The sequence below is a fragment of the Podarcis cretensis genome, assembly GCF_951804945.1.
Source record: "Podarcis cretensis genome assembly, chromosome: 6".
In the NCBI taxonomy this organism is placed as follows: Eukaryota; Metazoa; Chordata; class Lepidosauria; order Squamata; family Lacertidae; genus Podarcis; species Podarcis cretensis.
The window spans coordinates 42,051,820-42,340,177 of NC_137175.1; the positions used below are offsets into that span (position 1 = coordinate 42,051,820).

General features: G+C 44.3%; 5 protein-coding genes and 1 long non-coding RNA gene across 12 annotated transcripts in view; 3 read left to right on the forward strand and 3 right to left on the reverse strand.

Moving 5' to 3' along the window:
* The first annotated feature begins 24,001 nt into the window (after positions 1-24,001).
* On the forward strand, positions 24,002-64,629 carry SLC45A3 (solute carrier family 45 member 3). 2 transcript variants are annotated; one of them, XM_079979382.1, is made up of 5 exons: positions 24,002-24,302; positions 56,432-56,842; positions 57,785-58,609; positions 61,029-61,294; positions 63,477-64,629. In XM_079979382.1, exons 2-5 carry the CDS (start codon positions 56,650-56,652, stop codon positions 63,906-63,908), a joined length of 1,716 nt encoding a protein of 571 aa, XP_079835508.1. In that variant the 5' UTR covers positions 24,002-24,302; positions 56,432-56,649; the 3' UTR covers positions 63,909-64,629. The 2 variants fall into 2 exon arrangements, with proteins under 2 accessions (XP_079835508.1, XP_079835509.1); XM_079979383.1 differs by lacking the exon at positions 24,002-24,302 and adding an exon at positions 49,532-49,714.
* Positions 64,630-76,770: 12,141 nt separating this feature from the next.
* LOC307217819 (Krueppel-like factor 15) lies at positions 76,771-95,769 on the forward strand. Its single transcript, XM_079979760.1, has 3 exons — positions 76,771-76,889; positions 82,086-83,123; positions 89,437-95,769. The coding sequence occupies exons 2-3, from the start codon at positions 82,186-82,188 to the stop codon at positions 89,615-89,617; spliced, it is 1,119 nt and encodes a 372-aa protein (XP_079835886.1). The 5' UTR covers positions 76,771-76,889; positions 82,086-82,185; the 3' UTR covers positions 89,618-95,769.
* An 893-nt stretch (positions 95,770-96,662) lies between these two features.
* ELK4 (ETS transcription factor ELK4) lies at positions 96,663-122,998 on the forward strand. 2 transcript variants are annotated; one of them, XM_079979659.1, is made up of 6 exons: positions 96,663-96,883; positions 102,558-102,773; positions 104,461-105,342; positions 106,306-106,422; positions 108,045-108,144; positions 122,841-122,998. In XM_079979659.1, the coding sequence occupies exons 2-5, from the start codon at positions 102,567-102,569 to the stop codon at positions 108,141-108,143; spliced, it is 1,305 nt and encodes a 434-aa protein (XP_079835785.1). In that variant the 5' UTR covers positions 96,663-96,883; positions 102,558-102,566; the 3' UTR covers position 108,144; positions 122,841-122,998. The 2 variants fall into 2 exon arrangements, with proteins under 2 accessions (XP_079835785.1, XP_079835784.1); XM_079979658.1 differs by lacking the exon at positions 122,841-122,998 and having other exon boundaries at positions 108,045-116,371.
* Positions 117,896-162,764, reverse strand: MFSD4A (major facilitator superfamily domain containing 4A). Its single transcript, XM_079979514.1, has 10 exons — positions 162,225-162,764; positions 146,383-146,581; positions 144,448-144,687; positions 132,516-132,684; positions 130,399-130,514; positions 128,311-128,484; positions 123,774-123,921; positions 123,005-123,075; positions 120,934-121,054; positions 117,896-119,117 (listed from the first exon to the last, which is right to left on the reverse strand). Exons 1-10 carry the CDS (start codon positions 162,455-162,457, stop codon positions 119,053-119,055), a joined length of 1,536 nt encoding a protein of 511 aa, XP_079835640.1. The 5' UTR covers positions 162,458-162,764; the 3' UTR covers positions 117,896-119,052.
* A 28,871-nt stretch (positions 162,765-191,635) lies between these two features.
* On the reverse strand, positions 191,636-197,201 carry LOC307218154. The gene is made up of 2 exons (XR_013839830.1): positions 196,853-197,201; positions 191,636-196,695 (listed from the first exon to the last, which is right to left on the reverse strand). It is a non-coding gene; the product is annotated as an uncharacterized lncRNA (long non-coding RNA).
* A 1,455-nt stretch (positions 197,202-198,656) lies between these two features.
* The window catches only part of CDK18 (cyclin dependent kinase 18), a 106,427-nt gene continuing 16,725 nt past the window's right edge, over positions 198,657-288,358 (reverse strand). The window contains exons 2-17 of one of the 5 annotated variants that reach the window (XM_079979584.1): positions 268,149-268,273; positions 235,312-235,466; positions 223,646-223,743; positions 221,711-221,836; positions 217,535-217,591; positions 216,672-216,786; positions 216,053-216,147; positions 215,124-215,186; positions 214,142-214,265; positions 213,006-213,126; positions 212,387-212,484; positions 211,520-211,625; positions 210,960-211,002; positions 205,016-205,106; positions 204,243-204,320; positions 198,657-201,533 (exon numbers count right to left, since the gene is read on the reverse strand). In XM_079979584.1, the coding sequence (XP_079835710.1) occupies positions 201,499-201,533; positions 204,243-204,320; positions 205,016-205,106; positions 210,960-211,002; positions 211,520-211,625; positions 212,387-212,484; positions 213,006-213,126; positions 214,142-214,265; positions 215,124-215,186; positions 216,053-216,147; positions 216,672-216,786; positions 217,535-217,591; positions 221,711-221,836; positions 223,646-223,743; positions 235,312-235,435 (1,374 nt within the window). In that variant the 5' untranslated portion in view covers positions 235,436-235,466; positions 268,149-268,273 and the 3' untranslated portion in view covers positions 198,657-201,498. Of the gene's footprint in view, positions 201,534-204,242; positions 204,321-205,015; positions 205,107-210,959; positions 211,003-211,519; positions 211,626-212,386; positions 212,485-213,005; positions 213,127-214,141; positions 214,266-215,123; positions 215,187-216,052; positions 216,148-216,671; positions 216,787-217,534; positions 217,592-221,710; positions 221,837-223,603; positions 223,744-224,767; positions 224,924-230,764; positions 231,083-235,311; positions 235,467-268,148; positions 268,274-288,358 lie in introns of those variants that run through there. The other 4 variants (XM_079979583.1, XM_079979586.1, XM_079979587.1 and 1 more) reach the window with 4 other exon arrangements.

The following is a 288,358-nucleotide window of genomic DNA, read 5'->3' on the forward strand; positions in this document are numbered from 1 at the left end:
TACCATCATTTCTCTCCATCACTGTCCCAGCCTCTGCCATAAGCAAAGGAATCAATGATGGACTGGAGATGGGTGGACTACAATCAAAATAGGGTGGGGTGGGGACAGGGGGCAGCAGACGACATTCTGGCAGTAGCGGCACCAGTGGGGCAGGCAGGGCGATGCCTCTTGTGCTTCTGCTCCCTGGGGCGGATGGTTCCCTGCGCCTCATTGGTGGGCTGGCTCTGTTGGTGATTCACTATGGAATACCTCTAACCACAAACAAGCCTTGCACTTCTGTTTCCATTCTCTCTCCACCCACCACCACCCACCTTTTTTATCTTTCTGGTGCCGCCACTGGGAGAAATTCATCAAATCACACTATGTCTCAAGAAACGACAGGATTGATGTGGATTGTGGCTAACCTTGTGAGTATATAGGGACGCGGGTGGCGCTGTGGGTAAAACCTCAGCGCCTAGGACTTGCCGATCGCATGGTCGGCGGTTTGAATCCCTGCAGCGGGGTGCACTCCTGTCGTTCGGTCCCAGCGCCTGCCAACCTAGCAGTTCGAAAGCACCCCCGGGTGCAAGTAGATAAATAGGGACCGCTTACCAGTGGGAAGGTAAACGGCGTTCCGTGTGCTGCGCTGGCTCGCCAGATGCAGCTTGTCACGCTGGCCACGTGACCCGGAAGTGCCTGCGGACAGCGCTGGCTCCCGGCCTATAGAGTGAGATGAGCGCACAACCCTAGAGTCTGGCAAGACTGGCCCGTACGGGCAGGGGTACCTTTACCTTTACCTTTTTGTGAGTATATGGCTTCAGAAACCAGTGGTGTGAGCGTACGAGTTGTGTGTACACAGCCCTTTTCCCAGTTAGATGAGATGAATTGAGGCAAAAATCCAAGTTTGGGCAGCCACAGAGAAGAAACACTTTAGCCCTTTGCAGCTAAAACTCTTGAGCTCCTTCAACAAACATTTGTTGAACATGAAGACAGGGAAAACACACTGGGGTAAATTGCAGAAAGCAGGACTTGTTTTGATGTTACGGTTCCTATTAAAACATGTAGGAAAATGGCTGAAGATATTAAAAGAATGAGGTTTGTGTCATTAATTGTTGCATGTGCCCTTTCAGGCACACGTTTGACTCTTTTCCCTCTACATTTCTCTAACACAGTAAAGGAAATGTAACAGTACCTTGCAATCTTAACTTTTAGAGCAAGCAAAACTTCAGGGAAGGGGCATAGCTCAATGGCAGAGTATCTGCTTGGCATGCAAAAACTTCCAGGTTCAATTATTGGCATCTCCAGGTTAAGGCTAGGAGAGATTCGTGTCTGAAATCATGAAAAGCCACTGCCATTCCATGCAGATCAGCAATGGGGGACCTCTATTCCACAGCTGAAATTAAGCCCAATAGGGAATCCCAATTGGGTCTGTAAGGCTGTTCTTTCCATCTGCTCCACACCTGATGTTCACATGGGATATCAGGTGTGGAGCAGGTAAAGATGCAGCTGCAAAGAAACAGTGGGGAGCCTTAAAGTGTGCTCCCAATAGCTCCTTGGCAAAGCAAGGCTTGCTGTTAGGCACTGATCATCTGGTTGGCACCCCAAGCAAGTCATGCAGGGATCAGCTGCACTACAGATTTCCATATCGGCAGCAGAGCATCTGCTTTGCATGCAGAATGTTCCCAACTGGGAGCTCCTTAGTGCAGCTAATCCCTTCTGAAAGTGGGATTTGCTGTAAGCACTGATTAGCTGACGGTCGCTTACAGTTCGCTCCGCAGGGAAAGACTTTCTTCGTCTGCATAGATTGAAATCAAACTGTGTGGGCAAAGCAAAACATTCCATTTGACATAGCCCTGCCCACCTATCAAAGTGACCCTCCCACCTGTTATCCCATCCACCTGTCAAAGTGGCCCCTGGTAGTTGGGGACGTCAGAATCTGGCTTGCCACACAAATCCAGTTCTCCACTGCTAGTGCAGACAACACCCAAGCTAAATGGACTAGTGATATAAGACAGCATCTGTGTCCCGTCCCCCCCGGAAAATCCCAGCAAATGTTGTAAAAATTAAGATGGATTGCAATTATTATTATTATTATTATTATTATTATTATTATTATTATTATTTAAAGAAAAAGCTATATTATAGCCGGCTTCATTTGCAAATAATTCTGCTCGTGATGTGGGCTACATTTGCTCCTTGCCGCTATCTTCTGAAGCAATTCATGACCTCATTTTGATAGACCCTATTGTGTGACTTGGATGTTCTCCAGATGGAGGGAATCCTCGTGAGGTTTGCAGGTCATAGGCAGATGTTTGTGATTCTTCACCAGTCTCAAGGCTGTCTATTCTCTGATAAGCAGATGATCACTCAAAAGGCTATGATCCCTGATGTGGACAGAGGGTGCTGCATTTTCAGCCCGACAAGCAATGTCAAACTAAGGCCAGCAGTGTGGGCATGTGTTGCATCATGTATCTAAGTGTGCCGTATTCATTTCTTGACAAGGCTTATTTTGAATGAACTCTGCCAGAACTCAACCCTGGAGCATGTGAATGAATTAACAGAAGATGTGCTGAAATCCTTTACATTGCTAGTTTCTCATGGACTGGCTGGATGCAGAGGACTGGTGGGAGGTATCAGCTGGGGAACCTTCAAGGGAAGAAGACTTGGAGCCAGGGGATTGGTGGTGGGACATGGTCAGATGGAAAAGAAGGAACAGAATGGGAGGAGGATCTGTTGGAAGCTGAAGAGATAACAGGGTTTAGTGAGCAGAGAGATGCTGGGGCAGAGAGCAGTTCAGACTAAGAGGCAGAAGCAGAGGCTAGAGAGGAAGGGAGCCAAGAGGCAGCAATGAGTCAGGCTGGTGAGGAAGCCAGGCTGTCTCCCCCTCCTGTGGTGACCAGCTCCCCTCTCTCCTGGTCTCCCAGAACCCAGAGAAGTATGAAGAGGGCGGAGCAAAGACAGACAAGATGAAGGAGCTCAGATTGCTTGGGAAGGAACCAGGGGAGGAGGAGACTTAGGGAGCTGTGGGAAGGCAGGGTACTTTAGTCCTTGCAACTGCCTCATTGGGCAAGACCTACTAGGAAGAGTTCAACAATACAGGCTAGAATTGATTACCTGTGCCTATGTATGTGAAAAGACTTCAATCTCTTTCGGAGGAGAGATTCCCCGCTATGTCTTACACAGAACGGGAACAGACCAAATGCTGGAAAGCTGGCATCCAATGCCTCTTGTCCCAATATCAATTACAAGATCTTCAGGTGACCATGAAGATGGAGAAGAAGTACTTAAGAGACTGTCTCTTTAGGTCCAATGCAGAAAGGGATCTAACCATGATTGCTTCTACCAAGAGCTCACCATGGTTCCCACTTATCAAAATGGAGCATGCCCGAGCCAGATACCTGACAAAGCTCCCACTTGCCGTACTGAGAATCGCTTTTACAGAACTATGATCCCAATCAATGCCCTTGGCAGTGTTGGATGGACAGTACAGCAAAGTACATTACGAAGAGAGATTCTGTCTGTGTGGACAACCTTGCGTCGAGGACCTGTGCCATTATTTATTGCAGTGCCCGTTATATATAGACCCAAGAGACCGATTTATAAAACTCCTGTTTACAAATGGAACACATTTGAGTAGGGTGGAAAAGGTGAAATGGCTGCTGAGCGACACTGACAACTTTGTTACTTATAAAGTAGCACTCTATGCGCTGGCAGCTAAGAAGATCAGGAGGAAGGAACAAGACAAACGAGCGGTCAACTGCAAAGGGGATTCGGATATTTAATTTGGCACATCTTACCTGAGAATCTTCTGCTATTCTATTTAATGCAACAAATAATTTTAGTAGCCGTGACCGTGGTTTTATTGTATGTCTGTGCCTGATGATTTTTATGGTTATTGGTTTTATTTTTATTTATTTTTTGTTCTCCTTCTGAATGATGCCATGGCCTATGGCTAGTGCAGTAAAAAGCTTAATTAGTAATTGGTACTAGGAAGAGTTGCTGTGATCTCTGGGCCTGGGCTCCTGAGCAGTCTTGTTTCTTTGAACACTGACACTGTGTGAGTTGTTACTGACCTGCTCCTGGCACCTGCTTCTGACCCAGTTGCAGGCAAATTCTGTGTGGAGCTTCATACTTGCTAGATCAGGAGGCACCTACTTCTCTTCAAGATATAGTTACTGAGTTGCTTGAGAAAAATGAAGATGGCCTATCTAGTCGTCATATTGCATGATGCAACTGCATGTGATCTCGCGACTGGCCTTCATTTTATTTTACACCTTTAGACTTGGGCTAGGCCCTGTACATTGCTTATGTGTGGAAGTTCCTAGTTATACAGCAAAGATATCATCAGGACATTGCCCAACAATGAAGTGTTCAAAGAGTAAATACAACAATGGTGAGAAGTGCTTGAATAGGTGGGGGGAAAGATTCCAGAGGTATGGTTAAATATTTGTTTTAAAGATTATTAAAACTGTAGTCTACAAACTCATTTTTGGATTGAGCCCACTTTCATCCTCTTGACTTGAGCTGTAACCGAGGCACCTCAAATCCAAGTATTTTGGCTTTACATGGCAGGTTTCCTATCAAAGGCCTTGTTGTAAATTTACCTTTGGGGTGTGCTGGGATGGCTCTTAAGCAGAGTGAAGCAACTTCTTTGGGCAGCAGATGGCAGGGCTCAAAATGGAATTAGGGCAAAAGGCTGTATTACATATGTACTGCAAAAATAAAAATATTCAAGCCATTAAATGTAAAACTGCACTCTTGTAACCATGTGACAGCCAAGGGTGTCATTCAACATTGCACTAAGTTGGATGTGTGTGTGAATGGAATGAAGTACTGTACTGGGAATTGTAGTTCTATGAGGGGCAAACTACACTATCGAAGATTCTTTGGAAAGGGGAGATTGGTGCTTTAAACGTATGGTGTGTACACAGCCTTGGTTTGACTCTATTAGTGCAAGCGTTTTAGTCATTTCCCCTTGGTATTATTTGTCTTTTGTGTAGGGACTGTAAGGCTTGTCTGTGATAAGAGGTGATCTGTAGTGGATCCTCCATAAGCTCCATAATGAACTGCTTTACACCAAGTCAGCCCCAATGGCCCATCTCGCCCTGTACAGTCATACCTTAGATCTCAAACGCCTTGGCTCCCAAACAAATCGGCTCCCGAACGATTGAAACCCAGAAGTGAGTGTTCTGGTTTTCGAACATTCTTTTGGAAGCCGAAGGTCTGACGGGGCTTCTGTGGCTTCCGATTGGCTGCAGGAGCTTCCTGCAGCCAATCAGAAGACATGCTTTGGTTTCCGAATGTTTTGGAAGTCGAACGGACTTCTGGAACAGATTCCGGACTTTATTGACTACCCTGACTAGCAGAAGTACTCCAGGATTGCAGAGAGGTCTGTTACATCACCTGCTACTTCATCTTTAAAATTGAGAGGCTAGGAGGTTGAATTAGGACCTTCTCCATGCAAAATATGTCTTGCTCTACTACCAAGCTATGGTCCTTTCCTAACTAATAAGTTTGGGGGGAGGTTGAGTGCTGAAGTAACACTCTTGCCAAGCAGCCTCCCTCTTGTTTATTCATTGGAGAGGTATGTTGATAGTTGGCCAACAGAAGTGTTGCTTCTGAAAGGGGGAAAGAGTCTGTAGTCTCTTCTGTACTCTTAAAAGGTCCCAGGAATACTTTGACATTGACCTGTCGTTGTCCAAGGATTTTGTGTGCTGGTTTGAGTCAACATGTTGATAATGATCATAGCTGGGCTGCTTTCTCTTCTGCAGTCACTTCCTGCTCATGCGGTATAGCTCTTTCTGAATAAACACGCTGGGGAATATTTGCTCTGCATCCAATAAACAGGCCCATGATGTTTACCTGAAGTAAACATTGTATCTCCGCCTGTGAGCCATCTGTACAAGAATCAAGATGATGGAACAGATGGATCAGAATTAGAAATATGGATCCAGTCTGCCTTGTTTGACCATTAAAATGTTTGCTCCTCCAAAAAGGGGGGAGTGAGTAGCTTCAGCAAAACATTCCTTGTTTGTTACCTCTCCCTGGCTTTTGAATGAGGTAGCTACGTGACTCTACGGATAACTAGCAGGCTCTGATTTCTAAACAGGAGGTGGTCCAGGGCACCATTTCAGAGATTCCTTTCTCAGCCAGTGAACTAATGCTTGGATTCTGGAAGGCTGCAACAGATCTTTTGGAAACAAATCTTATGCATGCCCAGTTAGTGGACCGATAGCTTCCCTATCAGTCCTAAACAAAGTTGACATCTTCCAGTGTTTTGACTCTCTTTGAATCTGTGCTCTTGAAGTAAAATCTTGAAGTAGAAGTCTTCTCATAGATGAAGCCTTACTGATACCATTATATACAGTGGTTAAGTACTTAATTCGTTCCGGAGGTCTGTTCTTAACCTGAAACTGTTCTTAACCTGAAGCACCACTTTAGCTAATGGCGCCTCCTGCTGCTGCTGCCACGCCGCCAGACCCCGATTTCTGTTCTTATCCTGAAGCAAAGTTCTTAACCTGAAGCACTATTTCTGGGTTAGCAGAGTGTGTAACCTGAAGCGTATGTAACCTGAAGCATACGTAACCCGAGGTACCACTGTAAATCTGTCCTGGGTTAGATATGCTTCAGGTTACATATGCTTCAGGTTACAGACTCCGCTAACCCAGAAATAGTACCTCGGGTTAAGAACTTTGCTTCAGGATGAGAACAGAAATCATGTGGTGGCGGCACGGTGGCAGCAGGAGGCACCATTAGCTAAAGTGCTGCTTCAGGTTAAGAACAGTTTCAGGATAAGAACGGACCTCCGGAACAAATTAAGTACTTAACCCGAAGTACCACTGTACTGTGTACAGTTCTGGTTACCTCAAAAAGAATACTGTAGAACTGGAAATTATCTAGGGGGTGGAGCAATTCCCCGTGAGGAAAGGTTGCAGAATTTGAGACTTCAGTTTAGGAAAAAAGGCAAGTAAAATGATGTATAAAAGTATTTAAAATTATGCATGGCAGGGAGAAAGTGGAGAAAACAAAGTTTTTTGCCACGCCCCACCGCTCATAACACTAGAACTGAATGTTGGAAAATTTAGGACAGATAACAGGGGGGGAAACATTCTTCACACAGAACATAGTTAAAATACGGAACTCTCTCTCCCACAGGAAGCAACAATGGCGACCAATCTAGATGACTTTAAAAGAGCATTTGACAAATTTAGGGAGAAGAGGGCTACTGAAGGCTACTAGCCATAGCTGGAGGCAGCAATGCTTCTGAATACCAGTTGCTGGAAACCACAGAAGGAAACAGGGCTCTTTTGCTCAGGTCTTGCTTGTGGGATGGCCACTGTGAGAACAGGATGCTGGAGCAGATGGGCCATTGGCCTGATTCAGCAGGCTCCTCTTCTACCTTTGCAATCTCCAGCAACATCTGGAGAGCACAGGTTGCCTACCCCAGTGTGAGCCGTAACCTGTTCCTCCCACTCCTGCCTGGACATGTCACATAGCTTGCCATCTGTGGCATGGATGTTGCAGTTGGCCACCCCTGTGTCAGCATGTTAGACTGTCAGTCAAGTTTCTTTTGAGTGCAGGAACAGCTGGCAGAGCTGACTGGGTGGGTGGGTCTCTCCATTTATCAATGTCACCCTCTGGGGTGGTCCTCTGCGTCGCTGCTCTTCCTGCTGCACTCAGACTCTCTTTCAGATGTTCACTTCAAAGGGGTCCCAACGAGATGCATGGTACCGAATAAACCACAAGCTCTGCAGCAAGTTTTCCCCTTTCAGCAACTCTTGTTTTTGTCTCCTGCTGTGTGCAGCTGCTATGCGAGAAGCCTTTAAGGAAGGGCAGAGCCGTGCAGTAGTATGAACTCTGTCCCATCGGATTGGCCCAAGGCCCAGGTTGGTGCAAAGCAGCTAGAAGTCACTTTGACCTAGTCTCTATAGTCCCATAGAGGCTCACAGGAGAATTCAGGGAAGCTGGCTGATAGGCATGGAGCTGTACATCTGAAAGGGAAGAGATTGGTGTTTGCAATATTGCCTCTCCTTATATTGGAGATCGTGAGCAGCTTCTTCCTGACATGCAGTCAGACATTGAAGAGGATAGGCATTTTCTCCTCTTGCAGGATGGGAAATGAAGTCTAGTGGTTTAAACACTGCCAAGCATGCATATTCCTGCATTCCATTGCAGTGGGTTGGACTAAATGATTCTCAGGGTCCCTTCCAACTCTATGATTCTATGATTTGGAAAACCACTATGGGAAACAAGACTACTGGACTAGATTAGATCTTTGCCTTCTCCAACAGGGCCCTGACATAATATTCATTCCTCATCCTAAATATCTAGGAGAAAGGTTTCTCTCTCTCTCTCTCTCTCTCTCTCTAGCATCATTCCTTCTGGAATGCACAAATGCCACATTCTCGTACAATTTTTAATCAAGTACAGAGATCAGAAGCTGGTTTAAAGAGTAAACATTATGTCTGCAAAGAGATGGTGCTCTGCTGCTGGATTACTTCTGAGTATTCCTCAAAACTAACAATAGGAAAATTCTGAGAAAAATAATGGGATCAAACAGCAGGCCAAGATGAGTCAAGAAGACAAGGTCCTCCGGCCAAAGAACATTCTAGTTTCATGCTGGGAGACTTTCCAGTATCAATAAAAATATATTTTCACTGGAGAGCAGAAGCGCACCCAACTGAGAAGAGACATCAGCAGACCACAGGGACTGCCAGATTGTGCTTATAGTTTTAAGGGCACTTCTAACACTATTTCTACTTGGGTATCAACAACCCAGGTGTCAGCCCCACTAGGTAAAAAGGACATGAGTGTGTGCAAAGCACCACTTGTCTCATTAAAACAAGCAGCTATTGTTTCATCTTTTCCTCGTCACATCTTTCATCTCTTTTAAAATAATGGTGATTTATACAAATGTTAAGGGTGGTATTCAACTAACTTTTTGTGCTAGCACAAGGATTGGAATTTAGTGCAAGGGGATTTCCTCTCTGTCCTTTCCCCTGATGTGACCTATATTATCCCCAAATCTGCTCCAGAGGGTTGGGGGAACCTGTAAGCAGATCTGCACTGGTGGCTGATTTGTTACTTTGTCAAGTTCATGGTGATAATATTAGCATATAAAGCCCTCAAAAGCTTGGGACTAGTTTATGTGAAAGGCAACCTTACCTTGTATGTGTCCACTCAGATCTGTGAAAATGGGATTGTTGCAAGCATGTAAAGTTCATCCTGCACTTGGGGGAAAGTTGATCCTGTGTGGCAGCACCCACTCTTTTAATATTAGGCAAATGCTATTGCTTTATCTTTGGGCAGGCTAATAAAGAATCAATCTGCAATGAGGTTTTGTTTTGTTTTTTTAATTTTCAGGATGAAACCAGTTTCTCAAGAGCTGCTTTTCAGGGGCAAAAAATATGCAGTAGATCGAGATTGGGTGTGGACTGCATAGAAAAAGCAGGGATGTAGTCTCCATCAATTCCGTAATAAGATGTGCGTACACAGCCTTTAATGTGCAATTTGAAAAATGCTGCTTTGAGTGAACTCAGCAAATGTGATCAAATTATCATCAAAGTAGATCTGGCAAGAATGTTATCTCCTTCAGTGCTGAAAATATCTTATCCATAAATCAAAACATATGACTGCTTTAGTCAAACTGGAAGTACACCATTACAACACAACACAACCTAATGTCCCACTATGCTTGGTGAGATTGCTGTCAATCTCGCCAAGCATAGTGGGACATTAGGTTGTGTTGTAATGGTCAGATCTAATCAGATGTGTATTTTTAAATTGATTTTGAATGTTACAAAAAGTCTCTGTCTCTTACTGCAAAACTCAAAAATATTCCATACAGCTTATTTACACAAGGCACCAGAGAAACCACAGATTAACAGCTGGAAGAAAGCATAGCTAGAGGTCTCAACCATCTTTGCAGCTCTGACAGCAGCTGTATCAGCTTGGCAGCCTTATGTGCAATCATCTCAATTTATTCAGCCATAGACCCTGGGAGCTACAGCCTACTGTCTTCTGTGGGGTTGGGATAGCACACATTTTCCCCACCTGGGGCATTCACACCACAGCCCATATCCTGTCATAATCCTGACACCAGAGGTCTTATCAACTATTACTGATTGACTATTTATGATTCTTTTTCTCCCTCTCCTGACACTGACTTGTAGTTTGCATGCAAAACAAAAGACGCAGGGTAGTGCCTCTTGTTATGGGATATCGTGCTGCTCTTCCATTTCAAGTTCAGCAAACCTGCACGGCCTTCTCGAGGCATATCTGCATGTCTCTTATATTGGTGATTAGATTTGCTCAGGCAAGACCTCTGATCTTGTAAATGATGAGATTTGAATCTAGCAGCTCAAGTTCTACCAGGTGTATCAAGGCTCAAGAGCTGAGTTCGTCAGACAGAATCAAGGCACCATCATTTGCATTTTTAAAAATAGATTGGATAAGCCTCTGCCAGGGGTGGTTTTGGGTCTAATTAACCCTCAGTGCAGACACAGACTAGAAAACCTTTAAAGCTTAAACAATTCTCGCATTAAAACCCAGCCTTTTCACCTGTCTGTTCCTCTATGAACAGGGCAAAGATTAGATCTGTTTGGGTATGGCAGACATATTTCACCCATTGCAACACTGCTGGCAGGGAACGACGTGTGCATGATGCAAGGCATGTGACTGCTCCGTTAAAATAAAAAAGGCAGGCAGGAGGGGGAGGTTAAGAATGCAGTTGGGGGGTGTGCAGTGCTGAAAAGTTAAAGGCCTGATCTCCCATGAGGCGAAGGTAAATCCCACAAGCAGCTTTTCATTCTTCCACAACTCTATGCAGAGGTGCTAGGCATCTTTCCAGAATCAATAACATGTTAGCCAGGGGAGCAGCTTTACTTGAGTGCCTGATAAAGGTCTGGGACTTATGCAACAATCCCATCTCTGTTCGAAAGCAAACGCCTGCCACTTCCGTGTTTGAGTTGCAGGATTCTTTTTCCTGAGCAGAAATGGCTTTTCAGAATCCCGTGATTGACCTTTTAATATTTCCTCCACAGCTTCTGAGGACCATGTATTCTAGTGCTCTTGGGTCATGGTGATGACTATAGCTCCTTCCATCCTCACTGAGGAGAGTTCTGCTGGAGCACTTTTTATGGCCAGAGACATATGGGAGGTCAGCTCAGTTCAGCTCTGGTCAATCCATGTTTGTCCTTCAATGAAATGGTTGTTTGGCATTTTGTGAAAGTATATAGTAGGCCCTTGGAAATCTAAAAAGAAAGCAGCCTTTCCCAGTGCTGCCCAACCAGCCCTTTGGTGTGTTCGGGAATGCAGGTCCCCCTTGATTATGTGGGGCTTACCATGTCTGAGCAGACAGCAAGCAGGAGGCATAATAAGCAGTGGACCCGTTTCCATATTAGAGAGCCATTCTGACCTCCCTCCTATGATCCAAGTTCAGCAGTTGGTATTCTGAGCTGAAAACCTGTATCTACATCATGATAAATAAGGGTGAGAAATGCTTTAGTAACAATTTACATTGCATGAAACGAACTGTAGTCAATGAAAGCTTTTAGCATAATAACAACAGTGCCACAAAACTCTGTTGTTTTGGGGACGTGGTGTTTTTTTCCCTTTGAATTTAATTGACCCAAGTTACTCCATGACACACACGGATCTTTGGTTTTACTTCAAGGTGTTCTGCCCAAGGTGTAGGTCACTTTTTGAACATGTACAAAACCCTCACACCATTGGTATTAATTAAATTTATATACCACCTTTCTCTTCCAAGGATCTCAAGGTGGTGTACATGGTTCTTATTCCTCCCCATTTCATCCTCACAACAACCCTGTGAGGTAGGTTAGGCTAAGAGGTGGTGACTAGGCTTTGCACCCACCCTGTATGATTCAGAGCGGCCCCTCCCTTTGATTCCCATTTCAGCTGTCATGTGAGGATGATTTGACACACACCCTTCCAAATCTTCACTCACCCCTTCTTCCCTGGCTGGGGGTGGGTGGGCACCATTTTGTGGTTCGTCTCAGGTGCCAAAATGTCTTGGTCCATCTCTGCCTACATGTATGTATCAATGTGAACACAGTTTATAATGGAAAAGCAGAGATTCACTCTGCCACAGAGTTTAGGTTTTAAGAACTACCAGTCCTTTTCATCTTGCTCTGCTCAGTTCTTCAGTTTCACTCATCTGCTTAGAGTGGCCCTCCATCTCCTACCCACTCCCCTGTCTCAAAATATGCCACCTCACTTGCACCAATTGATTGCATTATGGGTGTTTCCAGATGACCTGTTTATTGAGCTTTCACCCTGATTTGTTTGCAGGGAGACTAGGTAATGTTGCCTTAAGCAAGTGTTAAATTGTGTAGATGAGTGTTTGTTAGGCAAGCCCTCTCAGTCAGCTAACACTGCAAACCTGCATTGTTCAGCACGTGATTGAATTTCACCCCCAAATAGTGAAGCATCCCAAATGATCTCTAGCAGATTTTGGGGGGTGGGGATGGGGAGCATTGTGCCTTTTTCGCATGCTGATCAACAGTCCTATTATTCCTACACGGTAAGGCTGCAGTTCTAAAGGCATTTACTGGGGGGGGGGGGTGCTATCCCCGTTGAACAGAACAGAGCTTACTTCGAAGTAAAACTAGTTTGGGATCGTATTGTGAGAAAGATAAAAGAGGAGATCTTTGACGGGGCCCACTCTGGTCTATTAAGCATGAGTTGCAAAGGAAGTAGAATGCCCCCGCATTATTAATGAATAGCTTGAAATCGGAGCCGTCAGCCGTCTCCCTCTGGGCAACGCCGAATCTGAACCGTAATCCAATTAACAAAGTCTAGCCGGCAGAGACCTTCTTTGTTCTTTGAGCAATCAGGTGAGAAACCTCAGCCCCCATTTACTTTCCCCCTTCCTCTGAATCTTTTTCGCCAGCTAGAGCTGATCCGATAAGATCCAATCATCTTTAATTAGCCCTTTTGTTAACCAATGATTTAAAAAAAATGATTAAATAATAATAATCAAACCGAAGGAGACCCATAGGGATGTCTTTACGTTACAATGTAAAGAATTTTCCGGAGTGAACTCCCTTACAGAGAGGGAGTCAAAGGGAGTCAAATTCTCTTGGAAAAAGAATAAGCGGATACTTGTTAACATACTGAAGGTGAGAGACAATGAGGGCAGAGTCCTGAGATTGGAAGCATTTGCAATGACCCAGAAAGGGAAAAGTTTCCCCTGAGACCAGTTCAATATGGCAGCAGTCCCTACAGAGCCAGGCTGGGAACAACTCCGTACAAATGGCTCCGCCATCAAAAGGCTATGAATAAAGACACGGTGTAATGGAACACCATAATTTGCGCGCACAAAAAGAAAGTCATAGGGGTGTTCCTTTTTTTGTTTCTCCCTAAACATCCAAGACGAGGCACTTTTCAGCCTGGCAGTGATCCAGTAGCAGTTAATTTGCCTCCCAGGGAAAGCCCAGCTCTAGCCGTTCCCTTGACAATAAGTGCCCACAGTTGCATTTCTGTGGTTCCCTGGAGGTCTCCCCAGTTCTGCTTGGCCCGGTGCCAGTCTAGGGTTTAAAGGGCACTAGGCATGCTGATGACTGCAGTGCGATTTGCATCCTTCTGTGTCAGAAGAAGAAGAAGAAGAGGAGGAGGAGTTTGGATTTGATATCCCACTTTATCACTACCCTAAGGAGTCTCAAAGCGGCTAACATTCGCCTTTCCCTTCCTTTCCCACAACAAACACTCTGTGAGGTGAGTGGGGCTGAGAGACTTCAAAGAAGTGTGACTGGCCCAAGGTCACCCTGCAGCTGCATGTGGAGGAGCAGAGACGCGAACCCGGTTCACCAGATTACGAGACTACCGCTCTTAACCACTACACCACACCGGCTTCCTATGTGAAGAAACTTCACATAGGAGCTAGTAAAGTCATGATGGGTTCTTCCATTTTTCCATAATTCTCTGGACGTGGCCTGATATCTGCAGGAGAGGTGTTTACATACTGTATCTTTAAAGCACATTTGAAGCACTTTCTTTCCCTCAATGAATTATGGGCCCTGTATCTTACTCCTCACAGAGTTACAATTCCCAGCATCCCTGAGCAAACTGCAGTGTCCAGAATTCTTTGAGGGGGGAAATGTGCTTTCGAGGTATAGTATGTATGTAACTCTGCTTTTAGGTGCTTAACCTTCTTTCACTGAATGGATATGTACTGCCAAAAAAGCTCTCAATTAATTCTCAAGGTAGTGGGCTTTTCTGGAAATGTAGGGTGGTATTCAACTAAGTTTTAATCAGAGTAGACTCATTGAAATTAATAAACACAACTAAGTTAGGACCATTAACTACAGTGGGCCTGCTCTGAGTGGAACTTAGATGACTGTTACCCATAGGGAGGAATTCAAATTAGCACAAAGGGGATTGTTCAGTATTCACAAACATTTTTGTTTGCCTGGTGAAACAATCTCCCCTCTGCTTCCCCTGCATGCTGTTCTGGGGTTTCTCATCTGGATGCAGTCCTTGCTCCCTAATGGTGCCCCAGAAAGGAAAACACCAAAAGGGCTATCCTTAGCATTTGGGTAGTATAACACTTTGAAGGGATCAAAACCCTTCACATACATTTTTAGCAATCTTCACAACAATCTTGTAAATCAGTTCATGGTTCAAGTGAGATTTGAAAAACTGACTTTCCGGCTCTTGCTGTTGTTGTTGGCACCCCTCTGTCTGTCTCAGTAGAGAATGGAAGATTGAGCCTTTGGGGGTGAAGGGAAACTATTGGAAAGTTACAGGAGGGCATCAGCCTTTGCACCCTCAACCCTTTCTTGTGTAGCCTCCTCTGCCCTGCATTGTGTTTCAGGAAGAACACAAGATAAAGGGATTTAAAAAGCAAACACAACTACTCCAAAATGAGTAATTGGGAGTCTACTTCAAATTTAATGTTTTATTCCTCGCCCCCAAGTATTTTTATTTGCAGCCCTTCTGAGAACCAAATTTGTAGGTTACGTGGTGTCGTCAATAAAGCAGTACAGTACATAGAAAAGAGGTGAGTGTAAGGTTTCTCCTGACATTTATTCTCCCATGCCTTTAGAAAATCTGGAAAAACTAGTCAGTGAGCCATTTAAACAAATGCCACATTGATGGCATGCAAATATGTGCAGAGAGTGCACATAAAGTCCCCATATCTGGAGATTTGGGATCTGGCAGTCCTTTTCCGGAGGGTGATGTAACTTGCTTCCATTCTCCGAGATCCTTGTGATTCACAGCAATAATGATAAAGGTAAAGGTAAAGGTACCCCTGCCTGTACGGGCCAGTCTTGACAGACTCTGGGGTTGTGCGCCCATCTCACTTAAGAGGCCAGGGGCCAGCGCTGTCCAGAGACACTTCCGGGTCACGTGGCCAGCGTGACATCGCTGCTCTGGCGAGCCAGAGCCGCACACGGAAACGCCGTTTACCTTCCCGCTGGTAAGCGGTCCCTATTTATCTACTTGCACCCGGAGGTGCTTTCGAACTGCTAGGTTGGCAGGCGCTGGGACCGAGCAGCGGGAGCGCACCCCGCCGATAGGCTGGGGCATATAAGTGGTTGCCATGTGGCTAGTGTAATAGAGGCCTGTTTTTAAAGTGTTGCTTATTTTTTGCCTCTTGGCTGTTTTTCTAGCTCTGCCCCAGTCTAGTCTGTACATTTTCAATGAATTGTGTGCAAATGAGTTGTGGTCTTGTGGGCTTTCCCCTCTTGCCCTCAGTTACCTTATGGGTATGTGCCAATTTTAGAGTCATTGCTGCACAGAAGTTAAGAGTTTTGTGGGCCTTCCAGACTGGCTTTTAAAAAACAACAACATTTTGTGTGTGTGAGCTGGTGTATTCTACAACGTCATGTACTCAAGAAGAAACAAAATACTCAACGGGAGGTAGAAATCCTTAAAAACAGCCCCCAAGCTGAATTGTCTTTTGATGAAGGAGATGACAGACTGCAACCCCACCCTCCCTAGCTCTCCGGATATTGTTGGACTACAACCCCCACCATCTCTGACCACTGGCCATGCTGGCTCCTGCCTTGTATATATGTGCACACCTCATCTGACCTACTGAAGCATGTGCACAGAATATGCATGGTGTACAGTAGTCACACCCACGTACACCCTAAGTGCCCACACAGCAAAGGCAACTTGCACAATGTGATCCTTGTTCCACCCAAACCACTTCCATTCCTTCAGAGGACAAGTGGTATTGTCATCTTGCGCTGCTTATAGGGGTCCCCGTCTCCAAGGAGGGTGCTGTTGTTTTCGGCACGACGGATTTCAACATAAAATAATTGTTTACATGAATTTGGCTCTGAGTTCCTTCATCTGGGCTTGCTGCTGTCCTCTTCTGCAGATGTATAAGAATGGAGTGGCCACACTCACTAGCTCCAAGTGCCTTTCTGGCTCCCATGCCTGTCTACTGACACAGAGGCAGAAGTTATTTCAGGAAACAGCTTTTTTCCTCACTGTCAGGGTGTGGCTTGCTGTTTCAACTCTAGTCTTTTCTCTCCCACCACCTTCGTTTTTCTTCTTTCCATTCGCAGATCGGTTTGCATTGAAAGACAGCTTAGGAAAAAAACCCAGCTTTAAAAAAATGACTGGCTACTCTCTATTTCTGCTGGGAGATTCCCACTGCTGCAAAGCTTATATTTAATTTTTAATCTTTTGTATACTGCTTTGAATTGAGACTTATGTGGGGGGCAGTATAAAAAGTCATACGTTTACTACTACAGTGGTACCTTGGGTTTCATATGCTTCAGGTTACATACACTTCGGGTTACAGACCCTGCTAACCCAGAAATAGTACCTCGGGTTAAGAACTTTGCTTCAGGATGAGAACAGAAATTGTGCTCCAGCGGTGTGGCAGCAGCAGGAGGCCCCATTAGCTAAAGTGGTGCTTCAGGTTAAGAACAGTTTCAGGTTAAGTACAGACCTCCAAAACGAATTAAGTACTTAACCCGAGGTACCACTGTACTGTTTTTTTTTTGTTTCTATTATTATTATTATTATTATTATTATTATTATTATTATTATTATTATTATTATTATTATTGCTATTATTATTATTATTAGCTGCAAGTTGTTCTGAGTTGCCCTGCAGGGTAAACCTGCTTCTGCAGCTGGCCCTACCATTAGGCAGAATGAAACGACTGCCTCAGGCGGCATATGTTGGGAGGTGGTGATGCCCCTCAGCTCCCTCTCTCCTGAGCACCCTGACTATACCATTCTGTTGGGGAAGAGAGCTGTGTGTCATGCCTTCCACCTTTATAACTACCCTGCTGATCTCCCTCAGGGTTTGCCCTATAGTAGGATTCAGCAGCCAGTTCGGTTGACTTTGTGTGGCATGGGTGTGCGTGTGTGCCATTTTGTTCTTTGCCAAGTGAAGTGTCTTGAGCCGGCCTTGTGTACATGTCAGTACATCACATGCTGGATCAATGAGTGTGTCAGTCCTTAGACTTGCTCCTTCCTTCTTACAGCAAGTAGACTTTAGTTAAGAGCAGTGGCGTAGCGTGGGGGGTGCAGGGGGGGCCGGCCGCACCGGGCGCAACATCTGGGGGTTAGGGTTAGGGGGCGCAAATCCATGGGTTAGGGGGCACAAATTACTTGCCTTGCCCTGGGTGCTGACAACCCACGCTATGCCACTGATTAAGAGGCACATGTGTTTCTGCCTATGATGTATATGTGTGTGTGTATTTGTCAGTGCCCATCCTTGCCATATCCCAATCCCCAGAGAAATTATATATATTTATTTCCTGTTTCAAAATATATTTCCTGTTTCAAATTTCTTTCTAATTTCTCTGGGGATGGGTGTGCTTGTTGGGCACTGGCAACTAGGCACCCACAGAGGGATAGCTTTTTTCTTCTGCTCAACTTGAAACCAAACCAAAAGCTTGCAGATTCATTCCCCTGCCCCCCCCGCCAAACTTGCTCCAAAGATACATATGAGTTTTGAGGGCAGAAAAGGTACTTTGAAATATTACATTGGTCTTCACTCATCGTGTATGACTGCTGCAAAACCATATACTGCAATTTACGAAGGATCTTCATTGGGGTGAGGAACCTGTGGTCGTCCAGGCGTTGCTGGACTACAACTCCCTTCATCCCTGACTATTGCCCCTGCTGGCTGGGGCTGATGGGATTTGGAGTCTTTACAACATCTGAAGGGCCACAGGTCCTTTCCCATCCCTGATCTAGAGCCTAGTGGGCTAAACTTCAGGAGAAGGGTCAGTGGGCCTTGAGTTTTGTTTCGTTTTCTAAAAAAGCCTGTTAATTGATTTGCTGGCTGACCTTGACCAAGAGACTTAATTTCTTCTGGCTTTCTTACTCCTTGGTCAGTATTTGTATAGCAAGCTTCTCTGCTATTTCTGATCACCATTGCTTCTTGGGTCTCATTGCTGACACACTGACACACACCTGTCTTTGATGTTTGGGGCTGCAGTTCTGTGCACATTTACCTGGGAGCAAGTCCCACTGAATACTGTGGGACTTACTCCTGAGTAAACATGCACAGGCTGGCACTGTGGGTGAAGGACGGCACCTAGATTTAGCAGTGGAAATAAGGCTTGCCTTTTGGGTACTCAGTACTTGAAAAAGGCCCTTGAAAGTTCTCTAGTTAGTAAATCTGGGAAGAGGGAGGTTAAACTAGCATAATAACAGTGCTTCAGTCTTGGTTATAACCTTTGGTAATGAAGCACTGATGTCTAAAAATAGACTTCCAAACACATACTTAGGCTCCTGAATCAGTGCCCTAATTTTTCATAGCACCCAACAATCTTCATTGACTTGATTAGTAGCCTGTAGATTTTTCTACTTTTGGAGGAGATGGGAGTTCAGTATTAGTCCTCCCTTGATTTTTGGGTATTATTGTCTCCTGATTACTCATTTTATGGGTGGGATGTTTGAACTGAGACTACGCTTTTTGTTTGGAGAGGAAGGGAAGTTAAGTCCAAGAGACACATGCATTGACAATGTCAAGGACCCGGCTGCCTAAGTTCTGGGGGCATTCTATTCTTTTAAGATGTTACAATGCACAGCAATTCTGAACCACTGTCATTATTTTGCTTTCCAATATTTACTAGAAACCAACTAGGGATCCAGAGTAAATGCAAGCCAGAATATTGTGTTCACTGGGTGGTAGCTGACTTAAGTCATACTCAGTTCTTGATTATAGTTACAGGTAGGTAGCCGTGTTGGTCTGCTGTAGTCGAAACAAAATAAAAAAAAATTCCTTCCAGTAGCACCTTAGAGACCAACTAAGTTATTGGTATGAGCTTTTGTGTGCACACTTCTTCAGATGTTCTTGATTGATTGATTGATTGATTTCATAAGATTTATATACCGCTTGATTGTTAATGACCTCAAAGCAGTTTACAAAAAGATAATAAAATCAAGAATAATTCACAACCACACTTTAAGGTAAAGGTAAAGGTACCCCTGCCCGTACGGGCCAGTCTTGACAGACTCTGGGGTTGTGCGCCCATCTCACTTAAGAGGCCAGGGGCCAGCGCTGTCCGAAGACACTTCCGGGTCACGTGGCCAGCGTGACAAAGCTGCATGGAAAGCGGTCCCTATTTATCTACTTGCACCCGGAGGTGCTTTCGAACTGCTAGGTTGGCAGGCGCTGGGACCGAGCAGCGGGAGCGCACCCCGCCGCAGGGATTCGAACCACACTTTAGAACATACAAAATATAAAATAAAATAATTTCATAAGATTTATATACCGCTTGATTGTTAATGACCTCAAAGCAATTTACAAAAAGATAATAAAATCAAGAATAATTCACAACCATACTTTAGAACATACAAAATATAAAATATTAAAACAGATTAAAATTCCCCCAACCTTCCAAGCATCTGGGAAGGCTTTCCTAAAGAAGAATGTTTTCAGCAGGCGCCAAAAAGAGTTCAGTGAAGGTTCCTGCTTGATCTCAATAGGCAGATGCTGCCACACTAAACAATCTGAGTTCTTACAAATGTGGAACGGGTATTATGTGGCATCTGCAGTAGTGCCAGTTCTGCCAATCAAAGCGGCTGAGTGGGCACATGAGGAATAAGGCCCTCTTGTAGGTAAACTGGTCCCAAGTTGTTAAGGGCTTTATATGCTAATAGTAACAGTTAGTTGTGAATAACATAACATCTCTGTACATTTCTGGTAACAAAAAACCCCCCTACCGGTATGTTTCTGTGTCTGAAATCTGTTTATCACAAAGAAAGGGACCACATTATGGCAGTTTGGTGACTGCAGCTTGCTGGGGCATGTCATTGTTAGATAATAGGGTAACTATGTGAAGACATCTAATCAGATGAGGCAACTGATGTGACCGTTACACTTCCTCTTCCTTGACTTCTTAGGCAGTTACAACTGTACAGTATTGTTTCTGACCACTGGAACGGCATTTTCCATAAATGTATATACGATAAGCACAATATTTCTGCTGTATTATGCTTAGAATATGAAAGTCAGCAAACACAAAACTTCAAATGGAGACTAAAAGTCGAATCATAGAATTGTAGGGTTTAAAGGGACCCCAAGGGCCATCTAGTCCAACCCCTTCCAGTGCAGGAATCACAGCTAATAATTATCCATGCAATGGAAAACACTCTGTGCTGATTGAGCTTGGATGTCAGTGGCTATGAATGATCCAGTGTAATGATTCAAGCTTGCATAAGCTTGATTTCAGTGTGACTTGTGCACATGCAACATGGCACTGGGCTATGGCCATTAGGCTTGAAGCAAGTGGTTAAAATATATCTCAGGCCATTAACAATATGAAATATGAGACCTTCACTGTTGTCAAGTGGAAACTCCTAACAGCAGGGCTCAGGGTTTCCAGCCAACCATGTCCCTCCTTCAGGATATTCCATTCTGTTCCTCCTGCCCCTTTCCCAACATTCCACGAGTACTGGGCATGCTCAGTTATCACTGAGCTGGTTTCTTGGAGGGGTTGGGTTTTTTGCTAATACCTCGCCCATGTTTCTCAGTGGCTCTATTTTTTGGGAACACCATTCCTATGGGCACTTACCACCTCAGTTTGTTATTAGAAGGGGTGGTGGGTATTTTTTAGTAGAGTATAGCTGGGAAAATCTAATGTATGGCCTGTAGACTGTCTTTAGAATCTTATTTTAACTGATTTAGTAACAACTGAAAAGGAAGACAATCATTCAATAGCAGCAGCCCTTAAAGTTTTACAGCTTAAGTTTCTACTCATTCTTATTTCCATTCTGTCCCTAATTCTCTCACCCTTGTGAGAATATGTTCATGTTAGTAATTCCCTGCAGGTGGGCATTTTTAGACTTGGATCACTGAAAAAATGCAAACTCCATCTGGAACTCAAAATGCAGGAAAAGCAACTGACATCAACATTTACCTAACTACTTTTCTCTCACACAAAATAAATGCTTCCTGGTTAGAAATCTCTCCACACCAGTTTTGAACTCCTGTTATTTTTACAAATATAAATAGAATTGTGGTTTTTTTTTTTTTTTTGGTTTTTTTTAATTGCACAATGAGCAGGAGCTGGGAAGCACTTGGAGCTTCTAAAGGAAACAGTGCTGTCTTTTTGCACCCTTCAGTTGCCTTCAAGAGCCATGCCAATGGATTTGTTCCCATTGGTTCAAGTGACTCTGAGTGCAGGTGTTCCACATGCTTTTTCCCATGCAGTGCGGGTTCCAGTCTGCAAGCAATTTGGATGGAACAGCTGTCCAGCATGGAAAACAAGGCGACTGTTGTGCAGTCAATCCAAAATTAAATTAAAAGTGCAAGGGATGAGATGGTAAGTGAAAAAGAGGAGGCAATGATATCTGGCAGTTGCAATATTTTAACTGGCCTTCGTTTAGTGGGTACTACATTTGGCTAAAGTCCTGGCCCAGTCATGAGTGAGAATAAATTGGCTCGGCTCCACTGAATTGTATACTGTATCTGTAAGTGCTTGTCTAATTGGAGAACAGATGTCACCCCACCCCCCAAATGCGTCTGTGCCTCTGTTTGCAAGCTTTGGGGCAAACATCTATTTGGCCACACATATGTTCAGGGAATGTCCACATTCATGTATGGCTGAAGAGTTGTCACAACCTCATGCTGCATGAAGTTCTAAATGGACCAGAGCGTGAAATCGATTTCTATGCAAATTTACACGGAGTTAAAACAAATTGCCCTTGTAGCATTCACAAATGATGCATGAGTGGCAGAAGATTCACAGGGCATTGCTCCATTCAAAGATGATATTGCTGAACAGGCTGCTTGCCACCTCCCAAGGCGGTCTGCTGAACGCTTGAGCAGCTCTTACCATAAGGAAATTTCTTCCAATGTTTAGCCAAAATGGTGATGACATCCTATCTAGCTAAACAGCATTTCATTTGGCTGCCCAAAGTAACTTTGTGACACCAGTGCCATGGGCAACATCCTATGCAGGAAAGGCCATGGGCATCACAGAGAGAGAAACCCTATGCTCAGTGGGCCTTACTCAGAGGTAAATGTGCATAGTATTACTCTCCTGACCCCCCCTCTACTAGAACAGGCTTAAAATGGAGGTAAGATACAAGGAATTTCCACTGATACAGCTAGATTAGAAAGTTCTTTCTCTACAGTATAGTAACCATCCACCTCACATCTTTAAGAAGGTGGACTCAGTCCAGGCATCCCCAACCTGAGGCCCTTCAGATCTTTTGGCCTACAACTCCCATGATCCCTAGCTAACAGGACCAGTGGTCAGGGATGATGGGAATTGTAGTCCAAAACATTTGGAGGGCCGAAGGTTGGGGATGCCTGACTCAGTCCATTGAGTTATTAAGTAAGAGAGGCCATTTGCTGATTGTAGATTCCAAAGGAGGGAAGGACAGAAATGTTTGTGGTGCAGCAGCTCTCTTTACTTTCTCCTTCAATACCGGAACATCCAAAGGTCGAGTGATTTGCAAGTAATAAATAATCAACATCATGTGTCTTTTGAGGCAATAGTTTAGCCTGTGAGAGAAGGCCATTTGAGATCCACTTAATCCAGGTGAAATTTTGAATCCAGTGGTGTTTTTAAAATAAATGACATACCATACATAAACAATACAAAACACAACCTTAACAAATTAAACTAACACAATAAACTAAACCAAACAAAACAAAAACAATTTAAAAACATACATCATACCTTTTCCATATTCTATCTTTCATTCCCTTGTATCATTGACCTCCTCTCACCTCCCTCTTTGTATTCCACTTCCATTAATTGTTTCAGCAATTATGTATTGTATTGTTTTTTCTCTTTTTTGTTCTTTTTTTTCCTTTTGTCTTTTTTCTTCCTTTTCTTTTTTGTAAGCTTTAAAAGTAATAAATATTATTAAAATAAATAAATAAAAATAAATGACATACATTTTCTATTAGGTAATTCTGTCTATTTTCATCTAGGTATTGGGCAGAGTGAAAAAAGTGGAGAAATTGCTCCCCCACCCCCATCTGTGCAAGTAAGTTCCACTGAAATCAACCTTAGCTTTTCCCCTCTGCCTTTCCATCAAGGAAATCTTTCACACTTTTCTCACAGAGTAGAACTGGGTGGCTGTTGTTGTAGTCCCCTTTAACAACTAATATTTGAAGGTCATCGTTCTGGGTCAAACCCTCTCAAGGCAGCTTCCAGAATCACCCCCAAAAGTAATAATAAAATGCTGGCAACCACCACGCTAACAGCAAAACATTAAGCCCAACATAATATCCTTAAATATCATGTTAAGTGAAGCTAGGGATTGCATCGCACACTCATCCTACCTAGACCCATCGAAATGAATGGGTGTGGCTAACTCTGCTTCACTGATTTCAGTGGGTCTACTCGGAGTATAACTTAGTTGACCATCATAACGCTTGCCTCGCAGCGTGTGCTCGGGACGGGGCTGTTTACTGCAAAATAGACTTCATTGAAACGAGTGGAAACTTCCTACGTTTCCCTCGACAGATGTGTGTGTGTATAATCTCGGTCTACCCTTCCCTTCCTTCCCTCCAGAAAACATCGCCGTCTGCGCTCTTCGGTCGCCGAGTCTCTTCCAATCGCCGCCTGGAAGCGCAGAGCCGGTAGGAGCGGAGGAGAAGCCCCCGCCCCGCCCCCTCGACGATGCCTCGGGGTCGGGAGAAGCCCTTCTGCCGAACCCGACCAAAGCCAACCTCACTCCACCCTGGCGGCCTCGGCGCATGCGCCCTGGGGCTGGCCAATTTAAAAGGCGGCAGAGCGAGACACTGGCGGGTATTGAGCGCCTCTGCACAAATCCCGGCGCGGAGGGGGCCGAAGCGGAGAGGCGGTTTCGCCCGGGAAGGAGACATGCTGGCGGCGGCGCTGCTGCTTCTATGCCAGGTACGCGAGGAGCACGTGCGCCTGTCTGGGCCGAGCCCCCTCCTGCAAGTCCGTGGGCACTCCCCGCCACTTTTAAAGACTGCAAAGCATCTCCTCCAGAAGTAGAGAGTTGTCTTTGCTCATGAATTGGAGCCGGGGGGGGGGGAGGTGGAAATCCCCGGGGATGCTCCTTGCAGGGGGGGGGGGCGAGTGCAGAAGGGGAGCCCGGCGGCCCCTCCCGGCCGGCGCTTCTCCGGAGTTTGGCGGGACGGGGCGGCTGCAGGCAGGCGCTCCGCGTGTCCTCCGCTGTGGGCGGGCGGGCGGCTGCTTGGAGGGCGCGCCGGGAGAGGAGCAGCCGGCTCGGCCCGGGAGCCCAAGGCGGCCCAAGGCACGCAGCGCCTGCTCTGCAAGAAGCCCGCCCGGTTCTTGGGCGCGATCATGCCGGATCTCTCTTTTGGGAAATCTTCGTCTCCGGAAAAGTTGAGATGGGGGCGGTGGGGGAGGAGGCGTGAGTCACGCACTGAACCGCCGGGTGTTTATTTTGGTTGAACTCGCAGCAGCCTTCCCTGGTGACGGACGCGTCAAAGATTCCCTGCTCGGCTGCTCCGATTTCCTGGTTCCTTTAACCTGGAGCAGGTGGGGCTGAATCAAGGCGCCTCGGTCCAGCGGGGCGGGGGCGATGGGGATGTTGCCGGTGCCTGCCTTGCTCTTTGACTGCTTAATAAGGGCCGGTCTGCTGGCTGGCCAAGGGACCCCCGCCTGCCCCGGATAAGCGGATCAACAAGCGATCTTCATCCTCCCAAGTCTCCCAGCCTTTCTGGAGCACGTGCGCTGCCGTCGGATCGACTTCTCTAAACAAGAAGTCCGGCTTGTGGAATGAGTTATCCCGGGAGATATAGGGCCGCTCGTCGCTTGAGAGAGCCATGAGTTGATACAATCCAGTTGCTGGCTGTCCCGTATAGTCCAAACACCACGCTTTTAAGAAGCTTGGCATGTGTCAAGGGAGAGAGTACAGATCCTTCATTCTTTGGCAGCATATCCCTTACTCCCTACTGTGCAACACTGGTGATGCTGTTAGGGTTTCTGGGTGCAGAATGGGTAGCAACACAATGGTAAGATTCGGGGGCCCTTAGCCCCCCAACAATTGATGGACACCAAGCAGTGCTGGGCAGCTGGTGGTTTAAATTTTCCAGAGTGACTTGATGTCAGAAGAACTATGGAAAATTTAAATGGCAGCTAGCGTTGGAGCCAAGTCTTAGGGGCTGAGGTCTTTCCCCCCCTCCAATAAAATATCTGAGGGGGTGCCCCCCAAGTTAATGGGCACTACCATCCAAATGGTGTGTGCTCTCTGTGTCTTCTGATTGATTATGCTGGGTGGGGCTTACCTGCCCCCCTAATATTTTATTCAAGTCAGCACCCCTGGCAGCTAGAGCCTACCATCTAGTGTGCTGCTTGAAGCACTGAACTGATATCCCCCCCGCCAAGTGGGAGGAAGGTAGGTGTCAGCAGTGGGCCTTGCCACAGATTCCTGCCTTGCAGGGGGTTGGACTAGATTACCCTTGGGGTCCCCTCTAACTTTATGATTCTAGGGTGCTGGGCCCCCAGCAGCGGGCCAAAGATGCCAGGTGCTGGCACCAGTGCTGTGTATAACTGAAGTAACATCACTTACTATTTTGGGCCATGTTTCCCCACTGCACTTTTGGAAACTGAAAGCAGCTTTGGAACTGTGAATGGAATCTGAACGTGCCTTGTGGACCCCATCTCCAGGGTGGGGGTGCAAGGATAGGAATGGACCCTTGAATCACGAGGAACACATGTTGGCTGAGGAGGAACCCCACCTCACTTTTTTATTTACAAAGTCAAGGTCTGAGCACATCCTGCCAGGCAAAAGATTGCCACACAATGGGAATTGGCTGTTGACTATTTCTCTAGTTGATTACCCATGTTTCTCTGTCAAACACAAAACTCCTGGGAGGATTTCATCATGTTTGTGCCACAGACAGACAACGTGTAGCTCAGATTATGCAACTTGTCCCGCTGTTAAGATCCTTTTCCTAATAGTTAATTAAACTCTTATCTTGACATAACTTGTGTTCCCATAGGCAATGAGTAAGCAACTGTTCTCTGTCTTTTTGAAACAGAACAGCTATTGACTATAGAGAATAAGGAATAATTCATCTGTTCACTTTTTATGTAGTATCGCAAGCTTTTGCAATTTCTGTGCTCCTTTTTTCACCTTTGCCTGTAAAATGCCGCTGTGTAAATCAAGTTTGCACTCTTCAGTATCAGCCGAAGCTAATCCAATAAAAGCTATTGCCTTAATTTCCTTCTTTTTCTAGCTTTGGGGAGCCTGAGTAATGGATTCTAAGTAGCACTAAGCCTTTATGACAGGATGGGATATAACCCTAATGTTTTAGTTAGGATTATCTGAGATACGGCGCACCTGCTAACGCAAGCACAGAGCAGTAGTTTAGTGCAATGATGATGGAAAGTGCAAATATTTGAGTAATGAGTAAGCTTACACGTTCAGCTCAGAACCAGTGTGCTGATGTTCTATTTGACTCCCTCGTAAAACTTTTCTTTGCAGTTCTTCCTCTTCTCTTCTGTGTGAAGTACAGAAACTCATGGAAACCTCAGTAGCCTGAGTAAGGGCTGTGGTTCCTGATTCCTAACACACTCTGAGGGACAAATTCATTGATGATGAATGCAAAGGAAGCTCAGGCATGCTGCCACATCAGCACCCCTTTGTGTGGTGCGCATGGAATTGCTGTGCTTTTTTTCCACATGTGATACTCCTCTCCACATACCCCTCCCTTTTCTGTAGGAAAACTTTATATAGGGACCAGCAGTTTTGCTTTGTTTAAATTCTGTTATAAGGTGTGGTGCCGTTCTCCTTTCAGAAGCTAGTGCATAATATATTGTGTGTGTGTGTGTGTGTGTGTGTGTGTGTGTTTTGGGGTGGGGGGAACATGATCAAAAGGAGATTGTACTAAGCAATAGCTTTAAGGGACTGTTGGTAGAGCACTCTGAAACAGGCTGAGAAAGAGTGTTTTCAAGAAAGCTGCATGAATAGTTAAGGGCAGGTATTACTAAACTATAACTCCCCTGAGCCTCAGTATTTGTATTCCACATGTCAACATTGGTATATTCTGTGCCTAGTGGTCAGCTAAGAGACATTGGATTGAGGTTAAAGTGATGTGTTCTAGGTGGTCATTAATTAATAAAATAAAATAAATTTAAATAGTTATTAAATGTATATACCTCTGTTCATCTGGGGATCACTGGGCGGTTTACAGTATATCATGCTTTTTGATGCTTATATATCCTTTGTCATTCTACAAATCTTCAGAAAATGTGACAGACAGCAGGACAGAATATGGAGATGTTTGAACAATTAGATCAGTACAGTGGTTTGATAAGGTTCTTCTTTCTTACCATGTGTTTAACGCAGCCCAGCTTATTTCTGACTGCTGTATTCTGTTACAAGTCTAACCTAATGGTTAGCAGCTTTAGGACATACTCACAAAGCAGTCAGTTTAGAGCAAAATGCAGTTGTAAATCTGTCTATAAAGGTGGCAAGCCTTTGATCACTGGTAATGTCTGTTCTATGATCAAGGCATATTCTAGCATGATGTTTAAGGAGAGACTGTCCTTAAGACACAGCACGCCAGTATTTGTTTTAAAATCTGAAACATTTCTCATGTTTTGATAGAAGCTCAAGCTGCCTGGTCCCCTAGATATGTAAATACTTTTAATAAAGCAAACATAGTTGGATAAAGTGGCCTTGAAGGGCATTCAGTAGAATACATAGTTGCCACCACCCTAGCTGCATCTGGTTTGGCTTTCTGTGACACACTTTACATGGAGTTGCCTTTGAAGAGTGTAAGCAAACTTCTGATGGTGCAGAGGGCAGCAGTTGGAGGTTTTGCTAGAGCTAGTTCTTTTGGAGCATGTGACTCCATTACTGTCTGTATCCATTGCTGGCTCCAGTCTTTTTCCAGACCTGTTTAAGGCCTTTATCCTCTGTGGCTCGTAACCAGGATTCTTATAGGTTCACTTCTTCCTACCTAAACTTGCCCATCTAGTCAGTTGATTGGGTGCAGAGCCTTCTCCATATCGCCTGCCATAAGAAGCTGGGCTGTTGGTGATGCAAACAAGGGGCTTCTTCCAACATCATGGAACTTCCTGCCTAAGGAAGTCTGCTTGGCTCCTTCACTGACTGCATGCAGACACCATCTAAATACCATTTAAATTTTCTGCAAGCCTGTGGCCTCACTGCCAGATTTGTCTTCTGTCCTTTGGGATTTTCTCCTCCTTCAAATTGTTTTATTTGCTGTGGTATTGTTATTAGTTGTCTTTTTCAAGTTGCTGCTGTTGATCCTTGTACGTATCTCATGGTAGTTGAAAGGCTCATGAGCTGGACAAGTGGGCTGTGCATGCTTTAAATAAAATAAATAAATGACAGGCGAGGGCCAGAAATCTGAATAGCCTCTATGATGCAATAAGTAGCAGGATGTAGCTGTCTGCCATGTTAAGACAGCACCTTCATGAGAGCCTGGAAGCTTCCACTTAAAGGACAAGTTGCTGCTGCCGTGCTTGTGGGCAGAAACAAGAGGTGTGAGTGCTGTTTTCCAGCAGCTAGAGATTAGGACCTAATTCTTGCCCCTTCCTCCCTTTCTGCCTCATTGACTCCACTTCTCCTGTACCAGCGGTTCATGCAAGAATTCCTCATTTTCTTCTTGCTTATCCAGCCTGTTCTCTGCCAAATTTCTAAATCAGCAAAATTTCAAATCTTCTTCCCAGAATCAAGTATGCACTTTCCTACAGTTATTGCTCAATTGATTTCTCTAGCTGCTACATTTGAGTTTTCAATTTTGAATGCTGCAGCCCCTCATTGTGGACATTTACACAAAGCCTGCTTATCAGCAGTATTTTAAGGTATTTTTCACACATGAGGTACCTATATGAGCTAGAATCTCCATTTTATTTACGTTTGCTGTTTTAAATATTGTGATGATGGGCATAAATCGCATAAATAGCACGGTGCAGAGCTTTTTTCTGGAGTATTGTATGTTAACAGTCTTAAGTGCCAGTGACTTTTCTTACTATTGCAAATATTTCTTATATACAAGCAAAGTGAAGCAAATTTTTTCTTGGTTTTCAATGCTCGAGTTAGCAATATAATCTCGTAGGTTGCTTAACTTTTGACCACTGCTATAATGCAAGTAACAAAATTCAGGCTTCCTTATGTAAACTTCTAATTTGAAAGATGAAGAGATTGTCAAATGGCTGGAAGGCTCAGTTTCCTTACTTGATGGTATCTGTTTCACTGCCATGTAGCTTTGCTGGGGCTGAATGTAGTATGTTTCATGCACTGCATTACTCTTGATGGAATCTTGTCTGGGGGTGTAATCAGTTGACCCATTTGGATCAGTGAGGCTTTCCTCGTAGCTGAACTCAACCTGAGGTCTTCTGAAGCAGGGTTGAAAAAACACTTGTACAGTTTCCAAAGGGGAATTCACATTAAGTCTGTGGTTGCAAAAACTATGATGATTCTTATGGCACCTTCAAGACTAGGGATGGGGAAAGGGATTGAATTCATGTCTCATTTGAAGCTGAATTTATCACATTCACTTTTTTCAAAACAATATGCAAACCAAAAGAGAGCTATCTGTCAAATTTCATACTCATCCAAATTTTGCTGTGCAGTTTGCCAACTAAACAATGCTTACAAAAATGCATGCATTAGGGGAAATTTTTTAGGGATAATTTTTTCTAAACTTTATTTATTTGGTTTTTCAAATTAAAAAGTGTGCATAAAATTAATATTTTGGCAAAAAATAGCACACAGCAATGCATTATATTAGGGGAAACAGCTTGCAAAAATGTGTATATTAGTGAAAACTGCACATAAAAATGTGCTTATTAGGAGAAATTCACACCAAAATGCTGCTGAATTTTCATTGTTTTTAAAAAACAATAATTCTCATATTGCTGCAAAATGTCATGGAGAACTGAATTTTAGTTCAGAAAGATGAGAATCTAAGAGAACTGAATTTGACAGATGTGTCCAAGCCTTAACCAATTTATTAGGGTATAAGGCTTTTGTGGAATGGATTCATTTCATTAGATGCAATAAAGCACTGTTCTCAATTGGTAAGCATGTGTACATGGATATATAGAGTGTGTGTACAGTACCTGAGTATATGGTGGGCATGTACACGAGTGTAGGAGGGAAATTGTAAGCATTGAGGTCAAAAGGCAATGAAATTATTGCTTTGCAGCTGCCCTTATTGAAACTGCAGTAGATGAGATCCAAGTATACTCATACTGCTTTGAAGGAAAACATGTACACAATGTGGCTTTGAGATGGTCTGTAGGAACCCCATCTCATTGGCATGTATTTTCATTACATGAGGCTTAATTTGAGGCTGGGGGAAAAATCTCTAAGCTGCAAGGCTGTGAAGAATTGGACACCTTGGTAAGGAACCAAATTCTTGGCTCCGTGGAACTGCCCAAGAAATTGCTGTGTGTTCTTTATTCCTCCTCATCCTTTCTGCTACTTCCTAGGAGGTCCTTTGAACTTGTGGCACCATTGGTGTCTCTTCTCCTACCCAAATAGGAATCTGTTCCTGCTTTAAGTCTGAAAATATTTATTTTAACATTTTGCCAGTCTGAATATGAGAAAAGGCAGGCCCTGGGAAAATAAGGAACGGAATAGAAGGAAGGCAGTTCAAATAGCATTTTTTTGTTTTGTTTGGGGAGGCAGAGCGCGAGGACTGGAATATGTTCTTCAGCAAGCAGGTGCCAGGTCCGCAGGCACTCCATAAAAAAACCATCTCTTAATGCTTGTGTTGTGGCTGCATTCTGGTCGTAAAAGTATTTCCCACAAGGAGATTGAGCATAGAGGAGAAGCAGCTCCTTCGGTGAGATATGGCATTGACCTTCCTTGCACTGGAAACAATCTCTGCTCCAGCTGTTTATAGTCAGAATCACCTGCTCTGGGTTGACTTGAACAAGCCGTGGGGTTAATAATGCAGACTTCAATGAATCCCAGGCCTGTTTTTGCATGCAGCGCTCTGGTGATTTATGGTGTGATCTAGCAGCTTAGAAAGCTGCCAAGCCCATGACATCCCCACTGGATTGTAGTGAGTCCTGCAGCAGAATCTGGAGTTATGTGTGGCAGTTTCTAAAAATGGAATGTTCACGTTCCAAAAGTTCACTTAAAAGTTAAAATATAGAGATTTGTTGAGCTATGTAGAGTTTATAGGAGGTAGTAGCTCATCTCCTCCCTATTGTGCTATGATGAGAGTTTCTGTACTGATACTGCTAACAAGTTAATGTATATCAGTGAACATGCATGCTGGATTTTAACTTCCTATCCAAATAAATCCTGAAGTTTTCAGTTAATTTGAACTTCAAAGGCCAAGATGGTTTTAAGGCCAAAACAACTTTCCCTGCTGCGATGTTGTCATGGCTGCCATCTAAGGATCAGAAGCTGCTGCTTCATTATGCCTTAATTATTCCTCTGTGTCACATTTTGAGAACCAGCAGAGACCAAAGCTTGAGTGTTCCAGTTCGTGAGAACCTCTTCCTTGCTCCTCCTCCTGGAGCAGTAAACCAAGTACAAACCTTGACTTCCACTTTTGGTTTGTTTGTACTGAAACAAAGCACAAGTGCTGCTTCACACATAATGCTAAGTGAGTGCTGGGGGTTGTTGTTTTCCTCCTGGGGTGGGACAGGGAGGAGAGGGGTGGACCCAACTGAACAGTATGAACCAGCTCACTGATCATTCACAGGAATCCATATCTTGTGACTTACTGTTACACACAAACCAAGCATCTTCCTTTCCTTCCCACTTTTTAATCAGGACTGGCTCTCAAAGCAACTATAACCTGTTACAAAGTTAACTTAATAAGGTGTTGAGGATACATGATTGTGTGTTTATATATACACACACGAAATGTGAACATTTGACGTGTGCTGCTGTTTGAGAAACAGAAATCTGAAATTCATTGGGCACAAAGAACTACTTTCTCAATTCTTTGGATCCTGGCATTGGCCCTCACCTCCCTCTAAAGCAGAGAGTGGCCCTCTGGATGTTGTTGGATTACAACTCCCATCAGCCCTAACCATTGGCCACACTGTATTAGGCTGAAGGGAGTTGGGAATCCAGTGACACCTGGAGGGTCCCCAGGTTTCTCCACTCATCAGCAGTAGATCCAGGACACCAAGGGGCATGCTGGAAGAACTTAAAATCCTTGAAATGGAAGGAATGCTGCTGCAGTGGACTCCCATTTTCAGTGGATGAATTTTCCCATCTGAATTGCTTATCTTCCGCTGGTTGCATCCTTCCTAGAGTACCTTCATATTGACACCTTCCATTTTATCCAAAACCTAACTTTTCTGTGATCTTTGGCTTACCCCCAAGTACATGTAACTGCATTCGCCCATATTCATCATCTGCTGTTAGCTGTGCTTCGCCCCTTCATCCCACTGTTTCCCATCTCATGTTTCCTATCCCTCTTGAAGCATTCAGATCATAAACTCCTTGGGGCAGGTATTTGTCTGTCTGTCTCTGCCTCTTATTAGCTTTTACTTGATGAAGATACAAAGAGCAGGAAGAGGAAAACAAGCCAATTTCATTCTGGTCTTACTTTGGGTTACATAATGAAGTTTCATAATAGCCAGGTGAAGTGGTTGCTGCAGAAGACAGTTCAGGGAAGAGTAGAGAAGCCAAATGGCAGTTTTACCCAGCCAAGCTGATGGAGGGAACTTCAGGGTTACCCTGAAAAGCAATTTTAGAAAGCTGAAGTTTTATTATTTATAAAACACATAATACTTTAACCCCACTGTTTCACCTCTCCTCAGCTGCAGTCAAGTGTGCTGAGTTACTGGGTGCATTGATAGTGCTGTACAAACAAGTTGGCCAACTCTGTTCTACTACATATTTGTAGTGGAACCATCCTTGCTTGCCTTATACCAGTCAATGAATGGTTGTGGACAAAGCTGAAATCCTGTGCACATGTTCTCCAGAGTAAGCCCTACTAAATAGGTGTTATTTCTCATTCACATACAGAAGACACTGCCTGACAAGGCATTCGTCAAGTGACAGTTATGCAAGTATGAAGTGACCTTTGGTTGTGATCTGTGTCTTGCACAATTATTTCCATTTTCATATGGAACGCAGGGGAAACATGACATAAAATACCCATTCAGATTAAATTTGGTGCATCTCTGTGGGGGTACCTCATCTTTAACCCTGGCTGGTTTGAGAGCAGTTGTGGACATTGGTGGATGTCCTGGGGAACCTGTGGCCCTCCAGATCTTGCTAGAATACAGCTCCAGTAATTCTTGACCATTGGTCATTCTTCTGGGAGTTGACATAAAATAACATCTGGAGAGTCACAGGTTCCTCATCCCTGCTCTGTAACTTTTTGCATGCTCTTACATACCATACAAAGTGAACTTCAGTGTCAAAACATTATGTGCTTTATAAATGATGAAGTTCAGCTTTCCATATGCATGGTTGAAACTTAACCGTGAAGATGTCAGGACTCATTTGTGATTGGGGATAATCTGTTACCCAACTACCCTTCCACTTCACCTGTGTTTCCCATGAACTTTGATATGGTAAACACAGCTAGAGGTGGGCAAACATCTCAACAAATGAAACATAAAGGGCTATTGGGAGAGAAAGTGTGTCCTTGCAATTTCCAGAGGCTGTCTGCAAGACTACTCTCAATTGCCACCCTGTCCAGGTGATGCACCAGTAAGTGAGAACATTTATAACTGGCCTTGTTTGTTCTGTTTAGCCATGCTGTGTATCAACACAGGACTGTTTGTGTTACGAGTGTAGCAGACAAGATCAGCCTACAGAGGGACATGAGCCAATAATCTAATGCTGAACCCAACTCCTTTTACTTTTTTAAATAAGATCCTTTATACCGTCCTCTGATCATCTGGCAGCCATGAAACCAGTTATCATCTCAGCTTCTCTGTGAGGCTAAACTGATGTGCCATTTGCAGAAGTGGATAACTGGGACCAAAAAAGGCTAAAATCATACCCAAAACATTTGGCAGATGATTGGAACGATAAAAGTCAACACGGAGCAGTTTTTAGCTTTGTGGGTGGCTTCAGGGAGAGCTGAAACCTTTGCCATGAAGCTTTCATAAAACCCCAAATATTATTATTTAGTCCCATCAGTAAGTAGTTGTAATTGATTTATGGGCGCTGGTTAATAATTCCTATTAACAATAAGCCCGATGTGGTTTTAGGAGATTCACAAACTGGCTCTGAAAATACTGTAATGCTGGATTGTAGAAATTGTATTAAGTTCATTCATGGGAGCAAAGTAAGGCAGCCCATTACAAATTATGTAACTTTCAGTCCTGCTGTAGAGACGAGCCTTGCCTCTTTTCATACCATTTTTGTATGATCTTGCCAACCTGCTGCCCTCCAGATGTGTCAGACAGACTACAACTCCCATCAGCCTCAACCAACAGGGTGGTAGCTGAGGCTGATGGGGAATTCAGTTCAAAACATCTGGAGGGCATGAGATGGGTGAAAAGTACCCAGATCCTCTTGTTTGCAAATGATCTTGGTTTCTAATCTATTCTTTCTTTGGAGATTGTGAAGAGGGAACCTGCTGGCTATGGTCAAAGAACACACACACACACACACACACACACACACACACACGATGGGATTAAACGTCTCTGGCAGGGATATAAATAGCTGGAATTGCAGACCAGAAAATTGCCATGGGGGAAAATGCATTAGTTACCACGTGATCACAAAAAGGCCCATTAGTATTGTGTGTCTGTCTGTGTCTGGGATCCAAAGTGTATTCTTCAACTAGGAGCAAAAGGTCATGCTCTTAAGTTCAGTCAGAAAAAAGTAATAAAATGTGGAGCCCTCTGTCATAGTCTCTTCAAAGCGTCTTACAGCGGAGACTTTGAACACTGTGTTTTCCTCCTGTCTTTCTTATAATGGTGTGCATGTCAGATATGACTTTTCTGTTGGCATTAAAAACCAGTCTCCCTATCCCAAGCTTGCAACTGAACTCCACTTTGCCCTGTTAATGCTAGTACTCAATTGACTGGAGGGTTGGCTATGGCTTTTTCCAAAGAAGATGCTCTCTGTGTGGTGATCAGAGCTGCTGTTGTGTCCTGGAATGCAATCCTGAACCCTGAAAAGCAGGTTTTTGGAATGGCTCACAATCAAGTCTGCTCCAACCCAGACCTCCCCTATCTAGCCAGTGGTTTCTTTGGACTTGGCAGGGGAAAAGTTATGTTGGACCATCCCATGGGAACTGCTCTATATTTTATCTCTTTAGATATCTGTTTCTATATTGTACACACAAACGGTACCAAACTGTTCTTCCTTAGAGAAGAAACATTTAGAGAGATGCACTTCAGACACCCAAGGATTGCATTCCTTATATTCAAATTATAAATGGCAGTGTTGGTACTAAGAGGAGAAACAGATACAGGAGCCATAGGATGGTAAAGACCACATCACTACCTACAACTTTTATGTGCTTTAAAGAATATTGCATTTCTCTGTCCAGGAGAGGGGTCTTCAAAGCGGATAGAAATGAACTTTCAGTGCCAGAGACTTAAATTTTGAGGGGGTTACATGTCCTCCAAGGTAATTTTTCTTAGTTTGGCTTCTGTTGACTCTGTACCTAGTGCACACCCTCAAAAGTAATCTTCAGTTTTGCTAATATAAATACTTTCATTTTTATCTTGTCTGGATGTCAGAAAGCTGAAGTCATCCTTGTGTTTTGACGAGGATTAGAGACATAACCAAAGTAACTGCTAAATTTTATATCTTCAAAAATGGGGAAACAGCATTTTTGCTTCTTTGTCTTAGTAGCCTTGGGTACATCTTGCAAATCTGTCTTTCCCCTAGTAAAGCTAATCCAATTATGACTGCATAACTCCTCCTGCACTCCATTTTAAGACTGTTACAAACTGCAGACTTTGGGACGACAACATGCCCAGCTTTTTCTCTCTCCAGCTCCCCCCCCCCCCACCAACATTCATAGAGCATGATTAAAAGAGATCTGGAGAATTTGAAAGCTTGCTTACTGTGTCATGACTCTATGACACACTGTGGCTTTGGGATTATTCCTTTTGCTACGTGCCTTTGGGGAACTTGAGAAAAAGTCTTCTGGTTTCTGGGTCTTGCTTCTCCTAGCTGTGAAACGCTAAACCAGGCATAGGCAAACTCTGGCCCTCCAGATATTTAGGACTACAATTCCCACCACCCCTAGCTAATAGGACCAGTAGTCAGGGATATTGGGAACTGTAGTCCAAACATCTGGAGGGCCGGAGTTTGCCTATGCCTGTGCTAGACACTAGTATTTCTCTTCTTTCCTTGTGTGGGGTTGCCCACTGGAAATGCTTGAGTGCTAGAGTAAAGGCTGCACTTTTTGGTGGGTGCTTTTGGGATCCATGGCAGCTGTGTTTTCCAAACTCCCCCCCTTCCCCGCATGAACCACTTAAAAATTGTGCGGAGTCTTACTGAGTTTTCTGCCTGTTGTAGCAGCTGCATTAGATGCTATATGATTTTTAATTGTATTTTTATTCCATAGAATTCAGACTAATACAATAAAATGCAAAATAATAGACAAAAGAAGCAATCTAAAAACAATTCAAAATAAAAATGAATACAGGCAACTCTCAATTTGCCTGCGTTTGCATGTGCAACTGTGTACGCACATGCTGTCTTTGGCACTGAAAGAGGGTGGAACAAGGCTGAATGCTCTGCTGACATACACACATAAAGAGCCAGAACGTAAGGGGGTTTCCTGTATTTAATGCAATGGATGTACAGTCTCCCATCTGCAACCACAAATCCACAGACACACTGTAGACACCTGAATGAAGGCTGCAGATCCCTGTTGTCCACAGACCACAGTTTGGGAACCTCTGTACTGCACTTTATTTATAAGATTTTAGTCTTTGCTAAAGTAAATGTTTCCCAAAACTGCTTCTTGCCTTGATACCCTGTCTGCTATAAATAATCGTGCGCACTACTATCACAAAATCCTTGCAGGTCCCCCTTATTCTGTGAGCCTGAGAAGAAACTCTGGGGTTCCTGTGATACCTTATGCTGAACTGCACCTGTCCATCAAATATGATTGTGTATATACATATTTTTTTTCTTGCATAGCAGTAATATTCATGTAGGAAGGCAACCTTGCATGAAGTGACCGTAAGTAAACTGAACTTCCTGAATGGGTGACCTGAATATGCAAATGCTGGGTCGGCATTTTATAATTCCAAGGAACATAAACTCCGTAAGATGTGGGGTTTTAGATTTCTGCTTTAGATAAGTTCACATTTCAGTTCCTTTTTCTAGTTGCTATTGAAACGTTTCTCCTTCCTCTTATCATTACCCTCCCCTTTTCCTTCCTTGCTTGCATGAAATAATAAAACCCCGACTGGCTCAGAAGGTAACTTAAGCCAAACAGGCATTAAATGGACTAATTTCCTGTAATATTTTCATCCTAGTAACAAGGCTCTGAAAGACAATTTTCTCCTTTTCTTCACCAAGGCAGGCTCACAGGATTACTAAAAAACTCATACAAAATAGGGCTTACTGCCAACTGTTTGGATGAGGTCTGACTCCCAGTGTTCTTACCACACCTGCTTTACATGCAGAAGGTCCCATGTTCTATCCCCAGAATCTTCAGGTAGGGCTGGGAGAGACCTCTGTCTGAAACCACGGAGAACCATGACCTGCCAGCATAGACAATGCTGAGGTAGTTGGACCAGTGATCTGACTTGGTACGAGCCAACTTCCTACGTTCCTTACATATGTGGGGCTGTAGAGGTGTGGCTTGGGAAGAGAAATCCACAGCCGGAGGAATCCCTTCTCTAGATTAGTTTCAAGCATTTTCTGCTTGAAACCTCATCAGAGCAAAGAGTTGCTTGCATCAATAGGTGTTCCCCACTGTACATCTGGCTCAAAGGCTTGCATGCCGCTGGCTGGCAGCAGAGGAGAAAATGTCAATAATTGCCTTTGACAGCGTGACCACGCATGGTCACAAGGGTTTGCGATGCCGCTGTCTTCAGCCTGACCTTCCTGAAGCCTATTGCATTTTTCAGATTCTTGACACCATGGAGTGATGTTAAGCTGAGAAAGTCTCTGTCTCTGTCTAGAGCTGGGGTTGTGGGGTGGGGGTGAGGGCAGAGCCTGAAATTCTTCAGATCATGTGCCCTCCAATTTCTGGTTAGCCTGAGTGTGAGATCAGACACTGAAGCTGACCTCTTTTTATCTATGACCTTGGTGACTTGGAATTGTATCCTCTAACTTTCTAGCAAGTGTGCATGGGGCCTGGGGCTGAAGGGGGCGGGGAACGGTGGATAGGGTTTTGGAAAGCTTCTTTTCAGTAAGTTACGTATTATTAACAAGTGTGGAGGCATTGAGAAGATCCCCATTAAACCATTAGAAGGTCCTAGGCTGACCTTGAGAACCTCATGCTCTCCATTAAGCCCGCCTTACTGGATTGTGATGAGAATTAGGCAAGGGCAGCCCATTCATGAGGCAAGGTGAGGCAACTACATCAGGTGGCAAGATCCATGGGGGCAGCAAATTCAGCCTCCAAGGAATGCATTGCCCACCACAGTGATGGATGCAGTGTGCTCTTTGGAGGCCAGATCTGCCACCTGCTTGGCAACCCCCCCCCCCATGCCACTTCTGCAGTGGGCTGTCTGAGAATAGGAGGTGCTGCAGGTCTCCTCTCACCCCTAGGGAGGAAATGCCAGGGGGTGCCCTCTGGGGTCGCTTGGGGTCTGCACCCACCTGGCGTGATTCAGAGCAGGCCCCTTCCTCCCACAATGGCCTTTGATTCCTACTTCAACCATCTGGTAAGTAGATGTTCACTTGCCCCCTTCTTCCCTGGTGGGCTGGGAGTGGTACCATTTTGTGGTTTCCTTAGATGCCAAAATGTCTTGGGCCAGCCCTGTAATTAGGGTGGGGCATGTATGCAGTCTGGTGCTCCTTGGAGGAAAGGAGGAATAAAAATGTACTAAGGCCACATTCACACTATACATTTTGCTACCATAATACTGTACCACATTAAGCAGTCATGCCTCCCCCCCACACACACCAAGAATTCTGGGAGCTGTGGTTTGTTAAGGGTTCTGAGAGTTGTTAGGAGACCCCTATCCCCCCCCCAGTGGTTTAACAGTCACTCGTTCTTCCCAGGGAACTCTGCAGAGTAGCTCTATGAGGGGAGTAGGCACCTAACAACTAAATAAAAATAACAAATAATAATAGCTGTGACAGCCCAAGGCCCGATGGAGCCCAAAAAAATCACCCCTCAAAAAAAAGTCACCCATCTGTGGTGCAGACCACATGTATCAGTTGTCTGCTGGCCATGAGTCTGATGTGTCACTGATCTGTACATTTGGTAGGAAGTTGGAGTAAAGGAAATGTCATTTTCCCTCCCCGCTTTCTCAAGTAACCTCTCAGGATACAAATTTATGATAATACCTTTGATCTTGCAATTGGGCCCAGATTTTTAAAGTGGGTTGAAACAATCTAGACTTGAAAGCAAACATCTTCACAGTGGGCACGGAGCAGAACGACAGAAGGCCTCTCCTCCTCAAATTCCTCTTGAAACAAATAGAGCTTGCATGCGCCAGCTCTGCTCCTCTGGACAACTTCTTGATCCTTATCTTGGAAACTGGAAGTATTTGGTGCAAACTTAGATGCTGCTCATTTATTGGTGTTTTAGGAAAAACAAAAGCCTCTCGCACAAAACGAAATAATCTTTCAGCATCGTGTGGGGAATTTGTGCGTGAAGCTCCCCCAATGGCATTTTTGGGGGCTCACTGAGAGTTCTCTCTTGACAGGTTTGTGTCACTTAAATACAGGTTGCAGCTAAGCAAGGGATGGATCGGGATGTCCCAGAGATAACTGGTCCAGGCTGGGACTTTCCAGGAAGATGCAGAGGCCCTGAACTTGGCACTGCTTAGAAGGGAGGAAAAACGCCTTTGGGCATTGCTGCATAATACATGACCCGACTCCTTGAAATGTGGGCCCTTTCCCCCTAAATGAAGAAGGGGTGGGGAGGGGGTCAAGATATATTGTCAGCTCCTTTTCAGCACTGCTGTTTTCTGTTACTGGATACAGAAAGGGGCTGAGGGAGGGGAGCGAAGCCACCTGTTGGATTTTGACACTTGGCGGGGGGAGGCCATTGCCCTTTTCAACAGTGTCTGCCTGTCCTCTTTTTCTCCCTGCCTGTCTCCCTCGCTGCTTCCCTCCCGTCTCTCAGGGTTCTGTTTACAACCATCCCATTGTGGTTCTTGGGCTGGAAGCAGCTGGGTGGACTGTTTCAGGCTCAAGTGTAATTTCAGCTTCTTCAAAAGCCTTTAGAGGCCACCCCCCCCCCCCGCAATCCCGGCCGCTCTACCCTCTGAAGAGGACAGCCACGCCAACAAGGGGATAATTTGATGGATTACTCTGCAGGGCTGAGAGGCTCTTGGCTAATCCCTTTTGTGTGTCTGTTGGACTAGACGCTGAGCAGAAGCCCTAGCCTCAGGCAGAGAAAAGGCTGCTCAGCAGGGTGGGTTTTACACACTGACATATAAATACAAGGACTCTGGTCATGTGGTGCAGGGCTTTAATCCTTGCCCACTACCATGGCCTAGAGGTTAAAGGGGGGGGGCACCTGTTTGGGGCTGCTTTATGTTTTTCCCACTTGGTTTGATTTACATTTTTATTCTTCTGTTAATAATAACTTGGAGAGGCAGGAGGGGGGAATCAGACAAGATGTTGGAGCTATGGGCATAGGCCGAGGGTGGGGCCCCTGTCTGTCTTGATGCCAGTGTGTCTGGAAACTCTGGCTGCTCATTTGACCAAACCTTACGGGCGCTGAGTTGTTAGCAGTTCTCCGTTTCCTGCACAGAGTTGCAGTTCCCGGAGTAGCAGAACAACCAGTCCCAGGGAATGGGTCAGCACCCTTCACAAACTACAGTTCCCAGGATCCTTTGCAGGGGGTCATGACTCTTTAATGTGGGATGGTATTGCTTTAAATGTATGGTGCCAATGGGGATTAAGACTATACAATAAAAATGAATGGATAGCCAATGCAGACTTTATGCCTAAAGCACACGCTCACTCCTGCTTTGCTTAATATTTGCCCTGATGAAATTTTGGTAGAGTTGAAAGCTTTGTGGCATTTTGGTTGGTCATTAATTCATAGTAAAGGGACTTTGGAGGGTTTAAAAAAATAAAAGCAGTGGTTTAACCCTTAGCCATGCATGCTAACATAGGCCATCTCTTTCTCTGCGTAGTTTATTTGGTGGGTTTCTTTCTGAGAAAAGCTTATTTATTTGGCATGCAGAGGAGTGACAAATATCCCCCCAGGAGATGACATCATTGTCCCCGATGTAAAATACGTGGTGGAACTGTGTCCCTCCCTGTCCCTGCTACCATTACATCACTGTTCTCATCACCCTTGTGTCCTGCACTTTTTCCGCAGAATTCAATTTGGCATGTGTATGAGGTGATTTTATCCCCACAGGTTAGGCTGAGAAATGGAGACTTCGAGGCCACCCAGTGAGCTTTGTGGCTGTTAGGGCTCTGAATCTGTGCCATACACACTCTGCCCACTTGGTCCCCACGTTTTGTGGCTACTCTTGAGACATGACGCTGTTCTGTGGCATAGCTTCTAGTACCTTTTACGAAAGAAGTCTAAGTTTCAGAAAAGGCGGGCTGCCATGCGAACCCTTACTGGTACCATAATCTGTTATTTTTGCCTCTGATTTTCTGGAGGGTCTTGTTTATTCACCATCACGTTAGTACCAGACCCCCGACCTGTTTTATCTCCTCCTGCTGTGGTCATCTTTAATGCTTTTGATGAGGTATGCTGTGGAAAAATGAGGTGGTAGCCAGATCTTTCTCTCCCTCCACTCATAAATCCTCATTCACTCCTGTTTGAACAGCTTCAAAATGTTCCATCCAATGCTTGCCTTACTTTTAATCGTTCAATTTTATTTATAACTCTTGTTTTGAAACAGAAATAGTTTTTGAATGGCTGTTACTGGCACTCCCCACCTCCTTTCTGGTGAACGTAGGTTGCTGAAAATCAAAATGGAATCTCAGTGCTATAAATGGCCATTTTTTATTTTGGAAAGTCAAAACAATTGACAGGTGGGTGTTGTTGTTGGTTGTCTTTTGGCAAAGATGTTAAGATTTACTGCACAATACGGTTTATGTTTACACAGAGGAAAGACCCACTGTGTCAAATGGCATTTGTTTCCTAGTTAAGTATGGGGAGAATCGCAGCCTTAGAGTGTGTGCAAATGTGTGCTCAGAGCTGGATGCAGGTGTCTTTTGGGGTTGCTATACATGTGATACCATCCCCATAGCATCCCTGTCTCGCACTATTTGCCAATCTAAAATCTCAATCTAAAGCTCATTCTCCTGGAACAGTTACAATCCATTTTGTGCCAAGAATGTATTTCTCAAGTGCTTACTGCATACATGTGTACACAGAGAGCACTTTCAGATCACCTCCTTTTGGAACAGGCCATGCCAGGGGTTTTCAACCTTTTTGAGTCCACAGCTCCCTTGACCAACTACATTCTTCCTGCGGCACTCCTGTGGGGCTCAAGAGCCCAGTCATGTCACCCCTTGCCTGCAGAGCTGGCAGCCTCTCACCCATTTTTTGAACACCCTCCCTTGTGGAGTGTTCCCTCAGCTTCCTCTCCCCTGTCCTTGGGAGTCCTCTGGGCAGCCGCCACTGCTGCCCCTGCCCCGGAGAGAGGTACCTCCTCACACTGCCCCACAAGGGCCTGAGATTTGTCTGTCCATTTCCAACAGCAAGGGCTGGCAGACTGGCTGGCTGGGCTCCCTCACCTGTTTGCTTGCTGACCCCAAGGCCGCCTCAGCTTCTGGTAACCAGCACCCACTGGCCAACCCTAGAGGCACAATTTGCCTGGGGAGCTTGTAGCCAGGGCTGCTGCAACAAACAGCTGTGCAAGCCTTTGGGAGACAGAGATGTGAGAGGGCATCACAGGAAGGGAGGGAAGGAAAGGGGGACTGAGGCCAGTGTTGCCCATGGCATCCCTGACTATCCTTCAAGGCACTCCAGTGTAGCACACTGGTTGAAAACCACTGGGCTGTGCCATTCCCCATCGCCATGTATAACTTGACCATGAATAAAGGCAGAATAGGAGGCAGCACATTAACCTGTGAGTGTATACTGTATACTGTACACTGTATACACATCCCCACCTGTATACACAGATAGTAGCTGCCACTTTAGAAGATGTTATTGCGCAAAGGTGTGTACACTTGCAAACTGCTTTGTGAAAAAGCACACTGTGAAACAATGACCCATGTGCATTTTAAGGCCCACATGTGTACAGAACCTTAAGTTAAATGCTCACGGAAAACCTGAGAAATGCCTCCATTTGGCAACCGAATGCTGATTCATAAATCTTAGAGAGGAGACTCTACATTTCCAGACTGCAAGGTTTCTTGGTTCTTTGCATTTGTACCCAGGGAAGCTTCTATATTCAAACCTATGTTTCTGCCTTCCACTTTGGATAATAAGGGATTTCCAGCAGCATGTCATTAGCCTTGCTGCCTGGTATAGGGCCAGTAATGTAATCGAGGCCTCAGCTCACCGGAAACCTGGAGCTAATTCAGGGAGATGAAATGAAATAAATTACAACTGTGCTTCCATCCCTTCCCTTCTACAGAACACATTTTAGGAAGTGGGGGTGGGGAAGGGGGTCAGGTGAGTTCCATTCCAACATACAAAATAGCCAGAATTACACCATGGTGTATTTCACATTCAGCCAGTTGGTTCCAGATTTTCCGGTACATTGGCCTTAAATGTAAACAAATTGCTGTGCACGCGAGCCATATTCTAGTCAAGAGCGACAGTCTGGCCTAGAGATCAGGGACAAGGCTGGGGGAAAATTGAATTCCAGGCCAGAGACTGGAAAGGAAAGGGACTGACCATATAACAACTGCCCCCACCCCTATTCATGATTGAGATCCAGCATGTATAAGCTTATTGGACTGTTACCCAAATAAAGGAGTACTAGTCAATTAATTACATGTATTCTAGTTGGCTTTTAAATCTATATATAACAGTGAACTTTTGAATGGGAAAGGAGCATGTTTTTACATGATGAATGCATGTATTGTGGCAGGCACTGTATTAGAAGAGGTGTGAATGTGTCTGTGAAGAGAGAGAGAGAAGAAAGAATGCCTCTGTTAAGATTGTACTAAACCACCCTTCTCTCTCTTTTTCTTTTTTGGGGGTAAATTATTCCGTCAACTATAATTAACTATTTTTAAAAGAAACCAGTCACAGTATAATGCCCCTAGTTCAGCCTTTGCCAACTTGGTACCCTCCAGATGTTTTGGACTACAACTCCCATCAGCCCCGAACCAGCTGCCTGAGGCTGATGGGAGTTGCAGTGCAAAACATTTGGAAGGTTGGCAAATGCTGCACTAGTAGTAGATCAGTAGCTGAGGGAACCTGTGTGAGCATTGGAGAGTATGAGCAGAACAGGGGAGGAGAGGATTTGCTGTGGTGCCCATTTGCTTTTGGCCCATCATCTGCCACCCCATTGGCTCCAGTTTCCTGTCCTTCACAGGTATGGCCTTTGTGCCCTCCTGCTTTCCATGTGGGGAGGGCAGATTTGGATCATGGCTACCACTTTTTAAATCTATCTTTTTTAAAAAAGAAAACTATGCGTAGTTGCCAAGTCACACAATTTCACACATTTATGTCCCGCAATGTTTTATTTTAATTTTAAAAACCAAATTTGGTCCAATTTCGTACTCGTAAAAATACCCGAAAGAGATGCCAGAATTTACCGTATTTTTCGCTCTATAACACGCACCAGACCATAACACGCACGTAGTTTTTAGAGGAGGAAAACAAGAAAAAAAATATTCTAAACGAAATAGTGGATATATGATTTTTGTGGTTCATGCTGTGGCCACAGACATGTGATCTGAGAATGAGTTTGGAGTAGCCCAATGCAAAAATTCTGAGGATCCATGTGGATCCATGCTTTGTAACCACAGAGGAGGGAAGTAAGGGGAACCATGGATCCTCTGCTCACGACTGCAGCAGATCCCCCCCGCCACCCGCAGGCATTCGCTCCATAACACGCACAGACATTTCCTCTTACTTTCTAGGAGGAAAAAAGTGAGTGTTATGGTGCAAAAAATATGGTAATTTAACACAGCTGCCCTGAGGGAATTGCTGTACTTTGCGCTGGGAAATATGTTTCAAAATTTGCACTGATGCCCTGCCTTTACTCCATTAATATTGGTTCAGATATTGCCTAGTTGTACCGCAATGGAAGAGCGTCTGCTTTTCATGCAAAGCCCTGGGTTCAGCCTTTAGCATCTCCAGGTAAGCATAGTTAAGATTAATTGCTTTAGAGCTTGGGCACTTAGACCTGGTTAGCACACAATGCTAAGCCGAACTGTAAGAGACCCCTGACCATTAGGTCCAGTCGTGACCGACTCTGGGGTTGCGGCGCTCATCTCACTTTATTGGCCAAGGGAGCCGGCATACAGCTTCCGGGTCATGTGGCCAGCATGACTAAGCTGCTTCTGGCGAACCAGAGCAGCGCATGGAAACGCCGTTTATCTTCCCGCCGGAGCGGTACCTATCTATCTACTTGCACTTTGACATGCTTTCGAACTGCTAGGTTGGCAGGAGCAGGGACCGAGCAACGGGAGCTCACCCCGTCGCGGGGATTCAAACTGCCGACCTTCTGATCAGCAAGTCCTAGGCTCTGTGGTTTAACCCACAGCGCCACCCGCATCCCTAAGCCAAACTATGCCTTAGCATGAATGAGCAAATGTGCTGGTGCACAATAATAATAAAAAAGCGCTGCTTTGCCCCTCTTCTGCTGTTTCCCTGTTACTGAGAGAACTTGAGCTTGTAGATTCTTTCACTCTAAACAAACCATGAACTGTAGCCAAAGCTTGTTCTTAGTTTACAATTCATGATTTATTTAGAGGGAGACAAACCATGAGCCTGCCTGGGTTCATGTACAAACCATGGCTTAGCTCCCAGTAGCATGGCAGCAGCGGGAGGCAGGGAGCTTCATGGCTGAGTGGGGATTCAAACCCTGCTCTTCCAGGTCCTAGTCCAACACTCTAACCATTACGCCACCCAGCAATTTTTGATCACTGAACATGCTTTCTATACATTGGACTGTTTTAGGTGTGTCATTCCTCCCCCCCCAAAAAAATATATTTTTCTGAAGACTTTCCTTGTGTGTAGATGGTGCCATTTTGGGTACATGATGATGATGATCTGGGGTACACTCACCTCTGAACTTCAGATACAGAGTGAAGGTTCATGAATCCCATTATTGTGAGCCACCTTGAAGAGACTGCAAAGTGAAAAAGCAGCAAATACTTTAAAAAGTTCCAGTTCTCAACAGATGCTGTAAATGATAAAGGAATTAAGTGCATATTTGATGTTACAATACAGTTGGGTACTAGCACAGTGTTAAATCCTATTCTTTTTCGGTGAGAGTAACTCCTCTTGGAAGGATTTTCTGAATTTTGAATGATTTTGTCCCTGCCCAATAACATTTTCTAAAAAAACACTTGTGACTGTAAGCTGGAAAGTTGTGTGTGTGTGTGTGTGTGTGTATCTAAATGGGGAAGTGTTTTATCTGGGCTTGGCATCTGCTGTAGAATCCTCACTATCTTTTTTGCTCTGTCACTGTTGTCCAGTTTGCACATCCATGAAGAAAAAGAGCTGTTTTCCACGACTTTGCAGAGCAAAATAGGAGGAGAGTTGTCCTGAAACTGCAGGAATGCTAAACATCCAGGCTTGTTTGATTGCCTGGCCATTATCAGAACTGTGCTGTCCTCCCAAGCTGTGCTTTTAAACCTTCCCTTTGTCTAGCTTTCCCCCTTTAAATCAAGTTGAGGCCCAGCCCACTTACCTGGTTTCCTGGTGAGGAAGTTCTGATGAGTTGTTCTGTTGTTTCTTGGGGGGAAATGTCGTTCATTTTTCATCAGGTAGGGCTTGTGTATCCTGTACTGTGTATACTCTTTTCAGGAGAAAGCAGACCCGCCTCAGCTCTCTGCCTGATCTGTTTAGACACCAGTGACTATACTGCTTTCATGGAAGGCAGTTGCTTATTTTTTTATTAATAAAACTGCATGTTGCATAAGAAAAATGCAAAGGGCAGATGGTTTATGAATGTATTCATAATTCACAGCTTAACAGAATATGCATTTAAAGTAGCAAGATAACATCTGACCGTGTTTTGTTTTTTTAAAATGGAAATCTTGGAGGGGATTAAACACACTGGGACAAATTGCATCTGTTTACTTAGAGTCAGTTTGAGTGTGGAGGTTAGTTTTCATTGTACCATTAAATTTAGCATCTATTTAGTAAGCTGGGCTAGTTAGTATACAGAATATCGCGATACACTCTTTGCCAGGAATGCTTACAGTCTGTGGGTGAATACAAGTCTTTTACTGAGTGGCAGCTTGCCACAGGAGCCCCTTTCCAGTTGGGTTGGGATCCAGCTACAGGTCTCCCTGGTTGTCGTCCAACACACTAACCACTACACCACACTGCCTCTCCAAAAAGGAACATATACCAAGCCAGACGAGTGGTCCATTTAGCTCAGCATTGTCAGTTGGGCATTGATTGGCAGTGGCTCTTCAAGGCTTTAGATAAGGAGATGCAGCAGATTGAATTTGGGAACATTTGCATGTCCTCTGCTTACGGGCTACAGTCCTTCCCGGGTCTTTGACGCAGAGTTTCTGGAGAGGGGCAGGTGGGCATGCGGCCAGCAAAGGTGTGAACAGGACAGCTTCATTACAGTGACGGGACCACTGCTTTATTTTCAGAGTGGTGGGCTCCAAATGTACCTCTGTGGCTGGGACTCTTCCCCTATATAGCATCTCATTTGACTGTGTGCCTACAGATCCGGTCTGCCGGCAAACCTGTTGTGGTGGAGATCAGTGGTTTATAATATATGCTTGTTCTCCGCAGGGACTGTTATATGTAGCCAAACTGGCACCTGCCAAATGCAGAGTATCAAATTATCCTAACAGTTTCCCTCCTTCCGCCACAGTTTTTCCATACAACCCGGGACAGTTCCACCCCATTCATTTAATGATGGGGGGCAATGCCGAGGTCATGCTGCTTGTTCTCCATGCTTAAGTTTGCACCTGAAACGGCAGTAAAAATGAGTTTTTGGAAAACAAGCCGCAGTTGTATTAGGAACAGCACAACATTGGTTCTCCCTTGGATAGTTCTTCCTTTTCAGTTCTGTCCTAATTCAAACGGTCCCAGACCAAAGCCTTAACTTGGCGTAGCAGCCAGATCTCTTGGCATCTATGAAACCTGGATGAAAAGAGGGATAAGCAGACCTGTTCCTATATAGGGGCTTTGAGTCAGTGAGTGCTGTACAGTGACATCGTACTGGGTGAGCTGCTCATGGAGTGCATAAGTGGGGCATAGTTTTTATTCCATGCCGGTTCTCTGCGGATGATCTTGCATCCCACCAACTCTTCTGTTCTGAAGACAGCGCTCACAGTAACCTGTGCTGTCAAGGCGGGCTTTCCACTTCTGGGGCCCCCACAGTCCCATCCCAGGTAGGGCTCTTGTGCTCTTTTAACACCTGTGCGAGAAATTCAGCAGAATGAAGCATTGCTTTCCATGAAATGCAGGGATTTCATTCACCTGTTGGATTACTGTCTGTAATGCTAGTGTGAAAGACTGAGGAGCCTTCGGGACAGGGAAAGCGGGAAAGTTGTCATTAGCACTGGGAGGCTTTTAAATAAAGTCTTCTGTTCCGTGGCACAGTGATATTTCCGGAAAGAGAAGCACATGGCACATTGTAAGTGGAACAGCAATGTTGCATCTGGCAATCTCTCTGTAAAACAGGGTTTGGCAGACTTCAGCTTTGGTTTTTTTTACTAGAACCCCAAGATCTGCCTACCAAAAAGGCAGGAGCAACAGACATTTAGCTCAGGGTTTCTTGGAGCACATTCAGAGTTTAGGAATTGGTTTGCAGTACTAATTGCTGTTTTTAAAAAGCCATTTTGTTGGTGCTGTTGTCAGACCCTTGCTGATCTACTGCAAATCTACCAGTAGATCCAGATCTATCACCTTTTCATGCCTGCAGTATACAGTAGTTTGCAATGCGATTCTTTGGTGATGGCAACAGGAGGGGAAAAAAGGCAGGGAGGGCTCCCAAACCAAATAGGATAGGTGTGCCGAGTATAGGTTAACTCCTCCTCCTTTCTGCAAACTAATGCACTACCTCTTAGAGTGGTGCACTCTCTGTGTCTGGGTCAGGCTCACTTTGTTGAAGAAGCTTTGTCTGAGGGGATGAAACCAATGTGTTGGGAGCTCACCTGTTGCCCCGCAGCCTCAGAAGAGAATCAGGTGAGTTTGTTCTTCATGTTAGAGATAAGTGGTGGTTTTTCAGACGTTTTTGGAGGCTGGAATAGCATGATCCTGTTGCTTTCTTAACTGTGTGCTGTGTTTTCCTGTTTCATCCTGTTAATTCTTCTGATCTCCCTCCCCCCTCCCCCTCCATGAAGAGAGACACAAATGTTTTGAGAGAAGCAGAATTTCACATCCAAAGCTTGACGGTTGTGTGACATATAATTATTGAAATATTGCAGCAGGAAATTCTACTGGGGACACATTCCCCCCACCCCATAAACTACTAAAGTAGGGGAAAGGAATTATGTGGTAGCTAGGAATTTCTCTCAGTTTCTGCCTGTTCACACATCCTTGCTTTCAATGTGTGCCAATAAATCCAGGCTAAAGGGTATGAATTTAGGCTTGCATGTGAGAGAGAACATCAGGATCCTAGGTTTTGACTTGTCTAGTGTTTAGTATTGAAGCAAAGCAGAATAATAGACTTGTCATCTAGTCCAACCCTCTGCAATGCAGAAATCTTTTGCCCAATGTGGGGCTCGGACCCAGGACCCTGAGATTAAGAGTCACATGCTCTACTGACTGAGCTATGCTATTGATCTTGGTGAGGGAACTGCAGAAACTGGAGAGACCTAGAAGATTGTCTAGTTTAGCCTTTACCAGTTTCCCCAATAAGTACTATATGAATCAGTGTGCTACAGTACCGGTATCTCAAATGTGTGTCCTCTAACCATCCCTGTCATCTGGGGAACTTGTTAAGAGAACTTAACAGGACTTAGTTAATGCGTAAGATCAAAAGTTCTCAACACATCCTTCATCACAGACCGTGCTTTCATCTTCAGTTGAATCATATAGGACTGATGAATTCAAAGTGCTTGTGACTATGTGGGGGAAGTAATCTCATACCAGTGCTCCATCTAACCATCCTAATCAACAATGTAATTAGCAAAATGGTGTCCTTTATATGTACGGAGGGGGGTATGTGGATGGGTGGGTTCATTTGCCGACTGAGTAAATCTTGGCAGATGTGAAGAACTGACCCTTGCCAAGTGGGTCACTACTCAGAATTATTAGAAAGTAGTCGGTAGAGCATGAGACTCTTAATCTCAGGGCCAAGGGTTTGAGCCCCACGTTAGGTGGAAGATTCCTGCATTCCAAGGGGTTGTGCTAGATGGTCCCTTTGGTCTCATCCAGCTCTACAAGTCTGTGATCCTGCAAGAAACATGACTTGGGGTGAAAGCTGGGGAAACTTCCTCTCATCTGCATGATGATATCTGCCCACATTCCAACCCTCTCCCCTCCGCAGTTAGTTAACAGTAAAGATGCGTTTGCATATTCAAGGAAGAAGAAAAAACCATTGGGAGTCTATAGCATCTCCCTTTAGGAGATGAAGGATCTTTAGTTGGCTTCCATCTTCAACGTGCCGTGCGCTAACTTTCCCCCTGTTTTGCTCTACATGGTTTGTGCATCTTCTCCCTCTACCTTGGTCATGGTTTCCCCCCCTAAGTGTACAAAGGAAATGTGCTCTTCTGTAGTCTCATTAAAAACCATGAAGATGGGTGAGAGGTGAATGAATTGTTTGGAGAAGGGAAGGATGTCAGGCATGAAAATGTCTGCACCGGTTATGTGTAGAATGAAGATGACAGCCCCATGAACTTCTCAACTCCAAGCAAAGCCTTTAAGGGCCATAATTACTTCTCTGGGGAAAGGTTGGTGTGCCTGGGATACAGTTGTACACACAGGCTTTCTCCAAAGCCACATAAATTTCAGGCAGTTAACTAACTAATAGGAGTTGGCTTCTTCTGGGTTATTCCTCTGTATATACGATGACCTCAGAAGAAGTTAGAGAGGCGTGGGCCTTGCGGATTACCTGGATGCATCATGCAGCCGTTTGCCTTGGTTGGCTGTTGGAGAACATAACTCAGTGACAGGCCTGTCATCACTTTCCCAGCTGAGATAGGTAAGTCTTGATGTGGCAATGTCTCCGGAGAGTCTGCAGGGAGAACGCCTTGCAAATGAGAGGTGCCGCCGGCCAGCTCAGTAAAGACAGAACTCTTCATATTTTAACACTTGAAAAATTCAGGCACCTTTTCCATTAACTGCTTCCCAAACCCCGAATGTTTGCGGTGTACGGTATCTTGGTCCCTCCCCCTTTTATATTTTGTTTTAGAACAGGCATAGGCAAACTTGGCCCTCCAGATGTTTTGGGACTACAACTCCCATGATCTCTAGCTAACAGAACCAGTGGTCAGGGATGATGGGAATTGTAGTCCCAAAACATCTGGAGGACCAAGTTTGCTTATGCCTGTTTGATAAGTTTATCATTTGACTTTTAAACTGAACATCACTGTGATGAGCCCGTGAGGATACTTCTCCTGAAAGGCTTTTAAAATACTTTAATTAAGTCAATTAATAAAATTCGACATGGGCAGGTTTCATGATGATAACAAATGCTGGGGATTGGCCATTGGTTGAATTCTCCTGAACAAACCCATTCAGATGTCTGTGGTCTGCTCAAGAGAGGGATACTTCCTAAGTCACATGGGCTCTGTGTCATTGTGTGTCCTGTTCTAGGAAATGGGACTACCTCAAGCTGTCTTGAGAGGGCTGTTTCCTGCCTGTTTTTAATGGTGTTTCTCACTTAAGAATTCTATCCCTTTTATTAAATGACCCAAAGAGTCCAGAAAGGAAGAACAAACCTTAAATTTGGAAGAATACTGTATTCCTCTAAAGAAAAGGGAGTAACTGTGGGCACCAGATGCGTCTGATTCAGACGTTGTGGTTAAGTGACCTCAGAAAACCCCCCACTTTTTAGCATACCCTTTTAGAAGGCTGTAGAATTTTTATTTACATTCTGCCATATAATAAGTCAGACTGTTGGTTCATCTCGCTCCATACTGTCTACTTTGACTGGCAGCAGCTCTCCAGGATTTTGGGCAGGGATTTCTCCCAGACCTACCTGGAGATACCAGGGACTGAACCTGAGACCTTCTGCATGCAAAGCAGATGTCCTATCACTGAGCTGTATTCCTTCCACATCTCCCTAACTCCGGTGGATTTTGACATAGAAACACAAAAACTGTAAATGTCCTTGATCTTTACATGCTGGTTCAGGAACTGGTATGATACGTTTGCCCCAGGGCTTTTTTTGGGGGGGGCATTTGAGTGCATGTGATGCATGCTGGATTTTGGCCTGTAACAGAAGACTAAACGTGCTCGTTGTGGAAGGTTTGCTTGTTCTTAGTCCCCTTATTAAGGGAAAACTGCTTTGCAGCCTACATATTGTGGATAATAGCCTCAGAGCTCCAACAAAGACAAACACAGTGGTTTAAGGATAAACTGTGTGTTAAAGGGATTCATTATTAAACTTCCAGTTTTATAGCAACAGGTAAGGCATGTCTTAGAGACAGTAGTGCCACCTACTGTTGTATTTTGGTGTTTCTCTTAACCTGTTTCTTAGCAAAGGTGGATTGTGTTTCAGGCACATGATGGTTAGGGTTAAAGTTCTCTCTCAAAAGAAGTCTATGCTTATTTGTCTGCATGCTTCTTTGCTCTCTTATTATATAGATGACTGAGCAGTTGCTTGGTAGAGAGGGGAAATGTTTGAAAGGCAAATAAACAGCCCAGTGGCAGTAATTTGGGCATCAGATTAATCAGTATATTAACTACAATCAGAGTCTAGGGGGTTGGTTTTATTGGAGGATATGGAACAAAACAGCATCTGTTTCGTCCAGCTACGTGCCCCCATTTTGACAACCAATAAGAAGGTCTGGTGTGTTTTCTTTGCTGAGAAGGGCTCAGGAGGAAGCTTTGAGTTTGAATGGGAGCAGCAATGGGGACAGTAGGTGTCACAGCTAGTTCCTCAAAGGACTGGGGTGGGCACAGGTTTATGCAACCAACTTTGCATAAAAGTTGTATATGCTAATTTATATATGTTTTTCCGGGTTTAGGCCCAAAGCCATTCTGTAAGCAAAGAATAGAAATGTTTTTAAAAGTGTGTGTGTGTCTAGGATCCAGGGGCCATCACAAAAGACCTGAGGCTCAGGTTGTTGGTCAACCCCTTAAATACACTTCTGCCTTATTTTTATGAAACCCGTTTGGAAGGAGGAAGAAGCCTCAGTTCTTTCCCCCCCTGGTTTTGCTAGCAGCACCTTCAGCAAAAAGCAAAAATTAAATAGAAAAGTCTGCCTCCTTTGCTTCCACATACAGCGGTACCTCTGGTTGCAAATGCGATCCGTTCCGGAGGCCCGTTTGCAACATGAAAAGAGCACAACCCGAAGTGGTGCATCTGCGCATACGCTGGTTGCGATTCGCCGCTTCTGCGCATGCGCGTGATGTCATTTTGAGCTTCTGCACATGTGCGAGTGGCGAAACCCGGAAGTAACCCTTTCCGGTACTTCCGGGTCGCCGCAGGATGTAACCTGAAAGAACATAACATGAAGCAAACATAACATGAGGTATGACTGTAATTTACTTGTTCATGGCTCTTAATGATCATTCCTCTCCCACTCATTTCACTCACTATCCAGCATATACCACAATATTCTATTTAGCAATTCCTAAGCAGCACTGCTGTTCTAATAGTACAGGTATGTAGTAATGGCACTTCACATCTTCCCTCTCCGCAAGCTGTTCGACAGTGGAATTTGCTGCCAAGGAGTGTGGTGGAGTCTCCTTCTTTGGAGGTCTTTAAGCAGAGGCTTGACAACCATATGTCAGGAGTGCTCTGATGGTGTTTCCTGCTTGGCAGGGGGTTGGACTCGATGGCCCTTGTGGTCTCTTCCAACTCTATGATTCTATGATTCTAACAAGTTCATTCTTCATAAATGAAAATGCAGCAGGTTGGAAACTTGCTAAGCTCAATCCTATATGTCTTTCTTCCATATCAGACTTAAGGGGCAGTGGCGCTTACCTGATCTCTGGGTGGTTGTATTCAGTGCTATTTTTCTAGAAAAAGAGGTATCGGAACTCAGTACGGATGTCTCCTTTGTTCTCTTACGATGGCAATAGAGTTCACCTGAGTGGTGCCAGAACTGAGTTCTGGCTGGGGGAAAAAACCCTGGTTGCATTGCTGTTGCCAGAGGGTGGTGAGTTTGGCTTGGTGCAACCATCCGCAGCTGTGTTTCTTTAAAAGTACCGGTAAGTGCCTGTGAATTCAGTGGGACTTACTCCAGGTGCAGAAAGGGTTACGGTATATACCCTTGCAGTGCCATCATGTCCATATTTACTTGGAAGCCTGTCCTACTGACTTTAATGTTTATGCATGTTTGAAACATAAGAACAGCTCTCCGTGATCAGCCCAAAGACCTATTGTTCAGCATCCTATTTCCCATGTTTGACAACTAGATGTTTCCTCTTTTAAAACCAAACTAGTGGCCATCACCTCATTCCCAGAGCAGTGAATTTCATAGATGAATCATACACTGTGTTTATACTTCCTCTTTTAAGTCCTGAATTTACTGCCAGTTCACTTCATTGGATGATCTCCAGGTCCAAGTATGATGAGAGATAGAGAAAGTCTTCTCTGTCCACCTTTTGCACAAAGTACATAATTTTATAAACCTTGGTCATGTCTGCTTTTACTCACATTTTTTTTTAAAACTAAAAAGACTTGGATGTAAAGGAGATGTTTTAGCCCCCACTCCACCATTCTAGTTGTTTTCTTCACTTGTTACAGTTTTACAATGATTTATTTGAGATGTTATGGCTGGAACTGTACACAGTACACAGTGTGTGGCCGCACCATAGAGTTGTAGAAAGGCTTTATAATGCTGGCGGTGATCCGTTTTGTAATGATTGCTAGCATTAAAATTGCCTTTTTCATAGCCTTTTTCCATAGCTGCTGAAAACTGAGTTGACCTTTTCGCTGAGCTCTCCACCCTAACTCTGGATCTCGTTCTTGGTTAGGATTCTTTTGCCCAAATGCGCATCGTTTTCTGTATTTGCTCATGTTTGACTGCATTTCCCATTTTGTGGCCTATTCATCCAGTGTCTGGTAGTGCTTTGAAGCATGGCAGATCAGCTGATCCTTGCACTTCAAAATGCCAAGGAAGACTCCTTGCAAGCCCCTTCAAAGATTAGCTGGCTATGGAGCTCCCCATGGGGAACTTTGTAGTGCAGCTGATTCCAGGGAGCTTGAACTGAGCACCCATCAGCTGATAAGAGCTGACTTCAAACTCTGTTTTTCTGCTGTGCCTGGTGGGGAGAGCAACTCAGCTAGGACTGACTTGCTGTTGGCCAGCCAGCTGACTGACTGACTGGTGGTGAGAGAAAGTCTCCCTTTCCAGTTTACAGTTGGGAGCACAATTTAAGGCTCTTTCCTGACTGCATTGGCAGCTGCATCTGCATCTGCATCTGCACCTTTCCTGAGGATGTCACGTATGACATCAGGTGTGGGGCAGGTGGGCATTGTGTGTGGGTAAACAGCCTTGTGTCCAAATTGGGATCTGTGCCAAGCCAGAGAAGGTCCGTGAGCCAGAGATTCCCAACCCCTGATTTAGCCAGGTGGAGGAAGATCATTCTTTATTGGGAACAAAGAAGCTGCTGTTAAAACATGTTTTGAAGGTGGGAAAGAGTTGCAGGGAGGGTGAGCTACTCAGCGGAGGAGTTTGCTTTATGGTTTCATAGCAATCTAGCAGTGTTTCCACTTCAGAAAATTTGCTACTGATGTATGTTGTGCTCAGTTTTTTCCCTCTCTCTCTCTCTTTCCTTCTGCAGAATGTGAAGCACTGGAAGATGTCCAAGCTATTAATCTTCTCATCCTGAGCCAAAACTCTTGATTTTTACCAGCAGGCAACGTTTTAGAAGTTGTCCACTGCTGGCTATAACATGGCTGCAGACCTTTTGCTACTGAGCCACAAAAGAAAACATAGGACTCTGAAATCCTGCTCTGGATCATCCTGAGGAGAACAGTGTTAGGTGCGCACAACTCTCTGATGTTGCGGTGCAACGGTGGCATGGCTCAGAGGGCCTGGGTCAGCATGCTCTTCCAGAACCGCAAAGCCCAGCTATTACTGGTCAACTCCCTGACTTTTGGCTTGGAAGTCTGTCTGGCTGCCGGCATCACTTACGTGCCACCTCTCTTGTTGGAAGTGGGAGTGGAGGAGAAGTTCATGACTATGGTTCTGGGTAGGTGGCATTATTCATGTTATTGTTAGATGGCCATTTTCTGTGTGAGATCTAGTGTGGTGGAAAAGAAGTCTACAGTAGTCCCTCTATGTACAATGTGTGCAACATGCCCATTATTGTTGTATGTACAGGGAGGGCCTCAATATGGTAACGACCCCAGAGGAACTGCCAGGCAGGTTTAAGAGAGAACTAGACAGGTTTTCATGGAATGATATAGCTGTCAACCTTCCTTTTTGCGGGAAATTCCCTTATTCCAGCGCCGTTTCCCGCTGCTTCCTGCTGCTATCCCAGATTGTTAGATATTCTGTAGACTGTTCCTGGGACAGGTAAGGCTGCTGATCCCTTATTTTCAAGGCTGCTGATCCCTTATTTTAAATCTGAAAGTTAACAGCTGTGTAATGGTGAATTCATTTTGGATACCAAACCTGAGGGCTTCTAAGAGGCTGAATTCCAGGGGGAAGAGAAGACAGTTTTAATTGTGCACTGGAAACTGGGGCTTTATCTGTAGTGAAATGGAATCTCTAGATATGGTGCACACTGTAATGCATGCCCACTTAGTGAAACTTGAGGCCTAGTTTGCATGTCATGGTAAGCCACTAACTATGAGCAGTAGCCAAGGTTTAGTCTGGTTTGGGTGGTACAAGAGGTACAAGACTAAAAAATAAATCAGGGAGCAGCAAAGTGGCTGTGCATCTCTTCCTGGAAGCCTGCAGGTTTGTTTTTTTAATGCTATGTTTTTATGTTGTGACAGTGACTGGCCCTAAGTCACCCAGTGAGCCTCATGGCTGGGGGGGTTGGGGTTGGAGCCCTGCTTTTCCAGGCCAAAGTTTGACTGAGTCTCTTCCCAGATTATGTGAGTGATCTCATGGGCCTGCAGGGTGACTATCTTGTCAACTTCTTCCGCCTGATGAAATGATGTTCTTTTCCTCCCCTTAATTCCAGGGATTGGGCCAGTTCTGGGCCTAGTGTTTGTGCCACTCATCGGTTCCGCCAGCGACCAATGGCATAGCAGCTATGGCCGCCGCCGGCCTTTCATCTGGGTCCTGTGTCTGGGAGTTTTACTGAGCCTTCTGATCATCCCTCATGCACAACGACTGGCCAGCCTCATTGCCTTGGACACCCGCTCCCTGGAGATCGCCTTCCTTATAACGGGCATTGGCCTGCTTGACTTCTGTGGCCAAGTCTGCTTCACCCCTCTGGAGGCTCTCCTCTCCGATCTCTTCAAGGAGCCTGACAACTGCCGGCAGGCCTTCGCTATGTACTCTTTCATGGTTAGCCTGGGAGGCTGCATTGGGTACCTGCTGCCGGCAATTGACTGGGACAGTAGCTTCCTGGCTCCTTACCTGGGGAGGCAGGAGGAGTGCCTCTTCAGCCTCCTCACCATCATCTTCCTCAGCTGCGTCTTGGCCACTGCCTTTGTCACAGAGGAAGTGGTAGCTCAGGTAGAAGTGCTGGCAGGCCCTGCAATGAAGGATTCCTCCAAATCCCCGCCTCTGGCCTGCTGCTCTTGCTGGCTTCCAAAGAACTTTCTGAGGACCAGGCATCTGGTCCAGGCCTTCAGGAGCCTGTGCGCCTTAGCCCCACGCCTGCACGGAGTCTGCTGCCGCGTCCCCAAGGTCATCCGGCAACTTTTCGTGGCCGAGTTCTGCAGCTGGATGGCCCTCATGACCTTCATGCTGTTCTACACGGACTTTGTTGGGGAAGGACTGTATCAGGGAGTTCCCAGAGCTGAGCCAGGCACAGAAGCCAGGCGACACTACGATGAAGGTAATTTGATTTCTGGGGGGGGGGGGGGGGATCAATGCTTTATGCTTATGTCCTTCCAATACAGCAAGTTTCAGCACCTAGACCCTTTGAATTATGCAACAGGAAAACTCTTTCTCTTACTTCTGATAACTTATGCAAGCAAAGCAGACTTTCATAAAGTTACCCTTTCTATTCACTGCAAATTCTTGGTTCTTGCTCAACGTGGGATTCTTTGGGAAGGAGGCAGGAAGTGGAGGGAAAGAGGAATGGGTGGTGGAATGAGGCCAGCTGGTTTCAGTGTGGTCCTGTGATAGTGTTGGCTCTAGATCTGGGAAACCAAGTTCTAAAACCTTATTCAGCAGTGCAGTTGCTGAATTGCCCTGGGTTAGTGATCATCCTTATAGCCTGAATACCCCCACTGTGTTATAAAGGAATTTCTTCCCCACCCCAAACATCTAAAGCCAGGTTGTTGTTTTTTTAAAAAAAAGAACTGGGAGACTCATTGGCCTGTATAGTCATTTCTATGCGTGACGAGAGCAAAGTTGGGGGATGGGAAATATGTGGCCCTCGAGATGTCCTCTGTCATTGGCCATGTTAGTTGGGGCTGATGGAAGTTGGAGCCCCAACAACATAAGAAGGGCCACAGGTTCCCTGTTCCTGGTGTATGTGATGTGAAAGAGAAGACCTCAAAAGCATACAATGTGCTAGCCACATGCAACTTAATAATATCTTTCTGCAACCCACTGTCTTGTTAAGATCCTATCAGGAGCAGACTTTGGTAATCTTTTGCAATATGGTGCCCTGTGCTAGACCAAAATTTTGTGCCCCCCCCCCAATGGATCTTTGCAATTGTAGATCTTCACAATTTTGTGTCCTTTCAGCTTGGCATCTTGTGAGGTGAACCGCCCATGGCACCCTAAATCTGGCACCGATCCTTTGAAACCCCCCTTGGGTGGTGGTGGGGAAAGACAGCTAAGGAGTGTAACTTACCATTCTCATTTGTACAACAGAGTTGCGGGTGTGCCTTGTACAGAGTAATACCAAACCAGAGTACAACTGAACTAGGTCCACAGTAGGACCAAGTAGAGTAGTAATGACTGAATCTTGGATGGAAGTATATTTATTATCTTGCAAACCAAGACCATTTTTGCAATGAAGGGGACTGAGCCAGGGACCTCTTATGTACAAAGCTGTACAGCTTTTTAATTGCACTTAACTAAAGCAAAAATCTAGCTGCCATCCTCCAACACATAAAGTCACTCCTATAGAGCATATTCTCTGCTCAGTAAATTCATTTGCTGACCTGGGCTCCTTTGGGAAGAAAGATGGTATATCAGATTAATAATGAATAAGCAAAATTGCCTTTCGTAAGAGCAGCTTTGGACATTATTTTGCCGTGAAAGCTCCCTGTGGAGGTTAATAAGGAAATCTGGAGTGTTAGCATCTCAAAAGGAATTCAGCATTTCTTCTGCAGACGTCCCCAAGCTGGTATTCTCCAGACATTTTAAACTACAACTCCCATCAGCTCCAGCTAGATTCCCTTTTATGTTGCATGGACTTTGGAGACCAGCAAGGAGCAAAGCCAGAGATAGCCAATGTGCTGCCCTCCAGATCTTACTGGGGCACAACAGCTATCATCACTGGCCACGTTGGCTCTGGCCAAAGGGAGTTGTGGGCAAACATCACCCAGAGAACACCCGTGGGCAACCCCTGATCTATTGCCTCTTCTCCATAGCTGAAAAAGGTGCTTTGGTAATAGGCTTTCTTGAATACTTCTACTAAAGCTACTTGGCCCCTTGCCTACCTGTTGTTCTCATATAATAGTTCATTTCAAGGTCTGGGTGACCCAGCTTAAATGTAAGTAATATTTAACATTTATATCCTGGTGGTGCCTTTGAGGCTCTGCAGAATTGGAGGGTCAATTGTGTACACACAATGATGCTCAACAATCTCAGAGCCATGGCCAATGTCAAGTTGTTTTATGGGAAATGCATAAAGGAAAGTCCAAGTCTTCAGAGGACATTGTCCTCTAAATTAATAAACAAATCTTTGGATGTCTTTATACTTACCTCCTTAAATGAACACGTTGACAAATCCTATAACTGAAGTCTACTTAGGCCTGATGACCTTGCATGTAGGTCATCTGTTGGTTCTGCCAAGAGGAGTGACAGATGTCTTCTGGACTCTGTGTTGGCCCTTCCATTGCTATTGAAGCATATTTCGTTTTTAATTCATATTTTTATCCTGCCCACCTCTTAATTGTGAAATGGGAACTTCTATACAGGAACAGCTAAGAAACGCTTCTTAAAAATTGATAAGACTGAAAGCTGAACTAGCACTCAAAGCATTGCAGCTATTTGCCTTTATGAACCTGGCTATCTTGTTCGTCTGGCCCCTGGTTTTTCTCCAATTCACCCAATGTACACACATCTCTTCTCAGGGATTCGAATGGGTAGCCTGGGCCTCTTTCTCCAGTGCATCATCTCCATCATCTTCTCGACAATCATGGACCGGATGGTGAAGCAGTTTGGGACACGAATGGTCTACCTAGCCAGTGTGGCCTTATTCCCGCTGATGGCCATCATCATGTGCTTCTCTCAGAGTGTTGTCATCGTCACTGTTTCTGCTGCCCTGACAGGCTTTCCTTTCTCAGTGCTGCAGATCTTGCCGTACACACTGGCATCGCTTTATCATCATGAAAAACAGGTGGGGATGTGTATGTATATGTGTGTGTGAGAGAGAAAGTCCAGAGAGTCTTGACCAAAGTGGTTTTAATAGGGCCTAACAACTATGTGAGGGACGCAGGTGGCGCTGTGGGTTAAACCACAGAGCCTAGGACGTGCCGATCAGAAGGTCAGCGGTTTGAATCCCCGTGACGGGGTGAGCTCCCGTTGCTCAGTCCTTGCTCCTGCCAACCTAGCAGTTCGAAAGCACATCAAAGTGCAAGCAGATAAATAGGTACCGCTGCAATGGGAAGGAATGTAAACGGCGTTTCCGTGCGCTGCTCTGGTTCGCCAGAAGCGGCTTAGTCATGCTGGCCACATGACCTGGAAGCTGTATGCCGGCTCCCTCGACCTATAGAGCAAGATGAGCGCCGCAACCCCAGAGTCGGTCACGACTGGACCTAATGGTCAGGGGTCCCTTTACCTTTACCTTTAGCAACTATGTGACTCATGTCTGAGTCATTTACATCTTGGGGTAGATCAGCCTTCTTTTTTTGCTACAGTAGTGGTAGTGAAGATTGAATAATCCATTGGTTTTTAAAGCAGGAGTGGGGAACACCTGGCCCTCCAGATGTTTCTGAGCTCCTACTTCCATCAGCCCTAGCAAGCAAGGACAGTGGTCAGGGATAATAGCAGCTGCCCTTTACAGCCAGATTCTCAAAGACCTCGATGGGGTGCTTCTAGCCTGGGCATCAAATGTGGCCCTCTATTTCTGTCTATCAGGACCTTGGGATTCTAACTTGCCAAACCCCCCTCCCCAGGCAACACCACCATTGGTCTTGCTCTGTGCCCTCTTAATGGGCTTTTGCCTGTCTAGAAGGTCACCCTGGACTGTGATATGGGATAATGACTCTTGCTTGCTTAAATGGAGAAGTGTGTATACAGTCATACCTTGGAAGTCGAACGGAATCCATTTGACTTCCAAAACATTTGGGAACCAAGGTGCGGCTTCTGATTGGCTGTAGGAAGCTCCTACAGCCAGTTGGAAGCTGTGGAAGCTGCGACGGACATTTGGGTTCCAAAGAATGTTCACAAACCGGAACAATCACTTCCAGGTTTGCTGCGTTCGGGAGCCAAAATGTTCATCTCGCAAGGCATTCGACTTCTGAGGTACGACTGTCTGTGGAAATCTCTGAATTTTGTGCTGACAGGATGTTTACTTAGCTCTGTGTTGGATGCAAGCCATAATCCAGTGTTTTAATAATTCTAACTATATTACACTCTCACTATAATTGTATTAAACAGTTGTTACAATGCTTACATGTCACTGTATTACCTAATTGTCATGCTATTAAGTGACATAATTACAGTATTGCATCTTGTTCAGGTTGTGCTGGAGGCAGATGTCCCTCTCCTTACTGAGTCATCCCCTTCTTGGGAGGATGTTACTGCTCTCTAAGCTTCTTTCTCCTTTGCCTGTTGCCAACCCTTTGTGTCTATTTCCATCGTTTGTTTGTTTTTGCTTCGCCTCTTTTCCCAAGTGAGTTACTCCATAACAGCTGCTAGCCCAGTGTTGTGAGAGCCTTCAGACTAAACATCTCTGAAGCTTCATGCTCGCAAGCCGTGTCAGATACTACACTTGATCTTAGCAAAAAGGCCAAGTAGTGATACAAGCCACGCACTCTGTTGAATCATGCTGAAAATACCATTGAGCAAGGAACACTATCATTTTTTTCTAACTGGTTGACTTCAGTTTGATGCACCATTCCCCCTCCCTCTGTTCTCCAAATGGTTATGGATCTATTTGGACTTTGGAGTTGGTCTTAGCTGGGGAAAGATTATATTGTCCCTTACGCCTTGTTTTAAGTCCTTGTTCCAACAGACTGCTGCTGCTCACCAACTCAGCCGCCATCTTCTATAGTCTGGGTCTTCTTCAATTTCTGCTAATGATGTGTCAAAAGAGAAGTGCTTTGCTGCTGCTGCAGCAGCCACAAAAGTGCTGCCTTCTACAAGATGTTGCTCTGTACACTCACTGGCCCTGTTTTAACTGCACAGCCCTTAAACGGGTTGTATTTTCCATGTGTTTGGAACTGAAGTGAACTCCCATTTCCATCAAGCACTGATCATTTTCTGTCTAGTCTGTAGCAAATTTCACATTCTGTTGCTCTCAATGTTTTTGTAGGGTTGCATTATAGCATCTTACCTTTCCCCCCTGTCCATTTCAGATATACTTGCCCAAATATAAAAGTAAAGAAGACGACGCAGCTCAGCTGGAGAAGAAACACGGCTTCCTCAAGAGCCACCTTCCTGGACAAAAAGTGACCTACCAGAATGGACACGGCGGAAGCCTTTTCTCCCCGCCTGTCGCAGGCTCGGCTCTGTGCGTCAGCTCGCCCTGTGAGGTCTCTCTCATCATGATGGTGGGAGACTCGGACACGACAGCAGCAAGCCGTGGCATCTGTTCGGACTTGGCCATCCTGGACAGTGCATTCCTCCTTTCTCAGGTCATCCCCTCCCTCCTCATGGGCTCCCTTGTCCAGTTCACGCAGTCCGTCACCGCTTACATGGCATCAGCCACTGGCTTTGGCCTGGTGGCCATTTACTTTGCAACCAAAGTGATCTTCGACAAAAGTGACATGGCCAAGTACTCTGTGTAGGAGGGGAAAAGGCTGCCGAGGGAATTTCGCACATTGAAACGGGTCAGGTGGCGCGCATTGCGGCCTCTTTCTCCCTGCCAGGTTGTGCTGTAATGAGACGTGCAAAAAACAGAAAGAAAAAGAAACCCGGCTCCCTCTGGTTGAAGGAAAAGCAGTGCTAGGCTGATCTCAGGGTATCTAACGAAAGGGAGTCTGGTTTACTGTTGTCTGTTTCTCCCTAATGCCTTCATTGAAGTGCCTCTGCACAGAAGCCCGCAGCAGACGCTTGCGGGTGTGAAAAGTAAAACGCCATCCTTTCTGCAACAGGGTACTTGCTCTGATAGCTTTGTCACATGGCATGGCGGGATGGTGACACAGTTCAGGAAGGGACCAAAGCTGTAATTAACCTCCCTTCTTAAGCCCCTGCTCACACCATTGCAAATGGGAAGGGGGTGGGCGCTGAGCTGCATTTGCTGGACTCTCTCTGCAGAGCTGTGTGGCCTGCCAGCCCCAACCCCACACTGTCTGAAGCAAGGGAGCCTGCTTGGCACGAGTGGGCTTTCAGCAGGATTCATTAACATTGCAGGCCCTGTGCTCCAGACATGGACACAATTGCCCTCGCAAGCCAATAGGACTTTAGTTGTGCCTTTAATACATTGCTGTTGCTTGGTCTGCATGTGGGAATACTGAGTTGTCACGCCCATGTAACATAACATTTTGGGTATTGGTGTGGACTGGGGGGGGGATTTGTGAAGGAGATTGCGAATGGGCACATCTGTAGAAACAACCCCTTCCCCATAGTAGCTGTTCCAGATGTGCTGCAGGTTGGAACCCAAGATCAAGGTGGTATAAATAAGCTGAGCAGGGCTCCGTAGGAGGGGGCTTGTTTAGCAGAGGATGCTGCGGTTGAGCTGGCGGCAAGTCTGCAGTGGCATGACAGAAATTAAAACCTTGGTCATCATCCGATACTTTCCCCTGTGTATGCCCCAAATAGAGCTTGCTGTTTGTGCAAACAGAGAGGCTCGCATAAATGTAGCTTGAAGAACATGCTCCTCTGGGGGACCTGGCTTTAAGTGACTGACTGGCGCAAACACATTACACTACCTTCCACTGTGCAGTCCTGAAAAAAGAGGCCTAGTGTGCCAGCAAGGTTGAAAAAATAAAAACCTTGCTCCTGTTAAGGTGATGTGGCCAGCCTGGTTGTGCTAAAGGGCTCTGTGTTGTTGTTTTTTAAAGCACACCACCCAACTGTGTTTTTGTATACCACAAAGCAGAGGTTTTTTCCAGTGTGTGATCCAGTATTTCTACAACCCAGATAGTGTAGAGGCTCTCCTTAGGTTGAGCAAGCTATGCAAAGCAAACTGCTCTCTTTTTAAACATATTCTGTAGCTGTTGTCGCTGCTGCAAAGCAGTTTTCAATGAGCCGTTTGCAGAGCACCATGCAGTGCAGGCAGTTGTAACTTGGAGAGTGTGGAAATTGCACATCCAGTACTGAAAAAGTTCAGGGAATGTAAAACTCTGCAATTGAGAAGCCAAACCCCTTCCCCCAAAGTAAGATACCCTGTCCTATTGGGATCAAGAAATTTGAACGAAAAGAAGTTGCTGTAACTAGCTCAGGACCAAACTTGATATGATGTTAATTATGTGAATTCAATTAAGGTGCACTTTGTGGGGGGTGGAGTGGGTGGGATTATATTACTAGCCTGCACAGTCTCTGGAGGGACCACTGTCTCTCTCCCTGCTGTGGTCCTAACAAAAATTACCCCTCTAAAGCTCCTATTTGTATGTCAGCGGAAACCTCTACTGGTGCCACAGGGAGCCTCCACCGGCACCAAAAACAAATTGCTAGGAGAGGAGAAAAGCATCCTGTTCTCCCAGTTGTCTAGCAGATGCTCACAGGAAGCCTGAAAACATGACTTGAGTGCAGTAGCACTCTTTCCTTATACTGGCCACCCCTGGGAGTTGTAGTTCAGGGCCAAAGTTCTCCCCAACTTGGGCGGGGAGAGGCTCTGACACGCTCTTCTCCAGTCCTGGATAACCCCACCTGCCTGAGTAAATGTGTGCATCCAGTTGCTCTACGTAGGCGCGTGTCAACCAGAGCGAAGGGGACATTTTCTTTAATTTGCCTCTTCCACATTCTTTCTCAGCCTATGGACTCGCCTAGTTGCTCTTGACCTTGACCTAACAGGAACGAATGGAGTGAAGGCTTTCACCAGCTGCTGATGGCAGTTCCTGCTCAGGGTTTGAGAGGATGGGAGGGTTTATTTTACAGGCAGCAACCCTCCCAACACCTGTGACACCTCTCCTCTCACAGCTATTCTACAAACCCTCTAGAGCAGCCTTTCTCAACCTGTGGGTCCCCAGCTGTTGTTGAACTACAACTCCCATCACCCCTAGCTAGCAAGGCCAGAGCTCAGAAATGATGGGAGTTGTAGTCCAACAACATCTGGGGACCCACAGGTTGAGAACCGCTGCTCTAGGGAATCCTCGTTGATGGCTTAGGAACCCAGCATCAAGGTCAGGAATTTTCAGTCTTTTGAAATCAAGGATCCACCTTAAGCCCCTATGTGCAACGGAGGACCCACTCCTTAACATTTTCCCATCACACTTGGTTCTGCTGCTGTCATGCCCCACCTTAGTTCAGGCTGTGACCCAGGAGTGAGTCCCAGCCCACCAGCTGAAGACTAGGAAGTCGAGGAAATGCGAGTGGTGCTAGCCAGGAAGCAGGTTTAGAGGACGAGCGCAAGCTGGGAAGTGGGAGAGGCTCCACTCCATCTCCAGTGTCAGGGGAGGGGTGTGTATGTATGTGTAAGATGCGCCCACAACACTCTGGTGCACCCCTTCTAAGAAGAATGGCATGCTGTTACTGGGCAAGTAAGGGCGCCGACTGTGCTTGGAAACTGGCATGAGTACAAATTGGAATAAATCAGATCAAGCTTTCCTCTCAGGGAATTGCACATTATGGGTGTGGTCCAAGTGATGGTTATAGATTACTATGTAGAAAAAAGTTTGAAGCTATTCGTACTAGAGGACACTGGCATCTGCAGCTAACAAGAGAGAGCCAAGGGCTTGAGGGATGGGTTTAGATGTGGGGGCCATAAGGGCTGAGTCGAATATCCCAAGTAGAGCTTGTTGCCCAAAACCTAAGCTTGAGCCAAAATGATACCTAAAAGCAGAGTCTTGCACTCTTGAGCACTTGCAAGTATATAAGATATGGGGGCTAGAGAAATGTCACTTGTGCCTGTATTCTGCAATATGAAACTTTGAAGCTGTGTGCCATCCTCTTTGAGCCTCTCCAGTTTCCTGTTTCCTGGAAGCAATGAAATTTCTGTGGTTGTACAGCTGGAAAAGAATATTTTGAAACTTATATCTGCCCAGGCTGCTGCTTTCTACCATATTTTTTTTGCATCTTAATTTGGGAGGGAAGAGAATGTTGCTGCTTCTAACCCTGCCCCAAGATGGATTAGAAGAATTTTACAGTTGGAAAGGACACTGCCTAGTCCAACACTGTCCAGTGCAGGAATCTTGCGCTGCTGCATCCCTGGCAGAAGGTTTCTCAGCCTCTGCTTAAATGCTTCCTGTGAGGGAGACCTCTCTACCTCCCGGTCTGTTCTGAGCATCCACCAGCTCCAGTGATCTGCAGTCTTGTATTCGGCAACCAGCCACAAACCTTCATCCCCTAGCAAATAGCCAGCTCTAAAGAAGCACGGTTGTTAGGAACGCTCTCTTTTTACACTTGATATGGATCACTGAAGAATCCATCCAGCCATTGGGCAACAGATGGACACATCCCTACTATGGCCAGTATTAGCTCAGATACATATGGGGTCCATTTTGCAAGCTTTCTTAGAGATCAGTTGGGTGGCAAGTTCTGACTCCTATGTTACTGATGGGCTTCATCTGTCGTCGTCCCCCCCCTTCCAACTTTATTTAAAGGGAATTTATTATCATTGTTTGGGCCAGTGATTGGGTGGTGCCTTTACTTCTCCACAAGAGATTCCTTTGGATCATTTGTTTTGGGGGAATGTATTTCCCATTCTGTGTCTTGCAAAGCACTGTCTGCAAACAAATTGTGATTCTATTTATTTAGGGAAGTAAATATTTTGTACAGTTTATGTGCAGGGGGTATTAAAATTTATTAAGGAGTGGAAACCTTTAAAAAAAAGTATATGTGTTTGTTTCTTAAATTAACGGATGCCAAGTTTATTATTAAACAATTTGTATACCGCTTAACTACAATGTCTCTACCTCGGGTTGAAGTAGCTTCGGGTTGAGCATTTTCAGGTTACGCTCTGCGGCGACCCAGAAGTAACGCTCAAAATGACGTCATGCGCAGAAGTGGTGAGTTGCAACCCGCAGATGTGCAGACATGGGTTGCGTTTGCTTCAGGATGCGAACGGGGCTGCGGAACAGATCCTGTTCACATCCAGAGGTACCACTGTACAAGAAATAAAATACAGAAAAGGTGAAAATCAGTTAAAACTATAAAATCTGACTTCAGCCAAAATGCCTGCTGGTAAAACGATATAAAATATAAAATAATACACAATAGACACTGAATGATCTCAACTGGAAGAGAGCTCCACAAAATTGAGTCCATGTGGTAGATACAAACCATGCACCCTAGTCATTGGGGACCAGTAACAGTGACTCCCCCCAAGACCTCGGTGATCAGGCAGGGATATAAGGGATTAGTTGGTCCTTGAGGCACCCTGGACCCAAGTTGTTAAGAACCTTATAAATTCATACAAGAATATTGAACCTGGCCTAGTAGCATATGGGCAACCAGTGCAAGCTTTTGAGCACTGCTGACAATAGTCTTTCCCCATCAACAGTTTAGCTGCAGCATTTGGTGCCAATTAGAGCCTCTGGACCAGGCCCAAGAGTAGACCCTCCTGGAGCACATGGCCATAATCAAGTCCTGAGTTACTAATGTGTGAATCACTACCTTTTTCCAAGAATGGCTGTCGTTGATGCACAAACTGCAGTTGGTAAAAGGCACTAGAATGGACCCAGGAACATCCCAAAAATCTAAGCCTGTTCTTTCAGTGGGAGTGCAACCCCATTCAGAACAGACTAATACCCTTGTGGTGGAAAGAAAGGTTATGTTCCAGCTGTACACATCCATGCATAAGAAATGGAAGAAAGGGGAAATTGTGAAGAAAGAATATACATGAGTAGCCAGCATGAAGGTCAGGTGGGCTGAAGCTCAGAATGAGAGAGGTTAAAAATAATATTACTGGCTTATTCAGCTATGTTTGAAGCAAGAAGAAGAACGTGCAAGTAGGTGCTTTGCATGGAGAAGGAGAAATGCTATTGGGTGACAGATGGCAGAACTGCTCAGCGTCTATTTGACTCTGTCTTCACCCAAAAGGAAAGCAGTGCCCATGCTTGGGATAACAGAATAAACTATGCAAGGAGTGAGGTGAAGCCCAAGATAGAAAGGGAGTATAAGAACACCTAGCTACTTTAAACGAATTCAGATCTCAAGTGCCTGGTGAGCTGCACCCAAGGGTACTAAAGGAGCTTGCAGATGTAATCTCAGATCTTTGAGAATTATTGGAGAACAGGTGAGCTCCCTGGGGACTCTTCTCCCCATCTTCAAAAAAAAAAGGGGGGGGAGAGAAGATCCAGGTAACTACCAACTTATAGCTTGATGTCAATACCAGGAAGGGTCCTAGAACAGATAATTAAACAGTTGGTCTTTAAGCACTTAGAAAAGGATGCTGTGATTACTAAGCCCCAGCATGGGTTTCCTCCAAAACAAGCCATGCCAGACAGCTCTACAATTCTATGATTCTGCAAGCCTTTGTCCAGGTAAGTAGGAGAATTACACAGTTGAAAGATGCATTCCAGCCAGGCAAAGATGCTCAAGGAAGTCACTGAGCAGGGGCAGTGAAAGGTGTGTCCTACAGAGAAAAGGAATGGCCTAGAGCAGGCACCCCCAACCTTTGGCCCTCCAGATGTTTTGGACTACAATTCCCATCATCCCTGACCACTGGTCCTGTTAGCTAGGGATCATGGGAGTTGTAGGCCAAAACATCTGGAGGGCCAAAGGTTGGGGATGCCTGGTCTAGAGAGCAACAAATTGGGCCACATGCCAGAGGTTCCCCACCACTGGTATAAACACACAAGTGAAAAACTGAGCTCAGTATTTTCTTTGCTAAAGCTTCTATATGGAATTCCATTAGCAGGCTTCCCAGAGAACTACATTGGATGTGGGGGGATGGCAGATTTAAATTTTACCCACCACTGAATATTCATGCCGGGGGGGGGGGAGCCACCCACTGATTGCTGCCTGTCATGCAGCTGTTGGCACAATGTCAGAAAGGCAAAAGTGTACACAAACAGAACAAGACAAAAGGAAGTAGAAGATATCAAAATATGTTTGCCTCAATAAAACAACCTTTGGCCTCTCTTACAGAATTTGCTGAGGCAAGGATGGCGAAATATTTTTCTTCCTGAGATCTTATATTAACCTAATTTCTGCTGCAACACTGAATGAAGAAAGAAGTTGAGGGATCATCCTTTGAGGCTATTTCTGAATTTGCAAGTATAAAATCATAGAATGGTAAAGTTGGATGGGACTCTGAGGGTCATCTTAAGTTCAACTCCCTGCAATGAAGGAGCTCAACTAAAGCACTCATGACAGATGGCCATCCAACCTCTGCTTAAAAACCTCCAAGGAAGGAGAGCCCACAATATCCATTCCACTGCTGAATATTTCCTACTGTCAGAAAGTTCTTCCTGATGTTTAGTCAGAATCTCCTTTCTTTCTTGTAACTTGAATCCATTGGTTCAAGTTCTACACTCCAGAGCAGAAGAAAACAAGCTTGTTCCATGTGACAGCCCTGTAGATATCTCAAGATGGCTATCAGATCTGCTCTCAGTCTCTGTTTTTCCAGGCTAAACATACTCAGCTCCCTCAACTGTTCCTCATAAGACTTGATTTCCAGACCCTTGATCATCTTGGTGGCCTTCCTCTGCAAAGGATCTGGTTGCAAAAATAAAGGCTTTATGAACAGAAATCTGACCAACACTTATCTAGTATGGTAACCCTAGGCCCCAGCGCTGATAAATATCAAAGACAAAATGGGAATTGGGGATGTAGTACTAGATATAATATAGACTAGTAGAGATGAATATGTGCAAAGGGTTCTGCTTTAAGAGGTAATGTCGCACTTAAAACTTTTTTTTAATATCTTAATCAATAAATAGGTACCACTCTGGTGGGAAGGTAAATGGCATATCCGTGCGCTGCTCTGGTTCGCCAGAAGCAGCTTAGTCATGCTGGCCACATGACCCAGAAGCTGTACGCCAGCTCCCTCGGCCAGTAAAGCGAGCTGAGTGCTGCAACCCCAGAGTCGGTCACGACTGGACCTAATGGTCAGGGGTCCCTTTACCTTTTAGTATTGTATGCCAATGAGTATAAAGAAAATGTACAGTTTTCCTCCCTAGTTGATGCTGTCACTAATAAGCTCTTAGCTGCCTGTATGCTGGGAGTGTAGCATTTATCTTGCCAAAAGCCAAGCATATCTTCAAAGCCATTAAAGAAATTAGTGGAACAACAACGAGCCATTGGCTGAGGAGTGGCTTAAAGCGTGGAATGCTATGCTGTTGAATAAACTAACAGTAGTAATTAGATCTAAATTAGGGGGAAATCTCAGCTATAAATGATGATTTTGAGAAATGGAAGGAGGGACTACTTTGGTGTATGCTTCCATTTATTTAAGCATTAAAAAGGAGGAACAGCCCAAGAGAAATTTGGCAACCGACCCATCGATACAGGCCCATGCAACTTTAGGCTTAGAAATAAATCTGGTTTGTTTCCACTGCTTCGGTTGCAGACCAACTTCCTTTGGCAACAGGTACCTGTTGGGGAAAGTGGTACAGTGAGGGCTGAACCTTCAGGCTGAAGTCCAGTGTCCCACAGTCTAGCTCCCCCCCCCCACATTAGTATCCAGAGAGTGGCAGATTACGGGGGAAGCAGCAAACAAGCCCTATGTCAGCACCTAGACCCAAGTGGGCATGTTTTAAAAATATCTTTTGTAGACAGGAAGTGACCAGCCAGTTATGTACATTTACTATGTTTACTACAGTATATGCTTGTTATAGTATTTTTACTTTAAAATATATATTGGACATTGGCCAACAGAGTAGTTCCTTGAAACAGTCACAGTATCTCAGCCTATCCTACCCCACAGGGTTGTTGTGATGGTGAACTGGGGAGGAGGATGACTATGTACTATGTTGAGCCAGGAGCTCTGGCCAGCTCCAGCGCTGGTGGCCTTGCTTTTTTAACGAAGGTGTTTTTGACTTTTCAACTCATCAAAAACTGAGGCCGATACACATTTTGTCCAGTAGGTGGTGCTATAGGATGTTGTAAAATCTAGAAAGCAGCACGATGGTTAGGATTTTACATTCACTGAAGTCCCTTTATTTTGTGGATTTCAGCTAGTCCTCTGGTTACTGTCAGTGCATCAGTCCCTTCTATGTTACTAAACTTTTGGTCATAAATCCCAGTTTAGTGATCCAGCAAGTCTCACTCTGGAAAAAGCTGCTACCAGCTTGTTAAACCTGTGATGGTGTCTTTGCTCAGCAACTGATCCTTCCCTTGTTTCTCTAGTATACAAGAATAATCATAGGTTTCTCTCGGTCTAGGTAAGCCACTACACCACTTTTTGATTATTCTGGATGGTTAGTAATTAATTAATTAATTAATTAACAGATTCACATGCCACTCCTTTTCAAAGCTTCAAGGGCAACTAATAATAAAATATAACAACAGCAAACTTGGTTCTCTTTGTGGGTCCTTAGGCAGCATCAGCATCAGTACACGAGATAAAAATAGCTGCAGACTCAGGAAAATCCCAAGGTTTTCAGAAGTACAAAAAACACCTTCCTGAGCAGGAGTGGGGAACTGTGGTCCTCAAGATGCTGCCAGATTCTAAACAGCCAATACCATTTTTCCCGGGAACTATGGGAATTGTAGCTCTCTGAGGGGAAAAGGGTCTCCTAACAGCTCTCAGCACCCTTAACAAACTACAGTTCCCAGGATTCTTTGAGGGAAACCAGGACTGTTTAAAGTGGTATGATACTGCTTTAAATGTTGTAGTGCAGATGGGGCACTAGGGAAGTCCCCCCCCCCAAATTGACAAGACTTGTTGCCAGGCTGGCAGCCTTGAATTAATGGAAGTTTCTAAGCCCTCTTCAAGGTCTGAACATCACAGAAAAGTTGTACTCTGCAGAGGGCAATGCCTGTGCAATCACAATGCAATTACAAGGAATGCTGGAGTTGCTAGTTCTCCAAGTTGCAGATGGGCAGGGACAAATTCAACAGGTGCCTCTCCGGGATGGCAAAAGGGGCACCCCTAGGAATTATTTGTGTCATACAGCTATTCACCACGTGAATTTGATACATTAAACCGAGAATCAGCCCCAGGCTACATGATTACATGCCGTAAAACCCACAGCCATAGAATCACAGTATTGTAGAGCTGGAAGGGACCCCATGAGTCATCTAGTCTAAACCCCTGCCATATAGGGCAGGTGAGAAAATTTCAAAATAATAATCATCATCCCATTCATGTTTACTACTGAAATCTTCTTAATTTCATTAATATCACAGTCATGCTATTATTTTGTTTGCATTTCATATGCCCTTTGTCTGCATACCTGCACCTTCAATTGACATTCCCAGGGTGGCTTACATTTTTTAAAAAAACAAACAAACAACAACAACAACAACAACTAAATCAAAAACCACAATATCAACAATAAAACCGCTTCAGCCTATTTAGTCCCATTGATGTCAACAGCGCAACTGCTTGTAAGTTACTGCCTTGGAAAAAATGGGCCAAAAGTAAAAGCTTCAGGCCATTAAAACTCATGGCTGTTCCCTGTCTTGGGGGCACTGCCTGTTAAAACATGCAATTTCACTGTGGCAGAAATCTGGGCAGTTCCCTAAATAAATTAAAGAAAGATCAGGCATGCCGGCAGCCTGCAGAAGAGAAGTTAATGATGGCAACTTCTCATTACCATTCCTAGTAAGCTAATTATCTGCAAGTTAATGCAAGCACCTAAAGCCTTCTGGGGAGAAAGGGGTAATAGTAACGATCATGCCGGATCATGCTCTAGGGATGAGAGAGTAGAACTGCCATGGTGAATGAATTAAAGAATTTCATCCTGTCATGTGTGGCATGAGACATAGCAGTCCTCTGTTGACAGGATGCTTTCCCAACCTGGTGCCCTTCAGATCGGGGTGGAAACACCCGCCATCCCTGACCATTGGTCATGCTGGCTGGAGCTGATGGGTGCTGGAGGCCAACATCTGGAAGGGACCACATTGACTACCTCTGCTCCAGATGTTGCTGGATCCCAACTTCCACCAGCCCCAGCCACCATGACCAATGATCAGGGAAGATGGGAGTTGTATTCCAACATCTAGAGAACATTAGGGTTCCTTCTGGATGAAGGCTGTTCATTGAGCATTCATCCCGATTTGTTCCCTCCAGGTTTACAAGGGTGCTGGATGATGTTACATCACTCAAACCGTTATTCCATTACACTGCATTGCATTTCCCCTCTGTGCTGCTACTTATAGGAAAAAGATGGATCTTTTGGTGAAGTGGGTTTGTTGCGCAAGAGCTCTGAATCAGTTTTAATTGTGCAACCTTAATTTGATGGTATGTGATTGAATCCCACCTGAAAATAGTGACTGTCTGGGAGCATCACAGGTTAGGGAAAGCTGCTATAGACAAGCCCTGTCTTCTTCTTCTACTGCTGCTGCTTAGCACTAAAATATTGCTATTTGAAGCATTTAACACACATTGTCTCCATAATCCTTAAGACAGTGCTGTAAGATAGGGCATTGTGATTATCCCCACACTGCAAGGGGAGAGGGGGCTTGCGGAAGGCTGTTTATGCTGCAGTCCTGCACCCATTTACCAGGGAGTAAGTCTTCATGAGCTCAGTGGAGCTTACTCCTCAGTAGACATGCTGCAGTGCCGTTGAACTCCCAACTCCCATCAGCCCCAGAATGACCAATGACTAGAAATTATTGCAATTCAGAAACATCTGGAGAGCCACAGGCTCCACATCCCTTTGGCCCAGTGTTTAAATCACTGGGGGGAGGGGTGTAGAGAGAGGAAAGGACTGGCATCCACAGCCAACATCATTGAGCAACTGCCAGGACACTAAGTCCCACTGGTGCTGCCCTCTTCCCTTGCCCCCCCCCACCCCCTAATACTGGGCAGTCTTAGAGACAACATTTTAAAATTTCTCACAATGAACTCAGGCATTGTAGCTGCCCTACATTACAGCACTGTTGCCCATTAGGCCTAACACAGAAGGAAGCCTTCCAGACTGAGGCCAGTTTGCATAGGACCAGGGCCTGACCAAGACATTTTGCTGCCTGAGGTGAAGGGAATTGGTAGGCCACATGCCCCAAACTCCCATGCAAAAACTGATTGGACCATCAGGTGAGGACAGCAAGTTTATTTAGGAGGTGCAGAGCACTCACAGCTGTTATCAAAACACCTTACCACTAGTTCTCGCCCTCCAGTGACTGCCACCTAAGGCAGCCACCCTGCTCTACCTAATGGTCGGGCTGGTCTTGTGAGAACTCTCTCAAAGCTGCACATGCCAAAGAGGGTCTGACGCACACCCCTTATTTATTGCTTGTATTTATATCCCACCTTTCTTCCAAGATGCCCAAGGTGGCATACATAGTTCTTCCCATTTTATCTTCACAGCAGCCCTGTGTGCTGGGTTAGGCTGACAGGCATTGACCAGACCAAGGTCAAATAGTCAACTTCGTGGCCGAGTAAGGATTTAAACACTGGGCTCCCAACACTCTGACCACTACACCACACTGTGATGACCCCATGGCTATTCGTTTTAGAAGGCTACCAGGAAGGGCGAAGTATATGGATGGCCTCATACTTCCACCCCACATAATCCAAGCGAATTGTTTGGAATCATATTTGGAAGTTGAATCACATAAGAGATGCTCTGGCAAGGACTGCACATCACTGATAAAAGTGTTCCTCGCCGTGTGCTGTGCCCTTGTGTGCTGTGTATATTGTACACCACACTACTCGTGATACAATGCTGAACCACTGTGAGGTTTTCTTGTTTAGTTTCTAGAATCAAGTGGAATATAAATTTAATGAAATACGTATGATGTGCAGATCATATAATAAACTGCAGATGATCTTCCCACCATCTAAGTATAACATTTCATTCATTTGTTTTTTTTTAAATATTGTTAATGTTTAACTTACATTGGACATATTTTTTGGAAACACATGCACCCCGATCTTCACATACCTAGGTCTGGGGAGGCACACACACCGGGTTGAGAAACACAGATATAACTAAATTGAAGAATATATTGCCATGATTCAGAAGGTTTGCATGCTATCAGACTTCATTCTCTGATGGGATTTCAGCATAGCTGAGCAAGGGAAGGACTTCCCCCAATGAAACCCATACCGACCCTAATAAACAGCTCTTGCAGATGTGTCCACAGACGTGTTCCTTAATTAATGCCAAGCTGTGTGACCCAACAGCTGCACAACTTTTAATTATGGCATTATATGCTTAAAATCAGTTCAAATGAGCCAAATAAGCTCGGTCTCCGGCCTCAAGACGGACAGCTTATCGCATTTTGAAGTAAATGACCTAATACACGATCAGGTGACGTTATGTGTTCGCACACGTGCGCGCATTAAGTCCAATTAGCTACCTGCGCCCCTCTCTGCAGCCACGCGGTGCCGGGCCGTGTTCTCCGCTAGCGGCCGCCACGTGGTTCTCCGGGACGCAGGCGAGCCCGAGACGGCCTGCCCAATGGGGCAGCTAGGATGGAGCCAAGCCTTCGAGGGGGCGGCACCCTTGGCTCCAGCTGGCACTTTCCCCGCGTCATGTGAGCGGCAAGAGCGCTAGAGGCAGACCGAGCGCCAGCAGGGAAAAGAGCGCGACGTCGCTGGCAGCTGGGCGATGGTAAGGGCGAGCGGAGCAGCCGAGCCGGTGCGGGGGTGCAAGATAAGCGCCCCCCCCCCGGATACGGCCCGTGAAAAGGGATGGGGTCGCTGGGGCGCGCGCGCGCCTGGAACGAGCCAGCGACGGAGTTCTGCCCCCGAGTTAGAGACCTGGTGGGGAAGGGGCACTAAGTGTAGGGATCGCTGGGGCGCGCCTGACTTGCCCCATCCTGTTCAGCGCACGCGCCCTTTCCCAAGCTAAGAAGTTTGATCACAACTGGCTGAGTGGCGGGGATGGAAATTTGGGCTCACCTGCCCGGCTAATCGAGGTGTGTGATGTGTTTGTTGATGAATGTGATAAAAGACGTTGCCCAATCACTCCCACTGAAATCTTTCGAGTTCAGGAGGCGTATCTTTCTGTAGATTTATTCTCATTTTTATCCGCCCTTTTTGAGTTTATTTGGAGCCCGGGGGAAAAGGCGGGGGGTGGAATCTCGCGCGCCAAGTTAACTTCGGGCTTGCTGTTGAGTCCCATGACCTTCGGAGGAAAATCTGGACGACGAGCGGATATTCCAGCCGATCTTCGCCCTGTGAAAGCGCTACTCCAGAAATGCAGACTATGCGCGTCGCTCCCTCCCCGCTGACAGATGCAATCGGGTTTTAAGTGCGGGAATCCGGCCAAGCACGCTCAACTTCTAGGGCAAGGGAGACGTGTTGCAATCGCGTGGAGCGAAAAAAAGGCTGCCTGGCGGACGCGCAGGTCCCTCAACAAACAGTGGCAACGGGGCGGGATGCGGCCTTGCGCCGCCCTATGGGAAGCGCGAGGACCCGTTGATTGACGGCAAGCCTGCCGCTGCTGCTTGATTGGAGGGCGGGATTCCAGGTTGCCCTGAATGGGGAGGGCAGAGGGGAAGGGTGCCGTCGTCACCTCTCCGTAGGGCAAGTCGCATGTGCTCGGCGGTGCCAAGAGCGCTGCCCGATTGCATGGGGTGGTCTGCGCCGGGCAAACGCATGATTTCCGACTGAGCAGGGTGCGCGTGGCCTGCGCGGTTCCTATTTATGCCCTTCAGTATCTGATCGGGACAAATAGGCAGAGGAGAAGCTCGGCCCCGCCTTCTCCGTTCCCCAAGCCCGGTGGTTGCTGGAGTGAGAGACACTTTTCACAGGGATTCTACCTCCCCCACCCCGTGTTTAACCATTGCCCAGGCCAGAGGCATATCTAGATGCTGGCGAAACCTGCCTCCATTGGGGGTGCAGGGCAAGGGCAGGGTGCAAACAACCACCACTCTCGAAATCTCTCGGCAGTCAGAGGATCCAACTCTGAGGGGCAGAGGCCCCACATAAAATATTTGAGGCGGCCAGCCATTCAGCCAAAATATTTGAGGCGGCACTGTCAGTCAAATGATGTGTGTGCATCATGTGATCAAGTATGCAGGGTGGGGCTTACCTGCTCCCCCCCCAAATATTTTATTCAAGTTGGCACCCCTCTCTCCAGTTATCTGCGTAAGGTCATGAGTTTTAGATTAGAGCTGGGAACTGAGGGGTGGGAGAAATGGCAATCTAGTATGAAAGTAGATCACTGGAGAGTGGAGACTATGGGCTGTATGTCATATACATGTGTGGCGATGCATCATTTTGTGTGTGTGTGTGGGGGGGTACCTTATTTTGTTTTCATGTGCCATCCTTTATTTGCATTATGGCCAAGGACAACGAAAGCTGGAAGTAGCCTGAGCCTCTCGGGACCTCGTAGGTAAAGGTACCCCTGCCCATACGGGCCAGTCTTGACAGACTCTGGAGTTGTGCGCCCATCTCACTCAAGAGGCCGGGGGCCAGCGCTGTCCGGAGACACTTCCGGGTCACGTGGCCAGCGTGACAAAGCTGCATCTGGTGAGCCAGCGCAGCACACGGAAACGCCATTTACCTTCCCACCAGTAAGTGGTCCCTATTTATCTACTTGCACCCAGGGGTGCTTTCGAACTGCTAGGTTGGCAGGCGCTGGGACCGAGCAGCGGGAGCGCACCCCGCCGCAGGGATTCGGACCGCCGACCTTTCGATCGGCAAGCCCTAGGCGCTGAGGCTTTTACCCACAGCGCCACCCGCGTCCCTACACCCGTGTGTGGGGGGTACCTTATTTTGTTTTTATGTGCCATCCTTTATTTGCATTATGGCCAAGGACAACGAAAGCTGGAAGTAGCCTGAGCCTCTCGGGACCTCGTAGAGCCTTGCCCATCACTTGCTACAATGATTATTTTGAATGGAGACGTTTTTATATATTTAGTTCCTATCCCACTTGTCCCCTCAAAAGAGCCCAGGGTGGCAGACACCAAAGTGGAACAATTATGCAATTAAAAGTAAAATAAGAAATATAAGCAAAACATTTAAAAACATTTCAAGAATTTTAATATGCAAAGCAATGTGCTCTACCGCTGAGCTCTGGTTCTTCTAAATGGAGCGTGGAAAAATCCCAAAACTTAAAAACTGAGGTCATATTGTAGTGATCTTGGTTATAGCTCTTCAGGTTGCTAGAGGATTAAAGAGGAAAAATATGATAGAGACATGACACTAATTAAAAGATCTAACTGGCTAATTTGTTTTTCAGTGTTTAGTTTGGTAAGTTGAGAATAAAAAATAATAATTTATGTTTGTTGGCAAAAATAGGCAGAGCACACCTTAACTCTGCTCACAAAACTTTACTTATACCTGTATCCAAACCCAGTTCACACATCCAGTTTTCATTTGACTGTTTGTTCTTGGGAATGCACACAAACACCCAAAATAATTGTACACAACTTTGTACACAAAGGCCATTACAGTGCCAAAATAAATGTGTAGCCCATTAAAGATAAAGTGAGGATACTTTAAAACACAGGTGAGATTTTAAAAATGGATTGTAGTAAAATTCCCACAAATACAAAATGTACCTTTCCTGCCTACTAAAAATAAAGTGGGACTGAGCCTTGACAGTGTTCATTTTCTTTACCACCTGCCAGAACATTAATACGCGAAAAGCCCTAACAAACTCCTTTTTAAGGAAAAAACTAAGGAAGGAAGAGGCATGTAATTACAAACAGGAAACATTTTATCAGTGAAAAATGAATGGTGTTGACTGAAAACTGGCCTGTATAAAACTAATGGTCAGGTCTCTAGCTCTTACTATCTTTGTTGTGGATTTGTAGGGGAAACACACATGGAATGATTAAGATTCAACAACCTCTGGACTTAATTTTAATCAAAGCCTGCTACCAAACACTCCTAGAGGGAGGGGAAACTAAGAATGAGGCTGGTTTCTCCCATTCTGTCCTTTGTAAACACCTGGAGTAGGTGTTGATCTAGTGTGGGAGCAAGACAAGAGGCACTTCCAATCTTGTGAATGGGGTTATGAAATGCATTGAGCAACATCAGGTCTTTGACCCTGTGTTGCCGCTGGCAGACCTTGAAATACTTTAAATGCTGCTCCCTTAAAGGCTGGGTGTGTTTATTGAAGAATGCTTCCCCAATCTCCAGCGGGGCTTTCAGCAATATGAGAAGATAGCAGTGGCAAAGAGCAGCATGGACAAGGCTGTATTAGCAAGACCGAAATGATCTCCTGGGATGCAAGCCAGGGCAATGTGTTTGGAGATCCTGGGCTGTCCAGACTACAAGACCGCTCCACTCAGCCTTGCTGATGTAGTCCAAAGGAAAGCAGAGCAGTATGTTTGGCACCAGCTGGGCTGCAGGAGTTACCAGAGGGCATCATCCAACCATTGTAGGGGACTTCACTCCCGATTTGTGTAGGGTTTACTCCTTAGCCCTTTCTTCTCTCAAAGATATCCTGCAAGGCAGTGGAGGTTTAGGGTGAGAGTTTTCCTTCTCCTAGATGGAAACCTTCCCAGGTTGACCATCTGCCTCTCACTCCCCTCTGCAGCACGTGCAGAACCTGCCTTCCTGACAGTTGAACCCACTATTGGTCTCATCCATTCAGTCACCTGGAGCCTGTCTTCTCATGTAGGGGAAGTCCCTGACACATCAAGGGTTTGAGACCCATCGGCTACCCACACCTGGTTTAGACAGCCAGCTGAAACCACTTCCTGGGGTGTAGCCACTGTCACATGCTGCCAGCTTTCCCATACACCCCTTTGGCTATATACACATCATATATTTAAAGCCCAAGAATCCTGGGAACTGCAATATGTTAAGAAACTACAGCTTCTAGGATGAACTACAGCTCCCAGCAGGGAAACTACAGCTCCCAGGATGAACTACAGCTCCCAGTGGGGAAACTACAGCTCCCAGGATGATTTGCTGGAAGCCATCTGCCTTAAACATATAGGGTGTACCCAGTGCTTTTTTCCCTAAAAAAATGTTTTGGGGTACTCTCACTTCCGTCTGAGACTTGGGAAACACCGAGAAAGGAAAGGAAGCTGCCAAAGGGGGTAAGAATGGAACTGACAATTAACCATGCTAGAGAAGAAACTAAAAATTTAATTTTTTGAAGTTTCTTCTCCTGTTAGATTCACAAAATGTTTAGGGGTATGAGTACCCCTGCGTACCCCCAGAGAAAAGCACGGTGTACCAATACAAGCCCATCGCAACTAATATTGATGTAAGTGTGAAGAGAGACATGGAACAGAATCTGAGGTAACCATTGTTTTTTGAAATGCTTTTCACATTGACCCTTTCTAACTTTGGGTGAAATTGAGAAACCACTAATGGGACAAATACGATTTTTCCCAGGCAAACCTGTCTATCATTACCACATAGTTTTGTAATCCATAGTATGACCTGTTTGAGGTTAATCAATATTTCTTTTGATTTGGTTATCAGATGCAGGCCTTATTTTGTTTCAAAGAACTACATTCTTGCTTTCAAGTGGGAAAGAGCCCTGGCAGATAGGCCTTGAGTTGGACCCCATTAAAGAAATTGCCTCTGTTCTTCAGTCTGTTAAACCCTTAGGGCACATCCTTCCAGATGGTTCTGAATGAGTGCATTCAATGCACTGTGTTGGCTAGAGTTCAAACAATGGGTGGATTCTCAAACAGATTCTTGCAAATTTGAATTTGTATTATCTTTTTTTTCAAAATAAGGATTTTAAAAGGGGGAGAAGTGGTGTTTTTTTTTTTAATACTGAATCAGTTTATAGTAGTAAATCAAAGTAGTATATAGATCCCTTCAGGTGTTCTGTATTCCCTGTATTACTATTTTTAAATTAAGGAACCTCCTTGTGGTTGTCTTCCTGCAGGTGGATCTATAACCAATATTCATAATTTTCAGCTCGTTGGCATAATAGTTATATTATATACAGCGATCAATACATCTTTTTATGAGGAGGCGGCAAACCAATGGTCTCAGTAAATCATAGCAAACTGGTGTCTGCTTCAAGTCAGCTGACTGCTTCAGCTCCCATTCAGTTAGCCAACGCTGCAGATGCTCTTAAGCATGAGATGCCACCACTGAATTTGCTGCAGGACTGCAGCGGGGAGCAGGCTTCTAACCCATCAGCTATCTCCAACTTAATCTGCACATCAGAGACGGGTGTTTCGCAGTCCAAGGTAAAGAAGGATGGGGAGAAACCACAGACCACTATCTACGAAGCCTACCTCAGACTTCCTGATTTTTGCCCGGAACTCTCCAGGGACTTTAGCCCTACACTGGAGGAGATTGAGGAGTTCCTGAATGAGAAAATGGCAATTCTCAAAGATGAGCTGAATGACAAGCAGCAGGCAGGAGGACAGCTTAAGAGAAAGTCTGAGATCAGCTTGGGCAGCCCCGGGGAACAGTCTGTTCCTGTAGCTGTTCCAGATGAAGGCCTTTCCTGCTCTGCTCAGTCAGGAGTGGTGGTTTCTGGTGGTACAGGCATCCCAGGGACTGCGGGGACTGTCCCAGTTGTCCTTCAGATCCAGCCCAACCAAGCGAGTGAAGGCAACTGGCCAACCCAGAGCCCTGTTGGTGGTATTAGGGTGGCTCAGTTGGTCATCAGAATGCAAGGGCAGAGCCTGACCGTTCTTCCCCAGGTCATCCAAAGCCCTTCAACAGGCACAGAACAAAAATATGTACGGATAGCCCCTTTGCCTGTGACACTGAGGCCTGGAGTTCTTGGAAGCATGAAGAATGTGGAGGCCAGGGCCCCCAAAGCCTCCCCTCCTGTCATCCGAGTCCACAAGTGCACACATCCCGGTTGCACAAAGATGTACACTAAGAGTTCTCACCTCAAGGCTCACTTCCGACGCCATACTGGAGAAAAGCCTTACACCTGTACTTGGCCCAACTGTGGCTGGAGGTAAGTGTGTGGCAATAAAAACGGCCTGGTTATTTGATTATTATTTTTTAAAGTTGACAGTTAACTTCATTGCTCAATGAAAGCTTTGTGGGATCAGATAGGCTCACTTAACTACTGGAATAAACTACCATAGTACTTCCAGCCAACAGTGCAATCATGTATATTTCTCAGACGCCAGTCCCATTGTGTTCAGCAAGGCCTACTCCCAAATCCTGTACAAGTGTGTTTAGGATTCCAAGGTTACGTATTGGTTGAGAAATAATTTAAAATGTATTGCCTGAACGGAAGTATACATGCGTCCTGGACACAACCCACTAGACATTTCTCTACAAGCTCTGCTGAAATGGATTGGAGCTGTTCAAGAATATCGGTGATCATCATTGCTGCTTTTTAGTATCACCACCTGTGTCTTTTTAAAGGAAACAATTCCAATGAAAACAAACAAATCTCATATTTAGTCAACAGTGAATGAATCTTTCACTGATGGGATTTAATTAGCAATTCATGTTATTTTTCCATCCCTGGTCAGATAATGACTGATCCATACACAGCACTGTTGCCATACTTTATTCTTTTATTTCTTCAGCAAGGTTTCTGTTCCTCCTTTGACTGCCAGGCAGCTCACAAATGATAATGCTAGGTGTTATGTAGTGAAGTTTCACCCTGGGCCAGCAGGGGGATACTGTATATAGTTTTCACTCAGGTCTGTAGATAGTTTTCACTCAGGTCCACGTCAGTTATTTTAGGCGGGAAACGCTGGGCTGTTGTTGCTACAATGTTGACAGCCGGCTGCCTATAAAAGCAGGCCGGCTGAGCTGTTTGCAGTCAGTTCTATTCCAGCTTACAAAATAAAGAGCTACTTGGAGAAATCTCTGTGTCGTCTGCTATGTCAACCCACAACTTAACACTAGGGATCATTAGGAGAGGAATTGAAAATAAAACTGCTGGTAAAGGTTCAGAAAAGGGCAACCAAAACTGGTCAAGGGGACGGAGCAACTTATCTATGAGGAAAGGTTGCAGAATATGGAACTACAGAAAAAAGTAAAAGTAAAAGGTGATGTAATAGAAATTAATAAAATGATGCATATCATGGAAAAAGGGGCACGAGAAAAGTTTTTCTTCTTTTCTCCTAACACTGGAGCTTGTGGACCTCCAATAAAACTGAATGTTGGAAGATTCAAGGCAGATAAAAGAAAGTACTTGTTCACGCAGTGCATGTGGCCTAGGACCCACATACTTACGGGACCGCCTCTCCTCATATGCCCCGTGGAGGACCTTAAGGCCCACAAATGACAACATTTTGGAGGTCCCAGGTCGCAAGGTGGTTAGCTTGGTCTCAACTAGGGCCAGGGCCTTTTCAGTACTGGCCCCGACTTGGTGGAACGCTCTGTCACAAGAGACTAGGGCCCTGCGGGACTTGACATCTTTCCGCAGGGCCTGCAAGACAGAGCTGTTCCGCCAGGCCTTTGGTTTGGACTCAGTCTGACCCTTATGTTTCCCTCCCCTTATGGTCTTGATCTATCGGCTACTTTTAAAACGAGGCTGCATTTTAAATTGCATTTTAACCTGTCTTTTAATTTGTGGTTTTTTTCTCCCCTCCCTCCATTATGTTTTTACTGTGATTTTATTGGTGCTAGCCGCCCTGAGTCCGCCTCTGGCCAGGGAGGGTGGGGTATAAATAAATTATTATTATTATTATTATTATTATTATTATTATTATTATAGTTAAACTATGGAACTCACTCCCCTGGGAGACAGCCATCTAACTGGATGCCTTCAAAACAGAATTGGAAAATTCATGGAGGAGAAAGCTATCCAGCAGCCATGATGGCTCTGCTTTGCTTCCATGGCTAGAGGCAGTAATGCTTCTGCATACAATGAGGGTGAGCCCTCTTGTGCTCAAGTCCTGCTTGTGGGTTTCCCACAGGCCTCTGGGAGGCCATTGTGAGAACAGGATGCTGGACTAGATGGGCCATGGACCTGATTCACCAGGTTCCTCTTCTGTTGCTATTGCTATGATTTTATTTTCTTTGGGGGAAAGGCCATAGCTCAGTGACAGAGCACATGCTTCAATGGAAAGTAGCCCAGGTTCAGTTCCCAGCTTCCTAGGGAAGGTTCCCCTGCCTAAACCCCTGGAGCCAGTCGTAGACTATACTGAGCTGCATGGACCAACGGTCTGATTTGGTAGAAGGTGGCTGTCTGTCTTATTAGCAGTACAGTGGTACCTCGGGTTACATACGCCTCAGTTTACATACGCTTCAGGTTACACACTCCGCTAACCCAGAAATAGTGCTTCAGGTTAAGAACTTTGCTTCAGGATAAGAACAGAAATCGGGCTCTGACAGTGCGGCGGCAGCAGGAGGCCCCATTAGCTAAAGTGGTGCTTCAGGTTAAGAACAGTTTCAGGTTAAGAACGGACCTCCGGAACGAATTAAGTACTTAACCTGAGGTACCACTGTACGGGGGAAAGGCTTCCTGTGTTGCATTTTTGCTTATCTTGCAACTGTTCAAAGGCATAGGACCTCTTCCCTGATGGGAGGGGAAAATAAAAGGGTCCTTGCACTAGCCTCCCCATGCACTATAATTGTGCAACCCACCATTCTTTTTCAACAGCTTTGTGAATAATTTCACCTTAATCGTTCTGTATTTCCCAGAATTAATTCCATGAGTAGATTAGCTGCCGTTTACAGACTTCTGTGACCTGCTGGGGTGTAACTGATAGTCCAGGTACAAGCTCAAGGCAGTCATGTGGCAAGGAGTTCCTTCTTTTAATAGGTTCCCTTCTTTGCTGGTCCTTCCCATGGGGAATACATCTGATGTGCTGAAGTTGCAAAGCCTTCAGGGATTGCATTCGTGTCTGCCCAAGCTGCCCCTTGTACCTTTTCCTCAAGCAGATGGTTTTGTTTAAAATTTAAAAGCCTCCAGCTGTCATGGCATTGGTGGCAGGGACTTTCCAAATGTGGAGAGGCTGCTCCTAGTGAACCTGCAGCTGCTAGACTTTGCAGGGGCTATGCAGCCATTGCTCAGGGCATCTTGTGACAAGAGGAGCTCGGTGAAATATTGATATTGTTTCCAAAATACGGAGGGCATGTGCAGTTTCCAAGGGTACCAAACAGGGGAGAAGGGCAGGGACTGGAACAGGCCCCCAGGCAAGGGTTGCACATATTTGCTCCTCTCAAGCAACCTGAAATCCTTAACAACATATAGGGTTGAATTTACTGTTTCCTTGAGAATCATTCTCAAGGGGGTCCTGTGTGATCTTGGCTGATCTGCTTCCTTCCAGCTTCTTTGGCTGTAATGACCTGAGACTTTGGAATGTATCCCTGCTTAACTGCAGAAAGTGAACTCAGTGGGGCTTCTTTCTCCCCCTTGTAGCTCTGGTAAATGTATTAGGAATCTGTTTGATCTCTGCAGTGCTCTATAAAACCAGACTTCTCCGCTACATTCGATATGAGCTGCAAATGGAGGAGGAGTCAGTGAGCATAACAAGCTTCTGATTCCTCATTCTTTTGTGGACATTATGCATGGGCCCATCTAATGACTCTACCATATGTCTGGGTCACTGAGAATGCACGGTTTTTAGTTCTTTCCTGCAGCATGTATGCGTCTCCTATATCAGCGATGGGGAACCTGTGGCTCTGCATATGTTACTGGACTACAACTCCTAATAGGCTCAGCGACAATGGTGGATGGTTAGGGATGATGGGAATTGTAGTCCAGCAACACCTGGATGGCTGTTATAGGTTAGCCACCCCGGCTTTGTATTTTCTAGATTTTAAAATAAGATTGAAGGAGCATCTCCACCCCGATCGTTCAGCCCAGACACTGAGGTCCAGCTCTTAGGCCTTCTGGCAGTTCCCTCACTGCAAGAAGTGAGATTAAAGGGAACCAGGCAGAGGGCCTTCTCGGTTGTGGCACCCGCCCTGTGGATTGCCCTCCCATCAGATGTCAAGGAAATATACAACTATCTGACTTTTAGAAGACATCTGCAGGCAGCCCTGTTTAGGGAAGTTTTTAATGTTTGATGTTTTATTGCCTTTTTAATATTCTTTTGGGAACCACCCAGAGTGGCTAGGGAAACCCAGCAAAATGGGTGGGATATAAATAAAATTTTATTTTATTTTTATTAAATAAGTTTTCAGTATCCCAGTGGGTTAGAGTAGATCTCATAACTGCCACTGAGTAGATTACCCAAGGTCATCCAGGGAATCTGAGAAAGCAGATGATCCAACTGGATTCCTTCTTTCTAGGGTTGGTGACTGTGAGATCTCCTTCATAATTGTATATTTGCCTTTACAAGGTGCAGAAAGTTATGAAAGGGCAGTGTACCAGTTGGGATTTCTGAACTGTTTTCAAAGGCTGCACATGTACTGGCATATTTGAAACATATAACCTATCTGCATATGCGCCCTGAGGATCTGTTGCCAATTGCCAAACTCAGTGGCATGTACTCATGGGTGAGATGGATACATACCATTTCAAATGCAAGAATGTATGTTGTATGTGCGTGCACAAAATCTTTAATATGTGATATATTCATTGAAAGTGTTTTAGTCTGCTCTTCATCCAAAAAAGACTTCTAGAAAGAAAAGGGATTGGGAGAGAAGAGGTGTGGGGGATGGGATGATTTCAGGCACTATTTCCTAGTTACAGATTTATAATCATCCTTAAAGTAAAGGTAAAGGTACCCCTGCCCGTACGGGCCAGTCTTGACAGACTCTGGGGTTGTGCGCCCATCTCACTTAAGAGGCCAGGGGCCAGCGCTGTCCGGAGACACTTCTGGGTCACGTGGCCAGCGTGACATCGCTGCTCTGGCGAGCCAGAGCCGCACACGGAAACGCCGTTTACCTTCCCGCTGGTAAGCGGTCCCTATTTATCTACTTGCACCCGGAGGTGCTTTCGAACTGCTAGGTTGGCAGGCGCTGGGACCGAGCAGCGGGAGCACACCCCGCCGCAGGGATTCGAACCGCCGACCTTTCGATCGGCAAGCCCTAGGCGCTGAGGCTTTAACCCACAGCACCACCTGCGTCCCATAATCATCCTTAGTCATGAGCTATTTCTCACGATCTGAAGTTGGAGGGTTTTGTCTGCCCATAAGTCTTTTTGAGATTAGAAAAAGAGACAAAGTTATTCCCTTACATTTCCCCACTCAATGGCACCACTTTGGTTCAATCAAGGCCCCTTGACAATTAAAAAAAAAAAAATCTTGTCCAGGGTTGTTTCTGATGTGACTCTGAGTGGATTGTCAGTGAGATCATGTCTGGACTGTTCCTGAATTATTATGTAACATTGGACAAGTTGTGCTTCCTTCTTCCTCTTTGTTTTCCTCACTCCAAACAGAGAGGCAGTATTTCACAGAAGCTTGATGACTTTGTTAATATTTGTCAAGGTCTTTGAGTTCCTTTGTTGGAAGGCACTCCTTGAACTTGTTTTAAGGCTTACTGCTCTTGTCGAAGGGGGATTTTGTTCTACATCATGTCAGCCTTGGTTCATACGTGAAAAGAAATGAAGGAACCAATAAGGGGTGGGAAGGAGAGAGACAGACAGAATGCCAGTGGTACACAAGAATGAAGGGTAAAGAATGGGCAATTAAACCTCTGTCTTTGTGCACCTTTGAGAGGTTATATTTTATTTATTATCACCTTTATATCCCACCAAGGAGCTCAAGGTGACATACATAGTTCTCCCTGACCCCTTCCTGTCCTCAAAGCAACCTTGTGAGTTTGGTTAAGCTGAGGGACTGTGGCTGGCCCAACCTCACCCAGTGAGCTTTATGAACCCTGGGCTCTCAAGTCCTAGTCATCTCACTCTACTACATTATCCTTTTCACCAGAGATGGTAAATCTGTGACCCTTCACAAGCTGTTGGGACTCTAGCTCCCATCAGCCTTGATCATTGGCCATGCTGGCTAGGACGCTGGGAGTGGAAGATCAACAACATCTGAAGGACCATTAGGTTGTGCCATCCCTGCCCTGTCTGAGCCCAAGAGTGGTTCATGACCTATAGTCCCAATGCACCAGAAGCCAATGAATTGCACCTGCCTGTTTCCAAGTGGCAAAGTTTCATGTCTAGAGAAGCTGCTTTCTAGCATCTTGCGGTTTCGAAATGTGAGTAGGGAGCATGTTTTTCTATTTCTGAAATAGACACTGGATTCTTGAGAGTCACACTAGAGCAGCATCTGCTAGACAAATCTGTTTTATATCCCAGAATCCTCTCTTGTAGTTTGCTTTGACTGCTTGTGAAGCCATTTGGTGAGGACAACCTCCTTTGTTCACACAACTGTGCAGTAAACATCTCTTCTTCTGTCTGGTAGGTTTTCCCGCTCGGATGAGCTCTCTCGCCACAAGCGCTCCCATTCTGGACTCAAGCCTTACCAGTGCCAAGTGTGTGAGAAGAAATTTGCCCGCAGTGACCACTTATCCAAACACATGAAGATCCACAAAGGGTCATTCAGTTTGGAAATCCGGACAGCTCAGGGTTGTGGTCATAGCTGACTCTGCTTTTCCTGCCTTGCCAAGAAAATAATTCCTGCCCAAGTGAGATGACAAATGCAAATATAAAAGACGGCTTTGTTTGGAAGGGAGGAAAGGAATTGACTTGTGTAAAGTCTATTGGGAAGACCAAAGCCTACTTCTACCTGAACATGTCTTTCAATCAGGACCTGCCTCCAAACAGGTCTCTGATACTTGTGAACTCTTGTAAAACTTGTAATTAAGTTTGTGGGAAATATGTGACAATAAAGGATGTTGGGGTGGGCAGGGTGAGATTCACTGTTTAGATCTGAATTTTAGAATATGGACTGTTTAGGCCAAGGATGGAAGAACCTTTGGTCCTCTAGACTGTGTTGGGCTACAGCTTCCATTATTTCTGACCATTGGCCATGCTCGGTGAGATTGATGGGAGGTGGAGTCCAACAACATCTGGAAGGCCACAGGTTCTCCACCTGTGGTTTAGGCATTTCTAATGCTTTTTCCTGTGGTGTACACATAGAACAGTATTAGAATGGGAGGGTGTGGGTTCTTTTGCATTTCTTTCTGATTTAGCATCCTGCTTGATCACTCAGCCACTGATTCTGAAACTGTAACCAATGCAATGAAATTACAGGTGAAATATTCACTAAAATGGCAAATCTCAAAGTTCAGAGCTTGAATATCAGTACCAGGAAATCATATTTTCCCAAGTCTTTATTTTCAGACTATACCTCTCTAAAGTCATATTTTGTCACTCCAAATTGGTTTCATGGCATTCAGTGTAATTTGTGTGGTGCATAATGGTTTGTCTTTAGGAAATCAAATTGCTTTGTGGATTACTGTGAGTTGTTATTCTGTAGCCCCAATTTAAATGTTTATTCTGTGAGCTGTACACCGCTTATGCCTGAGAATGGGACTTGGGGCCCAAGACCTAACCTGTACACATGTTAATCGATGGTGGGAAATGTAATCTGATTTGCCTCTGAAATAAGGCAAACAAGAGTGTCCTGAGTCTGCCCCCAGACTGTAAAGCAGAAATGAGGAACCTCCGGATTGCTGGACTACAGCTCCCATTATCCCTAGCCGTTAGTCATGCTAGCTGGGGCTGATGGGAGTTGAAGTGTAATAAAAGCCAGAGGGCCACAGATTCCCCATTCTTGAATGAAGTTTGGTGGTACAGCCTTAGGTATTGCACACATTGCCTATGGTTGCAATTCTATGCCAATTTGTTGAAAGTGAGCCCCACTGAATACAATGGACTTGTTTTTGAGAAGACATTTATAGCATTGCACTGTAAATGCCTCACATGCCTTTCATTTGAACTTATTTTGTTCATTGTTAATCCACCAGAGCTGTCATTATGGTTTGTTTTGCTTTTATTATTCAGGTTGCTTAACTTACCTTGCATCCATGGAATTCAGGGCTGGATAGAGAGAGAGAGAGTGATTGATGCAAGTCCCAACACAGTCAGTCTCATGACTGGGTGGGGATTTAACACAGGTCTACAATGGTGTTTCCGTGCGCTGCTCTGGTTTGCCAGAAGTGGCTTAGTCATGCTGGCCACATGACCTGGAAGCTGTCTGCGGACAAACACCGGCTCCCTTGGCCTATAGAGCGAGATGAGCGTCTCAACCCCAGAGTTGTCCGCAACTAGACTTAACGGTCAGGGGTCCCTTTACCTTTACCAGGTCCCCTGTGGTAGCCATTATGACAACTTCCACCTGATGATTTGTTTCTTTAGTTAAAACGACGAAGAGTTGTGCAGCACCTTAAAGCAGGAGTGGGGAAGCTGTGGTGCTCCACTTGCTGGGCTCCCAACTCTCATCAGTCCCAGCCAGCATACTCAGTGGCCAGGGGTGGTAATTGCTAGCCATGATGGGTACATTCTACCCCCACTGTTGGATGCAGTATTGCCTATGAATGCCGGCTGCTGGGAATCACAAGATGGAGGGTTGCTGTTGTGTACGGGCCATGCTTGTGGGCTTCCCACAGGCATCTGGTTAGCCACTGTGAGAACTGGATGCTGGACTAGACGGACCTTTGGACTGACCCAGCTGGGCTTTTCTTATGTCGTTGTTATGCATAAGGTTGCAGGTTCAATCCCTGGCATCTCCTGGTAGGGGTGGATTCCCCAGAGAGCCACAGATAGTGTAGACATTTCTGAGCTAAGTGGACTCATAGCCTCACTCTGTATAAAATAGCTTCCAATGCTCATGTGTCTTGAACCTATGTGGCAAGATGCCATGTTTGTTATGTGTCTCCACCCTGTTTTGATGCAATGGTTCTTGCCAGAAGTTGAGAACAATAGCTTACCAAGTGCAAGTCTAGTAGCCTGCTCTCAAACATGTTTACTTGGAAGTGTTTTGATTCTGAGATACATATGTTGAGTGTGCTTCTTGTTGTTGCCTGCCTTGGTTATTCAAGCCTCCTTCCCCTGCGGGCACCTTCTTTTTTCCAGTCTGTGCCAGCCTGAGTGACTCATACACCACCTCTTTCTCTTTCCCTTGCTCCAGCTTTCTATACATAAAAATAACTTTCCTTTCTCCAGCTTCATTATCTCACATTACCTTCTTTGGATCTGCACACACTATACCTTGAAAGCACATTCTAAGCACATTCTACCCCCCCCCCAAAAAAAATAAAATAAAATAAACATAGGCACTGTAGTTTAAGGGTTGCTGGGAATTCGAACTCTGAGAGAGGTCAACTACAGTGCCCAGAATTCTTTGAGGGAAAGAATGTGTTTTGAATGTGCTTTCAAGGTAGAGCATGTACTAATGTTCAGGCTCTGAACTGGGCTCTAAATGAACATCTAAAGAAGCTCTGTCACCATTATTCCTCCCACAGAATGAGCTTTTGTTGGCAATATCGACTTAGTCTAAAAGGATGTTTGAAAAGCACCTCCTACGGGAAACTGTGCTATGACAATTCTAGCTATTTAAAGCCCTGAAAAAGAACTTGTGCTCACAGGTGCAGAAATCCAGGATTCATGCCCCGCCATGCGGACAGATATATTTGCATATGTCACAGTAAAGAAAAACAAACTGAATCAGTCGTCATAGCTGACAGAGTTACTTGTCAACTGCTGCATTCCCTCTCGGAAAGGAAAATGAGTTTTGGCAATCCCCACCCCCACTCTTTTCTTAGTTTTCATATAAATAAGATGGATGGCTGTTTGACTACCTGATCTCTTTTTAGGCATCCATCAGTCATCCTTTGATAAAAGCCCTTTATCTCACACTGGCCTCAGATTAACTTCTTGGCTGTGTAAATAAAGTACATGTTCAAAAGGTCGATCAGAGGTTGCTGAAAGTTGAGAGAGTCCACAATCCATGGCAATACTGGAATCCCCATTTTCTTCCTTTTCGTCCTAGCATGACACCATCATGTCAATTCTACCAGAGTCATTAACAGTTCACAGTTTCATAGGTCGATTGTCAGTCACAGTGATTTTCTAAATTCAGCCCACAAGGAAGGACGGCTGGAAAACAGACTGGATTATCATTTAAGCAGATGGGTGGTTAGCTCAGGATAACAAGCTTGGGCTAACAAACCTGAGATAGCAGGTACCATTGTTGATTGCCTGAATCAACCTATAGATGGGCTGACCCAAGTATCTTCAGATATAAGTTCAATCAGGGGCAAGCAACATGCCCTCAGCCCAATTTCAATTTGGGAGACAAGGAGGGGGGAAAGGGGGTTACAGACAGAGAAAATTGAATGAAAGAGGGAGAGAGGGGAGGGGAAGAGCCACAGAGGAAGGGTACTCCTTCCTACTTTTAACTCTAGCCCTACCCACTACCAGCATTCAGCTGCCAATATGTTCTCTTGTTTGTTCATGACGCTTATAATTTGTCTTTCTTCCAACATGGAGCCCTTGGCAGTGTACATCTGGTTTCCAGGGAGGCACTCATTAAAGAACTCTGCTTTAACTTCAGCAAGGTGCTGGCATGTTATGATATTATCTTCACAGGAATACAACCCATTTCAGAAAAAAAAGGTTCCTGGACCCTGATTTAAAGGGATAAAGAACTGCGACAAAACTGGCATGATGACCTTTTTTTGGCGTTGGCGGGAGTGAATTCTTACTTTCTCAAAGAAGCCTGCAAGTTGGGCTTCAAAGAAAGGAATGCCTGGCTGACAGCAATAGTTTTTCAATCAAAGACAAGGGATGTGGTGCACTTAGGCACGCTTGGCTATCTGTGCCAGACTTGTGAAGGCTGGAATTCTTGAGGTCTGTTTAAATTGCCTGTTTTTTTTTTTAATATTTTCAGTAATACATGTTGGATAGGGAGGACAGAGTATGGCTTCACACAGTAGCTGTAGCCTGGTCCTGTGCCTGAGACGTCTTGCACTTGGACTGCTACATGATGCATGAAAACTCTGACTGTATTTATGCAAGTGCTGGAGGAGGAGGCAATACAAAAACCTACCGCTGTTTGGTTTCCAGCTACCTACAATGAAGTATGGGTCAGCTATAAGCAATTTTGTCCCACAGAATTACATGGAACTCACATGTCACAATTTTCCTCATAACCTCCACCATTTCATAGGGGAAAATAGGCCTAGACCTGTGAATATGTCTTTGGGTGGGCCCAGGGGTGTGACTTGGCATATAAAGGCAGCTCAGGAAGGTGTGGCACTGCAAATGTACCACAGGCAGAATACAAAGCAAGTGAGGCACATAATACACATATGCACTGTACTGTTGACTGTTTAGAACATGGGTAGGCAAACTAAGGGCTGCGGGCCGGATCAGGCCCACTTGCCTTCTGGATCCGGCCTGCAGACGGTTCAAGAATCGCTGCGTGGATCGCCAGCACACACATGCTTTCCCTTCCCCTCACACGGCGCAGCCTCCTACCTCCCTCCTCCCGGATTCTCCCTGCCCTGCCTAGAGGAGGAAGGGAGCTGGGCTTTGTTGGTGCCAGCAGCAGCAGCGCTTGAGCGGCCATTTTAAGCAGTCCTTTCGCATGCCGCTCATCGTCCCTCCACTGCCGCCACCAGCCCCTGCCACTCGCAAGACATAGGTAAGCACCCGGGCTTGTGGTGCTCTTGCATCATCCCTGCCCCCCAAATATAGTCCAGCCCCCCACAAGGTCTGAGGGACAGTGGACTGGCCCCCTGCTGAAAAAGTTTGCTGACCCCTGGTTTAGAAGATATTGTCCCATTTTATATGCAGGATTGTACTTAAGTATTTATTTATTTATTTATTTAGCCTGCTTCACTGAATGACATGGGGCTATTTGGTTATCTGCGTGCTTTGATTCGGCCGTTTCCAGTCAGCAAAGCCAAAGTTAAACAAATAAATCCTTAAGCACAGCTTAAGTGATATTAGTTGGACCTGTGTTAAAATCCCTATTCCACTATGAACCTAACTCTGTGATTGTGGGTCAGCCACTTTCTCTTCTTGTACGCTTGCCTCCTAGGGTGGTTGTGAGGATAAAATCACCATGCCTAGCACCCTCAATTTCTTGGAAGAAGGGTAGGATGCAAACATAGCAACATATAATTCAGGCTCTATGTGCTTGCCCACTGGTGTTTGTAGCAGTAAAGTGTGAAGAAGGCAAGCTTGTAAATGCACAATTGGCCTGTACCAGGAGTCTAACTACAATTTTAACTTCCAGAGCATTCCCACTGCATGTATGCCAACGCTGTGTGCATTTCCTTTATACTTTACGGTGTTTCCTGCAGCAAAAACTGGCACGCAGTGGCAGATGCTCTAGCGTGCGAAGCATGAAACAGCTCCAACAGCAAGTAGCCTCATCTGAATTGTGTCTCATCTGACTTCATCTAGATTGCACCTAGAGGTTAAAGTGCCAAGGAAAGCAGACCAGAGGAGAGTTCAAAAAAGCGGCTTTTCATGGCCGCATCTTGTGCCTTTTATCTTTATTGTGAGCAGGGTTACCAAATAATTGTGAAACAAGTTGCTCTTTGCCTACTTTGTGCAATCTCTGTAACTCTTAGAATTTTCACTTTAGCTACTTGATAATTGGGCTGCCTTTATGGACACTTGTGCTATATAATCCAATATAGCAGAATCAATTTTTACCTTTCTAGTTTTACAGCAAGACACCCAATGTTCTCCTTCTACTCATCCTATCTCTGCCTTTGAGGAAAGCACATCATCATTTGTAAACCAATGAAATAAATTGAGAAAAATAAATTGAAAAACACCACAGGTTTCAGTGTTTTATTGCAGCCACAGACTTTGGCAAAGTGTCCACAGGGCAGCTTTTACTGCGGCAAGTGGGGGGCAAAGTTTGTTCAGAACATGAATTTTACTTTAGAAAGAGTATATCCACCCATGCTCCTTTGTCTCTGAATCCTTGCCTTTTTCCCTATTGAAAGTTATCTCCTGCTTGTTCTCTAACATCAGACAATTGGCAGAACACCATCTCTCCTCTTAAATCATTACCTATTCATCCTTCAATCACATCCTCTGGCTTAGAAACCACTGGCCTCTATCCGGGGTGCCAACTTAAATAAAATATTGGGGGGGGGGGCAGGTAAGCCCTTTTACCACATAATCAATCACAAGACACCATTTGAATGGAATGCCCAACAGCTTGGGAAGGGAGGGGGCTGGCCCTTCAAATATTTTATTGGAGTGTGTGTGTGCAAAGGTACCTCGGCCCCCAGGAGCTGGCTCCTATGCTTCGCATAGGTTTTGGTCTGTGGATTTATTGCTTTAAAGCTCTGCAAAATGATCGTGGCATTAAACGTGAATAAAAGCAAACTAAACAGATTATCGACAAGAAAGTGGGCGTGCCTCCACGGGCGCCCTGGCCACTTGCTTCGAGTTCATGCAATAAATATTACAAAATGACAAAACACAAGCATACACTCCTCCCCCCTCTCTCTCTCTCTCTCTGGCCTGTAGAGGCAGCCAGCGACCACTTATTAGAAGGGGAAAAAACTCCAATCCCCACAGTGCCATGCGGGCGGGAGGCGGGCCGAGCGTTTTCATTGGTCCACTCTCCGACTGCGCCTCCTTACGATTGGCTTGGCCCGCAAGTTTCCATTCCCGGGAGGGTGGAGGGGCGGAAGTGGCGGGTACGGCGGCCGTAATGAGACCGCGGAGTCCGCCAGCTACGGAGTGAAGCTGCTGCCCCGTCAGCCCCCTTTCGCGACGCGGCTCGCTGCTTCCGCGTCGGCCGCGAAGGGATGGGGACTCGGACTCGGAGTCTCCGCGGGGACTCCCGGCCATGAAAGACAGGGACTCGGCAGGGAGCTCAGCACCTGCCGCCGCACGGGGACCGCTTGGCGCGGGCGGCGGGCTCCGCCTAGGTGAGTGCCGGGCCGGGACCCCTTCCCGCCGACCTCCGTCCCGCCCCGGGCCCCGGCGCCACACCCCCGGCCCGGCCAGGATCGCCCTGGAAGACGCTCAGCCCGCGCGGTGGCCTCTGCTTCCCTGGGTGGGACGGACGGCTGCGTCCTCGAAGGCTGGCAGAAGTGCTCTCTGCCCATGCTCAGGGGAACCGCTTTGTTATTAATCCAGGGGCTAAGCTAGGGCTTCCGTACAAGATTAAGCTCATCCCCCCCCATCGCCCGCCCTTGTGGTTCCATGTGGGGCTGCTAACCACTCCCCCCCGTTCTCTGTTGCAGCTGCTTTATGGGTTTCTTCCCATTCCTTCTCTCAACTCTACTCACAGACTTGGCTGTGTTGTACCCACTCGCTTCTGTAATTAGTAAAATCAAATTGGTCAGCATTTGCTGCCAGTTACATTAGTTCCACTTGCTGGTGCATAGGTGCTTCTCTACAGCATGTTATCTCGCTGGCTTCTTTCAAGCAGCCCTGCCCAAACTACTGCCATTTTTTTCACAGGTGAAGGAAGGAGGGAATGGGTGTGAGAGTTTTGGCTATGCAATAATTCGGAAATGCCTTCCTGGCTCGAGCAGCTGAAATCTGTCTGCTGGACTATACTGGCAGAAGCCCATTAGTTTTTCTTTAAAACTGATGTTTGTACATTGTCCTGCATCCCCTGGGGCTTAACTACAGACCCAGCCTATGGAATTTAATCTCAGTTTTGTCTTCTGGTTTCTGCAGAAATCTTAAGATGTGGTTCCTCAAATATGTTGTTATCTTCCCAGCTGCCTCGCTTTTCAGAATCTTTCATCATGGCTTTCCTGGAGTTCATGTCCCCTTATTTTGTGTTGTCTGTTTCTTCTGCTTTCTAGCACTTATGACAGTCAGTTTCTTGTTACCCAAGGCTGTATTTGCATGAATGTGAGTAAACTGTGTTGGGTATTTCTGCAGGGTTTATTCAGGAGGACACAGCTTCTATACTGGTTGAGTGTGTCATAACGGGATGTCATACACAGCTATCCCAGAGTTATGTCCTTCCTAAAATACACTCTGTAACTTACAGTTTGGGAGTGGAAAGAATAAGCCCTTCTCTTGTAATGCTCATGTGAACAAACACCTCTTTAAAGAAGAGTCCGTGCTCATTTTAGCTTCTCTTTTTGCGTTTTTCAAGAGGTTGTGACTTTAAAAATAATTTGTTAGTTGAAATTCCTAATGCAAAAATGATCCGGACTTGTATCAAGGTGGCTAACCAGAAGCTGTTGGACTCCCATCAGCTCCAGCGTTAATCACCCCTGCAGAGCCTGCCATTATACAAGATCACATTGATTGGCAAAACAATCTGAACTGTGGCCTGGCAGTTGCACAGTGTGGCAGAGACACCTCTGCATCTATAGCCCTGTCACCCATACCAGCTGCTGCGAGGGGAAAAGGAGCTCTGTACCAGTGGAGTGATGTAATCCAAACACACACACATACCCCAGTGTGGGCAGTGGGGGTTGAGTTATACCCTAAGCCTAGTTCTGTGTTTCTAGCAGAGGCATACTTAGGGCTTGGCAAGGAGCTGTATCAGCTCCCCCCCTGTAAAAAATAAAAATAAATAAACCACTTCTGTGTTTGATCTTGTCACGACAATGGCATCATGTTTCCACACACATATATGCCATACACTCCATAGTCTCCCATGGTCTGCCTTCATATCGCCTTGCCATTTCTCCTACTGCTCAGCAATGAAATTCTTGGCTAAACTCACAACCTTACACAGATAACTAGGGTATGCCTCTGGTTTCCAGTCATTAACACAAATTAGCATTCTTTACCTATAAACAAGACACTTAAACATATGGGTAGACTCTGGCCTATTATCTTTTCCTATAACAATCCTGTGGTTCCTAAAACCAGTTAGAAGAGATAATAATTGATCTGAGTTCTGCATCCCAGACATGTCCCTCTGTTACCATTTGACTCCTCTCCTGGTGTCCTGTAATCTCTATTGTCTTTTCTTCCCACTGCCCCATAGTAAAATCCATTCAGCCCATAGATTGCTACTTATTTCTGGACCGCTTCCTAATTTCCCCCCTCTTACGCAACATGCTTACTCTTTTCTGCCCCATTCAGATTTTCAGAATCTGTTAGCATTTCCTCACATTCTTGTTCCCTTTAAGTTTACTTTAATCTACTCCTGCAGCAACTAGTTTGCTTCTGTTCTAAGGGAGTCCTATCTTTCCTTCAGTATCCCCATTTGCTTCATTGCATGTGACCCTCATCCATTGTCACCCTCTTCTTTTTGCCATTGTGGCAAAATACCCCTTGCTCCACTTTGCTTGCTTCATACCCAGCTGCCCAGCTTTGTGTTGTGTTTGGTTTGCTGCTGCTAACCTGGCCAAGAGATGGGACAGCAGTTGTGGGCAGGAACTGGAGCAGGGAGACATAGCGGGATGTTTTTGTGGTTGGTAGGAGCAAACTAGAAAAATAAACAAATGTATATTTTTGAAAACGTAAACTGGCAGAGGGGTTCATGTTTGCAAACTGCTACAAACACTTGAATTTGCTTATTATGGGGATCCTTCTACCTCTCTTCTATTGGAAAAAGTTGCAAAAAGTATGTTAAGAACTCCTTTCATTGAGTGCGTAAGATCCCTGTAGGAATGCTTCTGAAAGCAATTGGTGAGATGGGATGCTCTGTCAGTGTCTGAGTTATTTGTATGAAAATCCTTGGGCTTCATTTTTGTGGTGTGAAGTCTGAAGTCTGGTGTGTGTGTGTGTGTGTATGTGCGTGCACGCATATACAAGCCAGGAACTTGGAAAATGAAAGCAACTGAAAGCATTGAAACCTTGCAGTTCCGTTCAGGACTTTGATCTCTGTAAGGTTATGGTAGCTATTTGTAATCGGCTCTGCAAGCCTACCCTTTATCCTGTGAACTTTGATTTCCTCCCCGGAAATGCTTACTGAGATCACAGCATTTTCTTAAAACAAAAATATCTAAACTACAATAAGGATGCATTTATAAATATTTCCCCCTATTATAACAAAGTGAATGGCTCTGTGCCAAAAAAAGATGGCATTGAAATGGGGCCACCCAGGGAGAATAGCTTATGGGATATTCAAGGACAGAGCCTTCAAAGGGGGTGGGGTACAGGAGCTGCTGCTGTATTTGTCCCCAGCAGGGGACCTAGACTCTAAACCTTGTAGAATGAAAGTCATGAAGCAAAATGTGCAGGCACCATTTGAAGTAAGCCCATACTGACATCCTTTTGGCACCAGGTTTTGAATGAAAATGTCAGTGTAATGTGGGGTGGAATTTAACGTAGCTCTGACTGGGGTATGCTTGCATAATAGGACCTCCATGCCCCCTAAACCCTCTAGAGCTGGTGGGGTGTGTGTGAGGGAGGAAGGTTTAGCTGCATGAGCAGACCTTGTTCCATGGCACATGCAACAACTTAGTTGAATGCTTCTGTTTTCAATGTAAACCACCTGGAGACCTTTTAAGTAACAAGCAACTAATAGGTCTTAGTAAATAAGAATACCTTTGCAGCTGTGCTGGAGTAGAATCAGAGTTGGGGGATAAAAAGGAAAGTGTAGTAGTGCACAAAGCTCCCACGCATCCCTGTAGTGAGGGTGCATGTGTATTTTTGTCCTAGCTATAGGATAGTGGCATAACTATAGGTTGGTTTTTTCCCTATAAGACATCATTATTTGCTAGCAAAATGCCTGAACAGAAGCAAAACGGCAAGCAATTCCTTAGAAAGGTGGCTTCTATACTGAAAAGTATACACCAAATCTTAGCTGGATTAGTGCAAAGTGACAGAGTTGATCCTTTGCATGTAAAACTGGGTTTTCCTGGGTTATCTTACCTGGTTGTGTCTTGAGGCAGATAATCCTGTTGGTTCTAGTCAGAAGTAGAGTTGAGGGGGGTTGTGATCTGCTCCTTCTGAATATCCAGCAAGAAACAGATTAAAAGACTCAACACAGGCCTGTTCTTTTAACAGTACAGTCTGCTAGTGTTGCATATCTGTGTAGTGCGTGTCTTGAGTTCTTTAAATGACTCCTTCCCTTGGCAAGGTCCCATTAAAAACAGACAGAATGATAGACTCTACCTAAAGGGGAAGCAGGGAGAAGTACCTGCCACAAGGCAAAATTTAATTAGGAATGCTTAACCCTGTTTTGTCATGCTAGATTGTCCTACGAATCCTTTTATAGAGCCAACTACATTCCATCATCTCCTTTGAATAGGCCGAAGAATTATTTCTTACTTTTTGTGTTGATTCAGTAATATGTACATGCCACCAAAGTTATTCTGGGTATCAATTTGCACCACCTGCCCTGCAACTGGCAGTTTGTATATCTCAGCAGTTAGTTTAGTGAAAGGACCTTGAGGATAGTGGTGGGCCAAGACTTCAGCTCCATCCTCATAGTGACCTTCTGATATGTCCTCCTGCTACAGCCTCTGCTGTTTCTACATCTCACTTTGGCCTGTGTGAGAGGAAAAGATAGCCCCCATTAGACTGAACTTTGCACACGGTTTGCCAATGGTGAATTTCACTCAGGTGAAATAAGAGCTAGGTGAGATGAATATTTCCATCACTGAAGAACCTCTTTATTTCAGTGTGCTGTATATCTACCTGGGCACCTCTCCTGCTTTCTTCAGTTGTAGGAGTTTGGAGGACAATGTAATATTAAAGCTAGAACTTGCATGGCGCCTGCACCAGTGGGTAGCCTGGCTGCTCATCTCTCCTTCTTTGAACAAGGATGTGGTAGCAGGTTTCTGTCTGTTCAGACACTACAGTTTTTCAGGTGTACATGTAAGGTGGTCACATGTGAATATGACCCAACACATGTTTGCAAATGTGTGGATTTACTTGAACATTCATCAGATAGCCAGGATTGGTGGTTGCTTATGAAGGGTATATTTGTTTGCATAATATGAAAATTGGCCTGGGCGCCTTTCATTCTCTAATCCAGAGCTGGCCAATGTAGTAGCTTCCTGGTGTTGCTTGATTACAGCTCCCTTTATCCCTATTAGCCATGCTAGGAGGGGTTGATGAGAGATGGAGATCAACAGCATCTGGAGGGCACCACACTGACTATCCCTTCTCTAATGTGTTCTATTTTATAACTCGGATTTCATTCAGAAGTAGAATTTGAGTGCTAAAATAAAAAGCAACATGGTAGCCAATCCTTGAACAAGACGACACCCTTTGCTCCTCTAGCATCCGTAGTAATGCGTTTTCTTAAGAGAAAAAAATGTACCGGTAAATTGTAATTGTGGCTGTTTCGCTTTGTGTGTGCTATTTGCGCTATTTTTGTTTTGAACGTTCTGCAAAGAGTCTGAGCTGGCTGCTGCACTGGCACAGTTTCTGATGAGCAAAGCTAGACTTATGGAGGGACTTTTCATAGATAAATGTAATGTGTTAGTGTGGCTCTCCAAACGGTTTTGATTTAACTAAATGAGACTCTAAATAGTCCCAGTGTAGAGGATGTGGCCCTCCTAAACTTTTGTCTTTTGTTTCTGTTGGTAACTCGTGTTTCTCCTCTGGCAGTACTGATTATTGCAAGCATATCATTTATTTTAGGAGAAATGTGCATGTGCCCCCCCCCAAAGCATTGTGCGTGACCCCTGTGAGAATCTTCTCAGCTTCTCTTCTTCTGCATTTCAGCTCACTGCTATGGACAGTGCGATCACCTTGTGGCAGTTCCTTTTACAACTCCTCCAGGAGCCTCGGAACAAGGATATCATCTGCTGGACCTCCAATGACGGAGAGTTCAAGCTGCTGCAGGCGGAAGAGGTGGCCCGCCTTTGGGGGATCCGTAAAAACAAGCCCAGTATGAACTACGACAAACTCAGTCGTGCTCTCAGATATTACTATGTGAAGGTAACTCCAGCATTTAGTTTGTATCAGATGTGTAACCCTCCTTTCCTTTTGCCTCAGCCTAATGAGCTTTTCTGTTTTCCAAGGGTAATGCAATGCTATGCAGTGGTACCGCAGGTTAAGTACTTAATTCGTTCTGGAGGTCTGCTCTTAACCTGAAACTGTTCTTAACCTGAAGCACCACTTTAGCTAATGGGGCCTCCTGCTACTGCCGCGCCGCCGGAGCACGATTTCTGTTCTTATCCTGAAGCAAAGTTCTTAACCTGAAGCACTATTTCTGGGTTAGTGGAGTGTGTAACCTGAAGTGTATGTAACCTGAGTTACCACTGTACAAGCTTGGGTATTATGAGAGCTGTTTTCTGTGGCTGAGAGTTTAGATTTTCAGGCCCTGAACTACTTCTAAAGAGTTATTAAGTGTCTTAGACATTTAAGTGAGGCTTTCCAAGAAAATCACCTGTCAGGTTGCCAAAAATGAGTACAAATTTCGGGGAAATGAAAGCCCTAAAAACACAAAGTAATTACAACTTGCTATACTCCTGTGATGCCATTTTGTATTTGGCACTGTCCTAAAATATTTTGTTTTAAGTCTGAATTCAAGTAGACTTTAATCTCCCACACCCCTTTTACTTCACATATTTATGCATTGCCTTTTCCAGAATAGTGAACGACATAGGAAGCTACCCCACCTCCTGTGCAAGTACATTGCTTCCCCCCCTAGAAGGAGCCTATTCAGTGCTACCCAAGAACAAGGAAGAGGGATATTTTCATATGATCTTATTTTGCAAACTGTCCTTGTGTGGGTGCATGGGATAAGAAAATAAATGTTCCAGAGGCCTGCAGATTAGAACTTAAAGTTGAGATAACATTGGCTTGCTCATTAAACTTACAATTCAGTACTTCAGTAAGTACAGAAGGAAATAAGTGTTGCTGAATACGGCATAGAGGCATTGAAGTGGCTGCAGTTCATGCTGTTCTGCTGAATGTCAGCTGCTTATTTCCCATCAGCTACATAAAAGTTACATAAATCTTCTCTCATTTGAGTACTTAACCTTGGTGCTGTAACACAGTGCGCCCACAGATGCAAACACAGTGCCCATCTTCAGTATTTGGGCTTAAGCTTCCTTGCCTTTTAAATCAAGGCCATAAAATGTGTAGGTAGTAGTCTGAGTCTGGGCCCATTATGTGACATAAGTTCATTATGTGACATAAGTTCAGGGCCATTATTATTTAATGCACATTGCGGATGGGCTTTTTAGTGTGCGAGTGGCCAGACAAGAGAGAAATGGCAAAACTTTCCATGATGGGTGAATGTTCTGGATTCAGCCAGTGCTGTAGCCTTATTGGAGCTAACTGTGGGTGTGACCTGATTACTGCAGGGATGAGCAGTACTCAGGACTCCCCACACCCCCTTAAGCCACTCTGAGTTTCTAAATGGAAGGGAGGGATATAAATGTAGGCAGAATCCAGGCTAAGCTAGTTGTACTTCGTTTTCATTAAAATCAATGGGGCTTGGTCATTGCTGATTAAGTGTTAGCAACTTAGCCTGGATCCAATAACTATGTAACTAGGCTTGTCCTCAAATGTAAGTAATTTTCTTATTGAAGTGGGGCGTCCTTGGGTTGAGCCGCCGAAGCAAGACTTCAAATGAGGGGAGTGTCTGACGCCTTCTTATTGCTTGATGTTTCCACAGAACATCATCAAAAAAGTGAATGGCCAGAAGTTTGTTTACAAGTTTGTGTCTTACCCGGAGATTTTGAATATGGACCCCTTAGCGGTTGGCAGGATTGAGGGTGATGCTGAGTCTCAGACGGGCTTGTTAGACGTTAGCAATGCTGCAAAGGACGTGGAGAACTATGGGAAGGAGAAGCCTCAGCCCTGTGCAAAGTCCTCCAGCCGCAATGATTACATCCACTCAGGCCTATATTCTTCATTCACTTTGAACTCCCTGAACTCTTCCTCTTGTGTAAAACTCTTTAAGCCAATCAATATGGAGAACCCGACCGAGAAACCGGTGGAGAAGAAAGGTCCTCAGGAACTGACACCGTCGGTCATAAAATTTGTGACCGTGTCCTCCAAAAAGCTTTCAATCTCCCCCCTAGCCTCTACTGCTCAGCCGCCCTCTACTCTGTCAACTGCTTCCACTCTCCCTTCTGGCTCAGATGAGAGTCTCCAGGCTTTGGAGTCCCTGGTAACACCGAAAGCTGAGACGTCCACATCCTTGCCATGCTTGACCGCCAATTTCGCCCCTACGCCTCCTGCAGCCTCCGTTTCTCCTCCTCTCCAAGTTCCTCCCAGGTCTCCTTTGCCACCTTTAAGTTCTGATCTGGCTATAGACACAGATCCTGAGCCTGTGTCGTGCCAGCAGCTGGAACATTCTCAGAACCAAGTCTTGGAGTTCAAAGAGCAGGGTTCTTCCATGCTAGAAAAGGAGTTTCGTCATAGCCGAACTAGAAAGCCTAAAGGGCTGGAAATTGCTCCCACTCTGGTCATTACTGGCAGTGACCCAAGTCCGCTGGGGATACTAAGCCCTTCTCTCCCTACTGCTTCTCTTACACCAGCACTTTTTTCACAGGTAATCCTGTCTTCTGTTACTTCTAAACCAAGTCCTGTATGTGTACAGGAAGCATGGCAGAGAGATGACCTCTTCAGAAGAGGTGTGCTAACATTTCTAAAGATTATGAGTGAGCAGACAGGGATTTTTTGAAGCTGGATGGAAATCTAACCTGTTGTCTGTGATCAGGTACATAGCCAACCAGACCAAGGTGTGTTTAGTGTAATATGCACTGATCTTTACATGATGGAGGTAGAGCATAGTGTCAGTTCAGAATGCCTCAAGTTTCTGGAACTTTTTGGCAAGGGTGGTATGAAAACCATTTGAGAGATCCAAACTTCCGAAGCTGATTTTTCATGTTTGGATACACCAAAAGCCAATGCAAATGTAATGCTCTTTTTGCAGTGTGTCTGTGCTAGCTTAATTTCAAAGAGACAAAGTATACAGCAAGGTTTAGGTGCATGGTTTTGTTTTTGTTTTTTAAATACTAGCTGTGTAAGTACAGCATGAACAAAGCTTAGATGTCAGATATTAGTTCAGATCACTGTTAAAAGTGGCCATCTTTGCTTGAATCTGTTCTATCTAGCTCATGTTCAATTGTAGATTTGCACACATTCACCAAAAGCTATTAAACTTAAGTACTGACTTTCCAAACTTGATCACCTGCTATTTTGGGTGTCTGGTGCTGAAACAACTGCCTTGGCTTCCTTAGAGCCTGGTGCTGATAGTGCCAAGGTTTCAAGCTTGATCCCCGTATGCTGCACGTTCCTGCATTGCAGGGGGTTGGCATAGATGATCCTCAGGATCCCTTCCAACTCTACAATTCAATGATTCTCAGCCCAGGTGACTTCGATGGCTTGGAAGTGTTAAATGCTTGCTAGTTATACTATACTGCTGGTAATGGAAATTCAGGTGTTAAATGGTTTCTTATGTTAAGTTTCTATATTAAACTGGTGTTGTGACATTGTTTTGTATGTCTCACAGACGCCTATTTTGCTGACCCCAAGCCCCTTGCTCTCCAGTATCCATTTCTGGAGCACTCTCAGTCCAGTTGCCCCTCTCAGCCCAGCAAGATTGCAAGGTGCTAACACCCTTTTCCAGGTAAGTTCCAGTGGATGACTTCAGAGGTGGAGCTAGCTGCTCTGGCACTCGGAGTGCCGCACGTGCTGTGTACCCGGGGGCGGGGTAAGCATCCCAGGGGGGGGGGTGATGTCACCCCCCCTTCAGGGATGACAGCAGGGGTGGGCTGCACCCACCGCACCCCCCTTACTCCACCAGTGGATGACTTATGTAAAAGAGCCAACGAGATTTGCAAAAATAGAAATATCTCCTCTTCTTATAGGTTCATTTAGAAGTTCATCTCAATTCAGATGGTTCTCCATTTGAGAAACAAGCCATGGGCTCCTGCGCTCCCTCCTCTTCTGCACAGTTTCACTTTGCAGCTTACTGCTGACTTTAGATGCTGTGACAGTGAATTAGAAAACTGTGGTTAACACTTGCACTGCAAACCAGAATTTTTAAAAAAGCATGCTTTTCCAATTCTGACTTGGAGGGTGAGTGCTAACAACAGTCCATGTAATCCAGACTTTGTAGTACCCTTAGTTCTGGAAGCCTTCCAGTTTAAGCACAATGGACTGGAAAATGTTCTTTTAATGTGTTCTTTTTAGCTTTGTTCTTTTAATGGAAAATCCTTAATGAAACATGGGACATAAGCACAGTGGAGACCTTGTGTTAATCCCGAAGAGTAAGCATAGTTTTGTCATTGGGATAATCCAATGGTAAAATGAGCAAATAATTGTTCGCTTTGAGTGCCACACCCGCTTCCAGTGAAGGATACTGTTTAGTGATTGAATAGGAACACATCGAGTATGTTGTTATGTTGTGTGCATAAGAGTACATTTTTATGTTGTGAACTGCCCTGTGATCTTTGGATGAAGGGTGGTGTACATTTTTCACTATTATTCAAGCCTTTCAGAAAAAGTAAGGTACAGCTTGTATCTTTAATTTGTGTGATGTGGTGTGTACATCAAAATGGCGTACGTAAATTACTCAATTCTTGTATATGGATGCTGAGATGAAAGAATCAAGGTTGTGATATGCAGGTTCAGGTATGTGTATGATATATATATATATATATATAGAGAGAGAGAGAGAATACTCAACGTAATCTACAGCAAACTTTGAAGCCTGAAGTGGCATTTATATATTATGCTGACAAGTATCGGCATTTATATATTATGTGTTGGCAGGAGCTAAGAACAGCTGTCCAAAGCTGCTTTTTAAAAAGGTTTTCCAGTTGATCTGTTGATGGGCAGAATAAAAAATAATAATCTCACAATCATTTTGGAGTAAAAGAATTCAACCCAGGATAGCCTTTTATCTCAGTCATGTACTATAGTCAAAAATGGCCCAGTGAAAACGCCCTCTAGTGGCAAGCTGTTATAGTACTAGGTTAGAAAAACGGAGGCATTTGTCGCCACGTCATCTCTGGTGGCTTTGCTCCCCTAGTTCGTTTCTGTAAGATCATTTTACAGTGTGAGCAGTGAACTGAAAAGGCAGGCATGAACAGACTTGAGCTTCTTAGAAATGGTAATGTTAAATTGTTAATTATTCTGCTGAAATGAATAGTCTCAACACACCAGCTATCAGTGGAAAAGATAACTGCTAGTGCACAGAAAACTTTTTACACTGGTGCAATCTTGGCATCTGTTTCTGTTTTTCAGTTTCCATCGGTGCTGAATACTCATGGACCATTTACGATTTCCGGAATGGACGGGCCCTCCACTCCTGGGCCTTTCTCCCCAGATTTGCAGAAGACATAGGGTATGACCTTCTGGGAAAAGGACAGGTGGAAATCAAGATAAAGAGGTTTCATCGAAATGATGAAATCTGGTTTTCAATATGGGGTTTGCAATTCCACAGAGACAATATGAACAGGCTTGGGTTTTTTTTTGCTATTCCCGGTTTTAAATGCCTTTTCAAAAATTCCTTTCAAGACATAAGGGAATTTTTATGGAAACGCCTTAATTGGAGACTTTTCTCCAAGATCACTTTTCTCACCTGGTTCTTCTGATTTAAGAAGGCTTCTCTTGGTAAAGCGATTTTTCTTGGGGGGGGGGGTAGAATGCAATGATTGACTCTGCAGCAGCTGATACCAGTCACAACTTTCCTTTTTGACTGGTAACCTTTTGCCCCTTTGCTTCTTGTATAACCTATCAAAATATTAATCTCCATTGGAAGCTGGCATTCCAAGAAATACTTGGAAAATGTTTTTTTTTAGTTTTTTTTAAGGCTTGCTTTAGGGTTGATAATTTCTCTATTAGTAATGCAGGAATGCTGTACGAAAATATATTATCTCTTTGTAAGAGGAAACTTTTCAGGAGCATTTTATGGTGATACAGAAGAACTTGGCAAAATTTTAAGGGTGTTGCCTGTAAATAAATAGAGAAGATCTAGCTGTGTATCCTTTAGCCAAAATTGTTTATTCATCTCCAGAGAAATGCATAGCACATGGAATGAATGAATCATTTTGGTCTTTAGAAATATTTGGATGTTTTACGTCTGATGTTGCTTGGTAGGTTTAAAAAACAAAACCCTGATATTTAAAGAAGCACACCATTCTAATTGCAGATCTTGGCAACTGATGTTTTGTGGCATTGGGGTAACCATATATCTGATATGCTGTGTGTGGTGTTGCCTTGATGCTTGATAAGGTCGTATGTAGATCTGACATTTGAGCAGTGAATGTTTGCTTGTATTCTATTATTTTATTCTCCCCTGTCCCCTTTCAACAAATAAGGTATCCAAAGAACAGTCAGTGCTGCTCTTGGCCCCTGATACCTCTGGGTGATCCACTTTTCTTTTTGGCCACACTCTCACTTGGATTTAAGGTTTGAGCATGTTGATGCTCCTAAAAGTAGAAATAATGTGTGGTTATTTGAAAGTGTTCCTGTTGATGAGGAGGGTGTGAGTGGGAAAGGGCAAGGTGGTGTGGGCTGCTTTATAGCCTGAAAGAGCTAAAAGCTGCTTTCAGACTGCACTTAATCTTGCGGCAAGGGAGTGGTTAAACCATACTTGAACTGTTCTTGGATGTCTCCACTATGAGGATAGTTTAGACGTAATTTGGTGGTCATGTTATGCTGGCTTCCTGATGTGGCGGTCTGGCTTATATGACTGGAAATTGAAAGTATTATGGGAAGCTGGATAGATGTTTACAACATTAGTTGTTATCTCTCCATAGAAAGAGATGCATTGAGAGGCATAGTATTTCTGCATAAGTGCTACCCTTATCTTCTAGATTTGGGCCAAAGTCCCGAAAGTACCACAAGACCTGTAGCGTCACATAGCTATTTGATGGAAAGGTAAGATAAATACCAGGAATGGTGTTCGGTAGGGTTTTGCTTTTTTAAAAAAAATTGGGAAGTGTTGACCAGCTACTTATTAAGGACTAAATGCAATTTCCCACCACAATTTTAATGATGACTTTTAGTAGTCTGCAGAAGCAGAGTGTGAGAAAAGCAAGCAACTATTTGAAATGGCACCTCCAGTGCAAGATTAAACCTACTGGATTTGAGAGAAGCTTGAAATGCTGTGCTTTGCATCCATCCCATTCTTTAAGATCAGCAGGGGACTTGAGCACAGTCATCCAGGCGCTTCTGCAAAATCTCTGTTAATTTCAAAATATGTACCTATGTATGAGAGTCCCCTAGGGCTGAGTACCATGCTGAAGGAGAAGACATTGGCTGGTTTTCCCCCCACGCCCACTGAAATACATAAACTAAATTTCTCCTTCTCCCATAGAGTTTGCGATGCACCATTCACAAGAACAGTCAGAAGTTAATTTCTTGGACTCCCCTTCCAAAACCACTTCTGGTAAGAGGAAAGGAATGATGTAATATAGCTTAGAACCCAAAGAGACAGCAGAAGGTGTGCTCTTGTCTGTTACCGAAGGTGCATTGCTGTCATTCATTTTCCAGACGTGATCAGCTAAGTCATTTGAAAGGTCCATGTCTGTTGTGCCTAAATTGAATGTGCAATATTTCCATATATTCTGTTTAATGCAGACATGCAGAAAAATAGCTGCAAGTAGTAAGAAAGAGGAGGCAACCTGCATTCCCGAGTTTGCACAGGGGTTTGTATTCTGCCTCATGGGCTAAAGTAATAACAGCACTTTTTAATAGCAGCCAATCTAGGCTGGCTGCTTTTGGCATATGTATTGGGGGTAGGAGAGAAGTCAGAGCGAGGTTTTGTTTTGCTTTACATTTCTTCTTGAGCACTAAAGGAATGCAGTCAAACTATTTGTTCTTTTGTCTTCTTTCTCCTATCACCAAAGGAAACAGGCAGGGTATCTTTCGTCAAATATTTCTTGTGTGGTATATGGTGCACCTGTGTCGTATGTATATTTAAAAACATGTAAGTGAACCAAAGTTGGGCCATCTTGGTAGCAGTTTTGTTTATCCAGGTTTCACAATCTAGCCCCACCAGTCTCAGAAAGACACACTGTTGTAAGCTGGCTTGTTATACTGGGCTGAGGTATACATACACCTATTGCTCTTCTGTTTTGAGTGATTTGATAGAGCTCTGTGGCTTCATTTTGTGGAGGCTTTGCTTTTCTATTTGGTCTTGACCAGCTCTCTGCTTCATCTTTGACATGGTAGGTTGTTGGAGGGCTTACAGCAAACAACTGTCTCGTGCTTTTAGCCACTATGCTGCAGCACCCTCCCTCCACCCTAGTGCCACCTTTGAAGGGTGGAATTGGTGCAGCTCTATTCTGTCAGTGATCCAAATGCTAGTAGAATTGGGATTTAATGCTGCAAGGTTTCAAAAGAGATAACCAGCTAATATAGATATTTTGTATTTGTGTTTCAGCCCGTTCCAAGGTTGGACAGGTCTTTTCACTTTCATGCATGTTCTCTTTTAGTTTTGTTTTTTGATGTGTTGAAAACATTTTAATTTTCACAAGAAGTTTTTCTTATGCTTTCAACTGTGTGCAAACTTAAGTTAGGGTCTGATCTAACTTTAAATGCTGGATGTTATATTTGTATGTGTGTGTGTGTATGTATGCGGAAAAGAAAATAACCAGGTGTGTCACCGAGTTAAGGGAGTTAACTGTTTCTTATTTGGGAGTTATTTGGGAGAGAAGAGCAATCCTGATTTGTATTCTGCATACTACGTTGGCATGAATTGGTGTCTGATTGCTCATTCACTCAGTTTTGGCAGTCTTTGGGGTAGCCTAAATCATTCATTGTATCTGCTAGTTATATTGTTGCCAACTGTTCTATTGCCTTTTGAAATATCTAATTGCATGTAAGCACTTGTTCACACAGCACATCTTTGTATTGTAGCAAGAGGGCTGTTGTTTGTTTTTTAAACAGAAAGAGTGATTAAGGGATGCCCAAGAAACTAAATGTTATTTTGCAAGTTCTAAGTAAGCAAAAAGGAGTTCCTTCTCTTACCTTGTGTCAGTTCCCCCAAGCACGTGTATTGGATTTCAGCTGCCATTCACAGTCATCACACCAAGTTTTACAGTAGTTGAGGTTGAAACAGATTGTGAGAGGGCGCAATGAACCCATTATTATCTTTGATTCTATGTTGAGATTCCTGCATTGCACGGGGTTGAAGACCCTAAATTCTGTGATTCTAAGAAATGCCAGAGAACTTTAAATTCTCCACGGCTGTTAACAGCAACATAAATAGTATCAGTAAGCCACAAGGGAATGACCTAATCTAGTGCTGCTGAACACAACAGCTCCTAATCTTGCCAATGTGTGCAGGCTTTTTTTCTTGTGGAGAAACCATTAGGCTGATGTCTGTGGCCCTGGAGAAAAGTGTGATGTGGTCCTTAAAGGGCTCAAGGGTAGAGGAGAGTATTTAATACAGTCATTTGCAAAGTGAAACTGAAGTACAATTAATGGGTTGTGGCCTGATTTGGCACATCTTCTCTCCCCCTCCCCTCCACAGGGGCTGTAGTGGTTAGACCTATCTTAAAAGATGGATGGATAATATTTGATTACCTTGTATTGTGCTTTGCTTTATTTTGCTTTTCACATGTTGTGTATCATATTTGTTAGTTGCTTGGAGATGCTTGGGTAAAGTTACTAATAATCTTAACAAACAGTGATAATTCCCAGCTTGCTAAACCACAGCTTAGCAGCGTGACCATTTCACTGCTTGCTTCTTGGTTTAATAAAGCGACGTTTAGCTGTTGCATCCCAAATGGGGAACTGAATGTTCACCCCGATCTTAAACCATCTTCAAACTCTAGTTTAATATCCTGGCTAGTAAATCAACATTAAACCACAATTCCCCATTTTTGAGATAACAGCTTGCTGTGGCCAGAGCACACAGTTTTGTCATTTGTTCCCCAGCTACTGAACAGTGGTTTAAGCAAGCTGCGAACTCAGCATCCAAAATGGGCCAGTATCTGCTTTGATATATAGTAATGCTTTCTTCCCCTTAATTCAGGGCTGGGCAGTACCACAATAGGATTCATGCAGAAATGATCAGGGCTGGCTAACCATTTTGGTCTCAGAGCTTCTTACAGAAGATCAGTGAGTAGCAAAAATCCTGCTGAATCCTGCTAAAAGGTCTATATAATCCAACATCTTATCTCCCCCTGCATAGCTAAATGGGTGCTACAGAAAGTCCAAAAGCAGGAACTTAGTGTTGCTTCTAACAACTGATATTTGGTGACAGCTTTTCCCTGAAAGGAGAAGACCCTCCCTCTGTTTCATGAATTGATCCGATCCCTGCTTTAAAGCCATCGCCCATCAGAACATCTTGTCACCGTGAGCTCCGTAACGTAAGTGGAGCACTGTATTAATAACTGGAAGCTTTTCTTTTCCCATGTGGGAGTCTTTAGAAAGTCTCTCTTTGGGAAGCTTTGTGTGATCAGAGGAGCAAGTAGTGAGTTGAATGCACAGGTTTTCTAGCTGGTCCTTCTAGAGTGGTGAGATTTCTTTGGGGAAATGTTTTGAAACTGTGGCTTGGCGTTGACTTTTGGTCTTGCTGTTCAGTTGCACCACTTTTAAATGCTACATACTAGGAAGTTTATTGTTTGTTTTTTAACTACTCTTTCAAACTTGTATAGAAAAGTCTTGTTCTAAAGTATTTTTAAAATAGTGTTTGTATTTTTTATAGCAGTGTTACCAGATGGCCTTATGTACGTCACAGTGTGGGTACAGTAGCATAATTCATGCATTCCCCCCCCCCCTCTATATTTGTATTCGTAAATAGTATGCTCATGTGTATCTAAGAATATGCAAAAGGTAGAGGCTTGGGAGCTAATGAGAGAAGCTAGAACATAGTGCTCTAGCATGAAATACTTGGCAAATGAAAAAAGCCAGAATTAATATTGTGAAGGAGCAGATGACTTTACATAAATTCCAGGACTCCAAAATGCTTCAATGTTCTGTCTTTCTGCCAGGACACTATCTAGTCCGTAAACCCCTGTGTTGCAATATAGACAAGCTGAACAATATAACACAACACGATGGCCAATTACAATGGCACTAAACACAATTTACAGACCAATACAAATGATCAGAAATTACAACCAAAGTCTCCAAATCTTCTTCACCAGTCATGGTAGAATAATTCAAAAGTTTGATATATACATAATCTGTCACCAAATATCACCAAAACAGAGTTTCCGGATAACCAATCTGTTTTGTTCAATGCTTCATCAGCCAATCTTGATCAATTCTTCATCAGCCAGACTTGTAAGAATTAATATGAGAAGGATGCAGTTCAATTTCTTAACAAGCCAGTCTTACATGTAAGCAAATATAAACGCTGTAGAAAACAGGCTCTGGATCAGTGCTCATATGATACTGTCTTGGCTGATGAAGCATTGAACGAAACAGATTGGTTATCCGGAAACTCTGTTCCGGTGATATTTGGTGACAGGTTATGTATACAGTGGTACCTTGAGTTAAGTACTTAATTCGTTCCGGAGGTCCGTTCTTAACCTGAAACTGTTCTTAATCTGAAGCACCAGTTTAGCTAATGGGGCCTCCAGCTGCCGCCGCGCTGCCAGAGCAAGATTTCTGTTCTCATCCTGAAGCAAAGTTCTTAACCCGAGGTACTATTTCTGGGTTAGTGGAGCCTGTAACCTGAACCGTCTGTAATCTGAAGCGTATGTAACCCGAGGTACCACTGTGTATCGAACTTCTGAATTATTCTACTGCGACTGGTGAAGAAGATTTAGAGACTTTGGTTGTAATTTCTGATTATTTGTAGTATTCTATAAAGAGTGTTTAGTGCCATTGTTATTGGCCGTTGTGTTGTGTTATATTGTTCAGCAGGACACTATCTAGTGCATTGGTTTTCAGTTGGTGGGTTGAGAGTCATTACCATGATGGGAGACTTGATCTGAAGCTGGCTGCAGCAGCAGCAGCTCTACCACCATACAAATACATGGTAAAAATTAAGGACAGTATCCATCAAATTAGTTCTGTTAGTGCCATGGAGCTTCCACTCCCTTACCTCGCAGAGGAGATAGGGAACCACCAAAACAGATTTAGGGGGCATCAGAGGAGAAGCAGGAGAAGTTCTGTAGCACAACTGGAAGTCCTTGCACAAACAACTACTTCATTGGATGCCACCCAAGGGGATGGGTTTCCAAATGCATGTTTGAGGTAATGCTATGTCTGAAAAGGCTTGAGGACTCCTGGTCCTAGTGCATTTATAGGCACCATTTTGTAGCAGGAGGAAGTTTGGAGGCTCCTGATGAGTTTCAAGTGGTGGCTCTGGGACATTACTTTTCAGATCTGAGCCTTCCATCTCTTTTTGTTTGGGTTACACCTGTTTTAAGATGGCAGAGCATGTTCCTGCAATTGCCATTTTACTTATAAGTTCATGCACTGTTGATTTCTCTCCCCCCACCCCAGCTTTCTAAATGACTGCTGTTCCTAGAGCAAAGTCTCTGCTTTTGCTCAGTTCTGGCATCAAAGTAGAACTGTCTTGAGTCTTCAACTTAAGGGCTCCAATTGGTTATCCCCCAAGCAGACCAATGCAGGGAAGAGCACTGGCAGTGGATTACGCTAGCTTCTCAGGTTATCATTACTTACAAGAAGTAACAGAGCAGGTTTACAGAAGGGAAAGGGCTTTCTTATTTTAGCTCCCTTTGGGAATAAAGTCCCTGTTCTTCTCCCAAGGCCTTTTGTGCGGCTGGTTGTAGAGAAAATAAAATTGGCTCTAGCCAGGCAAGTACTCATTCTAGTACAGAGGACCTTGGGCTGCATGTGTGTTCTGCAATATGCATGCAGTCTCAAACATGGAAGGGACTGTGCTGGTGCATCTTAGAATGGATGCACCATATGAGCCTCCGTGTGTGGAAGGTTTGGCTGGCTAAACAGGATTTATCTGGAAAATAAGTGAATTTAGCTGGGGGATAGTAGGTTGTTAATGTTTTGTTCCCATTTTTTTTTAAAAAAACTGAAAATCTGTACCATTTGATATATATCCAGTATGTTAATGCCATTCTGTAAAATATTGCTGATATGTAATGCAATTGCATAATAGCCAAAGTTCTAAGTATGTTCTCAGTGTTATTGTTTTGACTATATAAGCACCTCTGGGTAAGATATGAGGGAAGCCTTCAAAATGTTAACAAGTTGGCTAGAAAAGGAAGAAAAATCTGCCTCTTAAGAAACAATTTTATTACAGGAGTATAATTCTCGGTCAAAAGCTAGTCTTAAAAGTCTTCAAGAAACTGTACAGTGATGCCATTTTTGTGGATTGGTTTGCTATTAAAAGTCGGTATATATTGGCTGTTGCACATCCAAACATAATGAAGGTCTTTGCTGCAAAATCAGGTGACTATTTTCTATTGCTTAGACTTTTGTGCAAAAAAGGTTTAGGGTAATCTTTTTTTTTAAAAAAAGAAAGGTTTGGAGGAAGCATTGCTTATTTTGTTTAAGAACTGACAGAGGGATATGTTTTGTATAATAATGCAAGATGGCTTTAAACAGTGTAGCAAATCATGTTAATATGTGCAACCAGACTTGCAAAATAATTGTATTTTTTTAAATAAATATTTTTTAACAAATGTCGTTATTTGGAGTGTTACTCTTCTGCAGTGGAAAGAAGAAGTCACTGCAGTTCAGTTATAATATCCATTTCACTCTGGATTCTTGAAATAGAGGTAGCAGCAGTGTAATCACCAAGCATTGTCTGAACCGTGTAGTATATAAATGTAGATGTGCCTCTTCTCTATCAGTAGTGATGGTACCATTCTTGAAGATCTGAATGTATTCAAATGATGCCTATTCATTGCTAAGTACTGATCTAGGTTTCTCAGCCACAGCTGTAGCACTGTAAGCAAAAATAGATTGGTGGCATCGTGGTACAATTTGAGAAACCTGCTTTGGAAGAAACAGACTGAACCTCCTACTTTCTTTTTGCTTTCTGGCATTTGAAATATCTGAAACTATTAACCCATTTATGGTTTGAAGAACACGAATAGCAAGGAAATCAGACTGGAGAAGCAGATTTAAGAGACCAAAGCTGTTTACAAACCATACATTTAAAACACCTCCTGCCCCAAATAATAATGGAAACTGTAGTTTAACAGTGCTGGGAAGTATAGCTTTGAGGGGTAAACCACAGTGCCTAGGATTTTGGGGTGCTTTAAAGGGATGATGTGTATACAGCCGTTCAGTGCCAGTTTACGACAGTTTTCTGCTTGAATTAAATTACCCCCAAAAAAGATTCCTCTTTCGTAGAGCCCAATACCTTAAAGCTTTAACTCAGACTTTCTGCATTCATCTCTCTTGCCTTGCACCCATGGTGCATCTGAAACAGTTCAAGAGAATTTATCAAGGTTCCAGTTTTCTAACTGATATTTCCTGAGCAGGCACATGTGTTGTTTTTGTAGTTATTTTTAGCTATTACAGCAATATTTTTTCAAAATTGAGTTTAAAACGTATACTTATGTAGTTCATACACCTTTTCAGTTACAGAAGCTATACCTATTTAGTAGAATAATTGTAAAATTATGCTTGTTTGTCTTTCTCTCTACACTCGAAAGGGACACGAAAGAATTAACTTTCTATAAAGGCTCCTAGCTACTGGGATGAACAGTGATGCTGCAGTACATGTGAGGTGTAACCTCAAAATAAGCCAAATCAGGAATGCAACTTTTACTCCTGCTGTTAACACAATGGTTGCTATCAGATGCAACAGCAAAGCATGGTTTGTCATAAACAAGCAGGTGTAATTTTTGCTCAAGCATGTTCTTCATGTGCACAGTGGAATGAAATTAAAAGTCCCCACTTCTGGTTTATGGCAAATGATATTTTGCTGTTTCACCCATACCTGGTAAACCATGGCTTGCTATAAAGCAGCATGAAAACTCTATATTCTTGCAATGCTAACATTCTGTTAAAGACAAATTATATTGTTGCTCAGGTTCACATGAGAAATACAATGTTTTGCTTAATTGGATTAAGGTCTACCTGGTTCTGCCGCCTTGTCCAAGAATCCTAGGGAGCAGTTGCTGTAGGTAGTCCACTGGAAAAGGCTGTGGTCCAACACACATATATAAACTTAGAGCACAAGATGACACAAGCTCTGTAATCAAGGCGGGTATATTTTAAGGATTGGACAACATGGAAATCAAAGATGAGGGCGCATACCCATGCAACATAGCAATTGAAGTCAAATGACAACAGAAAAATTCAGTATAATGCACAATTTTGAAATGAGCAGTGCAACAAGCCTCTAGGGGGAAATAGCTCTACTTGAGTGAAGTTGCTGGGTCCCATCTTAGTTACTCCACGAGTTCATGCGACAAGAGCAATCACATTAAACATTCCTTTATATACACACACACATGTATATCTATCTGTGGGACAGAAATTGCAACAAAGCCAGCTCAAGTTTGCTAAAGCTAAGTTTTAAACCATCCCAATACCTTCTCTCTTTAGAACAGTCAAGAACATGGCTGCCTTCTTAATATTCAGTACCTCTCAAGTTCTGCTTCCGGAAGGCACCTCATTATATTGCACAAATGGAAGAGACTTGATGTTTGGCTTCATGTACTTCAAAATTTTCATACTTCATGGGTAAAGCTGTCCCATCAACAGAAGTAGCCTACAGCTCTCCTGTTCCTTCTACTGTACTAATTGTGAACCGTCAGTATATTCTGGTTCCACTGAACTCAACCCACCATTAGTTTCACTGTACCTTTCCCACTGCCCTGGCATTTCTGCCATGTGAAATCCCATCTGGAGATGCACAAAACTTGAATACTTCAACCTGGGTGATGCAGTATTTTAAAAAAAATAAAATAAAATTCTGGATGCCTGTTGTACAGCATCAGTGAATAGAGTTCATAATGCTGCAGCAAACGTTTTGCAACTTGATCAAATTAGAAATATCTATAGTTGCCTCTTGGTTTGCAGTGAATGAACTTTAGGAAGGCTCCCGCCACCCCCAAGGTTCTAAAGTGACAGGAATACACCTTTCACTGCCTGTGTTCCTGAAGGGATATGGGAGGTTACCAGAGGAGTTAAACTTTCACATGTCAAGATTCCAGCCCTTCTAGTCTTCATTCTTGCTACAGTGATTCTTCTCTAGTGACGGACCGACTGGCTGATGTGAATGAGTTGTAACCGACAAGTCTGAGAATAGAAAATCCAGGTAGTTTAAAACCAGACGGTAAGAGCAAATCTTTCTTTTGGTTGGTGTGACGGTGTGCTTGATCCAAATACAAACTCACTGCTTCCTTTAGCTCTGATAAAGTCCAGGTTCTTCCATTGATGGTGGTGGCTTGTCCGGTGACAGATCCAGATCTGCAAAACAAGATTCCTCTCAGCAGCCATTAAGAAACAAAACAGCCGGTTGATGAGCTTTGACTTTTAAGGTGGAAGTCATTGGCAGGCTACGTATCTTCTACATAACCATGTGCACACTTCAAAGAGAGCTACGTTTAGCTCTCTGCATGTTCTAAGACATGCATTTCCATTTCACTTTTCTTGGTTCACTGTGTCTTTGTGGCACTGCACTGGGTGGTTCCGAGTCTTGCCTACAATTGGCTCTTAATTGGGTCGCGGGGTGAAGCTGCTCAGTTAGCTTCCCATCAGGTGGGTCACTCTTGTTTACTGCAGGAGGGTGGCGAGATTGTGCGGAAATCGGCGTGGCATGAACGCACCCAATCTGGTGCTCCTACCAGTGCATTTGCACTGTGTCCACTGCCTCATCCATCTCTCTCCTGGTAAGCAATAGCAACCCTCCTGTTAAGAAGCTAGCCAGTGGCTCTGCCCCCCACCTGGTGAGCCACTTCAGCTCATAATGGGACATTTGCTACTACTTGCATAATACATTCCTAACTCAGTTGAGCTCATATCTCTTTATCTGGAAAAACAATGGACTTAATACACTGTAGTAAGATGCTCATGTTGACAGCAGCCGTGTGCAGATGCAACAAGAAGTGGAAATAGGATTAGTTTAACCATCCTATGCACAAAGCTCAAAGCGCACCTGCTCTGCTCCTCCTTTAACCAAGCAGGGAAGGTTCATGGAACCACTGGCTGCAGCCCAAACTCTGGTTTGTTTTGGGGAGAATAAAATAAAACCACGACTGGGAAGGCAGGAACAAGCCTTGGCTTCAGATCATGGCTTATTTGTTTCCATGCTACAAGCGCTGGTACAGATGCAAAGCTACACCAGCTGTCTTCTGCCATGACTTAGATTGTAATTTTTGAATTATTGGTTCTACCGAGACTGCAATTTTGTATTCTCTATTGGTGAGTTGACAGCTTTGCGGCCTGTTTTCCCCATTCTACAGGGTGAGTTGTGTGCACCAGCATGTAACGTGTGGGTAAAACAAACCATGCTTATTTAGTTGTTACTGCATTGATATCCTACTTCTCCCCCAAAGAGCTGGAGGGTGGTGTACATGGCTCTCCCCCTCGCCATGCTAGCCTCCCAAGAACCCTGAGAGGTAGGCTGGGCTGAGAGTTGATTACCGGCCCAAGGTCACCAACTTAGTGAGCTTCATGGCTGAATGGGGGATTTGAACCCTGGTCTCTCATGTGCAAGTGCAGCACCTTAACCACTACCTCCCAGTTTAGGATTTAAGAGCAGGATGGCTAATCTGTGGCCTTCAAGATGGTGTTGGGACTACGCCTCCCATCATCCCCCACCGTCCGCCATGCTGGCTGGGGCTGTTGGGAGTTGAATTCCCAACATTTCCAGGATGCCACATTGGCTACTCCTGGCTTTAAAATGTTGAAGTCTGTTTGCAGCTTAAGCAAGGAAAGCTGACTCATGCTTGTTTTTAAAAATTGATTTAGCACCTTTTAAGCTCTTCCTCCACCCTCACTTTCCTGCTATATTGTTTTTTAAAAGCGCTTTATTTCACCCCCTAGCCTCTTTGTCCAACAGTAAAGAAAGTAAAGTTCGGGGTGCCAGACAGATCATTGTGGGCTAAGCCAGGCAGGAAGAACAGGCAGGAAGCAGCTGTAAAGCAAACACTTCCTTGCATTTTCTCCTTGGAGCAAGACACCCTGGCTTGCTTTGCACTAATGTCGTACCCCCCTCTTCCATTCTTTTCAGAAGTGTGGAAGGAAGGGGGAGAGGTTGGGATAATGGGCTGGCAGTCCTTACCTGATTGGGGTTGAGGGTGCATCCTGTGGGAAAACAGAAGGAAGATGTAGAAAATGAAGGCAAAGGCTCCAAAGATGGTCCCACACACTAGGAAACTGTAACTGCCCTGGTCATGAATGATCTGTCGCAAAAGAAAAACAGCAAGGTTCAGGGCAGCCTTTGCACCTAATGAGAGCCACACATTGCCTTGAATGGGTCTGGGAGCCAGAGGAATAACGTCAGAGTGCACCAGCCGTGCTGACGGGGGTTGGATAGGATCCATTTCCCATGAGTGGGCTATTTCAGACAGATTGTCTGACCTTCAGAGAAAGCAGCAGATGCCATCTGTTTCCCTAGGGTGTCTACCTGCCAGAAAACCTATCTCAGAAGGGAAAGAGCAGTAGTTCAAGAAATGTACTGCCCAGCTTTCAACTGCAAAGGTGTCTTGAGCCACTCTATGCAATGCCTTGATTCAAAACACAAAAACTTTGTTTTCACCCACTGGATGAAGCTTTCTGTCAAGAAATTTGCTCGAGTTAAATCTCTGTGTGATTTCTTAATTTGGTATCCTGCCCTTCCTCCTAGCAGTTCAAGGTAATACATGCCGTTCTTCTCCTACCCCACTGGTGGAGGAAGGGGGGTGCGGGCATCCCTGAGAGGGGGTGACATCGCCACAGGTGGCACCCCCCTGGTGGGACAGAGGTGGATATAGCCATTGCACCCCTGTGGGATGCTCGCCCCGGCCCCGAGTGCATAGCATGTGGGCCGGTCCAGGTGCTGGAGCAGCTAGCTCCGCCTCTGTCCTACCCCCCAGCTTTATCCTCACAACCACCCTGCAAAGTAGGTTAGGCTGAGTGAGAAAGACTGTCCCCACCCCAAATGCCACTGAGGGATTTGAGCACACACCACGGTGCCTTCCTCAAGGGTTTGAAAGAAGGCAAGACTGAGAAGCTGGACAAGTGCATCTTCCCAAGCAGGGGCATGCTTAAAATACCACCCAGGACAGATGACATGAGGATAGCTGCAGGTTGCATGTTCTGCCACGAGAGGCCCCCAGGTGATAGCCGTCATGAGTGGTACTGCATACACTTTGCATACAGCAGAAAAGAGATTCAGTCCAGTTAAAAGTGGCAAGGGGTGTGGACTAATTCTTATGGAGACCCCAGAGAGATGCAAACAATCCTGGCCTAGGTAGACAAAGTGCCTTGGCAGAAGGTTGCTTCCTCTGTTCCTTTCACACTTTATTAGAAACAGATCACTTGCCCTTTGCTTCGGAACAAGCCTGGCTTTCTAAAAACTCCAGAAGACCATGAGCAAGCATTTCCATACATGGTGAGTTCCTTTTTGCAGGAGTATTTGGATGGAGAAAGCCATTAACATTATGAAGCATGTCAGGACAGTGGTGGGACACACAGGGTTGTAGCCAAAGCAGTGCTAAGCAATGTATTCCATTAGCACAATGGAGCTTCTCCTGCTTACCTCCCCAGGTCCGCCCCCAATCTGCGCTGAGTTTTCCCCCAAGCCTCTCGTAAAGATTTGGGGAGGGCATAGGGTGCAGACAGAGGGAGAAGAGGAGAAGTTGCATTGCACAAGTATAAATGCTTGCACTAATGGAACAAGTACACAGGATAGCATCCATGCTTTGCATGCAGAAGGTCCCAGGGTCAATTGCTGGCTTCTGTAGATAAGGCTGGGAAAGTCTCATGTTGAGCTGCTGGACCATGGATGGGGAACCTACAGACCTGCAGATATTCTGGACTCCCAACTCCCATCATTCCTGGCCACCAGCCGTGCTGGCTAGGGATAACTGAAGATGGTCAGAAATGATGGGAACTAGAATCCAACCACAGTTGGAGGGCGACAGAGCATCAGAAGCCTGTTGGATCAGACCGATGTACCATCTAATCCAAAAACCTCTTTCCCCACAGTGGTCCACCAGATGCCCATGGGAAACCAGCAAGCAGGTTCTCTGCCCTATTGTAGACAATACTGAACTGGTGCTCCAGCTGATGGCCATGAGAATCAGTCTCCTAAGCACTGACCAACAGAAAGCTTACGCCCAGCAGGGCGTTGGTGGATTCGGCACACTTACCGACCCCACCAGCAACTGCAGAACCATCTCTCCAATACCTGCTCCTGTCACCAGCACAGTAGTGGCACAGCCTGGAATGAAAGTGGCACCATGTTACACCTTTTGCAAGAAGCAGATAAAGGAGACTGAACAGATGCAGCAAGATGCACATGTCCCATCTTTAAGAGCAAGATACAAAGGTTTCTTGGAGATTTTTGAAATGTTGTGTGGTATAGAAATGCTTTTAAATATACACATATTTCCCCTCCGGGGGTGTGATAAAATATGAAACAGAAGAGGGCACCCAAATGTAAATGGCAGAAGTCGGTGGTACAAATGCTATGCCGACGGAAAGGACAAAGGCTTTCCTATGCGAGCGAGTAAGATACATGAACGTTGCTCTTTTATGATAAACCAAGTGCTGAAAGCAGTCGTCCTTGCACATTCCCCCGGCAGTAAGCTCCAGTGAACATAACAGGACAATGGTCGTCATCCTGTTGCCTTCCAGATGCTGTTGGACTACAAGTCCCATGAGTCCCAGCAAGTAAGACCAATGGTCAGGACTGATGGGAGTTGTAGTCCAGCAGCATCTTACAGACTGCCTACAGTTAAATAAGCAGAGGATTTGGTTGTTTGCTTAGCTTGTGACAAAAAATAAAAACAAACCAGGGATTACCTTTTATTGGAAAGTTAAAAGCATGGCCCTCATTTAAAGGGCTCTGCTTTTATTGTGGTTGTTGAAGCTATTCTTTCTTGGTAGAAAGAAAGAACAAGGAGAGACCTGGTTTACCTTTGTACTGGAGGATGTCTTCAGTGTAGGCCAGGACACTAGGGAAAGTGCTGCTGAGGAACAGGCCCAGGGAGGCAGTCCCCACAAACAAAAAGACAACGCTGTAGGAAAAGATCAGGAGCAGGAAGAATGTTACAAGCACTCCAAGCTGCAATGACATAAAAGGAATGGAGAAAAAAAATAAAATTAAATATGGAGTAAGATTTTTTTTGCGCTCAGCTAAAAAGACTTGAGTAACCACCACTGCCACCGGGACACACACACACCCCTGACTGTATGAGCCTTGCCTCTGGAGAGATTCACAAACACGTGGGCATCATTTGGTATCTTGTCTCCCGATAATGCCCAGCTGAACATGGAAAATGCTTCAGAAAAGACACACGTTGTGTGTCTGAGATAAGAGAGCTTTAGCAGAAGGCGGCTGATCTGAACCATTTCATGCATGAAAATCACCACTTGATGCTACTAGTGCAGCACATCGAAACCCCCCCTTTGATTTTACAGATATGGCCACCAAGCTCAACTAGTGTATCTGATGTCCCCAGCAGACATCACAGCGGGAGCAAAGAGCAGGCTCATTTCACTAACCCAGGACACAGCAAATTGCTTCTACTCTGCGTGTCTGCACTGCTGGCTGTACTCCTTATTTATTTGTGTGTGTGTGTGTGTGTGTGTGTGTGTATAATACATTCTACCTTCCCTCCAGTGAGCTCAAGGTGGCATTAATGCTTTACTTTCTCTGCATTTTATCCTCACAACAATCTGTTGAGGTGGGTTAGGCTCAGGGCCACCCAGTGAGCTTCATTTATGTCTCCAAGGTCCTAGTCCACATAATATCCTCCCACCTTACTCCACACTCTTGAAAATAAGATGCAAAAGACAAGAAGTTGGGGGGGGGGGCAGATGCTCTTTTCCTTAAGGACTAGAAGCTTATTACTTCCCTTGCTGACAGTCCTACATAGTTAGGGCCTTTGAGACTAACCAATTTAGGCTGCATTTTTATACACGCTTGTCAGGGTCAGGGAGTAAGCCCCGTGGAATTCAGGGGTGAACATGGGTAAGAGCATACACAGTTACTGTGGCATAAATCGATTCCTGCCTAATATAAGATTAAGGCATAATAAACGTGTTTGCTGGTGGTTGCAGTTTCTCTGCAGCTTGCTTGGGACAGGGGAAGCGGGGGGCAGGGCGGGGGAGATAAATACTTTATAGTAAAGTTAAGACGACCTGCTCCCTGCCAGCAGAGAGAGGCTGGTTTAATTAAAAAATTTTTTAAGTGTAGTGCTGCACAAAACACACAAATACAAACATGGAGGAGGGGGAGAGACATACACACAGACAATCGCATACCCACAAACACAACAGGGGAAAGTGGGAATCGGCTTTTATGCTAGAGCAGTGTGTTTTTCTTTTTCTTCTTCTTTTTACCCCAGTTTATATTTTTACGTGAGAACAGGAGGAGAGAAGGGGCTTGGTTCCAGAAGCCATGCTTCTACCTAAGCCACCTACCAGCCTGGTGCCTGCCTTTCAACAAGAGCCTGGGGTCTCTGAGGGAGGAAGTTCCCACTTGGAGGCTGTCAAGCTCCACCTGCTCGGGAGACAGAGCGCTGAGGAGGGAGGCAGGCAGGGGAGATGGCAGAGAGTTACCCTGCAGTGCACACAGAATTTCTCAAAGAGAAATTTTTGCGTCAGCTTGCTGCCGCCGCTACAGGACGCACAGAAATGTAGCTAAGGCAGAGTTAGCAATAGCAACGGCTGCACAGGACAGGAAGCAGCACCAGCTTCCCAATTTTTACAATACAGTCATACCTCGGGATAAATATGCTTCAGGATAAGTATTTTAGGATTGCACTCTGCGATAGTAATGGAGTAATGGAGTGCGTTACTTCCGGGTTTCGCCGCTTGCGCATGTGCAGACACATGCATGGAAGTGGCAAAACGTGACCTGCAGACGCACAGTCGCATCTTACGTTCTATTCAGGATGCGAACAGGGCTCTGGAACGGATCCCGTTCGCATCCCGAGGTACCACTGTATCATGTTTTTGACTATGGCACACAAGCACGCACACACGATTCACGGTATACAGTGGTACCTCTGCTTGCGAACGGGATCCATTCCGGAGGCCCGTTTGCAACATGAAAGGCCCGCAACGTGAAACACCATATCTGCGCAGGTGCGCAGCGCGATTTGGCGCTTGTGTGCATGCGTGAGTGGTGAAACCCGGAAGTAACCCTTTCTGGTACTTCCAGGTTGCTGCGGGGCGCAATCTGAAAAAACGTAACATGAAGCAAACGTAACATGAGGTACAACTGTATTGCCAGGTAATTTTTTTTAAAAAAAACCCCGTTATCACAAACTGCTCTTAATATCGATATAAGACAGTATATTGAGATATCGTCTGACCCTAATAACAATTCCCTCAAGAAACCCTGGAATTGGGGAACTTCCGGGTTGGTGCCATCGCCAAATGGCGGACTCCCTCCGAGCTCCGGAGGGAGCCTGCCCGGCAGGGGCTGGGTCCTACCGCGCCGGCGATGCGGGGACCCTCAAAAACCATGGGCGCTGAAACCCATGGACATGGTGACTCGGCGGGCACCGTTTGCGCCCCCCGACCCGCGAAAGAGCCTTTTTAAAGGCTGCGGGGGACGGGGGGTGGTGTGGTGCTATGAGTCCTCCACTTCCCCTGCCGAGCGAAGCCGCATGCCATTCGACGGAGAGCGCTGACTTCTTCCATTGAAAATTTGGACTAAAAAGAACAACCCGTGAGTAATTGGGAAAATCGGATTTAAAAGGAAGGAATTTTTTTTAAAAAAAAATTCGGAACGAGCGGGGGAGGTGCAAAAAGGAAGTCCGTCTCCCCCCTGTTGTAGAGGATTTAAAGCAAAGGATTTGACAACTAAGATCGAGAGCTACTTTATATTGATAAAAGTTATTAATTTCACGATGGAAAATTATAAGACTGTGCTGGAGGAGAAAAGTGGAACGTGTGAGCTAAACGTAACCCCCCCCCGGGAACCGGGAGCGATCCGTGAGAGCGCCTGGCGAGGAGAAATAGAAGCTTTGACAGCTGTCAAAGGAACTGTCAAAGTTGAAGAATAAAAAGAGATCTTTGTTACGAGGACTTTGCCGGTTACATTTGTTACAATTTGGATATAATTTGTTAAAAACAAGGGATAACAAGTTATTTTGACTGTTGGGTGTGATCTGGAAGGAAACTGAGTTACCACAATCCCTCTAGAGGGGCTTTGGGACACTACAAGTATTGTTGTATGCATAGAATTGAATAGGACTTCTTATCTCCTGGGAAAACTGCAGAAATGGAACACTATTTTGTCTACAGAGGTCTCTACACTAAAGGAGACAATAGATTTATCTATTGAAGAATGGAAGGGACTTGACGTAAGGTTTTGTTCCTGAATAAAAAAGCCTCTGTAGAAGAATTAGAAGCTTTTGGAATTAGAACATTTTTGCAGTGAAACCAGAGGAAAGTGAGGAAAGAGAATAACAAGAATTGGACAAAGCTGGAAGTGGGAACATTTGGGACATCCAGAGTGAAAAGGCTTAAAGAAATAAAAATTGGGAGTTTTACTCCTAAATATAGAGATCTGGATGGAAAAAATGGACCTCTTCGAGACAGAGTTCTTCCAAGATTGGATGTTCGAAATTAAAGACAACTAAAAAGAAGGCAAAGACTACCAAAAAGACGGCAAAGTGCAGCTGTGAGGGATTTGGGCCTAGACGTGGGATCTCCAGGACGACAGCAGATTTTGATGGACATTGGGGAACGCAACCGGGAAAGGGGGGAGGGAAATTTGGAATCCAAAGGGTGTAAAATTATACATTGTTTTTTATTTTTTATTTTATTCTGTTCTGTATATTAAAGAGGGGAACTCGTGGAAGGGAAAAGGGGTCGATTCTAGGGGTTAAAAAAATGTCCTTAACTTTGGGTTAATGATAATAAGTTTAAAATTTGGGGTAAGAACTTGCTGAATTTATTTGAAGGAATTGGAATACAAGAGGGGGTGGGGTGGGGAAGTCCTGGAAGGATGTTAATGAAAAGAAGGTAAAGTGAATGTTTTGTTTTTTCTTTTTCTTTTTCTTGTCATATTTGGAAATTTTCAATAAATATTATTTAAAAAAAAAAAAAAGAAACCCTGGAATTGGAAGGCATGCAAGGATAAGGAGACTGCTTTGCTAGAGATCTCCAGTCGCCCCCCCCTCAGCACAACTTCCAGGGTTCTCTGAATGAAATGTCCCAGGAGTAGGGAGCCTGGGGCCACCCAGAGGTTGTTCAGCTGCTTGGGGCTGCTTGGAGCTGGAGGCCAATGATGTCTGAAGGGCCACAGGTTTCCCATTCCTGCTCTAACCAATTTGCTTGCATTGCTCTCAGCTGCAAGAATACTACGCTCTTGCTTCCAAATGAGGGTGCCAATCGCTGGTTATATCCATGTTACTGGTCTGCCAGACATGCCATAGCCAGAATAAGCCTCTCTGCTACCTTGGAAGAGAGGGAGAAGAAGAAGATATCGCCATACCACATTGATGAAAACCATAGTTGCTGGCTTCATTCTGTAGGACACAGGGATGGAGATGAGCCGGCCCAGAGTGATGAATCCCCAGAAGAGGCTGGGCAAGTAACCAGCCACCTTGTGTCCCACGGAGAGTGGTTCCTCCACAGCGTAGCTGTACACAAACCCAGAATACTCGCCCTGCAGGAGAGATCAGATTACTTACATAATCTATATATCACACAAACCTCCAATATAGATCTATATTCCCAGGACACACACACAGCAGTAAGAAATGAAAAAGCATAATGTAAAATAATTGGTTTACTAACACATGCAAACCAATATACAAAATTAAAACAAACTGAAATCACAATAGTGCATTTAAATTTATTTTACTTGCCTTAGCAGTTCTGAAAAGCCTGGAGAAAACAGAAATGCTTTTGCCTGGCACCTAAGTTCTAGTCAAGAGGTCTCCGGGTGGGCTTCCTTGAAAAGGGCATTCCAAGGATGAGGAGCCACCACAGAAAAGGCCCTCCATCTGTGCAGTAACCACGCACCACACTTCAGACAGCAGGGGCCTGTGATGGGGATGTTGGCGAATGAGCAGATTGAGATGGGACAAGGCAATCCCACAAAATATTTGAGTCCTAAGCCATGAAGGGCTTTGAGAGTTAAGACCAGCACCTTAAATCTCATTGGAAGTCAAGGATGGTGTTTCAGTGCAGCCAGATGTGAGCTCTTCACTCAGTCCATGTTAGGAAACGAAGTTAGTGTGCTGGGCTAGCTGCAATTTCTGAACAGTTTTCAAAGGCAGCCCCATGCAACCCTCATAGTTACCAGGGCATGGACAACGGTCAAGATTGTATCTACTCAGGAAGGACTGCAGTTGGTGGATTAGCCACAACCAACAGAAGGAACTCATGATCCTGGAGGCCCAAGAGATAAAGATGAATCTAACAGCACTCCCACACTGGCACCTTATCCTTCACAGAGAGTACAATCCTCAGCAAAGTTGGTTGAACACCACCTCCCTGGGCAGACAAACTGCTGACCCACACAGCACACCTCTGTGTTATCAGGAATGAGTGTCAATTAGTGCTTCCAAACCCCAGATAAACGCTTCTTCCAATTCAGCTGGAAGAGACAGAGGTGGAGGACTCCATTCAACTCCATTCAAATGCCTTCATAAAAATGCTGTAGCATATTGGGGGGGGGGGGACAGAATGGATCCCTGAGGGACCTCTGCCCCAAAATGCCGTGGGCCAGAAGTCTTGCAACTCTGCCTTCCAGAATGGGCCCTCCAGGTAGGAGTGGAACATCCGTCCCCAATCCCCAAGTCAGAAACCCTTTCCAGAAGGAAACCATGGCCAATGGTGTTGAGCACTGCCGAGAGATTTAGTAGAATCAACAGAATTACATTGCATTCCCCCCCACCCTCTCCTAGCAGAAGTCGTTTATCAGGGCAACCCTGGCAGTTTCGGTTCCAAATCAAAGTCAGAATCCAGACTGAAATGGATAATGAGTGCTTGTAGTTGACCAGAAAAGCACTCACTCCACCAACCTGCCCAACGAAGGGACATTTGAGATCAGCCAATAGTAGTTACAATTCTCTGGGCCTTGTTTCTTGTGGTTTTAAGAGTGGCTGCCTGCTGTAGTTCACCATATTTAACACTCTCAGGCCATGAAAGGCTTACAGGATAAAATTGTAAAAGGTGTGTGTGGTGGTGGGGTGGTCCTCAACTTTAAGTGGGTGAGAATTCAACATATAGTGTAAGAGAGCAACTGCAGTGCCAATCTTGGGCGAACAGGCCAATTAAACAAAGGGCCAATTCCTCATACTCTTAGGTGAGATTAAATCAAAAGAAGGCAGGAAAGACCATGAGCTTTGAACTAAAGCAATGCTACTAAGAGTGAACCAGCAGGCAGTACCTGCTGGGTGGAGGGAGACAAGTTTTTAGCTGAAAGCTCTCCATGAGCACTCAAGCCAAGCTACACAGATCAAGTAAAAGACAGTCTTGAAAGCACTTGTTCAGCCCATTCTAGGGAATCTGGGGTGCCCCAGTAGTGCAAATTGGGTAGGTCTGACACTGACTCCTCAATTGTTGCTCTTACCAGGATCCCATCGGTCATAAAGAGGAGAAGGGCACCCATCACATGGACAGCAAAGTAAGAGCAAGGAGCTCCTATGAAGTTCTTGCTTTGGCAGCATCCGAAGAGGTCCTCATGCCCTGGGTAGAGAAAACAACAGCACACAAGAGTAGTGAAGCTTCTTGGGTACCCAAACGGTCTCTCTCTCTCTGCAGCAAATATTTGCAATGTTTCTATTCTGCTTAATGTATGTGTGGGGTTTTGTGTCAGCGTCGCTTGTGCAGGTTCTCTTTAGTATTCGCTTGTGTTCCTTTGGTGGTGAGAGAGGTTGGGGCTGGCCTAGGGTGTGGTTGTTCGTTTGTGATTGGCTGTGGTGAACTTTGTTTTCATGTGTGAGTGGGGTGAGTGGGTGTTTTTGGATCAGGTTAGCCATATTGATTCATATGCTGTTGGTGGATTCTTGTCGTTGTCTTGTTGGGCTGTGTATGTGATAAAGGGAGCCATACCAGGGTAAAGATGTCTTCTTCTATTCTGACAGGTTACTTCTGAAGGAATGCAGTCCTTGGCAGGATAAAGGCTGCCCATAATTTGACTAGATGGACCTCTGGTCTGATGCAGCTGGCACTATGGGAGGTGAGGCCCCAAGGCAGATACCACCATTTTACTGGTTTTCTACATGCACCAAAGTGGAATGGGCATTAATATTCTATGGCCTTTAAAAATGTGTCTGTGGGAGATGGTCTATTGGTTTATTTTGCTTTTGCTTTTATTATGTATTTTGTGTTTTCATTTTCTTTACGTTGTAAAATGTCCTGTGATATTCAGATGAAGGGCAGTATACAAATTTAATAAATAATAATAATAATAATAATAATAATAATAATAATAATGTGTTCCATCTCACTGCTGCATGGCTTGTGGGGTTAAGAGCAGCCAGAAATGTTTGCATGTATATAAATGCATCGCAGTGTGTGTGCATAGAAAACGACAGAAATATGCAACACCTGGCATTCTTGATGCATATGGGCAAATGCATCTGTAAGCTGCTACACACCACAGCAAAAGCCACCAAATAAATAAATGAGACATTTTTAGAAGGTGCACAGAAGTTGCTTCTTTCAGAGTTCCAGTAATAACCTTCCTGGTAGAAAGACAGGCTGCTTTTCGTCTTCAAACCACTCTGTGTGTGAGATAATTGCTTCCCTTTTGCTCATGGGAGTTATCGCAATGCAGGGAAACAGATGCCTTGGCCCAGAAGGAAACACCTTCCTTGCTAGGAGGCTAGAGTGGGCATAAAAGATCATTCCCAATTTGGCAAAGGCCTTAACATGGACCAGAACAAAGGCTGGTATTAAATGCAGGACAGGTGAGAAGCTTTTGCAATCACACTGACATTCCTTCTCTGCTTCAAACTGGGGTGGAATCTACAAACATATAAAAATCATTCTGAAAATGCTTTTTTTAAAAAGCGTTTTTAAAAATACATTGAATTTTCTATAAGGCTCACGATTGCCATCTAGTGTCACATTTTATATTGAACTTAAAACAGATTTAAAACGTTTTATTTGCAGCTGTATAGCTTAGTCCTGGGTAAACGCCAGCAGAGAAACCTGCCCCCAGGAATTTCAATTCATTGCCTACAGAGCTAATACTAAACAGAAGCCAAGGACAAATAATGTACGATATTCTAGGATCGATAGGATTCAACCTATTTGGACTGATTTGGCTTCCTTAGTTTTATATGTGTTCTGGGAACATAACCAAAACTATGTAGCTGATAGCACAAATAGGGTTCTAGCCTAGTACTCAGGGGTTTGCTACGCCGCTGTCTCAGTGGCCACCCAGATGCCCATGGCAAGCTCAGAAGTAGGCCCTGAGCTTGACAGCCCTTTGCTCTCTTGCAGTTTCCGGCCAGAAGCACACTGTCTCTGTCGGAGGAGGTAGAACACAGCCATCAAGGCAGTAGCCACAGACAAGGAAAAACATGGGAAGCTTAATGCAGAATATTTCACTCTGTGCTTTGCTTCATCCCTTTCCCACAGCAAAACAACACACCCTCTCGGTAGAACCTGTGGAGAGAAGAAGGCTCTGATACCATGGCAATGGGCTCTGCATGCACAGCCCGGATTGGCAGCTCTCACCTATTTCTGGCTGAGTTCTTGGCGAGGAGGTGGAAGAGTCATCCCGGTCGGCTATCCGCGTTTCCAGTGCCAGCTCATCCGCAGGCAGTAGTGGGGGGCTGCCACTTTGACACCAAGGCACCAGCCTCTCCTTGTAGAGCAGCAGGAAGACTGCAAAGGGGACTGGGAGCTGCAGAACAACAGGCAAAAAGAAAAGTCAGCCGGGCGCACGGTGTGTGTCTTATAACAATTTCCAACCCCTAGGGTTGATATCTGCCCTTCTCCACGGGAGGGGGCTGCTGTCGGCTCAGATTTTTATTTATTTATTCAGGGCACATCTTCAAAGCTAGAGCTTGTAAACCTTTGCACCTCCAAATGCCACTGAGCTCCCGCCAGTCCCAGCTGGCATGGCCAATGGTCAGGAATGATTGGAGTTATTTATCTGTTGTATTTAAAGGTAAAGGGTAAAGGGACCCCTGTTAAGTCCAGTCGTGACCGACTCTGGGGTTGCGGCGCTCATCTCGCTTTACTGGCCAAGGGAGCCGGCGTAAAGCTTCTGGGTCACATGGCCAGCATGACTAAGCTGCTTCTGGTGAACCAGAGCAGCGCACGGAAATGCCGTTTACCTTCCCGCCTATTTATCTACTTGCACTTCATGCTTTCAAACTGCTAGGTTGCCAGGAGCTGGGACCGAGGAACGGGAGCTCACCCCGTCGCGGGGATTCGAACCGCCGACCTTCTGATCAGCAAATCCTAGGCTCTGTTGTTTAACCCACAGCACCACCCGCGTTTAGATATCACTTTTTCCCTCCAAGGAGGCTCAAGGTGATGTACATAGCTCTCCTCTCCCCATTTTATCCTCACGACAATCTTGTGAGGTAGGCGAGGCTGAGAGGCAGTGACTGGCCCAAGGCTATCCAGTGAGTTTCATGGCTGAGCAGGGATTTGAACCCAGGCCTCCCAGGTCCAAGTCTGGCACTCTGTTTCACAGTGGAGCTGCGAGTCCAGCAACGTTGCTTGTAGCTGAATTGATGAAATGTGGGCTATAAATCTTTAAAATCAACAGTTTTGTAACAATAACACCGCCCACCCACTGCACAAGGAGAGAGAGAGAGAGAGAGAGAGAGAGAGAGAAAGAAAGAAAGAAAGAAAGAAAGAAAGAAAGAAAGAAAGAGGTTCCTCAGCCCTGCCCTGGTATACTGGGAATCCCAGCAAGCCAAGCTGCAAAAAACTTAACCTAGAACATAACATTTCAGACATCTTCTGGAAAGAAATCCTTCTGCAGCTCACCACCACTAAATGGCTCATTCCCTTTTTTAAAACCTAACTTTCCCTGTGAGTTATAAAGAACACACCCGTTTTCAGCTGATATATTGATGTCCAGAATGCAGTGCCATTTCTTGCTCTGCCAGCAGATGGTAGGCGAGCAGCATAGATGCCCACAGCGTTTGTATCCAGCCCAAACTGCCTTGAGAAGCTACACATTTGGAAAGGAGGGGCTTACAAGCCACGGTGTCACCTCGCCTCTCTCCCCACAAATCTGAACAGGCGTTGCCTAAGCTTTCACATGGGACAATTCAGTCCTGCTTTACTGTAGAGACCGCTGTGTAATTCTGTGTTCAGGTACACAGAAGCAGCGCCCTCTGCTGTTCCTCTGCGGTACCAAAACAGAAAATATGAATTTAAAACTCTGAAATGTCACAGTGCTTTCACATTACTTTTAGTTAACATCTACTGGGGTGTATTCTTTCATGTGTGGGATGGTGATGGGGTATGAGAGGAATAAATGAAGCCATTTTCCTCCTCTCCCCACCAGACTGATGGCAGAAGCCAGGTCGTCTGTCATTAACAGCTGTCTTCACATATATTGTTTTTGCTCTCCTCTGTGAATGAGCAGGAGCTGCAAGTGCACATTTCCTGGTTTTTGTTGGCTGGAGGTATTCTTTCAATGTATGGAGCATTTTCTCCCTCTTGATTCCCCCTCCTCAGCTGAATTCATTTAAGAGCCCTCCATTGTTCACAGAACAATAGGAACAAGAACAGCCAGTTCGGTCCCATGGAAGAAAAACGTTTTCCCCTAATAGTTAGAATCCTTCCGGAGGTCAGGAGCAGTTTGCGTTAATGGCCATGAAAATCAGAGCAGAATAAACAGACCTCACGCTGCCCTTTGGGAGAACAGCAGGCTAGACATGTATAAGGCCGGTATCCTGTATTTCCCCTACTGTCTCAGCCTTTACTTTGCCCTCTGTGAAATGGCAATAGTGACCTTGTTTGCAAATGCTGCAAAGGTGAGTTCTGGCTGGGGAAAAGCACTACCAAACATTAAAGTAGCATACAAAATATCCGTATTAATCTTCTTATGGGATCCCTGTGGGATATAAATAAGATTTGGTCTCTGAATTGCACACAAGCCGTCACAATGCTCCAGAATCAATCTCAGGCTCCCAAGAATGGAAAACTCAAGACAAATGGAAGGCTTGGATTTTAATGAACACAGAGAATTAAATATGTGAAGAGGAATCTCATCTAGAGTGTCACCTTTGTGGGCAAAGGTTGGAAGATTATCCCGGAATTGCCATGATTTGCTTAACTGGGTCAGCATGTTAGTCCAGTTCAAAAGCAAGAAAATGTTAATTAGAATCTTTGCTACAGCTTTTCTTCTGCTAGCTCCTCTAAAAATAAACAAAGCCAAATTAGAGAGAACACATGCGGCACAGCCTTCAGATATTACAGTCTACGGATATCACACACACACAAACCCTACATGCACAACGGTCTCCTGCTTCTGGTTTAAGTGCTGGTGCAGTACAGCTGAAATGATAATTTTTAAAGGTAGCATTCAGTAGCTTGTGATGCACCTCCAATGTCTGCTAATCTGTTGTAGGCCCAAGCTCCTTTTCTGCCTATAGAGCAGCAAACACTACTGGGAGTACGAGCCATATTGCCTATGCTGAAATATGGGATGCTGCTCTTAGGGGGGAAAAGTGACCCCAATGGAACCTTCAGCACTACTGTCTGCTAGCTCTGCATGGTTCATTTTGCAGGTGGCACCTAGCACAACTTTTGCCCGTGCAAGCCACATTCTGAGCCCTGAAGCTGCAACTGCCAGAATTCCTTGGGGTGAAAGTCTCTGCACACATCCCTGGAAAGTTCCCACTATCAGCCAATAGTCAGGACGCTGAAAACCCCACTCAGAACTTTGATCCTGATCCACAATTACAGTAAGCCTGCAACTTACCCAAATGTTACATTCTGTGAATCGTGCCTAAAGCCAAAATCATGTAGAGTCAAAATTCATTGGGTGCAATGGCAGCTCTGATTGCCAACGTCATTTCCCCTGGAACCCCAACCCTTTTAAATTTCTTTTTGCCACGCACGTAAAACTAAATGCACACGTTCAATGTGCGTAGGTTGCTGGCTTACTGTACCAGAACTTCAGAAGTATCAACAAAGCTGCAGAATGCATTCTATGGTTGTCATATATCCTCCTTTTCCAGGAATTAAAACTTAAAGGGAAATTTGGGGCTATTGCTGGTAGAGCTATGAGAACAAATGAGATCTAAAGCTTGCATACCTGCACAGACAGCTTCTCTCAGAAGAGTGTGTGTACTTATCATGTATTTATTGAGAAATTAATATTTAGTCAACAGGAGTTGTTGTTTGGTCCTGCTTTTCCATAAAACTATGCCCAAAGCAATTTTATAATGCAGAGGGCTGTGATATATGTATTTATTTCATTTCCATCCTACCCTGCCTCCAAGAACACTGTACATTGTTCTCTTCCCCTCTCAATTTAGCCTCCAACAGACCTGCTTGGTAGTTTTGGCTGATAGGCTCAAGATCTCCCTGCCCCCCCCAGCCTCATTAACAAATGAAGATTTGAATATTGGTGTCATCTGGGATGCAGGTGGCACTGTGGTCTAAACCACTGAGCCTCTTGGGCTTGTCGATCAGAAGGTTGGCATTTTGAATCTGTATGATGGAGTGAGCTCCCTTTGCTATGTCCCTGCTCCTGCCAACCTAGCAGTTCGAAAGCACACCAGTGCAAGTAGATAAATAGGTACCGCTGCAGCGGGAAGGTAAACAGCATTTCTGTGCACTCTAGCACTTGTCACGGTGTTCCGTTCCGCCAGAAGCAGTTTAGTCATGCTGGTCACATGACCCGGAAAGCTTTCTGTGGACAGACTCTGGCTCCCTCGGCCTGAAGCGAGATGAGCACCACAACCCCATAATGAGCACTGGAACCCCAAAGTTGCCTTTGACTGGACTTAACTGCCCAGGTGTCCTTTACATCTAGTCCAGCATTTGAACTGTCATGCCACATGGCAGGATAAGGAGCACATGACTTCAGCCAATTTCTATCCTGAACTCAAGGGAAAATGTGCAGGTGGCAGTCTGCCTCCCAGGTAGTGGGAGCACTATTGCCTTCTGCAATAGTGGTGCTGGGGCAGCCATGTTGCAGGTGAGGAGAAACAATCCACAGATCAACCAAACTGGAAACACACAGGTGGAAGGATCAGCTTTGCAAATGCAATTTTTATTTTGCAAAGTTCCAAGTGCAAAAATGCAGCTTGCAAAGTTGAGCTCAGACTTGGTAGGAAGGCATCCAAATGTTAAGAAAAAGCAACAAATGTTATTGAGCATGGGCAGAGTGCTGTGCTTTCCTCTCCCCTCCTGAATAAGCACAACCCCCACTCAAAACATCTGGGGCCAGGGAGCTAGGCCTCCCCTTGGAGGGAGTGAAGCTTCCATGCAGGCAACTCTTTGTTTTTCTTTGTTAAAAAAAGGAAAATAAAATAATATTGTGGCCCCTGAAAGACTTAACAGATTTATTGTAGCACAAACTCAGATGAATACTATGCTTGGGTGAAATCCCTCTTCCAAGTCCATCCAAGTGTTTCACGGGCACAACGATCCCTTTTCAATATCTGCTTGTGTTTTTCACCTTTAAGAAAAGGGGGAGGGGAGGCGGAGTGGTGCTGATGAGCTTCTTTGGCTTCCACAGCTGGGTTCATCTGCCAAGATACACACAGGCAGGGCCAAGGCATTTTATTACAGGATCTCACAACTCGGCATGCTTGCTTTGGGGTAATATACTAGACCTCCTGGTACACTGTTTAATGCGAGGCCTTGGCACAGGCCTCACCAGCCTAAACAAACAGCAAAATCATTTCATGGCTAAATGCTCTGCCCACAATGCGAAGCAAAACCCAGCCTGTGCATTGATGGAAAAGGTCACGGAAAAGGTGGCTCTACCTATCATATATCTTTGCGGCAGAGAATGCTCATCTAAGTGGTTTTCCTATCCTGTGGATGCAGGGGGTTGGCTTAATTATGAATTCACATTCTGTATGCTGTATAACAAGTATTGGTGCAAACAACTAATTTGATCTGATCTGAAAAGTATAATAGTATTTAAGTAAGTAGGTCTTTGCCTCTCTAACAAAACTAGCAGTTTCGCACTTGGGTGACATTGCTCTTCTGAACATCAAGGGTTCTGTTGGTCGCACATCTGCCGCTAGGAGTAAATCACACACCAAATTTTTAAAAACACTAGTGGTGTTCAGCCATGCACGGACATGATAAACACACACACACACACACACACACAAATCTAAGGGTGCCTCAAACTGGGTAGTTTTCAGGTGATCATCAAGGGCTGAGTGATGCAACTTCAGTTGCCAGCTTTTTCTTCTGGCTAGCTTTTTCTTCTGGCAGGTGAACCTTTTCCTACAGCCAGCTCCGGAATATCTTCATTTGAGAAATTTCTGCATATCAAACAACTATTAGAGGAAAGGAGAAGCCAGGGATTGAACCTGAGACCTTTTGCATGCAAAGCAGATACTCTCATACTGAACTGGTCCTCTCCCATTATATCCCTTGACCCATCACCCTCCAAGCTTGCTCAAGAAAAAGCTTGCTGCTAGTACAGTCATACCTTGGGTTACAGCCGTTTCAGGTTGCATTTTTTTTTGGGTTACAGACCGCCGAAACCCAGAAGTACTGGAACAGGTTACTTCCACGTTTTGGCAGTCATGCATGCGCAGAAGTGCTAAAATGCGCTTTGTGCATGCGCAGAAGCGCCAAATCGCAACCTGCGCAGACGCGGGTTGCAAACGCTGCGGGTTGCGAATGTGCATCCCATACAGATCACGTTCACAACCCAAGCGTCCACTGTATAAAAAAGTACAAATCTACTGTAAGCAGAAGACTAGCTCCCCCACCCTCACTTAGTACCTCCTGCCCTCTGTCCCAATTCTAAAAAAGTCATGATCTCATTTCAAGGTGCCTCTACCAATATGTGGGCATATTTTTCAGCACAATGCACCCAGTTTATTAGCGTGTTTGGCCTTCAGGAAAATAGCCCAGATATAGTATATCTCCATAAGAAGTGAGGTTATAGATATAAATACAGTCATACCTTGGAAGTTGAACGGAATGCATTCCGGAAGTCCGTTCGACTTCCAAAACGTTCGAAAACCAAATTGCTGCTTCTGATTGGCTACAGGAAGCTCCTATAGCCGATCAGAAGCCGCAGAAGTCCCAGTGGACTTTTGGGTTCCAAAAGAACATTCGCAAACTGGAACAATCACTTCCAGGTTTGCGGCATTCAGGAGCAAAAACGTCCGAGTTCCAAGGTATGACTGTATAAGCTTCTGAGTTCCCCAAACACAGAGATTTCTATGGACTATCACCCCAGATTTTAAAAGTCCCCTGTTTTCTTCATTACTTCATTACCAACATATGGCCATATCCATTGCTTCAACAAACAAAAGCCTTTGGGACAAGGGTCCATTTTTAGAAAGACCCCCAGAGGCTTGCCTTGAATTGATAATCAGCCAGCACAGAGGAGGACTTGCTTGTTCACGCAACACATTGAGATGAGCCCAGTTGCTCTTTTTGCTGTCACCTGCTGCATTCACCTCCAGGTTCTATTACTTAACAGGTTGGTGTAACAGGAAGAAAAATGTAACCATTTTCAGCACAGCTGTCAAGTGTTTCCATGCTCAGGTGCCAACTATGACAAAGTCTCTGAGTTCATGGGGCGGCAGGTTCTCCTTTTAGCCAAGACCTGTTTTAAGAGCGCGGCAACTGCTCGTTTCTATAACCAGGGGAGAGGGTTCATGAACTTACACACAAACCTTGCCCCAAACCAGCACTCGGGCAATTTAAGAATGACTGTGGACCTTTAAGAGTACCACTGCTGAAATTTTAAGTTCCCACTTATCAGATACAACTGCTCTGTCTCAAAAGCTGCTGTGCAAAGGCTCTGCTAGATGCAGGAGCTATCCAATGCAATATTGTCTTCCCTGAGCAATGGTATTGAGTAGTTCCTGTGTCTTGAGCCTAACCGGACCTTGCAACCATCATCTGAGGCTCTTCTTCATGTGCCTCCTCCACAAAGGGCGGCAATATGAGAACAGGCCTTTTCTGTGGTGGCTTCCTGCTTGTGGGATGCTGTCCCCAGGCAGACTCACCTGGCACCTTCATTACATATCTTTAGGTGTCAGGCAAAAACGTTCCCCTACAACCAGGCCATGGGCTAATTAAGCAATCAGTGGCCTTCTAAACTGTTTTTGTTTGTCATTATCTTACATATTTTTATGTTTTATATATTGTAAACTGCCCTGTGTTTCGCTACTAAAGAGAAGCTACATAATTCACATCATTTTAATAAATTCCATGCAGTATGTTGACTGTTGATGCCCATTTTTCACCTGTTCTTTCCTTTGTGACCAGAGATTTTTCACTTTTCACTGAACCTGGTTATAGTGCTTCTGTTGCATTTTGCAAAATCTCAGGCTGGAGCTTTTCACCAGCCTATCTTTAGGCAGAGAACATTCATGTCCTCCTTATCCAACCAGCTCCATATGTTTAGCTTGACTACATCAGATCTGGCATACAAGCAGGTGGTTCTAATATTTCACAGGCGAGGCAGAAAATAGAAGTTTCAACGCCCACCCAAGGGCTAGAAATCCTTGCAGAGGCTGTGAAGTGTTAAAAAATTATGCAAGCATATTGTATGGGATATCTTTAAAAAGATGAGGCTTATGATATCAGGAGGAAATAAATATAACCAACTGTCCCTCTAGCAACAGAACTTATGGAGATGCTACCCAGAAAAAATTACTTCAGCTGCTGAAGTTCAGTCATAATTTGGTACCAAAATGCTGCTTCAGAATACAGTGGTGCCCTGCAAGATGAATGCCTCGCAAGACGAAAAACCCGCTAGACGAAAGGGTTTTCCGTTTTTCAAGGCGCTTCGCAAGACAAATATCCCTATGGGCTTGCTTCGCAAGATGAAAACGTCTTGCGAGTCTTGCGAGTTTTTTTCCCTTTCCCCCCTTTTTCTAAGCCGCTAATAGCCGCTAAGCCGCTAATAGCGCTAATCCGCTAAGCCGCTAATAGGGATGCTTCGCAAGATGAAAAAACCGCTAGACGAAGAGACTCGCGGAACGGATTATTTTCATCTTGCGAGGCACCACTGTACCTCCAAAATGTATTCAGAATACTTGTCTAATGTATTCAGACACTAATTACCTAATAATGCAATATTGTTATGGCTACTAGGCAGAGATTGCTGGCTCTCCGCCCAGAACAGTTAGCTCCTGCAAGTGAATGGTCAAAAGACGGTCAGAAATCTGGGTTGAATGAGACACCTACCAGGTCTTGGAGAAAGAGACTTCACCTGCCCCCATCCTGGCTAAGAGAAAAGGGCAGAAGTGTGTCTGCACATGAACAGGTATCAGTTTGCAAGAGAAACTGTGTGTGTGCACACGCATGGAGAAGAAAATAAACTACAAGTTCACTAAAGCTGGGATATAGGGCAGACATGGGGAACCTGTGGCCCTCCAGACACTGTTGGACTCAAAGTCCCACCAGCCCCAGTTGCTATGGACAATGGCCAGAGATGATGGGAGTTGTAGTTTGGCAACAGCTGGAACCCCATTTTTGATTTAGGGAGTCTCACCTTGAAGATGCGATGTGGGCCAGCAGATCAGCTGCCTCATAGGAACACCCGCTGTTTGTAATTTTTGCTCTAGGTAAAACTATAGAGGCAAAGACACCCTGTGTCTTCAGATGCTCTTTCATCCAAACCAGACAGCCCTGTCCCTGGATCTTCTCAGCAGTCAAGGAAACGGGAAGTGCACAATAACCCAAGGACACACATAAGCATAAGGCACAGTTAATCTGCATCTTACCAGCAAACATGCTGGTGAACACTGCACAGATCACTGATGCCCACCCTTCCTTTGCTGTGCTGGGAACAAACCGTTACATGCAAACCAGTATTCCTTGCTTGCTCTTCTCAAACAAACAACAGGGACAAGCCAAGAACAAACCATGGCTTATTCTTAGCTCGTTCTTGTAGCTTTCCCCTTCCCAGTGTGACAAAAGGAGAAGGGGACAATTTGGGCAGTGAGCACCAGGGACCTTACTCTATCCTGATAAGCCAGTTAGTTAAAAACTCTGGCATGCCATTTTTGCATCCTTCTGTTAATCCAAGAAGCTCAGTGTGGCTTATATTATTTCCCAAACAGTCTCCCATCCAGGCAGCTTAGGGGGCCAGCCAGGTTAGGTTCAGTACCAGAGCTGGCAAGGAGAAGCTGGCAAGGTGAGAACAAATCAATGATGTAAGAAAACAAAGCCTTTCACTAAATGTGAACTCTTGTCCTGTTTGCTTAGTTTACACCTATATTTTCTCAGTAATGTGGCAGTAATATTTCTGAATCTCGCCCTGCTTCTCACAGAGCTCGAATAACTGGTTTAGTTCATAACTAACAGCAAAGCACAGGGAATGAGGCTAGAGAGAAGAGAGACAGGGAGAAGAGATAGAGAGAGGGGTGGAGAGAAGAGAAGAGAAGAGAAGAGAAGAGAAGAGAAGAGAAGAGAGAGAGCCTGTGCTTGAACTTGACACTCAAAAACTAGCAAGAACCTTAATAACAGAGATGCTCTAAAAAAGCATTTCCATTTCCTAAAATATTCCCCTTTGTCTCCCAAGTCTTTCCTACCTCTCATTATGAACCAAGCGTAGTGAGTATTATCATTCTGGAAACCAAGAGGTATGTGTGACAGCTGTTCCATGCATAATGCTCACAGTGGAGGCTGTACTACACAAGACAATGTTCAAGATGGAGGTGTTCCTACTACCCAGCTTAGCCAGGCTGCACTAAGCACATTTGCTGAGACTCAATGATGCAGATCCACACCATACATTTAAAGTACACCTAAATATACATGTAAAGCACATGACTTGCCCCAAATGATCCTGGGAAGCGTAATTTGTTTAGGGTACTAGAATCTGTAGCTGTGTGAGGGGAAGACTCTTAATTCCCCAGATTCTTTGGGGGAAATCACATGTTTTTAACTTGCGTTGGGTGTGCTTAAATGTATGGGGTGGCTCTGCCTGCAGTACCAAATTTGCCTAGAGAAGGGAACTTGTGAGAATCCCTACTTTTACAGAGACAGTGGAAACCTTCCATTTCTCCATTTGATTCCCAGACAAAAGCTTGCCACACTTATGGCTTGTGAGGAATCTCGGCAGGAGTTTGGTGAACAGGGCTGTAGTGCCCCCTCTCTAGAGCATTTGTTCCCGAAGTTTGCTGAACTACAGATCCCACCATTCCTGACCATGGGCCATGCTGGCTGGGGTTGACAGGAGATGGAGTTCAACACTGTCTGGAGGCTACAGCAGGATGGGGAAGGCTGCACTCGAGTTTCACGTCAACTGCTTTTGCACATGCATGTATGTGCAGATCATTCACACCCCAACAGAAACACAACCATACGTCCAAAGCAACACAGGCCCCTTTGATTCATGCTAACCAGCAGGAAGACTGGAAGCTACACACAGGCAGTTTAAAAAGCAGGAAGAAAAGCAGAAAGGCAACAATGCCCCTGATATCAGTATGCCCAAAGCCTTCTATATTCTAAGGGGGGTGATTGCCTGTGTTTCCTATGGTATATGTACACAATAAAATCATGCCATAGGTTTGTCATGCTTATTTTGTCCTAGTGACCTTCATAACAAGGGTCAACTTTCCCAGGAGGGTGATTTGCCATGCCTGTCTGTGCCACCTGTCTAAATAAATTCCTTCTAGTGTTTTCCAGGCCAAGGTTATCACTGCCTGTGCTGCCACTCAAAAGTGGTTGATCAGTTCTTTGCTCTTTGGACCTCCATTAGCCACTGAAATGAAGTCAGAAATGCTAATGGGGGCAACGTAGCTGTGTGTTGCTTGGTAATAGGTGGATATTAGCCGGGTATTGACTATATTGTGTTTGTGGTTTTAAAAGTATTGATCTTAATAAGCTTGTATTTCAGATGGCTGTAAACCACCTTGATATTTTTGAATGAAAGGTGGTATCAAAGTGGTTTTTAATTGATCATAATACAAAAAATATAAAATATTAAAGCCCAAAGATTTGCAGCAGTATATATATATATATATATTTAAGAAATAAACCTGGTGTGGACTTTCAAAATGGCCCAATGAGAACTGAATAAGCCCAGAGGCCTGAGAATGCTGACTGGCTGCATGGGGTGTGTGGGTAGATGTGGGAAAGGATAATGGAAAGAACGACGAATGATGGAACACAGTGGCTGAAATCCTGGACAGCAGCATCCCACACTGCCACATTCTGTTGCAGTTACCATTTCTTTCAATACTATTTCACTTTAATGAGAGAACAATGAAGGCAGGAAGACAGAAGAGCTGATTTGGTGCCAACATAAAACCAAAAACGGTTTTAGACGTGCAAAGTGGAATCAAGTTACTTTCCCTGACACACCGCCTGAGTTACTTTCAAGTTACTTTCCCTGACACATTATGCAGGCTCCTCTGAAGAAGCCAGCCAAGAGACACATCCCGCCCCCCTCCCACTGCCCTGCTGGTCAAACCACTTTAAGCGCTGGGCTGGAACGATCAGCCAGGAGGAGGGTGTCACTACTTACGTTGATCAAAGCCATAATCCAGAAGGCGTAAGACACCCGCGTCACCACCAGCCCTTTTGTTGGCAGGTCGTAGTGTGACAAGTTTCCAGGATGATGGGGGACGAGCGACTTCCGGATGTGAGGGAGGTTGCTGCTGCCAGTGGCCGTGTTGTTTGTCAGGATGCAGTTGGTGTCCGAGAGAAAAGGGTCGGCTATCAGAGGGCTCAGCAGGGCACCAAAGCCCACAAAGAAATGAAGGGCCTACACAAAGGAATGAGAAAATATCCTTATGATATCCAGCAACAAGGCACACACAACACCTCTGACAGCACATTAGAACCCTTAACAGTAAGAACCCTCAAGTAAGAACCCTCTAGCATCCTTCCTGGGACAAGCCTTCTCCCATCACTACTGGTGCATTATCTCCAAAAAAACTCCCAACATGCAACTTTTAATGGCACACAAATCCTTTGTGGGTTAGAATGTGTTATTTCATTAGGTCTGCAAAGGGTTTTATATGTGATCCTCAGCAACTGAAGTGCTCTTGCTGCTGTGATACAAGTGACTGGCCTATTGTGCATGTATCAGGTGCAGACATATGATGTGCTGCAAACAGTATGAACTAGGACTCCAGCTAGCACAATTAAGACGGCGTCACTGCTGCAATAGTATTGGGCGAGTGTGAAGGGAGCCAGCTTTGCAACACAGGGTTACTTCTTCGCATGCTTTTTTGCTGGGGGGACGCAGGGGTATGCATAACCCTAAACATTTTGTGGATCTAAGTTTGACCTCATTGAGGGGCTGTATTTCAATATGAGTAGGAAAATGAGAGTACCCCTAAAAAAAAAATTAAGAAAAAAAGTGCTGCTTCTTCCACTTTGAGTTCATGTCAAAGCACTTGGATGGGGACATGGCCTGTGGCAAGATGCCCCAAGACACACAAAATTGGCAATACCTACACAGACCAGTTTCTGTGCAGATATTCAATGTCAGCATGAACTCTTCCAAAACAGAATTGAGTAGTTATATCTGAACCTGCTTATTTAGAGTGAGATTATTAATGGTGCAAATAACTTCAGGAAGACAATGGTGATGCAAGTGTGGCTACACCACCATCTTCAGTGCACAGGATGTTGTGCATGTGTGAGGTAACTGGATGTGCTTACAGAGGGCATTCAGTCCCTGTGTTCTCATAAGACATATGCGCTGGTGATCTTCACTGTCTATGTGAAAGATGGGCAGAACATGGAGGCAGGACAGCAACGAAGGAACAATCCAAGCAACTAAGGAACACTCTGTGGGTTAGATTCTGATGCTAAATTGTAGCTTCTTTTGGAAAGTGATGCCTGGAAACTGTTTCCAGTTTCACAATTAAATGCTAAGCTGAAAGCAGGAGAGGTTCTGTCCTGATGTGACTCAATGATTCTAGCTGTACAATAGGGATAGCATTCAACCTTACAAAATACAGTGTGTGTAGACAGAGAGGAACAAGGATTTGGGACACAAGGAAAGATCAAAGGTCCACAAATGCACCTGCCATTGGTGACTGCAGATTGTTCTGGCCACTGGTCCTGAATTAGGGAGAGTCCTACCTTTCCGCCAAGTTTAAAGACAGGGTAGGGACTTTTCTTCTGGCTACATTGATTCCAGAGCCACCCAAGAAAGCAGCAAGACTGGCCAGTTTTTCCAAGTGCCTCTGGTGTTCAGCAAAACAGAAACATACCCCTCATCCTCCTCTGCAGGATGGCAGCACTGGCAGGAGTTCCTCACTAATGGTCACATTCAGTGTGGCAAATCAGAGGAGATTGCCAACCCCTTCCTTGGTGGGAGGGGGCAAGGATACCAGGCCAGCCAACATGTGTGGGTCCCTAACAAGGGCTCAAGATGGAAAAAAAAACTCCAAGCATCTAGAGAGAGTTAAAAAAGGGGCCGACTGCCCCCTGCTACTTGTCTAACCTGTAGGAAGACAGCAGAGTCCTTCTGATAAATCTTCACCAGCTGCATATTGGAGAGGGTGTCGATGCAGCCCATGGCCAGGCCAGCCACGGCCATGACCACTGCAAGCACCACCACATTGTGGCAGACTGGGATGATGGCAAAAACCACAGAGATCGCAAGTGATGACACAAAGAGGGCGAACAGAGACTGAGCCAACCTAGACCAAAGAGAGAGAGAGAAAAAAGCAGTTTCGTTATTTAAAATATAGACAGCCCACCGTCCAACTGTAGCCTTTGAGGCATTGTGCATTAAAAGAAAAACTATATCACACACACATATATTATAAACAGAAATGTACAGTTTTCTGCAGATTAAAAACAGCAGCAGAGTTGAGCACTTGGACCTCCGGTACAACAAAATGTTTACATAGTACCTGAAAACAATCAGTGTAGGAATCAGAATAGTGTATAAAGGAGATACAGCTGAGGCACCACCACAGAGAAGGCCCCGTCTCTGGTTGCCACTACTTTACCTCCAAAAGTAAAGGTGGGTTTCCATTTTTTAAAAAAAACAAACAACCATCCAGGGGTGGGGAACCTGCACTCCAGCAATACCCAGAGGGCCACAGCTCCCGTTATCCTGGACTCTTGGCCATTCTGGCTGGAGATGTTGGGAGCTGGAGTCCATCAACATATGGAGTTCGCCAGGTTTACCATCCCAATCTTAAAAATACTGGTAATGTTAATATGGGACCAGACATACTGCCTCCTATTTCTACCAATCTACACAGTAGCAGCTGTATTTGGGACCAATCGAAGTTACTAAACTTTCATGAGCGCTTCCTTATATAGTGCATTACTGTGGTCAGACCCGAATGCTAACAGAATATGAGTCACAGCTATAAACCAATCAACTTTGTCTAGAGGTGCTTTACACTATGAATGACACGTGAGTGTCCGCAGGGTTGGAATTAATAGTACCAAGTTTGATTCTTTAGGGCAGCCTTGGCACTTGACACCTTCCAGCTGTCTTAGACTATATCTGCCATTGACAGCTGTGCTGGCCGGAGCAAATGGGAGCTGTGGTCCAAAAGCGCTGGAGGGTTGACGAAGACTGCTTTGGGGGCAGTGCAACCCAGCCTAGAACAAGCTGTATCCCAAGTCTTTGACCAAGTGTATCACCAGCCAATAGGATGACCCAGTTTACTGGCACCCCATTGAGCCCATTACTGATTTCAGCCACCTTTTCAACACCTCACCTCACCTGTATTGGATATTAAAAAGGAACAGAACTGTCCACCCCCACTATACTGATGACACCTAACTCCAAATCCTCAAATAACCTCCCTCAGAGCTTTTCAAATACCCATGGTATGGCTCTGCCCTTAGACTAGAACCATGTTCAAATCTCACATGAAGATTTTAGCTTGGCCTTAAAGCTCAACTGGGGTATCTTCTGGGCAAATCAGTATTTCTGCCTAACCTACTGGAAGGACAGCCATGTATATTTGCCTAAGCTCCCTCAAGGAAGAGTGGGATAAAATCTTTAAAAATAAAAATAAAAAAACAACTTCAAGTGAAATGCCTAAAGGAAGCCTTGTTGTGTTCTATGGTTTTGTGTTACAGAGGTGAGACGATAATCTTGCTAACCTCATAAAAGGCTATAATCAGTTAGCAAAATGCAGAAAAACCAGGAAGGACAGCTATAAGAGGCATCAATAAAACTGGATAGCCGCTGGTGGAGTGGGTGCATTTTGACTGTACCACTTGTAGAATCTAGTGATTCAAGACATGCAATTAATTCTGCATAGAGAACCAGGCCAAACCATCCTTTTTTTAAAAAAAGAAGTTTGAATCTGACTGCAATCCCAATCCCACTTGCCTAGGAGTAAGACCCACTGAATTCAGTATGATTTGCTTCTATGTAGACGAGGTTAGAATTGCAACCAATGTCTAGAAAAGGGGAACGGATGGACTTGTTAATAAGCTAACATAATAGCAGCTTTCAACAGGAAAAAAAAATGTTTTCCTATGTTTGCTACAGTAATCCCGCAATTCACGTGCATTTAACTTGTGCTTTCAGCTTTACGTACTTGGCTAAATAAATAAATAAATAAATAGGGGGTGGAAATTTGGGGAAAATACTTTTGTAATCCCACCCCCTATTAAACCCAGTGTGTTTTCACTATACACGATTTTGGCTTTAGGTGCGACCCCCAAAACGTAACCCCTATGTAAGTTGCCTGCTTGGAAAAAAGGCTCCATTAAAGAAACTGGCCTCACATTCTGAATTATACAATTGTCACTTGAATAAAGAAAAAAGCCTAAATATACTCAGGCTGCCACATACACTGCAGGAAGAACTTCATTTAGAATGGGGGGGGGGGCAAAACCTGCCTCTGGATCTGCCCAGCAGCCATGCATCAGGCATGAATGCTTGCATGGGAAAGACTACTTGTGTCGATCTCTGTTCACTTGGGCTTTCTAATGCTGCCTCTTATCCTGAAGGCACTGCTACAACCTTCCTAACTAGTAGGCATGATGGAGAAAATAATAATTTTGTAAAACTGTATCATTTTAAAGATTCCTTTTTCTTTTGAGCCTGTGGTCTAGCTAAATTGGAAAGGCTCGTGCCTAACTTTTACTGTGCAGAACTAACTAATTGCTTTCCAGTACAGTACTGTTATGTGATGCCTGATCTATCTGGAACGCTGAAAGAATAGACTGATGGAATGCATAAAACACTGTATGCATTAAAAGAAAACTGGCTAGGTGTGGCAATTTTGCTTCATCTTGCATTGTTTTGTAGACGGATGAAAGAGGATGCTGGGAAATATTTAATGAACAGGAAAATTACTCTAAGTCTTAATTAAGAAAGACATGGAAAAATGATTACCGGTATATGTAATCACAAGATACTATGAGGAGAGCTGATCTGAATAGAGGCATATCTAGGGCCCCTTGAGTCCTTGGCAAGGAGCTGCAATGGCAATTCCCCATCACTTTACCCACCAGCCGAGAAAGCCCCACACAAGAGCTACATGCAGGGAGAGAGGGAGGGAGGCAGGCAGGGCCTAGTTGGGTCCCCAGGAAGGGGGGACTTCGAGGGCTGTGCACACACACAAAAAGTTCAGAGGGATTCTGCTCTGCCCTCTGGCTCCTCATGACATCACGCATGTGACGTCAGGATGTCCTGTGACATCACATGCGTGGTGTTGGGACCCCTTAATCATTCGGAGAAGATGGTGCCTTTACCTATAAATATAACAATGAATAAATCACAATGAAGGAAAGAGCAATGCTGACAATTCCTGGTCCAGCTCCCTCCTGCAAGCAGAACACCTCACACTACGGCCAAGGAGCTGATCAGCCCACTGCTAAGGAGGAAGCTGCTGAAGACTGAAAACAGGCAGGCAGTAAGATACCAGGCAGCGAAAGGCTGGGAGAAGCAAAATCAGTGTGGAGTCAGGGAGCAGAAGCAGCCGCATATAAATCTCCCTTAGACAGGAAGAGTGATGTCTTCATTCTCAGTGGCTTCTAGGGCACACTGCTGCTTTGAACAGGGACATGCATCTGTCAGGTCAACGTTCGGCTTCTGCTAGACCTGGGAAGGAGCAGGAAGTGAGAGGCAGCAAATGGGAGGAATTCTGCTCAGCATCCCTCTGGCGCAACTGAGCCAGACATCACCCACACTTTAAAGCCTACCTTTGTAATGTTAAGGACGAGAAACTTTAAAAGAACAATGGAAGGTGAAATTCTTAACAGTTCTTTTTAGCAGCAGTTCTGTAAGTGCACTATATGAGCTCAGAATGACTTGGGACAAAATCTAATGCTTAAGGGTTGCATAAGCTTGGGCCTCAGCGACCACCTGAACCCTCCCTAAGATCATTTGCAGGAGCATCTCTGGCTGTGCCCATCCCCTCTGCCCTGTGTTGGTGAGGCTCATTGATATGAATGTGAAATAGAGCCTCCAGTATCGCTGACCCAGTCTTATGGAATGTTCTTCCAATAGAGATTCACTAGGCATCTTTTAATATGAAATTTTAGGTGTTTGTTGAAACACTGTCATGGCTTATGCAGACAAGCCTTTTTTTTCACAGCTAGATGGTGATCTGCAATTCTGGTTGTTTTCACATGGTGCTGTGAGTGTGCATTTATTAATTTATTTCAGGTATTTATATACCGCTTCTCAGGTTGACATAAAAGAGCAGTTTACATAAGCTTATTGCAGCAATAAACACCACCTTTTTTTTGAAAGTTACAATAAAATGGAAAAAAAACTTCTTTGTTTAGAAGAAACTGTGCCTGCTTCTTTCTGTGTCCCTCAGGGCCCAAGTAGTGGCAGCTAGGGAAGGGAGGGACCAGCTACAATGGGTGGTGGGTGGCAGCAATGCCTCAAGCATGTGAACCTGTGTGTTGGCCGTCAGATGTAGGGAGCACATCTGTGTAGCTGCAGATACATTTCAGAGAACGGTTGGGTGGGTTTGTTTTTTTACAAGGCTTCCCTTGAGCACAGGTCAAATTTCAAAGGGGCAACAATTCACACATATCTATATTTATATACAGAAAGAGAGGATTGCGGGGGGGGGGGGGCAGGGAGAATATGAATGTTTTTGTACCCACACACGGTGTGGAGTTCTATCACGTTTTCCCTGCTGCCTGCAGTAGCCTTTTTGTGCCAGAACCCATGCCACTTTAATCAAGATGGGTAATAGCACCTCATTTTATAAAAATAAAAAGCTCTCTCTGTGTGTGTATGAAATTGCAGCAGAAAAGTATTCTTACAAATAAAGAAATAAGGGCTACAGCTCCCACACTGGATAGGAAATGCAATTCATACTTAAAAGCCTGTTCACCTATGCAGTTATGGCCACATTATGTGCCTGCAATCCCAGACAAGGACTGTACACTAGGTCCAATGCAGCTAGCAGATTGCAACAGCTCTGTCTCCAGCTGCTGGGATCATGATACCAGAAGGAGACATCTTTCCACTTTCTCCCATTGAAGTCAGTCAAACCGTGGTCCCCATACCTTTGGAATGCCCTGACACCTGGAGGCAAGTAGACCTACTCAAAAGGTCTGTAGGGACACCTGATGTTCTTGGCCTTTCCCAGGAAGACCAATTGAGCCACGATTGGTTTTAGTTGCATTTTGTTACTGAATGTCATTTGATATTGAACATTTGTGTTTCTGGATGATTTTATTGTCTATGGTTGCCTTTATTAATGCATTGTGGTATGTTTCCATCCTGTAAACTGTATTTAAGCATTTTACACAAATAAATAAATTAATATTGGGCCTAATTATGAATTTGATGCAAGTGATGAATCAGTAAACTGGACCAGTTTACTCACAGTATTTGAGGTGAACCTAGTAAAACAAAACAAAAAATAAAAAAGCCCAACCCACTCTGAAATAGCAATGTCCTCAAGATTTGTCCAAATGCAACAGATTCCCTACATAGGAAAGACTTGCTGTGTTTGCAGCTACATGGATGTACTCCACACATGCAATTTCTTACAAAGGAGGGCATCATGTAAGCAGCCTAAGTTGGTGCTTAACCAACACACAGCCACGCGAACAAAATTTAGGATCGCCAGACGAAAAACAACTGCCAAATGCTAATGCTGCCTCAGCAACAGGTCCAGAACTGCAGAATGACACCTCTGGGAGACAAAATAGCACACCAGGGGATAAAGATGCAGGTGCAAGCAACAGATATGCTGGAGATGGGAACTGCGCCAAGACTGGAACTCAATGCGTGCTCTGTAGAATTAACAGGAACAGCTTCCCCCTCTATCTTCGCCTGGCTTAAGAGCACACAGAGCAGTTAAACAATCAATCATTGCTTGTGGGCAGCAGCATAAAGATCTGTACTACTTAAAAGAGTGTGTGTGGCGATGGTGGCAATTGGGGAGTAAAGACCAAGTTTTGTTCCCTAATCTATAACAGAGATTATGAAAAAGCTTTGTTATGCACTGCCAGCAACCATCGCAATAGCCTGCTTTTTGCTCCACTGCATGGATCCCCTGGGCCTGGCCATGAGGAGGATGGAGGAACTGCTTGCCTCCTAATATCGTATCTGGAATTCAATTGCCTGTTTGTCTTAAGAGCACACCACAAGACGCCACCTCAATTGGAGAGCCGCAAATTCTTTTGAGATTTTTAGGATTCTCTGGGACGGATGCTAAGTATCGATCAGGGCCCATTGGGGGCACCAGGAACACAAAACAGTCCTCTCTATACCACTTGCTTGCAGTGCCGGCCCACCCGCAAGGCAAAGTGAAGCAACTGCCTTGGGCAGCAGGGTCAACAGGGGCAGCAGACAGCTCAGAGGCTGCAGCTAGTGCAAAACAGCATCTGGACTAATGACTGGCACTCCTATCACACTGCTTCTGATATAATTGTATTGGCTGCCTATCCACTTTAATATCTTATCTTTGATCTATAAAGCCCCAAATGGCTTGATTTCCAAATACCTGAAAGACTACTTCCTCCTTTATACACTAGCTCAGGAGTTAAGATCCACAAGAGACACAATGTTGGCAACTCCGGTGCCCTTGGAGGTCTGCAATATGGAAGCATGCGAGAGGGCCTTTTCTGTGGTGGCCCCAGATTTTGGAACAGCACCATTCACTATGGAGCATCAGGGCAGCAGTGTTTAGAGACTATTCTAACTTGATAATGCAGACATAGTGGCTCTTGGTGGCTGCTCAGTGGCTTAGCATCAAAGCCTGGCCATCTGCATCAACACAGTGTCACCACACAATAAAACTGCTCTGAATTGAAGAAGGGCATGTTTTACATTCCCTGCTATAAGTTGGAATCAAGGTCTAAGAGAGATAGTATAGGCTCCTTCACACATACTGCTAAATAAACTTATTGCATTTTCCTGTGTCTGTGCTGCAAATATAAAAGCTCTGTTCACTATTATGTCCGTTCCTCCCCTTAGAACTCTTGCTTCCCACTAGCACTGCAAGAGGGGGTTGAAAGTGCTTTTATGAAAGCCATTAAGGCTAGCAAAAGGTCTCTAGAGGATACAATCAAAGTAAAGCTTTCTAAATGGAATTTCGAACACTCAAACCATGTTACTGAGCCTCCATGTTCAAAGGCAGTGTACCTTGAACACCAGGTGCTCCGTATACAAATGGGGAGGGCTGTTGCACCAGTGTCCTTCTTGTAGGGTCTTCACAGGCATCCAGCACCTCTGGCAACAAAGTATTAAACGAGGTGGATCTTTGGTCCTATTGAACAAGATTCTTCTGATGCTCCCATGTTTCTCTCTGTGTCTCTCATGTTTTTATAAATGTACATTCTGGACAAACTTGCCTAGAAAACTCAACAGAAACTTCTGCTTTCAGAAATGGCTCAAAATGCAATCATAAAGAAAAACAACAACACTGCTTTTAAAAATCAGGGGTGGGGAAAGAACTAAAACAAGCAAGTGCAGTCATTCCAAAACATGCTGAATGTTTCCAACATCTCTTCTTCTCAGATTGTGCTAAAGGCGGCTTTTCAGTGGGAAAAAGAATGAGCCTCAAAAAGCATAATGTGTAAACTAGGAAAGCACTTTAAGAAAACCCAGGTAGGATGGAAGGCAGATGAGAAGGAGCAGTGAGGAAATATATGTGTGTATATGTTTTTGTGTGCATGAAAAACACAGAGGAAATAGCAGGCAGAACAGCAGCAGACTCCCTTCTATTTGCAAAGGGGGGGGGGAGGAGATGCTATGTGCACAAAAACAGGACTAGTGTTCAGAGCTATTTTGTTCTCTGCAGCATCCCAAATCAGAACACACCGGAAGACTCCATATTAAGCTCTCTTAGAAACCTGGCTCAGGGAATATTGCAAAACAGAGCTCTTTAATACGTCTTGCCAACCTTCAGTAAAACCACAGAGCCACTTACAAGGCAGAAGCCAATAGTGATGTACAGGCTGGCCAGCCCTTCCTTGCATGATTAAAGAAGTTCAGATCACCACACACTTCCCCCATCATCTCAACAACAGGGCATTAAGAGCTGACAATACAGAAAGCAACATCCCTTAACACTTACTAACATATGGAAGGAAATAATACCATGGGGTGGATGCAGTACAGATCTATGCATGCCTTCAGTCCTAAAATGCGTTGTGTTGGGGTGGAGCTGGAGCTATTAACTGGTCAGCTTCTTCCAACTTGAGATGCTTTGCTTTTAGCAACATCCTGTTGAGCAGCACAAGAGGGGTGTGCAGTGAGACAGACAAGAGCAGCAGAACAGCATTGCCAGGTCTTGTGATAGCATCTCAAGCCTTATTGCATTTGGTTGTGTTTCCCCACCCGCAACGAGCCAATCCAGCTTCAAAGAGCTTGGGAGTTGGACTTGGTCAAAAACATAGAGACTTCTAAAAATAATAAAAAACTTTTGTGATGATCTAAACCTGAACTGCAAGCCAACATTTCCCTGAGTTTGGATTGTTGTCACTTTGGCGTGCTTGGGGTCTGCAGCTGCTAAGGCCAAAAATGCAGTGTCGTCCAGCAGTACACTTGAAGCAAGGGGCGACTGCAATTCTCTCTCCAAATATAGTAAGAATAGGATTCACCACAGCCCAGTGTGCTAGCTTGCTCATTTACTGTAATTTAGATGATGGATGGACTGATAATTTTTAAGACACAGCAGGCCGTTGTGTGTATTAGCATAAGCTAACTGATTACAAGACTCACAAATTAAACCTCCCTAGTAGGGGGACGAAGACGTACAGAAGTCTCTCACCTATGCTGCATTTATTGCAGAAGAAGAAGAAAAGTTCCAGTAGCAAAGATTCACACTGTTTTGGGGTCTAAAAAGACCCATCATGGTTTGGCTGTGTTTCTATACATAGACATTAAAGCTTCTTCAAAGGGCTGTTACTGAGATGAAGCAGAGAGTAAGATCTAAATTAATGGGTTCAAATTTCAAGAAAGTGAATTTTGATTAAACATGAGAAGAATCTGCTAACAGTTCAACTTGTTTAACAGTGAAACCAGTGTTAGAAACTGAGATATGAAAGCTAGAAGCTAAATGGCACCTTAATCCTAGGTTATGGGTGCAACAACAGAATGTTTAGGCACTTTTTAAATATATAACAAAAATACAAAGCTGAAAATGAATGAACTACAGCTAAACTATTATGTTCATTTTTCATGTGGTCTATTCCTTCCCCTGCCCACCCCCTAATATTCTTAAGAGGGTCTCTTCTGCAGTCTTCAGAGAGTAGCTGGAAGTGGGGAGGCAGAAACAGGTCCTCCTTTCCTTCCAGTAGTGGCAGTTTTCCCTGTCGCAAAATGCGCCTAGAACAATGGGAGTTTCAAACACTGAGTGAAGCAGACTGCCATGGAAGGAGACAGGACTCTCCTTTGTTAGAGGTTTAATAAGAGACTAGATAGCTGCCTATCAGTGATGCTGTAGCACCAGATTTCCTACACTGTCAGGCAGTTGGACTAGAGGACCTTTGAGGTATCTTCCAATGCATATGATTATATGAAAGAGTTACTGAAAATATAGTGAAGAACACAGGAAACCGCCCTAAACAGAGCCAGGTCATTGCTTCATTTGGCTTCCTATTGCCTATACTAGATGTAGCTTTCCTCCATGGGTTTCAGAAACCAAGTATTTCCCCGTCCTGCTTGGAAGAGCCGGGGACTGATCAGTTGTGTCCATATATAAAGGTAAAGGGACCCCTGACCATTAGGTCCAGTCGTGACCGACTCTGGGGTTGCGGCGCTCATCATGCTTTACTGGCCGAGGGAGCCGGCGTACAGCTTCCGGGTCATGTGGCCAGCATGACTAAGCAGCTTCTGGCGAACCAGAGCAGCGCATGAAAATGCCATTTACCTTCCCGCCGGAGCGGTACCTATTTATCTACTTGCACTTTGACGTGCTTTCGAACTGCTAGGTGGGCAGGACCATATACAATACTACTATTCCAATGGGAGGGGAAAGAGTGCATATCCATTCAGACTATGCAACTTCCTCTCAGCATGCTTTGAGGGATGGTTTTTTTTTTAGTCACTAATAGTTTTTATTAGGATGGGACACAGCTTATTTGTTTTGAGCTTAATGATTGTGTGTTTGATCATTTACATAACTGAGCTACATTTTAAAGCTCCTTTAAACAAGTATTAGCAGAATGGAATTTACATTATGAAATAAATAAGCACCAATTCATATATGTCCATGCTGAGAGCTGGCACTGTTACATGGGATGGGCAGAAAAGCCCCCTAGAACCATTTTTGCGGGATGGCAAGTAATTAGCTGTCTTCTGTTTTGTAAGTTTTGTATGAACTTCTGAGAATCAGTAAATAGGATACAAATTGGTCAATGGTGTCAGTCTAAAAAATCTGTTCTAATAATTAGTTCTACTGTGCAGACAGGCTGGAGAATCCCAGCTCAAGATCAAGAAAGCACATCACAGAACAGGAAATAATGACCACAGCCTGATTACAGCCAAAGAATTAATCTCTGCTACAGCTTTTAAATGTTGGGGAACTGGCTTCCCACTCTCAATAGGAACTGCTGTGAATATGTAGATTTAAAGCATGGATGGTGAATGTGTGTGGTTCTCCATCTTGTCAGATCCTGACTCCCATCAGCCCCAGCCAGCAAGGATGAGGAGAGCCGTTGTCCAGGAGAAGCTGGAAGGCTACAGGTTCCCACATCCCTGATTTTGAAACCTTGATGTTTTTACTCAACCAGTAACATGAGTCCATAGATAAGTTTGCCTACCGAGTGCTTACTTCCTATGTCAAGCTGCTCATACACAAAATCCATGTGTAGATAGCACATGCACAAAAACAGAGTTCTCTGGGTGTATTTATGGTGTGTGTATGATAAGGAGCTGTGTCACAGTACATCTGTACGAAGCAACACACACACACACACACACTTGTTCTAGCTGCCAAACTGCACACAGGAGGTGGTGAATTACTTCCTGCATCATGGAAATACTTTCTGCTTAGAAGAAATGTTGCTGATGAAGCCAGCTTCTGAACACATAGTATCTTGGGCAGTAACTGGAGTCAAAGGAAATTAAGGAGTCATGCACTTTCCAGATGCTCTGCAGAGACAGGCCTGTGCTCAATGTTTTCTCAGTGACCTCAGATGGAAGGAGCACGCTTACGACCCACTGTCAGCGCATCACCAGCTCTCATGAGGAGTTCAAAGGTATGCTGCTCCCCAGGTCACCAGATCCACAGAAGACATTAAGTATCTATTAGACCAGAAGCCCACGTATCTGGCATGGCTGCATCAAAGGAGAGCAGTGCAGGTAGCACAATCGAGAATTTAGTTGGCAGAAGCAAGGGGTCTTCTGCACTAAATTTCCAACAACCTTCTGACAGCAAGAGCTGTTCAGCAGTGGAACCATCTCCCTCGGGAGGCTGAAGATTCTCCTTCCTTGGAGGTTTTTCAGCAGAAGTTGGATGGTGACCTGTCATGGATGCTTTAGCTGAGATTCCTGCATCACGGGGGGTTGGACTAGATGACCCTCAAGGTCCCTTCCAACTCTATGATTCTATGGTTGCCGTTTGGGGAGCAGCTTTCTGCCTCTGTTTCTGCCTCTGTGTCCTGGACTACTACACCCCAATGTTGCAGCAGGTCAGTATGTGTGTATAATAGCAGCCAACGTCAACCTGCTGTTGATGTTTTGGACAGAAACTCCCATCAACATCGTCAGGTTTATACCAAGTTATTATACGGGATAAAGCAAACCTGGGCATATCAACAGTTAAAAGAGCTGGAGTTGTACTTCTAATGTGCTGTGCAAACAACGTAAAATTATATAGGCTAGTACGCCATGATAGCTGAGTAACCCAGTCCATAATTGTAGGGCTGAAAAATAATAATTGGTGTAATTAATTTTAATCAGAACTGTTCCCTGTTGAATTGTGCTCTCTATCTAGAAGACTATTTTGATTACTCTACATGCTTGCCCTGATTGGAGCAATGTGTTTTCAGAGGGATCTTTAAAGCATGAATTAGTAAGGAAATAGCTCTTTAAATATAATGTAAATATAATATTTATAAGCAAGATAAGGGTTTTCTGCTTGATTCATTTTTTTTTTTACACTTATAGTCTGCCTCTCGTCCAATGTGCTCAAGGTGACACAGATGCTCACAGCCCTGTGACGTAGGTTAGGCTGAGAGTGAGTGACTGGCCCAAGGTCCCTCAGTGAGTTTCATGCCTTGCTTAATAATCAGCTGACTGGTTTAATCAACTATAACTCCAATCTTTAAAATGCTCAAGATTAGATCCAGAATAAGTAAGTTGCACTTGGGTCCCTTTAGAATCTATGCAAAACTAACCATGAATTCGTTCCCACTGAAATAAATGAGAACTAAATCAGGATTAATTTTACATATTCCAAAGGGATCTAAGTGCTAATAACTTTACAGCAAAATCCTATGCATGTTACAGTAAAATCCATTGTGTCCCCTGAGGCTTGTCTAAAGCAGCAGACTTTAGCCTGGGTTCAATTCTCAAATTTATAATCCTGAGAAAGCCAATATATCTGCAGACCAGTTAAACAGTAGTTTGAAGATGTTCATAAGTTAAATGCCTCAAAAGTAGCACTTAAATATTAGCATGAAGTTTCAGTCCTAAAACAAATCCAAGCAAGATTGGTGCTCGACAGCAGCTAAGGAGTTACAGCAAAGGAAGATTGGTGTGTGTGTGTGTGTGTGTGTGTGTGTGTGTGTGAGAGAGAGAGAGAGAGAGAGAGAGGAGTCACCACTCACAAGCTGTTTGTTTTAAAGTGATCTCTATGCGAGAGACACTAATTCCTCATTGATGGTATCATTGATGAATTGTCAAGCATAACACTGTTCTTTCCAGCAACGCTGTGTGACAATGGAATCTTTACTGTGCCTGTTTTATCCTACGTCAACCTTTAAGTGCTTGTTTGACACTGGATGTTGCTTCCCAACTTTCTGGAGAATGGGAGGCCAGCTTGAGTTTTGACATCAAGGTTATTAAAACAGGTCCTTTACAAGAGAACCACTGGGTTACAGAAAAACACATTGAGAAATCCCTGAGCAGATTTCTGCAGCCTGAGGATTCCTTGTCCATGTACAGCAATGTTCTGTTTCCTCAACGACATATGTTTTTGCATGATCATGCCATATGCCCCCAGTTTCCCAAATTCTGAAACCAGCTCCATGTGGGAAGAGACCTCAGATATCCATGCTGACATCACAGGAACAGCAAGCAGATCCGAGAGTCTGCCTGCGTAGGCTCTGCAACAGAGCCAGGGTCCCACAGAGCAAAAATCCTGCAGCCGTGGTGATTTCAGGGGAGTCACTCAAGTGACTCAGGGCTCTAGAAGTTATATAAAGCTCATTCTGCATGGCTTGTGTGTCAAACCTGTCTAAATTATTTTTGGATCGATCAAGAAGCACCCAGATTACTTTGATCTTATTTAGATGAGCCCTTTGAATGTTTTTGAAGATATGCCCTTAAATAATGCAAGAGAGGAGATAAACACAGGCAAAAAAGGAAGACGGAAAGGAATGGGGGTGGTGGGAAAGGTTTCTCAGATGCCAGTGGAACAGAGACACTGGTGATGGGCTTAGGCCAATGGGGAAAGAAAGACAGGAAAGTAGCAGGAGAGGAGCAAAGAAGAGTATTGAGCTAAATGTGAATTTAGCTCACAATAGGTGAACAAATTCCATGACGCTGCTACCAACACTAGTCAACTTTTGTTTTACTGCCTCTGCTGCCTTTAAACAACCTGATGGTGGAACGCTTGCCAGGAAAACCTCCAACTTTTCAATGTGGAATAGCAGATATTACCTGCCAATTTACTCCTACAACAAGGATGGAATGTGTTGCCATTATGAGCTATCAAATCTTGAAAAGTACTCAGAATACAACCCCCCTTTGATCAATAATAGGAACTCTCCAAAATGCATCCTTCCTACTTCTTATGACTGAACTGTTACTCATTGAAATCGGTGTCCACATTAAGCTATGATACAAATATTAGACATAGGAGACACAACATTATGATCAAGAGTATTGTAAGCTTTGTCTTTTTAAAAAGAGGGCTTTCTTGGTTTCACAAGACCATAAGGTCTGCAGTAGCAAAAGCTCTAGTTAAGACAGAGGGAGAGATGCATTCACACATACACAATCCAAGATATTAAAATCAAGTTCAGTCAGGGCTGCCTCCTGGAATCATATGCTCACACACATTTTGGATGAGAAAGCTACCAGCTCTTCCAAAAATACCCAACCAGGAAACCTCTGACCCTTGTGCAATTCAGCAGATGCCTGGCACAGTCCCAGGATAGTAGTTACAGTAAAATTCCTTTAAAATCTGAGACATGGTACAAGACCTGCCACATTGCTTATCCCAATGCCCGCTGTATAAAGAATTCAGAAGCAAAGACTTGGATGCAGTGGCATAGCATGGGGGGGATGGATAGAGGGGAAGTGGCCCTGGGTGTAAAATTTGGAGAGAGGTGCAAACAGGTTCCCCCATGACAGGCTCCCTTATCAAGACCACGTGGCTGAGCTCCTGCCACCTTCCGGAGGCACTGGAAGGCAAGCTGTGTCCAGGCTTTCAAGGCTTGGGTGCGCACTTCCACCCCAGCTGCCCAGTCCACCAGGGGGTGCAACACTTGCCCTGCCCCCAGGCGCTGGCAACCCACACTACGCCACTGCTTGGACGACGACAACATGCTCACTGAACAGGACCCATCTGCAAGAACCCGGACTTGCTAAAAAAGCAACAAAATGGAAAAAGATAGCCTCTGTTGTATTGACAATCACAAGAAGGTCTTGGGGGAAGCTTAAGTGGTTAATTGTTCCCAGGGCAACTGAATTTTCACTTCTTCTGAAATTGTACTGCAAATATGCCTCATTCTTACTTTATTTTTGAAAGTGGTCTACACAGATAAACATGTACTGCTGGAGCTGCAAGATTTTGACATGGGAGGCTGCTACTACAGGCACAGAAGCATGCCTGGCAAAAAATAAATTTGGCCACTCTAGAACTGGTTAGAGGTGTCATGGCATTGAGTAAACACCACTGAACTAGAGCTGTTGACCACCAAAGCTCTACATGACCACCGTTCTACAATATCTCCCATTTTTTCTGTTCCATTGCCATGCACACACTCAAAATTAACCCAGGCACAGTGCATCTTACCATCCATGCACAAGGTCTGAGCAGCCACACCGTTTGGCTTTCTGCATGGCTGCCCAACAACAGCAGAACTCCCTGTCCCCGGAGACTTCAATCAAATTCCCCAAGCCACAGTGATGAATGTGTAGCAACCATCAAGAGACCTTCAGGTGCCCACGTTATAAACAGGCACCAGGTCACTTTCACAGACTACATTCCCCCCCCAGGCTGCTTCAAGCTCGACGGTTCCTATGCACACTCATTTGTTCTGAAACAAACCCAGCTGAGTTCATTCACCCAAGCGCTGGCAGAAATGCGGCTGTGCATCCCGGTTCTACGAGGAGCTGGGCACTGCTCCCACTGGGTTCAGGCGCACCTAACTTTGCCCGGGATCCCTAAGTAAGAAGGGTTAGAGACCCAAGAGAGAGGCTGGAGCGTCACAGAGGGTGATAGGAATAGATCACTGTAAGGATGGGGTGCTGATTTGCAGGGCAAAGCCTGGCACAGACCACGTTGAAAGGTGAGAGATGGGGCGGGGGGGGGCAGCTTCTCAGGGGCATCAGGACCCTTCTCATTCCAGAAGGAAAGCGGGCTGGGGGTGGGGGCAGTGGGTAGGCTGGCAGGCAGGCAGGCGATGCTAATGGCCGGAGAGCGAAACGCCCGCAACTGGGGGAGGAGAGAGAAGGAGATTCGGGGAAGGGGGGGGGGGTCGCCTTACGTTCTCTTGAAGATGCCTCCCAAGCAGCTGCCGAGCAGCAGGCAGAACTGTTGCGAGAAGAAGACCCAGGTGATCTGCGAGAGGGAGCTCTGGGTCTGGCAGCGCAGGTCCAGCAGGGTGGGCCCCAGGAAGGCGATGCAGAGGCCGAAGCTGAAGAAGACGCTCCAGTAGGTCAGCGTGGGCTGCAGGTTCCTCTTGAAGAGCGTCGTCACCCGCGCATCCCACCACCACATCCTCGGCTCCCGCCGCCCGCCAGGAAGCAGCCTCCGCGGCAGCTCGCTCTCCCGCCACTGCCTGCCTGCCTGCCTGCCTGCCCGCCCGCCCTCGAGCGCAAGTCCCGGGGCTAAGACCGAGAGAGAAAGCGGAGCGGGCGAGTGGCGCCCCCTAGCCGCGCGCAATCCGCCGCGGCCGAGAGGGAGAGCCGGGTCTTCGCTCCTGCCGCGGTCCTCGCGCCGGAATCCCCTCGGAGAGCAACACCTGCCCGCCGGATCTGCCGCGTCCCGCCCTGGGCGAGCCCGTCGTCGATCACATGCGAGGAGCCTCCGGCGCTCGCCTCCTTCCGCGGGCGCTGCAGCCTTGCCCGCGTCCCGCTCGCCGCGCTTGCTTGCAGGCAGCAGCAGCAGCAGCAGCAGGCGGAGTGCCGCGCGCGGGGCGGGGACTGGCTCCGCCCCTTGGGCCCGGGGAGCCGCGCACAGGCGCCAGCAACGCCCGCCTCCCGGGCCAGCGGAGCGGCGAGGGTCCCAAGCTGCGCTCGCCGGGCGGGGAGCTCTGGTTCTCCCCCCGGCCAGCTCCCAGGCCAAGCCCCGGCGGGGTCAGCTTTGCAAAACCTTCCGGGCGAGGAAGCAGCTGCAAGTGGTTTCCCTACAACCGAAAACACCTGCGCGGCTGCCCATCGCCAGGTGGGATCACTGCACACGCGTCTCCATCACTTCGGAAACGCGGCCCGCCTGCGAGAGAGCTGGCGTGGCCGAGCGCAGCTACCTGCCTTTATCTCGTTTGCACGCAGTTGAAAATACCCGCAGTAATTACACGCGACGATCATTTGTCGTACACGGGACGGAAGTAAATCGTAACGTCTGAAACAACTCTTTTGCGCTGGTTTCTTTTCCCTCCTTTATTTTCTCTCTCTCTCTCCCCACCCCCACCCGTAAGTGAGACTCGCAGGTGACCTCAGTCTCTCATCCACACCATCATCATTCCCTTATTGAAGTCAGCGCTACTGACACGAGTAGCTTACTTACCATTCGTATCACAGGGAGAGAGTCAAGTTGAGCACGTGAGTAAAGGTCTTTTAAACGTCCCTTGAAATGCACATAGAAGCTTAGGAGAGGAGATGGTTGTGGAGACCAGGGCCGCAAAATTGTTATATTTCTTCTCTCCTCCCACCCCCGCAAACAGAGGTGCCAACTTGAATAAAATATTGGGGAGGGGGCTGGTAAGCCCCGCCCCGCATAATCAATCACATGACATTGTGCATGCACACTATTTAAATGGCAATGCCCATCAAGTGTGGGGGGCCCTGGCCCCCTGAAATGTTTTATTGGGGGGTGAAGACCCCTGGGCCCCAAGGAGCTGGCTCCTAAACTCACAATTCTGAGAATACAGAGGTTTCCCCAAGTCTGCTGCAGACCCTCCAAGTGCCCCTATTTCCCAAGGACAGTCCTGGATTTACAGAAGCCGTCTGGATTTCTGATTTGATCCTGAAATGTCCCACTTTTCCTTAGGACTTCCGTATTTTCATCAGAGAAATGTCGGAGGGTATGGAGTTATGTGACCCCCTGAGCCAAGGAGATAAGTAACTATACAAATTCAGAAGACATCTGAAGGCAGCCCTGTATAGGGAAGTCTATTTAATGTTTAATGTTTTATTATGTTGGAAGTTGCCCCTAGTGACTGGAGCAACCCAGTCAGATGAGTGGGGTATACATAATAAAATTATTATTATTATTATTATTATTATTATTATTATTATTATTATGTTGGAGGGTATGCTCCTGTGTACATAACAAACCCAATGGGGCAGCACACTGATATTTGCACTCACTAGGTCTAGTTTGGCCCTAAGCCTGCAGAAGCTACACTTAGTCAAAGACCAGTCTTTCGTCTGAGTTCAGTTGAACCCTTTACTGATCATGCTTGGGGATTCTGACTTCCCTTTATCTTGGGCCTTTCCACCCAGTCTGTTAGCTGAGTGTGATATCAGAAAATAGCAATAAGATATAAATGGGTTGGATAGTGTTCTCGAAGCTACCAGCATGAGTTTGATGAAACTGTGGGAGGCAGTGGAAGACAGGAGTGCCTGGCATGCTCTGGTCCATGGGGTCACAAAGAGTCAGACACGACTAAATGACTAAACAACAACAACAACAACAACAACAACAACAACAACAACAGGGCTCACCTGATGATGAGTCTGATATGCAATACTGTACTGTACTTCATGTAAAGAGTAACCAAAAAGACAGCCATGAACATTATGTATCACTTCCGGTGGTGCATAATGTTCTGGGGCAAGGGTATTTATACAGCAGGCCATGTGCCTTTCTTGCAGGGACTTTTTGGGATCCAGCATCACTAAAAAACCTCAGCTCTGCTTGACTTCCTTGAAATGGTAATAAGGAATCTTGTGCCTTTCTGTACCACAAAGTGCAGAAAGCACACACACACACACACACACACACACACACACGGCAACCTCTGAATACTAATACTGTAATTAGCACACTTGCAATATGGGCAGAAAAATATTTTTTTCTTTTGTCGATTCTCCATGGCTTTCTCATTTGTTTGCTTAAGGGATATATGTAACTACTATGACTGTCAAATCTGGGGCTGGGTTGGAGTGGTTGATGCTTTTGCTTACGCAGAAAACTCCCTCTGGAGGAGGCTGAGTTTATAAATATTTCACCTGCTGCATTTGAGACGCTAACTGGCAATTTTTAGAATGCTCTCGCTTTGCTTCCTCTCTTCTCCAAGGCAAAGCAATACACAGACGTGCTCAGCTGATTCAAGTGCATGCTGGAGCGCCTTGTGGTTTCTTTCCTCTTCCTGTGCCTGAGTGCTCTGGGGAGGCACCTAATGTCATTGCCCACTTCTGAGATGTGTGTTTTGACAGGTTGAAGGTGCCAATTTGTGCGACGCAATTGTTGTTTTAAAGCTCATCTTATCTAAACAGTACCTACCTCAGCCTGTTCCTTTGCCAGGCATCCAAGCAATGTGTGGGAGGCGGTTTTGCTGCCAACACCCCCACATTTTTTGTGTGTGTCCCAGAATCCAGATTATATAATCTACAGAACATACTTCAGTTTGACTGAATGCAGGCTAATGCTGGCTAGAAATACATCTCCACATGGACAGAGGATCTGTGGGTTAGAGGTTCCCAGATCTGCGAAACGGTTCAGTTACCTCCAGGGATTCAGGAAGGGAGTCTTTCTTCAGCCTACCTGGAGATGCCAGGGATTGAATCTGGCTGCAGAGCAAATGCTTTACCACTGAGCCACAGCCCTTTCCTAAACATGCATAACATTCCCATAGGTAAAGGTAAAGGGACCCCTGACCATTAGGTCCAGTTGCAAACGACTCTGGGGTTGCGGTGCTCATCTTGCTTTATTGGCTGAGGGAGCCAGTGTACAGCTTCCGAGTCATGTGATCAGCATGACTAAGCCGCTTCTGGCGAACCAGAGCAGCGCACGGAAACGCCGTTTACCTTCCTGCCAGAGTGGTACCTATTTATCTACTTGCACTTTGACGTGCTTTCAAACTGCTAGGTGGGCGGGAGCTGCGACTGAACAACGGGAGCTCACCCAGTCGCGGGGATTCAAACCGCCGACCTTCTGATCAGCAAGCCCTATGCTCTGTGGTTTATCCCACAGCGCCACCTGTGTCCCATAACATTCTCATAGATATTAGTATATATGATGGTTGTCCAGTTTTTGGAAGTAGATCACTGTGCTCAGGCTCTTCAGCACTTCAGTGCATGGCACCTTCAAATCATGTTAGAAGAAGCTAAAACCAGCAATATAAATGCACCCTTGCAACAAGGCTAGTAGCAAAACATCTTCAGTATTGAGATAGTTAGGGTGCTACAGTTGAACACATGTCTCCTCAAAATCACACAAATTGACAAAAACACATATACAAACACACTTCCAGCTAGCTATCCCTCTCTGTCTCAAGGGCAGCATGCCTGGCAATAGTTATCTGGAGGCTTGTGCAAACATAGCATTAATCTTGCAGTTCCTTGTGGTGTCCATGTTTATACCAAGAGCAGGGAAATTGGCCTTTCAGATGTTGGACCACAACTTCCATCAGCCACAGCCAGCATGACCAATGGTCAAGAGATTAAGGGAGTTGTAGTTCAAAAAAATCCACAGGTTTCCCACCCTGGTTTATACTAAAATTTGAAGGACACTTTCTAGTACCAGGAGGGTCTCCTAGCATGACTCACATAAAATGTAACAAACGCATAAGTAGGCAAACATATGCAGCCAAATAAAAACTATGTATCAGTTATCTTTAAAATATGTCTTAAAAACATTCTCTATTGCAAAAAGTTAGTATGCATTCCCAAAATGAATAGTGGAAATTGAGTAGGGAATGGGAGGTTTCAGAAAATCAAACTAAAAAGCCATTTTGTGTGTAGGAAACTTTTGGCCCTCCAGATGTTACAGCTCCCATCATCCTTGGTCACTGGCCATGCTTGCTGGGGCTGATGGGAATTGTAGTTCAGCAGCATCTGGAGTGTGAAAGGTTCTCTATCTGTTTGGTCTGTTTTAGTTCAATTTAGTTCAAAGGAGAATCTGACTAAACATAAGATCTGAGAAGAAGCTTTTTGCCAGTAAGAGCTGTTCGACAGTGGAATGGACTCCCACAAGAGGTGGTGGACCTTTTAAGCAGAGGTTGGATGGCCATCTGTCATGTATGATCTAGTTGAGATTCCTGCATTGCAGGGGTTGGACTAGATGACCCTCGAGGTCCCTTCCAACTCTACAGTTCTTTGATTCTGTTATTCGATTGTCTCTCAGTGCTCATTCCTCCAGTTGCACCAGAGTGAGAGATAAGGCAACAAGGCCTCCTCCACCTGCTCAGCCAGGACCAGCTGACAATTAGCTTCTTCCTCCCCAGAACTGCCTCCGGTAGTTCTGCTTAGGCAACTCCAAAATACAACATTGTGAAATAGTTGGTGACTTTAATTTGCTTATTTCCTTCACTCCCTTTCCCTCTAGTAGCATGCCTCATAGACTGTAAGCTGTGGTATTAAACGGCAAGCAACTTTAGGAGTGCGTTGGCAGAAAGATGTTAGATAAATGAAGCAAGTAAATAAATTTAAGAATCAAAACATTTAGATAGATCCCATTTATATTAGTGCTAATTAAGAGGAGTGGCAAGAACGTGTCACTGGTGCAAAACAGTAATTTCAAAGGAAAACATCATTAAAGAAAGGATCGTTGCATTTAGGTTAATGCGCTAGCCGGGTGAAGAGTGTGCGGCTGGTTTTGACTCATGCTCTAGAAGTGGTGTGCATGTTACAAAACATTCTTATGCTTATCACAGCCTCTGCAGCTAATAGGGTGCAGTGGGAGGTAGGAGAGTATGTTGGCTTCTTAAAGTGTAGATCAGGCCTCGTTGTAAAAGATTTTATAGCATTGATTAGCATGCGGAACAGAGGAGGTAAACAGGCCAAGTTGATAAACAACTTTGAACCACTCAGAGGCTGAACTGAGGAAATATCTCAGCACCATTAGATCATAAGTCATCTACCAAGTTGCTAGAGGAATAATGGCTGGAGCAGAATGACAGCCTTGGGCAAGTCCTTTATACATTAATGACACAGTCAGAAATACCTCTCTCTCTCTCTGCTGTTCACCCATGACCTTGATGCCTTTCAATTGCCTCACGGGACATTATCATTTCAGAAGAGAGGTGTGGCCCTCTAGAGTTGTTCTTCATTTCATTTTGTAAATCTGCAAGGGTGTGTGTTTGTGTGTGTGCATGGGGACAATCATGTTAGCTAGCTCCACTTCCCATTGCTATTCCTGTTGCCCTGAATGAGTTCTGGAGATTCCCTGGAAAATCAGACTTCCAAAATGCAAGGGAAGCCCACTTTGAAAGATGGCTAAGTGTCCAGAGGTGGCATGCCACTGTATATCAGTTGCAGGAGGAACAATCACTTGTGGGCTTCCCAGAGGCACCTGGCTGGGAGAACCAAAACTTGATGGGTGAGGCACTTTGTAACTGAACCAATGTGTCTGCTGATTTTATATTGGTTTTTATATAACCCATCACAGGTTGAAGTCCAAATGTTTGTGAGCCGCCCTTGTCCAGCTCTTTTCGCACCATATCCCTAAGTCACTAACATGCTTTGCTGCACAGAACAGATCACTGTATGAAAACGAGTACAAGCATGAAAATGTGCTTTGTCATACACCATCTGGCCTAATTAAGAACAATCTGTCCTCAGAGAATACATCCGCAACATTCAGCCTTCCAAGTACCCTCTCATCTCCAGGTAACAAAACTATCTCTGGCTTGTTTTCTCCCAGGGAGGATGAAGGCCAGATTCAAAATCGGAAAAGATAGAAATTTATCTTTAAAAGCAAAGCGGTAGAAGGTTCAATGGACTTAACCAAGCAGAGCCAAAGGGAAAGAGACGGCAGGGCAGTCTCAAGCTGAAATGTTGTTGAGATATTCCAAGCAGAGTACGGGATTCAGTCAGAAGTTTTATGAATTTTTCTCACTACCAATCAGCAACTGGTATTTGATCAATCTAAGCCAATAGTGAGAATTGCTACTAGATGCAGTCTGCAGATAGGAGCATAGGAAGTTGCCTTATACTGAGCCAGACCTCAGCATCGTCTACACAAGCTTTCCCCCAGCTGGTGCCTTTAGATGCTTTGAACTACAGCTCCCCAGCAGACCCTGTCAGCACGGCCTCTGTAGCCCAAAACATCTGGAGAGTGTCAGGCTGGATAAGACTGGTCTACACTGGCTGTAGTTGCTCTCCAGGGTTTCAGAGAGGAGCCTTTCCCAGTCCTACCTAGAGGCTTTTGCCTGTGCTACTATTGCAGGCAGCTTAAAGAATGGAAACAGATACCAAATAGTCCCATTCCTGTATCTACCTGCAATGTGTATCGTTCTTTATAGGCATCCTTTGAGCAGGGTTACTTTAGTGCTTAGCCTTGTTGTTTTAACAGCAATTTTTTAAGGATGAAGCGAAGCAGAGCAAAGTATTATTAGTTAATGTACTGATCATCCTGTCACCCTTTAAACCCTTTGGGTATGTTTCAAAAGGCTGCAGATGCATTTCTCTATGAAGCTGCTTTAGAATAAAGGCAAGGGATGGTTCTGATTCCCTGGAGTTCTCTGTGCAACCTCATTCTTTGACCCTATTCTCAACCGGCTTCATTTGCCCCCATTACAGCATCACAGAGCCAGAGAGGATTGGCTACTTCACACTACGATGCCATGACATTTCTTGCAGGTAAGTTCCCTAATCAAGGGACAGGTAAGTTGAAGGTTGTAGGTAAGTTCCCTAACCAAGGGGCAGGTGGGAATTGTGCCAAAATAGTAGCAGATTAGGCTGCAAACAGGAATGAAAAAGATGAACATTTGGAATGGAGAGGGGTGGGGAAGAACATTTCAGTTCCCCCTGAAAGCAGCTTCTCTCCCTCAGTATGCTTGTGGTGCAAATCTACCTAACAATGTATAAAGCTGCAACTGACAAACAAGAATATGGTTCACCCTTGCTGTTTCAGTAGCCTCAGTGACACTGAAGTCCTTGAAGGACTGAACAGCATGCAAGTTTTAAGTGGGGTATCAATGATATCATGTATCACTTTTGAAAATTATAGATTGCCATGTCACTCAGGCCTTTTTGGCAATTTAATGTCAAGTGACTGGAAACCCAGAAGGCACATTCGTCAGATCTTATCCATTTACTCCAGGTTAATTAACAGAATAAGTACTCATTGTAAGATTCTCATTGCAAATTAGAATCGCTGCACCATTGATAAGCAAAAAAAGTAGGGAAATGCTACTTTTGGTGACCAGGGTAGCTAAGTCTAAGGGACTTCTGGAGTACATGTACTCTGGAGGGACCCCTCTTACACTGGTGAGTCCCCTCAGGCTTACATGGCAGTAGTGGCAGCAGCAACAACATTGCCCAAGGGAGGCTGGAAGCTGCCATTTACATTTCCAGCAGTGTCCCAACATAGTGTCACTCTGGGACATCATGAAGCTCACAGGCATAACATACAAAGCCTAGGACAAGATGCCATTGTAGGTGGACCCTACTAGGGCCCTGGCAGCAGCTGTAGGATGTCAGGAGCTGATGCCAGGACTGGACTAAGGCATTGAAAAGGCCTATCTCTAACTGCTGAAACTCTCATTGATGTTTAAAACAACTAGCTAATGGAACCTTACTGTGCCTGCTTCTCTGTTCACAAAATCAAGATAATCTAAGCTGCTATATACTTCAGTGGGTTTGAGATTAGCACCACTGGGACTAAACTAGATATGAAGGGTCAGGTCTGCTCCTGAACCCCATGAAGCAGCAAAGGTACACCTGCACTTCTCCCCCAAACCTACATTTAAGCCATTTTCTGCTCTGGCAGACATAATCCCAGCTGAAAGAAAATGAGACTGAAATAGTGGTTTGGGGAGGGAAAGCACTGTGGTATCCTGCTTTCTCCCTGGCAAGGGGAGCAGGGCATTTACTCATAGAACAGAGGTAACATCCCAAAGAGCAGGAATCACAGCAAGGCAACTCCAGTAAGACTAGATGCTACCACAGCTCAGACAGGGCCAGGCAGAGCATAAAATACCTTATCAGCACCCCGGAGAGCTCACAGAAGCCTAGCACTCACTCAGAGGGAGCTGTTGCCACAGCAGTATGCTGAAGCTTTCTAAAGGCTGGCTTGAACCCTCCGATTGGCCCCGCCCCCTCTGAGGAGCAGTCTGCTCTTTTAAAGGTCCACTGCCTTATTCTGTAAGTGCTGAACATGGAGATGGTGGATAGTCAGAGAACAGGACAGATAGGAAGGGATCAGCTTTCTCCTCCTCTTCTCCCATGTTAAATGCTAAAAATCACCCAGCTCCCCATTTCACAGGGAGTCACCAGGACCTGTCTGATACATTCAGGTGGGTATTGCAATTACACCTCCTACTACCCAGAACATGAGCCTTTCTTCTGCAAGAGCACAAAAGTCTCTCTTTCTTATTAAACGTCTCTCATTATTGCAAGATGGTTGCCTTTTTCGCAGTTGGCGCAAGCCAAAGCCTGTTTAATGTAATGGGACGTGACTTACAATGACTGCATTTTAATAGTGCTCTCAGCAGGAAGCCAGATGCTCGCATTCAGCATAATGTGATTATGGTGTGGTTTCTGTTGCTACCTCTCTCACCGGACCATTTTCTAAAGGAGAAAGGAAATGGTAGCTTTAAAAGAAAATGAATTAGGACCTTGCAATGCTACAGAATAAGAATTCTCCACCATTGAGGATAACTCACCTTGGAAGACAGAAGAGGAATTTTGGAGCAGGGGAACTTCGGAGATATTATCTGATAACATGTTCAGACTTCATAGGTAGCAGCTACATATTTATTATAGAGCAGAATCCACATTATATGAATTTCAATTATGATCCCTGTTTTCTTCTGAATCTGTACTGTGTTCCCTATATTTATAGCACACCCACTCACATTTAACTGCTCCCTGCTCTGTGTGATGTGCCTTACTGATAAATGTATATTTTGATTTTATTTGAGAATCTGAGGTACTTCTAAACGCTTAGGGGCAGCAATAGGGAAAATAACAGGTCTGTCTGGAGTAGTGGGAAGTTATTACTCCTTGTTTTGTGATAGGTTCATTTACTCGGTGACAAGGACACTCACATTTCTGAGTGTTCAAGGCAAGACATTCGGGGGGGGGGGGGTGTGTGACCGCCCTCCTGAAAATTATTAATTTGGTGCTTCCTTTGAGCACTCAAGAGATTTCCAGCCAGGGGGAATGCATTGCTGAAGGGGAAGTCTTCTTGCTCCATCTAGTCCAGTATAGCCACAAAAATAAATCAGTTTTTCCTAGTTGAGGCAACAGACGGATATCTTTATACAATGGGACTATTTACACAATAGATGCCTAAGCTTCTGCTTTTCCTACTTAGGGGTGTGAACTTCAAAATCAAAGCCTTTCAACATTTGTGGCTAGGCTAAGACTCACTTAACAAGTTGGTGTGGAAATGGAAACTGCCTGTACTTGAAATGCACTCTGAGCACACCCTGTCTAGAAAGTCAGGATTTGTTCCAGATCCTGAACCTTGGGCTCAAAGGCCCAGTTGGTTTGCCAAATAAAAATGCCTCGACCTCAGAAACCTTTACAGTTGACAGTGAGGTGTTCCACTTCAACAGCTAAGGAGCAGTATTGGCCTGAGAGTAAGGGTGTTGGCTGGGAAAGGTTGAATTTGGGTTTCTGTTTTCCTCAGACTTCTTACACAACCTTGACCAAAGAAGCAGCCTTCTCCCTGAATCACTGCTGCACCGTCATACCTACGTGTTCTGAGGTACTTATATCTCAGGATCTAAACATGAGGTGCTAAGCTTTCTTATGCAGAGAGAATTACATAAGAATATAAGAAGATCAGGCCAATGGGCCATCTAGTCGGGAATCCTATTCTCACAGTGGTTTCCAGCAATTCAGAAATGTTACTGTCCCTGAGGTATAGCCATTGGGGCTAGTAGCCACGGATAGACTTATCCTCCATGAATTGGTCCAATACTTTTTTAAAGGCATCTAATTTGATGGCCATCTCTGCCTCCTGTGGGAGAGAGTTCCATAGTTTAACCTGATGCAGGGGCGGGTTTTTTAAACAAGCAAATTCCCACACACATTCTGAGGTAGTAGAAACCATCCATTCCCACACATATTCTGAGGTGGTAGAAACCATAGCCAGGATGTCTGACAAAAGAGGTGTTACTTAATGGCAGCAAAGGGTGGTGGGCACCCCCCTCCTTTGAAAAAAAAGGTCTTGCTGTTATTTCCTCAGCTCATTGATGTTGACATCATTTGTTTTTCTTATGCCCTAAAACTGCAGCTGGCCCTGGCTGCTAGGGACAAACTACATGTAACATCTATCTTCAATTTCAAAACAACCGCAATGGCTTCCAGGAGGTTTTCCATCCCAACTCAAGGTAGTACCATCTGGTTGATGCTAGACCAGATAGGCCCTTGGTATGATCCAGCAGACCTCTTCTTATGTGCCTATGGTTTTCTTATTTATTTAGTTAGTTAGTTAGTTAGTTATAAAAAAAATCATTATACAGTAGTACCTTGGTTGCCAAACGCCTTGGAACTTGTACGTTTTGGCTCCCGAACGATTGAAAACAGTAAGTGAGTGTTCCGGTTTTCGAATGATTTTTGTTTTTGTTTTTTTATAGATATTTATTAAAGTTTTTCATAATAAAACAAATATCACATTTCAGAAAAAAATAAAGAAAAAACAGAGGGGAAAGAAACAATAAACAGTGGCACAACAAAAACAACAAAAAACAAAGAAAAAATTATTCCTTACTTGCTATCTTTGTAACCCTCTTTCCTGACTTCCTCACATCTCCCTTTTCTGTGTTCCCCTTTACACAATCAAATTCAGCAATTTTCTACCCTCTTCCCAATCTTGAGAGCCAGTGTGGTGTAGTGGTTGAGAGCGGTAGTCTCGTAATCTGGGGAACCGGGTTCGGAACTCCGCTCCTCCACATGCAGCTGCTGGGTGACCTTGGGCCAGTCACACTTCTTTGAAGTCTCTCAGCCCCACTCACCTCACAGAGTGTTTGTTGTGGGGGAGGAAGGGAAAGGAGAATGTGAGCCGCTTTGAGACTCCTGAAGGGGAGTGAAAGGCGGGATATCAAATCCAAACTCCTCTTCTTCTTCTTCTTGTACCCTATTTATACATTTCAACCTATTATGCCTTTGGTTTCTTTTCTTTCCTATTAAGCCATTTATCACATATTCTTTATACCTTAATCCCTTATATCATTTGTTTAGTCACGACATAACAATACTCTGGTCTTACCCCTTTTTTTCCAAATCATTTTTGCATATTTCTTTTTACCAAATCACTAATGCCACATTATCTTTATATCCAACATCATTTTAACATTCAAACAATTTACAATGTTTTTGGAGGTATTCTTTAAACTTCTTCCAGTCCTCTTCCACCGATTCTTCTTCCCGGTCTCGGATTCTGCCAGTCATTTCTGCCAATTCCATGTAGTCGATCACTTGCATCTGCCATTCTTCCAAGGTGGGCAAATCTTGTGTCTTCCAATACTTTGCAATAAGTATTCTTGTTGCAGTTGTTGCGTACATAAAGAATGTTCTATCTTTCTTTGCACCAATTGGCCGACAATGCCCAAAAGGAAGGCCTCTGGTTTCTTAGGGAAGGTAAATTTGAATACCTTTTTTAGTTCATTATAGATCATTTCCCAGAAAGCCTTAACCTTTGGGCAAGTCCACCAAAGGTGAAAGAATGTTCCCTCAGTTTCTTTACATTTCCAACATTGATTATCCGGCAAGTGATAAATTTTTGCAAGCTTGACTGGGGTCATGTACCACCTATAGATCATTTTCATAATATTTTCTCTTAAGGCATTACATGCCGTAAACTTCATATCGGTGGTCCACAACTTTTCCCAGTCAGCAAACATAATGTTATGACCAATGTCCTGTGCCCATTTAATCATAGCTGATTTAACTGTTTCCGGTTTTCGAATGATTTTTGGAAGCCAAATGTCAGGTGCGGCTTCTGTGGCTTCCAATTCGGAAGACACGCCTTGGTTTTCAAACAGTTCCAGGACTTAAATGGACTCCCGGAATGCATTCTGTTCAAGAACCAAGGTACAACTGTATACCACTATATCATACAAATGCTACTGCTCTTTGTTTCTTCTCTGATGGTGGTGCAAAGGATGAACATGCAAAATTGGTCCTTTTTGCCTGTGACACCAAGCTTATTAAACTTGTTCCACGGGATAGCTTACCTTGCTCCTTCTTTGGTAAGTTTTAGACATCTGATCATGGCAATTTAGTTTTAGAGAGCTTTCAGGATCGATTGAGCTACGGATTTATGTTAGCTACTGCTGCTGCTTTTGCCAGACTCTTGGGTTTCATTGTTTTTATTTGCTTTAACAATGCAAATAACTTCCTTATTATTTTTAGTTGTTGTAAATTTCTTTGTGGACCCACCTGGAGTCAAAAGGTATGGTATAAATGTAATAAAGGATTTGTAGCAGAATATCTGGCCATCCAGTAATGGTCTCCACAAAGCAGGGATGCACAAATATGGGCAAATTTGACTTTAAAAAAAACACACAACACTCTCTGCCTATTAACTCTGCCTATTAAAATGAATTTGGATAATTTAAGCTTCATGTCTCAATTTACTTGAATGGGTAGAGTTAAAAATGCTGCAGTTCCAACAATGGCTGGAGTAGGGCTTAACTCAGCCTCCTCCATGGGCCAAGAGGATCTTCAGTAGTGGATCTTAAGCTTTTCATCCTGCTGCAGCCATTTTTGGAGCTGCAAGCTTCACAACCCAAGATCATGGATGCTCCTAGCAGCCGGTGATGCAGCTAGGTAATTTATACCCTGGACCCTTTAGATAGTCATGTGTATTGATGCAGATGAGAAGCGCACACTCAAGGGGACTTTTCTCTGCTGTTCCATGCTTTACATCTGCTTCTAATTCCTGATATGTTAGAGAAAAAACAAACAAGCAAACACAGTTGCCAAGTCCCAATTAAACAAGTGTATATATTCTGAGCATTTCAAACCCACTTAAAACCATAGCACCATCATTCCAGAATTAAAATGGGGTCTGCTTCTGCTGCCCTGAGGCACACATTTACTAGGGAATAAGCTCCATTTTGTTGCAGAAAAGGGTAGTATTTATATAATGTAGAAGTAATAAAATGAGCACCTGAAACCCTGTAGATGCCTACCTGGTTGTCCTCCTGACTATATATCTTTTCTAAAAAAATAAAAAATGATGCTCCAGTGACAAGCATCATACCTAATGGGCCCTGACATTCCTAGGCCAGCCCAGCTGGTGATGTGAAGCCTGTTTGCCACTGCCATAGGCACTCTATGGATGTCCTTTGGGGGCTCCCTGCACTGCGAGGCTCTGGACTTTGGCCCCAAGGTCCAGTGCTAGTTGCACCACTGACAATAGCTATGGTGTTGGGCTGCAAAAAAGCAGTCTGGACCACTTAGCCAGAGATGAAGTGTAAGCAGAATCAAGGCAGGGGACCTGCTCAAGGCAGCCACAATAGTCCATTTGCAATCAATCAAGCAGGGATGCTTGTATAGTTGAGCATCTCAGCTTCAAACGCTTGTCCCCATCTCTATCACAAACCTATGGCACTGGACAAATTACGCTATTTTCCTCCCTCCCTCCCTCTCTCTCATAGCAGAGAATTTAGTTAATGGTCTCTGGAACTTCTGTGGAGTCAAGAGGGAGATATTACGTAACTATTTCACACAAACAACTCTGAGCAACTGCCTGCCTCATTTCCCTGCTATCTCCACCCTGTGGATAATTAATAAGCATTTTCTAGGTCACACTCGGTGTGTGTTTGTATGCTTGCACATATGCCCAAAGCAAAGAGAAAGCAGGAACTTGTTAAGGGTATGAGGCAGCAACAATGCTTACAAAAGCCCCACACCACAAACCAGGTAGTTCTTTTCAGTGAGTCAGCTGTGAAAGAGCGAAAGAGCTGGGGATTCTGGATGGCACAGTGAGAGGATTTTTTTGTTTAGAGGATGGCTTCTTGTCAGAGGTGAACACACCGTCGAAGGACCAAAGAGCTGTGGCTCACCTGAAAATCGCCTGTGCATGGCAGCCAAAGGATTGATTCAAATGTAATGGAGGGGGAACATGGTATATCTTTTGAAATGCCTGAACCAGCACATAGGGGCCTGGTTATTTGAAAGAAGCTCCGCTTTTAAATCCCGCTGATCGTAAAAAGCTGAACACATTAAGAAGGAGCCAGCAGCTGGAAAAAGTAGATTGTATGTTCTTGGTTCATCACCGGGCAGATCAATGGTTTCGGGTCAGGACATTTTTAACACCAGCACCTCTAGGTGTGTGGTTTTTTTATGAAGAGCAGTAACATTTTCATTTACTACAGGATGGGGAACCTGTGGCTCTTCAGATGTATTTGGGCTCCAGCTCCTCTCAATCCCACCTAGCATGGCCAGTGGACATCATGGGTGAAAGGAGTTAAAATCCAACAACATCTGGAGGACCACATGTTCCCCGTCCCTGATCTAGAGAAATCTCCCCAGATCCCTTTGAGTAACAGAGAGAGTCCAATTACCTCCCATCCTTTTGGTGAAGAGGCAGGAGGGTTACTATCCCTTCTACAACCTATTAACTGATCGTTTGGTCTTGTTTTTTGTTTTACTAACAAATTCTAACCAATCTGGTTAGAATTGGCCTTGAAGGATGCATGTCAGCAGCTGATTGCCACCCCGCATCCTTTCAGCAGTGAAGGGGGCATTCCCTCACCGCTGAAAGAAAGTGTGTGTGTGTCTACCTCAGACAGTTTGGGGAGGCAGAAGGTTATCTTACTGCAAAGCCAGAGTCTTTCCTGTCCTACCCTGTCCTGACTGCCCCCATTCCCCATTAAGTCCTATGCAGCACATCCATTTTCCAAGTGATGCGACAGAGCTGGGAGAACAGGCAGCTTATTTTGCACACTTTGAAATGACTCATCGGCTAGAAATGAGGTTAAGTTAAAAACTCAGCTGAGCAACATAAAACTCCCTTCAATCCTGACAAGGCAGCAGCTATAAGAATTGTTGGTGTTTTTGACTGCTGTTAGAAGCTGAAGCTTTGTAAAGAGATGGTTCAGCCAAGAGCGGTCACAACAGGCTGCGGGATATGATTGACCAACGTGGCAGCAATAAGCATGCCTCCCATTGATATATAATATATTCACAAGATAAGAGAGCTCTTATCTTGTGAATCTCCACTTTCATGATTTTGGAAATCTGCTGTCCTATGACAGCTGCATGATGAACACAAGTGGGTGACTCATCCATTAAGTTGACTGGGTGTATGGGAGACTGCCCTCGACACCTCTAAGCCTAGATTACCCCTGCCTTTGGACTTGGTAACATCTCTGCTCCCTTTGGTTCGCCATGGGAATGTTGCAGGTGCCATGCCAGGGTGCCAAGTCTGAAGCAATATTAAAGGAATGGCAAATGGAGGAAACCTGTTTGGTGAAAAATTGTCACCCACATTTCATTCGTATGTGTGACTCATACCTGTTCCAGGCTGCATCCTTGTTTGAACATGAGCACAGCTGGCAAGACACCAACATTCCTTCCAACATTCAGTGGAAGTTCACGTTACATATTAAACACAGCCTGCAATGTTGGAAGCTTGCAATCTGCTCCAACCTTTGTCATAGAGTCTCTCAGTGTAAACATGGCAGCCCAGATATCAAATTATTACTTTCAGAGAGTGCAAGGTACTTGGCTATGTGGTCCTTCTGGGATACTTTGTCCACCTTTGGTCCCTACCCTACGCTCAGCTCTCATCCGTAGCTCCTAACACACAGTTTGATTTCACCCCTGGAGGTGCACTCCATTGTCTCTCGAGACAGATGGATGCCAAGTTAAGTTAACAAGAAGAAAACTAAGCTACTTCTTAAAAATCAAAAAGAAGAAGAGAAGAAAGAACTATCCCAATAGTTAGGAATAGAAATTCATAAAAAAGTAAAGTACCTAGGAATATGGTTAACAACGAGAAACATATATATATATATATAAAGACAATTATGAGAAAATATGGAATGAAATTAAAAGAAACCTAGAAATCTGGGCAAGGATGAATCTTTCCCTGTCAGGGAAAATTGCAGCAATAAAGATGAGTGCTTTGCCAAATATACTATTTCTATTTCAGAAGATCCGGATGATAAATAACAATATATTCTTCAAAAAATGGCAAAAAGGTATTTCAAAATTTATCTGGAATGGGAAAAGACCAAGGATAAAACATAAGATACTAACAGACTTAAGGGATAGAGGAGGCTTTTCTCTCCCAGATTTGAAATTGTATTTTGAAGCAGCATGTCTTGTTTGGATACGGGATTGGATAAAATTAGAAAAAGAAGAAGAGTTAGAACTAGAAGGACACGACAATAGATTTGGCTGGCACTCATATTTATGGTATGGGAAAGGGAAAATACACAAAGGCTTTTCAAACCATATAAGAAGAAAGTCATTATTAAGTGTGTGGGAAAAATATAAAGACCTGTTAGAGTGGAAAACACCATGGTGGCTGTCACCCACTGAAGCATTTTCACTCAAGTCGACCAAAAAAGTAAGCTGGTTGATATATAGAGAGTTGTTAAAAGAAGAAGAAGTTAAACTCAAACTAAAAGAGTATGATGAGCTGAAAGGTTATTTACAAAGTTGGCAATTAAATGAAATTTTCAAGGAAGACAATAAAAAGGGTTCAGTTATACAATCTCCAGATTTCAAAAAGAAATAGTGGAAGAGAATTTTAAATTGTTAAAAAAGCATATAGTATTTTATTAGAGTGGGAAACCAAAGAGCAGAGATAAAATCAGTTATGATTAAATGGGCTCAGGATGTGGAACACAAAATCGAATTTGAAAGTTGGGACAAATTATGGAAAGTTGATATAAAATTCACAGATTGCATACTATTAAGAGAGAATTACATGAAAATGATGTATATACGGTATATCACACCAGTGAAAATGGCAAAGATGTTTAGGAAAGAAAATAACAGATGTTGGAGATGTAAGGAAAAGGAAGGAACATTTTATCATATGTGGTGGGAATGCAAATGCATTAAAAATATTGGGAAATGATATACAATGAATTGAAAAAAATGTTTAAAATGAATTTTGTTAAACACCCTGAAGCCTTTTTGTTAGGTATCTCAAATCAAGAGCTACCAAAAGAAAAATGGACATTATTTATGTATGCTACAACAGTGGCAAGAATATTGATTGCACAATATTGGAAGATGGAAGAAATACCATCAAAGGAACAATGGCAAGAAAAGCTGATGAACTATGCAGAATTGGCTAAACTAACAGGCAAACTACAAGAGAAGGACAAAAAGGACTTCAAAAGAGTCTGGGAACCATTTACAGTTAATTTGCAGAAACAACAGAATGGACTGGATTCACTGGCAGGATTTGAATAAACTTTCACAATTTCATTTGAGCAACAGATATTTCAGAGAAATGATAAGGGATTTTATTTTTTGTGTAGGAAAAGCAGGATACGATAAATAAAACTAAATAACTCAGCAGAGGGGGAGTTGGGGGAAGTCCAGAGGAGGGAGAATAAATTGTAAATAGACTTCCGGAGGCGGCGCGAACGGCAATGGCTGCCCTTTCCTAGCTGGGAAAGGGAAGCTCCGCCGAAAAGGGTCGTCCGCTGCGGCGAAGCGGAGACCCATCTTGAAAAACCACAGGCGGCAGAAGCCTGTGGTCCTGGGATCCGGCGGGTGCCAGGAGCAGCCCCCAAAACGTTGAAGGAACCCCGTAAGGGGCTCCGGATCGCGGAGGGGGTTGCGGCGCTGTGGATCGTTCCGCAATCGGCGGAGTGAAGCCGCGTTGCTGCTGTCGGTGAGCGCTGACCTTTCTTCCTAAACTTCTGATTCGGAAAGCAACAACCCGTGAGTAAAAGGACTTTACAAAATTTTGGGACTTAAAGTATTGAATCTGGCTGAAAGCGGAGTGACGAAAAATAGGAAGTCCGTCTTCCGCTGTCATTGAATCTCTAAGCAAAGAGCCGGAGGAGTGGAGGCAAAGAGTGAACTTTTAACCTAACTGATCTGGACATCCGTGGAAATTATTTTCAAGCAGAATAAGGACTTTAAGTAATTGATTATATGACTTTTATCTGGACTGTGATACCTTTCTTCTATTTGGATTACAATTTAAGCAAGAAACCCAGGTGCTGGAGCTGCCTGAGTAACTGAGCAGTCAGCCTGCAGGGTTGGATACTTTGAACTTAAACTTTGAAACAATCTGAGGGAGTTTGAACTGGCTACTTTGAAGCACCTTTTGGAATACCAGTAAGCACTCTCTGAAACACTGTGGCTTTTTAAACACTAACTCTGCTAAAAGCTACCTTATTGAAGGTTCCTGGACATTAAATTGGATTTTATTATTTTTATTGGAATTGTCTTCTTCCCCAAAGACATTTTAAGCTCCCCCTAGAGGATTTGGGATTTATAGCAGTGACATTGTTCTACTTTCCTTTTCCCGGCCTCCTGCTTGACTATTACCATCTGGGCCGTTGCTCTCTCATGGGAACAACTCAGCTTGACCTTGAATTTTAGATAACTCTGGAATGAGTGGCGCAAGAAAAAAGGGACCGAGAACCAGACAAACAACTTTAACCGCAGTCTCCCAGGCACGTAGATCATCTGTGCCTACTGTGCTAACTTTGCCTACTCTGACTTCTGAGAAAGAAGCTGCTTCTCTGCCACAGGCAGAAACTGAGGAATTACAATCGGAAGAGATGGCCTCAGGAGAAATTAGCTCTACCTTAGAGAAAATTCTTGAAAAACTGGAATCTTTGGATAAAAAAGTTGATCAGCAAACAGCTAAAATTGACCATAATACAGAATGTTTAAATAGACTAACTGGACAAGTTGCACAGAATGTGCAAGCAATTGGAGAACTGAAGGAGACTGCAGGTGAAAATCGGAAATTGGCTGAGGATACCAGCCAAAGACTGGGAAATTTAGAGAAAGAGGTAAGACCACTCAGTAAACAAGTAGGTGAACACCAGATCTATCTTTCTATGATAGAACTACAGAACAGGCAGACCAACTTAAGGATAAGGTCGGTACCAGAAGTGGAAGAAGGTAACCTAGCTGAGTTCCTGACTAAAGAATTTTCCAAGTTTTGGAACATAGAGGAAAAAGATTTTAAAATCATATCAGCCTTCAGACTTGGAAGACTTATAAAGAAAGAGAAGCCCAGAGACTGTTTAATAATACTGAGATCAAAGGAGGAAAGGGACAAGATTTTGGGTCTACATTACGGAAAGTCACTGGATATTTTGGACAAAAGAATTGAAATTTTCAAGGATATTCCTAAACAACTATTGGACCTCAGATCTGACTACTTGGAACTAGCAAGATTGTTAAGGAGCAATACAATTATCTTCAGGTGGGATTTCCCTCAAGGATTATCCTTCACTTTTAGAGGGAAGAAGATTAAAATCAGATCACTGGAAGATAGAGACAAGTTTCTGACTGCGTACGGAGAGGACCTTCAAAAAGGACTTGAATTACCCTCGGGGCCTGTAGTACCAGGGGTGCCTGCACCCTCGGATCCTGAAGACACAGCGAACAAGGTACCACCCCTAGAAAAATAACCAGATTTATTCAGGATGTCTCTGCAACTTTTGAGTTGGAATATAAATGGCTGTAACATTCCGGAAAAAAGGAGAAAATTTTTTCATATATTAAAAAAGGAACAACTGGACATTATTTGCTTACAAGAAACACATGTGACTAGGCTCCACAGGAAAGTATTAATAAACAAAAGACTTGGTCAGGAATTTATATCTTCAGACAAAGTAAAGAAGAGAGGTGTGGTGATATATGCAAAAGAGAGCCTGTCACCTAAATTTTTATTTAAAGATGAACATGGAAGAATGTTGGCAATCGAAATACAACATCAAGGAGAAAAGATTCTGATATTAGGAATTTATGCACCAAATGAAGGGAAATCGGAATTTTTCAAGAAGTTGCATGAGACTATGCTGGAATATCTGGATTATGACAACATCATCATGATGGGAGACATGAACGGGGTCATATCAACCAACATGGATAAGTCACAAAGCCAGAATGTTACAAAAGATGGCAGACTACCAAAGACCTTTTTTGAACTGACAGACAATATGGACTGGATTGACATTTGGAGAACGAAGAACCCCTTGGGAAAAGAAGGAACATTCTTCTCTGAAGCTCAGCTGACTTGGACAAGAATCGACCAAATATGGATAACTAGAGGCCTGGCACCCAAGGTCAGAAAGGTGGAAATCTGCCCAAAAACCTGCTCCGACCATAACGCACTGAAAATGGACATGATACTATTACCAACTGGCTCCTTTAGATGGAAGATGAATGACAATTTGTTTAGAGATCAGGAGATTATTAAGAAGGCCCAGAAAGCATTGAAGGACTATTTCGAGATAAATATGAACACTACGGTGGAAAAAAGAATTATTTGGGATGCAAGTAAAGCTGTGATGAGGGGGTTCTTGATACAACAGAATGCTGTAAGGAAGAGGACACAAAACAATAGAAAAGATAAGATTTTGGAGAAAATAAAAGAATTAGAGAAGTTAAGATCAAATCCGAAGTCCTTGCCGATCTTGAGAGAAATCAAACTCTATCAAGCACAATATTCTAAACTGATAAATCAGGAAATAGAGTGGAAGATTAAATTAATGAAACAAAAAACTTTTGAATCGGCAAATAAATGTGGGAAACTGCTAGCTTGGCAGTTGAAGAAGAGACAAAAATTGAACACAGTTACAAATTTGGAAATTGAAGGAAGAAACATTCAGAACCCCATGGAGATCAGAAAGTGTTTCCAGAAATACTTCAAAAAATTATATACTCAAGGGCCGCAGAATGAGGTTGAGATTAAACAATTTTTGGAGAAAAATGGACTTAAAAAATTGTCACAAGAAAATAGATCTCTCCTGAACAGTAAAATAACACGTCAAGAGATTGAACAAGCCATTCAAAACATGAAACTGGGCAAATCTCCAGGGCCTGATGGGCTAACCTCCAAGTATTATAAGATATTAAAAGACCACTTGATACAACCACTGATGGAGGTTAGCAATGAAATTATGGAGGGGAGGAGGGCGCCGGAATCGTGGAAGGAAGCCTTCATCACATTGATACCAAAATCGGAAGCTGAAAAGACACAACTTAAGAACTACCGTCCCATCTCCCTTTTAAATGTGGATTACAAAATATTTGCAGATGTCCTGGCAAGTAGACTTAAAAAAGTTTTAAATGAAGTAATTCATAAAGACCAGGCAGGCTTTCTCCCAGGTAGACACATGTTTGCTAATACAAGGAACATTATTGACTTCTTGGAACTTTTGCAAACTGATATAAATACAAAAGCAGTGCTAATTTTTATAGATGCGGAGAAGGCCTTTGATAATATCTCTTGGAAATTTATGAAGGGAAATTTAAAAGAAATGGGAGTGGGTCGGGGTTTTGAGAATGGGATTGATGCAATATATTCAGAACAAAAGGCTAATTGATAGTAAACAATGTGGTTACAGAAGAGTTTAAAATTGAAAAAGGAACACGACAAGGCTGCCCGATTTCCCCCTTGTTATTTATATCAGTTCTGGAGGTGCTCTTGAATATGATTAGAGGGGACCGGTTGGTGGAAGGGATTCAGGTCGGAGCGAAACAATATAAACTTAAAGCCTTTGCAGATGACCTAGTTCTGACCCTGCAGGAGCCAGAATCTAGTACAAAAAGAGTACTACAACTGATTCAAGATTTTGGTCGGGTGGCGGGATTTAAACTAAATAAACAGAAAACTAAGGTGTTGGGGAAAAATCTGACAGATACAGAGTCGGAACAGTTTCAGAGAGAAACAGAACTAACTGTGGTTAAAAAAGTAAAGTACCTAGGGGTAAACATAACAGCAAAGAATCTGAGTCTATTTAAGGATAACTATGAAAAATGTTGGTTTGAAATTAAGAGAGACTTGGATAGTTGGACAAAATTGAAGCTTTCTTTGTTAGGCCGAATTGCTGCTGTTAAGATGAATGTATTGCCAAAGATGTTGTTTTTGTTTCAAACATTGCAGATTGTGGACAAGACGGAGTGCTTCCGGAAGTGGCAGAGAGATATATCTAAATTTGTCTGGCAGGGCAAAAAGCCCAGAATTAAGTTTAAGATACTAACTGATGCGAAAGAAAGAGGGGGCTTTGCCCTGCCGGACTTAAAGTTGTACTATGAAGCCGCAGCTTTTTGCTGGCTAAAAGACTGGCTACTTCTTGAAGACACTGACGTATTGGACCTGGAAGGTTTTAACAATGCTTTTGGTTGGCATGCATACCTATGGTACGATAAGGTTAAGATCAATAAGGTCTTCAAGAACCATATTGTCAGGAAAGCAGTTTTTAATGTCTGGACAAAATACAAAGACTTATTGGAAAACAAAACTCCGAGGTGGCTTTCACCTCTGGAAGCTAAGGCCCGAAAAAGACCCAATATGGAGGCCAAATGGCCAAAATATTGGGAAATATTAGAAAAAGAAGGAGACAATTGGAAATTGCAGGGTTTGGAGAAAATGAAGGATAAAGTGCGAGACTGGTTACATTACGCTCAGATTAAAGAAGTTTTTAAAAATGATAAAAAGGTAGGGTTCCAGGTGGAGAAATCGAAGCTGGAAACAGAACTGTTAGAACCAAAAAATAAGGTACTATCAAGAATGTATAACTTACTGTTGAAATGGAATACATAAGACGAAATGGTTAAATCGGTTATGATAAAGTGGGCTCAGGATATTGGGCATAATATCTTGTTTGAGGACTGGGAAAGGTTGTGGACCACAGGGCTGAACTTCACTGCATGTAATGCTTTGAAGGAAAATGTAATGAAAATGATATATAGATGGTACATGACCCCAGTTAAACTTGCCAAAATATACCATTTGTCTGATAATAAATGTTGGAAGTGTAAAGAACATGAAGGAACATTCTTTCACCTCTGGTGGACTTGCCCAAGAGTGAAGGCCTTCTGGGAAATGATATATAATGAGTTGAAAAAGGTATTTAAGTATACCTTCACTAAGAAACCAGAGGCCTTCCTTCTGGGCATTGTCGGCCAGAAGGTGTTAAAGAAGGACCGAACATTTTTTATGTATGCAACAACGGCAGCAAGGATACTTATCACTAAGAGCTGGAAAACTCAAGATCTACCCACACTGGAAGAGTGGCAGATGCAGCTGATGGACTATATGCAACTGGCCGAGATGACTGGTAGAATCCGAGACCTGGGAGAAGAGAGGGTTGAAGAAGACTGGAAGAAATTCAAGATTTATTTACAAAAGTATTGTAATTTGGTTGAAGGCTAAGAAGGATGCTAGATCATAAATAACTGCCTACCATTGAATTAGATTTGAATTTGACGATAAGTGAGATTGAGGAAAATATAAAACTTTTGGAGAATTATTAGATTAAATTAATTGAACGAGATTTAAGAATGTAAACAAGATGATAAATTGCTGGAAAAAGTTCACAATGATGTAAGTGGGAGTGGGAGACGTGAGGGAGTCCAAAGAAGTTTTGAAAAATGTGTTATGATACATGTTACATTGTTTATTATTTTTGCATTTTGTATTTAAATTTTTTAATAAATATTTATATAAAAAAATAAATAAATTGTAAATAACATGATGAATGAGATTTGTATCGTTAATTGTTATAAAATTCAATAAATATACAAAAACAAAAAAGAGACAGATGGATGCCAACAATACACACACCCCACATACCGGTATATATATATATATATATATATATATATATATATATATATATATATATATGCTGGAGATTGAACCCAAGACCTGCTGCATGAAAAGCACTTGCTCTGCCACTGAGCATCAATCTTTCCCACCTTGAAATGTGGGAGGCAGGGATGCTCTTCAAGCAGCTGTAGAAATGTGTGTCCATGTTGTGGCCATTTTAAAACACTTTTCTGATTCCGGTAATCTGATTTGCCTTCTAAAACCAGGTAAAGTGATGGGCCTAAGGCTGCAAACATACTGGGAGTTAGTTTCATTGGGTTGGATCCAGACTATGCTATTTTGTTCCCATTGAAATCAGTGGGACTTTAAAGTTAGCTGTGGCCAACTTTTCACCTTGTCTCCCCCCCCAAAGGGACCTTGCTTAGTCTGGATCCAATCCATCAATCTCCATTGATGAATTGACATGCTTAGGGTTGCATTGCATGTAGTCTGGGTCCCCCTTGTGTGGGGTTCACACAGTACTGAGCCATCTCAGCCACTTGCATCCATTAATACTTGTTGGTTTGATGTCAAAAATACTAGTGCGCTTCATGCAGCAAATTCAATGAGAGTGCTGTAAACATGCAACACTGCGGTGCTTTTGACAAAACTGCACACTTTGTTTTAATTAGTTTTGGTGGCAACTCCAACCATTGCATAATAACATGCAGTGCTCGTATTTCACCTATTGCTTTTGCATGGTTCTCTCCCGGGCTTCAAGTCTTCTTCTGAGCTGAGCTGTGTCTCCCAACAGATGGGCCCAGTTTGTGATTGGCTTGTGGCTTGTGCAGTGTCTCAGAGGAGAAACATATTGCCAAGTACAGCTGTTGCTAGTTCCTATTTCAGTATTTGGATAGCAGGCATAATGACACCAAGAGATGATAGAGTGAGTGCAAGCCCAATAAACTGGTTTCTTCTCTGTTGATGGCACACAGCATCTATAAAATTGTATTGGTGTTCATCAGCAGGGATGTCAGGAAGTAAGTGGTAGCGAACTTGTCCCAAATATATATAGGGGTTCTTTTTATTAGATTGTGAGCCTGTGGGCAAGGTTTCTTTTTTCTTAACTTCGGAACAGTGCTTAGATTTTTTAAGGGGCTATCAGTCAAAACACATTCTTACTGCTGTGCTACAAGCCAGAGAGCTGTTAAACATTTTGAGTTAACTGGTAGCTTCTCTGCCTTTCTCTGTATTCCCCTCAATTCCTTTGGCAATCCTTCTTTCCTATCTGCAGGGTGAGTCTTCAACAGGCAGGCCTAGGAGAAGGAGGGGCCCAGAGACATTTGGGGGAAAGGGAGAGAACCAAAGAGGCTGGAAGTGACTAAAAAATGTTAAAGGGATGTGCAGGTTTTCTGGATTACACATGCCAATGGGCAAAAGGAAGGGGGACAGGAATAGAAGCATAGCAAGTTGTAAACAGTACAATGTTCCTGCTCGATACGATACAATAATCTTTATTGTTATTGTCCCATATAGAACAATGGAATTGGGGGAAAAAATCTACATAAGACATTCAAAACCAACAAGCCTGCTATCCCAGCTATCCCAACCTGGTTAGCCCCCTAAAAACTCTGATACCCCATTTTTAAAATACAATATACTCCCATAGAGACTCCTTACACTGCGTTTAAAACCAAAATTGCATTTGGATAGAAACTGTTTCTCAGGTGGCTAGTCCTAGTCTTTATAACCCTGTACCTTCTTCCAGAAGGCAGAAGCTGAAAGAGATCATTATCCTGCGCTATCCCTGCAGCTTTCTTATAGCACCTGGAAGCATAGATTTGATCCAAGGTGGGAAGAGTGCACCCAGTTATTCTCTCCACAGTCTTTACAACCCTGGACAGCATTGCTTTTCCCCTGACCGTGCAGCTCCTAAACCACACACACAGACCATAAGTTAATACACTCTCAACAGTACAATGGTAAAATGCCATCAACAGGTCCTTTGAGAGATTATTTTTCTGTGTATGACACTGCTATTCTGTTCTGCCTATGAAGCTAATTATGATGTAACTACTTTCATGGGGTAACCATGGGTTAGCGGGGACCGGGGACGGGGGGGGGGGCGGATTTTCACAAATATTCAATATCCACAAAGATTATTGAGAGGCATTGAAATTACTCAGTTATCTGAGGTTCACCTGCCCCCAGCGGAAGCCTGCCCTCCCGACAGAAGCAGAACTTTGGCTGCCCCCCCCCAAACAAAATCCTGGATACGCCCAGGGGGGTAAGCATACAAGTCCTGTTGCACTCACAAACAGCATAAGCTTCGGTGGACTACAGGCCACTTCATCATATGCATGAAGCGTCCTCCTAAATTGCAAGTATACCTGGTGGATTTGGTTTTTTTAGGGCGGGGAATGTGAACAGTGGGATTAGAGGGAAGTGAATTGCAGAAAAATGCAGAGAATGATAACAACATAATTAACTGGTAATTCACAAAGCAGGTGTTGATAACAAAGGCATCCTGGTCTTGGTAAGCCAGTTAACATGATTAATGTGCTAAAATTCCCTGTTTCTTGCTTCAGACCACAAGTGATAGCTTCCCATTGAAACTCCTTTGCCTTAGGAAGGTCACTCTAATGTCACAGAGTGCCCTGGGAGGTTGAAATATTCTCCCTCTAGCTTTCGAAAATTGCTTCTTCAGTTTTTATATATATATATAATTGTATATATATATATATATAAAAGGGACGCAGGTGGCGCTGTGGGTTAAAAAAGCCTCAGTGCCTAGGACTTGCCGATCGAAAGGTCGGCGGTTCGAATCCCTGCGGCGGGGTGCGCTCCCGCTGCTCGGTCCCAGCGCCTGCCAACCTAGCAGTTTGAAAGCACCTCCGGGTGCAAGTAGATAAATAGGGACCGCTTATCAGCGGGAAGGTAAACGGCGTTTCCGTGTGCGGCTCTGGCTCGCCAGAGCAGCGATGTCACGCTGGCCACGTGACCCGGAAGTGTCTCCGGACAGCGCTGGCCCCTGGCCTCTTGAGTGAGATGGGCGCACAACCCCAGAGTCTGTCAAGACTGGCCCGTATGGGCAGGGGTACCTTTACCTTTACCTTATAATTGTCATTCTTTTGTGTAGAGCAAGTGTGTGGAACTTGAGTTGCCCAGTGGGTAAATTTTGACAGGTCCGGCACTTGACATCACAATGACATAAAGTGACCTGGAACTTTGAGCAACTGAGCCTTTCATAATGCTTTGAAGGTGCCAATTGGGGGACTCCAAAGCATTTTTGCCCCTTGCAAAGAGCCCTGCATGGTGCACCCTGTTGACCCAAGCCAACCAACCTTTTTGCCTGCCACTTGACACCAGGTGAATGGCAGGTGGGCATGGCTTGTGCCAAAATGGCCAGCTAGACCTAATTATACCTGTGGGCTGGAGGTTCCCCACCCCTGGTACAGAGACTGGCCTGTTTTTGCTACATGGGCTGCAGAAAGGCACTGCTGGCAGATATCAAATTGGAAGTCAAGCAGGTGAATGAGCTCAATGTTGTAGATGGCATTAGTTCTTGTAATAATGTTGCCAGAGCATATACCGGGACAGTGTTGGCATCTGGGCATGCCATAGGGGCTGGTCCCTGTGTCTGCATCGTTGTTATGTGTGGTCTGTTGTTGCTGCTGAGTAGAGAGAGAGTAAGCAAGTACAGTGGTACCTTGGGTTACAGCCACTGTAGGTTACATATCCTTCAGGTTACAGACTCTGCTAACCCAGAAATAGTACCTCGGGTTAAGAACTTTGCTTCAGGATGAGAACAGAAATCGCACAGCAGCGGCGCGGCAGCAGCAGGAGGCCCCATTAGCTAAAGTGGTGCTTCAGGTTAAGAACAGTTCCAGGTTAAGAATGGACCTCTGGAACAAATTAAGTATGTAACCAGAGGTACCACTGTATAGCCCTTCCACCCAAGGCCTGTGCAAAGTGTCATTGGTCAAGAGAAGTTGCAGATCACTAATATGCTGAAGTGGTTTTAATTGCAAACCATGACATATGGTATTCTGTTGCTTTCTTCTCTAAGTCTGTCTGCCCCATAGATGATGGTTCCTGAGTACAAATCCTGCTTTGCTGTTCTGTTGTTTCCCCCCATTTACTGGGCAAGTGTTGTACTTTGAGGAATTCTTACACTGTGAATCACTGGCTGGTGAATCTGAACAAATGTGGTTGCATTGTATGGCTTGGCTGGAGACAGTGGGTTTTGTGGTGGGAGCTAGAAGCATGTAAGGATGCGTAGCATAGCTTCCTCTATAAGGTAGTGGTTTTCATGCTCATTATGTGAATCTCTTATATGGGCTGTTCTAGGCGTAGGTCAATATTGCAGTAAAGCTTATTGAAATCCTTGTGCAACTGCTCAAATGCCTCCCTTCCATGAGTCCAGATGATACAGATGTCATCAATGTGTATCAGGCACGTCTCTTTGTACTTTTCTGTAAGCAACTTCAAGACGGCTTTGTCCTGAAATGTGGCATATAATTACCATAAAGCAATACATTAAACTGTCAATTTAATTTAAGCTACGAACATGAGTTTAACCAAACTGCAGGAGACAGTGGAAGACAGGAGTGCTTGCCGTGCTCTGGTCCATGGGGTCACAAAGAGTTGGACACGACTAAACAACAACAAATTTAAGCTGTGCAACTGTTCTTTTATCATAAAATGCACCTTCCTTTTAAAAATGATTCTATCCACACCATGTGGGAGGGATTTGGAATAGCCAGCCTTTGCAGTTAAAAGCAAAAAAAACACACACACGGAGATTGGCATTTCATATTTCTATTTTCCAAAATAAAATCTCTGATCAGAACAACCTGGTACTCAGCAAAGTTTATTTCCAGCGTTGGTAGCATTTATGATATATTTGCCGTACCAGCCTCTGTGAGAAAATGATCAACATTCACAATAATCCATGTCACGTCTGCAATACAAAACACCCACACCCACCCATTCTTTATAAAACACTCAGACACTGCGCTGATAAATGAATACAGTTTTTATATTGGTAACTTTTCCATTTATTCCAAAACTCTCCATTAAAAACATCATTGCTTGACTTGGAATAAATCTTATACAATCATCTCCCCTTTAAACATGTCTTTTGTTTGTACAATAACAATACACTTAAATATATTATCTGTATTTTCAGTATGAATCGCACAAGAGAATGTTCACAGTAGGATATATTGTGCCGTCTTGAATACACATGTTTCTTCCTCTACTTGATGTGGAGGGTGAGGCAGAAACCAAAGGGGGCGTTTCTGACCTCAGGGCTACATTTGGGCCTCTTTGCTGCAGGGCACCAGTAAGCAAGAGACAAGAAAGGGAGCATCTGGGCACATTCCACATATTACTCTACAACACAGGAACTAAGGTAGATACAGGCACAGCCAGAGTAGTATGGATCAGGCATCAGCCTGTGGCTATTGGTTTCCAAAGCCTCATCTGTTTCACATCCTGGCCTCATCAGGAAAAGTACGGTGCACATGAAGTACGGTGCACTGATTTTGTACTTAAATCCAGTATGTAGTGTAAATGGGCCACGTGGATTCATACCCATAACCAGACAAGGGAAGGAAAAGGACCAAAAGTGAACCCATCCCAGGTCTCAGCAATTATGAAAGCAGGACCACAGGCTGGGGCTCAGAAAGAGACCGTTAGGCAGGCGCCAGTGAGCCTGAGTTGGACAGTGAAAGCGTTTTCAAAGGGGACCTTCAAAACATGACATTGCAGGGCCCTGTGCTCCTAACCTGCCATCAGCTGATCTTAGCACCTGCTGGAAACACATGATATTTGCCTGCTTGCCTGTACTGCCTTCACATCTGTGTTAAATTAAATAAGTAAACAATTTTTTAAAATAAAAAAGCACACCTCAAGGTCATGTTCTAACTCAGTCTTGTTTTGCTTTTAAAGTGAAAGCAATGCATGAGAGGGAGAGAGAAAGAGGGAGGGAGAGAGGGATGAAATGAAGTGATGGGGTGGAGAAAATATGCATGTTTCCCAGTATATGCTGGAGGAAAGGGAGAGAGTCAGCATAGCATAACGGTTAAATAGTTGGACAGACTCAAGAGAACGGAGTTCAAATCCCCTCTCAGTCACAGCCATGAAGCTCACTGGGTGACCTTGGGCCAGTCAATTACTCTCAGCCTAACCTACCTTGCAAGGGTGTTGTGGGGATAAAAGGGGAAAGGAGAAGTATGCACCTCCACCTTGAGCTCTTCAGAGAAAAGGTGAAATATAAATGTAATAAACAAAACAAACACATTCATCCTCAGAACAACCCCATGAGAAGCAGAATAGTTGACAGATTAGAGATTTGAACCCTGGTCTCCCAGGTCATAGTTCAACACTCTAAGCATCACAGAGCACTAGCTCTCTGCAGAGAGGGAGCTATGCATGCAACTTTGAGTTCCCTGGAGGATTTAAATGTAATAATAACATAATCAAAAATTTCTATTATCCATTAATAATGTATTTTCCCCACTTCAAGTTTTTGCCAAGATCTGAGAAGGCAAGGTAGTTGGTCACATAATCCCATGCATGTCAACTCAGAAGTACCGGTAAGCCCCTTTGAGTTCAACAGGTCTTACTCCCAGGTATGAGTACAAGATTTCAGGCTGAAGGTGGAGAAGGCAAAGCTCTGTGTTGGAAAATGGGTCCCATCTAGCTCCCTCAGATTACAGGTTTTTTGTTGAATCAATATAGTTATTAGGAACTGAATTCTTCAGGATGAAGAAAGGAAAGGGAAAATTGGCATGAGTACAAGAAATATATATACACACACACACACACACAGTGGTACCTCTGGATGCGAACGGGATTCGTTCCAGAGCCCCGTTCACATCCTGAAGCAAATGCAACCCGTGTCCGCAGGTCACGATTCGCTGGTTCCATGCATGACGTCATTTTAAGCGCCTGCGCATGTGTGAACGGCGAAACCCGGAAGTAATGCGCTCCATTACTTCCGGGTCACCGTGGAGCGCAACCCAAAAATATTCATCCCGAAGCTACTTCAGCCCAAGGTATGACTGTATATATATAGGGAGAGAGAGAGGGAGAGAGAAAATATGTATAGGACTGCAGCTCAGGGCTGGGGCTGCTTTGACCCTCCAGACATTGCTTGTCTACAAGTGCCATCACCCCTGACCATTGGCCATGCTGCCTGGGGCTGGTGGAAGTTGGAGATCAACAACACCTGCAGAACCACAAGTTGCCCAAGTAGCTGGATTCCTTTGCAGTGGACACAGGTAGTGTATACAGAGGAGTCGAATGTCTCAAAATAATTATGGCAACCATTTACCACTGCGCTCTAATAACAGTCTGGTCATCTCCAGTGAAGAGAATATAGTGCATATAAACAATCAGAGGGACTAGGTGACTTTACAAAAGGGAACATGCCAGTGTTGTTACTGCCTCTGCTAGAATGATACCTACGCAGACTTACTGACTTGCAAGCGCTTACTCAGACACAAGGGAAAAAGGAAAAGTCATACAGGCAGTGTGTGCGTCTGCACACAAACAAACACAGCCACCGACTGGAACAGAGTCTGCCAAGCCACATGAGTGGGCAAGCAAAGCAGGATTATAAATCAAGGCTCACACAGCCTAGAGCCAAATATTTGCACACAATTATCACTTAGTTGAATAGGAGTAAAGAGCCATTGAACTGCACTGGAACAAAAGGGGTTATCTCTTACTCACAACGATAGCCAGACATGACCTAATAAATAACAGGGTCCTGACAATGAGAAATCCTTCAGGAAGGAGCTGTGGGGGAAACCTGGCTAAATTATTCAATAGTGGGCAGAGGAACAAGTTACAGGAACAGGCTTTCAGCTTCAGAGAAGGTTCCTAATTCCGCTCTCCCCAATAGCCATAGGAAACCACTTTTCAGCTCTGGTCTTTTGCTCAGACATTTCCTTGCATTTCAGACCCTGGATCTGCTCTGTACTAACAAAGCCAAGAGGTGAAGGATTTATGTTAATGGGAATGGCAAGATTTAGATTGTACTGGTTCTCTATTACAGCATGCTATAGCTCACTATGTACTAGGTGGAGGTACAGAATGGTCACATTCCATGCTACACAATGTCGGCACATTCTCCTGCTTCCCTTTACAGGTCTTGCATCAAACAGAACCTGCTGATATATTAAATCACTTGTTAGCCACCATTGTCCAGGTCTCCTGAGGCCAACGCTGGTGTTGGGCAGAGTGAGGCAGCTGCCTCAGGTAGCAGATTTGGGACGTCATGAAAGAGCAGAAAATTGTTAGGTTTTTACATTTACTTTTTGTTGTATTTTTACAGCCAGGGAGGTCGAACACCTTTTCTGCTGCTCTCCCACAAGTAGCAAAATTTATTGGACCAGCTGCCCCAAATCCACGGTCACTCAAAGTTTTGGCCATGCAAGGATTGCAGAGAGTGAGGCTGAAGCAAAATTTGAATAGAAAAGTTGGGCATGTGAATGTGCAAAACAGCTATAACAATAATAATAATTTATTATTTATACCCTGCTCATCTGGTTGGGTTTCACCAGCCACTCTGGGTGGCTTCCAAGAAAAGATTAAAAATACATTAAAACACCAGTAATTAACAACTTCCATAAACAGGGCTGCCTTCAGATATCTTCTAAACGTCAAATAGTTGTTTATTTCTTTGACATCTGATGGGAGGGCGTTCCACAAGGTGAGTGCCACTACCGAGAAGGCCCTCTGCCTGGTTCCCTGTAACTTCACTTCTCACAGTGAGGGAACCGCCAGAAGGCCCTTGGCACTGGACCTCAGTGTCCGGGTTGAATGATGCGGATGGAGATACTCCTTCAGATACACTGGGCCGAGGCCGTTTAGGGCTTTAAAGGTCAGCACCAACATCTAGGATGCTTAAAGATAGATATCTTTTATTTATTGTTGATTGAAGAAGAACATTCTGAATAAGATTTAATGTCTGTAGCTATGAATCACCATGTGGTTTAAACGGTTTCTTTGTTAGTTGTGAATATTGAACTTTTAAAGCATGTGATTTTAACTTCTACATGTTTTACAGTGCATTGTTTTGTTTCTTTTCTCTTTTTTTTTGGTCAGTAGAAACAAGAGAGTTGTGTATTACTCCCTCTGCTGAATCGTGACACACGTTTGCACCCTTGCAGAAAAACTACATACAGTACCCCCAAGTTTTATGTAGGATTGCCAGCGTCCCCTCCCCCTGCAGCAAAACTCCTAGATCTTTAACAGCAGACTGGCAAGAGGAAGTTCAGCAGGAGTTTTTTTGCGTAATTGCATATAAATGCCAGGATAACCTTTCCCTGCTGTTCAAGGACTTTGCAGACACAGTTATAGTATCCCTTAGGTCAGGTTTTGTAGGAGGAGGTTACATGCATCAGCTGCAAAGACATTGCATTAAGTTCTAGGCACAAGTTCTGCTGAGGTTCTGTGGGCATTTAAATTGAGGACACTGGGATTCTTTTCACAGGAAAATCCCACTGAAGTGAATAAGAATTATGGAACAGCACTAGTAAGCTGCTGGTGTACATGTGCAATGAAATCGCTGGGTCAAGATGAGAGTCGCTTTCATAGTCTCAATTAAGCAAGCTCTGGGATTTTGTTCAAAGCCATTGGAAGATGTGTAGATGAAGACACTCAAAGAAGTCAAGAGGGATGTACTGATTTCATCCGGGTGGCACTGACTGCTACTCCTTACAAGAAAGGAGATTCCGACTAAACATTAGGAAGAACTTTCTAACAGCAAGAGCTGTTTGACAGTGGAACAGACTCCCTAGGAAGGTTGTGGACTCTTCTTCATTGGAGGTTTATAAGTAGAGGTTGGATGGCCGTCTGTCATGGATGATTTAGTTGAGATTAGTTGAACTAGATCAGGCTTCCTCAACCTTGGCCCTCCAGGTGTTTTGAGACTACAATTCCCATCATCCCTGACCACTGGTCCTGCTAGTTGGGATCATGGGAGTTGCAGGCCAAAAACATCTGGAGGGCCGAGGTTGAGGAAGCCTGAACTAGACGATCCTCAGGGTCCCTTCCAACTCTACAATCCTATGATTCTATGGTTGGGGAATACTGTACTAATTTGACTTTGGCCCCAATATGCACTGCACTATATTAATTTTGTTATCCCCCATCAGCCCCAAAAGGATAGATGTATGCTACACTGCTCTTATCTCTCTCTAGGAAAGCATTGTATTAAAGCCGATGCTTTTTCACAGGCATGTATATTTGTTTAGGTCTGGAAACCTTTGTTAGAGCTTCTGATAGTATGGTTATGTTGATGCCTCCCCTCCTCCAGCATGACATCAGCAGGCTTTGAATTTATAGAGTTTATTTTGCTTCAGGTGCTCAGAACTCCATGTTGGGCCACCACCTGAGGGGAGGCAGAAAATCCTGCCAGATTCCTGAATGGGACTTTCAAACACCAAGGGAGAATAACAATAAAAGTGCTGAAGCTAGAATCTGCAAAAATTTGGACTCAAGATGGTTAACATGCTACGCATGTTTACTCAGAAGTAAGCCCCACTATGCCAAAATATATGTTCGTATGCTGCAATCCTAAATACAAACCCAATAGGGATGAAGCAAAACTGAACTCATTGGGACTTCATTGTGAGGTTGCTTAGGATTGCCCTGCAAGTGAATCAAGCGTTATTACGTAAGGGCAAGATAAAAACCAAAGGCAGCTTTCTGGTGTACAAATCTATCTATAAGTTTTATGGAAAGGGGCATATGCCCCCAACCCATTATTTTAAAGCAGAAATATGGATTATCATCCTATTACCTTGGAAGAGATTTATTACAGCAAGCTACCAAGGTACTTGGGCACAAGCCTAATTCTTAACGTATTGATCTCCATAAGGCAACCTAGGTGCTGAGCATTAGCATACGATTAAATGCTTTGCTTAGTCGGTGTCTTGTGGGAGCAATTTCATCTAAGGATCAAACAGGCAGCTGAGCTGTTAACTCATAAATAGGACTGTCAGTTGAGCCACTATAGCCAGCGAAGCTCAGTCAATACTAAGTGACTATTAAGCATTCGCATGCAGTCAATTATTTGAAGCACCCAATCTGAGCATGGAATGAGGTAAACAATACCATTATAAGCTCAGCTCAACAGAGTGTTTATTGGGACATATGTTATTAGTCTAATAACCCGACTTCACAAAAACATTCAAAATTTGCTTCATTTGCATATGGTGAAGAGAAAAGCTGGTGAGCTGTGCTTGGTTATTTATTTCCATTGATTAGAGAAGTGCTTTGCTTTTTCCTGCACCACACTAATAGGGCAACCCTACACATGTCTATTCAGAAATGAATCCCACTGAGTTCAATGGGGCTTACTCTCATGTAAGCAAGTATAAGACTGAAGGTTTAGACTTGTTACAGTTTACTCTTGCAAAATCTACAAGGCACCTGTAACAAAACATCGTGGTGGGAAAAGGGCCTGTTCTAGGTTGGAACAGGACCACTGTAGTACTGTTCAGGGTTGGTAGAGTGGCAGAGAAGGTGCCCTCCTCCTGAAAACTTTAAAGACAGAGCTTTAAGGATGGAGTTTTGAGGCTGGATGCCAGCCCTCAATCTGAGTGTAAGAAAGTGAGGGGAAAAAATACAGCATGTTGAGGAGTGGTGTTTTTTTTTTTTTAAACTTATGGGATGCACCCAGTTAACCCTAGCCTCCCCCCACCCCAATAATATTCTTAAGAAACTCAAGCAGGCAAATCCGCCTGTCCATTTTTCTTCTCCCACTTCAACTGACACACTCAACATTACCTGGCCCAGCTGCCCTCTGCAGTCCATAGATCTTGGAGGTCCATGTGCATAGCTCCTTGACAGGCTGTCAAACTTCTTCTAAACATTTATTTACCTCTTAATCTACAGATGAAAATACTTTGGCACACATAAGCATCCTCTGAATATGCCTGGACCACCTTATTTTGAGAGGCCCAATTTGTTCCAAACAGTTTGGCTGAAATGGTGTGTCAATGTAAAATGTGTTTATCTGCAGGTTCAGGAAACTAAAGTTGTCAGAATATTTTCTGTTCAACTTCTGTGAGGGAAGGGAAAGATGGCAGTCTGGCTGAAGTTTAAGGCTGAATGGAAGCTGTAGAGATAGGAACAACTTTGTGGGGCAGTGCAAAGCTCCAGGAGGTAGGGAAGCTTAAACAACATAGGATCCAGAGGCAAGGTGGTTAAAGGAAGGGTACAAAGTAGCCTGTGAACTGAGAAACAAGAACTTGAAGGGATTAAGGACGCCTGAGGAAAAGAAACAAGAAACCAAGCAGCTTCTTGCAAGAGGGATTTTGAATGAACTCCAAGGTAGCCACTATTAGGGAGCTATGTTATGAGGAATACTGCACAGGTAGACCAAGAGAAAGGATGGTTAAAGCAAATGGATGAAAGCAGGAAGTGGGTTGAAAAGCAGTGGCTTGAGGAAACAAGAGCTGCAGGTGACACAGCATGAAGATAGGATGAGAAAAGAAAGTCTGGGGTAAAACATCACACAGAGCGCAGGAGGAAGGGTTGTGCATTGTGATCAGGAAGGAGTGGACAGGCAAGGGAAGTCTGAAGGGCTCAAGATGTCAAGAGGTCATAGGATCGCTCCATCTTGAGTCCAGACCCAGTCATGCCCTTAAGAGTTGCAGAGAAGGGGAATTCTGTCAGTTGTAGATTCCACTGTCCCTGCAGCATTGCTGGGTAAAAAGCAGCAGGAGGGAAGAGGCTGAATTTCACATATTGATTTGTATTAGACACCCAATTATTTGCCTTGGATAGAAATACATGCAATATTTGCAGTAAAATCTTTCCTGGTCCCAAACACCTCGCCTTAAGAAGGGGAACTACAATGCTAACTTATTTACCTAAGTTTTCAACTTAAAGGGCAGCAATGCCACCATCTCTGTCTCTAAACCCTGCCTGGCCAGGAGTTTATTTAAAAAAAGATAAATCACAGAGAGATAAAGAGAGGAGGCAGTTCACTTGGCGCTCCTTATGGAATCTGCTTCTTGGTAAATTCAGCTGTTTGCTTGGTTTACTGCACCATACAGATCCCTGTATGGTTCTGCCAGTATTCAGAAATATCACTCAGTCAAATGTCTCCTTTTAGTGACTGGAACTCTGAGGGGTTATTTCTCTCATGAGGCTGTACCGATTGAATCTTATAATCAGGATAAGACCTCAGAACAGGCAGGCAAGAAACCATATCTGATTATAAGAATGTGCTATTTTCTCATGACATTTCTGTCCACACACACACCCCGCTGGTGGTTAGCTGACGGTTGAAATAAAAATAGACCAATACAGGAAAAGTGACAGAAGTTCAGATTCTGTTTTTTAACGTTCACAATCAAGACATTTTCAGAGCTGGCCTGCCCTTTTGGAGACATGTTCCCCAAAGAGCCTTGTTTGACTTGCCTGAATAGCAACTGTTGCTGATGCAGCAAAAACAAACTGCCTGCCCTGGAACCTAAGAGCACACTTAGGTCCTATAGATTTCACTGGGTTCATATGGCTGCAGGCCTTTGCAAACTTACATGGAAGTAAGCCCTACTGATATAACAGGATATACTTCTGAGTAAACATGCATGGATTTCAGTTTGTGTGCATGTGTGTCCTTTGAAAACATTTACTGGTTATTAAATAAGGTTTCTTTCCCTGGTGATATGGGCAAAAAGTAATGGGACAGAATATCTTTGAACTCTGGTCACAAAGGCAGAATCCACAAAAGAAACTTGGAATAGCAAATGGAAGAATGGCTTGAGTTCTGTCACATTTTATAGGGACTCAGCTGTTTCTGCAATTCCTGAATTATTGGGATCCTGGATCTCTTTTGTAGCGAAAGTGCACCTATTTATTTAGGTTTCTGATGAATGATTCTCAGGACGAGCTACAGAGAGATTCTCAGAAACACTGGGTAGAAATCTAAGAAATCTAAGAAATCACGATTCCTTGTATAGCAACTTCAGTTCAGAAAACAAACACTGGGAAACAGAATGAGGCAGGGAGCGAGAGGGCAAAGAAAATCCAGCAAAAGGCCTCCCCACTCCCATCCTCGCTCTTAAATGTTTGTACCATTTGGAATTGAGATTCATTCCCGATAAAGAGAGCAGAAGCAACTCAAAAGAAAACAGGTTTCCTTTTCAGTTCAAAGCCAGAGAACTCTGCAAAAAAGTGGATCAAAGGGCTTTCCTGCTGTTAATATCATACTCATCATGTTGTCCTAGGAGTCGCCTGGTGATGGGGGTGGGAGGAGAAACAAAGAATGGAATTCTGCACATTCATCATGACACGTCATCTAAGAAGCAAAGCAGGTGTTGACTCTGCAGTGAGATCTTGGCCCTGGCTTGCTGCCTCCATGTTGCTTCCCTCTAAAGCAGCAGCAAGCGTACTTGGGGCAGTTAATTGCTTGATCCTCATCCAGAGAGTAGGATTATGCCAATTGCTGTGTGATGGATGGGGGCTGGGCCAGGCAACAGGTCTTTTTGGGGTGTTGTGGGTGGGGGACTGCTGAAAGTTGTGGAATCCTGGAAAGCAGTCATGCAGCAGTTTTGTAATGCAGGGCAGCTTTGGTTGTATCGATACCGGCCTTCATCATTCTGAGCGTGGCCTCCATGGGATCTGTGTGGTCCTCTCCCTTCTCAGTGCTTTGATCTCCCCAGTGATGCAATGAATGAGTTAAACCAGGTTTAAAATATGCTCTGCCTCCTGTTCTTTCCTCGAGCTGGGGGGAAATGAGAAATGTTAAAAAGGCCTGAGAATGATGGGTCAAAGCCTGGAAGATTACACAGCAAAGGGTATTTCAAAGAGGAGTTTTCCTCCACAGAACAGGGTGGCAACATACGGGGAACTGAGGCATGCAAGGACAAAGCCTCTGCATAGGGATCTCTGGCACAATATTGGGGTTCGGTCACTGAACCAGCCTCCCAAGCCCAGTTTTATCTCCAGTTGTTATCCCTCACATTTTGAGGGATAATTATAACATAATGTAGCTCGATCCCTTTGCACAGAAGGTGATGTAAGTGCAATTTCCATACACCTGAATTATCAGTTCAAACACACAGTCTACCTTCGCAAGGAATCTTTTGTCCCCTGAGCTTTTGCCCATAGGGTATGGTCTAGCATAATGGACTGTCTGTGACACTTCAGCAGTCAAGAGCTTCATTGTTCACAGAGCCACATCATCACAGGAATGTGATGATTCCTAAAGGTTGCCTTGTTCATTACATTTCTCCAGTTTTAGAGGAGGATTCATGCTCAAGATACTGAGCATCGCTCTAAGTGGCTAAGGTGGAACTCAGAATGCAATTTCTTCTCTGCCACAGATTTCCCACATGGCTTGGAGCTGTAGTTCCACAGGACTTTGCATGCAGGAGATCTCAGGTTCAATCCCTGGCATATCCAGGTAGAACTGGGAGAAAATCCTGTCTGAATACTTGGAGAGCTGCTGCCAGTCAGTGTAGGCAATGTTGAGCTATTCATTCATTTATTTCTTAAAATTTATGCATCGCTTGATTGTAAAAAACAACAACCCTCAAAGCAGTTTACAAACAGGGGGAAAAAAAGAAATCAAGAAAAAATTGCAGTCATTCTACTAAAATAGAATATACTAAAATAGATTAAAAGTCACTCCAGTATTTCTAAGCATCTGGGAAGGCCTGTCTAAACAAGAATATATTTAGCAGGCACTGAAAAGAATACAGTGAAGGTGCCTGCTTGATATCAATAGGCAGGGGGTTTCAAAGTGTTTTTGCTGCTACTAAACCAGGCATAGGCAAACTCGGCCCTCCAGATGTTTTGGGACTACATCTCCCATTATCCCTAGCTAACAGGACCAGTGGTCAGGGATGATGGGAACTGCAGTCTCAAAACATCTGGAGGGCCGAGTTTGCCTATGCCTGCGCTAAATGATTAAGTTCTTACAAATGCGGAACAAGTATTATGTGGCACCTGCAATAGTGCCAATTCTGCAAACTGAAGCAGTCGAGCTAGATGGATCAATGCTCTGATTTAGTATAAGGCAGCTTACTCTCTTTAGGGGTACATTATTCCAGGGGGAAGGGCAGATAAAGGTGCCCTTATAAATCCCGAGGAACTTAAGAGCGCAAGACCCTTTCTGTTCCTTTTCTAGCTCCACAATATCCTTTTAGAACCAGAAATGTACACAGTATTTGATTAACATTTTTTTCTAACAATCTCTAGCATGGGAAAAGGATGGGGGGGGGGCTGACAGCTTCTATGCCAAGGTGAGGCAAAATCTGAAGTCACGATCCCATAAATCATATAAATGCGAAAAAAATATACATTTGCACAATGTATCCTAATACCCAAATTTGAAACTTCTGGCTTTCCTCTTTGATTTGTGCAATTCTTTTGTTCTCACAGAACCCTCAAGTGTGGGCATCATGCTGAACTGCACGTGAGGAAGGGTGCCGTGTGAAGATGGATATTTGGATAAGACGGAGTTCGTGAGAGAGAAAGCTGCTCAGTCCCTTCTTCCTCAGCCTCTAAAGGTTTATAATGATTTAAATTATCACAGCAGTCACAACAAGTACCAGAGAGCGGCTCTGGACATTGTAAGGTTTATTGAAGTTCATCGCTCAGAAGCAGTTAGGCCATGCTGTGCTGCACGCTAGCTAATACTTCAAATACTGCTCACTGCCTTCATGCCTTGTTGTGAGGATAAAATAAGAGGGGAGGGGGGGCAGGAACCATGTACACCAGCACCTTCAGCCTCTTGCAGGAAAGGTGGGATGTAGTAGTAATAAATAATAATAATAATAATAATAATAATAATAATAGTTAAAATATGTATTTGAAACAGTCTTAAAAAAGGACAGCCAGCCAATAGAGCCCAGGAACCTGGATAATGCTTATAGATCAACTTTGTCACCATAACTAAGGCTACATTCAGAACAAACGGACTTGGAAATTGGGCAAGTGCACACAGCAAGATACAGGGACAGGAACAGCAAGGGACAGGAACATTAAAAGCTTCCCATTCAAGGTGTACATATGAGTGGGATTGTCTATTGTAAAGAAGCACTGTCAGATCTTTTGTCCAGGGAATGTCATAAGAACAAGTGAGAAGGAAGTTTGGCCTACTGGGATCCTACTATTAGCAGGGCAAAAGATTTGATGGACACTACCCTCCCCCTTTCCATTTTGCTAACTACACCAGGGTACTTACAAGATGGACTTTGGATTGCAATGGCTATAACTAGGTGGCAGCAAAATCAGGCTTCAATAATGCTTTAGCACACACAAAGAAGTGTGCTATGAGATCAAGTTGCAACATGGCTGCTTTACACTTGGGAGACTTACGACTGAGTGGCTCAGTAGCACAGAAGACAACATGTTTCTGAAAGGCCCTGAAACTCGCTCATCTCCCACCCCACAAGACAATGAGACCAAAAAAGCATCAGGTACCTACCAGAATGCTGGAAGCTTGAGCCTCGATAGCCAGGGTCCTTTTGAAGTTGTATTTCTTTCAGAGAAAAGATGGAGGCAGCTGGAGGAAAAGGGTGGGTGAGGAGACAAGGACAGAGGGGATGAGAATTACCGTACCTCAAAAAATTTCTGCAGAAAACTGAGACAGAAGCATAGAGACAGGAAGAGGTACCCCAAGTTGAAGATAAAGGGCAGAGAATATGGACTGTATTGCTCACAGTTCACTTGCCATTCTGATCCTATGCAGATTTACTTAGAAGCAAGGACCACTAAGTTTAATAGGAATTGCTCTCAGGTAAGTGTGTATAGGAGAGCAGCCATCAGCCCCATTTTTATACTACAGAAAACAAGGATTGCAGGAGACTTATGAAATGTCTGTCTGGTATACCAGTGTGTGTGGGTGGCAGGAAGGGAATAAAGGTCTCAGCATAAGCCTTAGGTTTCCAGTAAAGTCCTTGATGCTGTATGACTCTCTTAGAACTGCTTCTAATCTTTCCAAGTAGTGTTGTCTGTGCAAAGAGACTACTGTACTAAGTTTTACCAAAAATGTCAGTGGTGGTTCATCCCGGCAGCAGTTCATTTTCTGGGAACTATCTCTCTCCTTGCACTCAAACTCCCCATCCCCTTTCTTTTAAGCCAGCAATAAGGAAAACAGGCTGTGCTCCTTGAACTACCGTAGATTTAGTGAGTCACCTGTACAGTCAAAGCAGGGGAGAAGAATATAGCTGCTCCATGCAGCAGTGGTCACACACTTACTCTCAGGAAGGAGGTGCACTTGTTCACCGAGTGCCGTAAAGTAAGGGTGCCGCAGGGCAGATTCTGCAGAAATGCGTCTTTTGGCTTCATACTAGCAAAAGAGAGAGGCAGAAAGGTTTACACATAAGTGTCCATATGCATGCAAGTATGGGCATTTATCTCATGTGCCCAGGTGCTTATTTGAGTGTGTGAGTATGTATGCTAGGCATGCCTAATTCCTGAACCCTCCTACATTCCTGTGCAGCTCAGTATGGGTGCTATGTGGCTCATGGAGGTCAACTGATTCAGCAAAATACTCAACTCCTCTGTGCAGCTGTGCTGTGCATGTTTTCTTTTTGCTGCCCAGGCTGCATGCAGCCATTCTATCTTTCTGGATAATATGTGGTATTTCTTGTTATATGGCAGTTATACCTTCCTGCCTGTACACAGAGACAGCATAGTGAAGCAAGTGGGAAGCACTGGGTGATTGGAGAAGTCCACCTCTTTCAGCCTACCCTGCTTTGCAAGGCTGTTCTGATGTTATACAACATTCCTTTAAAGCACAGCCATATGCATGCAGACTCAGAAGCAAGACCTATTACATTCAGTGGGGCTTATTCCCAGGTAAGTGTGCAGAAGATTACAATCACAAGCTCCTTGAAGGATAAATATGATTTTCATTGTAGAGTTTGCATTATCATTGTGTGTAGCTATAATGCACCTGGAAAGAATGACTGAACTTTAATGGTCTCAATGATTATGGAAAGAATAGGTGATGACGCAGGCTTCCCCTTTGAAATATGCACATACAGGAAAGCAAGGCCAGTAATCGAAGTTGAGCAGGGGAGGAGAAAGCTTCCTTGGCTTTCAAGGCCAAACCTGAGTGAAATATTCCCTGCCACTTCATATCCCACTGACCAAGATAAATGCAATTGTACCTGAGGAACTCTACGTTTTGTACTTTAGTTTTGGCTCAGCTAGGATAGGTCAAGCAGCTGCTGCAGAACAAAACAATGTCTCTCCTAGGAGAGCTTGAACAGGAGCAAAAGAATCCTGGCAGGAGAGGGAGGGCCAAGCCACCAGAACAATCAACAATGCTCTGGAGTTCCATTGATTTCGATTACGGAAGCTTGGAAAGATCAAAGTTCAGGTCAAGAACAGAGGAACCATTGTCTCAGTTCCCCATTATGACCAGACATCTTGCATTTCCTTGAGCAAATCCTTTTCTGAGGACTGGCTTACAGACTAATTTCCACTTTGGTCATTTCTGTGTCTGTGAAGTGGCAGTACATCATACATAACAGATAACAGGTATTGACATAGTTTTGATCTGTGAGAGCCTGACCCTAGGGTGGCTAGGGCGGGGTGCCCTCAGTAGGCTCCCCCCACAACTAACTTGTTGGTGGGCAGCGATCATAACACCAGGCAGCTCCCTGTCTCCCAGAGGGAGCCTCTGAAACTGATTCAGTGATGCCAGCCAGTTTGGGATAATTTAAATGGTCTGATCCCCTTCATGGATCACTGCCTTGCCGTGGCGAAGGGGCTTGAAGAACTCAGAGAAGCTATGAACTATGCCGAGCAGGGCACCCAAGATGAACAGGTCATAGTGGAGAGTTTTGACCAAACGTGATCCACCTGGAGGAGGAACCGGCAAGCCACTCCAGTATCCCTGCCAAGAAAACTCCATGGACAAAGACAACAGGCATATAAAAGTTATGACGCTGGAAGATGAGCCCCTCAGGTCGGAAGGCATCCAACATGCTACTGGGGAAGAGCGGAGGGCAAGTACAAGTAGATCCAGAGCTGATGAAGCGGCTGGGCCAAAGCCGAAAGGACGCTCAGTTGCGGATATGCCTGGAAGCGAAAGGAAAGTCCAATGCTGTAAAGAAAAATATTGCATAGGAACCTGGAATGTAAGAACCATGAACATGGGTAAGTTGGAGGTGGTCAAAAATGAGATGGCAAGAATAAATATTGACATCCTGGGCATCAGTGAACTAAAATGGACCGGAATGGGTGAATTCAGTTCGGATGACCATCATATCTACTACTGTGGGCAAGAAACCCATAAAAGAAATGGAGTGGCCCTCATAGTCAACAAAAGAGTGGCAAAAGCTGTACTGGGATGCAATCTCAAAAATGATAGAATGATCTCGATACGAATCCAAGGCAGACCTTTTAACATCACAGTAATCCAAGTTTATGCACCAACTACTGGTGCTGAAGAAACTGAAATTGACCAATTCTATGAAGACTTACAACACCTTATAGAAGTGACACCAAAGAAGGATGTTCTTCTCATTATAGGGGATTGGAATGCTAAAGTAGGGAGTCAAGAGATAAAAGGAACAACTGGCAAGTTTGGCCTTGGAGATCAAAACGAAGCAGGGCAAAGGCTAATAAAGTTCTGTCAAGAGAACAAGCTGGTCATCACAAACACGCTTTTCCAACAACACAAGAGACGACTCTACACATGGACATCACCAGATGGGCAGCATCGAAATCAGATTGATTATATTCTCTGCAGCCAAAGATGGAGAAGCTCTATACAGTCAGCAAAAACAAGACCTGGAGCTGACTGTGGCTCAGATCATCAGCTTCTTATAGCAAAATTCAAGCTTAAACTGAAGAAAGTAGGAAAAACCACTGGGCCGGTAAGATACAATCTAAGTCAAATCCCTTATGAATACACAGTGGAAGTGAGGAACAGGTTTAAGGATTTAGATTTGGTGGACAGAGTGCCTGAAGAACTATGGATGGAGGCTCGTAACATTATACAGGAGGCAGCAACGAAAACCATCCCAATGAAAAGGAAATGCAAGAAAGCAAAGTGGCTGTCCAATGAGGCCTTACAAATAGCGGGGGAGAGAAGGCAAGCAAAATGCAAGGGAGATTGTGAAACATACAGGAAATTGAATGCAGATTTCCAAAGAATAGCAAGGAGAGACAAGAAGACCTTCTTAAACAAGCAATGCAAAGAAATAGAGGAAAGCAATAGAATGGGAAGAACCAGAGATCTGTTCAAGAAAATTGGAGATATGAAAGGAACATTTCGTACAAAGATTTCCATAATAAAGGACAAAAGTGGAAAGGACCTAACAGAAGCAGAAGACATCAAGAAGAGGTGGCAAGAATACACAGAGGAATTATACCAGAAAGAAACGGATGTCTCATATACCCCGGGTAGTGTGGTTGCTGACCTTGAGCCAGACATCCTGGAGAGTGAAGTCAAATGGGCCTTAGAAAGCACTGCAAATAACAAGGCCAGTGGAAGTGATGGTATTCCAGCTGAACTATTTAAAATTTTAAAAGATGATGCTGTTAAGGTGCTACATTCAATATGCCAGCAAGTTTGGAAAACTCAGCAGTGGCCAGAAGATTGGAGAAGATCAGTCTACATCCCAATCCCAAAGAAGGGCAGTGCCAAAGAATGCTCCAACTATCGCACAATTGCACTAATTTCTCACGCTAGCAAGGTTATGCTTAAAATTCTACAAGGAAGGCTCAAGCAGTATGTGGACCAAGAACTCCCAGAAGTGCAAGCTGGATTTAGAAGAGGCAGAGGAACCAGAGACCAAATTGCAAACATGCGCTGGATTATGGAGAAAGCTAGAGAGTTCCAGAAAGACATTTGCTTCTGCTTCATTGACTATGCAAAAGCCTTTGACTGTGTCGACCATGGCAAACTATGGCAAGTTCTTAAAGAAATGGGAGTGCCTGATCACCTCATCTGTCTCCTGAGAAATCTCTATGTGGGACAAGAAGCTACAGTTAGAACTGGATATGGAACAACTGACTGGTTCAAAATTGGGAAAGGAGTACGACAAGGCTGCATTTTGTCTCCCTGCTTATTTAACTTATATGCAGAATTCATCATGCGAAAGGCTGGGCTGGATGAATCCCTAGCCGGAATTAAGATTGCCGGAAGAAATATCAACAACCTCAGATATGCAGATGACACAACCTTGATGGCAGAAAGTGAGGAGGAATTAAAGAACCTTTTATTGAGGGTGAAAGAGGAGAGTGCAAAATATGGTCTGAAGCTCAACATCAAAAAAACGAAGATCATGGCTACTGGTCCCATCACCTCCTGGCAAATAGAAGGGGAAGAAATGGAGGCAGTGAGAGATTTTACTTTCTTGGGCTCCATGATCACTGCAGATGGTGACAGCAGCCACGAAATTAAAAGACGCCTGCTTCTTGGGAGAAAAGCAATGACAAACCTAGACAGCATCTTGAGAAGTAGAGACATCACCTTGCCAACAAAGGTCCGTATAGTTAAAGCTATGGTTTTCCCAGTAGTGATGTATGGAAGTGAGAGCTGGACCATAAAGAAGGCTGATCGCCGAAGAATTGATGCTTTTGAATTATGGTGCTGGAGGAGACTCTTGAGAGTCCCATGGACTGCAAGAAGATCAAACCTCTCCATTCTGAAGGAAATCAGCCCTGAGTGCTCACTGGAAGGACAGATTGTGAAGCTGAGGCTCCAGTACTTTGGCCACCTCATGAGAAGAGAAGACTCCCTGGAGAAGACCCTGATGTTGGGAAAGATAGAGGGCACAAGGAGAAGGGGGTGACAGAGGACGAGATGGTTGGATAGTGTTTTCGAGGTTACCAGCATGAGTCTGACCAAGCTACGGGGGGCAGTGGAGGACAGGAGTGCCTGGCGTTCTCTGGTCCATGGGGTCACGAAGAGTCGGACACGACTAAACGACTAAAGAACAACAACAAATGGTCTGATAGGTTTGATCAGGGTCTTCTATTTTTTAACTTGATGAGGTCTGGGCTGTCCAACTATTCCCAGGTCTCTGTGCTATGAATTGTCCTTCCAATGGCTGTAGTATTTCCTTGGCTTTTGCCTACTAGTTGGGTTTGTTTCTCACCTGGAGGGGGAGGAGAATTTAGTTCTGTCAGCATTGTAAAGCTAATCAGCCTCATTTTAAGCTAAGGACAATACACGGATCAAAATATGATTATATATAAGTGTCCATGTACAGGCTAGTACCAGCATTTACATCATGGGCCCAGGTGCTCATTTGAGTGTGTGAGTATGATTCTGTACTTGCTCAAATTTTGGTGTATGATTCCCTGCCCAAAAAATGCACCGCAAAATGCACACCAATTTAGGATACAATACATTTAGAAATGTGTACATTGAGAGAAAACACATTGTATTTTGTGATAAAACAAGTAACTGTATATGGATTTTCACTTGGGTTTTAAATGCAAAATGAGACACAATAATAGCATCAAAGAATTATAGAGCTGGAAGGGGCAATAAGGGTCATCTAGTCTAAGCCCCTGCAATGCAGGAATCATTTTGCCCAACGTAGGGCTCAAACCCAGGACCATGAGATTAAGAGTCTCATGGTATAAAAGTACTATAGAATCTTAGAGTTGGAAGGGACCCAAGGGTCATCTAGTCCAACCTCTTGCAATGCAGGAATCTCAGCTAAAGCATCCATGACAGATGGCCATATAAACAAACAAATAAGTAAATACATCTCTCTCACAAATCATCAAAAATATTATTATTTACACTGGCAAAGAGATCCACACTTTGATGTGAAACTTCATTTATCTATGGCACTCCAAGCCATTGTCTGTATGAGGTAAGAAAGGGGACATAATCTGTATCTTAAAGCTTTTTAAAAACCATCCCCATGTAACCTTTTATACCCTTGAAAAGAAGCAGGCACAATATGCCTTTGTCAGAAATATCAAGACTCATAGAAGCAGATGGACACTTGAAACAATTCCCTCAGTAGAATGTTTGCAGCTGTCATTGGGAGGTTCTGCCCTGTGCACCTAGATACTCCCTGTTAAGCCATTAAGTGGGAGAACCACTAAAATTGGTACTTAGCCATCACCACCATCCTGGACAATAAGCAGCTGCAGCAGCAAAGTATATGTTGGATGAAGCATGGAATCTTTGGTATCTCGCTCAGCAACTGAAGCCACCTACCAGGAGGAGACTCATCAGAAGGTCGATTCCTTCTGTGTCCAGTCTGCAAGAGAAGAAAGGAGCTTGGGAGGCAATTGGCTATTGTCAAGGGCAGTACACTTGGGACACGTGTACACCAGAACATATGAAGAAAAGCTGTGGAACGTCTAGAAAATACTAGTCCACAGCTGGCAATTTAAGTTCTTTCCTGGGGAAGAGGCAAGTTGGACATAGATGCTGCTTGCAGAATGCTGATGCCACCTAGTGGCAGCCCCAGAAAGACCAAAACAAAGGAGGATGCAGGCAAAGATTTCATGGACTTCCCCACTTCCCTAAAATAAAGGAGATGGGGATGGTGTATACTGAGAAAAAGAAGAACTGTTGATCATATGTTGATCGTAATGCAGATTATTGATATACTATTCCACACAATTAACAGAGATAGTTCAGTCACCCTTGCTTGTTTTGTGTGCATGTTTATCCAGTGAAAAACAAGAACTGGTGCTTTCCTTCCCCTAGTATTTTCCAGCAGCAGAAGCCCATTAAGAAGTCTGTCCTGCCTTTTAAGGCCATTGTCCTACCTTGGTGCATGGTTTATCAATGGCTGGGCTCGATACTGTGTGAAATTATATGCCTTGAATTCCTCATTGGATGTGATGCCCGGCCAAGACTCTTCTGTAGGGGTTCCTGCAGGAAATAGGCTTAGTTGCACATTTACTGTATCCACACGGAGCATTGCACAAGATGGAATCCAATATCTGGCATTTAGAATTTAGAATCATGAAAAACTCAACCTTAGCTGAACACAGAGGGAGGGAAATCCATCCACCCACAGACACAAAGCCCTTTTCACTGAAGAACACTGAGAAACGCACTTGCTGTTAAAGGACTCAGAAACCAAATGGAGTGTTGGGCTGTTAGAACACAGGAGGATGCCTGATGCTGAGTCACTGATCTTATTTAGCCCACTGTTGTATAATCTGACTGGGCTTCTCTAGCCCTGCTGTCTTAGACCCTTTTAAACTGAAAATGATAGGTAAGAAACTTGAGACTTTGGGCATTTATACCCCACCTTTCCTAGGAGCTAAAGGTGTTTCACATACTTCTCTCCCTCCACATTTTATCACCAGGACAACCTTGTGAGGTGATTTGACCAAGGAGATCCAGTGAGTTTCATGGCTAAGTGGAAATCTGAACCCTGGTCTCCCTGGATGTGCTCTTAAACGAAATCAGAACAAAACAAAATAAAACATTGGATGCATATTTAAATTATGAAAACATCATTGACAGAGATATTTTTTTTGGGCTGTGCATTCTTTCACCAGCCAAATAACCCTGCTAGTTCACACGTAGCTGTTAAAGGCTACAGGTTTTTTTTTGTACTCTTCTATTCATTCCACCCTCCTCCCCAGTCCACATCAAGAAATAGAGAATTACAAAGGACTCACCCAATGTCCTGAATATTAAATGCAGTTCTTCTTTCACGGTTGATCCTGGGAACATGGGGCGTCCTGTGACCATTTCATAGTGTATGCAACCCACACCCCTACCACAGACCAAAAAAAGATACAAGAACATGAAGCAATCGGGTCCTTCAGAACATTCTATTCTCTGCCAAGTCTTCCTCTCATTGCTTCAGTCTCTGCAGAAAAAGCAGGAGCACCACCAAGATGTTTTGTAGAAGACAATATGAGAGGCAGGAACTGTTTCTTCCCCCCATCACCTTTCCCACTAAACTAATCAGTAGAGAAAAGAAGGACTTCAGGAACATGAAGGAACAAGCCACGAGAAACTGTCTGTAACTGGGATGGAGAACCTATAGCTCTCTAAATGATACTGGAGACCAACTCCCACCAGACCCAGCCAGCATGGCCAATGGTCAGGAATGATGAGTGCTGGCATCCAGCCAAACATCCGTAAAGTACCAAGTCCCACATTCCTCCTGAATAGTGTTAAACACTGAAAAGGCTCTGGAAGCAATATGGAGAAGGCAAACCGGGAGAAAAAAGTCACAATGGAGAGAATTATTGTACCCACCCTTTCCCAAACACAGACCCCTTGGCTCACCACATGTCAATGGGAGTGGAGTATTCTGTGGATCCTAGTAGGACATCAGGAGGCCGATACCACAATGTGACCACTTCATTGGAATATGTTTTTGTTGGGACAGATTTGGCTCTGGCTAGACCTAAGGGTGGAAGGGAAGTCAGTGAGATGCAATCCTGTGGTTTGCGACTACCAGTTTCATCCTAACAGTATGTGTGAGGGACAGTGAGTCCCCAGAAAAGGCGTGGGCTTTAGCAGGTACCACACTATCTACCATGATTCCAACAGTGGCCCTAGAGAGTGGCTGGGAGTATTTTATTAAAGAATCAAGAGAAAAATACAATGGGCTGAGCTTGGAAAAATCAATTTTGTGATTGCTTCGCTGAGCAGGCATTGCATAATTGTATAACCTATAAGAGCAATAATGGAAATTGTTCCTTGGATTTGAAAAGTAAACCCAGCAGTCCAACAGGATTCATGGAGCATCACAAATTGCAATGCTTTGCTAATGTTGGTCATATATTCCACAAGCGCTGTTGAGAGCTGCACAGAGGTGCAAAGCATGAAGGATCAGAATATTTGGAAAACAAGTTGCCAGTAGCACAATCCTAGACAAGTCTAATAAAAAGTGGGTCTCACTGAGTTGAGCTGAGCTTACGCTGAGGTGACTAAGTATAGGATTGCAGCCTAAAGATGCTTGTGTGTGTGTGTGTGTGTGTGTGTGTGTGTGTGTGTGTGTGTGTGTGTAGTTTCATATGGTTTCTAAGCCATAATGTATAAAGCACCACATGAACAAATAATTGAAAGTCTGTGTTTGGCAAACATCTTCACTCCGTTTAAAACTTGTTGCATGTAAATTAGAAGTGGGGTGGGGGGCAGTAGTGGTAGAAGTCCCCCAATATAATTTCCCCACAATCTGAAAATGTAGGAGCACCTAAGCCAAGGATAGGGAACTTGGTGTCCTCCAGAGGTTGCCGAATCACAGCTCCCTTCCTCCCAAGACCATTGGCCATGCTGGCTGGGGCAGATGGAAGCTGCAGTCCAAAAACATCTGGCAGGCCACAGGTTGGTCCTTCTCCTCCCTGACATAGTACCCTCCTATTCAAAACAGAGCTGAAATTTGTGCTGGCATTTCCTCAGCTTACCTCCTAACTTACCAAAATCTGCAAGTTTCAGTTCCCCTTTCCCATTAATGAGCAGATTCTGTGGTTTGAGATCTCTGTGTAGGATCTTAAGCTGGTGGCAGTAGGACAAACCACGCAGCAGCTGGAACATGAAGATCTTGGAATCACAGTGAAAGAAGAGGAGAGAGAAAGCAGTTAGAGATACTTTAATGGTAGACTCTGCTCTGTGGAGAATTAAGGCATGAGATACCATTCCTGAAAGAGATGGAAAATCCTCTAACTTGGCAGTGGGGGAACCTGCATAATTTGGCCCACCAGACCTCCAGTCTCAGAGCCGGCTCACCCATGAGGCTAGGTGAGGCAGCCACCTCAGGCAGCATCCCTCTTGGGGTGTCACCCTTGTTCTGCTGCCCAGCTTTGCTGCTTGTCTCCTCAGCCTCTAGGGGCCAAGAGGGACTAGTGGCAAAGCTCTGTGGAATGCCTCCCCTCCTGCTGAGTCAGTGAGAGGGGAAGTCTTCTGCCACTCAGCTTTGCCACCTGGTTGGGGGGCCTTGCACCAGCTTCTGCTTAAGGGAGGAGGGGGTCTGGAAAGGACCTGGCAGTGGAGATTCATTATGGAGCATGCACCCCCCCCCATCATGGGGGTGACAGCAGGGTGTTTCACTGGAGGTGCCGAAACACCTTGGGCTGTCCGAGTCTGGTCTAGCCCACAAGGCCATTCTGGGCAAGTCACACACACCTGCCACTCAACTGCCATCAGGTGTGGGACAGGTAAAGCTGTGACTACAGAGGAACAAGCAGAAACACATCCTCAACTGTGTACCCTCAATTGTTCCTTTCCTGCGCCTGACATAGGTCACCATGTGACTAAAGGGTGGGCAACCCTGCCCACTTGCCAATGGGGCCCATGAGGGGTTGGCACTTCAAGGGGATTCCCACCCCTGCTCTGACTTGAGAGCCTACCAATCATTTTACAGAAGAGGAAGCCCTGCACCCATTCACCCTGTTCACTCACCTTCACATTGTGCATGCTCATCAGATTTCCACAGTTATCCAGGTACTGTTTCAGGTCACTGTCCTGCAAAGACAACCATGTCCTGAGAGGCCCCAGTTGCCTTGAAGACCAAGGCCCCCGAAGTGACCAAACATGTAGTGGCAACAAAAAAATGCAAGTCAAATAGTATTTCCCAGCAGTTTTGAAGCAGGGTGGACGCTCGAAGTGAACTGTCTCCTCTGGCTCATACACAGATCAAAACTACACAACCTTTCCAGATGTATCTGTTTTATTATATGAATGCATACTAGTAGATTGTTACAGCAAGAGATTTGAAGTCACTATCCTAATCAACATAGCTAGGTCAGATTCAGTCTAAGTATTTTGTCCCTTAACTGGCACGTATGTTGTGGAGAATTTCCAGGTTTCCTGAACTCAAACCACATTTTGTTCTGAGAAAACACACACACTTTTCTATTGCTATTTAAGGAAAATCCTCTTCACACCTAGATAGGGGCAAGCCCCACCAAACCCCATAGGACCTGCATGGTGTTCCACCTGGAATATTGGTAAGCAATTGTGGTCGGAGAACATTTTTTTTTTAACCAGTGTGTTACAAGGAGACCACATTTTCTGCAAGATGCTGCTGTTGGGGGGCAGGGAACCTTCAGACTAACCAATGACCCTGAACATAGGAGGCTGCCTTTTACCTTTGGTCAATCTATCTCAGTACTGTCTGCATTGACTGGCAGCAGCTCCCCAGGGTTTCAAGTTAAGGAGATACCTGGCCCTACCTGGAGATGCCAGAAATAGAACCTGTGATCTTCTGCATGTGAACCAGATGCTCTACCACTGAACTACAGCCCTTCCCTTACTGCCCAAATAACACTTGCGCTGCAGACAAGCCTGGACCAGCCAGCCTCTCCATAAGACAGAAGGTCCTGACTCACCAGAAACTCAAAGACAAGAGTTAGGGAGCATTTCGTGTGAATGATATCATGGAGGGTCACAATGTTCGCATGCTTGAGGTTCTTCAGCAAGGAAACTGCAAGGCAGAGAGACATCAGTCACAAGGGTGTGTGGGTGGGGTGTACACCATGCGCTAAAATCTCAGGCCTGGGGACTGAAGGCAGACTACTAGGCCTCTCTCTGTGGCCCTCAAGCCTTCCCCCAGGCCACAACTCCCTAGCCAGACCCCACTCCAGCCCTGTTTCTCACACTCAGTGAGTGTGTCTGTCTGCCTGGAATGTGCCCTTGAACTCTGATAATGTTTCTTGCTTGCCTGGATGGAGGGCGGGGGTCTGTGAGTGTGGGTAGAAAGTACCCTATTGTGCAAGGTAAAATTTACATTTGTTACCTCACCCACTCTGGCATCTGGCTTAGGCACCCCCCCCCCGGCATGTGGCCCCCACTGCCAGTATTTCCATTGCTACTATTGCAGGTTCACATGATCAGATGTTTCCATTCCTTATCATGTTTGTGTATAAGCAAGGCAAGTGTGTGTGGAAATAGCATTGCCTGATGTTTCTCCGTATGTTTACATTTTGGAAAATGAACCCTGCTCCTCACCTTCCCGTATAGCTGTGCAGGGGGCCCCTTCCTCGTGCTCTAATCGGATCTCCTTCAGGGCAACCAAGTTCTTGGTGAGCTTGCTGCGCCCTTTAAAGACAGTGGCATAGGTGCCCTGAGAGGAAGAAGCCAAGACAAGTAAGCAGCTCACTAACAAACCCCACAGCAAACCCCACTCATTACTCCCTACATAAAACAGCATTATTCTGGTTCTGTTGAACTAGATTAGATCTCTGTAGCACCCCTGCTTAATTTGGATTAAAAATGACTCCTTTGCAGTCTTCTTCCAAACAATATCTTCAGATGGGCTTCATCTGATTTAAAACTTTGTCTCTTTTGGGTTGACAAACTAGATTTATTTCTTGTCATGCTTCTTTGAGAAGCATTTTCTGGTAAATATATGCTTAATAATCTGCATCAAATGATCTGAAATTAGTTTAAAAAAAGAAGAAGTTTATTTCAGCATGGAGGAAGCATTCAATTTGGGAAGCACATCCTAGTCCGTATTATAGGACACTGAACAGAACCGAATTGTTTCCTTATGCTGTTGATCCCTTGCAAAACTTTAAAAAAATTCTATTCACAACTCAAGGAGCAAGTTTAAATGCAGGCAAGGAACCTGGTGTCTCTCCTGATATTATTGGACTCCAACTCCCATCAGCCTCAGCAAGCAAGGTCAAGGTTCAGGGATGATAGGAATCAAGGCCCAGGAACATCTGGAGAGCAACAGGTCCTCTAGCTCCATTTTAAATCTATAAAGCCCTTAACATATCAAGACTGGCTCCCAAAGTGGATGACAACAGTTAAAAATCTATCACAAAGACACAACATGAGAGTAGAATGATGACAGAACTTATTCTTACCTCCCCTAGCTTCTCCAGTTTAACATAGGTTTCCATCTTTCCAAACCCAATGTCTGACTGTCATGAAAAAGGAAGAAGTGTCAATACAAAAGATCACATTCTCTTCCTTAGGAAACTTACTGATGATCACATTCGGCAAAGCAGTTCTTGCCTGCAATACATTTGGTGGAGAGGAAGGGGACAAAAAAAATCAAGGCAGGTCCTTGAACACACAGTTAAACACCTTGTATGAGCTACTTTTAGCAAAAGTGAAATCATCGGCCAGTCACTGGGAACAGTCCTCCTCAGTTGTTACTCCTGGACACGCAAGGACAAAAGTGTGGTGAGGGATGGGGGCAGAGAATGCACCATGGCCTTGTCCTCAACATTTCCAGGTGTCTCCCCCTACACTTCCAACCCTTGGTTGATTAGTGCAAATGTCTGAAGGAGGCTTGTATGTTTGTTTGCCTGAACAGGTTTACAAGCCTCCTTGTGACTAGGAATCCTGATAACCTGATCATGAGGAGACACCTAAACACATTCAGGCAAAATGTGCTCACAACCTTCCTTCAGCACAGTGGTTGGAGTGGAGTGGGCACATTGGAGATGTTGCAGGCAGGGCGGCCTCCATCCCCTCTACACCCTTTTGCCCAGGGCTGAAGAGGGCTGGGTGTCTGAAGAAACCAAAGGATTCTTGCTTCTCTCCCCATAGTGCTGGTACATAATATATTCAGTGAAATCGCTTTCTTCACTTGGGGTGTGTTGCAACAAGGAAAACTTCCAATTGCTTTCATTTCTCACACTTCTCCATCAGTCTGCCAGATTGTTCTGTTCAGAGAGCTGTTTAAGCTGCCTAATTGGGTCTTCCCTTCCCATTATACAAGATTCCCTTGTGTAATGCCTTTCGATCCTGGCTCAGCATTGACCCGGGGTCAGGAGAACCAGGTCAATACCCCCAACCTCTTCCACCAACACCTCATATGGCCCCGAATAAGCAGTCAAATGTTGTTCACATCCCATGTACTCTATTCTTGCTGAATATCAATAGGGCTAATAATGCCTCCTGTTAAACATTGCATATTTGGCCTGCATTTTACTGTGTGAACATGGCGTTTGAATGTACATACCATTTGTAAACATGATGGAGTAACAGGATTAAACCTTCTGTGGTGATAAGAGGCTTTTCAAAGCAAGTATTAATGCTACTTAGGTCATGTATTGCCTTTTAAGCATAATATTATTCAGCACTAGGTGGTGGTAAAGAGACAGACACCTTTGCAGAAAAGGACCCATGGGATTCAATAAATATTTCATTTTCAGCTCAATAGGGAAAACTTGTGAATGGGCTGCATCTGAAGCAATTTAGGATCATGAATTAACCAGCAGTTCTCGCTCAGTATTTCAGGTGTTTTCTTCAAGCTCAGCGCCTAAATACTGGGGGCAGGGAACGTGAACAAGATTCTAGCCATGGGATTTAGATCGATCGATCACACAGCGGCTGTGAGTGTGGAAAGCAGAAAAAGAAAGCAATTCAGGGGAGCTGCTTTTGCTAAAGAAACAGGGTGGTAAGCACGTTTTTAAAGTGTGTGCTTAAAGCGACACATAGCTTGTCCCTTTTCCTGGAATCAGCTACAGTGGTGCCTTGCAAGACGAAATTAATTCATTCTGCGAGTTGCTTCGTCTTGCGATTTTTTCGTCTTGCGGAGCGCGGATTCCCCAGGTATTAACGGCTTTAAGAAAAAGGAAGCAAACTCGCAAGACGTTTTCGTCTTGCGAAGCAAGCCCATAGGGAAATTCGTCTTGCGAAGCACCTCGAAAAACGGAAAACCCTTTCGTCTAGCGAGTTTTTCATCTTGCGAGGCATTCGTCTTGCGGGGCACCACTGTACCAGTATTTCAACACAATGTACTTCTGACATACTTCTCTGGCACTCCTAAACACCTCCAAGTAATGCTTAGGACTGGGTTGCAATGCATTTTAGAAACCTCGGAGATGTTACACGATCCCCACACAAAAAGCGCCCCTCTCCCTGCTTTTCTGCCTCCAGCTCAACAAGCTTCTTGGCCTGATCAGTTGCTGGTTTAAAATGAATCTTACAGGATAGAGGGGGGTTTGCCCTGCCGGACTTAAGACTTTATTATGAATCGGCAGCTTTCTGCTGGTTGAAACACTGGCTACTTCTTGAGAACACTGACATTTTGGACCTGGAAGGGTACGACAATAGCTTTGGTTGGCATGCATACTTATGGTACGACAAGGTAAAGGTGTATAAAAGTTTTAAAAACCATATTGTAAGGAAAGCATTGTATAATGTTTGGATTAGATATAAAGATCTGCTGGAAAGTAAAACCCCTAGGTGGGTGTCACCAATGGAAGCTAGGGAAGTAAAAAAGCTTAATATGGACTCTAAATGGCCAAAATATCATGAGATTCTAGAATATGATGGTGAAAGGGTGAAACTTCAGAGTTATGAGAAACTAAAGCCTAAGGTTCGAGATTGGTTGCATTACCATCAGATAAATGAGACATTTAAACAGGACAGGAAAATAGGATTTCAGAAAGAGAGGTCAAAACTAGAAACAGAATTGTTGGAACCCAATACTAAGAACTTATCAAAAATGTATAACTTGCTGTTGAAATGGAATACACAGGATGAAATGGTGAAATCAGCAATGATTAAATGGGCACAAGATATTGGTCATGATATTATGTTTGCTGACTGGGAACAGTTATGGACCACCGGTATCAAATTTACTGCATGTAATGCTTTAAAAGAAAATATTATGAAAATGATCTACCGGTGGTACATGACCCCAGTCAAGCTTGCAAAAATTTACCACCTGCCTAACAATAAGTGTTGGAAATGTAATGAGACTGAAGGCACCTTCTACCACCTTTGGTGGACCTGCCCAAAGGTTAAAGCTTTCTGGGAAATGATCTATAATGAAATTAAGAAGGTCCTTAAGTGGACTTTTCCTAAGAAACCAGAGGCTTTTCTCTTGGGCATGGTTGGCCAAGTGGTGTTAAGGAAGGATAGGACTTTCTTTATGTATGCCACTACAGCAGCAAGAATTCTACTGGCAAAGTATTGGAAGATGCAAGAACTACCTACTCTGGAAGAATGGCAAACAAAGGTGATCGACTTTATGGGACTGGCCGAGATGACGGGCAGAATCCGTGACCAGGGGAAAGAGACAGTGGAAGAGGACTGGAAGAAATTTAAAATATATCTTAAAAACAATTGTAAAATTGAGGAATGTTAAGATGTCAGGGGTAAGAGGTAAAGAATTGCAGCAGTAATTAAAAAAAAATTAAAGGAAACTTTATGAAAGGGAATTAAGACAATGGACCTAAGGGTTGCTAAAGAACCATTAAACAAGGATGCAGGGATGGGGAGGTATGGGGAAGTCAAAAGAAAGAAGGGTATGAAATGATGATTTTGAAGCTATATTGATCTATATTGTTTTTGTTATCTGTCTGAAAAACGAATAAAAATTATTTAAAAAATAAAAAATAAAAAAAAAATGAATCTTACAACTATGATTCCTGCTGGATCTAAAGGGTCAACCACACACAAACTCTGAAAACAGGTTGCAACCTGCACAGCCATAACCCAGGCAGGACTGGCCAGAGGTGGAGTGAGGTGGAGGGGGGAAAAAACCAAACGTTTTCCATATTTTAAGCAGGAATACTTCTATCTGCGTGTGGAAATGATAATAAGGCTGCAGACAAAGCAAAGGAGGCTTTAACGTGATCCAATGTTTCACAAAAGTAACAGCCCTACATTTGTGAGTTTCAAAGAAGCACACATTGTTAATTTATGAGGTTATTGATATTTATGGGACACTTGCTTCAGCTGCATATATTTTATTCAAGAGACAAACAACACTGCACAGGTAAATGGGAAACCCTGAGACATAAGGTTTTGTTCTTCTTTCCTCCTTAGAGTTCTGAGTTCCAACCCCACCTCTTCTTGGGGGAAAATAAAGAGCTACTTGCTGCCTTAGTTGCCCAGAGAAATTGGAATAATTGAACAGCACACATTTCCAATGCAGTTTCAGTACTGAAGTAGGTGTTTGCCCTGGTTTAGGCCCATCACACTTGAGCTGTTTCATATGTGCAAGTGCACGAAGGCAAAGTTCTGCTGCGTTGCATGAACTTGCATGTTCTGAACCCCTGTCAAATAGTGGGACTCACAAGAGAAGCCCGTCGAGACATCCTGCTAAGAGGCTTTGAAATCTCTGGACTTTCCATCTCTAGTTTCTGGAGGAACTCTGGGGGAAGGCGAATATCCATGGGCAGAGAGAGGCGCTTGCTGACGTCCTGTGGAGAAAGAGCAGCACAGAATTAGCTCCCAAGGCCTCCTAGCCATCCAAAAGAATTCTGGTGGTCACAGCCCTAATGCTGTATGTCCCACAACAACCCTTTCATCTTCTGATCATTCGGATGCATATAACAGTTGTAGCGCTAGCATTTGAAGGGTGGGAGAAATACAATTAAAGGCAACTACACTGCCCTGTTTATCTGTTTCACTTCTTCAAACCATTCTCTAGCCTCAAACTGATAGTGAAGATGAGGCAGGAGAGCAAGGCTTTAATTTTGAGCAAGTGGTATGTGTGTTCTCTTAAAAATGCATGAATTCAAGCATTTCTGCCATGTGGTGTGACTTAATCTCTAAATACAGTGGTACCTCGGGTTACATACGCTTCAGGTTACATACGCTTCAGGTTACAGACTCCGCTAACCCAGAAATAATACCTCGGGTTAAGAACTTTGCTTCAGGATGAGAACAGAAATCATGCCCCGACGGCGCGGCAGCAGCAGGAGGCCCCATTAGCTAAGGTGGTGCTTCAGGTTAAGAACAGTTTCAGGTTAAGAACAGACCTCCAGAACGAATTAAGTACTTAACCCGAGGTACCACTGTACTGGGTCTCAACTTTGTCTGGAGCTAATGCTCATGTCCTCTCACAAAGAGAGGTGTAGGAGAAATCATTGTTGCTTCTCAGTAGGCAGACCATGGCATTTTGCATATGCTTTAAAGGCACACTTTTGTGTACAAATCGAATTCAAATTCTGATGCTGGGCGGGGGGGGGGGGGCGGAATTGTAGCTTGCAAATTCAAGAAGTCACTAGCCTCTACTGGCAGAGACATGTTCCCCGGAAAAGTAACTCCCAAGTTCCCCAAGGTCACATAATGTACTTTGCCAACGCTGACAACTTTACGGGAACATCCTTGAACAGGCACTCATGCAGCCATTTCAAAGCTATTTCAAAGTTTCGTAAGAAGAATCCCTACACTGAGTAAAGCACACACATCTTGAAGACTAATTGAATACACTAATCTGGGGAAGTACACAAAGATGGGGGAAGGGACCATCAACTTTGTTCCAGTGTTGTTGTTGTTATATATTAGATTTGTATATCGCCCAAATCTTTTGGGAGCTGAAAAGTGGGGTATAAGTATATTAAAATAAATAAAATAAATTTCAATTGCAACACTAGTTCTTTTCTGATATGAACAGACCACTCATTCTCAAAGGCAGATTCTTGGTTGACTCTGATCCTCAAACAGTCAGCATCCTGTTGCATTTAAAAGGGGACCATAAACATCATATCTATTACAGCTAGAGCCAAATTTTTTCCAAATTTTTCTGAGAATATACCTGATGACATTTCATAAAGCATTTCAAGAATTCTTTTCCTTTTTCTCAGCCTTCTAGAAAAAGAAGGCCACTTTGCGTAATTACCCCCCCGCCCCATTATTATTTTTTGTGGCAGCTGCCATCTCAGCTCCACAATGTCCTGGAACACTGGCATTGTGGGGGATGTAGAATGATGGCCAGGCTGCCACTACGACAAAAAAAGAGGAAAGAGTCTATGCAACTTGTCATTGCTAATGGTGAGTGCCATGCCCGGGAAACTGCTGGAGAATTTCTTTTCCCTCTGGAGAAATTGTGTGAAATGGCACCCCACCCACTCAGTTTCTGTGCCCACAAATAGGGTGGAGAATTTCAAGAGGCCATTTGTACACAAGTCTAATTTCTAACATTCCATACAGATTCCCTGTGGCACTCTGCAACTGCGTATCACCTCCATTGAAAACCGACGCTGGTTGCCATTTCGGTAACGCACAGCGGTTGGGGACGGGCCTTCCAAAGGCGAAGTGGAGCTGGGCTGCGTCTGGATGTCCCTGTTCAGATGACTCAGATGCAGGCGCCCTTGTGCCATATCTGATGAGAATAGAAAAGCAGATAGCAATTGACCAGATGATTCCACAGACTGTCAACACTTTGGACAGTTTGGAGTCACTGCTGAGAGGAATGAAGGCAAACAACGTGACCTTTTTGCTCTAACCTTTTTAATCCGTTCTATCCTGAGCACTTAGGACACTTAACTATACTTTTGACTTAACACTATACATTATTTAAGAAATTTACAGCTGGAAAAAAACTTAACTAGTTAAATCCATCTTCCAGGTTAAGCGCTACCTTGCATCTGGATACTGCAGCTCACAGAGGCTTGGTCATTTACATGACCTTCTAGCACTTTTATTAGTTCCCAAATGGCACCCATAAGAAAGAACAGCCCCAAACTTGCCAGAAGTCTCCACCTGCTGCTTCCATTTCGATGAGCACACACATGAAGCAACAACCAATTGCCATTTCCTATCATACGTTGTTTCAGCAAACAGACACCCATATTCTATACTCATCAGAGGTGACTGCACACATTGTCTCCCAAAGCAAAAAATAATGCCCATATAAGAAACCATGCAGGATGCGGGTGGCGCTGTGGGTTAAACCACAGAGCCTAGGACTTGCCAATCAGAAGGTCGGCAGTTCGAATCCCCACGACGGGGTGAGCTCCCGTTGCTCGGTCCCTGCTCCTGCCAACCTAGCAGTTTGAAACCACGTCAAAGTGCAAGTAGATAAATAGGTACCGCTCCGGCGGGAAGGTAAACGGCGTTTCCGTGCGCTGCTCTGGTTCACCAGAAGTGGCTTAGTCATGCTGGCCACATGACCCAGAAGCTGTACGCCGGCTCCCTTGGCCAATAAAGCGAGATGAGCGCCGCAACCCCAGAGTCGGTCACAACTGGACCTAATGGTCAGGGGTCCCTTTACCTTTAAGAAACCATAGGAGTGAAGCAGCCCTGAGACATAACTGAAAGAGGGACTCAAAAGGCTTTGAGTGGCAGAGAAGCCTGAAATATTTTATAAAATATTCCCCATGTTTGTAGCTTAACACAGCTCTTACCAATTTTATTTTATAATTTTTTGTGTATGGCATACTAGTAAATTAAGCTGCTATTCCGAAAGCACAGATCTGTTTCTGGTTGCTGTGCTACATGGAGTTCCCCCTACCCAACCCAAGACTAAAAGAGGCCAGGATAGAATCCCCACAGCCCAACATTCTGTTTCGTGCTGGAATGTTGGCAACTATTATGAAGTAAACATCATGCCTCATGTTATGAGTGCTAAGTGCCAAAGTGTTCAATTCTCCAATTTCCCTACTGATTAGTGAATCTTAGGCTATACGCACACCCCGTTCCATTTTTCTGGGTGACCTAGAAATGCCATAACCATTCGGGGGTACACTTTGAAGGAGTGGCACACCAATGTCCCAGTTTCAGAACTGCTCCATCCACCATAAGTGGGGTGTGTGTGTTCTATCCAGGTGTTAACTTAAGGACCCAGGCTCATTGAAAGTGTCCTAAAAACTTCCACTAATCCTCCCACATAGAGCACACTAGCCAGTAGCAATGATGGTGTGAAGGCCCAAATGTATTTTAATGTGCCACACCAAACAGGAAGGATTGTCACAAGCCTTCTCCCCAGAAGAAGATGGTCGCAATCTGCTGTGCATGAGGGAACTGGTCTAGATAATGCTTGTGTTTTCCCCAGGTTTGATTCCCCCCCCCCAGGCTATTGAGAGTGACATTTGTCATATCAAAGGTCTCTAATTCTAGTTGGCAGCCATGGCAAAATATGGCAGCTGTGAAAAGAGACCTTTGGGGAGGATGCAGTGTGGTGTAGTGGTTGGAGTGTTGGACAAGGACCCACCCTTGCACTAGTCACCATCTCTCAGCCTAACATACATACATCAGTGAAGGCAGTGAATGTCCCGTGTGAGTATCTGGAGGCGGTTGGAGGATGGATGGTGGCTAATGAATTGAGGCTGAATCCTGACAAGACAGAAGAACTGTTTTGGGGGTACAGGGGGCGAGCGGGTGTGGGGGACTCCCTGTTCCTGAATGGTGTAACTGTGCCCCTGAAGGACCAGGTGCGCAGCCTGGGAGTCATTTTGGACTCTCAGCTGTCCATGGAGGCACAGGTCAATTCTGTGTCCAGGGCAGCTATCTACCAGCTCCACCTGGTACACTGGCTGAGACCCTACCTGCCTGTGGACACTCTCGCCAAAGTGGTGCATGCTCTGGTTATCTCCTACTTAGACTACTGCAATGCGCTCTACATGGGGCTGCCTTTGAAGGTGACTCAAACTACAACTAATTGAGAATGCAGCAGCTAGACTGGAGACTGGGAGCGGCCACCGAGACCATATAACACCGGTCATGAGAGACCTACATTGGCTCCCAGTACAAGCACCATTCAAAGTGTTGGTGCTGACCTTTAATTCCCTAAATGGCCTTGGTTCAGTATACCTGAAGAAGCATCTCCATCCCCATCGTTCAGCTCAGACTCTGAGGTCCAGCACCAAGAGCCTTCTGGTGGCCCCCTCACTGCAAGAAGTGAGATTACAGGGAACCAGGCAGCGGGCCTTCTCGGTTGTGGTGCCCACCCTGTGGAATGCTCTCCCATCAGATGTCAAGGAAATAAACAACTATCTGACTTTTAGAAGACACCTGAAGGCAGCCCTGTATCAGGAATTTTTTGATGTCTGATATTTTACAATTTTTTATATATGCTGTAAGCCACCCAGAGTGGTTGGGGAAACCCAGCCAAATGGATGGGGTATAATAATAATAATAACAATAATAATAATCAGCTTAGTGAGGACAAAATAGGGAGTGGGAGAGCCACATACACCACTTTCAGCCTCTTGGCATAAAGGTGGGGAAAATATTATATATATATATATATTGCCTACTCTTAAGCTTTCAACTGGTTCTGCTGCTTTGAGAAACGACCCTTTTAAGACTACAATCCTGTAACCCGTAAGCCCCATTTAACTCAATAGGACTTATTTCTGAGTAGGCATGCATAGGATTGTGCTGTAAAACATTTAAATGACCTCTTCTCTTGAGAGCACAGCTCTGAAGTGTTGTTGAGTCACAAATGGAAAATGAAATATGAACAAAGAAGGTTCAGAAGTCCTCTGTGGAAAGCTACTTCTCTCTGGCTTGTGGTTCTACGCTCCACACTTAAGCTTGATAGGGCTTGTGATGAATGACAGGTTGCTTGGAGGCTCTGGAGCTCAAAGGCCCAGGACAGCGGTTCACAAGTTCAGTGCAGGTCACCCAGAAACCCATGAAATAAAACCCTGTGAATTTGCAGAGGCATTATTTCTAGGATAGGCATGCAAATAAATGAACTGTTTGCTAATTATCATCTTTCTGGACAGAGATGTAGCATTTAATGAGAACTCAGCCCTGCTTCCTGCCCATTTCCTTCGCCCTTCCATATGGCAGAAACTGGGCTCTGTTGACAAAGGATACAAAAGATGGATGCAGAAGCATCATGCATGAAACACAATCAAACAAGACTGAATTTGGCAGTGTGAACTGATTACATAAGCCCCTTGCGGAGGTAGGCAACGTTGTCCATGCTGAAAAAATGGTCATGGGGAAAATGGAAAAAGAAATTACCTACATAATTTTAACCTAAGTCAGATTTCAAACACAGTTAGGAGCCAGCATGGCAGAAAGATGCAAATCATCCCCTTGTTTCTGATCTGCCAAGTGACACTGCTAAATGGCTCCTTCCAATTTCTGCATTTCAGTTCTCTCTCCCTGTAAGCTGTATATGGAGCTGCATGTGGACTTTTGCATATGCATCCTGCTATATTCCATCCACACTAGTGGGCATAAGAAAGCTTAGCCTTTTCCCTGACAGCTGAAGTTCTGTTGAGCAGGAAAGTACCTTAATCATGCACCTAAGCCATCTCTTAAGGAACTCTTTAGCTGTGATTCCTGCATGGCAGGGGATCGGAATAGATGATCCTTGTGGTCCTTTCCAACTCTACATTTCTATGATAAAGCACACCATTTTAGCTTTTTAAAAATATTTTTTAATCATTTTATAAAATTCGTGTTAAAACCCTTCTTGTTTAAAAGCTATCGTGCAAATGTTTTTATATATAGATGAAAAAGCATTCTAGTGCAAATTTAAATGCTGACTATTATTATAAAAGCAAACAAACAAGTATGCTGCAGAAATGCTGCCAACAGGGAAAAAGGTGTGTTGAAGTGGCATGGTGATACGATTCAATTGCCTGAAACATGACTGCACACATCAAAGCCATGCTTCTCAAAAAGATACAGAAGAGAAGCAGGAACCTGTTGAGATTGTGCTGCTTCTTCCATTCCTTCTAAAAAAACCAAATTTTGTAAACTCTCAAAAGAAGCAGGAGAGGCAGGGCTAAAAGGTAGGGGAGTATTTATTTATTTAAGGGATTTCTTACTCACCCTTCACCACAAGGTCCCAAGGCATGTTACAACCATTATAATTATACCATATTAAAAGCCAATGAAACACTTGAAAACAAACCCAGGAGTGCACATCAGGCAATTGTGGTGGTTTCATAAAAGACTTAACCATAAAGGGCTAGGATAAAGCGGTGTGGCTACAGCAAAGGATGGAAACTATATAATGAAGTTACTTAACAGACATATACTTTGGTGGTAGGGGTAGACTGTGAATTTGCTAGCTTCTGGGGCATATGCCAAGGCTGCTTTGAGAAACATTACAGTCAATACTAACTGCTGTTTCACTAACCAAGCATTTCAAAGTATGACGTTACCATGAAAATTAATCTAGGCCTCCCGTATGCTCACTGCTCTGAAAGATGTGCACTTGCAAAAGGCTGCCCTGGTCATTTTGCCACAAAGCAGTGGGGAGTAGGGCAATGAGAACACTTCTCATCATTCCTGCAATGATAACATAATCAGAAGGACAGATGAAATGGATAGGGATGGGATCACTGCCAGGAACAGAAAAGCAGAATTGATCACTAGTCCAAACTGGAAATCTCTTATGTACCCAAACCCCCTTCCAGCTGCATCTGCTCTGTGTGCTTTTTTCATCACAGGAAATGCAGTCTATGAGCATGAAAAGGCCAAATATCAGCAGGTGGACTTCTAAGCAAACTAAAATACAACGTTGAGCTGCCCAAGGCATGTTCCTTCGCACTCTTCCCCACTTACTGCTGGGTTACAGCTGACAGTCTCACCAGCTGAGAACTACCCTACATGGCAAACATTGATTTCACTGCATTCATTTCAGTCTACTTGGACAGTTGTATGATTTGCTCACTAACAAATGAACTTGTACACGCTGCATGGATCAAAACAGCTGCCTGTATTGAACAATTGCAGGGATGAAAAACTGCAGATGGATCTTCTTCAAAGCGTCAATATTTCCTGGCCATCATTGATAAGTGAACCCTTTCCCGAATACTGGTTCGGTGTGGCCCAAAATGCTTCCCCAAAATGGTCTCCCATATGGACCTTATAGATTTGCAAATGGGGAGAAAATTTGGGAGAGTCATTTCATTTCTGCCCTAGTGTAAATCTATTGTAGGGATGTTTAATGACATACAGGCATTCAGATGAATAAAGAAATAAACTCAGAATTAACACATCAAATAGGAGTAAAGGCTTGCAAAACATGAGGTGTGTGTCATGCCAACTTCACACAATATTTTGTAGACTACCACCCTGTAAAACTACTTCGCTAAAAATATAAGTGCATTACAATACACAGTGGAAGAAGATCTGACTCCAGATTGCACAGTAGAGCTTGTACCAAGCTGGGGGTTGGACTGCATGATCTTCAACATCTCTTCCAACTCTATTATTCCAAACTGTAGAGTTGGAAGGTACCATGAGGGTCATCTAGTCCAACCCCCTACAATGCAGGAATATTTTGCCCAACATGGGGCTCGAACCCACAACCCTGAGATTAAGAGTCTCATGCTTTGCCAAGCTCCCAATAAGTCCGCACGTGGAAGATTCACTAGCTAGTACGCTGGCAGCTATTGATCAAAATGGCAAATCCAATTTAAATGATTATTAGGCAGGAGAAAATGTGATGAAAAGAAAAAGCAAGTATAATAACACCACAATAATAAAAAAGCTCCAGTTACAGATAGGTAGCCGTGTTGGTCTGCCATAGTCAAAACAAAAAAAATTCCTTCCAGTAGCACCTTAAAGACCAACTAAGTTAGTTCTTGGTATGAGCTTTCGTGTGCATGCACACTTGGTATCTGAAGAAGTGTGCATGCACACGAAAGCTCATACCAAGAACTAACTTAGTTGGTCTTTAAGGTGCTACTGGAAGGAATTTTTTTTGTTTTGAATAAAAAAGCTGTCATACAGCCATGTTTTGAATGCTGTGCAGAATTCAGGTTGCCCCATGGAGTAGGTGAAAAAGAGAAAGGGGCTAGAGTATTTTCCTTATGAAGAAAAGCCAATGATCCCACTCAGTCAGCAGGGAAGTGAAAGACAGTGCCAAGCAGGAAGAGTTCCATAGCAGGAATCCTACTGGGCTGCAGCCCTGTAACTGCCTTGGCCAAGGTATTTACTAGAGATGTAGGCAGACTCTGGGTGAACACTGCAGAGACCTGTTTGATTCTGTTCCACTTTTTTTTTATGAGGATTACAGCAGGATTCGACAGTCAGAGCATAATGAGGGTGCATACAATATCAAAGCAAATTAAAAGAGAAACTGCAGACACTGCCGCTGCCTTTGACAAGTCTCGATCCTTTTATAAATATATTTAAACATTGCCTCTGCCAAAAACAAGCTTTGATCTCCTGGGGAAAGAGGCCAGAATCTCTCTTTGCTCTACTTGAATTGCAAACTTTTAATTACTTTGCTAAGCGTTAACATTTCTGCTCAGTCCTAAGGGCCAATCTCCACAAAAATCTGTTTTATATGGTCTATTCTTTCCGTTAATCTTTTATTTCTTACACCCCAATCAGCCACCCGATGAAAAACCAAACATCCCCCTCAATCTGTTTCTGTCTGTAGCATTTGCTAGTCTGTCTGTATGCACAAAATTTATTGCATTTACCTTTACAGCTCTTCTGTGGAGTGGGAGGAAGAGAAAGAGAAAACAATTACTGTATCCATTGTATAGGCTAAGAGCCTAGATAATCTTCCTGACTTGCTCCACATTCGCTCTGAGATTTTGTAGAGAAGAGGAATGGAATGAACTGTAATCCAGTGCTAGTCCAATTGCAACTCTGCTGTTGTTCTTCGAAGGACCTCAGTGGTCTCCAATAGCTGTAAATCAGAGGTAGGGAAATGACATCCCTAGTTTTTCCAAATGGGACTGGCACAACAGGAGGTCAGTATAGGTGGAGGAGCATAAGGTGCCTCTTGGGCTGCTGGGGACTATGAAAAATATCACCCCCAGCTTTGTACCATCAGACTACGCCAAGCCCAAAGGTGGCACTGCCTGGAACTCCTTGTGCCCAGTTAGGTAATTGTTTGCTTTTCTGATTGTCGACCTAGGTTTTCCTGTGCGAGATTTATTGTTCCCTCTGCCCAGGTGAGGGGTGTGTGTGTGTGTCTGTGTGAGTGAAAGAGAGAGGGGGCGGGGGAGAGGGAGAGGGGGAGAGGGGGAGAGGGGGAGAGGGAGAGAGAGGAGTCAAGGGCCATTGTCCTTGGTCCTTGACAGCAGTGAACTCATATGACTGAAATTATTAGGTTGTTTTATGGATTTCTATGCTGCCCTTCAATAAGTTTCCAAAACAGCTGACAAAGGCTCAAAATTACAATAAAAGCTTTTTTAAAAAAAATAAAATAAATAAAAATCAAAGTAACAGAAATATGGTGCTGGTACCTGGAAGTGAAATCATTTGGCACTAAGCTTCTTGCATAGAGTCCAAAGCTACTACCTTGTAATGCTGTATATAGTCCAAGTTTAGCCAAACCCCACTCTTGTTGTTTGCAAATACAATAAGCCTGCAACTTAGGCACATTTAACTTGTACACATTCAGCTTTACGTGTGTGGAAAAATATATATGAAAAGGGATAGGATTCTGTGGGAAATGATGTTGGCAATCCCACTTGCCATTGAACCCAATGGGTTTTGACTATATACAATTTTGGCTTTAGGTGTGATGCCCAGAACACAACATTACAGGCTTACTGTAGACTAAACCATAAACTTGAGCAGGATGTTTAGCCAGGAAACAGGAGACAATCCATGTTCTTAAATAACGGGCACTGCATTTTAATACAAAATTTTAAAAATCAATATATTAATAGTGCAGTCATATCTACTCAAATGTAAGCCCCACTAAGTTAAATGGACTTACTCTCAGGTAACTGTGCATAGATATGCAGCTTAAGAAATCTGTAAAACATGCAAGATTAGCCCCTCAACAGTTAGATTCCACTATAATCAAACAAGAACAATTCAAAAGCATATATTCTATTCACTGAGGAGTGTGATTGGTTTTATAGTATTTAATTGACCAGTTCTGAACAAAGCTAGAGTTTGTCTTCTCTCTATTATGCAAATATAGCTCATAAATTTTGACAATGTCAAAAGTAGCTAATGACACACCAATTTTTAAATTGGAAATTACAGGCTGGTTAGCTTAATGTCTGTTCTGCTTAAATGGGTGGCATCGTTAAAGATCAAATAGCCAAGCATATAGAAGAAGCAGAGCCAGAATGAAGAATTTGGATTTGATATCCCGCTTTATCACTACCCTAAGGAGTCTCAAAGCAGCTAACAATCTCCTTTCCTTTCCTCCCCCACAACAAACACTCTGTGAGGTGAGTGAGGCTGAGAGACTTCAGAGAAGTGTGACTGGCCCAAGGTCACCCAGCAGCTGCATGTGGAGGAGCAGGGAATCGAACCCGGTTCACCAGATTATGAGTCCACCGCTCTTAACCACTACACCACACTGGCTCTCAATGACTTCTGCAAGGCAAGTCCTGTCTCTTGTATCTGTATGAGTTAAACAGAAGTGGTCTGGTTGCCATAGCATACTTGGACTTTCAAAAAGCTTTCAACTAGGCACCTTACCAAAGACTCTTGAGTAAGCTTAGTAGTCATGGAATAAGAGGAGAGATCCAGACGTGGATCAGGAACTGGAGAAATAGCAGAAAGCAGAGAGTAGGAATAAATGGACAGTTCTCTGATGGAGACAGATAGAAAGTGGAGTCCTTCAAGGGTTGAGACCAGTGCTGAAGTAAGATTCAGTTACCAGTCTAGGGAGATTTTGGGCACAGAATGGGGAATGCACCACCTTGTCCTTTGCCTCAGGCAATAAAATGGCTTGGGCCACCTCATGAAGAACAGGATGCTGGACAAAATGGGCCACTGGCTTTATCCAGAAGTCTCTTCTTATGTTCTTGGCTGCTGGTCAGTTTCTGGTCACAATTCAAAGTGCTGGTTATGACTTGTTAGGACACACACAGACCAGGGCAGCTGAAGAACTACTGTTTTCCACATAAGTCCACCCTGGCTTTAAGATCTTCTGGGGCCCATCTGAGGCCCATCTGGAAGGGTTAAGAGAGGTCCTGCCGGAATCCCCTCCCCAGGAAAGCTGGTCTTGCCCCTTCATTGATTAACCTTCTGCTGTCAGGCAAAGACCTTTTTTAAGAGGAGGCTTTTGGCCTATAATATGAGTACTCAGCCTTGTGGGGATTTTAACTGGGCATAGCCATCTGCCACTCTGTTTTTATTGTACTTGGAATGATTTTATCTGCTTTTTTAAAAAAATACATATTATTTTGTCTTGTATATCTTTCTATCTTTGTAGGGTGCCTTACACACTAATGTGGAAACAAATAAACAAATAAAACAAAACCCAGTCTAATAAATAAACACATCAAGATCCAATCCATAACTGTCTGTAAACAACTGCTCTGATAACACAACTGAAGATCAAAGTTTTCCATTCGTTTTCCTTTCTTCGCATATTGTGCTATTGTTTCCTTTGGTTTATGTTTCTCATTCTTTCCTATAAAAATTGGAGAGAAAGCTCCTGCTATTTCTTTATGTGGTTATCTTCCAGCTGTGTGGGCAGCACTTGAAACAATAAGCTAATCTGAGATAATAAAACCATATTTACAGAAGAAAACCATATTGAAAATGGCAGATGCAACTGTAGCTATTGTCCTGTTAGGGATTTGACATCAAAACACATTCCTTCTATTTGTACATAGTTCTTCTTTTCTACCATTCAAGTGTGTCTCAAAGTACCTTACTTTGCCTGTTGTTTAAATGATAGGCTAGCCCTGTTTTTACCAGCCTGGTGTCCTCCAGATGTTTTGGACTACAACTCCCATCAGCTCCAACCAGGGCAATGTTGGCTCTCATCAGCTGCAGGCAGCATGGGAGTTGTAGTCCAAGTGATCTGGAGGACACCAGATGTCTCTTCTGCAGATTAATTCCAATTGTTTGCGTTTCACTGTCTTTATTTTTAACTAGCTAATTTTCCATTTTCAGCTACCTCTAGCTCCATTAATTTCACAGACCGCATCAGTTAAGGTCACCACAATGCCATCTATGTATAGACTTAGTTTGTATTCATTGTTTTTCACTTTTATACCCTGAATCATCCGGAGCTCTCTTACTGCTAATGGTTCCAGGCACAAGACAAACAAGAGGGCCTATAAATTGTTGTTTTATTGTACTGTCATTTTGAAAACCCATTTGCATCCAGAGGGAAAAGTCTGGGTCCCTGTTAATGCTATGGGTGAGACAGAGGATCTTCCTCATTACTAATTGCCTTATGAGGAAGTTAGAAAACCTGTGCTTCCTCTCTTAGTAAATGACAGTAAAATCTCTATAATTTACCTGCTAGAAGGTAGAGTAATTTTTTTTTACTCTGGCAGTGGCTTTCCTTCCAGTTGCAAAAATCTGAATAAACTCATGCAAAGCAATGGAATGGAAAACTCACTTCCTCTGCTTGATGGTTCTAAATTATTTTGCCTCTCAACATTCTGTTTTGTACAACTTATGTTTCTAGAAGATGTAAAGGTAAAGGGACCCCAGACCATTAAGTCCAGTCGTGGACGACTCTGGTGTTGCGGCGCTCATCTCGCTTTCCTGGCCGAGGGAGCTGGCGTTTGTCCGCAGACAGTTTTTCCAGGTCATGTGGCCAGCATGACTAAGCCGCTTCTGCCGAACCAGAGCAGCGCACAGAAATGCCGTTTACCTTCCTGCCGGAGTGGTACCTATTTATCTACTTGCACTTTTTGATGTGCTTTCAAACTGCTAGGTTGGCAGGAGCAGGGACCGAGCAACGGGAGCTCACCCCCTCGCAGGGATTCGAACCGCCGACCTTCCGATTGGCAAGCCCTAGGCTCTGCTACCTGTATAGTGGATTAATGCCAATATTATTTTTGTGTGGACAGTGCCATTTTGCCTATATAAGGATCCACACCCACCTCTGTACCTCAGAAACAGAGAGATTTATTTATTTATTCATGTAAACTAAATGAAATGGAACCATAATCACCACCAAGCATGCACTACTCCCAATTTTATGGACACCTATTGTCTCTGGGAACTTCAGCAGCCTGTGATGGGCTTTGGCACCTGCTCCCCATCACCTCCCATTCAGTGCTGCTCACCCCTGTTATTTTTTTACCTTCATTCTTTCTGTTGTTGAGCTGGTTAAACTGCTCGGTGAACTCTGCCAGTGACTCCTCAATTGTTTCTGTCCGGGGAACCGAAAGGGAAAAACGCCGCTTGAAAGTTTTCATCTTGTTCATTGTACCTTCTGTAGCAAGGTGACAACAGGATCTGGATTGGGAAGGAAGGAAAAACAGTCCATTGAGCAACTCAGCCAGATTAGAGAGCAGTGTACCTGGGCACAGCAATCCAAACCAAGAGGAGGAAATCCAAACCCCATTGCAATGACAGATATTTTCAAAAAAAATATCCAGTGTTCCATTCAGGAGCAGTTCATCCAACTTTGGGTTAGAGCTTATTTGTCATCTGATGAGATGGATCTATATTTAGCAGGCCTGGAATGGACTTTTAGGGTCCAATGTAACACAACAGCAGCAGTTCCATGTGCTTAAATGCAGAGTTTTGATTATACAGAAAAGTGTATGTGCTTTCAATTTCTGGTATTGGACCCTGGCTAGTAGTGCCAGCTCCAGATTTAGGTGGGCATGGGTGGGGCTTGGGAAATATGCTCTCAGAACACCCACCTCCACACCACTGCTCATTGACTTTGATTTATGTCTGCTCAAAAGGAGAGGGCAGAGCAAGGATAAACTGTTGAACCTTCTTCTGGTTCTTCCTATGGCTTGCAGGCTGGTAGATGACAGGTAAACAGGGAGCAGCAGCAATAAGGAGGATGAGGAGCATGGCCAGAGTTGGTTAGCAATAGACCTCATGATAAGTAAGGTTTAGGCCTTGGCATGTGCCTGATAATGATAGCCCAATACTGACCCTGCACAGGTCAATTCTGTGTCCAGGGCATCCGTCTACCAGCTCTATCTGATATGCTGGCTAAGACCCTACCTGCCCGCAGACTGTCTCGCCAGAGTGGTGCATGCTCTGGTTATCTCCCGATAGGGATACTGTCATACCTTGGATCCCGAATGCCCTGGAACTTGGACGTTTTGGCTCCTGAACGCCACAAACCCGGAAGCGATTGTTCCGGTTTGCAAACGTTTTTTCGGAACCTGAACCTCTGATGAGGCTTCCACAGATTCTGCTTGGCTGCAGCAGCTTCCTGCAGTCAATCAGAAGCCGTGTTTTGGTTTTCAAACATTTTGGAAGTCAATCATACTTTCGGAATGGATTCTGTTTGACCTCCAAGGTACGACTGTACTTCAATGCGTTCTATGTGGGGCTACCTTTGAAGGTGACCCGGAAACTACAACTAATCCAGAATGTGGCAGCTAGACTGGTGACTGGGAGTGGCTGCTGAGACCATATAACACCAGTCCTGAAAGACCTACATTGGCTCCCAGTACGTTTCTGAGCACAATTCAAAGTATTGGTGCTGACCTTCAAAGTCCTAAACAGTTTTGGCCCTGTATATCTGAAGGTGCATCTCCACCCCAATTGTTCAGCCCTGACACTGAGATCCAGCACTGAGGGCCTTCTGGTGGTTCCCACACTGCAACAATTGAAGCTACAGTGAACCAGGCAGATGGCCTTCTTGATAGTGGCACCCGCCCTGTGGAATGCCCTCCCATCAGATGTCAAAGAAATAAACAACTATCTGACTTTTAGAAGACATCTGAAGGCAGCCCAGGGAAGTTTTGAATGTTTGATGTTTCGTTGTATTTTTAATATTCTGTTGGGAGCCGCCCAGAGTGGCTAGAGAAACCCAGCCAGATGGGTGGGATATAAATAATAAATTATTATAATATTATTTTATTATTACTGCTGACTGGAAGAAAAGTATCTGGAGAGAGGAGCTACATTCAGACATTTTGCCCAAGGTTACCTAAATCCCATATGGCAAAGCAAAAACTGAACAATCATAGGTTACTCATCCCCAAAGCTCAGAACAATATTCCCACCTTTTTCCTACGATGGGCCATTGACAAGTCAATCTGGGCCATAGCCAATGGTGGGCAGAGTCAGCACAGATGGTGGGTGGAGCCACAGTCAAAAGTGGGTGGGGTTTGCAGCATTGCAAGATTGTATAGTTCTCTCCATCCTTCTAATTACCCCATCACTGTGATCCAAGGGAAATTGGGTAAAGAATTGCAGTTTCCCCATCCCAGGGCTAGAGGGTAAATTCTCGAATTCTTTAAAGCCCTAAATGGCTTGGGATCAGGTTACTTAAAAACTAATGTACCCAACCAAACCTTAAGATCATCTTCAGAGGCCTTGCTCCAGGTGGTCCCACTGAATGAGACCAGGACAGGAGGAGGACCTTTTTGGCTGTGGCACCTCAGTAGTGGTACACCTCTCCAGGGAGGATTACATGAGACCATCTGTGCGGTCTTCTCATTCACTCAAACAACTTGCAGACTGGGGCTCTCAGTTCTTAAACCTGTGTTTTAACTTTTTGGGTTGTGGAAACTTTTGTTTTTGTTTTATTTATGCATGGCTTTGGCTTTATGTCTCATTTTGCATTTAAATGAAAATAAGTCTTGTTTATTGGAAGCTGCCCAGATGGGTAGCATACAAATGCCATGAAAACAACTACTACATAATGATTTAGAATCGCACAAAATGCCACCACACGAAGTGGCTGCTTCCTAATCTGAAAGAAGCAATTGCAAATGCAATTTGGATACATCTATGTCCCCAACATCAGCCTCCAAATACACACTTCAAGCACACTGAAGTTGACCACCCATAATGAAACTCAGTTGTCACTTTGCCTCTAGTTTATGGCTGCTTCAGGAAGCCTCAGATTCAAGATCACTTGGGGCCAATTTTGTGGTTTTGTGAAAGCATCCTTGAAAGCTAGAGAGACATTATCTTCAAATTATAAACACAATCTATTAAAAGCAACAATGAGCTCATCACTCAGCTTCCTCTCAGGCTGCCTGCATTCTAGTCAGGCCACCTTTCCTTGGCGTTTACCTGAGAAATGATTCATTCTAAAAACATTAGCAGATGGTTGCTGCCTGCAGCTGCCTCAAACCAGCTTTGCTTTCCCCTTGGGGTTCCCCACCCCCACCCCACAACAAAACTAATAAGCACGATAGATTATCAGCTGTTTGGAGCAGCTAGATGGCAAGACTAGGATTCTTCTCAGAGAATCATCTCAGTTTAAGACTTAGATTTCAATGTAAAATATGTGTCATTGGTTGGGCTGTACATCTGGGGCCCAGGGAATAACAGTGCCTTAGCTGGGGCAGACTCAGGTCTCCTTTATTTCAGCTCACATACAGTTAGGAATTTGCAGCCTCTCAGAGGAGAGAGATTGTCAAAACACAGCAACAGAAATTGTACATCTTGTGCTCCCATTAATTAACTTTGCTTCCACAGGGACATTTCAATTGTTAATTAGCACATATGCACCCAGGGCACGAAGGCCAGTCTGGCTGCAGTTTCTAGCATTGCTGCTCTTCTAGACATGTTCTTGCTTTGCTAACCTGGTGCCCTCCAAATGTTTTGGACTACAGCTCCCATCAGCCCCAGCCAATCTGGCTGACGGGAGATGTAGTTTATTTTCTATGAAAGTGTGGCTTGTAAGTATTTAAATAAATAAATAAAATAAAATAAAATAAAATAAAATAAAATAAAATAAGTGTGTGAGAGAGAAAGTGACCCTGGACTTAATGCTGAGCAGTGCCCAGGGCAAGAAATAAGTGTTGGCAAAGCAAGGGCTTTGTGAATACAGGGCTATCAAATAAGGTATACAGTATATGTAAAAGGAAAATTTCCAATTTCCATCCATATGCATTCAATTTCAAATGACGAAACTTCTAAAAAATAAAATATACAAATGAGTTAAAGGGAAAGCCAAGTAGGTCAAAGATGGATAAGATGGGGTATATTGGGCTTGCCAGTAGTACATGTGAAAAGGACCTGGGGATCTTAGTAGACCACAAGCTTCACATGAATCAACAGTATGCTGCAGCAGCAGCAAAAAAAAAGCTAATGCTAGTCTAGGCTGTATCAACAGAAGTCCAGATCAAGGGAAGTAAGAGTCCCACTCTATTCTGCTTTCAGACCACACCTGGAATACTGTGTCCAGTTCTGGGAACTACAATTTAAGATGGATATTGACAAGCTGGAACATGTACAGAATAGGGTAACCAAGATGATGGGTCTGGAAACCAAGCCTTATGAGGAACGGTTGAAGAATCTGGGTGTGCTTAGCCTGTAAATGAGGAGATTGAGAGGAGATATGATAGCTATCTTCAAATATCTCAAGTGCTGTCACATGGAAGATGGAGCAAGCTTGTTTTCTCCTGCTCTGGAACATAGGACCCATACCAATCGCTTCAAGTTAAAAGAAAGGAGATTACGATAACATGGGGAAGAACCTTCTGCCAGTAAGTTTACTGACAGTGGAACGGACTCCCTTGGAAGGACTCTCCTTCTTTCCTTGGAGGTTTTTAAGCAGAGGTTGGGTGGCCATCTGTCATAGGTGCTTTAGTTAGGAATCCTCAATTACAGGGTGTTGGACTAGATGACCCTCAAAATCCCTTCCAACTCCACGATTCTATGTCTCTAAATGTCTTCAGGGTATCTGGAGGTTATTTAAAGCTGTAGCAATAGAAGCTGAGCTAGAATGCACACCATACTTTAGAAAAGATAGCTGAGCAGCTTGCCAGCAAGAGCAGAACCAAGGAAGCTATAAAAAACAAGAAGGCTTCCTTAAAGATGTGGAAGTGTCACTCAAATAAGAACAAATCCTGGCAAAACAAATGCAATTTAACAATAGAGCAAGAAAATAACAAGAAGAACAATATGTGAGGAACCCATCGTTAAGATTACAGGGGCAAAACAGCAAACATTTCTATAAATACATCCAAAGCAGGAAGCCAGCCATGGATTTACCCAATGAAGCCGGTTGGCAGTACATTCAGGACATGCAAAAGGAAGCACTTCTTCACACAGATCATAACAGATTTATGGAATTCGCTGCTGTGAAATGTGGCAAAGGCACTAGCTTAGCTAGCTTTGGAAAGAATTCAAACAAATTCATGGAGAATGTCTATTCGCATATACTAGATACTAAGGTTTCGCAGCAACAGGCTACAGTTCAATGTCAGTTGCTGAAGGGGGAATTTATTTACCATATTTCTAACCAGCTTTTCGCTGCAATGTCCCAGGAAAACAGTGTATACAATTATAAACACTATGGTTCAAGAGAGCTATTGTCTCCCCACCCTACTTAAAGGCTTTCTAGCCACTTTGGGAAACGGAATCCTGGACTTTGGGCATAATGTGTGAAACTTGCATAAGATTACACTGATAGGCTTTCCAAGCAAAATAAAGAAATAGAACACTGTGGTGTGCTAAGGATCAGCCCTCCTTGGGTGAAGCAATAACTGATCTTCTTTCCTTCTTTAGCATTTATTAGAGGCTCCTTCTACTTTTGCTTCATACTGCATTGTTAGATTTTAAATGTCAAAGTGCCTGCACACAGATTTGGAGCATGTGGTTCGTTAACAGTTCCCGCTTGTTTCCAAGACTGTATTAATGCTAAAACCATTTTAGCCCCAAGGGCTAGCCCTATCAATCCAACTGCTAAAACACACACACCTGTGGTATGCATGCAATGCTGTTTATTTCCAATGTGATTACCTTCCCTCACTTTGCTGGTTCTTGCAGCTGCTCAGCACTGTAGATGCAACTAGACAGAACCTACCCTTAGGGAGCTGTTGACAGAACTGTATGAAGATTCACTTCATTTGGCTTTTTCTTAAAAGTACATTTCACTTGTTTCCTTCTCTGTCTCCTGGATAAATTAGATCCAATTTTATTCCTGCGGTTATCTCTTTGCTTCAGTTTCATCCTTATACTGCCGCCATTTCCAGTTTAATTATTCTTTAATACTCCCTTCTTGCAACCTGTGATGGAAATGGTTCTGTCATAGCCCTTGCAGCATGTGAAAACATTTTTTTTTTAAAAAAAAACCAATAACAATAATACTAGAATAAAGAACTACACCTAGACTAAAACATAAAAGTTGAGAATAGACATAATCCAGGACCCAGGACCAGTGTTATTTACATGCTTGAGGGGACGTTTGGGGTGGAGGAAGAAACATGACTCGAGTCCTTTAGGCTGGGGAGATGAGCTTGAAAGTGTGTGGGCAATGGGTGCTCATATGTTGCAAGACCAAGTTCAAGGTTTTTGTACTGACATGCAAAGTCCATAACAACTTGGGTCTAGGACACCTAAGGGACTATCAGATTCCTTACATCCCTGCCTGAACCCTGAGGTTTGTTGGGGAATCACTGTTCGTGGTCCACCATGGCTTGGACATAGGGTTCATATCTTCCAGTGCTCAGTACTGTGGGCCCAATTCTGTCAAACTCGCTCCACAGCTGAAACCAATAAAGTCAATCTTCATTGCATCTTTTAAACCTTACTTTATAGTGCACTGAGACCATTGTGTTACACGGTATATAAATTGTTGTAAAGAAAATAAATAATAAAGGAAAGAGAAGAAGCCAGAGGGTTTCTGGGGCCCCCAAGGTCCTGCACAGCCCTCCTTCCCATTGGAAATGGTACTCCCGCTTTCACCCTCTGAACGTGTGGGTGGGCTGGATCATCACAGACTGGGTGTGTCAATGGTAGCCAGTGGAAGGCCCCAGAACAGGACATTCCAGAGACAGGGTGAGGATGAGCCAGAGCCATTGGATCCCAAGCCAGTTTCACTGCTCTCATATTATGGTGTGGACCAATCCCTGTAGCAGCTCCAGGCTGGCACAGAGATCTTACTGCCCCCTGCCACATTCCGGTCCTCTCTGTGAATGGGGCCCCACCTCTCTGTAAAGTCATTGCTGTTGGGAAGAGGAGGTTTGGACTGCAGCCTAAAATAGCAGAAAAATCAATGCTCTCCAGTGGCAGATTTAGCAAATAGCTAGCTAGCTAAACATGCACATATGTTGAGGCATAGCAGTCAGGCAGATCGGAGCTGGCCCTTCAGTTCTTGTCCTAAGGCTATTTGAAGGACTCTCCCAATGCCAGCTACGTGCCACTATTAACATCCCAGTCCTAGAATAGCCCAGCCAATTCCCAAATCCATTTTCAATCATAATCCATAAGCCCTTTGCTACCTTTAGTCTTTGCTTTGATATCTAGCATGTCCTTCTGCCATACATATGATTTACTACCCTCTCTGCTGTTCTCTGCCTTTCTCCCAAGGTAAACTTGCACACAGTTCAGTAAATCCTCAGCAGTTTTTGCACTGAGCTAAAGTCCGCGCAGCACTTTCCCAGGCTATGCAGATGTGCACACATGCACACAAAACATGGCTCCTTCAACCCCAGTTTACCACTTTTATTTTTCTTATTTCAATATCTTCCTTCCTCATATCATGCATATTCAATTCAGTCATTCTACCTTGCAATTTTGCCTTGTAACTCACCAGCCTTTGCAGTCTTAAGCAACCATGTAGATCCAAAAAAGCCTTGCTAGCCACTGTGTGGTTTATGGAAGCACTGGGAGGAGTTTGTGGTGGGAAAATACCATTTCCAATCCATAAATGCTTTTATTCTAATGACTTGACAGCCCTCTGATGAACCAGAACAGCCTGTCTCTGAGCTGCAGTGGAGGCTGAGCCCTGTACCAAACACACTTTCCCTCTGCCAACTAGGACAACATAGTTAATATAGCAGGCACTGTTTAAAAGAGGTTGAAACAAAACCTTGCAAAAGATGGGGGGAAATGCATTTACGGATGACTCCTCATCAGTGGACAGTTGCTTTCCTCAGTCTTAACGTGCACACAGACAACAGATTCCCATTAAACACAGAACTTTCTTCCAAAGACTATTCCCATCCTGCAAGACAGGATGAGCTTTGAAATACTAGCCAGAACTTCCAGTGAACCAAGCAGAGAGGACAGTTCTTATTACTCAAGTATGCTGTGCAAGGCAGAACTAAGGGCTGGGCCAAGGTGCAATTTGTTCCCTGGCCAGTCCCACGATGGGATACATGCACAAATGATGATGGCATTCCAGTCTGATGTGGTCAAATGCAGTATCCAGAGCTAATACATTGCCTCACCATGGCAAGAGAACACATGGGTTTATATACATGTATCCCAAAAGCTTAAAAGATTATCTATCAATGACACAAGGTAAAAAAGGTAAAGGTACCCTTGCCCGTACGGGCCAGTCTTGACAGACTCTGGGGTTGTGCGCCCATCTCACTTAAGAGGCCAGGGGCCAGCGCTGTCCGGAGACACTTCCGGGTCACGTGGCCAGCGTGACATCGCTGCTCTGGAGAGCCAGAGCAGCACACGGAAACGCCGTTTACTTTCCCGCTGGTAAGCGGTCCCTATTTATCTACTTGCACCCGGAGGTGCTTTCGAACTGCTAGGTTGGCAGGCACTGGGACCGAGCAGCGGGAGCGCACCCCGCCGCAGGGATTCGAACCGCCAACCTTTCGATCGGCAAGCCCTAGGCGCTGAGGCTTTAACCCACAGCGCCACCTGCGTCCCTCAATGACACAAACATACAGCCTAATTTACTGATGTTCTGGGGACATTACATGGCCAACCCTTTACTTGCTGTGCCCTGAGTTCAGAACATTTGCTTTGGGCTTCACAGTTTACACTGTGCAACCCTTGCTCAGTCAGGATGAGACCAGAGTGGGACAGTTGCCTTTGCTGCGCCTGTGAATGTGAGTGCCATGTCCAAGGGGCAAGTTTAGGATCAGATATTAGGGTTGCTTAGCAAATACTTTTTTCCTCTACCCTTCACCTGCCTCTGTCAAGACAATCATGTCACAAAATGAGGATAAGGTGAGGAGGAACAGAAGATTTGAAGGAAGGATATGACAGAAAACACAATGGCACTTCAAAAACATGATATCTATACTGTGCTATTACTTTTTAGCACACCTCCATCTCCACACATGGGCAAATTATTAGAAGGGAATGACAAAGGTCCTAGTAATTCAAGCTGCTAAATTATAGAACTGGGAACTAAGAGGCTGCTTGGAAAATTACATTCTAAAATGTATCATTCTTGTAGCTGCTGATTGGAGAAAGCATCCCTCACATACCAGCAAGGAAGCAGAATGAAAGGAAAGGGTTCTTTTGCAATCTGAATGGAGCATCACAAATAGCATCAAGCCACTGTGGCAAGCAGTTGCTGGCTTGCTTACGTAGTTAGAAATTGTATGCATATAATGCACCTGGAGGACCAAAATGAGCTTCTTGGCACCACTGCTATCATGGATGCTATTAAGTGAAAGCAAATTTCTACTTGTTTTTTTTATGGTGTTCTTGTTAAGCCATCTGAAATGTAATGAATAGTGCTAGCTTTTAACAATCCCAGGTTTAAATAAATGTAAACTGTGTTAAAGGTGGGAGAGATTTTCCTCTTTGGTTTCTTTCAAAGCCAGAAGCCCAGGATCAGCTCCTACAATGCACACACCCCTAAACTCACAAAGGAAATTTTGCCTTTCACAACTACTAACAGGCAACAGGTCCTTTCTTCAAGCAATTGATGCCTCATTGCCAGTTAAACTACTTATTATGCAACTTTAACAGAATAAAGCACTTTTTCATACAACTGCCACAAAGTGAAATGGTTACTAATCCAGATGGCTTAAAAAATGGGTTGGACAAATTCATGGAGCAAAGGTCATTCAATTGCTATTAGCTGCATAGCTAAATGGAACCTCTCGTTTCAGAGGCATCTGAAACAGGCTGTGTACACACTTCTGTTTACTCTGCATCCAGTGTGCTCCCACTACTGAATTGGAAAGTTTCGTGCACATGAAGCTAGCCAAAATCCATATCTAACCTGTCATTTCTTAGAAAATGCAGAGTTTAAGCAGGGCTGGCCCAACACATTTTGGCACCTGAGGCGAACCACAAAGTGGCACCTCATCCCACCAGGGAAGAATGGGTAAGCAAACAAGGGGAGAAAAAAAGATCTACATTGGAAACAAGGGTGGGAGGAGACCAGCAGAACCTGCTGTTTGCCTAGAGGCCACTCTTAGAGAGGGCTGCTGAGAAGGTGGCAGATCTGGTCTCCAAGGAGAGTGCTGCAACCATTGCTGCCACCACAGCAACAGCGGGCGATGCATTCCTTGTAGGCCAGATCTGCTGCCCCTGTGAATCGTGCCACCTCACCTTGCCTGATGGATGGGCCGGTCCTGGTTTTGATGCATTCCCACCCACCGTTCCCCGTCCAACAGCTTTAATCCAAATTGAGAAAAAGAATGACCTAGTTTAGTTTTAAGCTGGTAATATATATGCAGCCTCAGATGGTGGGGGTGGGGCATGCATAAGTCAAGCAACATGGAAGGGTATTGCCTTCATGCCTTGGCTGTGGGCTTCCCAAAGGCATCTGGTTACTATGAGCATGCTCTTATGTTTTGCATGAATCCTAAATACCAAACTGGGCTGCTTCTGAGGCATTAATTTGCAAACTGGTCTGCAAACTTGATTGCTTTCATTGTGAAGTAGGATTATTGTTCATATTTCACAAATAACGGGCTGAAGCTGTCTATGATAGGGATGGAGTTTTAACTATTAATACTGAACCACACCAGTTTCTTCCTGTTCAGTCTTACAATACCCAGGCTCATCAATTTTTTTAGAGGCAGAAATTTAATCCTGTATTCATCTGGTCCTGAAATGTCAATATCCCCAATCAGTATCAGCCTCAACAATCTCGCACACAGCTCTGCTTGCTTTGCAGGCAACACCTGCACCTCAGCACTCCTCAACACACAGGCACCTCACATTTCAGCACGGCATTATGTGTCAAGTGCCAAGGTTGGATGTGAACACACAGTAGGATAACTCTATTATTATGCATAACAACATGTTTAGAAAGATGATGCTCTAGCATTAGCAAACACCCACAATTACCTTGCTTTAAATGCTCATGAATGACGGTAGACTGACAAGAGGCTTGGCAAGCAGGCTTTTCTCTGTGCATCAAGAAGGAAACACAGCTGTACCAAATTCCTCAGCATTATCCTAACAGGCAGTGTGAAATTCACCCTGCAAAAGCTGCCCTGAGGTGATTTCCACCCCACCCAGACTGTCCCCAGGCCTCCTCCCTGAGCACATGACTGACAAATTAAGGAGGGCAGATCCTTTACTCTGGCCCTGGGGCTTAGTGTGTGTGTTTCCCACAGGATTTGAGTTATTTTCTCTTTTTCCCCCTACACAGAGGCAGGACCTTGCTCCACACTAGTTCTGCTTCACTGCCCATCATTACCCATTCCACCACCCGACTCAGCCAGTGGGAGACTGGCGCTCAGCCAAGTTAGCACTCAGGTCAAGTTCTGCACGGCTGTGCAGAGCACAAAGTTGTTTGATCTAGCACAGGCAGCAAGCTCAAGCTGACACGCATGGAAGGAATGCCTCTCAGAAGCCATGACATATGAATTAGCGTCACACAGCCAGCTAGTAAAAATAATATAGTCCTTCACCTGGCAAGTGACCCTGCAAACGAGGGCATGCGGTCACTGCAAAAGCAAGATGGTTCAAGGAGTATCACAAAAGTCCACAACTGCCAAAATATGTAGTTCAAAGCCAGTTCACAGAACCAAAAGTTGCCATCCCAACTAAAAGTTTAGTTGCTTTTGGTCAATATTTATTATGCATGTAAACAATTCAGATTATGGCTCAACCCAGAACAACATTCAGAACAATGGACAAGGTGGTGAAATCTACACAGTGACTACCATTTATGCACTGACATGTCTGCGCCAAATGCCGAGAACCAGCATCAGAGTACTTGGACTGGGACCTGGGGGACCAAAGTCTAGACTCCCCATCTCAGCCACAAAGCTCACCAGGTGCCTTGGGACAGTCACTCTCTCCCAGCCTACCCTACCTCACAGGGTTACAAGAGGCAGAGGTGCCACCTTGAGAGGGCAATTGTCGGGGGCAACATCAGGAGGAGTTGAGGGTGGAGATGAACTCAGCAGCAGCAGCAGCAGCGCAGCTTCAATGACCAGCAGCTCCTTCTGCTGCTGATGCTACCATCACCGCCACCAGCAAGGGTCTGCTTTTACCCTCCTTCCCCTACATGGCAGCAGCAGGAGGAGCCTGCCACTGAAGCCATGCTGTGCTCAGCTCTGTGCTTAGCTCTGTACTTGGTCTCCTCTACCCACTGATTTCTTTGGACATTGGGGTCTGCCCCCCCAAATACTGGGGGTGCTTGAAAGGGCTTGGTCCCCAGGAGTCGGTGTCCCTGCTGTGAGGATGAAATGGGGAGAACCATGCACCACCTTGAGCTCCCTGGAGGGACAATGGGACAGGAACAGAATAAATAAACAAACTGATGACTTCCTGACTTACCATTAGGTAAAGGTAAAGGTAAGGTAAAGGTAAAGGGATTTATCTACTTGCACTCTGACGTTCTTTTGAACTGCTAGGTTGGCAGGAGCAGGGACCGCTCGGGAGCTCACCCTGTCGTGGGGATTTGAACCGCCAACCTTCTGATTAGCAAGCCCTAGGCTCTGTGGTTTAGACCACAGCGCCACCTGCGACTTACCATTACAGTACAGCAATTCCACCACTGGTACTAGTAGGCCACTGCAATCCTCGGAATGACCTGCACTTTGGGGTTTTGCCACCTCAGCTTCTCATCTGAGTCCATACCCAGAGGCTTATTATTTATTACATATATACCTCACTTTCCTTCCATGGAAGGAAGGGTTCCCAAGCGCCTTCCCATTCAGGCACTGTCCAGTCCTGCTGCATCATGTGTCTTGAAACCATTCAAGGAGTGATTCTAGGAGAAGGGCCACAGCACGCAGTTCCCTAGCATCTCTGCATGGGACTAGGAAACCCTGTCCCAGACCCTAGAGAGCCTCTGCCACTCATAATAGATAATGCTGAGCTTCGTGGACCTGTGGTCCGTCTCAGTGGAAGGCGGGTTCTTACGTCCCTGTGACTGGTATGGCAAGTGGAGGGGGAAAACAAGGAGTGATAAGGGGTGGAGCCACGACCGGTCAAGTAGTGGTGAAGGTGCAATGAAAGACAAGGGAAGTTCAGAGAAGATTCATTTAGATTTACATGCTTGGCATTTTGAGTCTCACACTGGCAGCTTAGCAGACACAGTGTGACAGCAATTGTGATTTCCACACCTCTACATGCTATATATTTTATCCTATGTCGTCTCTCAGTAGAGAAAAGGTTGTATTGTATTGTATTGTATTGTATTGTATTGTATTGTATTGTATTGCATTCCTCATGCACAATTTTGACCATTTCACATAAAGCTAAAGGCTCTTGGCAGAAATCAGCATCAATATATGTAGCATTTGAGGAATTATGTTTTAGATCCAGGCAGATACACAGCATATTATGGCTACAACAGAAAGGTCTGTCCTCAGGCATTCATAACAATTACCTACCTGTTCATAATGGGCTCCTGCAATCCGGGCAGACAAAAGTCTGCCTAGATTGCATAGACTTCAGAATGGTTTGGACCAGGGCTTTTTTTCAGCCAGAAATCACCAGAACTCAGTTCTGGCACCTCTCAGGTAGGTGCCACTGCCATTATAAGAGAACAAGAGAGGCGTTCGTGGTGAGTTCCAGCACATCTTTTCCTAGAAAAATAGCACTGGCTTGGACCAGCATCTCTACAGAATTCCCCTTAACCACAGAAAGCTCAGCAAGAAAAAATAACCTATAAATAAAAATCCATCTGTAGTTACTACTGGTGTCGAAGCTTGTCAGTGGTTTTTTTTTGGACACGTGTGGTTTTGTGTCATTGGGTGGCCTCTAATGCTACACTCACCTGAGCACACCTCAGTCATTTTGTTTGCGATGAGACTGGCTACTTCCACTAACTGCTAGATACTGAATGCACATTCAGTTTCAACATGGTGAGGAAGAGCTGTTCTCTCAAGCTCTCAACAGAGATTACCTTATGAACTGCACTTCATAAATCTGGCTTTAAGTATAAGTGTGTGTGTGTGTGTGTGTGTGTGTGTGAGAGAGAGAGAGAGAGAGAGAGAGAGAGAGAGAGAGACTGTGTGTGTTATTACAAAGGTCTTGCATAACCTCTATCTCACTCTTGTGCAAGCCTTAGTCAGGTAAATGTCACTCTAGTTGTGCAACACCTCAGCATTAAAAATTAAAAGCAACACAACTGGAAATTTACATTGCCCACCCCCTAAAAGCGCAAGCCTCCATCTTGCATTGTGAAATATGATAACTAAAGCTGACAACTTTAGTTTGCTCTGGCACACTTCCTGGGATTTTTTTTTTAAGTTGTGCACATACAGGTAAAGAAATACCTCTGCCAAGAACAAAAGAAGGGAGTAGAGGGTGGAGGAGAAGTGACTACAGGGAGTGACAAACTCACACAAAACACCTCTGGACACACCATTACTGGTGCGGATGGCAAGCAGCACAATAGCAATGGACAGCCATGACTGAAAAAGTGGGAATGTGCAGAAGCCAACATGCCAGTAATGCACATAGGAAAACTGGATGACTCCTATCCAAAGCACTCTTTGTTTCAGTTGCAATGTAAACACCTGCAGAAGGGCTGTGTCTGAGCTGCTTTTCTTGAAACATTTTGCTTTCATACATAGTTTAGAGTACTTTCCAGTCTAAATCTTGCAACACTTCTTAAAACTAGTATACTTTGTTGTTGTTTAGTCGTTTAGTCGTGTCCGACTCTTCATGACCCCATGGACCAGACCACGCCAGGCACTCCTGTCTTCCACTGCCTCCCGCAGTTTGGTCCAACTCATGCTAGTAGCTTCGAGAACACTGTCCAACCATCTCATCGTCTGTCGTCCCCTTCTCCTTGTGCCCTCAATCTTTCCCAACATCAGGGTCTTTTCCAGGGAGTCTTCTCTTCTCATGAGGTGGCCAAAGTACTGGAGTCTCAGCTTCACGATCTGTCCGTCCAGGAAGCACTCAGGGCTGATTTCCTTCAGAATGGATAGGTTTGATCTTCTTGCAGTCCATGGAACTCTCAAGAGTCTCCTCCAGCACCATAATTCAAAGCATCAATTCTTCGGCAATCAGCCTTCTTTATGGTCCAGCTCTCACTTCCATACATCACTACTGGGAAAACCATAGATTTAACTATACGGACCTTTGTCGGCAAGGTAATGTCTCTGCTTTTTAAGATGCTGTCTAGGTTTGTAATTGCTTTTCTCCCAAGAAGCAGGCATCTTTTAATTTCGTGACTGCAGTGAAAAAAACTAGTATACTATGGTCCTCCACATGCTACTGAACAACTCTCAGCATCTGTATTCCATAGCCTTAGCTAGCAGAGTCAATCAGGATTTGGACTCCAACAACCTCTGGAGGTCACCAGGTTCCTCACTCCTATTGCTTACCATACATTGTTACTGATATGCTGCTACAGTGCACACTTCAAGGTAAAGTGGAGTTAAGTGATTAAAACAAGCTTTGGCTAAAAAACAAGACCCTTTGCTCTGCCTCTTTGTGCCCACAGGTACTAGGGATCAATGGTTTCTAACAAAGGTAGCACAGAAATTGCAGACTGTGAAAGATTTCTTTTCATATGTCTTGTTTGTTACGTACTACTAAATATAACTCTGCTCAGAGAGGAAGTGAGGTGGGGGTATAAATAGTTGCTGAGAAATCACAGGATATTGTTAGGTGCTGTTGCTGTGTGCATGGCTATTCCGCATTCATTATCTTTATGACTCCCTGAACTCAAGAACTTGAGCTGCTTCTCTTAACTAGACAGGGACATTTCTGCCACTTTCAGGGGGAACTCCAATTAAAGTGTCCACAGGTTGAGATGGATGGGGCTGTTGCTGCTCATTTGCTTCCTGCAAGAACAAGTGTTCACCCTGTTTCAGTCTGTTCTTCTAACCAATAGTTGTAATAAATCAGAAAGCCTTCCAACTTTTTGCTAGGGGTGCTGCCTGGTTGCTAAAAAGCCTGCCCAACATTTGTCAGGGTCAGGTTTCACCTCACATACTTGTCCCAAAGGATTTGTCTGCTTCAGGTCTTTCAGCTACAAGACGCTCAAGCTCACAGAGCTTGTACCTGTGGTTCAGCAAAAGTTCTCCATCAGCTGGAATTCCAAAGAGGCTTGAGTTGACATGCCCTCTTCAATTTGCTACCTTATACACAAGGGGCATTTCACTGATATGGGGTGTTGGCTACATATAGAGATGAATTTACCACTTTCTGTTGTTCAGCACCATTAAAAAAAAACCCAGAATGAAGACAGGAACCATTGCCCTCAGTCTGATTTGGCGTCATGGCGATGCCTCATCATAGCTGGTGAGATATGGTCATGTGATAACTGAACACAAATCTGAGCAAGTGCCACCTTGTGAAATGGTGGCCAGCTGCAACGGGAAGCACGAGTTATGTGACCCCCGAGCGAGCACAATTCAAAGTGTTAGTGCTGACCTTTAAAGCCCTAAACTGCCTCGACCCTGTATACCTGAAGGTACATCTCCACCGCCATCGTCCAGCCACCTAGATCCAGCTCTGAGGGCCTTCTGGTGGTTCCCTCACTGTGAGAAGTGAAGTTACAGGGAACAAGGCCTTCTTGGTAATGGCACCTGTCCTGTGGAACGCCCTCCCATCAGATGTCAGATAAACAGCTATATGACTTTTGGAAGACATCTGAAGGTAGCCCTGAATAGGGAAGTTTTTAAGTTTGATGTTTTATGATTTTTTATATTTTGTTGGAAGCTGCCCAGAGTGGATTGGCAAACCAGTCAGATGGGCAGCACATAAATATAATAATATAATTGCCACTTTCACAACAGAAACAGGTGGTGGTGAAAAAGATGACCAGAGAGTGAGGTTGTGAAGCCTTTTCCCACTCCATAAGCTGAAGAAATTCACCAGAGAATTTCCGTCTCAGACTTAATTTGCAACAGGCAGCAGAAAAACCATGCTTCTTTGGAGGTCAATCAACTGAAGAACAGCCAGAGATTTTTTTTACCCCAGGTGAGGGGGGACCTAGTCTAAGAACCTCTGGGCTTCCTGAGAGAGCAATGCATAATGAACGCTACAAGAGCCTGACTGAAGACCCCTTAATGTTTATGGAAAGATCTGCACTGACATGAATGAGCTCAAGGGTCAGGCTCTATGTCCATTTCTGAATATGCTCATGGGATGAAACTTATGGGGGAAATGCTATAGACACATGTTCTGTTTCTGCCATGTAACCTAATCCAATGTGATCCCCACAGGGCCCAATGGGAGGAAGTGTGCACACTGGGATGCTCAAGGTTTTTGTTTGGCCCACATTTTTTCAGCAAGCCAAACTGATTCATGCTTCCTAGACTATTATGTGGATTGAATCTTTTGGGTTTTGCAATTCTACAGATTTTGCAATCCAGTTTACAGCTCAAAAAAAACACCAGAATGCTTATTTTAGGGTAAAATGCATACTTTGAGGAAAACAGCTGTTAAAAATAATGCAAATTCTAATGGAACGAACACAGGAAAAAGTGGTATAGACTGGAAATAGACCTGTCAAGCCACAGGATTGCAGCCTTAGCATTTTTTCCATGTGCTCAATCAGCATTGTCACTGGTTATGACAGCATTTCCCTTCCACCTACTTGTTTCACTCTTCTCTCAGCCTGCATGCGACTTGGGGCAGATGGTTTCATTATAGCTGCATAGAACAGGTTACCTACTAATGAGCCACAAAAAGTCCTGTCTCCCTCTGGATGGATTTCATACAGTCAACTGCCAAAAGTGCACTTTCTAACTACAGCCCAAACTAGCATTCAACGTATGCTTTCCCAAAATGTTAAACTTTGCTTCTGCAATTACATGGGAAGAATAGTGCAACTTTATTTTATGTCATATCTTTGGGTTTGTAGCCAACTAAGCCCTACTCACAGTAGACCCATTGAAATCAATGGGTGCTAGTTATTTCCACTTATTTTAATCGATTTACTCCAAGTATTACTCAGTTGCATACAATGTTTTGCGCTCCGAAATGCCAAAACAAAAATAAGGGGTAAGGTTTGCCCAGTATTGAGTCCTGGATCAAAATGTTTCCTGCCAGTTTAGCTCTGACAATGCATCTCAATTCTGAATGCTCCCAAGCCCCACTCTGCCCAAATCTTAAGATCCTATTTGGAGGACCTGCTCCAACTGGTAGCCACCACAGAGAGGGCCTTTTCAGTGCACCACACTGTGAATTTCCCAGTGCTAGGTGAAGACCTTTCTGTTACCAGAAACCCTTTAAAAATACAAGCCACCACCTGGAAAGACTGGGTTCCTATTTTAAATTATTTTGTTTTATCTTGGGTTTTCAGTGAGTTCCACTTTGCTGTATTGATGTAGTTTTGCCCTTTATTCGATAAAACTGGTTTTTATGCATTTATAGCAAGACAGCCAGAGAACTTTATGTTATGGTGTGGCACACAAAAGCCGTAAGTACAGTGGTACCTCGGATCTTAATTCGTTCTGGAGGTCCATTCTTAACCTGAAACTGTTCTTAACCTGAAGCACCACTTTAGCTAATGGAGCCTCCTGCTGCTGCCGCGCCGCCAGAGCACAATTTCTGTTCTCATCCTGAAGCAAAGTTCTTAACCCGAGGTACTATTTCTGGGTTAGTGGAGTCTGTAACCTGAAGCGTATGTAACCTGAAGCGGGGACAATTTGTTTTACACTCACAGCCACTACTGGGGTAGAAGCTCAGTAAGGCAAACAATTCCTTATGTTTCAGTGGACAGCTTGTGATGTGCATGGTGTTCTCTCCTTCACCCCACTCCCAACTTCGTATTTGCTCCCTGAGCACTACCCTGCCTTTTGTTGTTGTTGTTGTTGTTGTTGATAGCTCCCAATACTAAATGAAGTGAGCATGACATTGGAGTGCATATTGGTTTATCTGGATGATCAAGCACTAGTGCTTCAATGTACAGGGATGAGATGGCTGGATGTGCTGAATCAGAGTGCACAAACACCTGCAAACTACCCAGGGACAATACTGGTCCCTATGCTGATCATAATGACTAGCAGAAGCCAGCAATGGCTGGTGCAGAGGAAGGGGGAACAGCGACCACAGCATCAAACTTAGGGTACACATATTTCAAAAAGTAAAAACCAGGATACCCCCAAGTTGTTGAGCCTTTTGTTACAAAAACGTCAAAAACCTGCGATTATTTGATTGACTTGCCAGGACAAAGTGCCGTCTTTAGGGAACCCCCCCCCATGTCAATTCCACCTTTGAAATCCTGGTAACGTCCAGGAAAATCCAGACGTATGGCAGCCCTAACCAAATTCTACTAGGTTCCAGAAGGAAGTGCAGTTGCTGGGAGAAGCAGTGAGAGTCTATTCTGTGAAAATGGGATAGCGAGAGAAGGGAGCAAGTTTTGCTCCAGGGACATAGCCTTTGACTTGAGTGGGGGGTGTGGAGCAGCCACACTGCTTCACAAACAACAGAAAGATTGTGTGCTGTAGCTGAAGGAAGGGGAAGCAAAGCCTCTGAAGGAAGCCACATGAGAAAGGCTGCTGCAGCTGAAAACAGTGTGTCAGCTCAGACATTATAACATGGACACATGCAGCTGAATGAACACTCCACTTGTGCTGTGAAGAAGAGGTTTGGGAAGCAGAGAATCGAAAAGACTGTGTTGGCGGCCAGTAGCCGGACTTCTGAGCATAAGGAAGTGGCTCATAGGGAAATTAGCCAGGGAAAAGTTTTGTGGTTTGCTCCTGACAAAGGCAACATCCTAGACAAGATTTGAAACAAAGTGTGCATGTGTGTGTGTGCCAAACCATCCTTTTGCTTCATGCTCCTTTCTTTTTTTAACAGCCCCTGCCTTTTTCAATCCTCCAGCTTCCTCCTTTTCTCTTGAGCATCCTGGGGAGTCTCGAGACAAATAACAGGGAATTAACTGAAACTGTTAGGGACCCATGAGGTATGTGTGCAAACAACTGGCCTTTAAACTCCCTACATTCTCTAAGAACTGCTGTATCACATGTTCGCATGAGTACCAATTGTGCAAGAATCACCGGGTGCACAGGGAACAAAATATTGCTGGAGGGAAAATGTAACATGACATGCCTGAAAAGGAAACATGGAAAGTGCCTGAATCTTCTGCAACAAACAAACAATTGCAAATGCAAAAAAACCAAAAACACTTTTATAACCTAGACAGGGTCTTTGAAGTCTGACAACCTATGGCTATTGCATGAATATCACGTTTCTTATTCCCTGAATGCATATGCCACTGCAGCAGTATCTAGGAGCTGAAAGCAGTCCAAGTGGGGTAGAAAATATCTCCCTTTCATGAATGTGTTCAAGGCTAGGCTAGGAAGGTGTTTATACCCCTGCTAGCATAAAACACAATTTTTCCATCTCTTGGATAAATTATGTACTGCCATCAGTTGGAATTACATACATTAATGAATCATAGAATCATAGAGTTGGAAGAGACCACGAGGGCCATCGAGTCCAACCCCCTGCCAAGCAGGAAACTGGAAATGGTTCCCCCCGTGACTGTATTATTTCCTATCGTTGGGTTAAAGCAGCTTGGAGGGCACTGAACAGGGGGGGAAAATGGATGGAAGGGAAAGGGTTAAGCAGTCCTCCTCCAGCCCCCTTTAAACCTGCAACCTCCCAAGGCTGCTCTGGGTCTTTAAAAAGTCAAGGGAAGCATACACACAGCTGGTGTCACGCGTGATTTCAGCCTTGCCCTAAGCAATCCCATGCCATCAAATGATTGACTTGAATTGTGGCAAAGAGAATGCAGTCAACAGACACACACAAGGCAGCAAGCAAAAAGGAATCTAGTGAGATTCTTTCTCCACTGAACACACCATTTCTCTCAGCTCAGGAAATGCTGAAAGGACACTTTTGTCAACCCTGCTGGTGGGTAAAGGACTGCAGGAGGATAGAATCTTAAGGTTATTTTGCAATCTGCAGCCCTTTGGTGCTTAATTTGACAAATGTTTAAGGCTGCCCAAATGTTCATTAAGGACAACAGTTGTAAGAAGTGAGTCAGTGATATTAGACTGAACTGAAGGTGTCCTTTATTTCCACTTCCTTGCAACCACAGTCATTGTGAGGAAACACAGTTCTGTCAACACTGCAGGTAGAGTACAAAATTGTTTTAGAAAATTTTCCAGCAAAAAAAATGTTTGGAAAGCCCTAGTTCCTCTTCAGTGGTTTAGAACCAACTCATACCCTTTGCACAGCTAATCCTGTAATCCCCACTTCTGCCCACACACCCAGGACCTGCTCCCCACAACCATTCCACTCCCTGTTTCTTCCAGCCACAACATTCAGTCTTGCAGTGGTGCAGGGAAGTGAAAGTCAGTTGCAATTCATGCCTTCATCCCACACTAGAACTGTGTGCAAATGCTCTCTTATGCCCTGCCATAATTTGTGGGCAGAGAAATTGGGGGTGCTATTTTCACCTAATTTCTACAGGGCAGCAGATAATTTCTCCAGTCATTTCTCAGAAGCAGAGTTCACAATTAGCAGACCATTAGGTCCAGTCGCTGACGACTCTGGGGTTGCGGTGCTCACATTGCTTTATTGGCCGAGGGAGCCGGTGTACGGCTTCCGGTTCATGTGGCCAGCATGACTAAGCCGCTTCTGGTGAACCAGAGCAGCGCACAGAAACACTGTTTACCTTCCTGCCAGAGCGGTACCTATTTATCTACTTGTACTTCGTGCTTTCGAACTGCTAGGTTGGCAGGAGCAGGGAGCGAGGAATGGGAGCTCACCCCGTCATGGGGATTCGAACCGCCGACCTTCTGATCGGCAAGCCCTAGGCTCTGTGGTTTAAACCACAGCATCACCCGCATCCCTATTTCAGAAAGTACTTTCTTATAAAAAGCAGTGAGAAGATGGCTTTCTGAGAACCCCTCCAACCAAGGAAGCACAACTGGCTTTGGAAAAGTATCAAATAAATCAGCTCCCTTGATGTTGAAGCACATACCTGAGCATGGTGTTTGCCACTATTTGAGGCAAAAACATGGAGATGAACATATCTTTGTTTTCTCCACCTGAGCAGAAAACAATCCTTCCCAATGTCTTGCTATGTACTTGAAAGGGCAAGGGTTACATCACTTGTTAGCTGTAAGAAGCCTTTCTCTGTACTACTCTAGGTGACTGCTGAGCCCATTACTCAGTACCTGAGAGCAGAGAGGACAGAGAAATCTCCCTGCCTTACCTGCTCATCTCTCTCCACAGGACTCTGCCGCTCAGTCAGGGCCTTGACATTTTACTGACAAAAAAGAAACAAAGCTTCCCTGCCAGGTGGTCACATTCTTGTCTGCAAGAAGTCAATTGGCATCCTGCTCATCAATATGTCTCCTACAGCAAACTGCTAAAGCCTGAGATCAAAAACAATGTGAGTTCCATGCAGTGCTTCCCCCCCCAAAAAAAAATGCTCAAAAAGTACTCTCATTTTGACTCAAGAAAATCACCATTTCATAGCTTAAATTGGGAAAAATAAATACAGTAAATGGACAAAAGTACAAAGATTCACTAAATGTTTAGGGCGTATGCATCCCCCCAGAAAAAAAGCACTGGTTACATGAAAGAAAAACTTTTGCAGTAGCTTTCTGCTAGGCTGACCAAAATGGCAGAATTTGTCTTCTGCCCTATTTCAGCATGGTTAGAAATGGGACTATTTCCACCCTATCTATATCAAGGGTGGGGAACCTGCTGCCCCAGATGTTGCTGGATCAAAACAACTCCCATTAGCACCCAGCCACAGCTACATGGAATGAATGTACTTGCAGCATCCCATTTGCCTGGTCATGCATTTCAGTACATATGTAGAAGGGTGGGTTGCCTTCTGGATGCATCTGAGATCTCCCAGTGCTAACCGCCCCCCCCTACTTTCATGTAAGTGGAAGTGACATACTTCACCACAAGTCAAGCAGCACAGAGAAGAACCCAAATGTTATAAAGCATACAGTATGCATGCAAGCCTGGCACTTATTTTAGGAACTTTTGACCTTGAACATGCTCCAGAATTTGGCACTTCAAGGGGTAATGTAGTCAAGGGCAACAAAGATAAATCTCGAGTCATTTGATCATATCAAAAGGGCATTTGCGTATTCATTAGTTATTAACTTTGCTTACTTTGCTTCCTCCATCACATCCACAAACAGCCAACCAGCAGAGTTTTTCCATGTGGTGAAGGGAATGCTGACGCCTGTCCACAGGAACAGAGTGCTGGGACTCTAAGAGGTCTGCTGTGACAAGTTTGCCAGAGACTTTGAGTGTGGTCACTCTTAAAGAAGTGTTACCCTCCCCGGAGCAACAACTATTGAAAAGTCACTAATACTCATTTTTTAGGTAAGGCTCTTAGGAGGGTGGTGGCAGTCTAGCTGCAGGCACTTTTTGGAGAAACTCTTGTGCAATAAACCTACTTTTGCCAAATACCAGACTTTTCGCAACAAGTAAAGTGACACGGAAATGCACTGGAAAGTGTGGGACAACAGTTGTTTTGATTCAACACTGTATGTTCATTAAGTATCGCCAATGTCATCTAACCTGCCTGCAAACAAATCAGAATAAATGCTCAGAATGAAGGTCACCTAGAGTCACCTTCTTTTACTGTCTCTCTAGACCAAAACAAAGCTTTCCTGATCAGGCACAGGCTACTGCAGCAAAAGATGGATATCAGGGGTACTTATGAAACTAACAACAGCTGGATCCTTCAGATGGAGAATGAATGACACCCTATTCAGAGAGGTGGAGATTTACAAAAAGGCCCAAAAAACCTTGAAGGACTACTTTGAGATAAATCTGAGGGCAGAGGTCGAGAAAAGAGTGATTTGGGACGCAAGTAAGGCCGTGATGCGAGGTTTTCTGATACAACAGAACTCTTTAAAGAGAAAGAAACAAAATGAAAGGAAGGATAAGATTCTGGAAAAAATAAAAGAAGGAGAAAAGAAACTGAGGTCTAAACCAAAGTCTCAAGAAATCCTGAGAGAAATTAAGTTCTACCAAATGCAATATATGGAATTGATGAACCAGGAGATAGAATGGAAAATTAAGCAAATGAGACAGAGGACATTTGAATCAGCGGATAAATGTGGGAAACTTCTAGCATGGCAATTGAAGAAGAGACAGAAACTAAATACAGTCACAAGCTTGGAGGTGGATGGAAAGAACATTTTTAAACCAAATGAGATTAGTAATTGCTTTCAGAGTTATTTCAGGAGATTATATGCACAAGGGCCGGAAAATGAAGGAGATATGGAAGATTTTCTTAAGAAATATGGATTACAAAAAATTTCGCAACAAAGTATGTTGATTTTAAATGAGAAAATAACAGACCAAGAAGTGGAGGGTGCCATTCAAAATATGCAACTAGGGAAATCTCCAGGACCAGATGGACTAACCTCCAGATATTATAAAGCATTGAAAGAATGGTTAGTACAGCCACTTAAGGAGGTTTGTAATGAAATATTAGAGGGGAAAAAGGCACCTGAATCGTGGAAAGAAGCTTTTATCACACTTATACCAAAGACTGAAACTGAAAAAAACCAGATTAAGAACTACCGCCCTATATCACTACTTAATGTGGATTACAAAATATTTGCTGACATTTTAGCAAAAAGACTGAAGAGGGTGTTAATGGAGGAGATTCATAAGGACCAGGCAGGCTTTCTCCCAGGAAGACACTTATCAGATAATGTAAGGAACATAATTGATATTATGGAACTGCTAACTGTAAATATTAACACGAAGGCAGTCTTGATTTTTGTGGACGCGGAGAAAGCCTTTGATAATATCTCTTGGAAGTTCATGAAGAAGAATCTCCATGGGATGGGGGTAGGTCAAAGGTTTGAAAATGGTATAAGTGCAATATATTCTGAACAAAAGGCTAAGTTAATTGTAAATAATGTGGTTACTGATGAACTTTCCATAGAAAAAGGGACACGGCAGGGGTGCCCGATATCCCCATTACTTTTTATATCAGTCCTGGAGGTTTTGTTGAACATGATCAGGGGGGACCAGCTGGTAAAAGGAGTTCAGGTCGGAGCTAAACACTATAAATTGAAGGCATTTGCAGATGACCTAGTATTGACTTTACAAGAGCCAGACACTAGTACAAAAAGAGTTTTAGAGTTAATTCAATTCTTTGGTCAGGTGGCAGGATTCAAGTTGAATAAACAAAAAACTAAAGTTCTGGAAAAAAACTTAACAAATGTTGAAAGAGAGAGATTCCAAAATGAAACTGGGTTAATGGTGGCAAAGAAAGTAAAATATTTGGGGATTAACATGACATCTAAAAATGTGAACATATTTAAAGACAATGATGATAAATGTTGGACAGAGGTAAAGAAAGATCTAGAAATATGGTCGAATTTGAAGCTTTCCTTGTTAGGCCGAATTGCAGTGATCAAAATGAATGTATTGCCTAGAATGTTATTTTTGTTTCAGACATTACAAATTGTGGATAAACTGGATTGTTTCAAGAAGTGGCAGAAATATATATCTAAATTTATCTGGCAGGGCAAAAAGCCCAGAATAAAATTTAAGATACTTACTGATGCAAAAGAAAGAGGGGGGTTTGCCCTGCCGGATTTGAGACTGTACTATGAATCGGCAGCTTTCTGCTGGTTGAAAGATTGGCTACTTCTTGAGAATGCAGATATTCTGGATTTGGAAGGATTTGATAATAGGTTTGGCTGGCATGCATATTTATGGTACGACAAGGTTAAAGTTCACAAGGGTTTTAAAAACCATATTGTTAGGAAAGCACTATATAATGTTTGGATTCAGTACAAGGATTTGTTGGAAAATAAAACTCCTAGGTGGTTATCACCTATGGAGGCTAAGGAAAACTTAATATGGAATCCAAATGGCCAAAATATTCTGAAATTTTAGAACAAGAAAGCGGTGAATTTAAATTACAGAGTTTTGAGAAATTAAAGCCCAAGGTGCGAGATTGGCTTCATTATTACCAAATAATGGAAACCTTTAAACAAGACAGGAAAATTGGCTTCCAGGTGGAGAAATCGAAATTGGAAACAGAACTGTTAGAACCCAATACTAAGAATGTATCAAGAATGTACAATTTGTTGCTGAAGTGGAATACAATAGATGAGACAGTTAAATCAGCCATGATTAAATGGGCACAGGACATTGGACATGACATTATGTTTGCTGACTGGGAACAGTTATGGACCACCGGTATTAAATTCACGGCATGTAATGCCCTAAGAGAAAATATTATGAAAATGATTTACAGGTGGTACATGACCCCAGTTAAGCTTGCGAAGATTTATCATCTGCCCAATAATAAATGTTGGAAATGTAATGAGATTGAAGGTACCTTCTTTCACCTTTGGTGGACCTGCCCAAAGATTAAAGCCTTTTGGGAAATGATTTATAATGAAATTAAGAAGGTACTTAAATGTACTTTTCACAAGAAACCAGAGGCATTTCTCTTGGGCATGGTCGGCCAATTGGTGTCAAGGAAGGATAGGACTTTTTTTATGTACGCCACTACAGCAGCAAGGATCCTTCTAGCAAAGTATTGGAAGACACAAGAACTCCCCACACTGGAAGAATGGCAGACGAAAGTGATTGACTCTATGGGACTGGCAGAACTGACTGGCAGAATCCGTGACTAAGAGAAAGAGACGGTGGAGGAAGACTGGAAGAAGTTTAAAGCTTATCTTAAGAACTGTTACAATATTGATGAGTGCTAAAATGTCAAGGGGAAGGAAGATGCAGAATTACAGCTGAAAATGTTTGATGACTTAAGGTGAAATTGAGAAAGATAACAAATTTAAATTTAATTGGCTAAAAGGGTTGCTGAAAAACTGTAAAATAAGGATGCAAAAAGGGTGAGGTATGGGGAAGTCCGAGAAAGGAGGTTTATGAAAATGAGGTTAAGAACTTATATTTGTGTGTTTGTTTGTATTTGTTGACGTTTTTATGTTGTTGTTGTTTTGTTTTAAAATTGGAAAACTAATAAAAATTATTATATATAAAAAAAAGATATCAGGGGTACTTCATAACACAGACTTCTGAGCCTTTGCCCCATGCAGTGCATACAAACAACAGTCAGCACAAGACAACCAAGAAGGCAGGGAAAGTAAGTGGTATATATTGGAAATTTCAGAATCACACAAGTAAAGGAGGGTGGGAAGAAAGAAGGATCATGAAAGGATCCATGAAAGGTAAAACTTTGAGTCTCGTGTTGACTGTCACATCTACCCCCAAAATAAACAAGAATCTAGCAACACCTTAAAGACTAAGAAATATGTTGCAGCATAATCTTCCACGAGCAACAGCCCACTTCTGTGGAATGTATAACAAAGGCAAGAAGTATGAACCAGCTCCTACTGAAGCATGAGAAGCACACACACCTTTCGCCTGCCTTAGAGATCCCCTGGCCTTCATTCCTCACTTGTAATCAGATTCATCACTTGTGTCAACTTCTCTCCACCTGGGAATCTAAGCCTATTCTCTTCGGCTCAAGAGATTTACCAGCAACAAGTCAGTCTGCAGATGTTTTATGGGCGTTCCTTCCTTGTGCAGTAAATTGCCCAGCAGGAAGACTCTAGGCTTTTTGCTGTTTTAAGAAGGGAGTGATCAAGGTTGGTGTCTTTGCAAGTGTTGAGTCTGGGATGGTGTATAGGCATGCCCAAGGCCCTTGAAGATGAGAGTCATTAATCTGCAATGAGGATGTGCATATAAGAAGCAAAGGAAGGAGCTTCACCTGGGTTTCATTGAAGACCTAGAAACGCCCAGTAATGGAAGCAGCACTATATAGCAGAGCAGAGGGGGCTGCTTTCATTTTGGTATATTCACCTCTGCATAAAAAGAGAGAAACCGACAGATAGTGCAGGGTGGATGCTATCTCAGTCTAAGGCCTTTCATTCCAACCGTGACAAGAGCAGAGCAGTTCAGACAGAAGACACTAAAATGACAGTCACTTTTTTTTTTTTAACCTCATTAAATGAATCTACACCAGGAATCAATTCTTTTACTGGACGTGATAAAATGCATCTTGTGTTTCCCTTGGCCGGATAACGTGCTACTATGTGCCAGCTTGTCAAGTCACACCCCAGTGCCCATGGCTTGTTCAATACCCATATTGTCTGCTTTCCTAGAGGGGTTCTTGTTGAACTGTAAAGAAGTTGGTTGTGTCAGCATTTTGCATGGTACACTCCTGCTTTTCAAAGGATCACACGCCTTCAGCCAGTGTCAATCAGTGTTATCACCACAGAGGTTCACAGAACTACAGCAGCATCCATCAAGAGAGGATCGAGGGATGATTTTTATAAAGTCGCAGCACCACTCCTCCGCTACACATGGAGATGTGATTCGAATTTTCCATCCTTCAGTCTTTCCATATCGTAGGGTTTTATTTTATTTGTTTACTTTCAGGCTCAAGCAGGGAGACTAAATAATGTTTTAAAAAATGAAATGTCATTTATGGACTATGGGGATGAGACAGCCTGGAGCAAGGCTGGAGGCAGTGTTTCTCAAACATTTTCAGCTCTTGACCCCCCCATTCTAAACTTGTTCTGCTTACCCTGAGCACAAAACCAACCATCCATCTGGAAGGGCAAGCGCGCAGTGATGCTATGCACAGCTACTCACATGCAAGCCTAATGCACTGCAAGTGTGCATATGGACCAGGTCAACAAATTATGAAGGGCTGAAGACAGAAATAAGATCAAGACAGCCCAGAGAGTGCTCATTATATGCTCTCTGAACTCATCTTCAAACCTGAACTTTCAGGCATGTCAGTGAATCAGTCACTGGTTGGAGCCACTCACTCAGTCTCCCAAGCATACCTCTCCTGGGTCCACTGCTTGCAACCACTGCTACATCATCCTCCAATGGGGAAAGTTAAAGAAGTATTCAAAAGACTATGGATTATGTTAACTGAACACATTATGTTAACTGAATATGTTAACCGAACACTGAGGTGCATCTTCACAAACCACAAATCATATGCCTGTGCAAAGCCTTAAAATGACTTCTCCAACATCAAACAAGGTGATCTCGGCAGGGCATTTATTGACCCAATCTTGCCTAAATCTATACACATCCTCAAACCAAATCACTTGGATATTCTTCCCGGGTAATGAGTCAAAACTGAGAAGCACAGACATGGTACTGACACTACAATAAAAAGTTCCCATACAGACACTGTGGGTTGGTGTAGACTGGCTACTTCTTTCTTTTCCTTTCCTATTTTTAATTAGTGCTTTCATTATCTCTACATCCTTGCCACGCTCCAGTCCACACAGAGCTCTCAGGATCCCCAGAGTCTTGAAAAGCCTATGGCTGTTCCACTTCAGACATGCAAGATTTCAGCTTGCCATCAATCCAACCTCAGAAGTAAATAGCGGAGAGATGACCACAAGTTAAGAATGCTGCCCTTTAGTGAGAAGAGGTCCTGCTACTTGCGACAGCTAAGACTAGCCATCTTACTTTTACTCTGCGCTGCCCTTAATTATTTCTTCTTAGTGTCATGTGGCAGCAAGTGATTAAAGCAGAGGGGGTGGGATCCAAGGTATCAGGCTTCTATTCCTGGCTTGGAAAGAAAGCGAGACAGAGCAATTAAGAGAAGCAGGTCTCTTGGGATCAGTTCACAGCTCAAAGGAAAGAGCAAGTGTTTGGCTAGGAGGAGGGAAAAGTGAATGAATGAGTGATTCTCAGAGATGGGCTTACTTTGCAAAGCAAAAATTGAATATAAACTCTAGTTCTACACTCTGCATACATTGCCCAAGTTTGTATACAAATACCAGATTATTTTACAGGCCTTTGCACATGTCTGCTTCAGCTAGCAATGTTAAGTAAGTGCCAGTGGCTGGAGGAAAGGAGCTATTTTTGCAGTCAGAAGGACTAGAAACATGTTTTTTTAAATTAAAAAAACCCTAATTTTTTAAAACTAACAAATCAGGGCTGCACCCTTAGAAGTGGGAATTTCAGCATCCGGCACAACTATTAAAGGTGCGGGATCCTGTTCTCTTTTCCATCTGGCCACCGTAATCATAACATGTTATTGTTATCTTTTATTTATTTAATGAAGCTGAAGCCATTAGCCATTAGAAAACAACACAGAATGAAATACATTACACAGTTAAAATAATTATTAAAACTTGGCATTCTGTCAAATGAAAATTTGCTGTGCTGAAGAATTTAACTTGGCGTCCCCATAAAGCTATAAACTGCCACTCTGAAGAAAAACCAGCCACCTTTTCAGAAATGTAAGGAGACCTGTCCCCACACCCCTCATAAGAAGGTATCAAGTACCCATAATCATAACATAGATCTTCTCAGTACCAAAAATTCAAGCTTTCAAGGTGCAATTGCACGCATGTGGATAACACACAGACCTACCTGTACATATGATCCGGAATGATGCAAAGGATAATTCTGGATGTTACATAATACAGGTGGAATAGGAAATAGAATGGGCTGGTGCTCCCTGTGTGTTCACACAGTTCTAATCTGACATCTTCTCTTGCAGTCAGATGTGACAAGCCACCTCCCAGAGGTTACCATTCAAGCAACGCACACATTCACAAAGTTTGTCTGTTTCCCTTTTAAGCAGAGATTGAATGGCAATCTGTCGTGGATGTTTAAGTTGAGATTTCTGCATTGTAGAGGGTTATACTTGACGACCCTCAGCTCTATGATTCCATGAACAAATTTGTGAGATGAACCTGAACTGGTCTATTCTTGCTGCACCTTTTCAAGGTTGCTTATTCTTCTACTGGCACCCTATGCTTCAGGATCATCTCTTGGTCTATCTTGGATTACTCATAGTTTTGGAGCTCAGTCCATAGCAAGCAGAAAACATGATGGAGAAAATATTGCAACTGTTTTTAAAAGGCAGAATTATGAAGCTTATTCTGACACAAATCAGTCCTTCAACTCCTTCAGTTTCAAAAATGCCATTAAGAAAAGATTGTTTCTGGAGGCAGCAAACAGAAAGCATGCTTTATTTTTTAAAGGGGGGAAATCAATAGCAGTTCTTTTGTAGAAATATAATGCATAGCATTGTTATTTTGTTTTCATTACCCACACCAGAAACTGAAATAGCTACATAGAACAACTAAGGGGCTGTCGTGACTATCTAGGCATTAGTACCCTATCTTATGGAGCAGCTTTGGGTTCTGAGCCTGATGCTGGTGACCAGGGGCACACTGGACCAGATCCCACAGCAACAAGGTCCATAGAACCAGGGCAGACACCCTCAAAGGCACCCTTCCCATTTCAACACCATAGGGAGTGCATCAAATAGGAAATCATGGAGCGAAGGAGAAATGTGGGAAGGGGGTAGAGCCTAACAGCTGGGCTGGAGGCAGGTACTCAGTAGGCCTCAGTTCATCACCAGCCCCCGCAGAGGCAAATTGCTAATTCTCCTTGCTGCCATGCACAAAGAGCTTCTCCTTGGGACCAGAACAGGGCAGCCACTAAAATGAATGTTAGGCTGGTCAGATGAAAAATGATAGGGCCCCAGCACCTTTAATAATTGTGCAGGGCGGTGAATTTTAGCATGAACCATCTGTCACGCAAGGAAGCGTCCCAATTGTCCAGCCTTTATTTCTCTATCAGATGACCTGGCATTTTGCCCAATGCTCCCACAAACTTGGGTGGGTGGGAGAGGAGTCCAACTTTGCCTTCCCCAGTAGCATGGGGTTAGCAGCCTCTTCTGCTTTTGCAGAAGAAAGCCAGATCTCCAGTTAAAGGCCAAAGGGTTCAATATTCCCTGGACTTTCCACCTAGTAGTAAGAACTCAGCAGCAGGAGCTGTAATAAAAGACGGCCGTTACCCCATTTTCTTATCCTGGCTTAATGAACCAGTTTTGCAATAGGGGCAATAAATAATAGATTACTCTCAGAGGCTGGTGTAGCAGCAGTGCTGCTGCAGCAGAGCACTAGCTGCCTAAGCCTCACTGCCGTGGGGCTCCAAATCTATGCTGCTTATAGCTGCTACAGAGCCACATCATACAAAGCCAGGAAACCAAACAGTTTGCCCCCCCCCCCCCCCGTCAAAGGCTAAACCAAAATCAACTGTGCATGCATCCCAGTTGTGGATTATGCCCCCTCCCTTCAAGAGGTTCACCTGGGGCCTTTGTTATAGTCTTTGCAATGCCAGGTGCAGACCTTTGTACTCTTCCAGGACCTTTAAATTTGAATGATATGTTTTATCGCATTCTGATATGGCTTTCTCTTCTAAATTCTAAATGGCTTTCTCTTTGCTATTTTCATATTCAATTTTAACATTTGTTTTAGGCTGGTCTTTTTAATGCTGTTTTGATAATGTTTTATGTGAGTCTTTGTGATGTCATCCCTATTCTATAATACCACAGCATTTCGACATTTGCTGAAATAAGCTGAATACTGCTTAATACCACAGTTTCAAAGTGGCATACGATAGACATACAGCCCAAAAATCAGGTCCCCTCCAGACTATTGTTTTTGAGGAGGGGTGTTCTGCAATATGTCATTGACACAACAATAGTGCATTAGAGGTGGAATTATAGAACATCCATACACCATTTCACTTTTGGTTGTTTTGTGATGCTTCACTAATGCTACCCCATTATGGCCATCTAGGTGGGCACTCTTCCAGTATAGTACAACAAAAGTGGGTCTACCCCCAGAGTCACAGGATTTCAGCAGGAAGCTATGGCACATGCACTACTAGAAACGAAGCAGTATGTCCAACCCAAAACTTTTGAAGGTCCAAACAATATTAAAAGCAGGATTGTGTACAACCACCCCAATGCCACCATTATCACAAGGATCACGAAAGAACAGTTAAAAGGAGGCCTGGAGAGGCTCTAAGTTAAATTTAACCATAAGATAAGCTTCCTTAACATCTCTACTGAAATTTTAAAAATTACAAAGACTTCACAGGAAGCTCAAAAGAGGGGTGTTGTAAAGAAGGGTGCTCTTGTGTACTTACCTTTTCTGCCACACCAAGGATCACTGCTGGAGTGCCCTTTCCCTCTGATTACTTATTGCCAAAGGCTCTCCTCTACGTATGCTGCATGCTGTTTTACCGCACAATAGCCAGACCTGCACTGCATTCTGTTAAAAAGACAAAAAACCAAACAGCCTGTCATAGCCAGCTCTTATTCATTTATTTCAGTTCTTTAAAAATGTTTTCTTTTTTCAAAAGTGCATAAACTGCTTTGGGGGCCTCTATGAGTGTGGGCGGGTGTATTTAATTGGGTTGTGCTGATAAAGTGCCATAATAAGGCAGGCTAGTCTGGAAAAGGGTTGTGAGAAAGCTATTTCAGGGTGAAGGAAGGATTGGCAGGAATGCAAGCAGGAGTCCAGGGCAAGGAATCTAAGCATAGGACCATCCAACTTCTGCTTTAAAACCTCCAGTGAAGGAGAGTCCACAGCCTCCTGAGGGAGTGCGTTCCACTGCTGAACATTATGTTTTGGATTTCAGACAAGTTCAAAACCTTCCTCCCAAGAGATACATTTCAGGTCTAGTCAGTGATGTGGGGCAGGAAACTTTCAGTTGAAAATCTTCTGTTTCATAAGTCTGTTGGTAACAATGAATGTACGCTAATTGCAAATGCAATATTAGGCAAGCTTAGCAGCTTCAAGATGTTTGGCTTTTTAAAATAAATACGAGTAATATAAACATGCTAAATTGGATCACTGAAGGGGTTGCCAACCCTTTGGGGTCAGTAGACGCATATGGAATTTTGAGGAAAGTGCTCTGGGCACCAGTCACAAAAGTTGCATAACAGAAAATAGATGCCCCCTCTAAAAGAGCGCCGGGGGGGGGGATAGAGGACTACAAAATGGTATAGGCATGCCCCCCCCAATCAATGGGGGGAAAGGCACCTCCATCAGCACTTGCTCACAGAAAAAAGCTCATTGCACCTCTTCCCTGTTTAGAATGGATGAAAGGGAGGGTGCCCAATTCTGGCATCTAGTGACACAATGGGAAGATTCGAGGGGGGTGTTTGATGTAGAAATGGCTGAGCTATTACAAACAGGAACTGAGCAGGAAGATTGAATAGTCTCTTGAGTATTGTGGATTTCTGAGGGCATATTTCCTGAGACCTTTCAAGGGTGACTTATATACCGGTAGGTGTACTGGCTCCCAATGGAAACCCCTGCTCTAGGGGTTGCTATGATGAAACCTGAAAATCCACATCATTGCAGAAGGTCTCAGGTCTGTAAGGACTTTTTCACAAGTGGATTAAGAGACAACATAGCCCTAGGCTATAGAATAACAGGTGCTGCCAAAACTAGTCTCCTGAGGGCACCTCCTGCCTCACCAGTCCCAGGTGCCTTTGTAGGACTTGCCAGGTAGTCCGCTGGGCGTGTGAGTGTGGTCAGAAAGGGAAGCAGCCCTGACTCACCCCTTTCCATTTTCTCCTAAAAATGTTAAGTGTGTGTGTGTGGTATACATATATATATATATAGAGAGAGAGAGAGAACACCAATCATGGTCCTAAATTAAGAGGGAGGATCCCATCTCTTGTGTTAGACTGGAACAACCAGAAAATTTAAGGCGTAAGCCAAAATGTGGCAACTATGTAATATTCTGAAGATTAACATACATTTTACATAATTTGAATATCTGCTGACATGGGTAAACTATGTAACTGCAGACTTTGGAGAATGACAGACTTCAACTACTAATTTGATTAAATTACTATGGCACATACTGCCTCTTAAATTAGGTTATCACTTTGCATTTGAATCAAAAGGAAATATATTCTGAACAAAATTTCAGCAGAATAAAATTAGAATGTTCAGTCCTTAAATTTCCCATTGTTTTGCTGTGTCCCTTTCATTCATTCATTTCACTGCACTATGAACTCATGGATATAATTTCCAAAAAAGGTAGGAGACCTGTAATTGAAGACATAGTTATTGTCATTTCTGTTAAGCATACTAAGGATTATGTGCAGAAGTTATAGAATAGGAGACATTCTCCTCCACCACTGAGCAATTTACAATCTAAATAACTTGCTTATGTTCTCTTCCCAATTCTGAAAAAGTCATACAAAGAAATACAATGGGACTTGATTATTCAGATATTCTGTACTTTCAGATCTGGAAGTTCTGGTTTCCTTATTCTGCCAAGCAATATAAAATGACCGGTAGCAACCCAGTGGGAACTTCATTTAGAATTCAGATTCTATTTTATTTAGCAACAAAAACAAAAAAACCAGTCTGATTCACAATTGACTCTACATGCCACTCAATGTCAATAAATGACTTATCATTTAAGCCTTGCTCAATCATACTCTGAACTCTGAGGGGTAGGATTGTGTCCTGTTGTTGTTTAGTCGTGTCCGACTCTTCATGACCCCATGGACCAGAGCACGCCAGGTACTCCTGTCTTCCACTGCCTCTCGCAGTTTGGTCAAACTCATGCTGGTAGCTTCAAGAACACTGTCCAACCATCTCGTTCTCTGTCGTCCCCTTCTCCTTGTGCCCTCAATCTTTCCCAACATTAGGGTCTTTTCCAGGGAGTCTTCTCTTCTCATGAGGTGGCCAAAGTATTGGAGCCTCAGCTTCACGATCTGTCCTTCCAGTGAGCACTCAGGGCTGATTTCCTTCAGAATGCAGAGGTTTTATCTTCTTGCTGTCCATGGGACTCTCAAGAGTCTCTTCCAGCACCATAATTCAAAAGCATCAATTCTTCGGCAATCAGCCTTCTTTATGGTCCAGCTCTCACTTCCATACATCACTACTGGGAAAACCATCGCTTTTACTATACAGACCTTTGTTGGCAAGGTGATGTCTCTGCTTTTAAAGATGCTGTCTAGGTTTTCTCCCAATAATCAGGCGTCTTTTAATTTCATGACTGCTGTCCCCTAACCTGATACAATTTCAGCACAATGTCTGAAAGAGCCTATATGCTTACCAAGTGTGCTTATGTAGGCTCTGTCTGCACGATAAGGACTCTGCCTATTTCAAGGGTCCCAGGTTACTCACAGGCATTCAGGTCCTTTCAGAACATGCATCACGAACATGCATCAATAACAGGATGAGCAGGCACTATCCCCAACCCCCTTCTCTGTACAAGTTCAGAGAGACAATGTCTAACAGTGTTTCCCTATAGCTGACATGTGAACTACTTCCATTGAGAAGCAGTTTATCTGTAGCATTTGTTCTGCAGTGGTTATCTTGCATATGCAAATTAGAGGTCCAGGGAGGCCTGGGCCACCTCCAGCTGTTGAGGCCTCTAGCCATACTAAAAATAAAAAACAACAATGCACAAAAACAAAATAAGGCACGCATACAGAAAAAGAGTTGCTTGTTTATATAATCAGCTGAGCCGAGAAGACACATTCATCGCAGTCCAATCTTGTGTCATCAGAACAGATATAGTTTTATTAATATTTCCACACAATTCTAACTCTTCAATATGACAGAATCAATATCAGTTAACAAAACAAAATTAATTCCCTCCCACACCAAATCACTGCTCTCACTAGCAAAAATTTGGAGCTGATAATGTGTGTCGCTTTGATGAAATCTCTTTCCATCACTCTATTTCAAATAGTTACCTCATCAGTCTTACCCAGTAGCAGCACCAGATTTAGGGTGGTGCAGGTGGCTCTCCTGCACAGGATGCTAAGCCAAGGTGTATAACAACAACAACAACAACAACAACAACAACATATATTTATACAGGTACCTACTGAGAAGATCCATTCAAAAAGCAACTGTACCAAAAGGTATTATTGTGAAAATAAGAAATATTTAGGGGCATGTGCCCAATTTTGTCCTCAGTCAGGGCGCCATATTACCAAAGTTTGCCCCTGCCAGTAGCTCCTGCAATAATAATAATAATAATAATAATTTATTATTTATACCCCGCCCATCTGGCTGGGCCTCCCCAGCCACTCTGGGCGGCTTCCAAAAGAATATTAAAATACTATGATACATCAAACATTAAAAGCATCCCTGAACAGGGCTGCCTTCAGATGTCTTCTAAAAGTCTGGTAGTTGTTGTTCTCTTTGACATCTGGTGGGAGGGCATTCCACAAGGAGGGCGCCACTACCGAAAAGGCCCTCTGCCTGGTTCCCTGTAACTTGGCTTCTTGCAGTGAGGGAACCGCCAGAAGGCCCTTGGTGCTGGACCTCAGTGTCCGGGTAGAACGATGGGGGTGGAGACGCTCCTTCAGGTATACTGGACCGAGGCCGTTTAGGGCTTTAAAGGTCAGCACCAACACTTTGAATTGTGCTCGGAAACGTACTGGGAGCCAATGTAGGTCTTTCAAGACCGGTGTTATATGGTCTCGGTGGCCGCTCCCTGTCACCAGTCTGGCTGCTGCGTTCTGGATTAGTTGTAGTTTCCGGGTCACCTTCAAAGGTAGCCCCACGTAGAGTGCATTGCAGTAGTCCAAGCGGGAGATAACCAGAGCATGCACCACTCTGGCGAGGCAGTCCACAGGCAGATAGGGTCTCAGCCTGCGTACCAGATGGAGCTGGTACACAGCTGCCCTGGACACGGATTTAACCTGTGCCTCCATGGACAGCTGTGAGTCCAAAATGACTCCCAGGCTGCGCACCTGGTCCTTCAGGGGCACAGTTACCCCATTCAGGACCAGGGAGTCCTCCACACCTGCCCGCCTCCTGTCCCCCAGAAACAGTACTTCTGTCTTGTCAGGATTCAATCTCAATCTGTTAGCCGCCATCCATCCTCCAACCGCCTCCAGACACTCACACAGGACCTTCACCGCCTTCACTGGTTCTGATTTGAAAGAGAGGTAGAGCTGGGTATCATCCGCATACTGATGAACACCCAGCCCAAACCCCCTGATGATCTCTCCCAGCGGCTGCATGTAAATGTTGAAAAGCATGGGGGAGAGGACAGAACCCTGAGGCACCCCACAAGTGAGAGCCCAGGGGTCTGAACACTCATCCCCCACCACCACTTTCTGAACACGGCCCAGGAGGAAGGAGCGGAACCACTGTAGGACAGTGCCCCCAGCTCCCAGCCCCTCAAGACGGTCCAGAAGGATGTTATGGTCGATGGTATCAAACGCCGCTGAGAGATCCAGCAGAACTAGGAAACAGCTCTCACCTTTGTCCCTAGCCCGCCGGAGATCATCAACCAGTGCGACCAAGGCAGTTTCAGTCCCATGATGAGGCCTGAATCCCGACTGGAAGGGATCCAAATGGTCCGCTTCTTCCAGGCGTGCCTGGAGTTGTTCAGCAACCACTCGCTCAATCACCTTGCCCAAGAATGGAAGATTTGAGACTGGGCGATAGCTGGCCATCGTGGCCGCATCTAAAGATGGTTTTTTAAGAAGTGGTTTGATAACCGCCTCTTTCAGCGGGTCTGGGAAGGCTCCCTCACGGAGGGAAGCATTCACCACCCCACGAAGCCCATCGCCCAGTCCTTCCCGGCTAGCTTTTATAAGCCAGGATGGGCAAGGATCAAGGAGACAGGTGGTTGGTTTCACTCGTCCAAGCAGCCTGTCCACATCCTCGGAGGTAACAGATTGGAATTGATCCCATGCAATTTGACTAGACAGGACTCTAGCACTCTCCCGCCCCGGCCCTGCTCCCACGGTGGCGTCTACCTCTTCCCGAATCTGAGCGACTTTATCTGCAAAAAACTTTGCAAAATCATTGCAGGAGATCATGTGGCCCGTACTGGGCCCTGATGTAGCAGGTGGTTCCGCTAAATTGCGGACCACCTGAAAAAGTCTCCTGCTGCTGTTTTCTGCAGATGCAATAGAGGCGGTGAAGAAAGTCTTCTTCGCCGTCGCTACCGCCACTTGGTAGGCTCGACATTGAGCTCTAACCTGTGTCCGGTCAGCTTCAGAATGAGTTATCCGCCACCGGCGCTCTAGCCGTCTCAACGATTGTTTCATTGCCCTCAGATCCGTGGAAAACCACGGGGCTCTCCGGGCTCCATGCAATCGGAGAGGGCGCTTCGGAGCCAAACAGTCAATAGCCCGGGTTAACTCCACATTCCAGCGGGCCACCAGGGAATCAGCTGAAAGGCCATCAACATGGGATAAAGCATCCCCTACCACTCTCTGGAAACCATTTGGATCCATTAAGTGGCGGGGGCGGACCATCCGAATCGGTCCCACCTCCCTGCAGAGGGGAATGGTCGCGGAGAAGTCCAGTTGCACCAGGAAGTGATCTGACCATGGCACTTCTTTTGTTTCACTTTTAGTTAGTGTCAGGTCACCAACATCCGTAGAGGTAAACACCAGGTCCAAGGCATGTCCGCGGCTATGGGTTGGGCCAAACTTATTCAGGGACAGCCCCATGGAGGCCATGCTTTCCATGAAGTCCCGAGCAGCCCCTTGTAAGGTCGTGTCGGCATGGATATTAAAATCCCCTAGGACAACCAAACTAGGTGTCTCCAGGAGAACATCCGCCACGACCTGAAGCAGCTCGGGCAGGGAATCCTTGGTGCAGCGGGGAGGTCGGTACACCAAAAGGAATCCTGTACTGCCCCTATTGCCCAACTTCCAGAACATGCACTCAGAGAACTGGGTCTTCCCAATAGGACGCCTGGTGCAAACTAATGACTTCCTAAAAATCACTGCAACCCCCCCTCCCCGCCCAAAAGGCCTGGGTTGCTGTGCGTAAGAGAAACCTGGTGGACAAGCAGCAGCAAGAACAGGCCCATCCGCTTCATTCAACCAAGTCTCTGTTACACATGCCAGGTCAAATCCCCCATCCATGATCAGGTCATGGATGGCAGTGGTCTTATGAATCATTGACCTGGCATTGCACAGCAGCACCTTCAGGTCATGTGGGTATCCCTTGCTGATTCTAGTATCCATCTGGTCAGGACCAGACCTGGAGGCAGGGATAGTCCTCAGACAACGACTAAACCTGCCTCCTCTGTAATGACATGGTCTGGTCTTAGCGTAACTCCTCCTCCTACCCGAGATCACTGAGATCGGTTGTCCCAACGCATCCCCCCCTGTGGAACATGCCGCAGCCATTTTGTTGGCTGGGACCCACTCCCCGGCAGCCCTGACCCCTCCCCTTAAGAACAAAATAAGACCTTAAAACAATGAAAACAAAACAAAAAAGAAACCCCAAAAAACAAAAAACAATACAAATAAAAAACTCCAAAAATTACAAATCCATCAAAATCAAAACAAATTCCCAACTAAACATCCATCCCACCCCCACCCCATCCCTGCATATACAGTAATAATAATGACAATAATAATAATAATAAAGAAATAAAAAGGAAAAGGAAAATTTTAAAACATTTTAAAAAGAACTCTGCACCCCTCCGGATCCCCCTGGGCCGCAGCAGCAGTGACAGCAATCGTCCCTGTCAGGCCTGTCAGGCCCCGCCCTAGGCCAGATGGTGAGTGGCAGGAAGGAGCAGGGCCCTCAGACACCCACGCAGGAGAGTCCTCCTGGGCAGCAGAGCACAGCAGTCCTTATGGGGCTTCAGGCCCCGCCCCAGGCCAGATGGTGAGTGGCAGGAAGGAGCAGGGCCCTCAGACACTCACATACAGGAGAGTCCTCCTGGGCAGCAGAGCACAGCAGTCCTTTATGAGGCTTCAGGCCCCGCCCCAGGCCAGATGGTGAGTGGCAGGAAGGAGCAGGGCCCTCAGACACCCACGCAGGAGAGTCCTCCTGGGCAGCAGAGCACAGCAGTCCTTATGGGGCTTCAGGCCCCGCCCCAGGCCAGATGGTGAGTGGCAGGAAGGAGCAGGGCCCTCAGACACTCACATACAGGAGAGTCCTCCTGGGCAGCAGAGCACAGCAGTCCTTTATGAGGCTTCAGGCCCCGCCCCAGGCCAGATGGTGAGTGGCAGGAAGGAGCAGGGCCCTCAGACACCCACACAGGAGAGTCCTCCTGGGCAGCAGAGTCCAGCAGTCCCTGTGAGGCTTCAGGCCCCACCCCAGGCCAGATGGTGAGTGGCAGGAAGGAGCAGGGCCCTCAGACACTCACATACAGGAGAGTCCTCCTGGGCAGCCGAGTCCAGCAGTCCTTATGAGGCTTCAGGCCCCGCCCCAGGCCAGATGGTGAGTGGCAGGAAGGAGCAGGGCCCTCAGACACCCACACAGGAGAGTCCTCCTGGGCAGCAGAGTCCAGCAGTCCCTGTGAGGCTTCAGGCCCCACCCCAGGCCAGATGGTGAGTGGCAGGAAGGAGCAGGGCCCTCAGACACTCACATACAGGAGAGTCCTCCTGGGCAGCCGAGTCCAGCAGTCCTTATGAGGCTTCAGGCCCCGCCCCAGGCCAGATGGTGAGTGGCAGGAAGGAGCAGGGCCCTCAGACACCCACACAGGAGAGTCCTCCTGGGCAGCAGAGTCCAGCAGTCCCTGTGAGGCTTCAGGCCCCACCCCAGGCCAGATGGTGAGTGGCAGGAAGGAGCAGGGCCCTCAGACACTCACATACAGGAGAGTCCTCCTGGGCAGCCGAGTCCAGCAGTCCTTATGAGGCTTCAGGCCCCGCCCCAGGCCAGATGGTGAGTGGCAGGAAGGAGCAGGGCCCTCAGACACCCACACAGGAGAGTCCTCCTGGGCAGCAGAGTCCAGCAGTCCCTGTGAGGCTTCAGGCCCCGCCCCAGGCCAGATGGTGAGTGGCAGGAAGGAGCAGGGCCCTCAGACACTCACATACAGGAGAGTCTGTGCAACACACAGCCCACATTGTTCCAGGCAGTGGGATGCCTGGAGCATCATTTGCAATTGTCTCTGGGGAAGTTTCCATTCTTTGTTGAAAGCATGCAGTGTGGGTGGGTTTGCTCTACTTCAGCTGGGAGAATAATTGCTACAGGCTTACCGAGGGGTAGAAGGAGGTGGTGAGAAGTTATTAGAAATTAGGAGAGTTGTGCCCATTACTTTCCAGAACAAATTGGTAGGCAGCAAGGGAAATAAAAACCACAGAAAGCGAGTGAGAGAGGCATCATGTTCCAACATCTCATGCACGCCTGATTGATTTGAGGCCGCACATTTGGTAAGAGCTCAGATGAAGTACCTATTTCCAAGCCAGGCTGAAAAGATCACTGCAGCAGAACAAACAGTTTCCTCAAATGAACTCCCTGAATGTTCTCATTTGCCCTCAATGGGTGGACATTCCTCAGGTTTGGTGGAGCTTCGCAAGACCCACCCTACTCTGTATTGGAGGCGAAGTATTACACGCTGCTAAAACTCTACATTCCTATAAATTCTTTTACGTGAGTCTCTGTGGTTTGATGTCTTACCAGTCCACTCTGCACTTAGCTGAACTCTTTCTTTCATGCAGCACCATTAGCGATTTGAAGTGAGCTACATTTGACCTTTATACTTAGGGGCCCAATCCAAAGACAGTAACAGAGCAACACAATGCATATTTAGTCAGAAGTACGTCCCACTGAATTCAAATAAAATGTGCAAAGGATAGAAGCCATACCATGCTTAAGTCCCTTTACTATAAACAGGATATAATTAACACAAGTCCTATGGAGCTCAAGGGGGCTTGACTAGCATTTCCTGTTTCAGGTGTGGAGCTTGCGCAAATGGCTTGCTCCTTTGCAGGTGGGATCCAGTCACATACTGACAAGTTCAGTTTGGGCAATTAATGTGGATGTGTGGTCTATGTGCTCTAATCCTGCTTCCAAACCCTGAACTTCCACCCAGCCTTCTTGCAGTAAGGGAAGTGATGAGAAAATGCACTGGGTAACAATATATTGATATGATCCTGCAAAGCCTCTCTCTGCAAACTTTGTACAAGCAAATCAGGATGAATAAACAGGTCGCCAGGAAATGACCAGACAGCAATTGACATCAAATTGTCCCTGTATACAGCTGATTTGAAATTTCTGAGGAAAGTGAAGAAAAATAAATGCTTGCTTTTCAGAGTCAGTATAATCACCTTCTAGCCCTCTATATTCATTTGCAAGAACAGTACAAATCATGTAGTTCATTATAAAATGGAAGCAGCAGCCTTTTGGCATTTAGCTATGCTAGGGACTCCGCTGGTCTCTGGAAGCAAGTTGGCAGCACAGATGCATAATTGTGAAGACAGATGTACTTGTGAACAGGGATGGGTGGCTGGCTTTCGTTGCAGAATGAGCTTTGCTTTTCTGCACCTTCCCTCTTGCAAAGACAGTTGCTTTTGTACCTGCTCAGTCCTCCCTGCCCTTTCTTCCCAAACTTCAAGGAGGTAATACATTTTTGTATATGTTCATATTCAAGTATCTGTTTAAAATCTTTGTTCAGACAAAAAGCAATTCAAAAATTTCTCAAAGGGGTGTGTGCGTTTGCTTTGCGAGTGACATGAGGGCTAGCCAATCACTACTGTGCAAATCTGGAAATTAGAAACAATAACTTAAGTTGCACCTGAGCCTAAACAGCGATACATATGCATTCACAGTGGGCCAAGGGAGAAAACTACACATGTCCCTGTTTATCCTATGACTAGACTAGTCTAATTTATGTGTTGCCTTTTCACAAAATAAATTATGTTCAAAGCAGATCACAACAAAAACATGGTTTTGAAATGTGGTTTCAAAAACAATATTTCAATAAGAATATAGCTAACAGTTCAAGACATGAAAGTATTTCAGCAGCAAATTTTAGAAGAAAAAAAAACACAGCATCAATGCAGTAAGTATCCATGTAGGCACATTTCAAGGCAAACACCAGAAGTGTAGGAAGCATTTTAGGGACCAGAAACAGTTGGTATCTCTCTGGGACTGAACTCAACTCTGCACATATAAGATGCAACTAATCTATATGCTACCATGGCAACTTTGAGGCTAGTTTTAACATCTAACTAGCAAACACACACAAACACATTCTAAAACAGGGGGGTTAGTATATCGCAGCTGAGTTCCAGGCACCTGTCTCTTGGTCACACACCACATGAGAAAGGTCTCATTGTATTCTCCTCACATCATCATTTTCATCAATTTGATTTATTAACCACCCTTCACCATAAGGTCCCATTATTCAGTGGTATGTCTGTAGGGGAGGGCCCTTCATTTTGCAGCATATCATGCAAGGTGCTGGTACTACATCTTAAACAAGTGAACAATCCACTTCTCCAGTCCCAGGCTCTATTACTACTACTTCTGGAACAGGCCCAAGCCATTTTGCTACCTGAGGCAGGGCAAACAAGTCTCTCCCCATCTCCAGGGAAGCTGCATATCTCCCAGGAAGCTGGTCATATTATTTTGGCAGCTAAGGCAGAAAAACTGCATGTGGTTTTCTCTGGCAGTAAAAGTGAGGTTACAGAGAACCAGGCAGATGGCCTTCTTGGTAGTGGCACCCACCCTGTGGAACGCCCTCCCATCAGATGTCAAGGAAATAAACAACTATCTGACTTTCAGAAGACATCTGAAGGCAGCCCTGTTTAGGGAAGTTTTATTTTATTTTATTTTTTTTAAATATTTATTAAGAATTTTTCATTTACAGTAAAAAAAAAAATGAACATAACATTGCATATCACATATTTTCTTATCACTTCTGGACTTCCTCACATCTCCCGCTCCTACGTTCTAGTTTAATACACTTAAAACAACAATTTATTCCCTTATCTCCATCCTTACTGTCAAATTTCGAATATATTTCAAATTTTAGATACGTTTATTCCAATCCTTACAAAAGAAAATTTAATTTAGCCTAATAATTATCTAAAAAAAAAAATAGGTTTTTCATCTTATATTTAAATTATCTTCATGATTTACTTCATCTATTTTGATGGTGCCAATTTGTCTAAAATCAAGCATCCTGCTTAACATTCATACAGTTTACAATATTTTTGCAGATAAAGCTTAAATTTTTTCCAGTCCTCTTCAACGATTTCTTCTCCCAGGTCTCGGATTCTGCCAGTCATCTCAGCCAGTTCCGTGTAGTTCATCAGTTGCATCTGCCATTCTTCCAGTGTGGGTAGATCTTGGGTTTTCCAGTGTTTAGCAATAAGTATCCTTGCTGCTGTTGTTGCATACATGAAAAAAGTTCGGTCTTTCTTTAATACCCCTTGGCCGACAATACCCAAAAGGAAGGCCTCTGGTTTCTTAAGGAAGGTATACTTAAATACCTTTTTCAGCTCATTATATATCATTTCCCAGAAGACCTTCACCTTAGGACAGGTCCACCAAAGGTGAAAGAACGTTCCTTCATTTTCCTTACATTTCCAACACTTATTATCAGACAAGTGGTATATTTTTGCAAGTTTGACTGGGGTCATGTACCATCTATATATCATTTTCATTACATTTTCTTTCAGAGCATTACATGCAGTGAAATTCAACCCAGTAGTCCACAACTTTTCCCAGTCCTCAAACATAATATTATACCCTATGTCCTGTGCCCACTTTATCATAGCCGATTTAACCATTTCATCTTGTGTGTTCCATTTTAACAGCAAGTTGTACATTCTTGAAAGTACCTTGGTCTTAGGCTCTAGCAATTCCGTTTCTAATTTCGATTTTTCCACCTGGAATCCTAATTTTTTATCAAGTTTAAAAACTTCTTTAATCTGGGCGTAGTGTAACCAATCTCGCACTTTATCTTTCATTTTCTCCTGACTCTGCAATTTCCAATTGTCTCCTTCTTTTTCTAATATTTCCCAATACTTTGGCCATTTGGCCTCCATATTGAGTCTTTTTCGGGCCTTAGCTTCCAATGGTGAAAGCCACCTTGGAGTTTTATTTTCCAATAAGTCTTTATATTTTGTCCAGACATTAAACACTGCCTTTCTGACAATATGGTTCTTAAAAGCCTTATGAATCTTAGCCTTATCGTACCATAGATATGCATGCCAACCAAACGCATTGTTGAAACCTTCCAAATCCAATACATCAGTGTCCTCCAGAAGTAGCCAGTCTTTTAGCTAGCAGAAAGCTGCTGCTTCATAATACAGCCTTAAGTCTGGCAGGGCAAAGCCCCCTCTTTCTTTCACATCAGTTAGTATCTTAAACTTAATTCTGGGCTTTTTGCCCTGCCAGACAAATTTGGAAATATCTCTCTGCCACTTCTGGAAGCATTCTGTTTTATCCACAATCTGTAATGTTTGAAACAAAAACAACATTTTTGGCAATACATTCATCTTTACAGCGGCGATTCGGCCTAACAAAAAAAGTTTCAATCTTGTCCAACTTTCTAGATCTCTCTTAATTTCTGACCAGCATTTCTCATAATTATCCTTAAACAGATTTAGATTTTTTGATGTTATATTTACCCCTAGGTATTTCACTTTTTAAACCACATTTAACTCTGTCTCTTTCTGAAACCATTCTGACTCTGTATCTGTCAAGTTCTTTCCCAATACTTTAGTTTTCTGTTTGTTTAATTTAAATCCCGCCACCCGGCCAAATTCTTGGATCAATTGTAATGCTTTTTTCGTACTTGGCTCTGGCTCCTGTAGGGTCAAAACTAGGTCATCTGCGAACGCTTTCAATTTGTATTGTTTCTCTCCGACCTGAATTCCTTCAACCATCCGGTCCCCCCTAATCATGTTCAAGAGCACCTCCAAGACCGAAATGAATAACAATGGGGAGATAGGGCAGCCTTGTTGTGTTCCCTTTTCAATTTTAAACTCTTCCGTAATCACATTGTTAACTATCAGTTTAGCCTTTTGTTCTGAATAGATTGCCTCTATCCCATTTTCAAAGCCCCGTCCCACTCCCATTCCTTCCAGATTTTTCTTCATAAATTTCCAAGAAATGTTATCAAAGGCCTTCTCCGCATCTATAAAAATTAAGACTGCTTTTGTATTAATATTTGTTTGTAAAAGTTCCAAAATGTCAATAATATTCCTTGTATTAGCAAACAAATGTCTGCCAGGGAGAAAGCCTGCTTGGTCCTTATGAATTACTTCATTTAACACTTTCTTAAATCTAGTTGCTAATATGTCTGCAAATATTTTGTAATCCACATTTAAAAGGGAGATGAGGCGGTAGTTTTTAAGTTGTGTCTTTTCAGTTTCTGATTTTGGTATCAATGTGATAAAAGCTTCTTTCCACGTTTCCGGCGCCTTCTTCCCCTCCATAATTTCATTGCTGACCTCCATCAGTGGTTGTATCAAGTAATCTTTCAATGTCTTATAGTACTTGGAGGTCAGCCCATCTGGCCCTGGAGATTTGCCCAATTGCATGTTCTGAATGGCTTGTTCCATCTCTTGTCGTGTTATTCTGCTATTCAAGATTGATCTATTTTCTTGTGACACTTTTGGCAGCCCATTCTTTATCAGAAATTGTTCTATCTGTGCCTCATCTTGCGGACCTTGAGTATATAGTTGTTTAAAATACCTCTGAAAGCACTTTCTGATCTCCATGGGGTTCTGAACATTTTTCCCTTCAATCTCTAAATTGGTAACTGTATTCATTTTCTGTCTCCTTTTCAACTGCCATACTAGCAGTTTCCCACATTTATTTGCCGATTCAAATGTTTTTTGTTTCATTAATTTAATTCTCCATTCTATTTCCTGGTTCATCAATTTAGAATATTGTGCTTGGTATAATTTTATTTCTCTCAGAATCGGCTGTGACTTCGGGTTTGATCTTAATTTCTTCTCCAGTTCTTTAATTTTCTCCAAAATCTTGTCTTTTTTCTCATTTTGTGCCCTTTGCTTTACAGCATTCTATTGTATCAAGAACCCCCTCATCACCGCTTTACTTGCGTCCCAGATAGTTGTTTTTTCCACTGAAGTGTTCAAATTTATCTCAAAATAGTCCTTCAAAACTTTTTGGGCTTTTTAAACAATTTCCTGATCTCTGAACAAATTGTCATTCATCTTCCACCTAAAGGAGCCGGATGGTAGTAGTGCCATATCAATCTTTACAGCATTGTGGTCGGAGCAGGTTTTTGGGCAGATTTCCACCTTTCTGGTCTTCGGTGCCAGGCCTCTAGATATCCATATTTGGTCTATTCTTGTCCATGTCAGCTGGGCTTCAGAAAAGAATGTTCCTTCTCTTCCCAAGGGGTTTTTTGTCCTCCAAATGTCAATCAAGTCCATATTGTCAGTCAGTTGAAAAAAAGTCTTAGGTAGTCTGCCATCTTTTGATATATTTTGATTTTGTGACTTATCCATGTTGGTTGATACCACTCCATTCATATCTCCCATCATGATGGTGTTATCATAGTCCAGATAGTCCAGGACGCTCTCATGCAACTTCTTGTAAAATTCTGATTTCCCCTCATTCGGTGCATAAATTCCTAATATCAAAAATTTCTCTCCTTGATGTTGTATCTCAATTGCCACAATTCTTCCTTGTTCATCTTTGAATAAGAGTTTAGGTGCCAGGCTCTCCTTTGCATAAATCACCACTCCTCTCTTCTTTACTTTGTCTGAAGAGATAAATTCTTGGCCTAGTCTTTTGTTAATTAACACTTTCCTATGGAGCCTGGTCACATGTGTTTCTTGCAAACAGATAATGTCCAATTGTTCCTTTTTTAATATATGAAATATCTTCCTCCTTTTTTCCGGGGAGTTACAACCATCAATATTCCAGCTCAAAAGTTGCAGAGACATCCTGGATAAATCTGTTATTGTTCTGGTGGTGGTGTCTTTTTTTCTGGGTCTCCAGGTTCTGGGGGTGAAGGTACAGCTGATGCTCCAGGCCCAAAGGGTGTTTCAATTCCTTTCTGAAGGTCCTCTCCGTGAAGAATCAAAAATTTGTCTCTGTCCTCAAGTGTTTTGATTTTAACCTTCTTCCCTCTGAAAGTGAAAGATAATCCCTGGGGAAATTCCCACCTAAAGATGATTGAATTACTCCTTAGCAATCCAACCAGTTCAAGGTAGGCGGATCTAAGATCCAACAGTTGTTTCGGGATATCTTTGTAAATTTCAGCCCTTTTATCCAAAATGTCCAGTGACTTTTTGTAGTGTAAGCCTAATATCTTGTCCCTTTCTTCCTTTGATCTCAAAATTATCAAGCAGTCTCTGGGCTTGTCTTTTCTTGCAAATTTTCCAAGTCTAAAAGCCGATATAATTCTAAAGTCCTTTTCCTCTTGGATAGGCCAGAACTTGGTAAATTCTTTGGTCAGGAACTCAGCTAAGTTACCTTCTTCAACCTCTGGTATTGACCTTAATCTTAAATTACTTTCCCGATTCCGCAATTCTAGCATGGACAGATACGTCTGGTGCCCTTCGACTTGTTTGCAGAACGGTTTTACCTCTTGTTCTAAATTTTCAACTTTTTGGCTGGTTGCCTCAGCTAATTTGCGATTTTCAATAGTGGCCTCAGTTAATTCTCCAATTGCTTGTACATTCTGTGCTACCTGTCCAGTTATTTTATTTAGACAGGCTGTGTTTTGATCTATTTTAGCTGTTTGTTCATCAGCTTTCTTGTCCAAAGATTCCACTCTCTTGTCCAAAGATTCCAATTTTTCATATATTTTCTCTAAAATTGCAGCAGTTGCTCCTGTGGCCATATCTTCCAATTGTAGCTGCTCTGTTCCTTCTTCCAACGGCAGCACAGGCACACTTTCTTCTCCCCCTGCTGAGGGCAAAGTAGGTACAGAAGATCTACGTGTCTGTAAAGCTGAGGTTAGGGTTGTTTGTCTAGTTCTTGGTCCTCTTCTTCTTGTACCGCTCATTCCAAGTTTATCTCTGAGTCAAGGTCAAATTCAGATGTTCCCATGGGAATACAGCAGCCCCAGAGCACCGTCGAATAGGAGGAAAGGAAAGAGAAAGTAAAATAGTGTCACTGCTGTAAGCCCAAAATCCTCTAGGGGGGGGCTTAAAATTTCTTATTGAGAGAAGCCGGAACAAAAATAAAAATAAACAGGCTAATAAAGTTCAGTTTATCCAAAGACCTTCTGTAGCTAAAATTTAGCAGAGTTGGTGTTAACAGTGTTACAGTGATTCTGACAAGTACCGGCTGATGATTCAAAGTAGCAAGTTCAAATGCCCTAGATTGTTGCAAGTCCAGTTTTAAAGTAGCTAAGTCTGCAAACTGACAGCTCTGTTCCTGGCAGCCCAAGTATCTGGGCTTCACAGTCAATAAATTGTAATCCAAAAGAAGAGGATAAACACAGTCCATATAAAGAGTAAATCATGTAGTTAACTTGTGCCCTTTCTTTACGTAAAAACAATTTCAATGGGTGCTCAAAACAGTCTATTTAAAAGCCTCTTTAACGACTCCACCTCCAGCTCTTTTGCTTTGAAGTTTAAATAGCAGCGGAAGACGGACTACCTGTTCTCCTCGCTCCGCTTTTAGCCAAATTTCCTCAATTTTAGGTTCAAATTGTAAAGGTCCTTTCTTACTCACGGGTTGTTGCCTTCTAATTCGAAAATTTTTCAGGAAGAAAGGTCAGCGCTCACCGACAGCAGCTGCGCGGCTTCGTTCCGCAGAATAGCGATTGACTCACAGCGCCGCAACCCCCTCTACGATCGGAGGCTCCTTACGGGGTCTCCTCTCCGTTTTAGGGGCCGCTTCTGGCACCCGCCGAGTCCCACGTCCTCAGGCTCTTGCTGCCTGAGGTTTTTCGGTGCGGGTCTCCGCTTTGCCGTAGCGGACGACCCATTTCTGTGGAGCTTCCTCCTCAGCAAGCAAGGAGGACCGCCACTGTCGTTCGCGCCGCCTCCGGAAGCCTAGGGAAGTTTTTAATGCCTGGTGTTTTATTGTGTTTTTAATTCTGTTGGGAGCCACCCAGAGTGGCTTGGAAAACCCAGCCAGATGGGCAGGGTATAAATTATTATTATTATTATTATTAAAGTACAACAATAAATTAAATAACTTAGCACTTCACTGCCGCATCAGGACACCCCAAACATCAGGACACCCCGCCTCATTGCGGATAACAGTAGGATAACAACCCTAGCTCCTTCATCCAAACAACTTTGCTTTGCAGTATCTAGTCCCTCCCTTACCAAGGCCACCCAGATGAGGCAAGGCAAGCTCAAAGTGATGAGTGAACTAAAGGCTTTTATTCCTCCAGGGCTGGATGACCCCAGAAGATCACTTCCATTCTTTCTCAAGGCTAAGGCCTTGAAGGAGCAGAACTCTGACGTGGATCCTAACACTCTACCTCCTTTCTGCCAATTTATAGCCTTACTTGTAGCTTTGCTTCACAGAGAATGGAGTACTTGACTTGGTTTTCCCACAAAAGAAGAAGTAGTACAGATCCAACTTCTGAACATCCTGATCCATGTCAGGTTGTCATAGTCTAATGGGGGCAAGATGCTCCCTTTCTGTTATCATTTTTCTATAATACATGAAACAAATTGCTTCTGCAGGCTCAGCCCCAACGAAAGCCTTAGCTTCCTAATAAAGAGTAGCATACATGGCATTTTTACCAGCTTCCACAAAATACTGCACCCAAAAGTGCCAATAAAGAAAGGAAGGTACAGGATTACACAACAGCCAACAACAAAGCCCTGTGGATTCTGCAATTACGGAGTCACAGTTTTCTGCAGTTTGATAGATTTTGAACCAGCATTCATACTATCCCTGTAAAATCTGACCAGTAGCTGCTAAGAATTATCATAGAATCTGGAAATATTCACAAGCTCAGAGAAACCACAGTTTCTGCCCCTGTGGCCTTCACAGTACCTCCCACACAGATACATACATCACTTCTCAGTATGCAATTCTTTGCAAATTCCATGAGTAGGTCAGCTTTTGATGCTAAACTTACACCATTTAAATTCATTTGAAAAGCAACCTTCATAATTTGAGCAGCAGCTGTAGCTTATTCAGATATTCTTACTGCAGATACTGTATCTACTACTTATCACCATCATTGCCAGGGCTAGGGAAATAATACTGAATTCATGGAAATCTAACTGCAATAAAAATAAATAAAAACTAGCATATGAAACTGGAAACACAAAGGTGTGAATCACGTGATCTCCTACTGAATATGCCTATATTCATGTTGCAGAGATAGGTCTGCATTTTGACATTTTGAGTTCTCTTTGTGACTTGGCAATTCTTACACTGCCATACTAAAGAGAAAGAGAGGGGGCTACCCCATCCAAAATCAGGTGAGTGGAGCTGAGTTGATAGTTAGGTCATGCAGCAGGGTTCTAACCACATTAGAAGACTCTTGAGTCTAGTGCTATCATGCACTTTTAAAATTCCTTCCATGCAGAGATGGCTGTTGCCTTGATATGTAGCAGGAGAGCACAGAAAAGTTCCCTTTCCTGAAAACCTAAAGAATACTAGGGATACAACACAGAATCACTATCATACTTACACATAAGACAGGGAAGAGCAAGTGAATAATGTGCCCAAAGCCACACACAGAAAAAGTGTGCATATGAGTCACCTGCCCATCAGTGAAACCTACTCATATTCTTTGTTGGACCTGATGCTTTTGGGCAGAACAAGAAGGGCAGCAAAACCTTGTTGTGCTTCTTTCTCATAATTGATTGAACACCCTCTCTACCTCATGCGGTGTTCTGTCATCTCCCCAGCCTCCCAAAGTTCACCCCCTTTTCTCTCCCTCTCTTTCTTTTGAAAGTGTTGCTAATTTCTCAAGGACACCAGAATCAGAGTTATTTGCATGTAGAGAAAACTTCAACCTGTGTGGGAGACTGAACGGCTGCCTCAGAACAAGAGATCGGAGAGTTTCAAAGAGGAAGAAGAATGGGTGAGTGAAGTAGACTAAGCACGGGAACAAGATCTGAATACATCTGAGGTGCGGAAGAATACAAAATTTAAGGGGGCTTTGGGCATGCTCAAGCAATTTCTCTTACAGGTTCTCAGCGCTGTTCCGTTTGTGGGGAGGGGTGGCTTATGTTTTGTGACGTTTCTGCAAATTTATCCATCAGCTACACAGTTCCTTCCATGGGACATTGATGTGGCTCAAGTTGACTCTCTGAACTGATGGGAGTGGGGAGGGCACATTCTCAGATCAGCTTAGGTTAAATCACTGTTTTATAATAATGGACTACCCAGTAAGATGTAATAAATGGCTATTTGGAAAAGGGCCTTTTCAGTGGTGGCACCCCCGTTTTGGAATACTCTCCTCCAAAAAGCCTTGCTCGACATCTGCTCAGATACCTTTCTGGCATCAGATGAATATATTTTGAACGATTTTACTGGGATTAGTTTTATGCTGCATTTACAAAAATGCTGTTGTTTGCAGATGACTTTAATATATTAGTTATTTAATTATGCTTTTACTAATTTTAGCATAAGCCACTCTGATATTTTAACAGCAAAGTATACATCTAAACAAGAAATATGCGAACCATTGAACAGTTAGAAAAATAATTTGTGTGTGCTGGATACACCATTATAGGGCAGAAACCT

What these genes read in the sequence shown, in the direction of transcription:
- ELK4 (XM_079979659.1), top strand. Translation starts at nt 102,567, where the DNA reads ATGGACAGTGCGATCACCTTGTGGCAGTTCCTTTTACAACTCCTCCAG. An exon ending in CACCAGCACTTTTTTCACAG is followed by an intron (nt 105,343 to 106,305) that starts GTAATCCTGTCT and finishes TATGTCTCACAG; the next exon opens with ACGCCTATTTTGCTGACCCC. An exon ending in GTGCTAACACCCTTTTCCAG is followed by an intron (nt 106,423 to 108,044) that starts GTAAGTTCCAGT and finishes TCTGTTTTTCAG; the next exon opens with TTTCCATCGGTGCTGAATAC.
- MFSD4A (XM_079979514.1), bottom strand. Translation starts at nt 162,457, where the DNA reads ATGTGGTGGTGGGATGCGCGGGTGACGACGCTCTTCAAGAGGAACCTG. An exon ending in AGACATCCTCCAGTACAAAG is followed by an intron (nt 123,076 to 123,773) that starts GTAAACCAGGTC and finishes CTTTCATTCCAG; the next exon opens with GCTGTGCCACTACTGTGCTG. An exon ending in GCACCCTCAACCCCAATCAG is followed by an intron (nt 119,118 to 120,933) that starts GTAAGGACTGCC and finishes CTTGTTTTGCAG; the next exon opens with ATCTGGATCTGTCACCGGAC.
- LOC307217819 (XM_079979760.1), top strand. Translation starts at nt 82,186, where the DNA reads ATGGTCTCAGTAAATCATAGCAAACTGGTGTCTGCTTCAAGTCAGCTG. An exon ending in TGGCCCAACTGTGGCTGGAG is followed by an intron (nt 83,124 to 89,436) that starts GTAAGTGTGTGG and finishes TCTGTCTGGTAG; the next exon opens with GTTTTCCCGCTCGGATGAGC.
- SLC45A3 (XM_079979382.1), top strand. Translation starts at nt 56,650, where the DNA reads ATGTTGCGGTGCAACGGTGGCATGGCTCAGAGGGCCTGGGTCAGCATG. An exon ending in GTTCATGACTATGGTTCTGG is followed by an intron (nt 56,843 to 57,784) that starts GTAGGTGGCATT and finishes CCTTAATTCCAG; the next exon opens with GGATTGGGCCAGTTCTGGGC. An exon ending in CAGGCGACACTACGATGAAG is followed by an intron (nt 58,610 to 61,028) that starts GTAATTTGATTT and finishes ATCTCTTCTCAG; the next exon opens with GGATTCGAATGGGTAGCCTG.